The 245,174-nt window shown below is 40.1% G+C and overlaps 2 protein-coding genes across 4 annotated transcripts in view; one reads left to right on the top strand and one right to left on the bottom strand.

Annotated features, from left to right (window-relative positions):
* Window positions 1-10,344: 10,344 nt before the first annotated feature.
* Window positions 10,345-236,644, top strand: MCC (MCC regulator of Wnt signaling pathway). The gene is made up of 19 exons (XM_075726865.1): window positions 10,345-10,598; window positions 31,736-31,983; window positions 46,838-47,049; window positions 166,447-166,560; window positions 173,438-173,580; window positions 181,024-181,160; window positions 185,086-185,249; window positions 190,395-190,601; window positions 200,602-200,748; window positions 201,074-201,163; window positions 201,845-201,993; window positions 203,710-203,850; window positions 205,061-205,161; window positions 207,776-207,959; window positions 215,865-216,099; window positions 222,246-222,452; window positions 223,422-223,519; window positions 235,297-235,419; window positions 236,464-236,644. The coding sequence occupies exons 1-19, from the start codon at window positions 10,462-10,464 to the stop codon at window positions 236,642-236,644; spliced, it is 3,018 nt and encodes a 1,005-aa protein (XP_075582980.1). The 5' UTR covers window positions 10,345-10,461.
* Window positions 236,645-244,602: 7,958 nt separating this feature from the next.
* The window catches only part of DCP2 (decapping mRNA 2), a 22,703-nt gene continuing 22,131 nt past the window's right edge, over window positions 244,603-245,174 (bottom strand). For all 3 annotated transcript variants that reach the window (XM_075725968.1, XM_075725969.1, XM_075725970.1), the window contains one exon: window positions 244,603-245,174. This exon is cut by the window's right edge and continues 1,378 nt beyond it. The gene's annotated coding sequence lies outside the window, so the exon portion shown is untranslated.

Below are 245,174 nucleotides of genomic sequence, written 5' to 3'. Positions count from 1 at the left end.
GACTTGTTATCTCTTGAAATATGATGCAAGAATCACTGATGAGCCAATATTATTCTGCATGATCAGGTTAGTGAAAGAGCACAAGATTTATATTTTTTTCAGTTCCTTGATTACAAAAAAAAGACATTGTGATATGTTTTTATTTTAGGCATCATAGTAAATTTGTAACCAGATAGGTATTGGTTATTGTGGTTATTAATGATCCCATAAAATGAGTTACTTATGTACACATACTTAGGGGAGTATGGCTAATGTGAAATTTTAATGGGAAATACTTGTTCAATAAATTACCTGTGGTGAAAATGGGCATCTGTTGCTTTACTGCACCCAACTGTATATACTGACAGTTCCCCAGAACTTTTGCTGTGGATGTGGGCTGTATGTGGATGATTGCCTCCTCCCAATTTATGTTACCTCTTGTATCATGTCCTGACACATAATTTCTTACTCATCTGTCTCTTCTACTGCCCTTATTCACTTTAATTTTTATTTATTTTTGAGACATAAGGGAAAAAGTCTATTGATCAGTTTAATCAATGGTGTATCAGTGTGTGTGTAGATAAATATTTACATGTGTGCTTCTATCTGTCTGCTCTCAGTCCTTCCTTAAATAATGTTTGAACCTTTTGAACAGTTTAAACCAAAAATGAAGGAGAGGGTAAAAGTCTCAGATGCCAAATTGCTCAAAGTTTCATGAAAAGCAGAAGATGGAAATCCTATCCCTATTCAACTGAATAGAAAGGCCACAGCATAAGCTCACAGTCCTAATTATGTAATGGAAAGACTTAAAAAATGCATCAAGTCCAGGACAAATTTTAATCAAAGTTTGTATCTTATTAACTCTAAAAAATCCAACTAACTACACACTTCTCTTAGGGATTCATGGAAGAGATCTTTTTAGTCATTGCCACTCTTTTACAAGTCACACTAATTTTTTCTCTGCCCTCATTCACTGCCAAAGCATGTCCTCACGAAGGGTTTCAGCAGAATGGTAGTAGGAGGCCTCAGAGGTGGGGCAATATCATCGGATAACATCCAAGTTTGTTGGCTTGTAAGGTAAAGAAGAAAGTGACAAGCTATAGTTTAAGTCTGCAGCCTTTGCCCTGGAAAAATACTGCCATGGCTACTTACATCTGAGTCTGTCTAAAGGCACAGAAGCTGTATCTGCACGCACAAACCACGCTGTTGTTCTGAGCCAAGACCTGGGAACCACAAGAATTCAAGGAACCATCCTTACACGCTCCCAGCTCACCTCTTATTTCTGAATCATTTGGCTCACTTAGGTTTCATTTCATTTAGGTTCCAAGATAGGAGTTTATTTTCTTTTTTTTTCCCCCTGAATAAAACATTCAAAACAACAGTATGAATTTAGAAGGTAGTCACACGTTTCTGTTCAGTGGAGAGAGCTGCTGAGAGCAGGAGTTAGCATCGGCCTCAGCTGGTACATCTACACCATGCTGGAAGCACAACACAAAGGTTTTAATTTCATCATAGAAAGCAAGTGGAGCTGCACTAGCATGGTGCCATGCTTGAGCCAGCTGGGGCCAATTCAATGGGGCCAATGGATGAGATTCAGAGCAATAGTGACAGCTTCCATTTCCAGAGCCAACAGTTTCCTTCAGTCACATTTTCACATTTTGAAGGTATATATGGTAAAAACCAAGCTGCCAAGAAAGATATGTAGAGGAGTTTCTCTACATATCATAAAAACAAAGAAAAGGCATACTGGTTGCGTAATTTGTTTTAAAAATTGCGACAAATTCACTCTGAACCATAGATTACCTCTATGAGTCTGCAGCAGGCTTTTCTCTTCAGTGAATATACTGAACTGTTTATCACTGCCTCCTGTTCCAGTTTATGAAGAAAATGATAGCCTCTACCCTGTTTTGGAGATGGGAAAATGCTTAGATTTTGTTTGTTCTATCTTTTGTGTTGGTTGGGAAAGAAGTTATAAAACTGCATTGTCTAGCACAATTCCCTGTCTTCTACAATAAGATAATGTTTTCTAAACAGATTTCACAATATGAAATCTAATAATGGGTATACACTTTTTGTTGGATCGTAATGTTTTCTTTGCTTATTTTGTGCTTCATTAGTCTGTTTTTGTATTCTTTCCTTCTTATATATTTTCCATTGTTAAATATGGTACCTGTTGATACAAAATAGAATTCATGTAACTGTTTCCTCATTGATGGGTTATTTGATGGTCTTTCCTTCAAGATTAGTGCTTAGAAACCAAGTTGTAAATCCAGCAAGGTGACATCATCTTTAGTTATAAATAATCTCTCTGTAGTAATAATCATATATTTGTCTTTTGGTTTGGCTATCCATATTGTGATCAACCTTTTAAGTATGTCTAACTGTTACACAGTACAATTTTCTATACTATATTTAGGATTTAGCTTTAAAGTATGTAAAGGATATTAGCCACATGAGGCTAAGTTACAGCATAATCTGTTTCACTGTAGCTGATCCAAAGTATATATTGTCTGTATAGACACCCCGCTGACTTTATTGAGGATTTTTACTTTACCTTGAATACCCCATAACACCTGTAATGCAAAATCTTTTTCAATTCTGCACAAATCCTGTATGCTTAATAATTTAAGGCAGAAATCTACCATAGCAGCAGCAAATGGTGAGCAATATTATCCTTTTGTTCTTCGTAATTTTCTGCTTTAACATCCTGTGGTATTTGGAAGTTCCATAAATACTGAAGTTGAAGGTTACACAGTTCTCTAATTTATTCTGTCATTGTAGAACTACCTCTCTCAGGTCCCAACTCTGAGCAGTCCAGAGCTTGGGCTGTTGAACTTTCACAGGAAAATAGCAACGTCCTGTAGAGCCCAAGGCATCCAGTGAGTTCAGCAACGTATCCAGAATGAGGGCTGGGAAGGGCATGGTTCCCACCAGGGTCAAATATGCCCCAGTTCTTCCCATAACTGCCTCCACTACTCCTCCCTCCTAAAATGAGAAGCTGTAGTTTCCAGGGCGAGCAAATGACAGAGGGCAGGAGGGAGAGTGGAATGATCTTGCATTAACAGATCTTACTACGTCTGGAACATAGCATAAAGGCAGCATGAAAACTGCAGGGATCCCACGTCTTACCAGCTTGAGGGGTAGATTGAAGGCAGAAAGATTTCATACCTGTCATTCACGTGCTGGTGTCTCTGCTGAAATTGGAATTCAGTGGAACTGGCATGTTCCCTAGAGAGATTTATTTACACTGAATTGTCATTTCCTGATAGAATACTGTTTCACTGAAACATTTTGACCAAAATTATACCTGCATTGCAGAAATTTTCTGGACCACAGAACATGTTTAACTATTGTGGCCATCAGTAGTCTGCAGAAATAAGAAGTTATCAAGGTTACCTCATAGTCGTGGTCTACAAAAAGGCCATTATCTTTACAAATGTCCCCATTTTTTTCAATTAAAGTAGTATTTTGTTAACAGAGATATAGATTCAAAGAATAAACTTTGATAAAAAACAGTGGAAATAGTCAATATCTTTCTTTACATGTATATAAAAGAGATGCAGGAAATAAACATTCTGTCATGTATGCAGATCCAAATTATGGATCTATATGCAAGATCCAGGACTAGCAAATTGTACTGAGTAGGTGAGTGGTTTGGGACATTTTTGGAAAAAGGGGCAAACATGTTCTCATTTATATTCATTATCATCAAGCAAAACTACACTCCTTAAAACAGAGCAGTTTTACAAGGTGGTTGAGCATTATAAAAGTGAAGAATGAATAGGAGGCTTCTCAAAAAATGGCATTAATAATCTATCTAAATGAAACTATTTATAGCTGGAGCTTGAATTCCTAGGTCTGTGATGTGAGGTGGATCTAAACAAAGTAATGTGAGAATAATAATACAGTGACTCCAGACATCAGGATTTTGATGAGAATGTAACTAGCAATTTCCTAGCTAAACCATGGCTTTGTTGGTATTAAATGCACTTTGCTGTATATGAAGATGTTTTACATTATATGTCTGTTACTTTAGATTTTGTTACAGTGAAGACCAATAAACAAAGATGGTCTTTATCTGAAATAAAGGATAATCTCTCCTTTGATACCACCAGACATTGCTTTCAATCCTTGTGTACATCAAAATCTTCAGTCTGAATACCTAGGCAGTTACGGCAATTTAAATAGCTAACCCCCCCAATCTACATTACAGTAACACCAGAAGTATGCGTTTTGTAAGTTATGTGATAGAAAACAAAGTATTTGTATTAATTTCACATCCCTAATTAAAGAAAATGTTTATGTAGGAAATAATTTTTACTTAGCTATTATAGATTGAGCACAGATTATACAGGCCAGCCACAGATTTAGCTAAGGTGCTGTCCTGGTTTTGGCTGGGATAGTTAGTTTTCTTCCTAGTAGCAGGCATAGTGCTGTGTTTTGGATTTAGTATGAGAAGAATGTTGATAACACGCTGATGTTGCAGTTGTTGCTGAGTACTGCTTATGCTAGTCAAGGACTTTTCAGCTTCCCATGCTCTGCCAGGTGCACAAGAAACTGGGAAGGGGCACAGGCAGGATAGTTGATCCAAACTGACCAAAGGGCTATTCCATACCATATGACATCATGCCCAGTACATAAGCTGCCAGGAGTTGGCCGGGGGACAGCGATCACTGCTCGGGAACTGGCTGGGTATCAGTCAGCAGGTGGTAAGTAATTGCATTCTGCATCACTTGCTTTGTATATTATTATTACTATTATTATTACATTGTTATTATTACTACTACTATTGTACTTTATTTTATTTCAATTATTAAACTGTTCTTATCTCAACCCAGGAGTGTTTCTCACTCTTACTCTTCCGATTCTCTCCCCCATCCCATCGGGGTAGGGCGAGTGAGCGAGAGGCTGTGTGGTGCTTAGTTGCTGGCTGGGGTTAAACCGTGACAGGTGTATAGATGTGGGCATATTATCCACATCTTATTAGCGTGGTAAACGTGTGCAAAGTCATACAATATGGCAGCTGAGCAGGGCCCACCCAGGGGCCCACGTCCCAGCCTGGCCCTGGCTGTCCCCGGGGAGATGCCCAATGCCCGGGGCTGACCCCCTGCCCTGCTCCCGGGCAGCCCCCGTGACCCCCGGCTCCCCAGCCCCAGGGAGCAGCTGCCCCCGCTGTGCCCTGGCAGGGTAAGCTGCTCTCCGTAGGATTCCCAGCTGTACCTCAGTGGGTGCGCAGAGATGTGTTGGGCTCCCAAGGCATCCAGGATCAAGCCTGGGAAAACCAGCCTGAGGCGTAGGACAGATCAGTCAGCCAAGCAGTTTTCAAATCATGCTGATCTGTCACGATTGATGGCAGCGCATTCTCATTTCTTTTTGACAAAAAAAAAAAATCATATGCCTACAAAATAGGTATGCAAAACTTCCACAGAAAGTGATGTTTCCATGAAACTAAAAAAAATAAATGCTTGGGACAGTAAATGGTTGCACTTTATTAATTGCTTTGAGACCAAACTGTTTTCTGTAATATTTGTAACGTGTTCCTAATGCCTGACATGTACTCCTCTCTTGGAATACAAAGTCTTTTCTTCATTTGGCAGAAGTAATGGTGCATCAGATGCAAAGAATTCAGCCATTTTGAGAAATCAGGTCCAAGCGTGCCAGATTTGGCACTACCTCCCAAATGTTCCTGTAATACTCTCATTTTTCTGTCATCGCTCTATCCTTGTCTGAATAACTAGGTAATTGGTAACTCTTAAAATGTGCTGTGTTTATAAATGTGGCCCAAGATGCTGGCGTGTGTAAAAAAAGAAAAGGGAATGATGAAGCTACTTGTTCCTCTTGCCTCATTGGATGACGCAAGGGCAGAACATTGCTGTCCCATCACTGAAATGTAGTCCGGGGCCTAACTACGAAGCTAAAAAGAGTGGGTAGCAAATTGTCTTAAATCAGCTGAATAGACTGCCAGTTTGCATCATCTTTATAGGGGTGTGTGACCAGTACCCCCTGCTCCCGACTGCTGGTAATGTGGTTAGCATAACTAATGGCATTTTATAAGGCAAGCAGCCATTCTCTGTGACTGAGGGGGTCACATTTTCATTCCTTTTCCCTCATTATCAGGCTCTGAAGGTCCTGTGCACCAAGCAGACGAACCAAACAGGTTTTTCTTCCCCTCCCTACTGGCCTCAAGGTTCCGGGGCACCAGCCCGACTACTCCTTCCTCACCGGCCTTGAGGGTCCCAGGCACCCGGCCAACCCAGTGGTGGTGATGGCCCCATCACAGAACAGGGAAGCGTAACAGCACCAGAGCTCTGTCCACAAAATCAAGCAGTTACGAGTCCCAAATGGGGAACTTGGACCAGAGCTGCTGCTGGACAGCGAGACCTGGGCCCCTCCGGTGGCCAGGGACGCCTCTACCATCATCTGCTTCCTCCGTGGACTGAATGAGTGGCTCATAGTCTTCTCTATGATTTTCAAGTCTAGATTATGACTGTTACACTGATACAGCAAACCACGTATTAAGATCTGACTCGATCTGCAGAGGGTCCAGGTGATTAGAAACTATAAGTGAAGTTGTATTATAAATTCTGTATTACGCTACTTATAGATTGTACTATATTGATTCTGTTTGTAGAAATCCTGTGCCATTCTAATCAAAAGTTCTGTGCTATACTAGTCACAATATCCTGTTAAGAAAATAAAGCTTTAATTGCAACTACAATTTAGTGCTGTCATCATTCTGCCAAGGATCCCTAAAAGAACCCATCTGTCCCCTTAGCGTTGGATGACAGCGTGTCAGTCAGTTTACAGGGAAATGCCTGTCACCAGAGAACCTCATGGAGAAACAGAGAACTCTAGAAGGTGTCTGGCACAACTGGAAAAGTGTTGGATGCAGTATTTACAAAATGGGAAGGGATGGTATTCTGGGGAATTGGACTCCTGATGCTGAGAAAGTTCTGTGTTGCACACCCTGGCTACCTTGCTTAAAGGGATATTATTAAATCAAAACATACTGCTTGAAATCTTAAGTTATTTGTTGTTTTGTTTGCTGGTTTTGAAGGAGGTTAATCTTAGAGTGCTATGGCTGAAAGCCGCAAAGCAGGAAATTTTTCTTGGTCAATTGATTTTGGTCATTTGGCAGCTTTCTACGTAGAGACACTTTAGCTGTTTTCTTCTGCAAAGCCAGCTGTAGTTAAATTTTAAGAGGTGTACAATGGTTTTCTTTTTCTATTGTTCAACACCTAACTTGAGATAGTCTTGACTTTCAAAGATCACACGAACTTGAAACTCCTGTTGATTTGGTGGGAAGTCTTAGGAGTCCAGCACCTCTGGAAATCAGGTGTCTCATGCCCATCTTTCAGACATCTCAGATTTTGTGTATATAAATATTGGAGAATTAATGCAGCTAGTACTACTACAGCATTAATTCTTGCAATGGCGTCTGGTATATTTTTATATCTGCATTTGGAAATCAGGGCATTATGGAAAGTTGATTGTAGAAAATAATCTAATATTGAAAAATTACAGATTCATTTAACTTAGATGAAAAGATAAACAAAAAACAGATTGACAGTTAAGATCCCCAGTTTTAAAAAGAAAACCTACAAACTCTCTTGAGAGATATCGAGCCTGCCTTCCGAGAGGGGATAGGCAGCAGTATGGAGGTCTCACTTGTTGCCCTCCTTCCTTGTTCTCTCTTTGTAACTTTCTGGACACCACACACCTGTCCCACCAGGGACAGCAAGAATGCACTTCAGGAAGGATTTTGCCTCCTACTGCCCAGAACGTTCTCTGTTTTAAACATGTTTTTTGCCATCTGAAACTCACGTTTTTGGCTGCAAGAGTGAAGTGCCACATAATTCATAACAGGCACCAGAATGTGGGGAACTCCAGCTCTGACTGCTGCTTCCCAACCAACATCTTTTTAAAAGTCAGATGTGGAACACGATATAAGCCAGCAAGCTCAGCTGGTTTTACTGTCTTGCATGCTATACCACAGCTAGGATATCAGCTATTCCTATCAGCTGGGAGGAACTGGTATGAATGATTTTTTATTAGCAAAAGTCAGAAACTACTGCATTAGGTTTTCTTGGGACTTACCTTGAAGACGCAAAAATTAACTGCAACTGATCCCCCTGAAGGGGAAAAGCTAGCAGGAAAAACTCAACATATAAATAACCAACTCAGAAAGGTCATTAGCAAGGAGCAGAGAGAATATAACGAATGGATGAATTCCTGATCTGCAAAGAAAGCTATTACATGAAGCACGCGGATAAGATGAGAACAAAAGATAAAATAGCAGCTGGGAAATTCAGCTAGATTAGAGAAGATGTGGGGGATTAGTTTAAGAAAAGAAAAAGGTGAGAACTGGTTAACTGTGAGGCTTGGCAGGTAGCACCAGGATGGAGGGATGTTGTTCTTGGAGATTCTCATTGCTGTGTTTTGGATCTGGTCTTACTGCATTGGTATTGGTGGCTTTGTCAGGAAATGCTGTTTTAGGATGTTGTACGGTTAAGAATTTTAATTCTTAATAAGAAGCAATATGTGCTATATTTGTTGATTGTGTGCAAGAGTTATTGTGTGTGGTGTTGAACAGCCAGTCTATGGGATCTGGCTGAAGAAAATGGTCTTGTGACTGCCCAGCTCATCCAATCCTCAATGTAAAACAAAGAGCTTCAGTAAGCAACCCATCTCACACATGAGCAACATCCTACATAGGACTGAGAAAAAGCATATGCTAAAACTAAGAGTGAGACTATTGTACGTCAAAATATGGAACATGACGTAAATCTTCAAAGATTACAATCTAAAAGAAGGACACCTGCAGTATGCTCTGCTTTCATTGTCTTGAAAGAGTATGGAAGTGTGTTGGCTTCATACCCCAGCGCTCTGGTCATCCAGCAAGAACCAGTGTGCGCAACCTAATTTGGAAAACTGCAGAGACTGAGATAATGTAAGAGTGAGTGCACGCATGCTTGCACTTGCAAGCAGTTTAGTTAATAAAACACTATAGAGACTCTTTGCCTTGTAATGACTTACTTCATCAAGGTACAATAAATATTAAGTTAGAACTATTGCCATCAGTTATTATACTTGAAAGGGACTGCGCAACAAGAGAAGTGCAATAGCTTTGCTGACTTTACATATTCATGAGCCATTGTCAACAACAAGGAAGATCAAGTTGTTATGTGGGAAGAACTGGCTGTCTTCAAAGACTGAAGTAATAGGAGAAGGATAATATCTGGTAGTATAAGAGAAATGCATGTCTGCAATAACAAGCTAATTTTTTTTCCATATACAGAAATAGGTTAGGAAAAAGTTAGCTGACCTGATTAATCACAGGATGATGGAGTGAGAAACATAATGCTACTGTGAAACACGCAAATGCTGTTCTAGCGTGTTTCAAAATACGTATTTCCAGTAACGATAAAAGATACTGCCATTGGTGCTGTTGGTGTATCAGTTCTTTTCACATGAATAAGAGGACTGACTAAAACTTAATTAGGTGTTGAAAAGGGCGCCAAGGATACTAAAGGAAGTGAAGAAGCTATCCTACACGTGAAGTGAAAATGTTTTTTCATCTGACAACACGAAGGCTGCAAAGAAAATTACTTTTGTGTAAACGCAAAGGAGACGGAACGACAAGGAGACGTATAAGCCACGAACAAGTTCAGAGCACGATCTGACGAATTGCTGGAGCAGAAACAGATTACGTACTTTTCAGGTAAAATCTGATCCGCAGAAAGGAACAGGATGCGTCAAGAGGGGCTGGTGCTCTGTGCCCCAGAACGCTCCCACCTGTTCGATGCCCCATCCAACAGCCTGCAGTGCAAAGACTGCAGTCTTTGCGCTGCAGTGCAACTGCCGAAAATGTCGGGGTTTGTTGTAGTTCGTCTGGGCTTGGCTTCCACAGGCCAGCCAAAGCCCAACAAGGCCGCAGCACCCCCGAAGCGGGGCGCTGGGCCTGCCCGGTGGCCGCAAAGCGGGCCGAGCGCGGTCTGCCCAGCGCGGGGCGGCCGGGCTCCGCGGGGCGCACGGCAGTGCTGAGGCGGGCAGCCGGCCCTCACCCGGCTGGCCCACCCGCCCACGGCGCCGCCGCGGCTCCCGGCACCGGCAGAGGGCGGCAGGACGGGCCGGGGCGGAGGCGGGATGATGGCGTGCGCGGGAGGGGAGCGGGGGAGCCCGGCCGCCCTCGCCGCCCTCGCCGCCCCCTCCCCGCTCCGCGCCCAGCGCCGCTGCCCGCCGGCCGCCGGCCCGGGCGGGAGGCGCGAGGCGGTGGGGGGGGGCGGGGCTCGGGCGCTAACGGCGGCTCCCCGGCCCCTGCGCGCGCCCGCCCCCGCCCCCGCCCCGCGGCGGGAGGTGGATGCGGGTGCGGGGCCGCGCGGCGGGGCTCCCGCCCCCGCATTGTGCTGCCGCTCGCGCGCTGCAGGCGCGGCGGGACCCGCACCGCCGGGCGCCCCAGGCAGCCTCGCCGGAGCCGGGCGCATGATGGCGGCAGCCGCCGTAGCGGAGGTGAGCAGCGCCGGCAGTAGCAGCAGCGATACCTCCAGCACGGGCGAGGAGGAGAGGATGAGGCGCCTCTTCCAGACCTGCGACGGCGATGGGGATGGCTTCATCAGCAGGTAGCCACAGCGGGAGGAGGTTCTTTGCGCCGCCGGTACGCAGCCCTCCCGTCCTCCCGCCGGTGAAGCGGCGCCTCAACTTCTCGGCCAGTTTGAGCGCAGTTGGCGGAGCGCAGCCGCCGCCGCCGCCGCCGCCGCCAGGCCCGGAGCCTCCGCGCCGCCGCTGGGCCGCCCGCCCTGCGGTTGTGCCGCGGGCAGCGCCGGGGCCGGGCCTGCGGAGCTCCCGTCGCCCCCGGCCGGCCGGCACCCGAGCGGCGCCTGAGAGCAGGGCTCGGGCCGTGCCGCGGCACCGGGAGCGCCCGGGGCACGGCGGGGAGGGTGGGCAGGCACCGCCGGGGCGCTTCCACTGCCCCGGGGCGGGACGGTCGCCTCCTCGCCCCGGTGGGGTTTGTCCCCTGATGCGCTAGGCGGGTGGTCTTGGCGGGTAAACAACCAACGCTGGTCACCGGTGGTCTGAGGGAGAATTCGTGCTGATCTCCCAGCTCCTCTGAGTTTATTTTTTAATACGCTTTTATCGATACCCTGGTCACACAATCTCAGTTCCTCTGCTGCTCCCCGGTTAGTTTTGGGATCGTGACCCAGGCTGATAGCTTTTGAGGGGGAAGCGGTGAACTGGTGCATCTCCAGTAGATAGCTGGAAATAAGCTGTAACTAACGAAACGTTCATGTGCCTGGAAGTACTGGCAGTGTGTTTTGGTCGGGACGGGGTTTTGTTGGAAGGGTATTTCTGGAGCTAGTCCTCTGCTGACACCACAATTTTAAAAAGCACTGAACTTCTAAAGGCAAGTTTTCCCAGAGATGGGGGGAACTTGCATTTTCAAAATGAACCCTGTGCTAGTTGCACTTAGCAAGTGCCTCTGGAGAGCTGAGTCAGAGCGAGGGAGTTTCTAAGTCTGTCATCTAACCAGAAACTTAAGAATATGACCCTGCAAAAAGGCTAAGTAAACTTCAATCCCCACTGTCATCTTTTTGGAGCCAGAAAGTTGTTGAAAATCTGTAACAGCTGGCAGTCACTTTAAAAATAAAATTTAAGGGTCATGATATTTCTTATCTAAACAGCTCCCCGAACGCTCTTTTTTCCCTAGTCTAATGCTTATTTTGACAGTTGTGGTTCTGAAATGTAAACTTTGGAAATGTGTGCTTTCCAACCAGTGTGTTTAGATTGCTCCTCTTTCCATTTGTTTACTGTCTCCATGGAAATTATTCTCATGTCTGAAAACTTACGATGTTCACTTAAAGCGTATGCTGCCTCCTCAGACCACAGTCGCTGATCTGTACTGTGCCGCTTTTCTGCAATGTAAATGCAACAGACTTGTATATTTGTACTTTAAAGACCTTACTGAGGGAATGTTAATGTTTTAGTGCTTCATATGGACAGTTGAGAGATGCTACCATGACACAAGCCACTCATTTCTGATTGGCTTTTCTACATTGCCTGAGTTTTGTTCCAAATTTGTATTGTCTGTGTTTAAAAGTGGGTGTTTCTGAATGTTGCTTGAACTACACTGTTGAAAGCTTTGAAAACTTCAGGACATGTCTGAGGAGGGACATTGGATTTCTGCAGGAAATGGAAATAAAGCCCAGAGGACAGTGGCTGAAAGTCCTTTAGGAATTGGTGGGTCCATTGTTGAAGGTTGCTAATACCTTGCATCAGAAGCGAGTTGTGCCTTCAAGGCAGAACTGGTATGTCCTTGATTAGAGAACGTAGTGTTATAAATTACCGTCTTTCCTTAAATTTACATGTTTGTGAGAAAGTACTGAATGAGTATTTAAAAAATTATCTTTGACATGAGAGGGCGTCACTTACTTTTCTTGACTTCATTAGCTAGCCTGGGTAATCAGTCTTGTAAATGGAATGCGTTCCTTGATTTGAGTAGTGTCTCAGTTTCCCTCATGATCTGTTTTACAGCAATGGCTTATGCAGGAGCAGACTTGCCCAGCGGTTTTTGGATATATTTGTAGTATGCACCACCATACTCTTACAGACAGCTCTTTCTGATTCATGGACACACAGTGTCCCTGTTAAAAGTATAGCAACCCGGGTTTTGTAGTTTTTCTTTACAGTCTTAGTGTTTAGGTAATTGCATCTTTTTTAATGTAATGAATTAAAGACAAAAAAGTTACATCTGTTTTTACACTAAACTTAATCTTGCCATTCTGTGCATACTGTTTGTCTTGCTTCTGCTTTTTGTTTTTTCATACAGGCCAGTCACTTGGTTTTCCTGTACCCTCTTGCCCTGCTTCCTTGGACTTTCCTTTGCTCATCGTTGAGGGCAGCAATCTCTTTGTTGCCTTCCTGGTAGTCCTGGTGGAGACAGTAGGCTGACTTCGGCACGTTACTGTGCCTTTTACAGAAGGTTAAACATTGCAGTAAACGCCTGGGTGGGCATCTGTATAAAGAGCTGAAAACAGAGAAGACAGCCCTGTGAAATCAGCTGCTTCCTTGTGGACTAGAACCAATCTATTTACCTTTCACTAGTTTGAGCCTTTTTTTCAGAACTTACTTATTTTCAGTGCCGTGGGGGTGAAATTTGCAGTTTTGCAACTGTCACTCAGCGTAAGTTGTCATATCTTTCAAAGTGAGTATCCCTTCTCTTCTGCTTGAAGGGCTGAAGGTTGGTCAGTCGTTTGTTTGCATAACACATGAAACAGTTTGTTTATAAGATTTCTTTCTTTCCAACTCCAGAGCTGATACGGAAGAGAAGATCTTTGTTCTTGCAGCAAAGGCAGGCATTTTGTATGCATGTGTATTTAGTTCATATTGTATGGGGAAGAGAGCTTTTTGCATTCCTAATGAATTAACATGGTGTCTCAGCTGTGGAAATGCTTTGTTGTGCATCAAACTGTAAACCTCTTCAAATAATAGCAGGGAAGTAAAGGCACAGATGGAGAGGAGGAGCATGTCCTGAGATACTGATTAATTTTCGGGCTGTAAATAGTATGATACCAAAATGATAAAGCATAATTAAGTGTGTAGCTTTGATGGTTATAACCCAGAAGCTGAATGATAGGGTATGAAATGCTGAGCCTGTGTCTCTGAGCATTGCATTGACATGTACATATTGAAGTTTTGCAACAACTAGCTAAAAAAAAGTACTAAGAAAACACAAGAGTTTTTAATTTTTTGTACTGAAATGGCTTTTGCTAGTTTTGGGATTAATGTTAGTTACTTAATTATTTTAACATCTTGCAAGTGCTTGGCATTCTTCTGATACTTCAACAATGAGAAGTAACTTACAAAAAAAAAAAAAACAAACCAACAACTGCAGAGGAATGCATGATTGAGGCTGAATTCTGAAAGCTTGAGATCAGCCGGATCAGCCTTGCTGGGAGCAAAAGGCAGCCTTAAACACTGTTTACAACGGAACTTTTTTTTTGCAGCCGTAGCTGGATTGTGTAGTTATTAACAAAAAGCTGTTAATGGAAAAACCACTAATTGTGTTCATTTGTTTTGCTTTTTATTCTGTTTGCTTTGAAAAGCTTCAGAATATGATGTTACAGTTAAAAATATATTCAGCTTCAGAGGGTTGGTGCATGGGGGAGGACACCTGCTTTCTTTTTGAAGGTCAGCATATGTGGCCTTGGTTGATGAGGAAAGTGAGAACATGCTGGGTTTTTGCAGGTGATGGACTAGATTAATGTCTTCTTTAGAAGCTTAATTGCCTTGTAGCTTTATTATATGTGGATTGTACTGAAGTTCCATTTAGCACGTAACAATTTCACCTTTACTGCAAAAGTCACTACATGCGATTCCAGATTATTCTATTCTAAAATTGTGAGGTCTAAATAAGGTAGCTTTGAATCTGCAGGAAATAATTTTGCTTAAAAAATGAAGCTATGAGCTATGGAGATAATGGGTGAGGAAGAATTAATTTCATTATTAAGTTACAAACGTCCTAGTTTTCTGATTTTAACTTTTAAGCGTGGATAAGTAATTTCTAGGGTTATTAAGTGGAAAGGTAAAGCTAGTGTTTAATTCAGAGTGAGGATTGTCATCATATTAACGATAATGGAATGAAGTTCTGTTTGTAGAGTTTGTTGGAAAATACTTTCTTCTGTGTACACAGATTTATTTTTTTTTTTTTTACAATGGGGTCAATGTCTTACAGAAAACCTCTGGTAAAAGTGGAGTAAGATGCTTAAAACCACTTAAACCTACTGATTTTGTGTTCTGCTTATACAGGCCATTAAAAGGACATGCTGAAATACTGCCTCCTTCGCTAGCCATTCACATAAGCAGTTAAAAGGAATCTTATTTGATCTCTTACCTGAGTGGTTGTAGTGGTACATAATTTGGGAACCCAAAACCTTTGCAAGGACTAGCTGATACTTCCCTTTTTAATGGGCTGCAGTAGTAGGGCATTCCCAGCTTTCTTGCTGAGTGTATTTTGGCACCCCCCTCAGTATTTCTGCATCTACTGGCCATATGCTATTAGAAAATAAAAATCGGTCTTTTTAGGAAGCCAAAGTATGTATCTATTCATTGTGTTTTTAAGGGATGAGTTTTATGCTGCTATGCTCGCTTGTTATTCTTTACCACAGTGTTACCATTAAACTTTTTTTTAGGTGGTTGCTTTTGCTAATGTGTTTGAGCTTCTGTGCTTAACATTTAAAGAGATACCTGGTGAGGCACAAAAGGGACGATTAAATTAGAGGAACAAAACCAATATGGGTTGTCTGTGACCAGCCAAGTTACTGCCTTGGCTGCTGTGCTGTTGTTACTTGGGGTATATAAGACTCAAAATACATGTGGTGTGTCATAGCAGGTTAGTAATTAAGGCTGACATCCACTTACAATTTTTGGTGTATAATTAAATACGCTGGGTTTTTGTAGCCGTGGAAGAAACTGTGAAAGTATTTATTGCTGTAATCCAGGCTGCAAACTAGTGGTCATGAAAATTCATTTATTAACTTAGTGGAACTAGATCAATTTACAGGATTCTTGATTTCTTAAATTTTTTTTTCCCTTTTCTTACAGTTTTCTGTAAGTAAAATAAGGACTGCTGAGAAATGTAAGTGCCCAAACTGACTTCTTAAATAAGTGTGTAGTGAGTGGCTTTCTAAGGAGAATTTTGGAATAAAAATAATCCTGTAGTTATTTAAAACATACGGTCCTTATGTAAAACATGAGATGGTTTACTCCCTATTGCCTGAATGTGGGCCAAACTTTTAATTGACTGTAGTATAGTATAGTAGCACATAATTTGTCCTGATGAGTTTGACTTGACGGGTGTTCAGGAGGAGAACATATATGAAACAGAACTATGAAATGATAAAAGTGTCCATGATCTTTGTGTTTAAAAAGTAGTATTAAAGTTACTTTTTCCCTAAAGCAATCTTTTGCTATTCCTTTTTTGACTCTCCCCTTTAAAAATAGTTAATTATTGCAAAGTGTTTGGAGTGAATATAGATGTTCCCTTGGACTGTAGCTGACTTTTCTCCTTGCAGTTGTTCGAAGGGGATACAGTGTACTTTCGGCTATAGCTCCATATCAAACCACAAATCAGGTTCATACAAAGCAGTCAGAGATCTCATCCGAGCATTGTATGTTTTAAAATTCATATATAAGTTGGAGGTAGTGATCTGCATGTCATAGAAGATGAGTAAATGATGAGCTCAGAACTGCACTGCGCATTGTTACGGGGGGGGGAACACAGAGAAGCTACTGGTGTGGGGTAAATTGTGATGAACTTGCGAAAGGTCCTGTAAATAAAATAGGTAAATGAAACAAGTGCATAGTATTTAACATAGATATTTAGTGAGAAATAAATGGATAGATACCGAGTTTCAAATTCATCAGTGAGGTAATTGTTGCACTTTGGCTAGAATTAAAAAAGACAGAGGTTTGGCCTTGTGTTGTTACTAGCCTGTCTCTTCTGAAGTGTGCTGTGTTAATGTCGAGGTGAAACATTCATTGTTCCCAAGGGAGCTCACTGCAATATGTCAAGGTCTTCAACCATGTAAAGAATATACCTACTGCATGGCTTGTGAGGTTCTCGGACTCCTCCTTTCTGCTGTGTATTTCTGTATTTAGCAATTAATAATTTCCCAGTGTTGGTGGGAGTTGTCAAGCAGAGTGCAAACAACTCTGTTGACAAGAGGAAAAGACCTGGTTATGCTTTGCTGTGATTAAATTGTTTTCCTGCCATAGTCAGTCTCAGGACCACTGGGGGGAGTGGTGAGCAGAGGCACTTGTATGGGTGTAATAATGTGGATTTAGAGTGTAATGTTAAAATTATGCTGCTTCTGAAGTAAGCCCAATATACAGACTTTGCAAAAATATCTGAACAAGGCGCTTTTCTATCTTTTGGTTCATATGTACACTAGTAACCTCCTGGAGACTGTTCTAACTTGGTAATTGCCTCTAAAATTATATTAAACTCTGTAAATGTACAAACGCACACAGGCAGGTTTGTCAAAGATTTTATCAGCCTCTTTTGCTGTTGAGAGCATAAAGTTTTACATACTGTACATGCAGTTCTGCAGCCCCATGGTGGTAAAACATGGGTTTTACCCATAAGATGGTCGTTTATGAGCCCATGCAAATACTTGCAGTCAGGATCTCTGAAAACTTCATTTGGGCATGAATTAATATTCTGCATGTAGATGCTTTCTAGTCACTGCAGGCTATTCTATGCTGGTTGGAAGCAGCATCAGGAACAAAATGTGGAATTAGAAGCTGCTGTGAGTGCTCAGATGTCAGCAGACTAGGGAATGATAAAGCCATATACCCTACAAGCAAGAGGTTTAAAAAAGATCAACTCTGTAACAGAACAGGTGGAAATAAAAAACTGCCTTTGAAGACTTGTGAGAGAAGTAATATTATTCTGCTAGTTTTGCAGGTAGTGGGGTTTCAAATTTCAAAGTAGTTTGGTCCCAGTACTGTGCAGTCCTAAGTCTGGCCTCAATCCATCTGTCTAACAAGGGAACATCATTTAGAAGCAGTCTGCAAAATGTCACCAAGATGGGGACAAGGCTTTGCTTAGTCCTTGCTTTCAGTCTGGCTCTTCATGTTGCTGGGCTGTTTTTACCATGAAGTTGGAAGAATTGTTAGATCCCAGTACAAGATTTTATTCTCACTTGAGATCTAGACTATCTGCTCTGTGTTTTCCTTAACCACCTGAAAGCTTCACACAACTCAGTTTTAGGAATTCAGGCAAAAAAAATGCCTGAACCTTGGTAAAACTGACTTTGTCCTTGCACTAGTTTTTGAATGTGTCTTGAAAACAGTTTCAGCTCCCAGGTTCTGTCCCTAGACTTAAATTTATTTTTCACCCATCTCTATTAGGAAGCTGTCAGAGGGTCTGTGATCAATGTAACTGAAGGAGTGCTTTTATATGGATACAGCACAATACTGTATGCCAGATAAGATGGAGATTGGAAGTACTGTGCTGTTTTTTACATGATTGTAGTAGTTTTCTCTGTTTCTTTTGGGACTTGCCTTAGTCAATGGTTCCACAGTTGTATATAAGTTTGTGAGGTTTTGGTCTAACTTTGTCCTCCACAGGTCCTCCCAGAGCATCGTAACCAAAAAAGGACTAAGTTATGGGGGAAGACAAGTGGACGGATATAGATGAAAACCCAGAGAGACACCCTGCATGCTTAGTTTAGGATGAAGGAAAAAATATCCCTTTGTTAAATATTGTGTTTAGAAAGCATACCAAGAATCAACATTCATTAAAGGCTTATGTATTTCAAAGTCTGTATTTGTTACAACTAATAGACAGTCAGAGGAATATATTAAAACTTGAATTTTCTGAACCTTTCATATTTTTTAATTAGTTAGCTGTCCAGTTCTTGTGTAAACGTCAGACACCTGAAGGGGTATAATACAACATTTTAGCTGGAGCTATTAATATTTTAGAGTTAGTAAAGTTAGTTGGTGTGTTTTATACAGGTTATGACAGTTTTCTTTCCTCATTGGCATTTGTAATCTGGGAAGAGTGACTTAAATACATATCTCAGGCTTGTTGTTACATGGTGTTATTGTATTCTTTTTTTGGGGGGAGCTTGATGTCCAGGTAGATTGTAATGTGGAAAAACTGAGCAAACGGTGAGTCACTGGAGAACGCAATTGTCAAACTTTTTGATCCCTTTGAAAGTTACTATCCAGTTAAATTGTAAGTGCTGAAGTTGTTTCTTACCTTCATTAATTTTTATTTAATTTTATAAAATTTTAATGAGGTTGTTGCTAATACCATGTTATTGGGGTTATTACTGTAAGAGAATTCAGCCTCTTAAAGTCAGTAATTTCCCTTTTGTGGCCCTGGAGGGGAAAAAAAAATAGTTGTTAAACTAGGATTTTTTGCCTTGTGTTTTCTTGGGTTTCTTGGTGGCAATTCTGAAAGATTATAACTTCACTAATATACTCCATTACTCTCCTCCCAAGGCTGATGGGTGCTCCAGGGGACCTCACAAGATGCTTTGGTACCTGGCCTTTGTAGGAAATCCATAGCCCTAGGTTTATAACATAGAAACCACTGGTGGCTGTTCTGGCAGTATGACTGGGACTACAGTAAATACTTGAATTTGTCTCACTGATGTGTGATTGCATCTTCTTCTGCTTATGGCAGACAAGGAAGTTAGCATCCTCCTTAACCACTGTTGGTTAACTCGTGTCTCTAAGGAACAACTTTCTAGATGTTTTCAGAATTAATTTGCCAAAACCTTTAGTTTGAAATTAATGGATGGGTTGACTGTTTTGGGAGGCATTTGGATGAAAGAAGAGTTTTGCCAGTGGGTGGGTAACTTCTTGTATTTCTCTCTCCCATTGTTTGTCCAGTTTGAGGATGCCACATGCAAGTATTTTGCTTACCATTGTGGATGGATTCTAAAACAGTTTAAAGAAATTCTTTGTCTTAGATTGTAGGGGTAGGGTAGTTAATGTCTGAAATTGGTTCAGGTGTGAGGTCATGCATGTTTTCATGGGGAGCGAGGAGCCTCACAAGATGCTTGGGCACCTGTCCTTTCTTGCAAATATACAGCCCTAAGCTAGGTGCCTGCACTCCTTATGAAATGGACTGGGAAAAGTAAGTGGAGGTTTCATGGGGTTTTTTTAAGTCAACCCATGCTGCTGAATGAGTTTCTCCACTGTGCATGGTCCTGAAGTTTCGCTCTGTGTGCACTAGAATTTGTTCAGTCAAAGAACTGCCCTGGCTGAAAACTATCTCAGTAAGAAATAATTCTTTCCAGCATGGTCAGTTTATGGTTCTGGCTCATTATATGACTGTGTGACTTTTAGTGTTGGCACAAAATGGGGGGTAAGAAACTTGAGCTTGGGGTTTAGTTGTGATCCCTCTGATTATGTCTGCTTGATTTTCAAACATAGTTCACTCCAAATGCTCTGAATTAAGAAACATCTCTAAAAGTTAATATATAAGCAAAAAAATGGCATTGTTTTAAGAGGTATAAAACTACAGCAGAAGTTTTATTTAGACTCTTGGTATTTCAATGAATAAATGAAGGAGGTCAACAAGGCTAGTGTTGTGCCTAATTGCCTGTTGTCCAAAGGATGGGCTTCAGATAGCATCTCAAGAAAAATAGTTACGCTGTGGATATATGGTTTTTCAAATCCACCTTATTTTTACTGTGAGTGTTCACATAGATCTTTTAGAATAAGTAGTACATATGTGGAATTCATCCTAGCATAGTGACTGTTTGCATGCATGACCTTGTATGTTAATTAATATAGCTGTAATGATTACTTGTAATCAGCACATTTAATGTCTGCTTTCTTCTGTGAGTTTTTCTGCAGCAGTACTTTCTTATATTTAATAGAACAAAACAGTATTTATGTAGTATTAGCAATTATTCAATGAAATCCCTTACGTAATTTTTAAGGGTAAGTTAGGTAACAAAGACCAGACTACCTCAGAATGAAAACTATGCTCCTGGTAGTTCTTACCATGTGGTAGAGTCTGTAGGTTGAATTGATACCGTGTTTTGGCAAAATTTGAAACTAGTAAGCAGCACAAAGGAAAGCATAGAATGGCAGAGATTCTGTTGACGAGCTCTGCTTCTCTGCTGATAAACGGACCTTTGTTTGCCTGCAACAGTTCTGTCTCCAGAGAGGACAGCCTTAGCCAAAAGCGGACACGCCGTTCTCACAGGTCACGAGATGCAGTTTGTGTTAACAGTTTGATGTACATGTTCAGAATACACCATTTAAGTTATTTCTAATGAGTAGAAAGCGCACTTGTGCCATCTGTAAAACACACGTTTCTGCTCTGGAAGTTCCTGCGACAGGTTGGCAGTCTTGTCCACATCTAGCATGAAATGGGGGGGAGGCAGACACCGTGGTGGGAGGCATTGACTGTTGAAGGAACCTTGCCCCTGCTTTCCCAGAAGAAGGAGTGGTGGTGTAGGCTGTGTGCCTGGAATAGTACTGTGGGAGGTAGCCAAGCCAGGACAGAGCTGTGAAGTAGAAGCTTAGCTGGTTGAATTATGAATAAAGCATACCAGGTTTTGAGGCTGGTTGACTGTTAACACTGTCTTTTTCCTGCTGCTCCTCAGCATAGTGGAGCTGAGTCATGTTGCAAGTTAATAGTGAACTGACAGACAAGGCATTGGAATGTGCAAGGCAAAAAAATGAAACTAGCAAGGAGTTTCAAGTGTAACAAAAAATTACCCCACAGTATGGAAACAGTAATGGAAAAACCAGGGAAAGGGTACCCGAGAGAGGGAGCCAGTGAGCTGTTGATGTCTGATGCTGAGAAGCATGAGATGTTTCCTCTTTTTTGTTTCCAACACTGAAAATACCAAATACAGTAAGATGGTTCCTGCATATAGGACCGGTAACAAATGCCTTGGAAGGAAGGGGGAAGAAAGAAGTTAGAGAGTACTTGGATTTGTTTCAGTTAGTTGTACTTGAAAATCTTGATGTAAGATTCTTAAAAGACAGACTCAGAACTATTTTGCAGGGTTTGTTTTCCTGAGGTCTTCCAAAAGATAGAAGTAACAGAAAATGGGGAAAGATAAAATATGCTTCTGTTCTTTAAAACTGTGGTGAGATGGGGATCAGTCTGTGGACAGCCTTTAACTAGCTGAATATGGATTTGTTAAGAAAAAGTTATGTCAAACCCATGTGATGTTTCTCAAGTCTAGTAATAGCACTTAGTGGTGGAAGTGAAACAATAGATGCCTTCTGTCTTGTCTTTATTAAGGCTTTTGATGTTTTATGATGCTTGTAGGCAAGCCAGAGAAACAGAGTAAAGGAGACACTTCAGTTTGGGGTTTTTCCAAGCTATACTTAGAGATCATTAGATACCAATAGTTTGTTTTACAAATAAAAGACTGTATCAAATTGGAATTGGAAGGATGGCCTGGGCCAGATCAATACTGTTAAGGATTAATGATCTGGATGACATGATAATGAGTAAGCTTTCTTAAATTTAAGATGACACCAAGCTAAGGAAGATTAGAGACATGCTGGGGGATAAGACTGGAGTCAGAATTGGTGTTGACAAAATGAAGATACTGCTTGAAAAAAATCAAGTGAGATAAAGGTAGGGATAAGGACATGATAGCACATTTGGTGGTAAAAATACAGGGTGTGTAACTGAAGAAAATCCTCTGAGATTTGTCGTAGGTCTCAAGTTCAGCTTGAATTAACAACATCATGCTGTTCTAAGACTGGACTTCGGCTTTCAACTTTTCTACTCTTGTCATTGTATGGTTTAAGCTGGTGTCTAGTTTTGCATGTTGTCATCCATCATGTTGGTGGATCAGTTGGAGGGAGATGAGCACCTCACTGAAGATGGTCAGAGATGCAGAAATTGGAGTTCTTTGCTTAAAAGAAGGTGGGACATCCGATGAAGGGTTTTAAATATGTAATGACTGTTTCTCTTACCCACTGTGATTGCAGAAAATAGACAACTTCCTTTCTGAAGCAATGTTCTGAATTGCAGCTGGGCAGTTTTAAATTAGGAAACTTGCAGGAGAGGACAGTGAAGCACTAGGACACATCATCAATGCAGGTTGTGACAGCCTTAAAAACAGCTTAGACACCCATTCATCAGTGATGACATGGGTGTATTTTTTCCTGTCATTGGGTACAGTGTTGGATAATTTTCCTTTGCAGTCCTTTCCATGGTCTTGTTATGTGCTGTGTTTCTGTGGGGTGACATTTTAATAACATAAAACTCGTTCAGTTGACCTATACAGTTCTGAGAATGGAGTTCTGCACTACTCCTCTTTAGATTTAAAACACAACTAAAACCTCCTTGCTTTTCCTTCTCCTTTTCCTTCGTTTTCCTAGAACAGACTCTTATCAGCTTTCTTCCCTCCAAGCTATTATGTCTTCTTTTTCTTCTCCTGAAGCTTCTCTGACTCTTATTTTCTCTTGATCCCATAACAGCAGCTGTGTACCCTGGTTCTTTTCACTGTGCCATGCTGGGAGAATAGATCATGTTTGAGAATGTAGGAGTAGTTTTTCTTCAGAACGGTTTGAAATTATATTGTGCTCCTAGTGCAGAGGTTAATAATTTTTGTACTTTAAAAATGCTGGCACAACATGGTCAGTGCTACAGTCCTCTGTTCTCTCTCCTTCCTTACACAGGCTAGTTTCTCCCTGCAAACACAGCCACCCTGTTTATTTCTGCAGCACTTGTCTTGTTTTCTTGACTCAGATATGTTTTCTCCACTGTTAGAACTCCATTGCCTATCTTCTGCTGTTTAAGAGGTTGTTTGCTGAGTTTTGCAATTTGTCTCTTGTGCTTATAGGATAATCAAATGTGCAAGACCCCACATAGTGCCATATAGACTCCAAATGTGCAGAACCCAGTGGCTGTGGAATAAATACCTCCTTGTGGGACTGTGGTCTGTTTTAGTGACACGCCCTCCCCCCCGCCATTTGCTTTCAACTTTATGTTTCCATTTTGCTTTCATTCTTTCATATTTGGGGGAAAGAATAGAAAAAAAAAAATCCCTTAACTAGCAAATGTCAGCCAATGCTCTTATGTCTTACCAAGTTTTGATGTAGGATGTAATAACATCTGTGTGAATTCCCTTGCTGATCACAATGAGATGTTAAAGCTGAAGCCTTAGTGTGAGTTTTCAAATCCCACTATCAACAGTATTGCTGCTCAGCATTTTCACAAGTGTGTCCAGCTAATGTGCCTGTTCTGCATCCCATCCTGCCTAACATTATTCATGACTTGCCAAAAACATCAGCTTAGTTGGAAATGCCTCTTTACAATTTTTGCCTTGTTCTGACAATATATTTGATATGCAGAAAAGAGTCAATATTGGGACAGTAAAAAGGAAATGGAACTTTACATAAAAAATGAACAATATAGGTGTTACTGCGTATCTTTTAATTTGAAAAGTGGTTTGTAAGTGTAGGTGAATACTACTAGGTACTGTAGTACTAGGGAATAAAACCAAGAAGAGTACGCTTGAAACAAAATTCACTTTGTTAAACTATGTATTGACTATTCCAAATATAAATGTAAGAAATCAGTTGCTTACCTATCAATTTATCAGTCTTTTTATGTATGAGTAGTAGTGATGAGAATGAATGTACTTTATTAAACTGAGATTAGAACTGAGGGCCTTCTTCCCTAACAGCAGCTGCCAGGCAGATGTATTGTTGCAGTAAGTTTGTAGCTCTTCATTCTTTGCGCTTTCTTTGGGGCATCCAGGTAGTAGTAGGTGGAAGATTCTAGCAGTTCTGAAGTTGTCCTGATTATTACTTCGGAAGCTGTAACTTCAGTCTTGCTTTACTTCTTCCTTTAAAAGATAATATGGAAATGCTGAGTGAGTCTATCAGGATGATCTGCACCTGAGAGAGTAATAGCTTCTGTGTTGTTAAACCATCAAAATTAGTAATAATTGAGAGAATTGGAGAATCAGAAAATACCTATTAAAGTATTTGTATGTGAAATGGTCTGTAGAAACTGGTAGCTTTTGGGATTGTGATAAAGGTAATGAAATCCCATGTTTCTGAGCGTAAATTGATTAGAGGAACAGAAATTTCTTTCTTGTGGCCATTGCTAGTTCTGGAAATTAGTTCTTCAGAAAAGCATGCTAAGTAAGAACTAATGTGGGTGATTGTCTCCTTTCCTACTCTACCAGACTGCTATATCTGCTAGACAACTTCTCTGAATTGTTTTTCTGTTTTGTAAAGTCAAAACATCTATCAGGCCTTAGGTGGAATGCAAAACTACATAAATTCTTCCTCCAGCACCACATGTAGGTGAGGACATTGTTTTAATGATGTTTTACAGACAGAGCAGTAGACATAGTGTTCTAGTCTGGTAACCTTCAAAAGTGATCTCTATATTTGGGTGCTTACCTCAAGATGCTTTGTTTGCCGGAGATCAGTGTAGTACAGAGGGTTTCTGTAACATACATTCTCTGTTGCTTATGTGTTCAGGGCATATCAGATGGCTTTGGAATCGCAGTGAGTTACTCCTGTTGGTACAGATTGAGAAATAAGTATTTTGTACAACCTGCTTCATGTGATGCTTAGGGCATGTTATCTAGCCATTTCTTTCCCCATCTAAAATTCTGATAGGGGTTATCCTCTACTCTGAGCAAAAGATGTCACTCTCTGAGCCTTCTAGAAGTTCTGACTGAAGATTGAGCTCAGTGGAAACATGGCTGTACTTTGTTTTGCAGTTGTTGCTGGCTGCTTTCTCAGCTTTCCTCCCAAAACTTTACATGAAATATTGGTCCATGTAGTTTTTGTGTGGTGCTATAGTTTGTCAGCTGTACGTTTGTCCTTCAGGTTGTAAGAATGAGATGCCGACAGCTAAATCTCATTAACTGTAATGGCAGTGGTGATGTGGTCAGACTGACAGTGACTGCTTTAGCCATCACTTCAACCCAGACATAGAAGTCTGGAGAAAGCTCAGCTGGAGGGAGAGACTTCTGCTATTATTTTCTGTGACACAGCAGCCTTCGTTCAGACCAAATTTCTCTTTTTCTCTTTTGCAAGGGCCCACACTTCTTAATGAGAAAGCAAAATCAGGTATTTTAGGAAAGTAGTCTTTTAGTATGAGTGACAAACGTGAGTTTTTTGAGGAAAAAAAACAATTCCGAGATCATTGCCATGTTGGTTTGCCTGCAGTTGCTCATAGAAAAGTCAAAGCTAGGGAACCAGTATAGTTCCAAGACTTAAGCAATCAGGGGCTTGACTTGCTGTGAGGATCAGAGCAGATGGGGCACTGCGTGAAGCCCAGAAACACAGCAGTCAGGTAAGGGTGCAGGTGCTCTGGAGATTGGTGGCTACACCAGGGAACTAAATTAAATGTGCTCCTGCCAAGGATAAAAGTGATCTAACTCCAGTGGTTCTGGTATATGTTTTATATGGGCAACTTCTTATTGGTTCATTTCCTGGGGATGCTATGGAGTGCTCCAATAGACAGGCATTTCCAGGTTAGTCCTTTTTAAATTAATGTTTCAAATAGATCACTGTTCATCTGCGGTATTGGTCTAGAAGTGACTCACAACACAACTGCATGGAGCAGGTTTTCTTACATTGTTTGTTTACTTACTCTGCTTGCCTCTAGGGAACTGGGGTGCATCTTTAATTTTGACTTTCCTTCTTCAAAGGTATTTGTGCACCTAGACTGCAAGTTGCTTAAGCAAAGATTAAACGTTCCTGGCAAAATGACCATACCTTTTTAGCTGAAAAAGTAGTAGCTGAAAATTGAAATAGTCATAAGTAAATATATAGTTGTTCTTGGTGTTACACAGTTGGCTGTAGAACCATCCTTACCAGACTTCCTTTATAAATTTGGTAGAACATAAGACGGGAAAAGAACAGGAAAATTATTCCACTGGTTCTCTTCAGTCTCAGAGCCAATGCCCTGCAGGTATTGTGCAGTGTGCATGTATGCTTACCTAGGTAAGCAAATAAAAAAGCGATAATCAGAACAAGGTAAAAGTGAGTACAGCAGGGAGTATGGCTGTTCTAGGAAAGAAAAAGACTGTTGCTGATCCTGTTTTGGTGTCTAACCGAAGTGTCACTCATTTTAAGTTTGATCTTCCGTTTATAAAAAAAACCCAAACCAACCAACCAAAAAACCCAAATACAAAAATAAAAAACCCTAACCACTTTATGTTGTAATTTTTAGAGTAGGCACATGTATGCTTGATTTATATGTTTAACTGCCTAGTATTGTTATAGCATGCAGTACGTATGATGGTATTTTTGTATTTCATTTCTCTTGAGGGAGAAAATCTAAATGTTTCAAATTTATATCAAGTTATAAGTTAGGCTCATTTTTTAATTGTTAGAGAAATCCTGTGTTTTTAAACTGTGTTAGTAGGAATTAAGATGATGGAATGTGTAACAGCTGTTGAAGGTTTGGTGTGGTAGGTGGATGGCTAAATAATTAGATTATGACAGAATAACCTGATGTTTTCCTATTAAAAGAACGGTTTCTTGTGACAGTAGCAGTTCAGTTTTACAGCTCCTTAGCTTGCTTTCTGGATGTTTTCAAAATCTAGGTAGCATTGACCTGATAGCTAACATGTCCTTAAAACCTGTTACATGGTACTTTTTTTTTTGTTTGTTTTTTGAGTATGTTTTTCCAATGAAAGTGAAATTAGTTTAAATTAGAAGAATCTATTTTAGCAAATTATTTGACTGTTAATAGAAAGTGATACTATGGAAAGTCCAGTTGTGTGTGGTTTGTTTTTTTTTTTTTAAGGTAAACTATTACAGTTTTGATTTTGTTGTGGTTTATGTTTTGGTTTCTTTGTTGTCTGAAGAGCTAAACTTTAACCACAATTGAAGTAATAAAGCTGACTTTCTAGTTTCTGATTTCCAGTTGTGCACCTTGGGCAAAACCCAGGAGAGTTAAGGAAGAGAAAATAGGGCACAAAAAGAGAAATAAGACTTACCAAGACTGAAAACATTCTAAATATTTTAAAAGATTACAGATTACGCTATTCATATACCTAACTAGTCCTGTAATTCTTATCTACTCTAATCCTGTGGGTTTTTGAAAAATGTCTATTCTGTGTCTTCAAGGGTGTGGTTTTTTTTTTTTTCCCAATGCTCATCAGTGAGCAAGACTGATTTGTCATAAGACAGTGTTTAATAAAGCAGTTCTGCAACAGAGAGGCAGATGTTCATATGTTACATGGTAGCTAGTACTTTCAGACCATCCAAGTGGCTGTAAATGCCCAACCATTTGGACTCTGAAAAATTCCTGCCTTCGAATACAGGTGAGAATTGAAATATGTTTGGATGGATTGAGTGGGTTCTTGAACATAGAGACTTCCTGTTCCCAACTGTCTCCTGTGTGTCTGTCACCATAAAAATGGATCCAAATTTTGTAGTAGTTAACTTCCACAGAATAGAGAACATTTAGGTTTAAGAGTAGATGTACTGGAATTATGTACATCTCTCTGCCAAAGATAAGCTTTCGTCTATATTGAACTGGTGTCTTAGGAGAGACTTTTATAGTCATCTTGATTTTGAAGGTTGAATCAAAATAGGTGGCTCGATTATTTCATAAATACAGTTATTTTCAATAAAAAAGGAGGATTTTTTTTTTGTTTTGTTTTGTTATGAAGTGGTAGGGCCATACCTGCAGTAGAACCCTCTGGTGTCATAATCGCTGGTTGTGGAGTTTTATGTTCCCAAGTATTTTATTTTTACTATATTTCAGAATGCTTTTCAGACAATTTTCTTTTAAAGCGACTAGAAGTTCCAATTAGTTGTGCTTCTCAACATTTTTACATATTTATATTTTACATCTCAGCATATTACCATGGAGAAACTCCTGCAGAATTTAAAATGAAAATGTTCTTCTTTACTTAAAAATCCTTTTGATAATGTTCGTAGATGGAGATTAGGAAAGCTCTGGTCATTTCAGATTGCATGATGCACTCCAAGTAAATGAAATCTATTTTCAGTAGTGCTTGTAGTTCTCAGTTACTTGACTAGTCTCCAATTTATTGGGTTTTGTAATTCATTACATCTTTTCTCCTGCTTCTATAGGTTGCTTAAGGCTGTAGGTGCTGCATGATACTCAGTTCATATTTGCGTAACAGGAGAGAAAGCTTAGCACCTTTTGACTGTTGGGAACCAGGTATTGATGTGGAGGTGTCCTTTGTGGGCTGTGTTGAGATGGAGGCTTACAGTTGTGACAGACAGGGCTGTCTACCAGTGCCACAGCCTCCTCACACCCCACTGCGGCAAAACAGCTCTTCTAGGGCAACAGACCTCGGTCTTAGAAGCTGCTGGCAGAATCACTCTACACTGCTTCTCCTGGTACTTACTTCAAAACTAGCACTCCTCTGGGGAGTCCTTCAGTCGGTGGTGCTATATCTGATCTTTTGTAAGAGAACACATAGCGCTAAGTGCACAATAGTGCCTTTGTAAATAGCTGTTCATGGATTTGTTGCTGTAGTTGAAGTGATGGCTTAAAGCAGTTGCTGTCAGGGTGACCACATCACTACTGCTGTTAAAATTAATTCAGATTTAGCTGTTGGCATCTGAATTCGGGCTAGCTCAGCTTTAAATTGTTCATGCAGGCATAGCTTAATTGTATCTGTCATTCCCCTTCTGAAAATTTGAATGCTTTGTCATCCTTATTTTTCTTTGCAACACCCTTGTGAGATTGGTTTGTATTGTTGTCTGAATTTTTAAAAACGGGGAACTGAACCATGCTAAGATTATTTATTTATTCATTGACCAGATTCAAAGCTGAGAGCAAAACTCTGACAAAAATTTATACTGCAAGTATCTATCACTTATATTGGACCTATGCAGTGTAATTTAATTTTCTTATAATGAAGTTATTTCTTGTCATAAGTGGACATTCTATTTTATTTATTTTTTTGCTAAAATACGTGGTCATAATGCTATTATTATTACACTCCAGTTTTACTGTAAACATCTCTGCCAAGAAGCCTGTTGGGAGAGCTCTGGAATTCCTGTGTGGAACAGACTTACAAAGCTCCACCCAATGTACAACCTTTTTTCTGTAGAATAGATGGGCCTTGATTGTGATATTAAACTATTTTTGTGAAACTGTTCGTGCAAGAACTTTGGATATTTCACTGTATTGTGTTTTCATAGAAACCTGCTGAATGATGTTCAGATATTAGCAATGAAATAATAATACTACTAAATATGCTAATATTTCACATAATACTAATATTATTACACATTTTCTTTACCTTCCTCCTACAGAAAGGCATTGTACAACATAAAATTAAGCAACACTTAAAAGAAGCCATGACATATTCATACTATTTGTGGTATGAATCAATGTGGTAGTATTATCCAATCCAACTCAAAAAATATTTAAGAGAAGGATGGCAGGAAAGAAAGAGTGAAATATGAGCATGGCAAAGTAGTGGTAATTCTTTTAACTTTTGAAATCAGAGAGAATGGAGCAGCACCAAGAAGATTTTGATAGTGTAGGGCAGCTGTTGCTTCAGATCTGACTGAATTGGGCTACCCACATTTTATTTAGAATGTGATTAGTTGTCATTTGACAAATATGTATCTGCCTTCAGTTACTGGAGAAGTTGTTTCAAGATTTTGTTTCCTTCTCTCTCCCTATGCCTCTTCCTCTCTAAAGTGAGATGGGGCTAGGTAGGAGAGGAACAGGAAGAAAACAGGATGAAAGAGGGTCTTTTGGCTCTCCCTGTTTTGGGTGGATGAGTTTCTGAGTAGCAGCAGAATGAGGCAGGCCTGAGTCTATCAATTTTGTCTCCTGCTGTTTATGAAAACCATGAGCATCTGGAAAGGAGCAGAGGCGCTTTCTCTGTATGCTCAGGAAGATTTATTTGGTCTGGGTTTACAGTTGCAGAGTTGTGTTTGCCTGAGAACAGCAGTGGGTTTTTTAGTGGTTTGCATTTTGAAAAAAGACAGTATGACAATATCATCAAAAACCACCTCCCTTTTCTGATGGGTTGATTTAGTCTCTGATGCAGCAAATGGAAGGAATTTCACTGAGCTGCACATCTGCCACTGTTGGAGCATATCAGGTGTTTGAAAAATAGGCCACTTAAGTTCATATCCAATTCACATTCAGTACCTTCTTACCTCTTGTTCCCTGACTAGACTTGTTAATGGTTATTCACCTTTCTTTACTTAGTTACCAACTTCTGATTCATGATTTTTATTTTTTTTTTTTTTTAACCAATTGCTACTGTTGAGAATTCTTTCAAAATACTTAATTTTACCTCAGTTTTGGAAAAGAAAAAAGAGCGGTGGGGAACAAACCCCTCAGAATATTTTCTCCCAAGACTAGTATTATACCCCAAATTAAGTCTAAGGTATGTTCTTGAGGTTCTTGTCTTCGCACAAAATAGAAAATGGCATTGGTCATAGTGTTGCTGAATTTTTGCCTGCATAGTGTGTTTAAGATTATTTACATGCATCTCTCCTAAGAGCACATTGTATAAATTTGTAAATGTATCATATGCTGTAAGTATCTTCTATGTTGATTTGGTTGCAGCTGTCTTTTGGCCATTCACAGTTGGTGCCAGACTATTTTTTGTAGTACTGCCCTCCTCCCCCTTTTGTGAGTTTCATTAAACAATTGGACCAAGCAAGCTTCTTAAGAGGGTTTTGTAGTCAGAATGTTTGGAGGCAGGCTTGAAGCCAGTTAATGGAAATAGTATTTCTCTTTCCTGCTGTTCTCTTTGTCCTTCAAATGTTTTTCCTCTTTAGCTTACTGCTGGTTAGGGGCAAAAGAAATTTCCTTGGCCTGTCCTGAGTAAAATGGAAATGTAAGTAGCCATTGATATGGTTAGAAAATAATTATTTAAATTCTTATTATGTCACCTTTCCAGAAGATACTGTGAAGATCAACAGCAGGATTCAGCTCTCCCTTGTGTCCGTCTCTGCCAGTGGAAGTGTTAATAATAGCATGAAAATAGAGGTTAACACTTAAAGAAAAATGCTTCCTTCTTTACCATAGTCTTTCTGTGTTGTAATTTCTTGCCAACCTCATAGTTCCTTTGTTGGACTGACAAAAACAGTAGTTGGCTTATTGGTTTTAAATGTCTGTGCATTAATGCATTTCCAGATTAGACATAGTTAGTATTCCTCCTCTTCTAAACTAAATTGTTGTTTTTTTTTTCTTCTCCGTTCCCACTTCTCCAATCTTTCTTCCACTTTCATCCCTTCCCTGCCCCAATTTTCCCTCTAAAAACACCCTTAGGAATGATTTGCTGATGGTGTGCCGCCAGCTGAATATGGAGGAGTCTGTCGCAGAGATCATGCACCAGCTGGGAGCAGATGAAAATGGAAAAATTTCCTTCCAGGATTTTAGTCAGTGCCGCATGGAACTGGTACGAGAAATCAGGAAGGAGGAAGTGGAGCTTTCTGTGATATCGGATGACTCTTGTAAAAAGAAAAAGTTAAGGGATAGGATAGCTTCCTGGCCAACTAGCAGCAATAACAGTTTTGGTAGGTATGACTTTTAAATGTTGCGTTGCTGTAATGTAACAAAGGATAAACTCCAGGGGTTTTGTTACCAATTTTACTGGCATCAGGATTTTTCCTAAAGGGCTTTGTGACTACCCCGTGGCATAATTTCATCATATATTGGAGTGCTGTTGTAACTGATGCAGTCTGGTCATTGGTATATAGACTAGAATGTGTGCAGAACATCCTCTTTTAAAAACCCTAGTTGCGCAGGACAACCATCTTTCTTGAAAGGACAAGAGCTGTGGAGCTCAGCTGGTAACTGAAGATCCAGTGGGCTCTTTGTTGTCTGTAAAGCCCAGACAGGTAGGTAGGTAGAAATATTAAAAATGAGGAGAGAAATAATCTTAGTCTTTTGTCTTTCAGATGTAATATATTGTAGGAACGTGGATGTTTCTTGGATGCTTTAAAGATTGTTCCACTTAGTTGGGGATCTGAGTGTGGGAAGTGCCTTGTGATTTAGAGAATAAAAAATTTCTCCTTTCCTTTTGGCCTCCCTCCACCCAGGACAAAAAAAAACCCATCACATTTACTTTATTTCAAAATAGTTGATGTTACATGGGATTTCTGATTTAGCATAGTGGTACAAAACATACTGAAAACACAAAACAAATGTAAGTTACACATAGCAGGATATAGCAATTGTAATACACAGTTCAATCACAATACCAATGTGATTCCTGTTACCAGCCTCTCTCATATGGTCACCATCATGACACTAGGCATCCCCACCCTTGCTGGGAAGACACATGTGGGTTAAAGCCAGCTCAAGCCCATTGCTCCCTTTGAAATTCTTTTGTTAGTTGTTCATATTTTTATAGTCTTTATGTTGGGCTGAGCCACGTATACACCTCCCATTTGTTGGCCTGGCTAACTCAGGCAGACAGTCACACTCTTAATGAACATAGGGAGAAACCTTTACACCACCAGCTGATCCATTCAGCTCTTCATAGCTGTTTATCTAAAACAAAGACCACCCTGGGTCCCTTTGGTGTTGAGATCAAGTCAGCTTCTTTGCAATAGCTGTGATCAGTAAAACCCTGCATTATTCCCTGAGCTTCATGGGCATGTCACCCTGCCCTGTCTCCTCTGAGCCTTCTTCCACGGTATGGGTTTACTGGTCAGTCACACCTGTCTTTATTTTTTCAGTAGTCAGTCTCCTACAATACAAAACTGGGCATGTGTTGGTTTCGGGTTTCTTTTGATGTTTGGGGGTGGTTATTTATTTATTTTGGTGGAGTGGGTGTAGCATGTCGTTCTGTATTCTAAGTAACTGCACATGTTTTTGGGTGGTCATCTCAGGCATTCAAATTTTCCTTGTTTGCTTTGTATCCTTTGTGGATTCCATATCTTCCTGCTTTTTAGGTTGATTGCACTTCTCCCTCGCCATCCCATCATCTCATGCTCATTGGCTTTTCTTTTTGTCTTCTCAACGTAGCAAGTCTGTTTCATAGCTCTGTTTATTCCCCATCTCATCTCTTCTCTTTTACTGTCTTCATAGTCATATTCTGTCATAGACATATTTTGTTGTTGTTAACAGTTCCTCTGTTTACCCTTCTTCCATATATATTCTTGAATTGCAAGATGATTAACTCTGTAGTTTCTATGCCCATTTCTCCATCACAGTCTATATTGAATCTTCATAATCCTTGGGTTGAATTGCATTTCCAGCCCGTTAATCTGTTGCAGGAGCTGTATCAGACAACACTTCAAAACCAAGATTGTGCCTAATACTCTTTTTTAATTGGATTAAGGATGGTGTGTGTTCCCTAGCTCATAATCTTCTGCCTCTGTTGGCTGTTTTTTCAGTGTTGCCAGTGTTGTATTTTCCCCCAAAGCAGAAAACTTCTGCCCTCAGACTGCTATACAAAGTTTCCCTGTTCGCTGACCAGATTTCTGGCAACTTGGGCTTTAAAATCTTCTTTCTTAGACAAACCATACTTATAGTTTGTAATAATCAAGGGTAAAAGATAGGTAGGTCCTAAGCTTTACCAGAGAAAGGTCTCTCTTACAGTCTCAAAATGTATCCCACAAAGAATTCTTATTAATTGCTGCCAAAAAATAGTCACAGATGAACATTCAAATTTGTTAAGGTATGCAATTCAATCCCTACTCTTTTTTTCTATTTTCCATTTTGTGTAAGTTGTGCGAGAGTAATTTAATGCATTTTTAAAGCTGGTGAGTGAATTCATACTTCTTTTCGTAATTTTTTTTTTTTTTCAAAAGTTAAGTCCAGAAGACCTTTGAATTTCCTGCCTTGGTATATATCGCTCTGTGCCGATGAAGCCTGACTGTTTTACTGTACTGTGTTTTTAAACCTATAGGGAATTAATGGGGTTTGTACTTGTCCTACCTCAACTCTTGCAGATTCTGTAAGACTTTTTAATAATTAGAGAACACATGGAGAAGCTCCCCCATGTAAACAAAAAGCAGAATGGGAGGAAATAATAATAATCAGCATTTAGAATGCAACTGTTTTTTATTTGGTTGTAAAAGAAAACCATTGTGGCAGCCCTGTTCAAGATGTTCTACAGACCTTTCTTTTAAAGAGGCAAGGAAACACCGCTGTAATATATTTCTGTGATATAAACACTGCACAGGGTGAACATAATGAGAGCTGAGGAGTTACACTTGCAATCAAGCTTGAATTGTGATCTGCATATACCTCCATGCCTTTCATGTCTTTGAGGGCTCACATATTTACTCATTAGTGATCAAAGAGTCAGTTGTGTTATACTGACTGTAGGCTATTGCTCTCTAAACATTGTTTAAGATGGGAGACATCATCATGTGCAAATTCAAATGTATAAACTTGGTGAATGTTCTTTTTCTTGTGTATCTTTCTTTTATTTTGGACAAGGAACACTTTTTAATAAATGTTATTTTCAAAGCTGGTTTACAGGGCTTTTCTCAAGACTAATTTCTACATAATGTGTCAGTTGCTGATAATCCTTGAAAGCTGTTACCATGTATCCATGTGGGGTGCATAAATTACAAAATTTCAAAATTCATTTGACTGCCACTGAGTAGCAGAGGTCCAGGTGATCTGAAGAAAAGGAATCCAGCCTCTGTCATGGACCTTTTCACACTGTGAGCTTGTGTGTAATTGTGCAGAGATTAATAGTCATACAGCATTTTGTGCAGGCTTTTCTTGTAGCTGTTCACAATTTCTTATCAAAGAGTGCAAAAACGTATGCGTATATCTAAATAAAAGGTTATATTTGCTACCTATAATTTTTGCATTTCATTATAAAGAAAATAACTGGCAAAAAAGGTCCTAAGAAATAATTACATCTACATGACTATTGAACTTTGCCTCACCCATCATTTTTTATCACTGATAAGGTTATTCTAATAATTTTGCCCAACTTTGCCCAACAAATGTTTCTACTCCCGTGTTTCCAGGTGGGATGCAAGAAGTAAGGAAACTGGTTGACTGGTTTAGTCAAGGTACAGGACTCAGGTTTATTAATACCCAGTCATATATGTGCTCAGTAAGCCAGAGCTGCATCTGTACCTGCCATCTTGACAATCAAATCAGTGTATAGATTTAAAAGGTCAATCTTTTATTCAAATGCATGAAAGAGGACATTTTTCCATTTATTAGAATGATGCTTTTTGCTGCTTGGATATCTGCAACTCAAGGCTATTACAATGTATTGTAGTTCTTACTCTACACTATTAATGTCAATGGGAGCTTTAACAGTGATTTCCAAGTAATAACCAGTAATTTTTCTACAATTGAAATGGAATGTGAACTGTGTTAATATTCTTCTGACGTTGTTTAAAATCTAATAAAAATGAATAAACTTTTGAAAGTGTTTCTGGAGTCTTGCAATGACCATATGCTACCTGACTCTTTAATACATCATTTCAGTAGGAAACACAGGAAGAATGTCAGTTACTGATCAGAAATTTGGGTCCTATTTCCAGTTTTGGAGACTGAAAGCCATGATGGGTACAATAAATCTGTGTGAATCATCTAGTGACTGATGGAAGTGGATTGCTTGGCAAATGAGAGCCTATAAAACAGCAGAACTACACCTCTAATGATTTATGGCAGGAAGTTGCCTGAACAGTTGTGGCTTCTGTCATGTTTTTCAGTGTTATATAGTTTTATATGTCTTATGTAAAAGCTAGAATTAGAATTATTTCTATTTTATGTGGTATAGATTTGTCTAGCTCTTTACAGGTAATTAGCAAATTGCCATTTTTTCCCATGATAAAGAATAGTCTATTTCTACTACTCATTGGTTTTGAGGATGAACAAGAAATGGTACTGCTTATTAGTAAATTCTTTCTTTAGACAGGTGAATGGCTTCCTGTGCCACTGAAAGCTGTATGTACTTACTGATCTGATTTCATATTCTAGACGATTAGTTATGAGTGTCAGAGTCCATAAGCAATCTTTGGCTGTAGGTTAGTAGTTAGTAATTAATTCATAGCCAACTCCCCTGTTCTCTTTACTGAAAATAAGTCCCTTGAAAACTTGGTATGATAATTTATTTGCATTGTGGATCAAGCATGAGAATTAATGAAAGGAATGGTAGAAATTCAGCCTCAAATTAAGCTTATGGATAAACATGAGAGACAGGCCAGTTGGGGCTGAAAAATCATTACTTCTGCTTTGCATTAATTCCATGTTTGATCTTACTGCAAATAAATTGCTTTCAAGAAACTGATGCAGTGATTACATTTATTTATGCTATATTTAATTAATGGACTTGAAGGCATGCTGGAGATTTTCTTGAGATTTATGAGCAAAGTTTCACCTTACATTTGTTTGACTAGAAAAGCTGTGAATACCTGCTGGCACAAATATAACTACATGTGAACTTATATTAAGTGTAAGTGGTTCAGTTTATTACTTTTAAATATTTTTTTGATACTGCTATCTTTATACAAAGCAGCAGAATATAGGTGATTTTTTTTTTAAGAAATGTAGAGTGCTAAGGTGTATGAGCAGCAGAACAAATGAACCTGGATTTCCAAGGGATTTGTAATTGACAGCTGACTAATCATATTAAAACTGCACTGTGTAGTATATGTTAAACACCAGTGAATCTGCAAAGGATGGAAGTCATCCCTGCAAAATGGGTCCTCTAGTGTCTGACAGGGCAACAAACTTGGTTGAAGCTTTCTTATGGTTTGAATATTTGTAAAATGTAAGAACAGCTAATCTGCATTAGACCAGAGGTTATTCTGAAAAGGTATGCAGTCTCTCAGAGTGGTGAAAAACAAATGGTTAGAGAAGATAGTAGGAATTGGGTGAGCGTGTAATGATGCTTCCCTATTAAACTTCAGTTCAGGGACTTTGAACTAACGATAGTTGCACTTGTTCACACATGCATTGCCTCCCTCCCTCTGTAATACTGTCTTACAGAACTGAGTCTTTGAACCAATGTTGGTGTTTAGCATTCACCATGTCCTGCAGCTAGCAGCAGCACAGCTTACCCTTTTGTTGTATGAGGAACAAACTCTTTTTGCTTTGCTTCACTTTCCTGACCTTCTCCTTCCAGGTGTATGTGTGTGCGGTTTCTCTTCTCCCCATCCTCTCCCCCACCCCCTGTGTCTAATCAAGGTTGAGTACTGCTTCACATTGCATTATCTTTCTCTGCAGGAGCACCAACAGATTCTGTCATCTCTGTGCCTTCCATAGAACTTAGAAGAATTCAGTATATTTGAGACTTTGACACCACCATCAAATGCCTTTGAAATTACCAAAAAATTGGAGGGAAGGGGGAAGACAGGCTGACCAGTGGGCAGAACATGCCTACAGGGGAAACACAGGAAGCTCCCCTCATGATAGCTGCTACTATCAAGAGTCAATAGAATGGTTGGCCCAGACACAAGCATGTAGCTAGAGCTGGAGCCTGGTCCTTGGCTGCCTTAGGACCACACAGCTTCACAGAGCACCACAGCTCTGGCTTCTTCCAGAGTAATGTTACTGCAATTCTGTTCATGCTTCTTGGTCAACTCCAGTGGCAAGAGATGGAGCTGTGCTTGCCGTATGGAGTGTGGAACTGGATTACAGCATCACTTCATCACTCTTGTCCCAGTTTATGCTTTCTACACAAACTGTGATAAGCCTGAGAGACCAAAGGGTGCAGCTGGGATTTTCATAGAGGCCATGCTTCATTTGGCTTGGGGATGAGCACTGTGATACATCACACTCTCTACCCTTTGTAAAACAAGTGTTGCCTCTCAGCACATTTCTGCTTATCCTCTCCTGACTTATGTGGTGATGTGCTCTTTACCCTGCCCATTTCTAATGTCACCAGTGTAGATCTAACATATTATGGTTCATGAAACACCAAGCAACAAAATGACAATGACACATCTAAAACTCAGGGTGTTATGTTTGTTTGCTTTGGTACACATGAATTGAAGTCAGATCCAAATTGAGATTGTCTTGAGTGGAAGATAATCCGGGGGGGAAGCTGATTGTTCCCATATGGAGAAGATTGTCATGTGAGAGAAAATAACTTTTTTCAAAAGTACAGTGCATACAGTACAAATACTGTACTTGGAAGGTGTATTGGAACTTCAGCTGGCCTCTTTATGATTCCAGGTTTTATGTGCCCTTTTGCTTATTACTGTACACACCCCTTTTTACTAGAGATTATTAATTTCCAGGAAAAAAAGGATTATTGTCTCCCTTACTATAAACTTCAAAAGAAATATTAGACTGAATTCCTAAGTACAATGCAGTTGTTAGCCATCAGTGTTCTGACAAAATTCCATTTGGTAATTAAACACCACCTGGGTTCTGGGAGGCCTTCTAGATCATTGATAAGTCATTCCCATCATCCATTTCTTGTGTCTGAGTAGAGGAAATGGTTGTCATGTCTCAACAATAATCTTAAATAATTTAAGATTCAAGGACAGGTGTATGAAAGTGTCATGGATAGTGTGCTTTTTTTGTTTTCTGTTCTATCATTTCCTATATGGCCAATGCCAGTCTGCTATTAAGTACTGAAACCACGATAGTTTACAGATACGTATTTCAACAGTAATTGAAATAAATATGAAGAATGTCATTTGACTGAAATTCCACAAATATTTGTTAACATGCATGGCTTGGGCTTCTGGTTTAACAAGCCCAGCTTCTTCATCCACAAAGCCATGTTGCATGACTGGGGCATTCTAATGAGAGAAACTTTCTTTCACTGGACATAGCACTAAATGTTTTACTTTCTCAAGATTTTGTAAGGAGTGAGCTACCTGAATCAAACGTTGATTGTCTACTTTATGGTTTTGTTCTTGGCAAGCTAATTCTTTTATCTGTCCTAATTTTCATGTGGGTGTTCGGTTTATTTCTTTCTTGAGATTTTAGGTAGGTTTTATACTTGGTAAAAATCTGCTTAGAAAAATATGTAAGGGAGTGTAAAAAAATCAAAATCCAAAAGCCTAAAAAAAGAGATGCTAGCATAACTTTAGTAAGTGAGAGTGCTGGTTAAGCTTCAAACGGTTCTAATTTCTTTAGAGGTGCATTTAAGTGTTTCCCACGTTTACTCTGTACTCTATAGTGAGTCTGGCAGCACAAAATTCCAGAATTCCTGATTCTGAATGTACCAATATTGAAGATACTTCAGTGAACCTGAAATACAGTTGAGGTTTTGTGATGGTGCGAAGAAACATACCAGTAGAAAGTGAAAATGTTATAACAATAGTTCAGGGACACAGGGAAGATGAAGCGTGAGCTGTCTGCGCTTGGTGTACATACTACACTTAAAATATGCACCGAAAACTGTGCATAAGCCTTCAGTGGGCATTGAGAAACATAACTGGAGAAGATTTATTTTACTGAGTTATGTCTACAAGAGAATTCTTGTCTATTGTAAGTATTAGTTTTATATGTTCTCAAAGGTAAATAATTTTTCAGTCAAATCTTGACTTCTCTTTCCATTTTTTCTTTGTCATATTTTCATGCCAAAACCATTATGCACTATCAGGTCATTTGTTTGATACTAGTAAGTATTTTTGAGATCTCTGTAATGCTATAAAGCATGTGCATTGTATGTTCCTAGTACCAGTATAAGCACATAAAATGCTGTTCATACTCTTTCAACTATACTTTCTTGTCTTGGCATAATATCAAAGTGTTCTGGAGCTCTTTGTTCTTTGAGGGGTTTAGAAAACACTAAATCTAAACAAAAATTATAAAAGGTATCAGATACATTTTTCTGAGAAGTTCAAGGCTTTTCTCTTTTTAGAGGAAAAATGATTGATTTGGTTCAATTTTCCTCTCAGATCTAATTTCATGAAACAGATTTCTCCCATGGAGTAAGTTGCCTTAAGTCGGGGTGGGGTATAGCTGTGGCTTTCTTCCCTTAGAGCTTGTTATCCTCACTTCCAATCCTAAGGCGAGAAGGACTGAAATGACATAGCCGAATACAGTACCTTCTATGTGGTGTTCATCAAACCAGATAAAGGCATGGTGGAAGGAACAAGACCTAGGCAGTGATCCCACATACCTTTGTCTTAGAGATTCCTCATTTCCCATAACTGCTTCTCCCATAGCAAATTATTTCCTTCTAGGTCACTAGAGAAGAGTTGCAAAAAGTTCTGATGAGGTCTTTCTCTAGGACTGAATGCTGAGCTGAGAATGCATTTAAAAGTTATGCCTCTGCAGACTTTTTTCCCCCAAAAAATTAAAGCTGTTCTATTCTACATTATTCTAGAACTTGTAACAGATGTTTAGGAGAGAGCTTTCTGTATTTTTAAACATTCTCACCTACCTATGGATGCAAGGATCAGTCATTATCATCACCCTGTTGCCATGCTATCATTCATACTGTTTTGTCATCTGATGTAAAATAAGAGATTTTAAAGTGTGTTTCCTGTTAAATAGGAAAGAGTTCCTCTAGCTGTCAGGCCACGGACATGTACCAGCTGGTAACCGTGGACAATGAAGCTGGAACCTTTGGTCTTTGATTCCTGTATGGGAGTGGTTTGCTGACTTGCATAGAGCCTTTTGTGATTATCTTGTGGTTTTAAGTAGGTTTCAAGTACGTTCCATTCCAGACATAAACAGTTCTACCAGCAGGTTTTTGTGAACAAAAAAGCTATCCCCACTTCCTATAACTCTTCGAGGAAAAACAACACAGACAGCAGGATGTGAGAGAAAATGCTTACTTTCTAATGTGTAACAGAGAACATCAGTGTTACGGAGGCACATGATGTTATGTAAACATCGGAAATAGTTTCAGTAAGCTACAAATAAGACACTATAATTTTCACTTCTCTAGTCAGGTTGGCTTAGTATAAAGTTGATCCCTCTTTGGAGCATAGCTTCTTTTCAGTTGTTTTGATTTACTGTACTTCATATGTTCCTTGAGCAATTGGAGATCTCTTCAATGTCTAAATTTTCTTTAAAGTGCATTTGGCCCTTTTAATTTTTGCATCAGCTTATGGGAGTTGAATGTCTGAATGTCCAAAGACATTCTCCATTCCTCTTGGTTTCCTGCCCTACCCCCCATTTTTTATAGCTAGGCCTACTCCTTGACATCTTATTCAGCTAACTAAGTGCAAAATGACCATTCTCTGTTAATTTTGTATGTTTTTCCCTTCATTCACTGGTGCTCTTACCACCAAAACCATTATTACTGAAGTCAGTAGGGAGCTTTGAAATGACTAGTGCTTTTTGCAAATCTCCCTGTTGCCTTCCTTAAATAATACGATAAGCCCTCAAAATTCCCACTCTTTTTGATAGGTTTTCATATTTTAACTGTTGCACGGAAGATTAGCAAAAAAAACCGTGCTGAAAAATAGCCGCCATTCTGGTAAGATAATGCTTTTGGAATACAGAAGGGCTCTCTCTTCAGTCAGTCAGAATCTGAATTTTGGATATTGAACAAAACGGAAGTGGAAAAGAAAGGAACTGTCTGGCTCACCTTAAAAAAACCTGCAGAGTCACTGACTGCCTAAATCTAGAACCCGTTTATGCCTATTGAATAATCCAGTGTGTGAAATGAGATGGTAGAATCAGATGGACCATATCTCCAGGAATTGTTGTATGTAAGTAGTAAGGCATGAAGAAAATGTTTTAAAATAATTATGCAACTTCTGATGACAAAATCGTGGCCGATGGTAAAGGGTTTTGAGACCAGAGGCTAAGACTGAACTGGGAGGACTTAATTCTATGCCCACTCAGCAGTAAAATCATCATATTCTAGAATGAAATTTCTCCCAGAAGCTGCAAGCTGTGCCCAGTGCACAGGAGTTACATTCTGTGTTAAATGTCAGACTTCCTCAAATAAGTTTAAGTAACTATATGTCACTGATACCTCATGAAAAGCGGTGATGAGACTTTGGATCTCTGCTGTTAAGACCTTCCTCATTGAGTGAGGTGTAGCTATGTGACCTCGAGGCTGGTTGTGCTCATAGCATCTTACATTGTCAACTGTCTTCATGTTTGACATTCATAAGTCAAACTCATTTGAGAAGCTGCTGCAGGGCTAATCTTACAGTACTCACTTTTCCTGATATCCCAGATCCTTTCAGCAACCGTCTTGGGTTATCTTTCCTACTCTGTGAGCAAAGATGAAATAATGCTTGGTCCAGCAGTATAGCCTGATAAAGTTAACCTTGACCAAACCAAAAAGCCTGGCTGTATGGGTAGACTTGTAGTTATGGTAGGCACCTGCTTCTCTGTTGCAGAGTAAAAAGCTTCTAGGCAGAGAAGTTAGTAGAGAATATGAAATGCCATTTTCTTTCAGATCAGCGTGGGATGGGATGACACCAGTACCAGAAATCAGACCTCTGTGCTGTTATGAGAGCTTGGCAGGTGATAAAGCTAGCTAAGAAGTCTCAATGCAGATGGGCAAGGTATCCTATCATAGTGATATTTGTCAAGGGAATTGATTAAAGTTACTTTAAATAGCTTTGGTACAATTCAACAACTGAAATTTTATCTCCGATTACAGACTCTTCTTATGTGTGTGTCATCAAACTAAACTGTCGTTTGTTTTTCTTAAATGTGATACCATACATCGAAGTTTAAATAATTGTCAATTGTAAGGAAATAAGTAAAAGCTGGGGCTAACTAAATGAACAGAAAAACCTGCAAAACACAAAATCTTTAAATGTATGTTTCAGACAAGATTTAGTTTGCCTTGCTGTGATTCACCTGACTGCTGCTAATGGGTCCACATACACTCGGATGCTCTACTCATCTATTCTACTACAAAAGGCTAAAACCAAAAAGTTGCTGTTAGGTACTGAATGTTTGCTCTAACGGGAATTTCACCCAGAATTAATTACAGGTCAAGACAGGCAAGTGCTAGTAGTACTAGGAAGGCAATTAAAAGAATACTTGTGTAGAAGCTTGTGTAGAATCAGAAGCTTTTATACAGCACTTCTAGAGAAGTCTGATGTATCCATTCAGTCCAAAAATTACTGATTTAACTGTCTTACTCTGGAATTGAAACAGTAGTTATATAGTTTGAAAACAATTACATGCTCTTATATTACTTGGCTGATACAAATATTGTGCAACTAAGTTTTTTTCTTCTTCTGCTTAGTAGTTGTAATAACAAATTTTTCTGGCGTGCTTATTACCTGGGAATTTTCACGATAGTAGTTTTTTTTCATATAATACATAAATTTCGTGTTTCATATGATTGTAAGTGTAGAGCAGCAGGGAAAACAACTATGGGCTGTGTGTAGTTCTGTAAAGACTAATTCTTAGAGATTTAGGAACTATAGATCCCTAGTTATCAGGTCAGCTGTCAGCTTTTGGTGTGCCATCATACATAATGATCTCTTCTTTCTGATTACCACTGTAAGAGCAAGAGTTGTATGTTAATTACAGCAACATACTAGAGCTGCATGTTAATTCTAGACTGAATTTTCAGTGACAACTGAAATCTCAGTTTTGACAACTCCAGAGTTTCCCTGCAGAGCTGAGACTTCAAAGGTGCATGACCCAGGAGGACAGCATCTTAACAGCCAGAGTTTTGGAATCTGTTGGGAAAACAGTGGGCAAATTTAGAGATTAGGGTTATGCCCGAAATAAAATACTGGAAATGCCTTCCTTTGTAACAGTCATCTCTCCTTGCTTTTTTAGTATATATGTTTTAAATTAGGAGTACAATGTTGAACTTCCAAGAAAACTTGGGTTAAAAATAGAGTCATAAAAACCCAATCTTTCCTGGAGTGCCTGATCCATTTGTGACTGACAGGTGATTTCTGAGCCAGCTGAGTATTGTAAGTGCTTCCAATCTGATAGCAGATGGTGCAATCTGTGAAGGCCACTTGGGTCTTCAACAAAGCTACTGTTGCTAATTGAATGAATGTGAAAGCTCTTTTGCAGAACAATGTCATTTGAGTAGTAGAAATTTAGTGCACATATTCTGTAGAAATGTGGGCTGTATTTAGCTCTGTAAAACCAGGACTATCTATGTGATATAACCAGCTCTCTTAATTCTGTGACTACACTCATGCAGATAGAGTTGTTTCCCATGTTCTTGTTAATCCTGGGAGGCCGCAGAACTGGTCCCCTGTCTCCCTCAAACTCCTGAGACATTTCTGCTGCTTCAGCTCTGTGAGCTGCTGGTTTTTTTGCTGTAGGGTATACTGTAGCCACAAGAGGGCAGAGATACCTTAACATTGTGCATAGTCACTAGTCATAGTACACTACAGACAGCGTAAGATATTGCTGGTAGCAGCATCTTATCTTAATTCAGCTCTGTTGGAGAGCTTGCAGCATATAGTTAAGTACAATGGTGCATGCTCTTGGTGTAAATGCAACTGAATCTTTAATTGCTACCTGTACCTGTGGTAATGAATCATGGTAATTATATTAGTATAATACATATTTCTTTTTTGTTTTTTATTATTTTCTACTTACACATTTAAGGACTAGCATACTCTTATTACCATAACGCAGGAAAACCAGCTCTGGGTTTCCTAAGTCAGTTTGTCATGCATAACTGCTTTACAAGAGTGTTGACCTAAAGCTACAGATTAGATCTTGCTTCTCTTCTGGCTAATTTTCTGTTTGCACTTTTGAAGCTTCAACTTTCTTGGCAAGGGGGAGGCATTCTCCTAATAGTTCATTATCTATTTTATTGTTTCTCCCTGGCATTGAACTGAACAAGTAATAACCACTGATTAGTAAATGCTCACTGAGAATGCTAATGAATATTTGAGAGAGAACTAGATCATAAAAAGGAAAAGCTTTCAAACTAGTAGGATGGCATTGCAGACAATTACTTACAGTTTGATGATTGGATGTTGGATTTAAGAGTTTTGCTCTAGTCTGTAGCTCTGGATTCTGTTCTGACTTTTCTATTAACTTAGAATGTGTGCTTGGACAAGTTACTTAATTGTTTTTAATCTTCATTATGCTACAGTGCTGCCCAGTGTTATTAAATAATTTAGTGTCTACCATGGGAAGTTTTGCCATAGGAAATTGTTATGTTAAAACATAACAGGATTTTAAAAGGAGTGGGACAGTTGCATGGGAAGCTGAGACACCCAGGGATGAAATAGTTACTGATAAAATAAGAAAATGTTGTTAAATTTGTTTTAGGGTTAAAGCCCATCTCTAGCTGTAGGGGATTGGAAGGTTTGTACATGGAAACACAACAACTCCACAACTTCACGATACAGAAACTTTCTCTGAAGTATTTATTTGCCACTAGCTACAGCGTCATATTCTTGCATTGATTTGTAATGAAACACCTTGTGATTGATGTGTCTCTGAAACTTGAACTGAAACAAACAGTCCTGAGATTAGAAGAAAGGCAGTGCTAACATAAAAAGTGATGAACTATACAGCTAAGAGATTCATGTGTTGTGTTGGTATTCAGTAAACAGGTGAATTATGGTTTTCCTCTTTTGTTCTTTGATCAGTGCTGCTTTTCAGTCTGACACTCTTTCAGTCTGACACTCTTTCATTCAGTGGTCCTTAGCTATTGTAAATTACACTGGTTTTACTCTATACTAAATAACGTATGCAAATACTTTTCTTTTTCCTTCTGGATCTTGTAATTTAGTAAAGTATCTGTGCATTGAAAATGTTAGGTTTTTTTTCTTTCTGGCATTGTTAGCATCTGCAAGATGTGGAGTGATGGTGGTGAGGCTGTTTGCTTTTTTTCTTTCTGGAAAGACAAGCAGGCTTATTCATGTGTCAACAGTGTGCCCTGGCAGCTAGAAGGGCCAACTGCCTCCGGGGGTGCATCAAGCACAGCATAGCTAGCTGGTCGAGGGAGGTGGTTGTCCCACTCTGCAGTGCACTGGTGTGGCCCCACCTCCAGTACCGTGTGCAGTTTTGGGTGCCTCAGTGTAAGAAGGACATCAGACTATGGGAGTGTGTCTAGGGGAGGGCAGCCAAGATGGTGAAAGGCGTTGAGGGCAAGACTTAGGAGGAGCAGCTGAAGTCACTTGGCTGGTTCAGCTTGGAGAAGAGAAGGCTGAGGGGTGACCTCATCGTGGTCTACACCTTCCTTGGGGGGGCAGCGGAGCGGGAGGTGCTGTCCTGGTGATCTGCATCTCCCTGGTGACCAGCAATGGGACACGAGGAAATGAAATGAAGCTACATCAGGGGAAGTTCAGATTGGTCATTAGGAAAAGGTTCTTCACTGAGAGGGTGGTCAGTCACTGGAACAGGCTCCCCAGGGAAGCGGTCACGGCACCAGGCCTGTCAGAGTTCAAGGAGTGTCTGGACGACACTGTTAGTCATACAGTTCATTTTTAGGTAGTCCTGTGAGGAAGAGGGAGATGGACTCGATGATCCTTATGGGTCCCTTCCAACTTGAGTTGTGCTGTGATTCTATGTGTTCTTTATACACAGTCCATACTAGAATGTTTTTTTATTTCTGCATTTTAGGTGCCTTATCAGGAGCCAGAGAAAGCTGGGAGTATGATTCAGGAGCAAGAGACCTTCAGAGTCCGGACCTCCAGAGCCATTTTACACTACAAAAGGTGTTGGAGTATGGTGGAAGCAATGTGACTCAACAAGCTGCTCTGAAAAGACTTCTAGCTCAGGCCTCAAATTTTAGCAACTCCTTTGGAGGAAGTTACTTAGAACTTGCTAACACTGTAAGTGCATTTTGCCTCTATTTTTAAGTTTTGTAGAAATTTTTTCTTTTTTTTCCCAAAGAATTGTATTAATTGCAGCCTTAGAGCCTTTGAGCCTTCATGGAAACAATGCCACACTGCTGTTGCCTTTCATTTACCAGAAAGCCAATGTGATTTTAGCAGTTGGTAGGTGTATAGTATTTCCAAAGCTTGTATAACTGAGTTTCATCAAAAAGGGTAGGAGTCTGTGAGGAGTCAAACTGAAGTTCTTAATTTATACAATTTAACAGAAGAAGAGGTATGTCTGAAAACTTCCTACCAATTAATTTTAAGTATGGTGTCAGATTGTTCAGAAGCATTGTGCAGAAAAATTCTTCCCATGTTATTTCATTACTGCCCACTAAATTTTTTGGTAATTGTTTTAAACCCTTGGTGTGCTAGCACTGTGCTTTTTTATTTCTACAGGCAAGAACTATTCTCCGTTGTAAAAAAACCCACATAACTGTTGAAGGAGTAGGGCATCATTTTTTGCTTCCCCATCAGTGTATTGGGATCAAGTTTGTGTTTTAATTATAAGCCTGGTGTGTTATAAAAGACCACCCATTTTGTAGCATGTTTCTGATTTATGTTGCACAAGAGTTTAAGTGGAGAAGTAAAAGATGCTAAAATGAAAGCATAAAGTTTCTCATTTTTAAAATGAGTGTTTATTGGCATGCTTGACTTTGATGAAATAGACTCCTTAGTTCATAGTACCATATGATAATTCAAGCTGTAAGAGAACCTCAGGAGGTCGTCTAGTCCAACATCCTGCTCAAGACTTAATGTCTAATGAAAGTGATTGCTGGCAACAGAGGAAAATCAGCCTATTTAAGCTGCACGATTTCAAAAGAAAATTATGAAAAATATTCTGAAAGTATTTTCAAAAGCCTTCTAAGTTTTATTTAAGTTCCTGAACATGAGCTGGTATAGGACCTAAAGTTTCCATATGCAGAGTAAAAATATGTAGATATTAAAATTTATCTAAGGGACAAAAGAGTTCAAGGAAGTTGATGGTTCCTTAAAGGAGCTGTGTCCTCATTTTCCCAAGGAAGAATAGTAAGGGATCAACTGTGATAAATCATGAACTCTTTGATCTTCAAAACTGGACAGAAGCATATGGAAACTGGAAAGCCAGAAAACAAGCAGGCACACGCGTATTATAAAGAGGGTAAGATGGAGGACCTGGGAAATTACAGGCCAGTTAGCAGCTTTATTTATATGTTCCAGTAGTTTTCTGGAAATGTGAGCAATTTCAAGTGAGTAAGAGAGAACATGTATATTTGTAAAAGAATAATCATGTCCATCCAATCTAATATCTCCTTTAACGGAATAGTAGAATTTGGAGATAGATGAGAAACAGTAGATCTTGTGTTTCTCCAGTAAGACATCTGACCCTGCTTGAGTAACATTGCCATCATCAAGGCAAGAAACATCACCTAAATGTAACTGCTAATGGGTGGGTATTGAACTGGTTTGAAAATTGTGAGGGACTGGTTTTTTGAATGCTTCCTGAGCTCCATTCTGTCCTGTGTTCTCTGACTTGTATGAAAACACTGCCAAACTCAAATCAAACTATACGGGAAAGCAAATATGTCCCGTCACTGAAAAGTGCTCTCACAATAATCCATTAAAAAGGTGCGAATCTAGGTCTAACGAAGATAGCAAGTGAATCAACATACAATTTTCTGTTCAGTTATACATGTTCCGTAGCCTTGATTGACTTGCTTAAAAACTACTATTTTGGAAAGACATGAGCTCTTTCATGTTTGGCTATTTTAAAGGATGTAGAATGTACTTCAACAGAAGTTTGAGTAGAGCTGCTTAAGACCAGTGTAGCTGTGCAAAAAGAATGGCTTGCCTACTTTTGTTTCTGGATTAGGAACTGTGAGTTGCTGTGTCCTTTTTGGATCTTGAGTTCATTCAGGTTTCAAGGTGGGTATGTACTAATATATCCTCTGTCTATGCTCCTGGCTGATGATGGTTCAGAAATAATGGGCTTTGGTAACCTGTTGCACCTTTGCAAATACAAACACACAGGTGTGCAGTGTTACTCAAGAATACACAGTGTGAAGGCTGCTGCATTGCTATGACATGTAGAAATCTCTAAAAATGCTGAAGGCTCATAAGAAATAAAGATCCCCAGGTATTACAGCTTTCTTTTTATTCCCATCTCTAAATTCCTTTTATGCTTACTGTCATGAAAGATGTCTGATCTTTGTTTTAACAAGCATCTGTTGTACTTGTGCTTTTAAATATTCTTTCTATGTTCTTTCAAACCAAAGTAGAATCAGCAATCTCTCATTTATATGTAGAGGAATACCAAAACATCTCCATTGAACTCCTGCTGAGCATTGGTGTCATGGGTCATATGTAAATTTTTGCTTTGGCTTTATTAAAATGGAGAGAGAAAGAAATGGGAGAAAATGGAGAGGATGGTTTACTTTGGTTTTCACTATTTATATTTACACAATGTTTAATCCTGAGGGGCATTCTTACTGCAGTCTAAATTTAGACTCTTTAAAGAGATAAACATAGCCTTCTTAGAGCTGCAATTTAATATGGGTACTTCCTTCTCTGTCTCTTTCTTAGATGGTTTTACCTAACTCTGTTTGCCACAACGACAAGCTGAGCTGCTCCCTTGCATTCATTCTCAGAAATGACAGATCTCAGCTTTCACGTTTTTACGGGTTGAATCCAGGGAGCTTTTCCAGTTGTACTCAAGGAGCTGGGCAGACTCCTTTGTAATGTAACCAGGATTGCTTAAAAAAAACTGATGGAGGTTTAATAACTGCATTTCTTCCCTTTGGCAGTTTGTAAAGCTGTGTAATAGATGGACAAAGATTTAAAAACAGACTGTGTGTGGACATTTCTCTCTGGAAGTCTAAATGCTCCTACAGTTAACCAGAGAGGTTTATCTTCTTAGGAATGCTTATGAAAAAGCAGAGTAGAGCCTTTCTATGTCATCCTGCTCCCGGATGAACAGTTCCTGGCGGATTCTCCCAAATACATCTGCACAGGCCATATGGACACACTCTTGAAAGCAATGTTTTTTACATTTCCTTGTAGGTGTTTAGACTTTAGACTCAGAGGTCTAACAAAGTAACTATTGTATGGGTGAACATAAATCAGGTGTTTTCTGGTTAGAAGTCATGTGATTGTTTTTCTCTCAGCACCTTGAAGTGCTTTTCCCTATTGGAGTGTCAATTCTTGTTGATTAATTTCCTGTTTTTCTTTCTGACGGCCTTCTTTTGATTTTAAACTGTGCAGTCAGGCTAAATACATCCCTGTTGTGATTATGTACTTCTACAGCATAGATTATACTCCTCAGTCAATACAGATGGTCACCACACTGCCCTTAACATTTAAGTTTTCCATTTGCAAAAGTTAAATGAACATCAGTCCACTATCACTTTGCTTGGTTTTTATGAAGTGATTTTTTAATGCATTTTTGAAATCCTGTGAATGTACAGCTATACAGAGCTTTATAAAAACATAATGCCCACTCTGAAGCATTAATTCCTATTTCTTCACAGGGACAGTGCAATTTTTAAAAGTGCTGTTTGAAATTTAACCAATCATACTCATTGCATATGTTTTTCTCTGATCATTTTACATAATTTTGCTATGTTTTGGTATATTAACACATGTTCAGAGTCACCTTTTGTTTTTACCTGAATAATTTGTTCTGTAGTCTTTATAGGGTGTGTAACTTTCAGTGTTTTTCAGGTTCATTTTTACACCTAAATATTAAGAATACATTTCTCTTTACAGCTCTTCACCTTGGTACCAATATTTATGACTGACATATTAACCTTTAATGTGGCCTGTCACCAATTACTGATGATGTACCTGTTTGTGCTAGTAGGTTAAATACTACAGCAAATATCTCCAGTGGAAACCCTTGTATGTGTTCCAAATGTGATCATTTATAAGCTTGGTTTGTATTGCACTAGGATATAAATAATTTAAATATTCTTCATGGATAGAAAAGAATTCAAGCATTCAAGGATTTCTTCAGACATGTGCATGTTTGAGAGTTGTTTTTTATTTGTACTTGAATCTTCAAAATTGGACAAGGATCACTAATGTGGATAGTCATATAACTGTAGTGAAATAGCTGATTCGTGTGGTGTCACATCTGTTCATGTCCCAGGTGGCCATGCAATCTTGATGTATTCCCTGTGGTGCTATCAGGAGGGATAGCACTCTGTTGTAGGAGCTGAAGTATTGCTGTTCTCTGAAAACATTGCACAGGGCAGCATCTCAGTATGATAGGCATATTTCACATTAGAATTCCAGTGAAGTTTAATAAGCTGAAGCAATAAGATTTGGATATGTTTAATTTCCTTTTCATATTCTCCTTGCATGTGATTAAAATAGACTAGATTAACCTGATTTTTTTTTTTTTTAGTAGAACATGTGCATATAAATGCTAATACATCTCTGTGTGCTTACTGTTAGTTTCTGTTGCCTTAATTCAGTGTTCTTTTAAGATGAATGTATTTGCTGTCACAAGTAGCTACATTTGCATAAGTAAAACCAATTGGGATTGTTTCATTTGCCACAATAATATGATCTCATACCTCTTTTCTTTTAGCTGTAAATAACTCTGGCTTGCTGAGAAAGTCTCTGCACAAAGATGTTATATTTTTAAAATGTGACCCCAGGTATGTTGATATATCGGGGTTTTTAACTATCCAGTCTCTGGACTGGTGTGATCAGGATCCTTTAATCTGATTTTTCCTTTCAAAGATACTCCAACTATATTGGAAGCTCTTTGACTCACCTTCCTTGCCAGAGCTCTTTTGTTTGAAAACATTTAGAAAGATTTGATGAGCATATGGTTGACTTGCAGAGGGGAAGAGTACAGTTATATTTTTGAGAATAGTGTGGTAGGATTTCTTTATGACCACTTACTTTTAGAAGCCTGTGTTATTATTTCTTCCTCAAAGCAGCTGTGCAAGTGCCACAGATGTGGTTGTTCTTACTAACTCAGAGAGAAGGGCGTATTTACAGAGTTGCCAGCATCGCTTCCTGCAGCATCTTGTCGTTCTGGCCAACAGCTAAGCAGGCATAATCCCGCTTTATCTTGTGCAGGGCTGCCAATGCAAGATGGATGTGTCTCGGTATGAAGGCATTGGTGCAGATAGCTCCACCTGCCAAATCTGCACTTACTTGTCATCTTAAAGGGAGCTGATTTTGGAATGTCTCCATCAGGAACAAAACAGAAAGCTAATGCAACAAGATTCTTAACGCATCTTGTAACTACTCTGGTATATGCTCTTCCTCAGCTTTTCTTGTCTGATTTGCATGTCTATGTACCTCATTTGGAGGTAGTAAAGACTTTGTTGAGCTTGAGAATGGACCGTTTTGGTGGTGCATCTGTGTGACAGGGTATGCTTTCTGTACAGCAGAATTAAGGTGACTGAACTGAATTTAGTTCTGGCTGTGGACTCTTTATGCCACATGCAGATATCAGGTCTGTTGGGTACACAGCCCAAAAGTTTATAAAGTATGAAGGCATACTGGAAATATTCATAGCAAAGCAATATGTAGTTGTATTAGCATTAGTTTCTCAGCATGATCACTAGCAGATGAGAACTTAATGTCTTTGTCTTAGAAGTGTCATGATCTGTGAAAATAGATATTCTTACTGCAATACTTCTTCGTTAGTCAGGCTCAGTGAATGCTTGCATTACTAATTTTTCTTCCTTAAGAGTATCAAGCTGCAAGTTATGACAGACAGAACCATTGTTTTGAGAAAGCTGTTCTTTTTAGTTAACATAGTTTATACTGAGTGATAATGTTCCAAAAGTCACTATTATATTTTTCAGGGACAGGTGGCTTTTCCTTTCCCACCTAGATGATCTGCTCCATAGTCAGGCAAACCTACTGTGCTGTGGCTATTTACGTGAATAGCTTTTTGGTTTTAAGTGCACACTTAATATTATCATTGTGTTTACATTTATGTCAGACTGTAGTGCAACTGGTTCTGGATAACTGCTTGAAACAGCATTAGTAGGCTGTTTCATCCTGAGTCACAATAACCATTTGTGTGCTCTGAGAAGCATGTAAATGTAAACTAAGTGATCTACATGTAAATTCTGTACTGCTGTCATGTTATTGAGCATATAATGATTTCTTGCAATGTCTTAATGTTATAAAATGTATTTAGTGCTTTAGCAAGAGAATATTATAGAGATGCTTGGTATTTGGCATATATTCACATACGACATTCTGTGATGAAATTCAAAATGCTAAATTTAATCTCTTTTTCTCTCCCTTTCTCCAGCATTTCAGACCATTTGACAATACATCAATTATTCTGTTACTTCCTACCTTACCTCCCAGTTTGGCTGTAAGACAGCTGATATTTCTAGTGTCCTTTGCTGCATGACTAGCAGGGGATGTGCCTATGTAACCAACAGTCTTTCCTTACAAAGACTGATATGATCAGATTGTTTGCTGGATGTCAGTGGGGAACATTGTCACCAAGGATGAGGAAAAGGCTGAGGTACTTAATGCCTTTTTTGCCTCTGTCTTTAATAGCCAGACCAGTTATCCCCAGGGTATAGCAGGGGAGCAGAATGGAGCCCCCATAATCCAGGAGAAAGCAGTTAATGACCTCCTGTGCCACCTGGACGCTCACAAGTCTATGGGGCCTGATGGGATCCACCCGAGAGTATTGAGGGAGCTGGCAGAAGAGCTTGCCAAGCCACTCTCCATCATCTATCAGCAGCAGTTCTGGTTAACAGGGGAGGTCCCTGATGACTGGAGGCTTGCCAGTGTGATGCCCATCTACAAGAAGGGCCAGAAGGAGGATCTGGGGAACTACAGGCCTGTCAGCCTGACCTCAGTGCCAGGGGAGATTATGGAGCATTTCATCTTGAGAGTGCTCAATGGACGTGTGCAGGCCAACCAAGGGATCGGGCCCATCCAGCATGGGTTCATGAAAGGCAGGTCCTGCTTGACCAACCTGATCTCCTTCTATGACCTGGTGACCCGCCTGGTACATGAAGGAAAGGCTGTGGTTGTCATCTACCTGGACTTCAGTAAAGCCTTTGACACCATCTCCCACAGCATTCTACTAAGGAAGCTGGTGGCTCATGGCTTGGAAAGCTGTACTCTTCACTGGGTAAAATACTGGCCTAGCCCAGAGAGTAGTGGTGAATGGAGTTACGTCCAGTTGGCGACCAGTCACAAACAGTGTTCCCCAGGGCTCAGTTTTGGGGCCAGTCTTGTTTAACATCTTTATCAACAATCTGGATGAGGGGATTGAGTGAGCCCTCAGTAAGTTTGCAGATGACACCAAACTGGGTGGGAGTGTCGATCTGCTGGAGGGTAGGATGGCCCTGCAGAGGGACCTGGACAGGCTGGACCTATGGGCCAAGGCCAACTGTATGAGGTTTAACAAGGCCAAGTGCTGGGTCCTGCACTTGGGTCACAACAACCCCATGCAATGCTACAGGCTTGGGGAAGAGTGGCTGGAAAGCTGCCTGGTGGAAAAGGACCTGGGGGTGTTGGTCGACAGCCGGCTGAACATGAGCCAGCAATGTGCCCAGATGGCCAAGAAGGCCAACAGCATCCTGGCTTGTATCAGGAATAGTGTGGCCAGCAGGAGCAGGGAGGTGATTGTCCCCCTGTACTCGGCGCTGGTGAGGCCGCACCTGGAATACTGTGTCCAGTTTTGGGCCCCTCAGGACAAGAAGGACATTGAGGTGCTGGAGTGTGTCCAGAGAAGGGCAGCAAGGCTGGTGAAGGGTCTGGGGCACAGGTGTTATGAGGAGTAGCTGAGGGAACTGGGATTGTTTAGTCTGGAGAAGAGGAGGCTGAGGGGAGACCTTATTGCTCTCTACAACTACCTGAAAGGAGGGTGTAGCAAGGTGGGTGCTGGTCTCTTCTCCCAAGTAGTTAGCGATAGGACGAGAGGAAATGGGCTCAAGCTGCACCAGGGGAGATTTAGATTGGATATTAGGAAAAATTTCTTTATGGAAAGAGTAGTCAAGCATTGGAACAGGCTGCCCAGAGAGGTGGTGGAGTCACCGTCCCTGGAAGTGTTGAAAAACGGGTAGACGTGGCACTTTGTGACATGGTTTAGTGGGCACGGTGGTGTTGGGTTGATGGTTGGACTGATGAAATTACTACTCTACCCTTAATTGGTTTAGTGGTGGACTTGGTAATGTTACGTTAATGGTTGGACTGGGCGATCTTAAAGGTCTTTTCCAACCTAAACGATTCTATGATAACAGATGTCTGCTAGTCCACCTTATGTATGTAAGTTTTTATTTGGCACAAGTCACTGTAATGTTAGTGTGTTTAGAAAGTAAAAATTAATACCACTTACCCTCCCAAAAAACTATAAATCTTGTCTGTCTACTGTAACTTTTTTAAGCTACATTTTTGGCTCATTTTAACTGAGCTAGTAAATGTAGATTTTAAAATTGACTCCTTAAAAACAGGAAGGATTGTCTGGTTGCCAAAGAAAGCAAAACCACTTTGTAGGGGATGGGGAAAAAAGGGCTTCGTAGAGATTTGTGTCAGTCTAGGTATATTCTTACAACTATCCTAGATATGAACCAGTTTATTGTTTAATTTATAGCCATCAGCTGTAAATAAATGTGAGTTTTATTGAAATCACACAGGTATTTCTTTTGGGAAATGCTTTTTTAAGGGAAAGTATCAAAGAATTCTGAAGACAGAACTGTACTGTGAAAGGTAATTGCATGGTTGGTTTGTAGCCTACTTTTGTTTGGTGTCCCTGTTAATGAGAACCTGCTGTAAAGTGTCTCATTTAATTTCAAAATTTTTTATGGTTTTATAACTCAGTAATATTGGTATGTCCTTTTCTGGCAAAGTCGGTCCCTTCCCCCTCCCCCCTCCCCCCCAATCTTCTCTGTTTTTAGATTAAGCTTGCTTGTTCCTTGGTTTGGGAAACTCTGCTCCTTCAGCTTCCCCACTCCTTCCCTTCTAGGCAGGGAAATTTGTCCCCAAAGCATCAGGTATCCCATGCTCTCAAGGCACATCTTTTTGGATGGAAGGACTAATGCCTTTATAGTCCCTCTGCATGAGGCTAGTGTGGATAAGAAACACTTAGATTCTGTGTATTTCAAGGAATTTATTCAGTGCTATAGCCACTTTGTAGGGCATGTCAGAATTCAGTTACCTGTTCACAGATTGATTTTGCTCAAGTTATTTTCTTGGGGAGTCTGTTCTGTTTTTGGGAACCAGTGCATATTGTTATAGTAAACTGTGGGAGCTGGGTCTCTTCCTCCCTCCCCTTGCAGCCATTTGTTTTTCCTGTCCTAGCTGCAACTTGTATTACAGTTTCTTTTTCATGCCAATAAAAGCTATTACTGTAAAAATGTACCTTAATGATTCCTTCAGCTGGAACCTTAGTAGGTAGGAAGGCCTGAAGTTGAAGAAGATTCTAGCAGTGTGGACAGTGGACCCTACTCTTTATAACAGATTTTTGCCCAAGATAACCTTGCCTTTTGTGCCTTTGCTTCCAAACCATTCTGCCAGGCTAAAAATAGAATCTGAGAATTCCATTAAAGCAAGAACTGATTATTGGAATATGGATTCAGGAAGCTCGCCTTGTCAGAAAGCAGGCACAAAGGCAGTTTTGTCTGACAGACGTTTTTTATGTTTAGGGGTGTGGGAAGTTGCTGTTTGTCTTTGATTTCAAGCCAGCATTGTAATGGAGTTTGTTTGTCTGAAGCAGGCATCAGGTGTAATGGGATTATGCATTGTGTTTATACAGTCCTGGCTTCCATAGCCCTCTAATAGTGCTCAGTGATTAGTTTTTCTCTTGTAAGTTAAAATGGACATTATGGATTAGGTCTGCCAGGACTCATCTATTTTATATGAAATGTAGTTTTTCTGTCTTGTGAACTTACTGGATCGTAATAGACATAGAGGTGAGCAAAAAGCAAATTACAAACTTTCTTGAAAATTCCCTTCAGTAGCATATATGCTGAGGTAGTTCTTTTCTAGAATTCTGTTACTATTTCCATCTGCAGACGATCACAGCACAACGTGGTGCATGTCAGCACAGGGCACACTTGTTCAGGCAGCCTTTTAATAGATGCTTTTGACTGAGGCTTTTAATTGGATTTTTTATGTGACAGTTGAACAGTATCACTTACAAGCATACAACGAAGGTAAAGTGCACAGAATGATGGGTTTTGACCATGCTCTGCGGTTGTAATTGGATGATAGGAACTGGCATGTGGTAATCAGGTGCTACAGAAAAGGGGATCTTAACAAGCGTGTATAAGTAGATGTTTTGAAGCTCTGCGGATGAAGTTTCAAAACTTTAATTTGACTTAGTTGGAAGGACTTTGTATCTTTCCCCACTTCATTGCTTAGAAATTGTCTTTATGCATCCCATTGTGTTTGCTGTAGTTAAGGGAGCTCTGGCTCTGGTGCAGGTGTTCAGATCTTTACACTTTTACAAACTTTTTTTTTCCCAGTTGTCTGAAATGAAGAGAAATTCACCTGGTGCATTGGGCCAGCACCACTGCACACAGCTATACAGAATATGGTATTAGTATTATTACCTGTCTTGGCAGTGGTAAGCTGAGCCTGAGGCCCAGGATTATTCTGTTGAAGCAACATTAACCTCCTGGATTCTGGTGTGCCATGAAGATTACCATGTAGATCTTGGCATGGGGTCTTCTGTCATACCAGCTATTCTGGCTGTTTGAGTGTGGACTGTTGACCTAACATAGTTGCAGTTGGCAATGCTGAGTTTCTGTGAATCCTCATGTATTAAAAAGATGAGAAGAATTATTCCCCCTCCCCTTCTACACACATACTAAACCTGCATGTTTTGGTTACATGATATATAGGAATTTTGATAATAAAGTGAAAATCTTAACTGCAGTGCACAGTTGAAGGTGGACTCTAAGTGCTTTTGCAGTTCAGTGCTAGTTCAGTTATAATGGAGTAATCAACCATTTTCCTGCCAACCAAGCGAGACAGGGCAGGATTTCCATAGAAGCCTGTCAGTGCCATGGTTAAATTCATCAAGATGCTCCTGCTCCCTGGAATTGTTTCTCTCTCCCTGTCAGGTCTGGGACATCGACCTGAGGCAGTGCAGGATGCTGCTACTGTTCAAAGTCCCTGCTTCCCTTTATGTTCTAGGTGTTTTTTAAAATGAATATATGGTTGTCAGCACAGCTGTTCTGGGGAACTGTTTTGGTGGCAGTGCAGAGAAAATGGGAGGCGAGTACTTCTGCAGAGGCACTCTCTTGTGCTTACTGTTTCTACTTTTTTGTGAAGAACTGTTTCAGCATGATTGCTGCATTTTGGGCTAGAAAACCACATTATCACTTCTCAGCTAGGAGACAGATTATAATAGCTAAGTTGCAGTGTATTGGTAAACTCCACTTTTCATCATGGTAGGAAGCAATCAAAGTAAACTTCGAGTTTCAGGAAGGGCAGTGTCTGTTCTGTGAAGACTTCATAATGAAATAAGAACCGCACTGATGTACCCAAGTGAGTTTTGTGCCTTTAAGCTAAATAGCCATCTCTAATTTCCTACACTGAGTTTTGTATTACTTTACCAAGTTGAAGCTATAATTTTAAGGAAGTGACTGGGGAAAAAGACATCAAATCTTTCTACCCTATGAATTTTTAAAGAGATTATAAGTGCATATTATTGGTTGAATGTAATTTTTACATGAATATTGATCGCCTGGTATGCATTATAGAAAAGGAGAGAAAAGTCTTTGTTTTTGTAGCACCTACAGGTGTGCCAAGTGTTTCTTCATAATGATGAAATGTCTTGTGCCAGGATTATAATTGTGAAAACAGAACAAACAAGACACTTTTTTTTTTTTTTTTAAATAAGGGTTTGTTTATTTGCTTTGGTTTAGTAGGTTGATAGACCCTTACCTGAGACTAAACACTAGAAATATTTAGCAAGTCATTTCTAAACTTAATGAAGTAAGGGACTAGCCAGATGAGGCCTGAAAGTAAAGAAGATTTTAGCTTTGTAATCATATTTCATGAACCTGAAGTAAGTGTAAGTGGCTTGAGAAAAGTGTAAACAGGTCATGGATTGTAGAACCAAACAGACCATACAAGAAAGTCAGAGATACCACAAATGCTGAAGCAGGGTTATTCGGTGTTCTCCCAATGTAAAATGAAGCTGATAGATATGAAGGCTGAAGTAGGCAGAGGTAAGGCGGTCCTGAAGCTTATGATGAGAAGCTTAAATGTAGGAAGATGTATAGGAAAAAAGGCACTGAAGAGATTTAAAAGATACATGGCAAAGCAGTTAGGAAAAAAAAGTAGAGACCAGACGGGGGGTTAGAATAGAGAGCTTGGATTTTATGTTTAGCTATCCAGGGAGAGGGAAAAAAGAAAAACAAACCAAACCACAGACCTTTAGAAAAAATAAAGAAATACTCATATTTACTGAATAGTAAATAGTTAGGGAGTTGAGAAGTGGTCTGTAGACTAACTTGCTGATCTTTATGAGCAGCCACTAAACTATGCAGCCAAGGAAGACAGCAAGTAAAATAAACTTCAGATGAGAGCTGTAGGAATTCAATTACAATAATCTTAAATGTGTTGATAGTAAAATAGATCTGGTTGAAAACTAGGGGTTTTGATTCACCAGAGGTTTTATATATATCATTTCAGCTCACATCATTGTTGAAGTAACTTTTGTTACAATTTCTGCCAAAATGAAAGCTCCGCAAACCCCATAAGTGCTCAGTGAAGTTGATGCTCTTGTTGTTTAAATGGTTATGCCAGCCAAAAACTGTCGTAGAGCTTCAAGTAGGAATCTGTCAGACACTTGCCTTGCATTTGCCAGAATTAATTTGATTGAAAATGTTTCAAATGGAACATTTCAGTGAATCGAGACTTTCCAATATTTATATACAGAAACATATATATGTACATTTATATAGATAAGTGTGTGTACGCACATGTATATAATATAAGTGTGTATATATATATGCATATACTTGTTTGTGTAAGTATGTATAGTATATATACAAACGTCACACACACTACATATACACAAATATGTGTGTGTATATATATGTGTGTATATATACACATGTAGTCAGAATGTATCCATCAGTTCATCTGTTAAACATTCAGAAGAGATCTTGACCACAGATGGTGAAATGGGATGCTTGGCTAGGTGTGGGGTGAAGCATCCAAGTACAGCTGTGATGTAAACCAGGGGCCTAGATCCCTTCCCCTTCTTTGTGTCACTTACATGGTCACTGATTCAGGTCAGGGAGTTGTGTGTTCAATATGCCAGTGGTAATGGAAGTCAAAGTGGAGAGAAATCTTATAATTAGGGCAAATAATTACAGACTGACCACACATAGATGTTTTGGAAGAGTTCAAGAGTAAAAGAGAAGAGGGCAGCAGATTAATTGGGTTGCTGAATGTTTGCACAGACAAGATCATGGCTGTAGAGCGGGGGCTGGAAGTGGAAATGAGAGTGTATGAAGGACAAGATAGAAAACCAAGAGAGTTTGGGAGTAAGAAGAGAATATAGATGAGGAAATCTCACTATCACGGATTGAGAAAAATGGGAGAAGCTTAGCAGAGGACTCTTGGCAAATCTTTCTTATGCAAGTGAGAATTTTTGAAAGAGATTCAGTTAACAAGTGATAAATGGGAGGGAATACAAGTTCTGATAAAGTAGAAGAGTAGATACTTAAAGGTAGGATTAATCCACAGGCATTTTACTAAGAATGATCATATTTTTAGTGCAATAAGACTGCAAAACCACATGCTATATCTAGAGAAGTTAAATCAGAATGACTACCAACATGGTAGGGACTGGAAGTGAAATAACTGAATTTACCTTGTGGTTAATGACTGTAGGAATGCATGACTGAACTGAGGGAATGCTGGACGATGAAGGGAAGCTAAGCAGACGTATGATGGCATGAATTGTAGTTTACAGAATGGCCTTGTTTGTGTTTTTAAACAAGGAGCAAATGAACAGTGATGATAATTAGGTGGCTGCAACATGAAAGGAGCATAGAAATTGCTACTGTCTCTCCCTGTTGTCCTCACAGACCAAATCTCTAACATGAATAACAGGCACAAATTGACTCCCTGGTCCTTTTCCTGTCCTGACCTGATGCTAAGGCTGTGTGGGGTCAGAGGGAATCAAAATGAATGTGATGGCTTTGGATGAAGTGACAGAAAATGAGAGTGGCTGTTTGACAGGTTGGTGAGTGGCTTCATGGCGTGAAATACTGGAGTATGGAAAAACGGATCAAATGTGAACTCCCGAGGAGACTGGTCAGGTCAAGGACATGACTTTTTAAGTGGATTAAGTATTTGAGGAAGGGTGAACAGGTGAGAGTAGCTGATTGAAGTGCTGTTTGGAAATTACATTATTCTAGATATGTTATCTGTTTTAGACTAATCGAGATGGTGTGATTGAAGGAAATAAGAGAAGTTTGCTTGTGTTTCCTTCAGAGAGAGTGCTTCATTCTTCAGTATAAGGTTACTTGCAATTGTTTCAAATGAGTTGGATTTTTTTCTCTCAGCCTAGGTGCATAACCTTCACTAGCATTAATGAGAACAGTTTGCATCAAGAAGAACCTACCATCCCTTTCAGCCTCTCCCTTTTAAATCATAGTACATTAGTGCTATTGAATAAAGAATTTTCTGGAAACATTATCCAACTACTGTATTGAATTTCTGGTTCCAAGTTTAGCCTTTATGCTAACCTTCTGAGTTCTACTATTTTGTCCATGGAAATTTAGACTTTGGCACTACTCCTGTGTATTTTGTGCCAGTGTGAGAACAAAAACATGTTGTACTCAAATTGTGTGTAGTAGATTTGCAATATTTGAAGGTGTAATTTATTTGTGTGTGGGATTGTGCAGGGTACTGCTCTAACTGTAGAGATGATATTGAAACAAACAAACACGAACTAAATGCTCAGTGGACTTCAATTAGTTGCATTTCAATTACAGAGCTAATTAAACAGAACCAACCAAGAAGTCCTTATTTCATACATCCTGGAATTGTGATCAGCTAATCGTGCATGTTGTATGCAGAGTGCAACTGCTTCTCAGAAAGTGGTACACACTATGCTGAAGAATATGTGATACATACATATTTAATAGATAATTGCTTCTATGCTGCAGTTTTCACTCTGCAGCTGTCAAAACAGGGAAGGAACATTCATGTGTGGCAATTGTCACACCTGCTCCAATAACTGTTAAGAAATAGAGTATTGTAATTACTGAGACATGTTATGAGGGAGAAGCCTTGTAAAGTAACTACAGTGCTAATTTTTTCTGTATTCTCACGTAAAGGTGAGAAGGGCAAGAGAGTTGTATTTTGTCCCAAAAGAATCCTTTTACACCAAGTGATAGAGTAAATCTTATGAAATGATTGTTCAGATACAATCAAAAGGTAGACTCCTCACTGAATCTCGGATACAGGTCAATGTTTAATACGAGTAAATAAATGGAATAGAGTGGCCATAAGATTATTAGATCAACAATCAGCAAACTGGCCACACTAATGGTTGTTACTGGACAATTCTGAAATTATCTTGGGAAGAATCTGTCAGTGCAAATGCACTTACCTAGAAGCAGAACGCATCATGAGTGCTTTAGAGGTACAGAAAGCAGTAATTGATCAGAATGCATGAGATTGAGTGGAAGCCCAGGCCGGCGTCTCTGTCTTGACAGAACGTGTTTGGTGGATGTTGTTTCTGAAAGCCTTGGTGACAGTCAGGTTCATCCAGCTGCTTGTTTCTGCCTTCCTGTTTCCCCCTTCTTGTTTATATTGTAGTACACACTGAGGCATCCACTGAGACCATATCCTCTTGGGCTAAGAAACGTACATCTGTAGGTTAAGAGATTCTCTTTCCTATTTCCATCCTGACCCCCTCACTGACTGTAGAGGCTAAAAAAGAAGACAGGCACAAGGTTGAGGGCAAGGGAACACCGCTATCCTAGGCAAGGAACTGTGTCAGGGAGAGAGAATGAACAGTCAGCCACCGAACAGAAACAGACAGGGATTGAGTCCAACAGGCACCTCTCTCTTGCTGGATCACAGGGTGCTCTGATCTTTTCCTGGCAATGCAAAATTGGCATACTTGAGATTTTTCCTTTGTTTTCTTTGAAGCCTGCCTTTGGCACAAGGCAATGGGAAAATATACTTCAGTTTCAACAAAGTTCTTTTAGTACCCTGCTACTGTATTAGATCACTTACATGTATTTGAAAATGGTGAAACTGCCTGGAGACAATTGGTCAGGTCTATCTGGGAATTTAATTTTGTGATGTAATGTTTTCATTCATTCATCGGAGAAATGCTAGATAATACGACATTTCACAGAGGAACAAGTTCTACATCTTCAGGTATTCAGAATATGTTCTCAATTCTACTGAGAATTTAAAAAATGTTATTCAATAGTAACTATTTTAGAAGAATGATTACATTTAGTCTTAGCTAGCTCTCCACAATAAAGAAATGCCTGCAAGGTTATAAGGACATTGAAACAAACAGTGCCCATACTTACGGGTTAGTTAAAAGTAACGGTGCTTTCCAACTGAGAAATCTGTAATCCCATATCACTCATTGCAAGCATGCAGAGATTACAATGGGAGTAGCTGGGGTCAAAGTCAAGTAATTTTTCATCAGGGTTTGGTTTATCCATTTCATTAATTTGCATGTGAGTTACAATTAATTTTTAAATTTTAACTAAACTTTGTTCTGAAAGTATGTGCATATATCTCCCATGTTCTTGTGCATGGCTGAAACTGAATTCTGCTGTTGTTTTTCAGTCAGTATCTCTGTCTCTTTCCAAGATGTTACTGTATGAAGTCAGAAAGAGGCAGAAAAAAATCCTGTGCAGCATATGGGTACAGTACGGAGTGGATCTAGTTCAGATCCTCAAGTGTCCTGCACCATTATGCTTGGGATGCATCTGTAGCGCCGTGTGCTCTGGTCTGTCTGATGGCTAGTCTGCCGGGAATGGGCAACAACGGTGAGCAAGGAAAGCAAATCAAAGCTTTTGATTTCTGAATGCCTGTTTATAGTCAGCTGGGAAGTATTTGGAAGTATAGGGGTATGGTATGGGACATAGAGAAGCCATACTCAATATGACCTTTGCTTTAGAAAAGGAAAACCTTAGAACTTTATTCTGAAGTAATTCTGAGACTCATTCCTGTGTTGGTGAACCTGTGATACATGTGACAGAATTGGACAAAGATCAGATCAACGCAGATTCTAAGCAGACTGTAAGAGGCAATATACAAGTTGGTAGGGGTAGTGATGCAAAATACAAAAACTTTTTCACCCTCCCATCTGTGAAGGCATAACTTGGAAAAGATAAAACATTTTTAAACGTGCCGTGTCAGCTGCAGGAATCTTTGAACTGAAGTTTTTTTTCCTCGGGTATGGGAAATGAAGTCAGTCATTACTTTGGTTCCTGGGTATGAAACATCGTTCATCACACTTGAATGCACAGGAAATCAGTCTACAAATGCCGTGGAGACGCTGTTCCGTACTGCAGTCTGGGAGGGGTCTGCATCTTCCTGGCTTCCGAGCCAGGGGAGGGGGGCGCGGGGTGCGGCCGGGCGGGCGGGCGCTGCTGGGGGTGGCTGACCCCCAGCAGAGAGCACGGTGACCGCAGAGCACGGTCAAAAAGCGTGCATTGTGTGCCTCACCGTCCGGCGAGGCGGCAGCAGAGGGCAGTGCAGCCCGCCGCCGCGCCCGGGGGCAGCGGGGCGGGGGGGAGCGCTAAGCGTGGGGCACAGCTGGGTGTAAAGGTGAGAGGGGGAGGATGCTCTCGAGGAGGGAAACAGTGGAGAATGGAGGCAATGTAAGGTGGGCATGGAAAGGGGAAGGGAAATCCAAGAATACGGAGTGCTAGAAAGCAAACTGGAGAATGGGAAAAATACAGAAAAGAGAAAGGAAAGGCTGGAAAATAGACCTGGAGGATGAAAGTAAAGTCTGGTAAAGAGATTGTGGCGTTCCTCTTACCACCTGAGATAGAGGAGAGTTGCAGTTCCTGATGCTGGGCACGGAGGAAGGACAGGGACCCAGAAAGTGCCACTGCTTTTTAGTATCGCGGAGAGATATAGATGCCTCTGTCTTCGTTCTTGTTTTTCATGCACTTTCTGTATTGTCAGCTGGATGAGTTATCCCTATGTCTGCATACTGATATTAATCTGTCATTAACAGAGGAGAAAAAAAAGTATCACAAGATGATTTTCAAAATAATGCTTTCAAAATAAGCATTCTTTCCATATAAATGTTTTTGGGAGGGTGCAAGAATTGTGCCACATCTTGTACAGCATTTATTCCTGTTTCTTATTTTGGTTTTGTTTTTTTTTTTTTCTGAACTCATTTGACACTTTAATAATACATTGTTTTAAGATGATGAGGTAAACTTCAGCTGCAGAGTGTCATATTTCCTACTTCTAACTCCAAAAGTACATCATAATCCAGCATCACAAAGTGTGTGGGGCTGTCACTGTATTTTAGGAGATGGAGGGAAGGGGAAAGGACATTGTCGGTTCTTGCAAGGGGTGCAGCATGTCCACAAATCCAGCTTGGTAAGGATTTTTCTAGGTTATTAGTTGAATGTTGAAAGCAAATGGGTGTTTCTCCCCTTCTTCCAGTAGCATCTCCCCAAAGTCTTTGTAAAATGTCAGGGTGTTACGTAAAATCTGCAGCTTTCTAATGGTGCTTTTGGGCTTACTGTGACCTTTTGAAATCATTACAACCCCCACTCCTTAAAGCCCCCCCATCTTTCCTTACTTAATTGCACATGGGAATACAGAAATAGGAATCCAGTTTATTGTTATCCAGGTGGCATTTCCTGTTACTTAGCTTTATAGTTTTGTGTATCGTTATTAGTATGCAGAAAGCTGGAAAGATGCCTGTAATTCCAAAATGAACTCTCTGTAGCTCTCTCCCTCCCACTTGCACTCTCCTTTTAGTACCGCCCCTTCCATGCACCCTTTAGCCAGCAGCAAGACAGCTGTGTTTGATCATAAACCACTTAAACTCCAGGCTCACTGGCAGGGGAAACTTTAGCGTGAAGTGCAGCACTGGTTTGTCTCGGGGAAGGGAGCTAACTGCTGTTTTCCCTTTTCCCTCCCCGAGCACTGAAGACTGCAGCAGCAGTCTCCTTTTAATTTCTCTGTGAACTTGCATGAAGCTCACCAAATTTTTCTGAGTACATCAGGCGGCACTGGGAGATGCCCTTAAACAGAGTTGTGGAAAAGAACAGCATAAAACAGACAGCAGAGATGAAGCACGACTTGCAGATGGACTAAGATAGCCCTGGGATCCTGGCAAGCAGTTCCTTCCCTGCATTCTCTGAGCACTTCACAATATTAACAAGTCTCTCACAGCAATGGATTGTCTGTGAAGTCAAAACCAGTTTGGCTCTTTTAGAAGATCTTGCATCATTAATTTAAACTATCAATGTGGAGTAAAAATGGCTGTCTAGAGCGAAATGTGTAAGAGGGAAAAATTTTGGAGAAGAAAGTATTGAATCAGTTGAATAAAGCTTCGAAGCATTAAAATCTGCAGAAATCGTCAAGCCCTAAGAAGTATAATCATGAATTCTGGAGTTGCTGTGAAATATGGAAATGACTCCCCTGCAGAGCTGAGTGAGGTAAGCAGTTTCAGTGCCCTTCTTTATGCTTTAAAAGAAACACTTCCCTTTTGGGCTTTCAGTCTGCAAGCAATGCAATTAAAAATTAATAGAATGTGTATCTTGCTGTAACTTGCTGTGCCAGTCAGGAAATGACCTGAACTTTTTTGCTGCTTTACTCTGAATAAGTGGTGAAAAACAAATGATTGTAACCATGTAGAGACATTTTTCCTGTTATCCTGCAGCAGAGATTCCCTTGCCTCCCAAGAGCTGTGTTTATACCCAACATTCATCTTTGCAGTAGGTGAAACACGGAGATCTCAGTTGAGATTAAGCAGATGGTGACTAATTTAGGAGGGCAATGGGGTGTGGAAGATGACAAATATTTATTGGTAAGACAACAACATTGGCAGAAGTTGTGTTTGCTTGTATTTAGCCAAGGTGATGTTGTTTCTTTAGGTTAGATGAATTAGGTTACTTTCCTTTCATGCCTAAAAGAAAACAAGCCATGGTAAACTTTCTGCTTTTCCATTGGAAACCGTAGTAAGCTGTTACTTCTTATAGTTGTGGGTATGTCTGGTTTTTTAATAACATGATTGTGTGTTTTTAATAAATTTGAAATTAAAGCCATATCAGTTGTTATGCAAATATTTAATAAATATTTTAGAAGTAGCATATTTTGGCAGTTACTGAAATGTCTTAGATATGTCATCCTTATGGGCTTTATTAAGAACTGCTAATTTAGTTATGCTATGAAATCCCAAGCATTTGATTAAGGTCATTTTGTAGAAAATTGAATCTGCAGTCTGTATTGTCCCAGTTTAACTGAAATGCTTCTCTTTCCCTTTTGCCTATTTCCTTGATATGCCTTTTACTGTAACACATCCTTTGTTTACTTTATATGTTTGGGGTTTTAGGAATATTAGATAGGATATGCTTGGCAGAATGAGAGAGTTAACAATTTCTGGAGTTAGTGGCACAGAGAAAGGAGACACTGAGGTGTAGAATGGAAAATAAGTCACTAGGCTAGTGAGGGGGACAACAGTGTCAGTGGAAGCAGAGTAAATGTATGAGACCTAAGCAAGTGCAGTACCCTGCCGTGCAAGAGGAACGGTAGGTTTGTGACTGGGCAGTTCTTGTGAAGGAAATTTCATGTGTGTTTCTCCTTAAGTACAAAAGAGTTCAATTTCATTAACTCTGTGTTACTTTTTCAAAGGATTGCTTAGAAAATGTGTATTGCCAACGCAGCACAAATGGAGTTCAGAAACTCAGCATAAAAGCCTGGGTTACTTCTGGTAGGAGTCTGGCTACGGTTGTATTGATGGCCTGATCACTGTTTTCTACCACCTCAACACTTCATTTTCAAGACTATGCAAGATCACATAAACCAAAGATTTAGTACTTGGGTCGTTATTTGGAGCAGACAGTATTTACTGGTAGCACTCCTACCTTGAAATACTATCTATTCAAGTTTACTTCACACATCCACAAACTAAGACTTTTGTTGTAAGAAATACCTTCTTTGTCTGATGTTTTAAAATGGAAAATATTGAAAGAAGTCTGTGACTCTGCACCATGCAACATTTTTGTTGGGTTTTTTTGGTTTTTCCAACAAGCTTATTTTAATACTTAATTTACATTTGTACTCTGGTGCTACAGGTGAGTTAGAAACACACCCCTTTCTGACTGCAGACATACCAGGGAAGATCTTACAATCCTAACTTTCCTCAGCTGCTAATCATTATTTCTTTGCTGCTAGTCTTCATCTTTGCAATTTGAGCTGCTTGCATGAGCATGTTTTAGCCTGTGTCTCAAAGGGCCAGGTCAGCTTCAGCATTGGCCTTGGATAAGACTGTGTTTTGAATGAAACACGGAGGCCTTACAGAAGCATCGTATTCCACCTCCCATAAGGGAGAAGGTGCGTCAGTACTCTGAGATGCAGTTAGTTGCTCATCGCTAACCTTTAATTACTCAACAAGCTCCCTGTAATTTGTATGTCCATATTAGGCCTTTTTGTATTGGTGACTGGTACTGTTTTGCTGGCTGTAATTGCAGATAGAAAGCCCTGGGTACAGGCTGTACATACGGTTTTATACCTATATTTCTCACCTCTTTGTCATGCTCTCCCCCTTTTCCTTCCTTTCTGGCTGTATCTTCTTTATGCCATGTTTATTTTTAATCAATGGATGACAGTAGCATTGTGTTAATTTAAACAATGGAAGAATTCGGAACTGGCTACAATAGGAATTTGGGTAAATGACTGCTGTCTTAGTGTGTTTTCACCTGCACCTCCTCCTCTACAGTCAGCTCAAATTTTCCTATTACAGTGGGCTGCTACCAGTGTATATGTCTGAAAGGCAAGTATGATAGCAGACCAAGAAAGACTATGATTCACATGATGCACAATGGGTTTTGGTGTAGATGCCTTCATCTCTTTGTCTCAGTACATGGAGCTCTAGGCATGAAACTACTGTTATTAAAATAAACAGGGAAACTACAAAGCCCTGAGGATATAGTAAATGCATTCTTGAAGGCTTGCATTAGACAAAATAGAAAATGAAATTATTGCAACTCATTCCATTTGTATTGAAACTTTCTACTTGAGATTTACCTCCCTCTTTGGGAAATGGGCAAAAACTAAGGCATATCTTTTTTTCAAGACACAGTGGGATTGTAGAAACTTGTGTGTGGTTGATGTTTGATATTCCTAAAGTCTTGTCCCAGAGGTCTTGATAGTCTTTATTTACTCCCCTTGCCCCCATCCACAGGTCATGCAGAAAGCAGAAAAAAAATCTGATTTCTGTCGTAGGTCAGTCAAACTTCTACGAAACTCATGCCCAGTGGTTCTCTAGCTCCAGAGTTGAAGCTGTTGTTTGTTGATACGTATATCAGTACATGTTACCCCATTTCTTCTGCTTTCCTCTCCCTTCAACCTTCTCTTTCTTCTATCCGAAGAAAGATGTATTAGCCAATGTGCTCTTTGCATGGTAGATTCAATGCGTTGTAACTACATAGAGAAGTAGAAGCCGCATTGGTCTTACATAGCAGGCTTTGCTTGGTTGTGGTGTTAGGTTTGGGGGGTTTTTAATATATGATACATTGAGAGGCAAATCTAAAAAATTTGTAGATGACTGTTGCTGTACTCCATGAGAATGTATGACAACCTTTGGTACCTTTGTAAATAAGTAACAGTGTCCAGCCAAGCTCACTTTAACTATTATGAAATGGGCCTCCACCTGTCAATATTACAGCTTAACATGATTTGCAGAGTTTGCTTTTTAAAGCTTGATCAAGGAAGGATGTGATTTGTATGCAATACATGACACCCAAATTAGGTAAGTGCTCTTTGGATCCTTTCGATTTTTTAGCCATACAATACTGTAAACCTTTAATGTAATCACAAGGCATATTTTTAAAGCCAACGTCATGAATGTTACTGAAAACATATACAGGTAAACAGTTCAGTGCTCAGAAACTGCAGTTACAAACTGTTTTTACATAGTTAAAAATGAAACTTTGTATCAGAATTTATATGCTTTTTATATATTCATTCAGTTTTTCTGCGGAAAGAGGTGTTCAACTAGAATGAGCTGGATTGTCTAATCTATATTTTCTTCTTCTGAATTCAAAGATACCACCTTTGATTCAGCAAGTCCCTGAGCCTCGGATGACTTTAAGCCCCAGCATTCTGGGGACGTATCACTGCATGCTAGCTTTGTTCTTACACGCTCCCCTGGCCATCTGCTATTGAGATAGTGTGCTCAGGTAGGGAGACCTGTGGTCTGATCTAGCACACCTATTGGGCTAAATGTGGTCAGCAGTTATGCCCATGCCTAATTCTGGGACAGTTTAAATTAGTAGTTTAGGAACATGAAGGAAATGTAAGTACTGAGCTTAATGGTATTTTTCTCAGTTGTGTACTTAAGGCTAAATTATATTCTTGGATTAAGAGCCAAATTATGTTCTCAGATATAATTTTCATTAAAGTGAGCCTTGTGAAGTTGCTGATGGTAAGACTATGCCTATGAGATTTGTTTGTGGCATAAGGGCTGGTCTTATAGAATTGCAATACTTTCAGCACTTTAGATGCAGATGATTTGTATAATGTGATTGTTTATTCTATTTTAGCACTTGCTGTATAAGTGGATGGTGTATAACTTCTCAAAACAGTATATTATTTTCTGCATAGCAAAATTAGAAGATAACCTGCTGCTTTAGGTGCATACTTCATACCTTCTGCTTCTTTCTTTGTGCTTGCAAGTCAAGTGTTTAGGATGTGAATGTTGTGGCTTGCAGCATTAGATACAGCTACATATCCTTTAATCCTTTGCATTGACTGGAATAACCAGGTGGGCTTGGGAAAAAAAATAGTAACTTGTTTGTTTGTTTGTTTTAATAATGGGATATTTAGAATTTTGGGGAGGGGAAGGGGAGATAGGATTCTAAGTTTGTATTTTTGTAGGAAGCAGAATAGTGAGTTTGCAAGAAGGGTTTCACCAAAATCTTATATGTAATACCAGATGTGAAGAAGTAAAGAGAGTGCCAAGTTTGAAGGGCTTAAATTGTGACTTTTTAAATAATTTTACAGTAGGATGATACTGCACTTTCTTTTAAGATTTGTGTTCCACTGCTGCTAAACTTAGAAATTACACTTTGAGGAAAAAATGATGTAGAAGAAGAATTACAGAAAGAAAAGGGGCTGCATGGCTTGAAGTTGTGTACATCAGGCTAGTGGGTAAGTCTGAGGGGAGCTGTGGGGTGAGGTGGGTAACCAGCAGAAGAATAGGATATTGGGCCAAGCCTCACTAGCAAGGGAAAAGTTTACCAGTGGCAATCCCCACCCTGAGGTACTTTCCTCTGTGTGTGTCTGTTCTTTTAGAACAAGCGTGAGCTTGTGCTCATGCTGTACATACATGTGAGGAAATAGCACTGATGGAGTGGGGAACAGGTTTTGTATGCATTCAAGGCTAGGATTAAATTTCAAACAGTCTCTCTATTTTATCTTCCTGCATTTGGTAGTCTTCTCATTAAGACAGTCAGCGAGTAAATGTCACCCTAATATTGCACCTGCTTCCTGAAGGGTCTCTGGCCATGGAACAAGCATGCCAGTATACTTCCAGTACTTCTTGTGAGCGGGTGAATATAATTTCATACTGCAATTCTGTCTCTACTACTGGACATGGCCTTGGCCATCAGTGTCAAAGGTGCATGCAACTTGTAATGTAGAAGAGTGTACTGCATCTTGCCGCCAGAGAAGATACATGTTTTCCCCAGTCAGAAGATGCTTTGGGAAGTGTGATAAATCCTCATTCTTAATCCTTTAAAATATTGCAGCCTCGCAACAGAACAGAGTGGATGTGGTTATCAAATACTAAACATGCCATAGTTTTAAATTATTTTAACCTTGACAAAGTTGCGCAACTGATTTCTTTGGTAACAGCAGACAAACCAAAAAGGCAAACAGTGTTTGTGACTGCTAAAGTCTTAGAAAAGTGAGCACAGCAACCCAGTATGCTTAGATCAAAGTATCTTAAGGAGCAACTTTCTTAAATGGATTCTAGTGGAGGTCTGGATAAAACTTTCATCTGGTGGTAGCAATAACACCTGTAGCCTTACAAGGGCATTCTCATCTTTATTGCTCCAGAGGTGCTGAGGTAGAGTTTGCAAATCTTCGAGTGAACTCTCCCTGGTTCAAATGGGCTTTGTGAAGTACTAGTCAACCTTGCAAACCTGACATTTTCCCATACTGTTGTCTTGAGGGGTGTTGAGACAGTAAATGTGAAATACAATTACAGAATTTAAATAATTACTTTGTGTCTTAGTTACACTGGCATATCTATCCTAATTTAAAGAAAAGATTTCAATGGGAAACTTTAATGGATACGCTCCTGGATAGTGACCATCAAGTCTGAATGCAACTTTTAGATTGGATACACTTCTGCTCTATTTCATAGGTCTACTACAGATTATTTATCTCTCTGAAAAATCTAATTTATTTTTATAGCTTATTTTGAAGTCTCATGTTAAATTATATAGGTGAAAGCATCCTTTGAAAGGGGAATGTCAGCTGTTCTGGAGTCATTTTGACATCTACAGGTTTTTAATAGACAGGTTTGCTCATATGTTATCAGAGAGCTGCTGATTTTAGGAACATGAGTTAGAACATGAACGTGAATCCATAGTCCAGCTGAGGGGGCTCTGGCATGATCAATGTATGTAATTTACAGTGTGACTGATGCATGGTATTTCCAGTGTAAAAAACATAGTGACTTCAAAGAAATTTTTTTTTTCTGGATTTGTGTGAGCTGCTTATCAGGCACAGAGTATGTTCCAGGCTTGGATGTTATTAAATTGATGCACTATAAAAAGATTAGTCAAAATGCCCAGACACTGTCAGCACAGATAATGCTCTTCTGCAGCCTCCTAATGAAAAAAAGACAAAGATTATGTAACTTATCTGCCTTCTATTTTAATATTCCTTCCTCCTAAAAAATCATGCTTGAAAAAAGCCTCATGGGCTGAAAAATCAGTTAGGACAAACGTATGCTGTGAAAGTAACATTAGCTGTATTGGATTCTCTAAATGCTTTTAGAGACTTGATGTTTTTATTCTTAGGTAAAAAAGCCAGAGTTCATTCCTGGGAGATTTTTAGAGATAACGATCGTCATCCTTTCCCTCCTCCCCTTCCAACCTGTGTTGGAAAAGTAAAATGTATTTTTGTCCTTGATCAGGCTTGGACATATCAGGACATGGCTCTGTGTGGGAACAATGGCAAGACTCCCCTTTCAGAAGGGATTTTTGTGCATTCCTGGCAATCTATGGATTTCTAGTCTGTAAAGGAATACATAAACAAAAGGTTCTGAAAGAAGAATCCATAGATTGCAGAGTCAATGTTTGCAAAGGCAGAAGTGTCTATGCTGTATGTATGTGTAAAGAGGGGACACGGAGAGAGGCTTTATAATGGGATTGGACAGCTACGGTGGGGTGTAATGAGGTATTTTTGTTCTGAAGCTCTGGGTATTTTGATACACAATTGAAAAGGAAGTGTATTCTTGTTGCTTCTGGGTTTTTTCCTCGTGTTTAAGTTTTATTGTCTTTAAGATACTGTGTAGCATTTCTAGTTGCAGGTTTTACTTGTGCTGGGAATTTCTGCTTCCTAAATAGCATGGAAAAGCCTATTTGAGCTCTTTGTTACATGTAGTAATAATATACCAATTTATATACTCTCTAGGGAAATGTGATGATGTCTGAATTCAAAGATTCTCTGTGATGGAAGGATAGAGTTTTGGTGTGGAGATCTGGTGCTGGTGAAGATAGTATTTTGACACTGGTGGCAGTCTGCATTAGTCAGTCCCATGTCAGGATTTGCGATATAAATGAACCTTCTGCATGAATGATTTATATGTTCTGAAGATTTAGATTTTTACCATCTTTAATGAATAGAAATATTCATTAAGACTCAGGAAATTGGCTGATAAATTCCAACTCTGTTGTAATCATACATGAAAATTTGTCGTTGAAATTAAAATATTAATTGACAGAAACCTTTTCAGTCCTGCCAAATTTTAAAAAATACAGAAAGAAGTATTTTTTCAGTATGCTTAGATATACCCCCCCATGTGTAAATTTTGTCCTAGATCATAAAGTTAACTAGAGAGTATTGTCTCTTTTTTGCAGGTGAAAGGTTCTGAAAGCATGTAGTTGGTATCGAAAATTCTAGAGACAAAAAAAAATACTGGTTTTATTTTTCCCTCAGTTTTTCCATATTGTTATTTGTGATGACTTTTTTTTTTTTTTTTTTTTTTTTTTTTTTTTTTTTTTTTTGAGGTAAGACATTAAACCGGCATCTTGGTTGAAAAGCAGCCTTGATGGTAGAATAGAGATGGCACCAGAGCTATTTGGGACTGGGGCTCTGTCTCCTTGTGTTGACTCCGAGTAAATTCCCCTGCTTCTCTGTGCATAACTTTTCTTTGTCCTGCCTGCCTTGTCTGTAAACTGTCCTAAACTAAGGATTGTTTCTTATTGTTAATATGGTGAAGCTATGATGGGACTGCTGGGGTTTTTTTTGAATATGAGTAATTAATAATGACTTGAGTCACTTAAAAATCCCAAGATAGTTATAATGACAAGTCAGATGTCAGCAAAGAGTTGTGGTAGAATTCAGAATCTGGCATTACAGATAGGTTATGCAAGCTGGAAGCAATCATGGTAACAGGTAACAACTTCCACAGTGGCATTAAGTCATCCACAGTCCACTTCTCCATTTCGTGGTCTGAAATTCTGTTTGGAGTGCTGCTCTGTGCTGTTGAACTGCTCTCTTGATAGGCACATCGAAAAAGCTACTTCTCTCTGTGCAAGCCTATATTATACAAAATATTTTAAATCAATATGTATGTAAAAATTTAGCTTTAGGAGGTGAACCTGAAATTGAAGCAGAAATGCTTGTAGTGTTTAAATCTGTGTTTATTTTAAAACATGACTTAACTTTGTTCAGATGTTTCTTTCTGCAATATCCAGATGCCTCTGTTTTAAATATTTCTAAATGCAGATAAATATGTGATCAGTGTGCGGTGACTGAGGAATTACTGGCATTACTTACTATCTTAAGAACTTTTTCCTTTGCAAGTGTCATTGTTTGTTTGTGCTTGTGGAGTTTCACTATTTTCAGCTAAATGGAAAGGTGTTGTAAAGGACAGTTAATTATTAATGGCTGCTACTGTAATGATAAACACAATTTTTGTTACTTTGTTTATTGTAATGTAAGACAGTTAATATTTTTAGGTGGAACTGATACTGACATCTATTTAGGTTGCTTCCTAATGTAAACTCTTGTTGAATTCTAGCTTTGCAAGACTTTGACCATTGAAATTGCAGTCCTTCATAAGCTGAATTTCTTAGGAAAATTATCAGACAAAATGTTATGTTTGTTTCCACAAATGAAGCTAGTGAAACAGACAAAGCTTTTTTCATGTTAAAAATACAAGAACATCTGGTGATTCTTTCTGCTGCTATGCAGGTTTGCAGTAGAACTTGGAATTTGCCATGGTATTAGCATTTCTGTGATTTTTTTTTTTTTTAAGTGATCCTGTGAAAGTATTCAAGAAAGGAGGCAAAAATGTTTGCAAGTGCTCAGTACAAGATTTGTCTAGATCACTGCAGCTAGAGCTTCCACAGTGAAGATTTCACTAAATGTGCTTTATCTCAGAGATTAGTGGAAGTCTTTCACAGTTGCTTCCCTGGGTTTTTGGGTTAGGCTAGAGTCACTGTGACAAGGTGTGAAGATGCCTGCTCTTTTCTGCCTCTGGCCAGTTCTGGCTTTTACCCATCCAGTCCAGCCTTGTCAGTTTCTGAAGATCATGCTTTCTGATTAAAAGTTGGACTTGGAAATAAGGAAAAGGCACAAGGGAGAGTAGACTCTGGCTGGCAGGTACAAAGGAGACTGGAAGCTGGGCTGGAAGGAGAAACCAGGACTTGAAGTGAGGAGGTGGCATAGAAGGACAGGGTCGCAGAGGTCATTGGGAGTTTTCCTTGGGCAGGAAGCTGGGTGTGTTACAAGGTGTCTCTGCTGGAAGATGAGGATGGGGACCTGTGAGTTTGGGGAGAGAGGGTGGCTGAGAATCATAGAATCATAGAATCATTTGGGTTGGAAAGGACCTTTAAGATAATCCAGTCCAACCATTAACCTAACGGTACCAAGTCCACCACTAAACCAATTCAGGGTAGAGTAGTAATTTCATGTTTCCTGGCTTGGTGGCTGGATTATTTTTTAATGAAAGTAAAACTAGGAATCAATAAGGTTGGAAAGGATCTCCAAGATCATCAGTCCAACCACCAACCCAACACCACCATGCCTACTAAACCATGTCCCAAAGTGCCACGTCTACCTGGTTTTTTTAATACCTCCAGGGATGGTGACTCCACCACCTCTCTGGACAGCCTGTTCCAATGCTTGACCACTATTTCCATGAAGAAATTTTTCCTAATATCCAATCTAAATCTCCCCTGGCACAGCTTGAGCCCATTTCCTCTCGTCCTATCACTAACTACTTGGGAGAATACACCAACACCCACCTCACTACAACCTCCTTTCAGGTAGTTGTAGAGAGCGATAAGGTCTCCCCTCAGCCTCCTCTTCTCTAGGCTAAACAGTCCAAGTTCCTGCTCCTCATAACACTTGCTCTCTGACCCTTCACCAGCTTTGTTGCCCTTCTCTGGACATGCTCCAGCACCTCAATGTCTTTCTTGTCATGAGGGACCCAAAACTGGACACATTATTCCAGGTGCAGCCTCACCAGTGCCGAGTACAGGGGGACAATCACTTCCCTGCTCCTGCTGGCCACACTATTCCTGATACAAGCCAGGATGCTGTTGGCCTTCTTGGCCACCTGGGCACATTGCTGGCTCATATTCAGCCGGCTGTCGACCAACACCTCCACGTCTTTTTCCGCCAGGCAGCTTTCCAGCCACTCTTCTCCAAGCCTGTAGTGTTGCATGGGGTTGTTGTGACCGAAGTGCAGGACCCGGCACTTGGCCTTGTTAAACCTCGTAAGTTGGCGTTGGCCCATAGGTCCAGCCTGTCCAGGTCCCTCTGCAGGGCCATCCTACCCTCCAGCAGATCGACACTCCCACCCAGTTTGGTGTCATCTGCAAACTTACTGAGGGCACACTCAATCCCCTCATCCAGATCGTTGATAAAGATGTTAAACAAGACTGGCTCCAATACTGAGCCCTGGGGAACGCCACTTGTGACCGGTCACCAACGGGACTTAACTCCATTCACCACAACTCTCTGGGCTTGGCCACCCAGCCAGTTTTTTCCCCAGCGAAGAGTACAGCTTTCCAAGCCATGAGCCGCCAGCTTCCTTAGTAGAATGCTGTGGGAGATGGTGTCAAAGGCTTTACTGAAGTCCAGGTAGATGACATCCACAGCCTAAGGAGAAGGGTATGAGTGAGACCTGGCTGTAGGCCATGGAACAAGAGTTGGAGATAAAGGAGAAAAGAAGCCCAGAAAGAAGAGACTAGATCTGAATAGATGTGGGTGTAGGAAATATATGCAAGCTTCCCCTATGTGCAAAGGAAAAACATCATGCAGTTGTAGTATACATTTTAATGCATTGGTGCAAAGGCTTTGAATTATGTTTATATCAACATTGTAAATCCAGCACTTCTGTGTTTCAGCTGTCAGGTTTCGAACCATGATAATGCTTCTTTTTTTTTAAAACTGGTTGTTTGTAGTATTATTGATTGCATGCTAAATTTTGTAAATGACCTTCACTAACCTTTGCAGAATTTTGAAAGTGCTTCAGCAGGTGGTTGCTGGATTTTATTGCAGATTACCAGGATATTGCTAAAATGTAATATATCACAAAGTAGAAATTTGCATCAGGCTTATGGAAAATGGCCATCTGCTGATAACTGAAATGAGATACTGTTTTAAAAATAGACCATTTATACGTTTTCAAATGTGAGGATATTTCAATGTTTGCTAGAATCGTAACAGCACCTTTGGTTTCTGATCTGCCAGAGCAACTTCCTGAAACTTTTCCAAAAGACTAAATTATTTAGTTGCAGTGATGGAATTATAATTGTCAACACAGAACTATGATACATGGTTGTGATGACAGAGAAATGCAAGATCATTACTGAGCTATGTGATAAGTCCAGAATTATTTCATTGACAACTCAGTGCCCTTCTGAACCATGTTTACAGAGGTTTGGATGAAGCTGATGTTCCCACAAAACAGCACAGGTGCCTATCTTGCAAAGTCTATCCTTTGTAGACTGTAAGCCCAAATGTATCATTTGCTTGCAAAGGCATTATGTTATCTGACCTTCATCTACAAGAGGCTGAGAGAACCACAGACCAAACTGTTCTCATTTGCTGTTAAGAGTTATCCTTCAGAGGGCTGAATGTGTCTAGTTTGATAATGTTTTGCACTTTGCATCCTAAATTGCACAGGCTGGTTACTCTTAAACTGTTGTCAGGTATTAATCAGTAGAATCTAGCTTGTTAACTGTAGTTGGGGTTGATACTATCATTCTTCAAGTGACATGTCTGCTATATCATCCTTACTTGGACTGCCCAGGCTAGTGTGCTTGAGATGGGTTTTGCAGCCACATACAGAAACCAAAGTGGTTATTGTCATCTGCAGAAAAGACTGGGCACCCACTTAAGAATGGTGTGCTGAGGACTGTCCTTTGCTGTTGCTAAATCCGCATGAGAAGTTCATTTTTCTGCCACTTCATCTCTTTTTTTCCCTTTTGCTTGCATAGCATAGTACAGCATAATTTTTGCAAGTTATTGATGCTGCTGTTGTCTGATTTACTGACTTAGGCAGTTCTTTTTATTTAAACTGATTTGCAGATGTACTTGGTTCTTTTTATTTAAACTCATGGTGGTCTACCTGTTCATCAGCTTGTTCTTTCTCTTTATATATGGTAATCTGATTCCTGTAGGAACAAATTATTCTCCCATGATGCTTAGTATACCAGAAGTCAATGTTCTACTAGGTATAACTAACCCGGTGGAAGGTCTGGCCTGTGCTAAATAAGCATGCAGTTTCTTTCAATGAAATCAGTAAATAAATTAAATCTTTGAGGGAAAATTTATCTCTGCCTGTAGCATGATGTGTCAGTTGACTGCTGTGAATGATACCAGTATGATAGCAATATTGAGGTGACTACTATACGTGAAGGAAAAAAATTGTTACAATATTGCCTACAATGCTTTTCTTCTGTCTTACGAGATGCTGGTTTTACAAATGAATAGAATCTCTTTATTTGTCGTCCTCCACTGATGGATATCTTCTTCCCTCTGGTGCAAAGTAGAAAAAAGTGTATTGATTAATAACAGTCAAGCCATGATGGCAAGGAGATCTGTATTAATTTAGTTCCTCTGTGAGAGATCTCTGCAAAACACAGAACTTTTTTTTTCATGCTTTTTAAAATGTACAGATTTTGTCTCGCGTCCTGCAGGGCTGAATACCTGTGAACACCCATGATTATCTATCTTTGTGAAACTCCATGTGGTTGAATTTCAATACCTACACTTTCTGCAATGGAAATAAATACGCTAATTGCTTTTCATGAAAGTAGGTTTTCTCTCTTCCTGTGAGAATTTCTTTAACTTCCTGTATTTCTGTATTGTGTGTTACGCAATCACAGAATGGTTGAGGCTAGCAGGGACCTCTGGATGTCATTTGGTCCAGTCCCCCGCCCAAGCAGGGCCACCTAGAGCTGGGTGCCCAGAACCATGCCCAGATGGCTTTTGCGTATCTCCAAGGAGGGAGATTCCACCACCTCTCTGGGCAATCTGTGCCAGTGCTCAGTCACCCTCACAGTGAAAAAGCGTTTCCTGATGTTCAGAGGGAACCTCCTGTGTTTCAGTGTGTGCCTGTTGCCTCTGGTTCTGTCACTGGGCATCGCTGAAAAGAGCCTGGCTCCATCCTCTTTGCACCCTGCCTTCAGGTATTTATATATATTGATGAGATCCCCCTGAGCCTTCTTTTCTCCAGGCTGAACAGCCCCAGCTCTCTCAGCCCTTCCTTGTACGACAGGTGTTCCAGTCCCTTCATCATCTTGGTGGCCCTCTGTGGGACTCTGTCCAGTATGTCCATATCTCTCTGGTACTGGGGAGCCGAGAACTGGACCCAGCACTCCAGGTGTGGCCTCATCAGTGCTGAGTAGAACAGAAAGATCACCTGTCTCAACCTGCTGGCAATACTTTGTCTAATGCAGCCCAGTATACCACTCACCACCTCTGGGATAAGGACACATTACAGGTTCACATTCAACTTGGTGTCCACCAGGATGCCCAGGTCCTTTTCTCCCAAACTGCTTTCCAGCTGGGCAGCCCCAAGCCTGTACTGGTGCCTGGGGTTGCTTCTCCCCAGGTGCAGGACTTTGCACTTACCCTTGTTGAACTGCATGAGGTTCCTGTCAGCCCATTTCTCCAGCCTGTCCAGGTCCCTCTGGATGGCATCACAACCCTCTGGTGTATCAGCCCCTCCTCCCAGTTTGGTGTCATCAGCAAGGTTGGTGAGGGTGCACTCTGCCCCATCGTGCAGATCATTAATGAAAATGTTAAACAGTATTGATCCCAGTAATGAGCCCTGGGGTAACTGCTATTTACTGGCCTCCAACTAGACTTTGTTCCACTGATAACCACTCTCTGGGTCTGGCCATTCAACTGGTTTTCAGTCCACCTCACTGTTTGCTCATCCAGCCCACACATCGGCAACTTCTTTACGTGGATCTCATGAGAGATGCTGTCCAGAGGCATTCCTGAAGTCCAGGTAGACAATATCAGCTGCTGTCCTCTCATCTACCGTGCCACTGTAGAAGCTGATCATGTTGGTGAAGCATGACTTGTTCTTGGTGAATCCGTGCTGACAACTCATGAAGATTTTCTTGTCTTTAATGTGCCTGGAAATTATTTCAAGGATTAACTGCTCCATCACTTTCCCAGGGATCAAGGTGAGGCTGACCAGCCTGTAGTTCCCCAGGTGCTTCTTCTGGCCCCTTCTTGAAGATAGGAGTGACATTTGCTTTCCTTCAGTCTTTGGATGCTTCTCCCAGTCACCATGATTGATCAAAGATTATCAAGAGTGCCCTCACAATGACATCTGCTAACTCCCTCAGCACTTGTGGGTACATCCCATCAGGGTGTGCACTTACGTGTGTCCAGTTCACTTAAGTCTTCCCTGACATTATCCTCTTCCACCAAGGGTACATCCTCCTTGATCCAGCATTTCCCCCTGGTCTCTGGGGCATGGGATTCCTGAAGGCTGGTCTTGCTAGTAAAGACTGAAGTGAAGAAGGCATTCAGTACCTCAGCCTTTTCCATGTCCTATGTCACCAGGTCCCCTGCCTCATTCAGTAGTGGGCCCATGCTTTCCCTAGCCTTTCTTTTGTCACCTTTCTACTTACAGAAGCCCTTCTTGCTGTCTTTGACATCCCTGGACAGATTCAATTCCATTTGGGCTTTGGCTCTCTTAACCTCATCCCTACATGCTTGGACAGTGCCTCTGTATTTCTCTGATGGTACCTCCCCCTCCTTCCACCTTCTGCATGCTTCCTTTTCCTGTTTGACTTTTGCCAGGAGCTCCTTGTTCATCCATGCAGGCCTCCTGGTATTTTTGCCTGACTTCCTACTCGCTGGGATGGACTTCTTTTGAGCTTGGAGGAGGTGATCCTTGAATATTAACCAGCTTTCTTCTGCCTCTTTCCCTCCAGGACCTTATCCCATGGGCCTTTTCTGAGGAGATGTTTGAGGAAGGCAAAGTATGCTCTCCTGAAATCTAGGGCTGTAATCTTGATTTTTGCCTTCCTCTCTCCTCTCAGGATCCTGAACTCCACTGTCTTGTGCTCCTCGGAGTGATCAAATAATATTTCTGTAAGTGCATGAACTATTGTGTCTTTGAAGAAGACAGAAGCATAGTATATATTGGAACGAAAAAGGAAAAAAGTTTTTGAAAAAGCACTAGGGAACTTTCTGTGAATAAATAAAATAGTCACTTGCAAGAACATTTAGTAAGTTAATTCTGTCAGAAACCTCTCTGTCTTGGAGTGGCAAGACAGAGTAGTATCCTACCATGATTAATTCCTTACAAGAAATATACATCAGAAATTGTCAGTTTATTTAAATGTTTCAATTCATTCTGCAGAATGGTATGATTAGGATCTAGTAGATTTTGCATGGTTCTGCTTTAAAAAACCAAAAAATAAATGGCAAGCTACAACAAAGGATGACCTATAAAGCTTAAAAAAAAAAGAAAAAGAAAAGAGGAAAACCTCTCCACTGTTCCTCTCTGGGCCCTTGCTCCTAATTTTTAGAGTAAGTTATAGTGGCTTTTCATGGAAGAAGTTTTTCTTCCAAGAGAACAAAGGAAAAATTTTGCAGTTTTAGTTCTTACCAGATGTTGACATTATGTATCTTTTGTCACGTGTATTGCTGCCTTCATAAGGATCGGAAAACACAGTACTACAGAAATCACAGTAGGAAAGTTAAATTTAGATTTTGTTTTTTAAATTCAGTAATGTGGGAGTTTCTAGTGATAATGAGTTTGCTGTTAATCCAGAATCCAGCTCAGTTTGTTCACCTAAATCAGTTTTGGAATGAAACTTCCATTTCAAAGACATATTCATAGTAAATTCAATGTAAGAAGAATCTGAATAATTCCTGATGTGGGTTATAGGTGTCCTGGTTGTTTAGTCCTGCACAACACCAAGCTCCCTGGAGATGGCAGACCCATCTGTCATGTGTGTTACTGTCAGTGACTGATGGGACACCATTTCTGAGAAGCAGGAAATTCTACAGTGATCAAAATCCATACATACTCTGGGTAATTCACAGTTTATAAGCACAGCTCCTAATGGATTAAAACAAAGTTAAAAATTAGTCATCCCCTTCTCCTTTCCCATGGAAGGGACTGTCTCTTAACACCACTGTTCTGTCAAAGCTATGTGAACACTCAGTTTGGTACTTGGCACAATCAGGATGGAAATACTCTACAGTGTGGGAAAAGCAGAGAACAGGAGTTAGCATCCATGGGGAGAGGGGGAGGAAGAAGTGGGAAGATGGCTAAAAGAAACGAACCTCAAACTTATCACAAGAAGTTAAATGAGTTTCTCATTTGTGAACATTTGCCATTACTGCTGATTCATGACTTAAAAGGGGTTTCAAGGCATCATTCTGACAACTGAGTTGGTGTTCATTTTATAAATCTAACAGTAGACATTTTTTTTCCCTACCTCTTGACTGTTTAAACTCCATCTATGCTCTTGCATTCATGTGGTCTGTTTCTTTTTCCTGTATCATCACCAGAGCTTAATGGCTTGTAGTGTGAAAAAAAATTGCAACTGAGCAATATGAAGTTGCTGCAGAGCAACATGGTATCTATGGTAAAACATGCTATGTATCTGGCAAGTTATGATAATGTAAAATATTTAAAGTAAAGAAAAAAAAAGAAAATATTCCCTGCATATAAGAAATGTAGATAAAGACATAAGAGGATACTCAGGAATTCTAGAAATATTTTTGAAAAAAATTTTTTTAGCTAGTTTGTACCACCTGTGGATTTCCCTTTCCTTTCTTCTACAACTGAAAATACATGATCAAGACCAGGTTTGCCACTGGGTTACCGAGAAATTAAAATGATGAATTGTCCTGGTTTCAGCTGGGATAGAGTTAATTTTCTTCCTAGTAGCAGGCATAGTGCTGTGTTTTGCATTTAGTAGGAGAAGAATGTTGATAACACACTGATGCTTTAGTTGTTGCTAAGTACTGCTTATGCTAGTCAAGGACTTTTCAGCTTCCCATGCTCTGCCAGGTTCACAAGAAGCTGGGAGGGGGCACAGCCAGAATAGTTGATCCAAACTGACCAAAGGGCTATTCCATACCATATGACGTCATGCTCAGTATAGAAACTGGGGGGGTTGGCTGGGGAGCAGCGATCGCTGCTCGGGAACTGTCTGGGTATCGCTTGACAGGTGGTGAGCAATTGCAGTGTGCATCACTTGCTTTGTATATTATTATTAATGTTACTGTTATATTGTTATTATTACTACTACTATTGTACTTTATTTTGTTTCAATTATTAAACTGTTCTTTCTTATCTCAACCCAGGAGTGTTTCTCACTCTTACTCTTCCTATTCTCTCCCCCATCCCACCAGGGCAGGGGGAGTGAGCGAGCAGCTGCATGGTGCTTAGTTGCTGGCTGGGCCTAAATCATGATATGAATTTATGTGGTCTTTCGGAGTCAATGAAGTAATTCACAGTCCAGTTATAGTTCTGTTTTTCAGTATTTTCTAGATTATTTTTTTCCCATCCAACTGGGCAATCTAAAGCTGTACTTTTTATTTGGCCGAATAGGAATTGTGAACAGTTGGGAACCTTAAATTATCTATCCGACTTATCCTGGAATGGTTAAAGGACCAAGTTGCCAAGATTTAGAGGGTATTAGCTAGGCCAAAGTGTACCCTGTCTTTTGTACAGAAAAGATAAATAGAACAACTGATAGAGTAAGCTTTGTGTTAAATTTGAAATGCCAGTAATATACAATACCATTGCAATGACAGTGATGTTTTGTACTTCATAGTGCATTTCATTTGAGGAGCTGAAACAAGCTGTACACCATTATCGATGCAATTCTGTCATTGTAGTGTATGAGAACTTATATTTCAATTTGTTAATTACATTATGTTTACATGCTTTATCAGAAATCTTGTTACCCAAACTGGTAACTCAATTCCAGTTGCCTGGCTTGGTCTTGCAGAGAGGAATGTGTCTTATTGGGGCATGGTTATGAAATTACACTTAAAAAAACATTTTATAAAAAAGGTTTTTCAGAGGATTTTAATGGTAGGCTGAGTTGGGACAGTTTTACTTTTTAAGAATGACAGTGTTGCAGCTTTTAAGCAGATTTGATGGCATTGCTTGAAGGGACATTTTGATTTGGTAATTTTGAGAGAATAGATTAAAAAAAGGTGACTATGACCCATAGGATTTTTAGACCATGGTGTCTCCTATTTATGTATTTAAAGATACATTGTTAGCAAAACTGTTGGCAGTCCTTTTTCTCCTACCTCATAATAGTTGTATTCAGAGCCTGGAGGCTCAATCAGCAGATGTTTATTGAATTTCATAGTTTGCCTCTGGGTTAGCTTTTCTGCTTCTCAGTTTTCTATGCCTGCAGCTCATTCACTTCTGTCTTAGAGCTTTACTTAATGCCATGTGCGTTCTCAGCTTTCACTAGCCCTTTATTTCAGCCCTCTTGCAGTTTCTAATTTATTGTTGCTGCCCTTGATCCCTTTGCTTTTTAGATGTGCCCATCTCCCTCTGTCTCTCTTTTTATTTATACTACACTCCAAGTCTGTGCACAGTCCTCCGGAGCTCTCGCTGATAGTCTTCAGTAAGGGAAGAAGGAATCCTGCCTCTTGCAGGGTTGACTGTATGAGGCTTCAACTGCTTGGAGAAAGGGGACAATTCTGTTGGCATAATGGCATGTTTCTGCCCTGTGATTAATTAGCATAGTAATGAATAGTCACAATTAAACCAGTGTAATAACTAAATACAGTGAGCAATAGCTAAGGCTAGCACAGACATGGGCAGGGTGATCTCAGGTGGTGGTGGTCCAGCCATAATGCAGTGCTGTGCTTTGACTCAAAACCACTCCTTGTTGTGTACCGATAGATTTAGAGTTCGTGAGGACTACAAATACTTAAAATCCTAATGATAAAAGTAAGATTTCTGGAGAACTTATGGTTAAGCATTTTGCATTAGGACTTGCTTTTTTGCTGCAGAGTATTCTGAAAAGTCAAGCTTCCTTGGCAGATTTTGACATTGTGAGGAGTGGTTTTCCTGGAGAACTCACCAGTGCTGCTGGTCAGGTTGAGTTTTGCTGCAATTCCACTGTGTCAGATTTTGCAAAGAGCTGTTTCTTTAGATTTTATGTTGGATTACACTCTGCTGAACATAAGTGATAATAGATCATATAAGGATACCTTTGCCATTTCCCTGTGAGCCCTTCTGCAATCTCCTGAAATATCCACCTCTTCAATAACTTCTTCCTGCTGTAGCATTTGAGAGCTGTCTAAATGTAAGTTAGTTCTGGTCATTCTGAGATAGAGTCCCAATAGTAATTTGCAAGTGTCATATGTCTAGTAGTTCCTTAGTCCGATTGCTGCTGCTGTTTCTTCTCCTTGCCTACAGCCAGAGTCTTCAAAATACTTGAAGCAGAGAAGAAAACATAACTGAATGTTTTGATGTTACTCTACCAAACACTTGTTTCCTTATAAGAGAATAAATGGCTTTGAAGTTTAACTTCAAACTTCTGTTCAGTCTGGTGGTCTACTAACTTCTCTTTGGCATTTTAATAGAAATTATGAAAAACAATTGATCTAGATAAACTGAGACCTTTGTGACCAGAGTGAAATCATTGACATTTTGGCATTGCTACACTCATTAGTGGTACTAACCCAAGTGTTTTGGTTTCAGTGCTGCTGCATTTCATGCGTAAAATTTTATATGCAGAAAGATAAAGACCTTTCAACCTCCTAATTAGCAAATCTAATAAGTGATACACAATTTATGGTTCTGCGCCAAGTACATTGATTATGAAGTCATGGCAATATGATAATGTAATTTGTCAATATAAATCAAAATCTTCCTCATTCAGTGAAAATTTTTATAGCTGCACGAAAACATTGCTTCTCATTGGGCTGAAATAAAATGAACACTGAAGTAAAAAGAGAATGCAAAGGACAGAGAGTACAGTTCTTTGGTAGGTCGTGTTCCAAGAAATATTTTTTGCAAGCCTGGCAATATGTTCAAATTTTAATTGAAATGTATCCATTTATAATTTGGCAAACATAAAAGTAATATCCTTATTTTTGTTCACTCTTTTGGTGACTCTGTTTTTGTCAAAGTGCTTCTAAAAAAATCCAAAGTGCAGTCCTAAAGCATCTGAAAGCTGCAGTTTCTATATATAGTACTGCTGAGAGGGTTCTGTTTGGTTTTAGTAGATAGAATACTTCTATCTAAGACTGGGTGACATGAAAAAAGTAATTAATTGATGTTGTTGCTTGGTCAATAGTTGCTGGCAAAAAATATTGATTGTCGTAGGACTAGACTAATAAAGATCACATGATTTTATGTTAGCTGACTACATGAGGATTTACAATCATTTTTCCTTGGAACAATTTTATCTTTCCTCCTTTATTTCTCACTTTCATTTGAATTCTTAAGCTTTTCCTGGATTCATGTTGCTATGTTTGAAAAGGAAGTTATTTCTTGCATATCAGAACCTTACTCTTAAACCTGGGTTTTTTTGACCAAACAAGGCAGTGTCGATACTAGCATTTTTTTAAACTCTGTCATAACTTACTTTGTAGGTTGTATTGTTATCAGAACCACCAGAACAGTAGGGCTTACAGTGTCTTCTGGTTTGCTGACAAACACCATGCACTTAGAAAGCAGTCATTGCAATTTGGAACCCTAACAGGCAATGGTTGAATTTCAGTATTGCAGTGCACATTCAATTGGGTCCCAGACTCCAGTTCAGTGACAGAGTAAATTTAACTTCAGGAACCCTTCGAGTGAGAGGGGAGGGAAAGGGAGAGGGCGGGAGGAAGAGGAAGGAAACAGAAGGAAAAAATTGTACTTGTTGTTTGGAGCTGTTCAATATATTTTGACATGATCATTTTTTACCAGCAAGCTTCATACCAGACCAGTAATGCCTGAGATACCTTACTTTTATGCCTGATTATCTGTTGTCTGTGCTCCAGTAGTCAGTACAAAGGTACAAGCTGGTATAAATGCTGTTATTATTCCTTCTGGATTATTCATTGGAATACAGACATGTGACCTTGCCCAATCCAGATGGAATTTGTTCCACTAGGGGTCTGGTGGTGTTGAGATAGGGTTTTAATAATTGCGGTACCACAGTCTAAGCAGTAGCTTTCAGGCATCTATAAAGTACAGAGATAAGAAGGGGCATAGAGATGCTTGAGCTCGGTACTCTGCTTCCAGTGTTGCGCTGCTGTAAGGGCAAAGTATGGAAGGAGATGAAAATCAGAGTAGAAGGAGCTCTTCCTAGAGGTAATCTGAAAAATTTTTGCTATTTTTTCACAGAAGGCTGGAGGATAGAGCTAGATGCAGAAGGCAAGCTTGAAACAGAAGTAATAATAAAAGACAATTTTTTTTACATATTGGGACTCACATGTTAATACAGTAGAACATAAAAACAAACTAACATTTGAGACTATAACTACTCTTGCAAATGATTGATGTTTACTGAAGTAGGCCTACACATGTTCTTAGTGAGTTTTTATATGAAAGCTGAAGTTACCAGTATGAAATTAATTCCTATTTTTATTAAAAAGCTCAGTGCAGATTTTACTGCAGCTTTTTACAAGTGTTCTGTGTCCAAATGAGAACTGGCCTAGTGTCATGTGATTCTGTTGAAAAGTTTTTATGAGTGTTGGGAAACATCGTACAGCATTTTTTTTTTTAACTGTTCCAAAAAATAGATGTTGTTTGTAATTTGGGGAAAACAAAAATTAAAAGTGGTCCCATTTTCCATTTCATGAAACCTTGTGAACCAATTGGCGATGAGTAGATTCCATACACAGAGAAAAAAATATATTTTAAATCAGTATTTTTGAAGCTGAACATAAGTAAAAGACAAAGTGCTTTCCTTTTGGGTCCCAAACAACAATGTATATGATGTATTACAGAGCTTTATGCTGGGGTAGCTGCAGGACATGAGCAAAAACACATGGGAATTTAATATCCCTGAGCCTTCTAAATCTGCAATCCAGTTAACTGTTGTTTGTGGCATACAGCTTTCAAGAATTACGGCGGGATTATTTGGACCTTTTTTAATGTGTAAGATTCTTGGCATGAATTCAGTTGAGGTGGAGCAGAAAGCCATTAGAGACAGCAGAGATTCCAAATGGCTAATTGTTTTAAAAGGAAGAACAGCAAATGCATGTAGCGTATTTGTCCCAGGGCAAGGGGAAACTTAGTGATCCCTCCCTTCCCATGCTTAATTTAATCAGAAAAGAAATTACTCTTATTTGCGTCTATTTATCTAACTTTACAGGGTTGTTCTGAGCATTAGTTAGTGTTTGTACAGTGTTTTGAAAACACAAAATACTGTGTAACTACTACATGTTACTTACCCCTTTAAAACATCACTTGTATTGGAAAAAAGACGGCTGGTTTTTATTTAAGTTAGAAGGTCCTCTGTAGGAAAAGTATTTGCTGATGGAAAGAACCAGTCATTGTTTGGATATTTTTTTTTACTTTTTTTTTTAACCTAAATTATTTGCAGAATCATGTTTTGGGAAATGAGGCTAACACATTCTGCTCTGTAAGTATCTGGATTTCATTTTTTCCTTCTTTGCACAATTGATTTGAACCTCCAGAGTCTGGCCATTTGTTTCTCATAAACTGTTGGTCAGTAATATTCTAGCTTTGTCCTCACCTTGTGGTAGTCAAAATGGACTGCTGTACTATCTTTTTTGGCTCTTGGAATATTTTATTTTAGAGTTTTATCATCCTCTCTAACATGTTTTTCCCCCTGCCCCCTTTCCCCCCACCTCCAGTTTTGAATCTATGAGAAATCCAGATTTTTTGAGGAATGCCATACACTTTTTCTGCTGCTGTTGTACTGATATGTTTTCCTTTGTTAACAGTGTGATATTAAATATGTGTTTTTCCCATGTTTTGCTTCATGTTTTCCTATTCCTTTGAGCCCTGCTTTCTCTGGCAGTGTTCCAGAGCAAAGGATGTTGTTTCCCCAAAGGATTACTTGAATTATATATATAATTTAAAACCTGATGATCTCAAGGTCTGTTTCTTTATATCAAAATACTGGTCTTTGTTAGACTGAGCGCACTAGAGAACGTGTCTGAGAGGCCTGTCTGCAGTCTTACAGCCACTATGAAAGTAGGTAGGATTAACTTTTAAAAAAAGGACCCTCTTCACTTTCTACCAGTTCGCATCCTGATTAGCATTTGGTCCTTTTTGAAGACTGATCATTTGACCTATTAAATGAATATGCTGTTTTACTGTGGTAGTAATAATAATCTAAAAGCAATTACTTGGGCAGCTGTCTGAAGGGCTCTGGTATTTTGAAAACCTTATCTGCTATGAATCATGGAGCAGACTTGGCTGTTATTGAAAATCCAGACTGCCCAGTGTTCCAAAGTAATGTTCTGTCTGGCATATTCCGAGCAGAGCATAGCTATCAATGAAGCAAGAAAGATGGCAGTAATTAGACCAAGTCCTTATCTCTGCTCTGATACGTAGCTAACAATAAAGGATGTGGGAAATAAATGTACTCATATTAGTGCATCTGTTTATGCAGCATGTCCTTAAAGCAGGTGGCGTAACAGGAGAGTTTTCACTCTCCTGGTAGATTTTAGCAGATTTTCTTTTTAAAGAATTAGTTCTTTCATAAACTCAGTGTTTCAATCTCTCTCTCTGATTTTAATTATATTGTTTGATAATAGTGTACTTCTGTAGCTTTGGCTGAGGCTCTTAGGATGCGACTCTAACTCTAGGGCACATGGCCTAACATCTCTCCTTGGCACTTGGTTCTCTTGAAAAGTTTGTTATATTAATGCCTGTTTAATCTCAAATCAATTAAGAATTTATTTTGCATAGAATTTTGTCCAGGTTTTATCTGAGCCTCTTGGTTACACTGTGCTTTCGTGAAGCAAATTCACTGTCTTGACAAAGCAAAGATTGAAGAGAGCTACTTTCCCTTGATGACTCATCTCCTAAAGAATAATGAAAGGGCTTGACACAGGAATAAATTATTCCTTAACAGACAGTGATTGGTCTTGATGGAGATGAAAACTGTGGATGAAATAAAACAAGAATGTCAAGCTCATTTCATAAAAACTATCCTGGTATAATCAGCATGGCTTTCAGGGGTCAGGGGGTCTGTGCAAGTCATGAGGAATCATAATTTGCCCAAACGGTGTCGTTTTGGTCTTATTGACTGTATTTTTTAAGAGCCACAATTATGCAATGCAATTAATCATCAAGGGAGTTTGGGTTTATGGTATATATTCAAAGTAAACTTTTTTTTTTTTATTGCTGGAGCTTTGTCTTGCGTGCTTTGACTAAGTGCAGTAATAAATGCTTTATTTAAAGGGATGCTGTCACCCTGAAACATACTCCCTTTTTTATTTTACTTTTTTAGTTGAGAGGATCCTCAGAGACTATGCCAATTCCCTTGCCAGCATTGTGATTCCATGGCCACTCTGCTTTTTGCTTTTTTCAGGGTGTTTTTCTCTCCAGCAGACAGTAAGAAAATTGCTTACTGTATTATAAGGTTTATAAAACATGCAAAATGTAAAATAGTTAACTGTTTTCCCCAAGTAACAATTAATCTTGATAGATCAGGTGTTCTGCTCTCATTATTATTTAATTTAAGGAATTTCTGAACTTTCTCAGCATTCAGATTCTCAATTCTTTTGTTATAACATACTACATTCACTAGTTAGCTGCAACTTCAGTTAGAAACGTACTGTGTTAAGGAGCTGAGGGACAAGCTCCTGCACATCTTGCTGCAGCAGTCTGAGAGGCTGCCCTTTGCCAGCTGCCTGCACCACCTCTGTTGGAGGCTGCTGTTCCAACAGATGCCTCTGCTTTAACTCTGCTCAGTGGAAAGCCCAGCTCCTTTTATTTTAAATCACCCTTCCTTAGAAGTATTGCCTTCCCTTTAACAACCAGTGAAGGAATCGGGGTAGAACATCCAGAAGTGTTTAGGCTCACCACTGCTAGGAATGCTTGTCTGCCATTGATCTGAGAAGTTAGTTTCCCATGATGCTCCGTAGATAATATCATTTCTGTTCTTGCTTAAATGCAGCCTGGCTGGTCTATCATAAACTCCCAACTTTGCTCTTTCTGAAATGATCCTCAGGTTCTATTTCGTCCATACTCTTCCTTCTTATAGTCTGGCAGATAGTTTACAACCCATACTTCTGCTCCCCTTTGCTTTCTTTCCTTCTTTCCAGAACAGTATGCATCCTCCAACATCTGTGTTCAACTCATTGTTTTCCTATAATGCCTGTGAGCTGTATATGCCATGGATGCATGAATGTACAGACTTGCCAGCTGTTCCCATTGATGTCCTCCAAGTTCTAGCTGTGTTCTGCAGACGCAACTCAGCTGCTGTGAGCTCTTGCCACACTGCACAATGCTCTCTTGCGTTTGAAAAGTGCAGCCATTGACGTGTAAGTTAGTGGCTGCCTGAGGTCAGAGGCTGACTCTTGTGTTCTTTGTTTTAAAGAGCAGTATCCTGCCACTGACTATATTGAAATTGGAAGCAAACTTTCCCTGCAGGATGGAACAAACTTTCAGCAGCATTTTCTGAATATCACTACAGCAGCTGATATTGATGCTATGACAAATTCATTGAACAAAATTAATCTTTAGAAATATATCTGGTATGTAACTCAGTACCTGAAAACACTTTAAATGTACCTTTTTTAAAAATCCCAGAAACAATCTTTGGATTTTTTAAAGAAATTAATTTTGAATATTTATATGGTTTTCTGTGTTTTTAAGTATCTTTGTAAATACTTTCAGGTAAGACATTAAACAATACATTCTTGTATTGCTTAATTCTTGTATTGATGATTGGATCTTGCAATATTTCTAGTAACAGTATATTATCTTGATATTGCTTGTTATGAACTTGGGTCTTGAGAAGTGTACATTTCTTTCCTCTTCTAATTCCCTACTTGATCAGCTGTTTTAACAATGATTTTCCAGTAGTCAGTGGTATAAAGGTGATTTAGTCTGACAGATATGGCAACTAAACTTTTTGTGTGAATTCAGAGGCATCATACCATCCATTTCTCTGTTGGTCACAGTTTGCATCAAGGCTCCACAAGCTGTTCCACAGACTTTTATAACCACGCACAAGTAAAATGTCCAGTTCTCTGAGATTTTTGAAGCTTTGGTGAGACAAAATGTTCTAAATTTACTTTAATGAATTTAAGGCTGTAATAGATAAACATAAAGTGAAATTGTCATATTTATGCATCCTGTTTATTTTGCTAGTAGAGACTTTAAGGACGTGGTATTGTGCAAGTATTGCCAGCATTTGCTGAAGTTAAAGTTTAGGAAAAAACTTGATGTTTTGGTCAGTCCACCATCTCCTGTCTACTGTACTGAAATTGGTGTGAGCTAATACCACTTCAGTGTAAAACCTATCGATGGGGCTTGAGCATAGATAAATATGAGATCATACAAAACACCATGGTTTGTAGGGAAGTCACCAAGGTTCTGGCAGTGTCTCCTGCTTACTCTGCTCTAAGAATGGCAATGTGTGGCAGAAGGGACAGCTGGAGAGTGGTAGCTTTGTAGATGGCTTCCACAACATCTTGTCTGAGTGCTGTGAAACCAAGCTCGCTGCTAATGTCTCTCCTTGGTTGTGTTGCTCAGAACTGTGCAAATGCCATACCGAGGGACTGCATGCTCTGTTTATGAGCGCACTTGCAGGGATACTGCGGTGATTGATGCAAATGAAGTGCTCTCAGGTAAAGTTTTCTAGCTATTACTCATTATGAAAGGCTTAATCCTGGTAGGTGTGCATCCTTTTCTTGGGTCTTGTCTATGTCAGTGGCTTTGCTGACGTTCTGAATGCGTGTGTCACTCATATTACGTATCCAGCATAATTATTCTTTGTCTTCTTGCCAACTGAACTGCAACTATGTTCCTGTCAGCTCAGTTATGATAGTTAGAAACATGCTTTCTCTTTGCTGTTGGCTAAGGCAGGTGTGCTATCAAAACTCTCGAAGTGTAGACCTGATCTGGAATTCCCATTTATTTCCTCTACCTGAATGAGGAATGCAAAGTTATACTCTTAACTATACTTTACTTGACAGTGCAGAAAAATATGTTGATACCACAGGAAGAACCCCCTCAAAGCAGCATCAATCAGTTTCTGCAACAAAATCACTCTCTTTTTTTGTTTGTTTTTGGTTTTTTTTTTTTTCTTTTCCCTTCCATGTAAATTGTGCCAGATTTTCTGGAAATATTTTCATGGGGATTGGATAGTCTGGGAAAGCTTAGTCTGTGCCAAATGCAGATCTTTCTTCCTCTTCGAAGTTTTATGTTTACAGTACCTCTCAGCACCTAGACAAGTATGTGAAGGAAGCTTGATAATATGTTTGAGAAGACTGATTACAAACAGACTGCTAAAGTAGCAAAGGCCTAGGTGCTTTTTACCACTCTTTCTGTACATATTGGCGTGCCTGGCACCTTAATATGAGGACAGAAAACTTTCTTTAAATGAAGAATGAAGTAGACACCTTAGGGAGTGTTACGCAAAATTCCTTACAAACACAAACAGTGTGCTTAAAATAAAAGCTGTTAGAGAAACTATGAATTGATACCGTAGGTACTGGCATGGCTGCTGTAACTCTTAGACTGTCAAGCAAAAGTCTGCTTTTGCCTTAAAGTGTAGCATCCCCAATCTATTGGCTACTTTTTGCACACTTGTCACTTGTTTTAGAGTTCATCTCATATCACCTGGCATACAGTTTCCACGAATCAGAATAGAAACGTTTCTTATTCACTTGAACTGTTAGTTTTCCAGCCAGCCCCTGTTGGTAGCAGAAGAAAGAGCAGTAAAGCATTCCCAATGTTTTTACTGCCTTATGACACCCTTGGTACCACACCCCTTGCACTATAGGGATCCCTGTGCAATAGCAGGCAGAGGCACTCTGTGAATGAGACTGCTCATCAGACCAGATAGTATATGAGTCATGGGGTTTGTAGCCTGGAGAGTAAAGCCCTCTTCAGATCTTCCTCTGCAGAGTTAAGCGTTGACACAGTGTGTCATGATTTCAAGTGTACTTAGTACTTTGATGCAAGCAAGCTCTGTTCAAGATGGAATTCCTCAAACTCGTATCTGGAGTGTCTCAGCCAACTGGATTTTTTGCCTGTGTGTTAACTTACGGATCTTTTCTTGGGCCGCTTCACCCTTGCCACCAGAAATGTCTTGGATCTATTTAAATAAACAAAATAGAAACTCATTATCTAGCTCATGTTATTAAATAAAATATAGATAATGGAGCTTGCAAAATTATTGTAGAGTAATAATTTCTAAAACATATAAAGCCATCTGCTTTAAGTAAGCTGTTTCCCACATAGCATAGCTTTGTTATACCAACATTTAATAAATAACAATGGTTTTTTTTTTTTAAAAACAGCATTGACTTTAGTTATTTGCATTCTATTCCAATAGAAGAAGTTGCATCTGTAGCTTTTATTTACTTACTTTTTACAGTCCTGACATTCCCTTTGCAAGTATGCAGCATTTCTGCAAATAACTTCTTCTAGACTCCAACGGACTTATTTCGGACTACTCTGATGTGGTTATAACATCTGCCAGTCAGAAGCGGGTGCTTATTGCGCTAAACTAATCCCTGTCTACAGCAGATTCCTGAGGCTTAGAAGTTAATGGCATGAATAACTTAATTCTTTTCAGAGTAGTGTTAATATTTTCACTTTCTGAAGGTAGCAGGAGGGTGTACCTTGTTCCATTGATACATTACTTTGAGAGTGTCTTCTGAGTAACAGTCATCCTGTATTATTCTGTAGCTTTCTCTTTTGGAAAAAAAAAAAAAAAGCGGGGGGGGCGGGGGGAGAATTTCAGGGACCGTTTTTCCCTTACGTGTTTTGCCACAAACTCATCATAAAGATCATGAGATGTTCTGAAGGTTTCATCTTGGAAATATCCACACAGGGGTTAAATACTATGCTCCTTGTACACTTTGAGCATCCTGTCCAATGAAAAAGTCCTACGGTCACCTAGTTTTGGGGACTTCTCTGCGTCATTTCTTCCTTAAATTAATTTTTCAGCATTTCCATTTATTATGGAGACTTGTATGTACATGCAATTGTTTATTCTTGAATACCAATTTCCAGCTGTCCTGTTTACTGAAATAAGATCACTGAAAAAGTGTACACTTCAACAGTTGCTGCCCTGATACTAAGCTCTGGGATTGTACAATGCATTGTACATAGAGACTGCATCTTAATTTTCCTCTGTCTTAAGGAATTTGTAACATAAGAGCAAAAGAACCACGTGATAAAAATAGTACTGTCAACTCATTTATCTATTTGGCATTTTAAAACAAATATTAGGAATTATTGCCTGGCTTGGGAGGGAGTTAGTTGCACATTTATATCCCTAAAATGACTTTTTTAGGCTTAGAATGGAACTAAGTTATCTAAGTAAAAATAATATTGTGTATTTTATGCATCATAAAATCTGTTTTTACAACTATGAATATATATTTCATTCTCAGATAAACCCTGAGGAATTACCTATTTTGCAAATAGTGAAACTGAGCTATAACATGTCAATTATGAAGTTGTTCCTACTCGTCTAATTTTTGCTACTCTGAAGTTAAACACTGCTGCCAGTGATATGCCATTACCTAGTTCTCACCACAGCACTGCCATTGATTCTGTAAATAGTTTTAGTCAAATTGCTTAACTTCTGCTTCTGAATTCCCTCTTTTTTTATGGACACAGTATTTTTTACAGTTGGCACTTTTCCGGAGATACTTACCTTTTATGTTTGTGCAAGCATCCAGATGTGATTTTTTTTTTTTTTAAAAAACAAACTTAATTTTAAAAAGCAAGGGAGGAGTACAGGTTAAAAGCAGTAGTGTAGACTGAATATTAAAACTACTGCCTCCATTTAAGCGCAGGATGTTCTCTGGGTTTTTTTAATTTGTTGTTATTTGTATTTTTCCTGCTAGTAAAATGCCACTGAATATGCAAAGTGGATACAGGAGAAAACACCATAAACTGCCACCTGTGATCACATGAAGCTTACAAGAAAGCTTATGGATTTCTGTCAGTCTTTTTTTTAATCTGTTGCTTAGGTGAGCAGGCATCAGATACGGTTTAATCAAAACCAAGGGGAAAATAGGAAGGACAGGACAGGTGGAAGGGAAATCTCATCCTTTATATCTCGCGTCTACTTCAAGGTTGTGTACAGTTTGTAGAGCTGAACTTTTCAAGTACTTTGTCTCCCAGTTCAAGCTACCATTCATGTCATCAAGTATGTCTGACCTTCAGCCAAAACCTAGCAAAACAGACCAATGTGATACTAACCTGTACTTGCAGGTAACAAGGTTACTTGCGTGTTACCTGTGACTGATTTGCAGTGCATGAAGAGCAGCAGTAAGAGGTATAGCACTTTTAAGGAAAAAGAATTTGCAGTTAGAGGGAGGAGAGAAAAAAGTGAGACTACAGTATACGTGAATACACTGTCATGGTCTGAATGGGCTTAATTGTTAATAATGTGCCTGAGTCTTCAGCTGATGGAGCAGCAGAAGAATAGGAGAGACAACTAAGTATCTATCTGTCCTCTTAGAGCTGAATCCATTTAGTTCATAGACAGGAGTCCAACACAATTGTGAATGAGCATGTACTTCATGTTTACAAAATAGAAGTGTAGCAAAAAATAGGGCAAAGTCATTCCCATTAGAAGTGTGCTCACATAAGGACCTACACTGACAAAACTGTAGTGCTTTATCTACAGACTATATAGCTGCTTTGACTATTCCTTTTCATCATCCTCTATTACTTGGTCTTGGACAAGAGGTATATTGTGTACAGGTTTTCTTTCTTATAATGTGTAGTTCTATGATCCTACTCTTGTGGATTTTAGTTATAAAATTACACACAGAGACACCCTATTACAGCTCACCTCCCTCTCCACTGCTAAAGAACTCCCAAACTTCACATCAGTGAGCTGCTTTGCTACTGTGACTTTCAGGTATTTAGGCCATGAAATTAATTGTGCATCCCTTGGAGACACCTGTACCTCATCTGTAAAGTGTGCTTCATATGCCGAGAAGTACTAGCAGGGGCCTTCCAGATAGGAATCTTTGGATGCTGTAGTAGTCCCTGTTGTAATTCAGAATAAATACAGTATTCCTTTACAGCTGAGGTTTTGGAAAGAGTCTGTGGAAGCTAAATACCTAAATCCCAGGGAAATCAACTTGTAGTCTGAAATTGTTAGACTCCTTGGAGAACCCCAGTTTGTATTTCTGGAGCCAGATTCCGAGATTGTCTAATTCTGTGCAAGACTGTAATCCTGTTTGTCCTGGTTTTGGCTGGGATAGAGTTAATTTTCTTCCTAGTAGCAGGCATAGTGCTGTGTTTTGGATTTAGTAGGAGAAGAATGCTGATAACATGCTGATGTTTTTAGTTGTTGCTAAGTAGTGCTTATGCTAGTCAAGGACTTTTCAGTTTCCCATGTTCTGCCAGGTGCACAAGAAGCTGGGAGGGGGCACAGCCAGAATAACCAAAGGGCTATTCCATACCATATGACGTCATGCTCAGTATAGAAACTGGGGGCTGGGAGAACCACTGCTTGGGAACTGGCTGGGTACTGGTCAGTGGGCAGTAAGCAATTGCATTGTGCATCACTTACTTTGTAATTATTATTATTATTATTCCTTCCTTTTCTGTCCTATTAAACTGTCTTTATCTCAACCCACAAATTTTACTTTTTTTCTGATTCTCTCCCCATCCCACTGGGCAGTGAGGGAGTGCGTGAACGGCTGTGTGGTGTTTAACTGCCTACTGGGTAAAACCACAACACTGTTTCAAGTGAGCTTTCTTCACCCATATCTCTTCAGTTCAGAAAAATGTCATAAGTTTCCTTGTGGCATTTAAGGGAGGTACCAACACAGTCCAATATTAGCCTCCATATATAAACAAACAGGAGAGGTATTGGTGAGTATGTGCTCTACTTTTCTCCATGTAGCAATTTATAGCTACTAATATATAAATAGCCAGGGTGCGAATTTGGTGGCCTAAAATACCTAAAGTTAGATGGCTAAATACACTTTTAATGTATTTGTCTAATAAAGTCACAAAAACCGGTAAATCAAGTCAGCTTCCCTCCTTTTCTTAATTTATTTCTTCAAAAAGCAGCCTAGCCCAGCACTTACCAGGAGAGATGTTTATAATGGTCTTCTGTATTCTTTCAGGCATTCCTTAGTCCTCCCAAATCTGTTTTCTTACTGGTCCACATGAAGAATATTTTAACTTCTGAGCTACTAGATGGTTCAAAGTGATACCATTCACATCTGAGTTGGCCATCTGAAGTGGTCGAAGTTTCTCTCTTCCAGAAAAGCTAGCGGTAGATGTAACCAAGTGTTTGAATTTCTTTGGCATTTTTAAAAATTTCTGTAGGTTCCCTCAATATCGTGTTTCAGATGATGATCAAAGAGGTAAAGTAATACAGTATACCTTTGCTTGGTGTTGCAGAACCCTTTAACTGTGTTGTTTTGAAGTCCTTGTTAAGCAGTTTGACCTCAGTGCTTTGCTGACCATGGTCTGCTCATTTAAAGAATACACAGCAGTATTGTTTTCCATAGTCTCCTCTGTGTGTGGCGCATTAGCTAGTTACTGGTTACCCATTCTGTGCCAGCCTGGCTTCAGCGTGCCTGGGACGTCTGAGGCTGCAAACGTTTCCAGTGGCGGCAGCAGCAGCAGCAATTTCAGTTCTGGTTAGTGCCTAGTCCTTTTTTCAAATGATCCTTCCAGATTACTTAGGTAAACAACAGCTTCAACAATATTTCCATGCAAGACACATTGCCATAGCTTAAAGGGTGAGCTGTCGTAGTGTGGGGCTGCTAAAGCCAGTAATTTTTGGAAAAGAGCTTAAGAAAACAGTCCCATCTGAAAAAAAAGTTGGTGAGATTTAATGCTTATGTGAAAAAAAAAAAAAAAGCGTGTTTGATTATCTAGAGTGCTGTAATTAATTAACACCCTTGTGATGAAAGGAAGTAGAGTTATTCCCATATTATATGTGAGAAAACAGTAAGGGCTTGTCCACACAGGGCTGTTTTGCAGTTGTGCTGTTAGCCAGTGCACTGCTGTATTTAAACAGCTGCAATTATATTCGTAGAATTCCCTGAGTGAGACTCTCCTCTGAGTGAAAACATGCCCTTTTCTGGTTTGAGGTGTACTGCTTTGGAAGCAATTTGAACTGAGCCAAAAAAAGAAAAACAACCTAAACTTCTTGGCTAAATACAAAATAAGACCAAATACACAGTAAATTATACTCAGTATCTATGGTGTTTTTAAACATTTCCCTCATCCTGTATAGCTTTCCTGGCTACACAAGCCTTGAACAGGTTAATAATGTGCTTCTGTCACTGTTTGTTCTGCTTGTTAATACTGTATTACTGTTTCCTTGTGTCCACTGTCTTCTCCCTATATCATTTCTGCATACATTATAGATCTTCTTCCTGGCCTGGAGGGCTGCTTTTGCAGAAGAGTTCATCCATACAACAGTAGTGCAAAACCAGATCTAAGGGCAGTACTCTGACCTGTGTCACTTTATTACAGGATGTATAATATTTATTTGTATTAATGTTTTATGTTAAATACAATCTTATTAATATTTAGCTGAAATGAAAAGTATCCATGTGAAAAGCTCTGCAGCTCAAGTCCAACCTGTTACATCAAACCCGCTCCCAGGAAGCTAAAAAGTCTACTGCAGACTAAGCTAATTTGTGCTGATGATGTAGAACTTTGAAAAAAAGTGGAAAAAGAGAAGACAGTAAATGCAACAGGAGCTGTGTCTTAATCTATTTTTCTGTATTCCTTTGCATATTTTGGTCACATGGCTAGGTTAAGTCACTTCAAATGTTCTTTTTTGCAATCTGGTATAGCTGGTATTTTTGCTTTTATTTAGAAGATGCAGATAATTTTTTATGTTTTTTTGATGACCTTAGAAATTGTGTCGACTGGAAAAGTATATGTTACAGATGGACAGATTTGTAAAATCGTCTGTTTCATATCTCTGACAGTTTAAAAGTGCTTCCTAATGTATATTTTGTTATCCAATCTAGCTATACACTTTCCAAGTCATGGAGTCTTTAGCACTTCCCTCAGGAGGTGTTTATACAACTCTTCTGAATTTTGTTGTCAGGAGCCTCTTTTTTTAAACTTTGTCTAAGTATTCTTTGTTTTGCTCCAACATTCTTACATCTACCTTTTTTTTTTTAACTCTCTGCATTTCTGTATTTTCATGTGCGTAAGGGAGTTGTGATTTTTCTTTTTTAAATTGCAACAGTGATGCTAATGTGAGTGCACTAGCCAAATTTTCAAGTTAATAACTTGAAAATTCAGCTGCCAAGTACTTCCTCCTGGACAATCATTCACTCCCAATCTTTAAACTGGTTTTGCTCATTTCTTTCTTTTCTTCTTTCCACCCTTAATATGGTTAAATTACATGGTTGCTTAGGTAGGTTCATGTACTTAGTAACACCTTGCAATAGTAAATTAATGATAACCCAAGTACTGTTCAGTAGAGTAACCTTTGTCTCTCAAAACCATAATTATTTTTTTGCATTTCAGTGAGATTTCCCAGTGTTTCTAAATGCTTGAGGTCATATTTTTCTTCATCTGCTTGTTGGTTCATGTTAACTACCACATCATGCATGAATTGGTACAAGCCCCTCACTCACAGGAAAATAAGCAAAACGGCCTCTTCTCCTCCCAATGAAGTGAGGAAAGTAGAAGTTAACTTATTTCAACTCTTCACAAGAGTTCTCTTTCACAAGACAAGTGCTCTTTTTTCTATTTCTGTATGTGGCTGCGTACATCTTTCATCTGGATGCTGTTGGAGAAGTCTTTAATAGTCTTGCAGTCATGCTGTAAGAAGATAAGAGAAGGCATTAGACCAAAAGTCTTTCTTACGAAGAGAACTTACAACTCTGGAATTAGGAATTTCACAATGGGAAAGTTGTTCCAGGATATAGGCCAGAGAGTATCTCATCTTCCGCTATATATTCTGTATATTTGAGTTTCCTTTTTTTTTCTTCCTCCTTTAAATAACTTCTAGTGACTGTCTTATCCTAGAGGGAGTAATTGGTATAAACTTTTTTTTTTTTAATGATCATTTTAAGGTTGCGGTATTTAGCCCTATGGTGTTGGCAGGTTAAAAGGAGAGAGGACGGAAAGCTATATGAGGGGAAAGTCTACTTGTTAACTTGGTTAGAAGAGCCAAGATTTTTGGTTGTTGGAGTTTTTTTTCTTTTTTTAAAAATGGTGAAATAAAATCTGTGTCAGCACACAGATTTGTGTGCTGTATGTCAGCACTTGGCTTGTTACTACTTTCTCACTTTCTTGTCTTGTGTCTTCTGATCCATTGGTGAAGGTTTCCAACCTAAGGCTGCAAAGAGTCATTGAATATTTCTGGTCCTTTCAGGAAACATACTTGTGTAGCCACCAGTGCAGACACAAGAGAGAAGGTGCCAAAAATGTTTCTTGCACAATTACTTAAGCAAGCAGTTGTCATTGGAAACATAGCATTTGACAATCTTCCCATCTCACCACACTAGTTACACCCCATAATCGCATTCTGACCCATAGGGGACTTTCAGACTGAAGATTAGAGCAGCAGGGTTGGCTGGTAGATTGTGCTTTCATCAGCATTTATGTAATCTTCCAATTATGTGAAAGTGCATATGCTCTAATTTTTTGAAACTCGTTACTGGTTAGTGCTGGTTTGAAGAGTTGCTTGTTTAAAGGGTAGAACTGTCTTTTCAATGGCTGATAACTGATGCATTAACTTTGTGAATCAAACTACCTTTTCTTCATTACTTTGTTGAGACCATTTGCTGAAAACCATTTTTGACATGTTTACATTGTTTGAAGGAGAAAATTGTCTTAGGACATCTTGAATTAACCAGTATGATTACAGTTAGTTTTCCCATTTTAGCATTCAAATACTTTGCATTGTATTACAAAATGTGACGTATTGGAGAAGAGGAGGAATGTTCAGTCTTAAGCATTTAACATGCCTAAAATTAGATTTAGTCATAATGTGATGAGCATTTGTGCTAATTTTGTGTTTCAAAAGTAAGCATATTTATTTATTTTTGTGCTGCGGTCCAAGTTCTGACCTGTTACAGGAAGTTGGGCCTTTCATTATCATTACTGAAAATTATAAACAGGTATGCAAAAGCAGAGTTTAATTATAATCTTTATTGTGCTTACTACTGCTTAAAAAATACCCCAAAACCCAAAACCTGCACAACTAGTAGAGAATCCAAATACTGAAGTGTAAGAAATTGTCATTCTGAGGAAAGCTTTCTGGACTAAGAGAATATAAACAGCAACTACTACCTGTGGGCAAACTATCTTTAAGAAAACAGAACTTATTGTATTTCTTCTTTACTTTTTTATCATTATTAAAATGCAGAATCCTGGATGAATAATAGAATATGATGTTATCTATCTACTGAATTTTTTTTTTTGCATCTCACTGCTCAGGGCACGGACACACATATGTTGCCTTGACTCATGATAATCCCATGCAATATTTGAGCACAATTTTTATTTCCTGACTTCTGATATTAATCTAGCTGGAAGTAGTTTAGTGCTGATGATATTTGATAGGAAGAACAGGAAATACTGAAAGAAACTTTTATTTTCCTAGTTCATTTGATTTTGCTGCTGTTGCTGAAGGGTGTAATTCAGATACAGGATGTAGGGTAACTGCAAGAAGATTTCCATTCCATTCAACAGTCTAAGAATTTTTCAGGTTTTTCTTTTTTCCCCCTAGCACACATGTGGCCCATGCCACTTTTCTTCCTGCTTGCATCTGCATCTTTTCTTTAGCTTTCTTAAATCAATATACTTCATGAAAAAGGAGACATCAGTGAGAGAAATGGTTTTCTCAAATTACGTACTGCTCATATGTGTCTGTGTTTGCATGCATATTATAGTTGTTGCTTTGTCTCAATGACATGTCTGAATCTAGATAATTTTACTCAGCCTCTGATCTCCTATTTTGAGATCATAGTCTTTAGTAAAATAACCCTAATACAGTCATATGTATGTAGACTTTAAAATCAGTTTATGTTCCTTTCCAGTAATCCAGGGACCTAAAGTCGTTTTGCTCTGACAAGGATTCTGCTCTTTCCTCTCTGTTCTGGCTTTCTGAGTAGAAGCTGTCCCTTTCTGTAAGATAAAAAAAATCTTACCAAAATTAATTTTTAATTGTTTTACAAATAGTACACAGTGGAAGCAGTAAATAAAGCTTGCTCTCTCAATCCATAAATGCTGGAGGATGTTTAATATCATCTATTTATGCAAATACAATTGTCTAAAAGTGTTTCTTATGGTTAGTTCAGCTGTTCATGATAACAAACTACTTTGTCTTTTGCAGGAGATAATGTTTCTATTGAACAGCTGCAGAGTCAATAACAAATGCTCTTCTAGAATTAGGTGAAGATGGAGCATTGGCTACCACCAATAGTGTGTCAGATCTGTAGTACGGAGAGAAGCTGCACACAAAGGGAGCTTCTGGGGACTTGGTTGACTGATGTGGTTTCCCTGAGAGCTGTGTAACTGTCTGTTGCGACCCATACAGCTGTAGCAAATAACTGGACCAACAATTCAAGAGTGCCTCTGTATGGGAGCTGGACTACAGATAATTGGGAATATTGGATTCCTAGCCTGGTATTCGGGCCATGATCAGATTTGGGGCTGCCATGTTGTCAACCATGGCTTCCATGAGGGCTCATTGTGAATCCAACTTGAGGTGAGGCTGGAAGTGGCTTCTGCTTGTCCCATACTTCCAAAGAAGACAGAAGATAAAGTAAATAGCTGTCCTTTTCAACTCTTCTGCACCACTCAGGGTTTTGAGTACTTGCTCAAACAATGAAGAAATGAGTGATTATAGATACAGGCTAATGTTTAGTGATGTTTTAATACTGAGCCTGTGATAGCTGGTGGTTTGTCTCTGACTAAATTCTGCCAGGTTCTGTTTCATGGAGCAGAAGTGGTGTATCAGAATTACTCAAGCTACAAGGGACCTCAGGATATCTCTAAACCAATTTCTTTCTCACAGCGGAGTCAATACTGAATTCAGACCAGGCAGCTCAAGGCTTTATTCAGTTAGGTCCAGAAACATCTAAGGAGATTTCCTCTAACAGCATCTCTGGGCAACCCCTTCTGCTGCTTGGCTGTCCTCGTGGGGAAAAGGTTGTTCCATACATCCAGCTGGAACCTCCTATATTTCAACTTATTCCCATTCTCTCTTGTCCTCCCAACCATGCACCTCAATAGAAAGCATGGCTATATCTTCTTGATAACCTCTTCATATGTACTGGCAGGCTGGCATGAGGTTCCCCAAAGCTGCATCATGTCCAGTCTGAACATGCTGAGTTCTCACAGCCCTCTCCTCAAGTGCTTCAGCCCCCTGACCATCTTGTTGGCCCTTGGCTAGATTTGCTCAAGTTCATTAATGTTTTTCATGTACTGGGAGGCCCCAAACCAAACACACACTTCCAAATGTGGTCTCGAGAGTGCAGAATAAATAAATGGGAGTATTCACCTAGCTTAATCTCCTGTCTGCATTCATGGTGGTTCAGTCCAGGATGCTGTTAGTCTTCATTGCTACCATCATGCACTGCTGGCTCTCCACCAGGACCAGGACCTCCAGCCCCTTTTCAGCAGAGCTGTTGCCCAGCCAGCCAGTTCCCAGAATGCCCCATTGCAGCATTTAGTTCATCTCATCTGCCAGAAGCAGATGCATTTGTCCTTGTTGAATTTAATGATGTTGCTGTTGGCCCACTCCTCCAGCCTGTTTATGTCCTTCTCTATGGCAGCCCTCCCCTTGAGTGTATCATTGAAATGGAGGCTGATAGAGATTATTAATAATGATAACCAAAGTTTAATCAAAGAGACCATAATCTTTGTATGATACCTTCTCCATTAAAATATAGCCATTTTCAGGCACAGTACTACAGTGCACCAAGCAGCTGTGAAAGGTAAATTGGAGGGAAGTGAATATACTTCTGTTTTGTCTACTAAGAGAAAACACATGGTTATGTTGAAGTAAATAGATACTTACCCATTGTCACATAGCTTCTGTGTTATCAGTGGTCATACTTTGCTGTTGGCTTCTGTCAGTTACTGGTTTTATTTCCAACCACCGAGTCATATATGTAAAGTATACTGCTATGTAGGAGAAATTGAGTGCAGGTTCCTAGATTATTCTTAATGGAATGGGCTGGAAGATAAGCCTGTTTTTTAACTCACCATGTGATATATATTTACGTCTGCTTTCCTCGTCTGAAATAGCAAGTCACAAAATGTAATGAGAAATTGAGAAAAGTAGAAAGAATGAAAAAATCTGTGATGGACTACATAAAGCTTCCAGAGAAATGTCCCATGTTAGTACTAAATAATAAATTACACTATCAGAAATATATGGCTTAGTTACAAAGTAACTAATACTTCTTCTAAAGGGAAACCACTTACGCCAATGGGAACCTACGATTAAAAAAAAAGAAAAAAGCATTTAAGAAGCTTTCTTTTATGTGTGTAGCCTGGGTGTTTGTAAAGATTTCTAAGAAACAAAGGTGTACTTAGAAGTAAATTAAAACCTTGTTATGGGTGAAGTATTGAAAATATGGTTCAAGTATAGGTTAAAGTAAGTCTGAAAAATAAGGAATGCCAGGAAGATCAAAGTTAGTAATTGTCCTCACTGAGTGCCTGAGTTGCATCCAAGTTATGGATATATATTGAAGTGGAGGAAGAGTGGCTAGGAGGCTTTTGTTGTTGCTTTTATTTCTTTTGGAAGGTTTTTTTTAAATCTTTGATTATATGGATCTTTTTGCGTAAAACCTCTTTCCTCCTCTCATATGGTCTATATTCCTTCTGTAATTTCTCCATGTTGTATTTGCCCCTTTTTGTGATACCTTCTGTGAAATTCACAGAACTTAAATGCATGCTTGGATGCCTTTTAAAATTTTGTCAGTTTTACAGGGCATCATAAGCTTTTTATGTGTGATTTATGTGGCAGAAGAATGGGATGTGTCTTTTTGTCTTCTGAAGAATGAAAGACACTGAAAATGACATGTGGTTCCTGGTTGCTGCTAGTGGAAATAAAATACCAAGACAACTATAGCTTATTGAGCCACTTAAAATGAATGAAGAGTTCACCTCTTTAAATTTCAAATTTGAACAGGCTTTGCTAAACACAGTGCCAATTAGTGAGTTGTTCATCATAGAAGAGACCAGACATTAGTGCAAAGAGAGTTGACATGTAGTGTAGTCAGATGTAGCTTGGACATTTTAAGATATGCTGACCAGGTTAAATAATCTCAAAGCAAATTTAGAACGGAACATATACTAAAACCTTCCTGACTGCTGATTAAACTCCATTTCTAAGTCACAGCCTTTCAAGCCATTCCTTTCAGAGTTACTGACAAGTTGGCAAGGATAGACTGTACTACACTGTTTAAAGTTTCACAGCTGTCAAGAAAATTTGCCTAAATTTGAGCAGGATTTCCTTCTGGAAATCAAACTAACAAGGAAGTAGCAAAAGTGGTTAAATGATGTTTCGTAACAGACTTGGCTGCACAGAAGGAATGTAACAGGTAAAAGGTCATATCCTGTAAACAAAGCTCTCATTTCTCACTTGCCAGTAGTTAACGAATTGTAACCAGATACAGCATGCAATGTGGTTGAATGTGGAATTTTAAGAGAAGATTTTAGTGGATTAATTGAATTCTGTAGTGCTTACACAAAAACATTTAGAAATCTTGGACTAGAATAGGGAAGCATGAAGACTTTTCATCTCTTATGATTAGAAAGATAGTACTGGTCTTGATTGTGCCACATAGTCTGAGCGTTAACATGGGCAGGTCAGACAGTTTTTTGCTTCTTACAGAAAATAAGGCCACATATAAGCAAATATCAGCATGACCGGGAAGACACTGATGAAAGACACTACAGTAATCCAGAATATTTTCTGTGTTTCTAAGATAATGAAAATCCCATCTTCGACAGCAGTGCTACAGTGTTGTCACAATCGAGTGAATTTAGTCTGTGCACAACTGTTGCTTTTCTCTGGACATGCTGTACAACAGAATCCCTCCATAATGAGTGGAACTGCTTGGTGAAAAAGTATAGACTGATTCACCCACTCACTCCCCCAACCATCCCCTTTAGGACCAACTGGAAAGATACAGGAGGTAAGTGTGTGGTGGTGTTCTCTGGTGCTTTGTGTGAGAGGAAGTCCTGTTTTGCTGTCTTTCTTTTCTGCATGTAAAAAGCATACTGGTTTTAATCAGTATTACTTTAAGAAAAAAGAAAAAAAAAAGGAAAATCTCAGTGTATTGCTTCAGAGGACTATATTTTGTTTGTTTTGACAAGGTAAATCCAGTGATTTTCCCCTCAATCCTTTTTCCCTCAAAAATAAAGACATTTCAGAAACCTGCTCATATATGGATAGAAAAATTCTCTTGAAAATTGGGTTAGAAGTCAAATTACTTAATTTAGAATTAAGTTAGAATGAAGTTCATTCAGAATTGCATTTTAAAAGAGCAAATATACTATACTGATGGATACTTTCATATCCTGAATGCATCAGATGGATGCATTTAATACAAATTTACAGAGTAGACAAACTTTTTTATTTGTTGCTCATGTTGCTCTTAATCTGTTTATTTACTCTTAGCTACTGTAGCAAAGCCAGGTTTCTTCTCTCATGACATACAGATATACTGGAACCCTGTGGCATTTAGTTCTATATGTTTGTGCCACTGCACACAAATGGCACAGGCAACTGGAAAACGTTGACCTGCTTAATTGTCAGTTCCCCACAGTCTCTCAGAGCACAGCCGGGTTGAATGCTTAAAATCTTCCATGGGAAGAAGACACAGCCAAGCCATTGTCTCCCAGGAAGGAAGAGATGACTGGCTGCCTTGACCTTTGCAAGTGCTAGCAGTTGCTAGGCTGATGCCTTTTCAGGACTGGGGATTTTAGGAGGCTGCTGGCTAGACTAGTTTTTTGTGAATTGAAGTCTATATGCCTATAAAAATAGTGGGTAAAATATAAGGGGTAATAAAACAAACATCAACTGTCTCCAAGGGAAGCACAGTTTATGAAGGAAAAATATACCTTTAGATTAAAAACAGGTTTTATGCTTTTCTGAGAATCCTTCTGTTGTCACTTAATATTTCGGTAGGTTTTATACATCTTGTTTCTGTTACGATAGGTTTTTTCTCTTGTATTGGGTTTGCATGGCAAGGTGTTGGAAGCAGGGGGGCTGCAGCAGTGGCTTCTGTGAGAAGCTGCTAAAAATCTCCCCTGTGTCCAATAGAGCCAATGCCAGCCGGCTCTAAGATGGACCCACCGCTGGCCAAGGCCGAGCCCATCAGCGATGGTGGTAGCATCTCTGGGATAATATATTGAAGAAGGTAGGGGGAAAAAAACCTGTGCAACAGCATTGTAGCCAGAGAGAGGAGTGAGAATATGTGAGAACAGCAGCCCTGCAGACACCAAGGTCAGTGCAGAAGGAGGGGGAGGAGGTGCTGCAGGCACTGGAGCAGAGATTCCCCTGCAGCCCGTGAAGCCCACGGTGAGGCAGCTGTGCCCCTGCAGCCCATGGAGGTCCATGGTGGAGCAAATATCCACCTGCAGCCTGTGGAGGATCCCACGCTGGAGCAGGTGGATGTGCCCCAAAGGAGACTCTGACCCCATGGGAAGCCCACACTGGAGCAGGCTCCTGGCAGGACCTGTGGACCCATGGAGAGAGGAGCCCACACTGGAGCAGGTTTCCTGGCAGGAGTTGTGACCCTGTGGGGGACTCTCGCTGGAGCAGCCTGCTCCTGAAGGACTGCACCCCATGGAAGGGACCCACGCTGGAGCAATTTGTGGAGAACTGCAGCCCGTGGGAAGGACCCACGTTGGAGAAGTTCATGGAAGACTGTCTCCTGTGGGAGGAACCCCACACTGGAGCAGGGGAAGAGTGTGAGGAGTCCTCCCCTGAGGAGGAAGGAGCGGCAGAGACAACGTGTGATGAACTGACTGCAACCCCCATTCCCCATCCCCTTGTGCCACTTGGCAGAGGGAGGAGGTAGAGAATTCAGGAGTAAAGTTAAACCTGGGAAGAAGGGAGGGGTTGGGGGGAAGGTGTTTTAAGATTTGGCTTTATTTTTCATTACCCTGCTCTGATTTGATTGGGAATAAACTAAGCTAGTTTCCCTAAGTCAAGTCTGTTTTGCCCATGACGGTAATTGGTGAGTGATCTCTCCCTGTCCTTATCTTGACCCATGAGCCTTTCGTTATATTTTCTCTTGCATGTCCAGTTGAGGAGGGAAGTGATAAGAGTGGCTTTGGTGGGCACCTGGTGTCCAGCCAGAGTAAACCCACCACATCCCTTTTTGGCTCTTGTAAGAAGATTGATTCACAAATTATTTGAAATTGAGTAGGATTCTGCAGACCAGAACTGAAGCAAGCCATGGAGGCCACACTCTTGAGGGCATGATCTTGAGTACACTCACTAGAACAGTATTGCTGATCAGTAGCACAAGGAGGTAACAAAGTACAGGTACACTTCTAAATGAGACCCTCAGAACAGTACTAAAATAAATGTCTATGAAAAGAGAAATGTATCAAGCAGTTTGAATGTGTGGGCTCCTCTGGGTCCTTTTATGCTCTTTCCATCTCGGTGAAACTTAACGTCATGCTCTGTTGCAAAAAGAGAAATGGACTCCTTCCTCATTCAAACAGAGAATAAAAATAAAAGTTGGTATCTGATGCTGCTTGCTTTCTGTTGCCTCGATCAATTGCCATTTGCAGTGCGCCAGGAAGACTGCTGATCATCTCCCAATCAAATAAACAGTGCCGGAGTTAGTGATTCACACTCTAGAAATCACTACAATCCCTAGCACCTAAGCTACTTCCTGTCAGAGATCAGTTGCTCACATCTCTCAAAACTTCAACTTGTCAGTCTCCAGACTTGCCTCTGCATCAATTACATTCCCATCACATTTTGCAGTTTTCACTGCGATAGTAACAGCTGAAGACCAGTTACTACTTTTTAAATTTGCAACGTAGAGGAGAGAAAGCAGCTTTGTGAAGGACCTGCTGTCATATTGAAGCTCACCATACTGGTTTCTGAGTATTAACTCTGCTTTGCAGGAGTAACATCTTGAAGTTGTGTTTTATGGGTAGAGGTTGAGTATAAGATCAAAGTCCCTAAGATAGCAGGGCTTTTTCTGAACCTCCTATTCAGTTAGAATTGTAATTTAGGCATTACTTTAGTTTATTATCTAGTATAGAGGAAGTACTAGCTGCTGTGCTAGAGAACCAATAAAGGCTAAGGTGCAGTGGAGTACCAACTGGCACGAGTGTGCCATGATCCTTTTTGTAACAGATTAAATACAGAGGGTATAGAACAGTGGAGAGATAAAGCCATGTCAGCTGAAGAATGGAAAACAGGGACTTGTATTTCTTTGTGGTATCTCAGTAGAGCATGAAATGCTTTTGCTGTTCAAAGTTCAGGCAAAGTTTCCCCAAGAAAAGAAAGGTGGGTGTATGGTTATTTTAGAAATTGGCTAATTGTATACATAGAGCACTGCATCTGTTAAACACTAACAGAAAAAACTTACCAATTACCCCATGTGTGTAACCTATTATTAAAATTAAATATGTTCACAAATGCTAACAGGGCTCCTCAGTGAATTTTACTGTGTCATAGAGGTATAGCAGTCTTTGGATTTTACTAAAACAATAATATTGTTGGCATCTTAAAATAGAATAGTTCAGTAGGAAGGGACATACAATGATCATCTAGTCCAACTGCCTGACCCCTTCAGGGCTGACCAAAAGTTAAATCAAATTATTAAGGGCATTGTCCAAATGCCTCTTAAACACTGACAGGCATGGGGCATTGACCACCTCTCTAGGAAGCCTGCCTCAGCATTTGACCACCCTCTCAGTAAAGAAATGCTTCCTAATGTCCAGTCTGAACCTCCCCAAATGCAGCTTTGAACCATTCCCACGCATCCTATCACTGGATACTAGGGAGAAGAGATCAGCACCCCTCTCTCCATTTCCCCTCCTCAGGAAGCTGTAGAGAGCAATGTGGTCACCCCTCAGCCTCCTTTTCTCCAAACGAGACAAACCCAATGTCCTCAGCTGCTCCTCACAGGACATGTCTTCCAACCCTTTCACCAGCTTTGTTGCCCTCCTCTGGATGTATTCAAGGACCTCCACGTCCTTCTTAAAATGTGGGGCCCAGAACTGCACACAACACTCCAGGTGAGGCCGCACCAACACTGAATACAGTGGGATGATCACCTCTTTTGACCGTCTGGCTATGCTGTGTTTGATGCTCCCCAGGATGCGGTTTGCGCTCTTGGCTGCCAGGGCACACCGCTGACTCAGGTTGAGCCTGCTGTCAACCAGCACCCCCAGACCCCTTTCTGCAGCGCTGCTCTCCAGCCACTCCTCTCCCGATTTATACTTGTGGCTGGTGTTGCTCAAATCCCAGATGCAGAGTCCAGCATTTGTTCCTGTTAAATTTCATGACACTGATGATTGTCCAGTGCTGCAATCTGTCTAGATCCCTCTGCAAGGCCTCTTGTCCCTTGAGAGAGTCAACAGCACCTCCCAGTTTGGTATCAACAGCAAACTTGCTAATGGTGCGTTCAACTCCTGCATCTAGATCATTGATGAATATATTGAACAGAACTGGCCCTAGGATTGAACCCTGAGGAACGCTGCTGGTGACTGGTTGCCAGGCAGATATAGCCCCATTCACTACAGCCTATTGAGCTCTGTCCTTCAGCCAGTTCTTCACCCAGTGCACCGTGAACCTGCTCATCCCACAGCTGGACACCTTGTCCAGAAGGATGCTGTGAGGGACAGTATCAAAAGCCTTACTAAAATCCAGAAAAACTACATCCACTGCCTTCCCTTCATCCACTAGGCGGGTGACCTTATTGGTAGGAGGATATCAGATTAGTTAAACAGGACTTTCCCTTTGTGAACTCATGTTGACTGTGGCTGATGATTGCATTGTTCTTTAAATGTCTTGCAAAACCCAGTGTCCTGGTTTCGGCTGGGATAGAGTTAATTTTCTTCCTAACAGCAGGCATAGTGCTGTGTTTTGGATTTAGTAGGAGAAGAATGTTGATAACAGGCTGATGTTTTTAGTTGTTGCTGAGTACTGCTTATGCTAGTCAAGGACTTTTTCAGCTTCCCATGCTCTGCCAGGCGCACAAGAAACTGGGAGGGGGCACAGCCAGAATAGTTGATCCAAACTGACCAAAGGGCTATTCCATACCATATGACGTCATGCTCAGTATAGAAACTGGGGGGGTTGGCCGGGGAGGGGCGATCGCTGCTCGGGAACTGTCTGGGTATCGGTCGGCGGGTGGTGAGCAATTGCATTGTGCATCACTTGCTTCGTGTATCATTATTATTATTATCATTATTATACTGTTACTATTAGCATTACTATTTTACTTTATTTCAATTATTAAACTGTTCTTATCTCAGCCCAGGAGTGTTTCTCACTCTTACTCCTCCAATTCTCTCCCCCATCCCATCGGGGTAGGGGGAGTGAGTGAGCGGCTGCGTGGTGCTTAGTTGCTGGCTGGGGCTAAACCACGACAGTCCTTTTTGGCGCCCAACGTGGGGCTTGAGATAACAACAGATTAATCAGAGTGTATTAAGGAGTCTGTTAACAGTTGCCGGTCACGATATTAGTTCTTCTGATCTGCACCATGTTCTTTTTTTTGCAGCACGCGTTAAAGCTTGCTGTCAGTTTGTGTAGTGTGCTATGCTCTGCAGTGATTCATGATCTTTCGCTTGGGAGGCTCCTTATCAAAGCCCTGACCTTGAGCATTCTTTGGTATTTGGGTTTCATACAGAAGTCACTACTGTACTTCGGGTACTACCTCATAGAGAGAGTTAGCAATTATACTTCTTACTCTGAGAGGCTTGTTGTGGAGGAAATACAGAATGGCACCTTTGCTGCTTTCTTCTATGATGTTTCCTCCTTCATTACAACAACTTTCCTGTATCTTGAACACCCCTGGGCAGTTAAGATACTTCTATTGATAATTCTTGGGAATGTTGTTTCCATTTTGATAAAGGTCAGTAAGCAGTTTAAAAATACCATCCAGAGATCTACCCCAAGGCTGGATAGTTATGAGTGGCAGGGTGTGTGGGAACGTATGCGCAAGTACCTAGGGCAGTGGGGACCTCCAGTGTTTTGGAACTTCACCCCTGAACAAGTGCAGAATCCTGAAGAATTAGTAAAGTATTTGGAAGAAGTATGTTGTCACCCTGGTAGCTCCAGAGAGACACAAATCATTGCAACATGCTGGGGACTGGCCCATGCCTATCGAGCCGTGGTCAACGCTAATCAGTACCCTCAAAAGAAAGAGAAGGTCTCTGGATCTGATGACAAAACAACAAGCACTGTGGCTACTCAAACCCCCACTACAGGCCCTGCGGCTACTCCAACCCCCACTACAGGCCTTGCAGCTACTCAAACCCCTGCCCCAGGCACTGTGGCTACTCCAGCCACAGCCATGAGCACTGCGGCTACTCAAACCCCAGTGACAGACACTGTGGCTAAACCAGAGAACCAACCTGCGCCGGTATCAGTTGCCCCTATACAGAAGAAAAAATACACGAGGAAATCAGTTCGTTTAGTAAGGGATGAAGATGAACCAGGGCCATCACGAGAACCAGAGGAGGAAGAACCCATAAATGAGATGGTGACCACCCGATCCCTATCCCTGAGTGAGCTGCGAGATATGCGAAAAGATTTCGGTCGTCATCCAGGCGAGCACATCATCACCTGGCTGCTCCGATGCTGGGATAACGGGGCCAGTAGCCTGGATTTAGAGGGTAGGGAAGCCAAGCAGCTGGGATCCCTTTCCAGGGAAGGGGGCATTGACAAAGCAATTGGAAAAGGGGCAAAACCGCTCAGCCTCTGGAGGCGACTTCTGTCAAGCGTGAAGGAAAGGTATCCCTTCAAGGAGGATGTTTTATACCGCCCAAGCAAATGGACCACCGTAGAGAAAGGTATCCAGTACCTGAGGGAATTAGGCGTGCTGGAGGTGATTTACAGTGACCTGAATGATGAGCGGTTAACCAAAGACCCAGATGAAGTCAGGTGCACACAATCCATGTGGCGGAAGGTGGTACGGAGCGCACCAGCATCGTATTCCAACTCGTTGGCAATACTAGCCTGGAAAGACGACGAGGCACCAACGGTGGATGAAGTGGCTAGACAACTCCGGGACTACGAAGAAAAGCTCTCTTCCTCCCTACGGGCCTGTGTCTCGGCTGTGGAAAAACTGTCTGAAAAAATATGCCAAGAGTTCCAACAACTCAGAGAGGATCTGTCCTACTCCCCACCTGCACGGACCAGTGTCTCAGCCATTAGGAGTCAACGTCCCTATGCTCAAGAGAGAGGATATAGAGGATACACACCACGGGGCACCCTGTGGTTTTACCTGCGTGATTATGGAGAGGACATGAGGAAGTGGGATGGAAAACCCACCTCAACCTTAGAGGCACGGGTGCGTGAATTGCAAGGAAAAACTATTAGAAAAGGCGGTTCTCCCAGGAAAATTGCAGCTCCAGTTTCCAGTGAGCAGTTCCCGAGACAGAGTAAGAGGGCTAATTTTACTTCCGACCTTGATCAGGGAACTTTTGATTCACATTTACAGGAAGTGAACAACGAATACTGTGACCAGTGTTAGAGGGGCCCTGCCTCCAGCCAGGTGGAGGAAAGGGACAACCGGGTTTACTGGACTGTGTGGATTCGATGGCCTGGAACGTCAGACCCACAGGAGTATAAGGCTCTAGTGGACACTGGTGCACAGTGCACGCTAATGCCATCAAACTATAGAGGGGCAGAACCCATTTGTATTTCTGGAGTGACAGGGGGATCCCAACAGCTAACTGTACTGGAAGCTGAAGTGAGCCTAACTGGGAATGAGTGGCAAAAGCACCCCATTGTGACTGGCCCAGATGCTCCGTGCATCCTTGGCATAGACTACCTCAGGAGAGGGTATTTCAAGGACCCAAAAGGGTACCGGTGGGCTTTTGGTATAGCTGCTTTGGAGACAGAGGAAATTAAACAGTTGTCCACCTTGCCCGGTCTCTCAGAGGACCCTTCGATTGTAGGGTTGCTGAAGGTTGAGGAACAACAGGTGCCGATTGCTACCACAACTGTGCACAGGCGGCAATATCGCACCAACCGAGACTCCCTGATTCCCATCCATAACCTGATTCGTCGACTGGAGAGCCAGGGAGTGATCAGCAAGACTCGCTCACCCTTTAACAGTCCCATATGGCCAGTGCGAAAGTCTAATGGGGAGTGGAGACTAACAGTGGACTATCGTGGCCTGAACGAAGTTACACCGCCGCTGAGTGCTGCCGTGCCAGACATGCTAGAACTTCAATATGAACTGGAGTCAAAGGCAGCTAAGTGGTATGCCACAATTGATATTGCTAATGCATTTTTCTCCATCCCTTTGGCAGCAGAGTGCAGACCCCAGTTTGCTTTTACCTGGAGGGGTGTTCAGTACACCTGGAACCGACTGCCCCAGGGGTGGAAGCACAGCCCCACCATTTGCCATGGACTGATCCAGACAGCACTGGAACAGGGTGAAGCTCCAGAACATCTGCAGTACATTGATGACATCATTGTGTGGGGCAATACAGCAGAAGAAGTTTTTGAGAAGGGAAAGAAAATAGTCCAAATCCTTCTGAAGGCTGGTTTTGCCATAAAACAGAGTAAGGTCAAGGGGCCTGCACAGGAGATCCAGTTTTTAGGAATAAAATGGCAAGATGGACGTCGTCAGATCCCAATGGATGTGATCAACAAAATAACAGCTATGTCCCCACCAACTAGCAAAAAGGAAACACAAGCTTTCTTAGGCGTTGTGGGGTTTTGGAGAATGCATATTCCAAATTACAGCCAGATCGTAAGCCCTCTCTATCAAGTGACCCGGAAGAAGAACGAATTCAAATGGGGCCCTGAGCAACAACAAGCCTTTGAACAAATTAAACGTGAGATAGTTCATGCAGTAGCCCTTGGGCCAGTCCGGGCAGGGCAGGATATTAAAAATGTGCTCTACACCGCAGCCGGGGAGAATGGCCCTACCTGGAGCCTCTGGCAGAAAGCACCAGGGGAGACTCGAGGTCGACCCCTAGGGTTTTGGAGTCGGGGATACAGAGGATCCGAAGCCCGCTATACTCCAACTGAGAAGGAGATACTGGCAGCATATGAAGGGGTTCGAGCTGCTTCAGAAGTGGTTGGTACTGAAGCACAGCTCCTGCTGGCACCCCGACTGCCAGTGTTGGGCTGGATGTTCAAAGGGAGGGTCCCCTCTACACATCATGCAACTGATGCTACATGGAGTAAGTGGGTTGCATTGATCACACAAAGGGCTCGAATAGGAAACCCCAGTCGCCCAGGAATCTTGGAAGTGATCATGGACTGGCCAGAAGGAAAAAACATTAGAATATCACCAGAGGAGGAGGTGACACGTGCTGAAGAGGCCCCACTGTATAATAAATTGCCAGAAAATGAAAAGCAATATGCCCTGTTCACTGATGGGTCCTGTCGTCTCGTGGGAAAGCATCGGAGGTGGAAAGCTGCTGTATGGAGTCCTATACGACAAGTCGCAGAAACTGCTGAAGGAGAAGGGGAGTTGAGTCAGTTTGCAGAGGTGAAAGCCATCCAGCTGGCTTTAGATATTGCTGAAAGAGAAAAGTGGCCAGTCCTTTATCTCTATACTGACTCATGGATGGTGGCAAATGCCCTGTGGGGGTGGCTGCAGCAATGGAAGCAGAGCAACTGGCAGCGCAGAGGCAAACCAATCTGGGCTGCCGCATTGTGGCAAGATATTGCTGCCCGGGTAGAGAACCTGGTTGTAAAAGTTCGTCATGTAGATGCTCATGTACCTAAGAGTCGGGCCACTGAAGAACATCAAAACAACCAGCAAGTAGATCAGGCTGCTAAGATTGAAGTGGCTCAGGTGGATTTGGACTGGCAACATAAGGGTGAATTATTTATAGCTCGGTGGGCCCATGACGCCTCAGGCCATCAAGGAAGGGATGCAACGTATAAATGGGCTCGTGATCGAGGGGTGGACTTAACTATGGACAGTATTGCACAGGTTATTCATGAGTGTGAAACATGCGCTGCAATCAAGCAAGCCAAGCAGTTCAAGCCCCTTGGGTATAGTGAACGATGGCTAAAATATAAATATGGGGAGGCCTGGCAGATTGATTACATCACGCTCCCACAGACCCGCCAGGGCAAGCGCTATGTGCTCACCATGGTGGAAGCAACCACGGGATGGTTGGAAACATATCCCGTGCCCCATGCCACCGCCCGGAACACCATCCTGGGCCTTGAAAAGCAAGTCCTGTGGCGACATGGCACCCCAGAAAGAATTGAGTCAGACAACGGGACTCATTTCCGAAACAACCTCATAGACGCCTGGGCCAAAGAGCACGGCATTGAGTGGGTGTATCACATCCCTTACCATGCACCAGCCTCCGGGAAAATTGAGCGATACAATGGATTGTTAAAGACTACCCTGAGAGCAATGGGTGGTGGGACGTTTAAACATTGGGATACGCATTTAGCAAAAGCCACCTGGTTAGTCAACACCAGGGGATCTGCCAATCGAGCTGGCCCTGCCCAATCAAAACTTTTACGTACTGTAGAAGGAGATAAAGTTCCTGTAGTGCACATGAAAAATATGCTGGGGAAGACAGTCTGGGTTACTTCCCCCTCTGGCAAAGGCAAACCCATTCGTGGGATTGCTTTTGCTCAAGGACCTGGGTGCACTTGGTGGGTGATGCGAAAGGATGGGGAAGCCCAATGTGTACCTCAAGGGAATTTGATTTTGGGTGAAAATAGCCAATGAACTGAATTGTATAATATTAATTGCTTTATAATACTGTATGTTATCTCTTAACTATATGTTATCTCTTAACTGCATGTTAATATAATAATATAGTAGGTTAATATTAAGTATATAATACTATATATTATGATTGCTATATGCCGCATCAATGGTATTGCAGTAAGAATTGCCCAGCCTAAGGAAAATGAACTTTGATGAAACCATGTTGGAATGAGAACTGACTTCAGCATGCAACAGTCCAACACTGCACACCACCTCTCCTGCTCTGAAAGACTGTGATGACAGATGGAACCCAAAGTCATGGGCTAAATGAACTCAATGGACATTTTAGAGGGATGGGCCATAGACGAAGGGAATGATATCTGTGTGTATATCAAGATAGGGAAAGGGGTGGTGATTAATTGGAACACATTGGAAAGGGGAGGGCCTGTGCATGACGTAGATGGTATAGAATAAGGGGTGGATACTGTCCTGGTTTCGGCTGGGATAGAGTTAATTTTCTTCCTAACAGCAGGCATAGTGCTGTGTTTTGGATTTAGTAGGAGAAGAATGTTGATAACAGGCTGATGTTTTTAGTTGTTGCTGAGTACTGCTTATGCTAGTCAAGGACTTTTTCAGCTTCCCATGCTCTGCCAGGCGCACAAGAAACTGGGAGGGGGCACAGCCAGAATAGTTGATCCAAACTGACCAAAGGGCTATTCCATACCATATGACGTCATGCTCAGTATAGAAACTGGGGGGGTTGGCCGGGGAGGGGCGATCGCTGCTCGGGAACTGTCTGGGTATCGGTCGGCGGGTGGTGAGCAATTGCATTGTGCATCACTTGCTTCGTGTATCATTATTATTATTATCATTATTATACTGTTACTATTAGCATTACTATTTTACTTTATTTCAATTATTAAACTGTTCTTATCTCAACCCAGGAGTGTTTCTCACTCTTACTCCTCCAATTCTCTCCCCCATCCCATCGGGGTAGGGGGAGTGAGCGAGCGGCTGCGTGGTGCTTAGTTGCTGGCTGGGGCTAAACCACGACACCCAGTATGATCTTCTCCATAATTTTTCCAGGCACTGAGGTTAGACTAACACGTCTGTAGTATCCTGGGTCTTCCCTCACTCTCTTCTTATAAATTGGAATAACACTGGCTAGCTTCCAGTCAGCAGGGACCTCCCCAAACTCCCCGGACCTTTGGTAGAGGTCCTGCCATAACTTCCATTAGCTCCTTCAGTACCCTGGGATGAATCCTATCAGGCCCCATGGACTTGTGAACATTCAGTTGATACAGCTGGTCCCTTACAAAGTTCACGAATGGAAAGTAACTGTTCTTACACTCATGGTCCCCTGACTCAGAGGACCGGGCAGGCCAAGGTATCTGTATTGCTACAGACTGAGGCAAAAAGCACTGAATGCCTCCACTTTTTCTTCATCCCTATTAGTCAGGTGACCATTTGCAACAACTATCAGTCTGATGTTTTATTTAGACCTCCTCTTGATATCAATGTACTTAAAAAAGCCCTTCTTGTTGTCTGACACAACACTGGCCAGTTTCAACTCTAACTGAGCTTTGGCCTTTTGTGTCTTTTCCCTGCATATATATACAGAACCACAGCTCTGTAATCTTCCTGTGAAGCCTGACCTTGCTTCCACAGGTCGTCCAATTTATTTTTCCTCTTGAGCTCCGTGAGGAGTTCCCTGTTCAGCCAAGCTGGTCTTCTGCCCCGCTTGCTTGACTTATGACACAGTGAAATTGCCTGCTCCTGTGCTTCTAAAAGGTGGTTCTTGAAAACTGACCAGCATTCATGGACTCCTAAGCCTTCAAAAGCAGAGTCCCAGGATGCTCTGCTAAGTAGCTCCCTGAATAGCTTAAAGTTTGCTCTCCTGAAGTCCAGGGTAGCAATTCTGCTGTCTTTTTTTCTCCTTACACTGAAAATTTTAAACACAACCATTTCATGATCACTGTGGCCAAGACAGCCACCTACCATCACATTCCCCATGAGTCCTTCTCTATTCACAAATAGCAAGTCTAGGAGGGCATCTTTCCTAATTGGCTCACTGAGTACTTGTGACAAGAAGTTATCTCCCACAAACTTCAAGAACTTCCAAGACCTGCTCATCACAGCAGTATGATATTCCCAGTCAATATCTGGGAAGTTGAAAACTCCCATAAGGACAAGGGCTACTGATCCAGAAATTTCTCCTAATTGCCTATGGAATAACTCATCAGTGCTAACATCCTGGCTGGGCAATTGGTAGTAGACACCCCCTACAACATTGTTTTCCACCCCCCTAATCCTCACATGGAGGTTCTCAACCACATCACCGCTAACTGTAAGGGCTCTACAGTCAAACCTCTCCCTTACATACAGTGCAATACCTCCACCCCACCTGCCCTGCCTATCCCTCCTGAACAGCCTGTAGCACTCCATCCCAGCACTCCAGTCATGGGACTCATTCCGCTAAGGCTCACTAATACCAATGATATCATAGTTCTGGGAACTAACCAATGCTTCCAGTTCATCCTGTTTGTTTCTCATACTGCCTGCATTGGTGTACCAGCATTTCAGACATGCTCCTGAGCCCTCTGTGCTCCCAGGAGCAGTGTGAATGTTCCTGCTAGCATTGGCAACCTCAGGCAATGCCATGCCAATCCTTGGCTTACCTTTGGCAATCCTATTGGTATCCCCTTCCCCTGCTGATTCTAGTTTAAAGCTCTCTCGATCAGTCCCACCAGCTTTCGTCCAAAGACGTGTTTTCCCCATTGGGACAGGTGGATCCCATCAGGCCCCAGCATACCTTGTGCCTTGAAGGCTTAAAAACCCAAAGTTTTGGCGAAGGCACCAGTCCTGGAGCCAGGTATTAATATTGGGCTTGCCTGTTTCTTCCAAAGTCTCTCCCTGTTACTGGGAGGATTGAGGCAAACACTGCTCGTGCTCCTGAATTTTTTATCATTCTTCCCAGAGCCCTGAAATCTCTTTTGATCGACCTTGGATTTTTTGTTGTGACATCATTAGTACCCACAATCTTCTCCAGTTTCAGCTGGGACCTTTCTTTAATCTTAAAGACTATTTTGACTAACCATTTTGTCTTATAATTAAAGACTACATCAAACAGAACACTTATGATACCCTTCAAATACATGCACAGTTGCAGAGCTACTTATCTGTGGAGTGTGATGACAGTGGTACTGTTGTGTTTATAGCTTAGTTTTCTACTTCTGCTCTTTCTTTGATTCCATGCATGTGTAGAAAAACTTCAGATAGAGAAATGGTAGTGAGAGTCGATCAAGAGCGGTAATTAATTGTGGGTTCACCTAATATTGAAGTTTAATAATTCAGGAGTGTTTCACTGGATTACTGAAATATTTTTGGCTCTTGATCTTGGTGTAATACAAGAATTGCTGGCTGTGTATGACTGTGCATTACCTGTTGTATATGTGTTTGTGCACACATGCTTACTTACTCATGTTACAACTCTGAAAGCTGAAGAAATGCCTGCTTTAGATATTGCTGTCCAAACTCTGCCAGTTTAACAAATAGGCCTTCTCCTTAAACTGCAAAGAGAATAGATGCTCTCACAGATGAAAAATTAAGTAATTTTAAGTTTGTCAGATGCGCTGCCAAGTCCTCCTATTTTCATCATTTTATTTTAAATGGAGATTGGGAGCTGGGACAAGCAGCTGGTTTTGTGAATGAAAAGCCCAAGCAACTTTTAAGCAGAAATCTGATGGTTAATACTTGCTACTAGGAAAGGTCTTTTTCTTTCAAAACGTTTACTGTGCAAAACCATTAACAGTATGTCTTCTCTACTTCCACTTGTGTAATATCCTTCTCCTCCTGACACTTCAAACTTTGAATGTACCTGAACAAAATTAAGGAGTAATACTGTGGCACGTATTTCAGATTACTGCTGATTTGCATGCTAGCTTGGTTTTGGAACTGTTAGATATTTAGTATTCAAAATGGACATTATTTGGAATTGCTTATGTGTAAGGCTAAGGTAAGCCTGGTTGAAGGAGGGCTTGCTACAAGTTTGAAAGGTTTTAAACATACCTGATGCAATGATTGAGGATTGTTCAGCATTCAAAAGAATCCTTCTGCTATTTTTTTATACCTTCTTGTGATGTTTTTTTTTTTCAGATGATTTCCCTGGTAGCTGCAAAATGCAAATACATGGGTATATTTCACAAAGCTTGCACATTTACTGATTTGTTCCCCTTCATGTAGTTGTTTTATACATGTGTGTGGTAGTGTACATAGTTTCAGTCCCTGAAAATGACCTTAGTAATAATCCTAGTAGTTTAAAAAATAACAAAAAACCCCTTTCTCCTAAATTTAGCCAAATTCACAGAGCTGTGATTTCCACAAAATGTTTCAGTGTTGGAATATGGGTAGAAATTTTATCATTTAATGTTTTATTTATTGATATTGAAAATTGTTCTTGTATTACTCATTACGTTTTGTGATCTGCATGGGAATGACCCTTTCCTTTTGGAGGGCTGAAATGCAGGCATCCCAATCACTGAATAACTGTACATCTCACTGTTGATGAGAGGTTGGTATCATAGGCTCCTTGGGACTGTTGTGTGCCCTGGCAGAACAGTTCATCCTGCTTTACTCCCAGCTCATATTTAATGCCCCTAGAAAGAACAGCAGCTAGAAGTAGGCTGTGTGTATTGTTCCTGTGTCAGTCCAATTTCTGATGCTGGGAGGTGGTCAGGAAATCTAGGTGTATACACTGGAAACCTTTTCTGAGCTTTGTTCAATTTACTGGGCATGTATAGAGGGTCTGTGTTGGGCATGGGCACACACCCAGTGCCTCGGCAGTGTATGGTTTCATCATGGCATTGTGGGAGTCAGGACTGTTCTCTGCTGTGGTAAGGTTGCTCTGATGGGTATTGCCCTCTGTTTTAAGTATTCACAGGGAGTACCGTGCTCCTGAATGCTATGGGAAACTTCAAAGTGATTTATTTGGCTTTGGTAAGGGAAAGATCATGAAGCTTGGTTACACTCGAATTCTATTCAGATATGTGATCAAATGTATGATCATTTGTCTGCTGGCATCTGAGTGCAGAGGTGTGACCAGTACCCCCTGCTCCCGACCGCTGGTAATGTGGTTAGCATAACTAATTGCATTTTATAAGGCAAGCAGCCATTCGCTGTGACCGATGGGGTCATGTTTTCATTCCCTTTCCCTCATCAGGCCCTGAAGGTCCTGTGCACCAAGTAGACGAACCAAACAGGTTTCTTCTTCCCCTCCCTACTGGCCTCAAGGTTCCGGGGCACCAGCCCGACTACCCCTTCCTCACCGGCCTTGAGGGTCCCAGGCACCCAGCCAACCCAGTGGTGGTGATGGCCCCATCACAGAACAGGGAAGCGTAACAGCACCAGAGCTCTGTCCACAAAATCAAGCAGTTATGAGTCCCAAATGGGGAACTTGGACCAGAGCTGCTGCTGGACAGCAAGACCTGGGCCCCTCCGGTGGCCAGGGATGCCTCCACCATCATTCACTTCCTCCATGGACTGAATGAGTGGCTCATAGTCTTCTCTATGATTTTCGAGTATAGATTATGACTGTTACACTGATACAGCAAACCACGTATTAAGATCTGACTTGATCTGCAGAGGGTCCAGGTGATTAGAAACTATAAGTGAAGTTGTACTATAAATTCTGTATTGCGCTACTTATAGATTGTACTATACTGATTCTGCTTACAGAAATCCTGTGCCATTCTAATCACAAATTCTGTGCTATACTAATCGTAATTCTGCCAGTGATCCCTAAAAGAACCTGTCTGTCCACTCAGTGTTGGGTGACAACAGATGATAATATTTCATACACAAAATGCTTTTGAATTGTTAGTTATATTAAGGCTCGCGAAAAAGTATGTCTGTGATCTTGAGTTATCACATGAGACCATCAGCAAAAAATCTCAATGCTAGCTTTGTTTTTCCCTTGAGCTTTAGAGACTGTCATTATGGACAAGTATTTCCTTCTTTTGAAACAGACTTAATTCTGTTCCTGCTTGAAAACCTTCACTGCCAACAGAGGGTTCTGCCAGCATGTCTGGTTCAGTCCTCTGTATTTTGAATGTCTCTGAATAAACGTTGGTAGCATATTGTCTTCTTTGGGTTATTTTGAGACATTGTCTTGTTGCTTTATTTTGGGAAGAAATGTGCAGAAAGAAATGGATAAGTAGATAAATGAAAACAAAGATATTCACACTCCTGATGTCTCATGCTGCTGGCCATTGATTAAAGGATTCTTCCGCTTCTGTTCTCACTTGAGTGCCTTTGTTTAGTGTTAGTGGATCGTTGCTGCTGTCACAGGGTGGAAACTCTTTTAATGACACAGTGTTCATGTGATGTTTAAACTTCTGCTGATGCGCTGCTAGTCACATGAAGAAAATTTGAGCTTTTTGGTTTTGGGGTAGATGTAACTGGTCTAGGTCTTGTATGTTTAATAGAGTAGACATTTAGTTTTCAGTTAACCTACTTTGGGCTGAATTTTGACTGGGGTGTAAACTGTAGAGATTCACAGTGCTGTTATATAGCCTACCTCACCGTGCTAATCAAATCTCACATTTCAGCTGCAGTCCTTTCTTCTAGGAGTACTTTTAACAGTACTTATCAGAGCATGATATGAACGGAGAACAACCAAATTGCTCCTGATAGCAGCAGTAGTAGTCCTGGGGGCCTGGTTCATTAACTGGGAGTGAAGGGCATTGCACTCCTACTCAACTAGTCTTCATACCTGTGTTTGTGCTGCTGAGCTGCTCTGGAGGAAGCCCTGTGCAGAATTTGTCCTTTACCTCTTTAGATTAGATTCTACCTTGCAGCCCTGGTTTCTTTGGCAGTGGAAAGAAACGGTACCATTCTTAGAATACCAGTGAATATTTTCCTTGTGTAGGCACAAACCTCCCTCTCCTGTAATGTTCACTGGGTGGTTTACAGCCAATATCCTCCTGGAGTTTGTTGACATTAGTGAAAACAAGCAGCACTGAATTCGAGGGGAAGTGAGGTGGAAGAAATTGTTCTTGCCCACTCAGGCAGCAGCCAAACAAGCCTGGCATACAAGCCAAATGCATTTGGCATGGGTGGGGAGGTGGAAGGCTCTGGGCAGAAAGCAGGATCAGGGCTGGCGCTTTCCTGTCCTGAGAGGAGAGTTTCTGTTTCACTAGTGGATGCTCTGCTTCTGCAGGCTTACGCTCTTCTGCCTGCAAGGCACAGCGCCCTATTTGGGCTGAATCCATTGGCTGCACACACTGTGAGGTTCTGGAAACAAACTTGTGGGAGTGGGACCAAACAGCTCCATGCTGAAATGGAAAATCTTTAATAAGGAAAACAAGCTTTTGGGAGTTGTAAAATTTAAATTGATAAATGAGATGATAATTTCTTAAGCCATAGGTAAGAGCTCAGTCCATACGACATCAGACCAGAAGTCAAACTACCCCATGGTCTGGTTTCGGATGGTGGCTGAGAATAGATGCTTGTTTAAACGTAAGACAGTGAGGTACTGCGGTGCCTCACCAACCGTGTTCAGCAGGGGACTTTCTGAGCTAGAACTGTTTTGGGAGTGGGCTATTCTGCTTAATGGTTTTTGAGGAATTTTTCTTGCATTAATGGAAATGTTAGTTCTTCGAATCCATGTAAACTGAAAATATCAACATTTCAGGGCAGTGGTCCCAAAGCCTGGTGGCACATTGTGTGAAGGTACCTTTTTGGTTGTATTGAACCTGGCATCTGATCATTTCCAGTGTCACAACTTTATTTTTGTATTATGAAGCAATAAAGAGTCATTCCTTGATTTTTTTTTTCCTTAACACTCAGGATTTCATTAACAGTCAGCTCTTTTATAGTCTAATTACTTTTCTTGTTGCAGCCTTGGATTGTCCTTGCCATGCATCTTTGTTTTATTTTTAGCTCACTAATGTCTTTGCATACCTGAGTTTGTTATCATTTGATGGCCTCACCCTCAGATTAGCACATTGGTTTTTGTGTTTGTTCAATCCTTTTCCCAGAAATATTTTTAAAACAGATTTTCTTAACATTTCCTCCTGACTTTATTTTGCAGTTACAGGTATTTTTTCTTGACTTAGCATGTGATTTGTCCTCATTAATTTTTCATTCTTGTGCTGGGCCTGGCTGGACTGGAGTTAATTTTCTTCATAGCAGCTCATGTGGTGCTGTGTTTTAGATTTTCAACCAAAACAGTGCAGATAACACACTAATGTTTCAGCTGTTGCTGAACAGTGCTTGCACAGGGTCAAGGGTTTTTCTGTTTCTCACTCTGCCCACCTCCAGTGAATAGACTGGGGGGGTGTGCAAGAGGGTGGGAGGGGACAGAAGCAGGCAGGTGACCTGAAATAACCAGAGAGATATTCCATGCCATATAACTTCATGCCCAGCAATAAGAAGGAAGAGGAGGGCATTTGAAGGGGTTTGCCATCTTTTGCTTGGGAACTGACTGGGCATCAGCAAACCCATAGGAGGTGGTGAGCAAATGCCTCTGCATCACTTGTTTAGTTTTGTTTTGTTTCTTTCTTCTTCTACTTCTCCTTCACTTATTAAACAATTTTTATCTTGACCCAGAAGTTTTCTTGCTTTTACTCTTCCTTTCCTCTTACCCTGTCCCATGAGTGAGTGCCGGTGTGATGCTTAGCTGCCTACCAGGGTTAAACCACAACAACTCAATATTTTCTTGTTTACTAAAATGTGTTTGATTCCACCTTCTTGGGGAATAGAGCGTGTCTATGTTCTGACGCTACAGATAGAGGCGTAAAGAGGGGCTATGGGTTGGACTTGCAAGTGCTTCACTGTCACTTTCATTAAAACAGAACAAAAAGAACATTGTTTTTAACTAAAAATATTTTTAAAAGGTGAAAAATTATTTGCTACATCTGCTATCATATATGGTGATGGCTGAAAGCCTCTAACCAGAACCTTATTAGCATTTGAGATTTTAATGTTAATTCCTTAATTTTTAGTAAGCTATGATATTACTCACTTATAGCTTTACAATATTGCATGTCTGTAGCTCACTGCAGATCATACTGCATCACCTCAGCATTTTTCCTAACAGCTTTGGCACACACTGAAACACAGGAGGTTCCTCCTGAACATCAGAAAACACTTTTTGCCTGCGAGGGTGTGTACTGGGGTCGCATGGCAGGGTTTTGGGAGCGGGGGGGGGGCTGCAGCAGTGGCTTCTGTGAGAAGCTGCTAAAAATCTCCCCTGTGTCCAATAGAGCCAATGCCAGCCGGCTCTAAGATGGACCCACCGCTGGCCAAGGCCGAGCCCATCAGCAACGGTGGTTGTGTCTCTGGAATAATATATTGAAGAAGGTGGGGGGAAAAAAACCTGTGCAACAGCAATTGCAACCAGAGAGAGGAGTGAGAATATGTGAGAACAGCAGCCCTGCAGACACCAAGGCCAGTGCAGGAGGAGGGGGAGGAGGTGCTGCAGGCACTGGAGCAGAGATTCCCCTGCAGCCCGTGAAGCCCACGGTGAGGCAGCTGTGCCCCTGCAGCCCATGGAGGTCCATGGGGGAGCAGATCTCCACCTGCAGCCTGTGGAGGATCCCACGCTGGAGCAGGTGGATGTGCCCCAAAGGAGACTCTGACCCCATGGGAAGCCCACACTGGAGCAGGCTCCTGGCAGGACCTGTGGACCCATGGAGAGAGGAGCCCATGCTGGAGCAGGTTTCCTGGCAGGGCTTGTGACCCCATAGGGGACTCTCGCTGGAGCAGCCTGCTCCTGAAGGACTGCACCCCATGGAAGGGACCCACGCTGGGGCAGTTCATGAAGAACTGCAGCCCGTGGGAAGGACCCACGTTGGAGAAGTTCATGGAGGACTGTCTCCTGTGGGTGGGACCTCACGCTGGAGCAGGGGACGAGTGTGAGGAGTCCTCCCCTGAGGAGGAAGGAGCGGCAGAGACAACGTGTGATGAACTGACCGCAACCCCCATTCCCTGTCCCCCTGCGCCGCTTGGCAGAGGAAGGAGGTGGAGAATTCAGGAGTGAAGCTGACCCTGGGAAGTGGGAGGAAGGTTATTTTTTTAGATTTGTTTTTATTTCTCATTATTCTGCTCTGACTTTTGCTTGGCAATAAATTAATTTCCCTAAGTCGAGTCTGTTTTGTCCATGACCAATTGGTGAGTGATCTCTCTGTGTCTTTATCTCAACCCACGAGCTTTTAATTATATTTTTTTCTCCCCTGTCCAGCTGAGGAGGGGAGTGATAGAGCAGTTTTGGTGGGCTCCTGGCGTCTAGCCAGCGTCAACCCACCACATGGTGTCCGAGCACTGGCACAGGTTGCCCAGAGAGGTTGTGGAGTCTCCATCCTTGGATACATTCAAAAACTGTCTGGACACGGTCCTGGGCAACCAGGTCCAGGTGACCCTTCTTGAGCAGGCAGTTGGACCAGATGCCCTCCAGGGGTCCCCTCCATCCTCAACCATTTGCTCCATTCTGTGATTTTGTTTTTTTTAATTAGTAATATTATGATGAAATAGTACCTTGGATGCATATTAATCTGAGGAGCTGCTTTGACCATTAATAAAGATTTTACCAGACACTGCTGGGAATGTTGTAAACGAGAACTGCCTAGCAATGAAAGAAAAGAGAAATAGGGGTTAATTTTGTCAAAGAGCTTTAGAAAAATCATTTACTTTCCACTCAAGATGTAAGGTTGTTCAGATAAAGGATAGTGGTAGAAGGGGGACATGATTCTATAAATGCTTGTTTATTAAAATATTCTGAAGTAAAGTTAGGATGACTGCTGATTGGAGGAAATGTGTTCAGGAGTCAGGGTGCAGTCTAAGTGTTAAATTTAGTGCATGTGCAGACAAATCTGTTTTATGTGAATGGAAGTACTGAAATAATTGTGGGAAAAGTTTTGACACAACCTAAGAGGAAAATCAGTGGGGAGATCTCTCTGTAACAGTAATTGTACTCATGCAACAGTATAAAAGGGAATAATTTTGTGACACCAGTGAGAAATTTACTCTAAAATGCAGCTATTTTAATGGGAAAATATTTTTGCAATAATAGTTTTGGGTGACAAATTAATGGTTTTGATTTAGGCTTAAATTTAGACTAGAATCTGTTACCTCTGTGGTGCTTATACAGCAGGAGTATAACTGATCTGAAAAAGGTATAGAAGCTATCAGGATCTCATTTTTCAGTAACTGTAGTAAATAAGGAATGTAAAAATCACACCTGATACTGAAAAATGCAAGTGTAAAATTTAGTTAATTACTATGTTATCATCTCACACCTGAGTAGACCATGTGATCTGCTCTTAATATATATGCATATAGTGGATATATATCTGCACATAGAGTATGTGAACCTCTTAGGGGAAAGTCAGAAGCATTTTTAAAAGAGGTTATGTGGAGCTCTCAGTCATTCTTTCAGGCAGAGTGAGTTTTTATGGCTGAGACTGTCCAGCTGCTGTTACTGCCTTTCTGAGGCTGCTGTTGTCTGTAAGGGGTCTGGCTCAGCTGGACATCAATTGGGCTTCTCAGCCACATTGTTTGCATTGTTATACAGTGATGCAGCCAGAAGCTAGGAATGATTCATACTCCGTGGCAATGGCTGTGAGCTGCAATGGCTCAGGAAGAGGTATGTATTCTGGAGGTAATCGGAGGGGTCAGCTAGGGGGAAGAACTGCTTCAGCTGCACCATCTAACTCTTCCTGGCAGTGTGAGTCAGAGCCATGGGCCATGCCTCCTGCCCTCCTTTCACGGTATGGAAAGGATACAGCTGCAGTTTTTCTTAGAAGAAGAAATGGTTTTGTGTTTCATTATAAATTCCTGATGGAGAGGAGACAAGGTTGTTTTCACAACAGCTGAGCTAAACCCCTGCAAGCATCTGCTATGATCCACCTTACCTGGTTTATCCAGTGATAAATAAAAACTTCAGTGCGAGAGTTGTTATATGCCAAGTTTTCTGAACACCAAAACACACCTTTTTTATTGTTAAGATGATGATACTGACATCCACACAACCTTGCTTTTTCAACCATGCATCTATTTAAAACTATTTCCCCATCTGAAACGTGGAAAACAGTGTGATATCATGGAAGTATGGAGTCAGCACAACTTAATAGGATTAAAAAAATGAGAAGCTGGAAGAATACTTGGATAACTTTTTACAACTAAATCAGTGACCTGTGATCAGAGCATTCTGCTGGAAACTTCTCCCTCAAGCCATATTGACTGTTGGCCCATAATACCACATCTCTGTTTGCTTAAGGATTATGTGCTCTCGCACTCTCTGTCTCTGTATTTTTATATACAAATTAAAAGTATGGAAACAGTATGCCTGCATAAAATGTTTTATGCTGTGTTTACCCTGAAGTATTACTGCATTTGGAAAAGAACAAACACAGCAGTTGTCTTTAGTTTATACACTTGTGATTATTACACTCTTATGAGTTGACCATGCCTGATAAACGCTGAAAATATTCTTCAAAAAGTTGCAGTGGACTGAATCTCATGATGAACAGGGATTAGGCAGAAGTGTCTCCAGAATACAGACACTTGAAATACTGTGTCCCTCAGTATGATGGGTGTCAGGTTGGAAGCTGCCAAAAAACATACCTACACATCAGTAAAATAGAAAAGCCCTTTTATTTTGTTAAGGATTTTATCTTCGCACTTTTGTATCAGTATTAAACATCTATACCATATGCGTAACTCAAAAAGAAAACGTGGAATGTAAAAGGCAGATGGTGGTTTTGTTCCACATCTTGTAGAAATGCTGCCGCTCCTCGAGCTTGACTGGTGATTTTGTTAGAGATAAATGAAGCAGAATTGAATACAGTAGCTAACTTATTAGTTCACGTAGCAACAGAAAAAAAAAAAATCAGAAAAAAACATTTTCTTTAACAGTACAGTTAAGCCGGTGTTACCTGAGGAGGCAGCAGAAGGTGCACAGAGTTGAAAGGTGCAGTTACAGCACTGTGGGTTTTCTAACTCTAATCATGCTTCAGCTGTTTTGCCTCCACATTCCAAGCAATTTGTAGTGCTGCAGCTCTTCCAAACAGTTTTTATTGTGTGAAATGATTAGGAAGATACATACAGTACGCAAAAGCTTTCTAATGCTTGATGTGCTGATTACTACTGCACTTGAAAGGAGAGATAATTAACTTGAAGATAGATTTCTGAGGTAGACCACTTTGGTTATCTTCTTTTGTTTTGACTCATGATAAATATTGAAGGAGTGAATCTGGAGGAGAGAACATGTGTAGGTTGCAGTCAGAAGGCAAATGTTTTTTCCAGGAGAGTTTTCTCAGTGTTTGAATGCCCATGGGTATAGGGAATGTATTAAATTTAAAAAAAAAAAAAAAAAAAAAAAAAAAAAAGCAAGCTTTTGCAATCTTGTAGATTTGTAAAATACAAGTTACATTAATTCATTGGAAAATCCTGTGTTCTAAAGAAAGCAAGAGTTTAAAAGTAAATTTTAAATATATTTCTCTCTGTATATGGGCTCAGGCTGTCAAACAAATTGGTTGAAATAATCATATAAGAGATTAGGTATGTACAAAACCTAATATAATGAAGAATATGAAAACATGCAAAAATTTTATCTTGTCAATCTAATTGGTTTTGTCTCTGTGACACAAAAATGTCTTTGTACTTACAAAACACACCTGCAACGTAAATCTTACTAAAATGTTTGTATTGAAAGAGTAGGTGTCCGCTAGTGTATCTGAACAATTTATTTGACAATGCCAAAACCAATTAGAAGTTGAGTAAGTGTTTTGCTTGGGTTGTTTCATTTAGGTGTACAACTCTGGGATACCTTGCTCTCACAAGGCTTGTGGAAGCCCGATGAAGACATGCAAGAGAACTGCCTTGGGTCATCGCCAGGCGTTCATACCAAGGCGGGGTGCAAGTCCTTGAGCTAGCCAGCGCATTTGGCTTTATCTGCTGTCTGGAGAGCCGCTGGCTTGACGGTTGCAACTGTTGGTGCTAATGCCTGGGTGTTGCATCCAGTGTGTGCACTCCATGAGGCGCTAGGCAGATTGCTGTGCTGTAGGGTGAGCTAATTCAGCTGTTTTATGCACATTAGTAAGGGACTGCTCTGTCAGCACAACCGTGGGGTGGTAACGTGGGGCAGTAATCTCTGGATCCAGAAGACGACATCTCTCTGACTTCTGGGAAGCATGTTTGGGAGGTGCAGAATCTGCCTGATGCAGCATGCTTCAAATTAGCATTGTAGGTGAATGTTTCAAAACGGATCTGGCAAAACCAGTGTTGGTGAGTTACCATATCAAACTTGTCACAGAGGCAGGTAATTGCTAGGTGGGGTTATACACCCTGCGTTATGCAGGAGGTCAGATTAGATCATCACCGTTTCTTATGGTTTTAAATTCTGTGACTCTAATGCAACCAGTTGTTCCGTGCGATCACTGTCCATACTTGTTTATCACCGACACACCCAAATCAGCTTGCATCCATATGTGGCTCACACTGTAATAGAGCTCTCTGTTTTCCAGGGCATGAAGAGCTTTCCCATAGGCCAATGTGGTAAGCAAAATGGAATTTTAAAAATTATATACTTGTGTGACATGGAGTTAATTCAGGGGGAGAGAGGGGAATTGAAAATTATGGCATTTTGAATTAGAAATTCAGGTATTCTTGACTAACTTAAGGTAAATAAGTAGAACCTGTTTTAAACCGTGGCAGCACTTCACTCAGATTTAGAAACAGGAATAATAAAAACACATAATGCAGAATTGTATGTTATGCAGAATTATGTTATTATTATGTATTGTGTATGTTATTATTATATATTATGTAGATTATAACACATAACATGTTGTTATTATATATTATTATGTTCTTAATGCAGAATTAAGGACAAAGTAGATGGGTCAGCTTGCTGTAAACCACTCTTGCTTGAAAGCCTTTTGTATGATGTTGGCTGCATTCAAATGAACATGTAGTCTGTTTCCATCATTGGGATTTCAGGGTACACGTCAGGATGGGCCAAAAGATTGGTTCAATCAGATGTATTTGGTATTCTTGAAAATAGCCTTTTTGCAGTTCAGGTATGCGTAAGCAGCCCTACACTTGTTCTGGTAAATCTTCATCTCTCCCTTTATTTTTACAAGTGCTGGTTACAGGCATGAATTTACCTGTGCATGCAATTTTAGGCCAAATCCAAAGGCCTGAGTAGCAAAATGTTAACCCTGTATGCATGAGAATTACTGAGAGAGAGAGAGAGATAAAAGGCTAGGTTTTCAGACAGAGTTTGTATGCATGAAACACATAAAAGCTGTTACATAAATGTACATATATAAAAATACAAAAGAAGAAACTCATTTTTGAATAAGGTTTTGGTTTTTTTTTTAGCTTATATAAATATGAGTTAAGTTTTAGTTCTGCAGATTGAAATATGTTGATCATATTGAACTGGTTAATGTTACTGCAGTGCCGTCTGCCGTGTTTGTCAGATCTAAAGCTCTCCTCTCCCTGAATTCATTGCTTCCCAGAAATAATTGTTTTGCCAGGCACATTGCTTTTTGAAGAAGGGAAGACATGATTTTCAAAAAAGGACAAGACTGGGATGCATGTCAGAGCACTGCTTCCATTTTAATAAGGTTTCAGTCAGCACCACTCTATGCACTTGCTGCCCTGCCCCAATTTATCTGTCTGTTAGAATACTTAGTTTTATTTGGAGCAATTCAAATGGTAGAGTTGCTATGGGTAGAGTGACTGTCATGTAATATTAATTAGTTTGCTGGTAACTGTAGATTTCCCTCCTTTCTTTGCAAGGACTGGGATGGGATGATGAGTCTGTTGAGTGTTTTCCACAGTCAAACAAATACTGCATTTGAGATGGTACATAAATTTTACTCAACAAAGCTCATTAAAAAATTACTGAGCAGGCTTATTTTTAATGGAAAAATGAATAAATACTGCACTCACTGTTATCTTTGATATGTTCCAAACATTTTTTAAATGTCTTTCCGACAGATGGTCTGCATAGCTCTTCCCTGGAATCAGCTATGCCCATTAAAAGAGGGAACATAAATAGGTCAGATGAAGCTGCTAACTGTTCTAATGTAATTCAGGAGCACTGGGCATAACACAGGCTTTTGGTACAACAGCACATCTTTCTGATTATTGTCTGAGGAATATGTTGCAACCTATCCAAAGGAAATTTGTGTATAGTATAAAGCTGTTGCTTTTACTGTATTTTTCTCTGACACCCCTTGCTGGTTTTGTTTATATGGTTTGGCTGGATATTTGGTGTGGTTTGGCTGGGTATTGATTTAGTTTCTCTGAAACAAAAATACCGATTTAAAAAGTAATGATTAAAAAATCTTTTTAAAATCCAGTTTGTGTTTAGAAGAACAGGAAGAAGGTTTAAAGGCTGAAAGTAAAAAAGAAGATTTGCTACAGAGGCTATTTTTGAGCTTACCGTTTTTGCAAGGTGCCCAGGGATTACTCTGGCATTACTATTTTACTTATTTGTTAGCTGTAAACAGATATATTTTGGGTAAGTGGGGAGGTGGTTATAGCTACTTACAGCTTTTAGGGTTATCATTACTGCTTGGCAGGATGCCTGTCTGTGTCTCATGTCAAATATTTTCCGAATGTGAGTGCTTCAGAGACTGGTCTGCCGTAACCCACACTCTTGTGTCCTCATTGGCTTTGGCCGTTTCATTGTACTACAAATGTGAAGGTTTTACCATTTTCTTTCAAAAGTTCCTTCTGATAGTATGCGAATTGGTTGTTCCTGGTGGTATAAACCATTGTCAGAAGCACCTACCTCTGGTATGATTCTTTCAGAACAGTTTTATTAAGTGCTTCGATGATGTCAATGTGCTGGTTAGAACCTTGTGTCCTTGAGGATGCATTTAAATGAGGGTATCAGAGAGTTTTTCAATTTAGTTACTGGCAAGCAGCTTAAGCAACTTTATATAGCCGATTTTTGTTGGTTTGTTTATTTTTAGCACAAAAGGGGAAAAAAAAAAGAGAGAAGGAAACTTCTGAGCACGCACGTTTCTGAAGCAAATATATCCTGACAAGCTGCATATCATCTAAACCACCTTTTAAAATATCACAGTTTGATGATGAACCCAGAGCAGCTCCTCAGGGTTACAGAGGCATGCTGGTATCAGTTATGAGGAAGGGAATCGGAAGCACAACTTGGCATGCATCACAAATGCACAGCTCAACGATGGTATGGCACTTGGGGCAGGGGCAGAGTCTGAAACAGCTTTGGGACAGAGCAATTATAGAGAAATTATGAAGAATGGATTGGAGATACCTGTGCAGTTAATACTGGCATAGTAGAACAGCAGGACTATGTGGATAACATTGTTTTGTTTTGGTTTTTTTTAATCACATAATGATAAAAGCTTGCAAGGCGGGACTGTTGTAGAATGTATATGGAGGCAATGACTTGGAGAGATAAACCTAGAATGACTACCTGGTGGGTGAGCTTAGGAGCTCCGAAAACAGTCTGTTCAAGGAAGCTCCACGTCACTCAAGACAGCTAACAGCCATTATTTATGGAAGTATTGTCAAATAATACAGTTTTGTTTAAATATGTTGCTAATCTTGAAGTAATGAACAGGATTAACTTTCTTTATGGTATTCAATCGAATTTCCAAATTTCTGCTTATAACAGGAACATGTATCTATACAAGAATATTCATGTATTCCAGTGTTTAACTCCATATGTGCAAGTGTATATATTTAGGGAATTCAGTTTTCAGAAAACAGCTCAAAACTGAAATTTGTCATTCATATTCAAACCAAACTTGTGATGAAATTTATCATCCAGCCACATAGTGCCAATTAATACAGATTTTTTGTGATAATTTGTGCAAGAGATGGGCATTCTCTTGCAAATTACTGACTCAGAGTGGCTTCCTTCTATAAGAAAGTGCTTTGTAACGTTTTTGTACTAAACCATAGGGAGAGAGACAAAAATACTTGTCTGACCAGTAGTTAGTTGTCTTTCTAGACAAAGGCTTGCAAGCAGCAGTGACAAATAACATGTGCATTTTCAAATATAAAGCATTTAAACTTTAAAAGCATATATAAAGCATATTTAAACTATAAAAGCAAATATAAAGCATTTAAGCTAGTATGTGAGTAGTGACATGACAGTCTACACTGCAGTGTACTGAAGTTGGCTGTGTTGTTAGTGTCCGCAACCCAGAACTTTATTTGGAATGGATTTTAGCCTGGTGACATTCGTAAGCTGAGTATTGACAATGATATGCATTAATTTTATTGGTCTTCTGCTGCACTTTAGGATGCACATACATCTTATATGTCACGTTTTCGTGGTTTCTTATTTTTCCATTAATGGTGATGACAACTATAGATTTAAGAACTCAAATACTTCACAGAAAAGGAGAACATCTTCCTGTGTGCTTTTACACTTCTTATAGTATATTCTGGATGCCCCTTGAATGGATAAAATCATGTGTTTTAATTTCCCTTATTAAATAATGTGGTAATGTTTTGTCAAAGTGATATTTAGCACTGCAAAACCACATGAATATGAATGTCTTCAGATTAAAATAATAGTTTCCCTTTCTTCTCTGCTTCGAACCTGTGACTTCTAACCTTATGTTGAACTATAGGCGCGTTTTGTCCTCTGTTGTATATGCATGTTTATTATTGTAGGTTTGTTACGTGGAAATTTACTACAAATGTGAGCACCTGAAAATAAATCTTTTGCCAATCTGGAAATGTGATATGCAAAGGAAACGCTCTCCAGCCTCCAGATAAGGTCTGCAAAGTACCACTGAGACGTAAAGTAATCTGTGGTTTGGGTCATCCTGAAAGCTCTTATTGATATGAGATGAGTCTCGACGGAGAAGTCCTGCTGTCACATGTTCATCATATACTGATTGAGAGCAGGGGGATCGACTGAGAGAGAAGGCTGAAGCTGAGGTATTTCCTATGCTGCAGAGACAGAGAGTGTGAAAGGAGCTAATGCTTCATTAAGCTGCACTGATTAAAAAATTGCAGTTTGTTAGACATAAGATGCTCTGTTCACTGCCAATGGGACAAGTAAGCAGTTTGTTAAGGTAAGGGCATTGTTCTTTGGAAGCAGATATGAGAAGCTTTGTTTATTGTGTATGTGGTTTTTTTTAAAGTGCAGTTTGCTGCTTTGCTATAGGAAAAAAAAATTGGCTGCTCTGTAACATAGCATTGTCAGAGAAACAACTGGAATGCAGAAATGCCTTTGAACTCAGGATGGATTTGTTTTTGCTTCCCAGGCAGTCAGCATCAGTGTTTTTAACAAAAGGGAGGAGGCTGATTACCACAAGGTTTCCTGTTCATGTGGATAAGGAGCGTTCATTAAGAAACAGGAAAGCAGAAATTCTCACAAATAATAGTATTCAGCTTCATTTTGTGACATTCTGTACAAATCGTAAATGAAGCAGAACTAAGTATCTGCAGAATATGGAGGGCTGTGTGGAAGGTACTGAGAGAAGAGAACAGCCAAAAATGCAGAATTATGCAAAGCACTTCTCCAGTATTGTACTTGGGTGCTTGGTGGGAAATGTGTTGATGGGTGTTCATGCTGGTCTCTACAGGGGACACGGGACAGCCTGAGGTTTGCAGGTGAAGAATGAGGGGGTAGAGTGGGGGGAGGTTTTCCTCGTATTTGAGGAAGGCAACTTTCCTGCTGTTGGGGGAGCATGGCACTCACTCGGGGTGTACTTGGAGGACTAGTTGCTGGACTGGCCACTCCTCTCTTCCAGGGCATTTAGCTCTCTCCTCTTCCTCTCCCAAATATGTATACACATACGTGCACAGGCTCATAAACAAGAAAGGCTTTCCGGAGGAAGCACACAGTTGCTGAAACAACTCTTAGCTGTGCGGCGGGTTTTGTCCGGAGAGGATTTTTTTTTTTTTTTTTTTGGGGGGTGGGGGGGTGGGGGTGGGGTGGAATTCCGCAGGGCTGGCGGGGCGCTGCCCGCCTCGCTGGGGTGTAAGCCATTCACCCTCTGTTCGTGTCGGGGACAGCAGAAAACCCGCAGCGAGAAGTACAGCTCAGGGTAAAAAACCAAACCAACCAAACAAAAAAAACCCAAACAGTGTGTTCTAGGTGAGTTCACGGATTTATTTTTCTTCTAAAAGCAGGAGGGAGCAGCTGTTGTGTCCCCTTGCCGCTCTCTAGGCGTGAGGGCAGAATACTGAGGCACCTTTATTTCCACCAGCCTGCGCCCCCCCCGCCTTACTCCCCCAACTTTATGTGGCTTAATGGCTGCGCTGCAGCGGCGGCGGGGCGGCGCGCTGCGCTCTCCCTGACCTGCGGCTTTTCCTTTGTGGCCGTGGGGCGGTCGGGAGGGCTGCGGGGCGCAGGGGAAGGGCGCGGCGGGGAGCGGGAAGCCGGGGGGCCTGTGGTGGGCGGGCAGCGTCTTTTTCTGCAAGAAGTCGTGTGCTGGGACAGCCCTGGCACTGGCCATGTGTATTCGCTGCAGTGCTGAGGATGAGAGACCCAGGTAAGGCAGCAAGAGAGCTCATAGTTGTGTGTCCCCCCCCACCTCGCCTTTCCATTTTATGCAACTAAAGTTTTTTTCCCCTGGTTTATACCGGGACGAGTACCTGGGGGGACCGCAGACAGGTGCCAGCCTGTGTGAACGAAACGTAACTTTTTTTAATCTAAGCTTTAACGTAACAGCGTGAGGCTTTGGATAATAAATGTTCCCATCCTGCGTGTTTAACCTGTGCGTGATCTTAGCTGGGAGTAGCGGCAACTTCAAACGTGATTCTGGTTTTTTTCTGCACTGTAAATACCTTTATGCTTATATGAACACGGGAGTGAGTAATTAGCTCACTGAGTATCTCAGAAAGGATTGGGAGCGGTCTTATAAATCAAACTCTTAGTTGTGCACCGAGATCGCTAGCCTGTATTTCAGAGGTAAATGTAGGTTACGTGGAGAGGAAGTGCTCTTGGCCCTGGGTAGTAATTAAGCAGCCTGGATATAAAGGTTTCAGACATGTGAGATATTGGGAATGGGAGCTCCAGTGAAAGAACAGGAGGAGATCACATACTGGACATACAGGTGAAGATGAATTACATGACTGAGCTGGCCATTGAAACTTTAAAAATGAGAAAGAATTCTGACTTAGTAGTAAGGTTAAATCAGTGAAGGATCTAGAGAGTTATGGGGAAACTTTGTACTCTTAAAAAAAAAACCAAACAAAACCTCATGCCATAATAGATCTAATCATTCCTTTGATCTGAAAGTTTCTCCATAGCTCTTAATCATCTCCATCCCCACAACTAATACAAGAGAAACAATTACAGGCTTATTTTCTGTAAAAGGCTCAGAAAATTTTGCAGCAGTTATGCAGAGGAAATAAATGTGGCGTCTTGAACTCCTTAACTAAAAATGTCTTTTTTTAAAAGTAATTTTTTAACCAATTCTGCCTGCACTTGTGTTAAAGTACCGATTGCAGTGAATATGGTATTGACAACATTTTAAAACGGCTTTTTACCAAATTTTACCTGAGTAGAAAGAATTTATACCATTATATTTTGATTGGCATTATACTTGCCTTGTCAACTGGAAACATGGTAGAGGTCAGCTCCAAGAATAGACCTGTTTTCAGTTATGAGTCCTTTTAATTCATATCAGTACATTTATTCTAATAACAGGTTGGTTATGAATGGTGTTTTGATGTGAACCTACCTGGCAGTACAGAAGAGCTAAAGACGAATAAAAAATATGAGACAATGCTTAATGACAATAATCATGAACATTTAGACCACACATCTGAATACACTGTATTTGATGGAAACTTAATTTCTCCGCATTCTTACCTAGAGTGTGAGCTCATTTGCAACAGACTACCTAGGTGTTTTCTGTGTGTGGCAGGACTTATGCAAAATGGGTCTCTTGCAGCAGATAATGATAATAAAGTTTTCTGATTAAAAAAACATTTTCAATAAACATTTCCCCTTTAATGTCAATCATTGTATAACAGCTATGGTTACAACCTTAACCCACTTCCACATCTTTGCATACATTAGATTCCGGTACTAGAAAACAAAGCAAACGTCATCAGTCAGTTCTTGTGCATGCTAGTACAGGTAAGCCCCAGGAGCCTGTAATGCATTTGCTTTATTTCCATCTTACGAGAAAGGACGTGAAAGGCAATGGTGACAGCTCCTGGAACCCTCTCTAGTTTAGTGCTGCTGTGGCAGCCACAGAGCTCATGAGAACTGCAACAGGTGTAGGAATGGGAGGAATTGTACAAAATTCGTTCAAACAGGAAAAGTTCTTGCTATGAAGTCCACAATAAAGAAGGTAGAAAAGGGCAGTCCATTTCACTCTTCCCTTCCATATGTGTGTTAGAAGCAATGAACGTGCCTGTGCTACATCCAGGGTTGCTTCTATACCTCACTTTTCACTTTGAGTTGGCCAGTGCTTCTGAAGAACGCTGCAAACACTATCTCTGCTTTGTTAAACAGTTGTTACTTGCTTACGGAGGCTGAGACAAGGCAGAAAGGATTTATAGTACAGGATCCTCTTCTCCATTTACTTCCCTGTGGCTTAGCTACTTTCCTGTTGTTGAGGAAGTTGGGAGGGAGCTGTGTTCCAAAACATGCTCTTGGGAAATCAAAAGAATCTTTTCTTTTCTGAAGATATCTATGCTTTAAAAAAACTTTTTTTTCTCCAGCCTGGTTCTCAAGTTTGAAGGGGTTTTAGCAGTTATGATAAGAGAAAGATGTGTGGCAGCCTTTTCTTTTGCTGTACTTTTCTTTGGCATGGTCTAAGTAACATTGCAAACAATTCTGGCTTTGTTTTATGCCTAAGTTGCTGTTCTGTTGGTGCAGGCCTTTCAAAGTGTCTGACCTTGTTTGTTTTCTTTTTCCCACTTCCTTTGGGATGTGCTTGGGCTGGTTTGCATTAGCACTGTATCTATCCTGTACGAATCAGTGTACACCAAAACTTCACACCTAGAGAAGAAGCCACCACCTGTCTTTTTCCTATGTTCCTTTTCCTCCTGTTAAAGGAGGATCTTACCAAACTTTAAGTAAGAATGGGAGGTATGATGGATACAGTACCCTTTGCAGCTCTGGACTTAGAGAATTCACATTCACAATTTACCACTCTATTACTAAGCTAGTTCTCCACCTTGCGTCAGCAGCGACAGAAGTTCAAACGCATTATTCACTTCCTTCATTGCTGTCAAAAGGGCAGCTGTTGCATAGACAGGACTCAGGTGTTTTTATTCTTCCCAATACATTGTCTAATCTTGCTCAATATTGGAAGATGATGTGGTACAGGTTACCTCAGCCCAAATACAGTAGCGAATAAGGAATAATTTTAGTCTTCCATGCAGAGTATTTCGTTAGCTACGTAAGTTTTATTGTCCTTGTTTTCTCTGAAATGCAGGTTTTTAATCAGTACTAAAGACAACATCTCAGGTAGGTTGGTTTTCTGATCTAATGTGGTAAATCCTCTATTTCCAGCCAAAATATACACATTATTGTTGTTTTTAGAGACCTCCCTTCCCATCCCTTTGTCGTTGTGTAACAGTATAGCAAAGTGAACAATGAGAGCTAGTATGTGCAGTCTAAATGTTCAGCCATGCCCCTCAGTCTTCCTCTTGTTCATTCTTCCTCTTCCTTGTTTGAACTCATCGTGTGCTTTACATGTCCCAGTGTCACTGGGACAGTGGTCCGTGCCTGGAGAGGCAGGCATGCACATCTTGACACTCTTGCTTGCTCACATGCTGTCTCTGACTGTCTTTTATTAACATTCCCAACCCAGTTGTTCATAGAGTCTGTCACTCAGAGAAGGGATAAATTTCAGCTCCCTATGGACAGGATGTTCTGGGAGGCATAAGCAAGCATCTAGAGGCGCTGAGAGAGAGGTCACAGCCCAGTAGCAGACTTGTTCATTTCTCACTAGGGCTGCCATTCTGCTTTTCAGAATTTGGGTACACTGTATTTATTATTACACCATTAATTTTCAGATTTAAATTTGGGGAAATCTGTCACAGCCCTGCTTACCTGCAGCTTTTTTTCCTCCTCTAGGGGATGGCTTCAGTAATTAAAAAAACAGGTGAAAGTGAGCCTTTCTCCATGGAGCTCTATAAACACCTGAATAAAGCACCTGTGAAGACAGGGTCAAAAAATTTGCCAGAGGGACAGCAGAGATGTTTTGAGAGGTGATACAGCTAGGACATGAAGACAACACCATTTTTCCATGACATTTTAGGTATTCTGGGGGAATTACGGAAACAGTCGAGGTGCCTAAAGCACAAAGCATGTCTTTAACGATAGAGAAGGGCACTGGAGAGGAAGAAGTTACAAGCTTCACGTAGAATCTCACTGTGAAGCAAGCAGAGTTAGCCCTTCAGTCTTGCTGATGAGCATGGCCAGAAAGATGGTGCTGGCTTTCCCACTCCAAGGGAGATGGAGATCAGGCAGAGAGAGGTCATGGATACGTTCCTTATCAGTGGTGTGGACAGAGGGTACAGGTAGGCAAAATGTTGTGTGACTGACTCGAAACACCACGCAAGTAAGAAGCAGCAGCATCGATCTGTGGGAATATATGAAGGTGCAGGTACACATTGAAGAGATGGTGATAACAAGGAACTCAGCTTAAGCTGTGATCCATTGAGTTTCCTAGTGACTCATGAAGAATGGTCATGAGGACTGAGAAAATAGGTGTTTCCTTGAAGTATGTCAGCTGAGAGAGTCTTATTCTGTTCTGGAGAAGCCTTTCAGAAGAAGAAAGAGATGCCATTCTGTGACAACGGAGATAGCGTTTGTCCCCTTGATCTTTACAGTGGGAGTTGTTTCACTGTTGCAGGCTAGTTCCTTGCTCTTGACTAGGAACTGAGGTTCGTGGTCATCGAATCTCCTGGGCTTGCTTCCTAAGCAGAGTTTGCTTGGCTTCCTTTATGATTTAACAGTTAGCTTTGCTGTCATTTTTGTCCATTTTTTTTCTTCTGTTGGAGCTTCCATAAAAAACAGAGGTTTAATTGTAAAGCATATGGAAGAAGTTTTATGGCCATGGCCTTTTGTCAGTTTTCACTCCAACAGAAGGAACCTTTTGGATGTCGTAAAACTCATTTCAGATGAGTTCTGAAAAGCTACAGTGTATGTGACCCCTACGTGCTATACCCGTAAGTCACTTTGTGTTATGGTCATTATAGAATAAGGAATAGATTGGTATTTGATGATTTTCCAAGTTGCTTCTCTGAAATTAGTTGTGCATTAGTCAGACCTACAGAGGCAAACCTCATTCTTGCTGAGCTGGATTACAGCCAGCATGAAAGCAGCACCACTCATTTAGAAGTGAACTCCCTCATTTTTTAAAAGCTATTTTTAGGCAATTGTTGAAGTCTCCTTCTGGCACAGAGTATTTTTAATGTGTTTCAGTGAGTTATATAACATCTCACGTAGGTTTTGGAAAGTTTGTTTTAACAGGCTGGGTTAGTGCATCTTTTCAGTTCTTACATTTAGGTAGATTTAAAAAAAAATGTTGCTAGACTTGTTAGTTCCTGCTTCTACTTAGTCATTTGCTCTCTTTGTCAATATTGTAATCACGTACTGAAATAAAAATAGTCTTCGGAGTGTCTTTGGGAGAAGGAAGAGGATCAAGGTGCTGTAAGTGGTACGGATTCTCTCTCCTGGAAACACGCCGCGTCGCTCAGTGCTGTAGGGCACTGGTGGTGGGTTGAGCCCCTCTGGCAGCCAGGTCCCCGGACAGCCGCTCGCTCACCGCCCTTCAGCGGCATGGGGGAGAGAATCAGAAGGGCAAGCATTCGGAGGGTGTGTTCTGTGGCAAGCCAGAAATAACGCCAACCTAAAGCACGATCAGAAGAATGCCAATCAAAATTATACTAGGCTATCCAGTTAATGGATTTACATGCTTTGCCGCAGTGTTGCTCATTTATGACAGGTGTGACATTTGTGAATAATTCAGGCCCAATTCTTTTATTCTTACCAGAGGTATATTTTAAGAGAACCTATTAGCTTATGCACAAGAGGTAGTAATACAGTAATAAAGATCTGTTGGTATAAATCTAGTTGTGCTGCTAACTTTTCTTTGTTCCAAATGTAAGGTGTATTTTTTAAGGCTTTTAGGGAAAGCATAATTCTATATTTTCATTTTTTCCTGGGCTTTTTTTCCTTTTTTTGTTTTCACATACACTTCTATGTTCTGAAGATGAAATTAAGAGAACTAAATGCAAGGACAGTTTTTAGAGGTGTCATAGAACACTAGCTGTGTCAAAGGCCTCAGAGATAATTTGCTCGGCTGTTGCAGTTAGTGCAGGATTTCTGTCTATTCTGTTCCTAACATTAGCACTCAGTGTACTTTGTGTATAACTTTGTCTACTACTACTGTGTAGTATTTTAGAACCTTTTCCAACTCTTCAACATGTTTCAAATAATGGAAACTCAAAAATGCCTCTTGCAAGATTGTTCAAATTGAACAAAATCATACAGTCAGAAAAAAATCATGATATGCATCCCTTTCTTATTCTTCCATATCTAAATTCTTGTTGGCCAAAATGCATTTCCTCATTGGGTACATACCCTGGAATTAGCTGCTTATGCTCCTTGCCATTTGCACAGATTATGCATCTCAACTTCATGTGCCTCATGGATGTACAGATCTGTTGTAATGAAGATGGCAGCTGAGAGTAGGTAGATGGGCACACAAAGCAACCAGGTCAGTGGCTTTATGCTTCTCATTGTTTTTTTTCTATATTTCCCTGAGTACCTCACTCTCTGCTTGGTATTCAGTTTCTCAGGACTGAATAGATTATTCCAGGTGGCTTCTTACCTGAGCTGCACAGACAAGAGCTGTCATCTTCTCGACTCACTAACAAGACCCCTTCCATAAAGACACAGTTCTTTCTCCTGCTGCTTCACTTCCCTTCTGTGCCTCCCTCCTACATGTTAACTCACTCTTAGTGTAATATCATATTATCTGGCCTTCTTCCAAATTCACTTTAATTTCCAAACCATCTATGTAGGTCTTTTCTATTGTTTCTCAGTCTTCACTGATGTTTCCAGCACCACCCTGTTTAGACTCATTTACAGATGTCATTAGTTCATTTTTAGTTCCCTTTTATAGGTATTGAAGAAATCAGGTAAGATGGGACTCACCAGTTAATACCTCTGCACAGCTTAGTACCTTGTTTTGTTACTGTATTGTGGCATTGTTTATGTCCAAGTATAAGTTAATTAAATTTGAAACGAAGTGTTCCTGAGATACTGACAGTTTCTACTTAAATGGAATGTATTCTGTGGTTGCAACACCTAGGGTTTTTTTAATACGGTGTTTGACTGGGGGTTTTTGTTCTGTTTTTTAATAAAGTCATGGTGGCAGAATGGAAGTGAAGCCACTTCCTGCTGTAGCCTTGTTGTGTTTCTATAAGGGTGCATGAGAAGACTTTTTCATTACTACTTCCAAATTTTTATTTTTACCTCTCAGCAGCTGGGCATTGTTGGTGAAACTGTTTAGCTAACAAATAAAAGCCATTGTGTTTTTAAATCCGCTCTGCCTTGTACTCTAGATCCATTATTTTCTACGCCCATTATGGCTATGCATTCAGTTTGGGGCCTGCCAGTACCACAAAGATGAATGAGTCCAGTGGAGGACTACCAAGATGATCAGGGGCTGCAGCACTTGCTGTGGGAGGAGAGGCTGAAGGATTTGGGCTGTTCAGTGTGAAGAAAGAGTGGATGGCTTCAGGTTGATGTAAGAGAAGCCCCCTGTGCCTTCAGGGTGATTGTCATGGAGAGGGAGTCAGGCTCTTGCTGAGGTGCACAGTGGGAGGGTGCACAGGCGATACACATAAATTGTAATGAGAGTTGACTGAATATATGGGAAAAAAATTTCCCTGTGAGGACAGTCAAGCAAGGGAACTGGTTACTCAGAGAGGCTGTGCAGTCTCCATCCATGGGGATTTCCAAGACCTAACAGTGCAAAAAGTCCTCAGCAGCCTTGACTCTGCTGTGGGCAGGAGACTGCGCTAGAGACCTACCATCCAACATGAATCATTCTGCAGTTCTGTACCATTCATCAGCCCTATACCACTGCTGATCTTTCCGACTGTGCACGTCTCAGGGTGTGCTTCCCTGTTTAAATAACAGTAGGTACATTGGATTAGCTCTAGTTTCATGGGTCTTTTAAAATCCAGGTTGCATTTCCAAACATACCTCTTATGTACGCTGACAGATGTATTTTTATCTACCATTAGGTGATTTGTAAAGAATTTGGTCATCTTTTAAAATGAGGGTAAGAACTCTGTTTGTGAGCTGGTCCTATATTTCCATGATGTCTGACAACAGAGCACATTACTATGATTAATTTATAATAGAAAACAGGGCATTCTGAAACAACCACAGAGCTTCCATGAAATGTGAACAAGTTGGAACTAACATAAGCTATATCTATTATTTCAATTCCCATCTGAGGTCCTGCTTTCTTAACTATAAATAATGTACAGCCCCTTTTACATACTGTGTCCTGGACACCAGTGCTCAGTGTAGCTTGTGTATATCTTTGTTCCTTTTTAGTTTATTTTCTCCTCTGCATTACAGCTGCTGCTTTAAAATAAGGTATAGGATGATGATCTATAAATTCTTTTTTGTTTGTTTTTTCTGGTACAGGGGGACTGCGTAAGCTTTTCTTGTTTCTCTGTTCAGCAAAGACAGACTGAAATATCTTGACTTTAATACCTACTATGCAATTTCCAAGAAAGTGTTGCCAAATTTTAATGTCTACAGTGGAAAAAAACCTCATTTCCATATTCATTGTAGTACAACAAGAAAAGCTTTTCTTTCATTCCCTCCATATTTTTGCTCCAGACAGATAAAATCACTGGTGCATTTGTGGTTTTATGTGAATGAGATGTCTCTTCTCAATTATTTCAAAACAAGCTTGCTAATTCCCATTGTCCTAATCTAAAAAATCCGTTTTTTGTCACCAAAAACCTGGCAATGTCACCTCACTTTTCATTTTTAAATAAATAGTATTGACTGTAGAGTTTTATTAGTTTCTAAGAACTAACCATTTTTATATCAATACTGTAGTATATAATTAATGCACAGTAGAATAGGATAGTAAACAGTGTTAACACTATGTTGTGCCTGCCAGAATATATTCATAAAATTTATTGGGGGCCAAGATGGTTGAATGATTAGAGCAGTGGTCTGGGAAATGAAGCACCTGGCTTCCAATGCCAAGTCTGCCATTCCCTGTCCGATGTTTGCAAACAAAAAGCAATCTCATTTATTCTTGTCTGTGGAGAGAAATATCATTACCCGCTTCTGTAAAGTGTTTATATGGTACTTCTCACTCAAAGATTTTTAACCATTATTAATTTTACTTTCTGACTCAGCTTAGGAAATCCTGGGGATCCTGAACCAGTAGCATGTGGTGTTTGCAGGCTTTAATTCAGAAGAGTTGACCATAGTGAACCTCCCAACTCTGTCTTTAAATGTGATACAGGAGTTTCTGTGTGTAATGCTGTTGTCGGTGTTATTTGGAAGTTCAGACTAAATGACTTGGACTCCAAGAATATGAAATTATCTGGGGTTTTTTGTTGTTGTTTTGGGGAGATGGGGGAGTGTTTTTTGGTTTGTTGGGGTTTTTTTAGTGTAACATGTAAACTGCATCAGTTAAATGCCACAATGCTGTTCTGGTTTTACCTAGCTGAGAGACTTGAGTGAAGGGCAATTGAGGACTTTTTCTTAAATCTCTGCCCCTGTAATATTTTTTTTAAATTGTTTGAAAAATCATGGTGTAATTCTGTCATACTGGGCATGGAAGAGTCTCCAGTCTTCCCATGGTCTGTGTGGAGGCGGAGGATGTAATAGCTTCAAAGCGAATGATTCAGACTTATGGGAGAAAGAGCTCTGTCCCATGTGTAAGGACTAGAAACCCAAAATCAGCTCGGATAGAAATGAAGCCTCAATGTGTAAGGCCTGCTGGGATTTCAGAGGGCTGGGACATTCCCATCTGCGTACGTTCTGCTTGTGGCTGAGGAGTGGGTTGAGCAGACGGAGTGATTGATTCTTGCAGTTTCCGTAATTTTTGTTGGCAGTTCAAATCTGTCCATTGATAGTCACATAGCTGAGGATGTAAAACAAAACGTTAATTTTCCCTTGGCTGATTGTGCTGCATTTGTATCTCCTGCAGTATATGGTTCTGGGATATGGGATAACGCTGGAATTGTTAAGTCAGTAACACTGAAAAAATGTGCATGAGTTGTACAGAAAGATGTTTATGTTTAAATGTAATGTTCTTGCCTTGAGCCATCTGGTTTATACTGTCCTCAAAGTCTTTTCCAGATCTCTCTCTTATTTTCTGATTTTGTAATGTTATGGAACATTTGCTATTAATTAGGACAGAAAAGCCCCTAATGTCCTTACTCAAGAAAAGCAGCTAACTTAAATCTCAGGAAACTCAAGTATATTAGTTTAGAGCAGGGTGGTCTAGTTCACAGCACCATTTACAGACCAAGTCCACACAGTCTGCCATCACAACCTTTGGGAAAAGGAGGGGCGACTACAAGGGAAGCATATGTAATCCCTACAACTGAATGTCTCCCTAGGTGCTTGTACACAGCCTGATAAGGAAGCTATGAGCTGCTGTTGCTGTGTCCTCGTACAAAAAAGAAGAGAAGGCAGGATTGACGGTTCCACTGTACAGCTGGTGAGCGGCACTGAATTATGCAGCCAGCTGCTTCTACCTGCAAGGAGGGCCATGAAATAAGTGTTACGAACCTTCTGTCACCACTGGAGAGTTTGGACCACTGTGACTCAGAAAAAGCTCTGCTAGTCACAATGCATAAGCATTCCTGCTCTGTTTTCTAACAGCAGCCCAAACTGGCATGCATTCTTATCCAAATGTGGACAAGGGGGAAAGATTGGGGAGATAAGGGCTCCTGTGGTATCCCACATGTTGCACTCTTGTAGACTTACTCTTGAATCTTGTGCTTTTTCCAGGCAGTGGAACTGACCTTGGCAAAAAGTTTTAACCAGGTTAATGCAAATCCAATTTTGACCCACAGCACCTTGAGGAGACTGTGTAATGTTCTGCTGGTGCAGGGGGGACTGTTTCAGTCTCATAATACGTATATAAATGGAGCTTCAGTGGAGGTTTTGAGTGTGTATGAACTGTGCATGATCAGAGCTCAGAGAAGCAGATTATAAATTTCACTGGTTCTCTGCTCTTGAGACTGGACAAATGGGAAATCTCAGTAATGGGATTAAAGAGCACTACAAATTACATTTACAGAAATACTCTACTGGAGTTATTTGAGAAGATAAATTTGAGAATCTCATATAGTTGGTGGACAGAATCTGAGGAAACATTTCTTCCCTTCCTGCCCCTCACCTCCCTCCCTTCAAGAAATACCTGCACTTAAATTTGACTGGATGTAGATATATGGTATGTTAGGAACATGAAAAATTGCGCTAAAATTTACATATCCTTGACACCTAAACCACATTGTACATGCCATTACACTTTTGTGATTACAATTTCTTTGAAGTGGGAAGGGAACAAGAGGACTGAGGCCTGTTTTATCTCCACCATGGAAGGTTGGTGGAATACCTTTTTTATAAACTTTTTGTCTCAGTCCAGGCATTTGAAATAGCACTTTCAAAGTGTGTCCTAACAGAGGTTGACACCTTTTAACAATATACAGTGTATATCATTAGGTTTTTATTTAGAGTTGCACAGTCTGTCAAATACACCTTAGAACAAGAGAAGAAAATTACCTACTTTCCCCCTTTTTCTAGGTCAAATCCAATTTCCTCTTTGTTGTAGTGGACGTTTGGATTCCTGCTGATTAGATTGCCTTACAGTGATACTAGAGCAACTAAGTTGGCAGGAAGATACGCCATTGTGTGGCTCAAGTAACAGCAAATTCACAGTGGCATCTGTAGCTCTTTTACCCTTCCAGTTGTTGAGACTGCAAGAGTGCTTTGCAGAGTGCTTTGAGATAGGCTCAGTGACTGAAATTAAATTTTATGTGGAACGTTGAGATCACAAGGTAAGAGTTCTTTCTTCAGAAGGAAACTGTTGGCTTGCTTTTAGTTTGTTCCCCAGTCTTAACCGCCTCAGAAATTTCAACATCTGCATGGCTGGGAGAATGAGTCCCAAATACAGTCTTAGGTTCACTTAGGGAAATTGAGTAAACAGTTACGCATAGGTTTCAGAATCAGTTGTGTGATGCCAAGAGTTTGCTCCGTGAGTCCCAGGTTCTGCAGTGAGATTTCCTCCAATGTGGAAATAGTCAGGCCTCTGGTGGGATTAGAGGAAGAGTAAAAGAAACAGTGATGGTGAAAGTCTGTTGCTAGGACAGCAAGCCTTGTACCAAGCACAGAATGCTATCCTGTGATTGTTCCCAGGAGTGCGGGGAGAGTGGGAGGGGTGTGTGCATTTGGCTGATCAGGGTTTGGTTTGCACACACTGAATGGTTGCTGCTTCTACCCGGGTAGTCACTTCCAGCTTTGCTCCTTGTACTTCAGTGAGAGCTGTGTGACTTGTTTCAAGCTTGGCTATTTTTGTAATAATAGTTTCGTGTAAAACTCAGTCTGGGTTCACCTAATGACAAATGCAACTTCTGAGAATAGGATGAGACACCTAAAGCATAGCTGTGTATGAAAGGTAGCCAGCAGTACTTTCTTGTGTAGGTTCTTCGAACTGGCAAAATGCTTTTATGTTACTTGAAAATGGACTGAGAAAGATGGGGGGTGCGGTTGGGAGGAGAAGGAACAAGCACCTTCTTATTGCAGAGTAAGACTATCCTTGTGAAGAATTAATGACAGCTTAATTAATGTTAGTTTTCTACGACTCGCTTTTTTAAAGAAGCTGATTTATCTTAGCAGGGGTTTAAAAGTTTGTTTTTCAATATATATTCCAAAATATTCTGGCACATGATTTAGCAGGTTAAAAAAGAAAAAAAAGAAATGACAGGTTACTTTTTAACGTTCCTGCTCTTTTCCAGCAATAACATTTTAGACACATTTTCCCTTGCTGTTGTAAATCTGATCCTTGTCACAAAGGCTTTTTTAAAATATCTGTTTATTGACTTCAATTTCTAGAAAGGGGCTTTGAGATTTTATGCTCTCTGGGGCTTAGATATCTGTGACAGCTGAGAGCGCTGCTTCTGCTGCATACTCAGCATTACAGCTGAAATAGGCAAAAATGGTGCCTGCAAACAGAGGCAATATTAATTGCTCCCTACAATTAGGTAAATAGCTGCATTGGTGCATAACAGCAGGAGGGAGAGGGTTAATGAGGGGCTAATTCCATCCTCAGAGGGACCACAGGGCTGATTGGAAACAGCTGCTGTACTGCAGGCTCTAGGCTGCACAGGGTGATGCTGTGGTGAGCCTGGCAGCTTTGGTGAAAAGAGAGAACAGGAGAAGAATGGTATGTAGGGAAGATAATAAACAACTCAGAAAACAAAGGACATAGAAAAGTATCCTAGGCCTGGATCCATGAGAGAGGAGAAATCGTAACAGGCAGGAGGAAAGGAAGGGAGACTTCAGGCTGGAATCGCAGACCAAAGGAGGAGGTGCAGCCACCTGCATGCCCTTGACCTCTCTGTGTGAATGTCAAGGCTTACAATTAAGTCAACATGGTATAGTGTAGGTGTAGCTTGGATATTAAAACAGCAAAGCTGTGTTAATGGCATGCTTAGCTGAGCTAGCTGGCGTTGTTAGAAAGTGGGGGAATGTTGCTCTGGAGGCATGCTGGGTGTATGTGGCAGTGATCCACCAGAACTGCATACTTCTGATGGCATTTGTCAAAATATGAATGAAAATGGGAGTTTGGTTCACTGATGTCAGCAACACAAGAGTCAAGTTATCCACAGCTCTGTAGAATATGAATAATTTGGGTAATTGTCATCTCTGGTACATACCACGATGTTGTCACCTGAAAGTTGGCTTTTCTCTTAATATACCTGTCATGTGCATAGACATGAGTTGTGTTCCTACTTACATACCAGTAGTTGTTATCAGTATTCATACACAAAACCTTCCAGCAGTTGCCTGTGTCTGCATTTTGAACTGATGCTTGCTTCTGTGGCTGAGGATACTTGCTAAAGCTCCAGAAGTGCTTTAACTTAGGCCGGAACCTACCCACTTCATAGAGAGGAAACTGCTAATGCCTCTCCCACTGCCTTCTCCTAAAGACAAACATTTTTTCCTGCAATTGATACAGTTAGCTGGGGGGCAGGGGGGAACCAACTTTGAACTTCTCAGCACAAAGAACCATGGAATATACCCCAGAGGTATACTTGAGAACACAAGGATTGCTTATATACAGGCTAGATTGACCCAAATGTTAATGTAGCAGAGGCCAGTGATGTAATATATGCATAGATTTAGGTTGCTGACAGCAAAAAATGGTTAGCCTTGTCAGCTGTGCAGCCAAGTACTGTCCCACAGGGCTGTAATGTGTCGAGCACCAGAACTGTAAAACTGGAGTGCTCCAAAGAAAGGCAAAAGGGAGGATCAGGAGTGAAAGAGCACCTTCTGTTAAATAGATTAGGGCATGTCAGCCTCAGATGATAGGGGAGAAATAGGGGTATATGTTTTTAGAGAGTGTTATAAATTCATGAGTGATACGAAGAAGATCAAAAGGGACAAAAGTCTTCCTTCAGGTGCAGAACATGCAAACCAATACCACATTACAAATGTGTACCCAGTCCTTAGCTTTTTCTTCAACTTCTGTGATTCACCGCTCTCAGAGGCAGGATGCTGGACTGTCATCCTGTGGTCTGGCCTGATACAGCACTTCTTAAGTATGCTCTTTGAACAAAGAAACTTACTTTACGATGGGAAAAATATGATCCTATTTTTTTTCATTGATGTTTCTTCAGTTAGATTGGAGTGATTACTGTCTCACTGTTAAAATTACGTTAAAGATAATACTTTCTAATATGTCAAGATTTTAGAGCCTACAGAAACTGTTTTTGGGAATGCAAATTAAAAATAAAATAATGCAGCAATGTAACTCTTCACCTGAATTGTGAAGTATTATGTTACACAAATGGTGAAGCCGTGGAATATGGAAAAAATAATTCCACTTTCATTCTACCAAATTATGTGAGTAGTATGCCACATGCTCTATAAATATACAAACGAGAATGCTGTATGAGTGCTCTATGAAGAATTAACACAGAATAGCGTTAGCTTTGGTATCAGCAAGCATTTGGGCCTATGTAATGTGCGGGGGGTGAAAAATAAGCCATGTGTTAAATGGATTAATGCAGTGTTGATCCTTTTCTGTCAGGACAATTAACATGAGTAAAATATTTGCCCTACTTTAAACAGATAAGGAGGTACTGTATTGTGTTCCTCTGAAGATTAATGTTCCTATATGGGCAGCAGAGAGCACAAGATTTATTTCCTGAACCTTATGTAGATTTATAGCTGTGCCAGTTACTGCTTGAAAGCTCTTTATGAGCCATGTTCACAGCGAGTCTTTTTTTGTGTATGTTAGTGAAAGTGGTTGTAATAAGGATGCAGACATTTCGAAGTGTTAAGTGGGAAGTGTGACACATGCAATGCCTTTAAATTATAAATTTTGTCTTGTCATGACCCCTGAATTTCTCTTATATATGTGTATATGTGGGCGTGCATTTGTATGATATAAACATAAAAAATGTATTTTATTAAATGCTTTAGAAGTAACTTCCTGTGCTGTCTTGACTTCCTTAGAGAATTAGTAATGTTTTTTGTGTTATTATTTGATGATTTAAAGCAAAGAAAATTACACTCAAGGAGAGAATGACAATCTCATGGGATGTGCACTTTCCATGGAACTGTGCTCTGGACTCATAAATATCTATGCGACTCCTGTTTATTTAATAGGATTGCAGGGGTGAAATATGGGGTCAAATTTGGCATTCAGAGTCTAAGATAAGGAGTGAACCTGCCTTGGGCTTGGTAGAGACAAGCATGTAATGGTGGAAATACTATGTAAGTTAATCTCAAAATGTTAGAGCAATTGCTATTTTCAATTTTTGTTTGACTGAAGCTTTCAACTTTGCTAATCATAAGCATCTGTAATTTCATTAAGTGCCATTAAATTTTGAGTGTGTGTGATTAATTGTCCAGTAGGCACTCTAAAACATTTAAATCTTAACGTCTATTCTTTTTCAGAGAAATTGCAGGGAAAAGGTCATATAAAATGAGTAGTCTTAACCAAAATACGTAGTAGTCTGGTTAGAAAATGGCTTTTCCATTTGCAGAAATTTTTGACGTTTGAGAAAATTGTTAGGCACTTTTTCCTGACAAACAAGGGATTTTTTTTTGTCAGTTGAAAAAGAAAATAGAGGCATCCTCACTTGAAGAACTAAAGCTCGTCTGTCAAGTCCCTGCATCTGAACAGATACAAAAGAACAAAAATGAGCTTGCTGTGGGAGGATGGGTTATGCGAAACAGATTTAATCTTGTATTAGGATTTGCCAGACACCTTTTCCCACCCATGAGTTGTGCAGACAGAGTTGTGAGCTGGACTGAAATTCTAACCATTACATTTGTGAATAACGCTTAGTTTGATTAGCTTCAGGTTGTTATTACTGGCTGCTTGTACCTTTGAATTACTTCTGATGCTATCTTTACAAATTGCTATCACCAGTTGACTCAAATGTTCTAGTATGGTTTTGTCATGCTACAGACACTTGATTCCCTGCAAATTTTACAGCTACTTGCTTTTGTATTTGGAGAAGCCTACTAAATAAATGGCTGAAAAAGTATGAAGCCACTTGAACAAAATGCTGTAAATGACACTATGGACAAAGATACTGTGTTGGATTATTAGTCCAGTGCACAACAAAAGAAAGTATTTCTCCTGAATAGAATAATATATGCAGGTATTACTGAAATACTAAAAAAAACTATCTACATAAATTCCTATTCAGTAAACAGATTGAAGTGTGCCAGCTGTGCAGACTTGTCTGTGCTGGTGCAACTCATAACAAACATTTATCAATGTTTATTTTGACCTTTTCTGTTGTTTGTGCACTGGCAATTCTGTTGCTTAAAATATAAGCCACATAGTCACTCGAAAAGAAAAATACATTCATGCAACTGAATTTGTTTCAAAAAGTCTGGTTCATGAGTGGTATATGTCTGTGCTGTCTGCTTCCTCCTAAAGGTAGTTGACATCAGGAAGGAGTTTGAGGCATCGTGCAGAAATCTTACATAAGGTTTTCTGATGGTTAGCACCAGACGTGAACATGCAAATGGCTGGTATCAACTGGAAGATGACAAGTTGGTGGAGGGCATGTTCAGTTTCTCAGTCCTCTGACTCACTGCTTCGGTGTCACAGGAAAGAACCTAGTGGTTTTCACTACTGCAAATATTTTTCCATGGTTTTCCAGGAAGAGGAGGAGGTTTTAAGTGGAATTCTTCAATAAAAAATTCATTTCAAATGAGTTATACCGTAGAGAACAAGAACTTACTTGGGTAGACTTATGGACTGTTTTTAGAAGGAAGGGAGTTTACTAGGATAGAACATAGAAATTGTGCTTGAGATTTTTCTTTATTTAACATGCTTTCATCAAGAATCGAGGTTAGTTGTTTATCTAAATATAAAAACCCAGATAACTAGTTACTGATGTACTAAAACCCAGCTAAGCAGGTGCTTTTTAAGCTTTTGCTGTTGCAAACAAACTCCTCTAACAGTGGTGCTGTAACTCTCTTTTTCAACCTTTTCTTTGTAACATACTAATTTTTAAAGCTGATTCTTCACAGAGACTTATCAGGCCTGTTTTTTGCAACAGTCATTTTCTATCCAATTTGTTAAAATTATAGTTTCAGTAGTAACATCCAGTGCAGTGGGAAGACTCAACAGGCAGTCAGTTGCCAGTTTGCCATCCATTTGCAAAGCTTTTGATAAAATCTGTCAGCCTTTCCCTGGTGTATTGACTGGGTAATAAGAAAAAGGAGGCAATGAAAGATTCAGGACTTGCAAAGTCTGGAAATGCCAAAATGCATTGGATGTTGCTTATGAGTGAAATACAACTTTTACAAGGGTTTATGGCATGTAGCTAGAGAGAAATTGTGGAAGCTTCCTGCAGGAACTGAAGTTACAGTAGCATAGGTGATTTTCCTGCCTAGGGATTTGTATTAAGTTTGAAGAAGTTAATTGCCCTTGAGCAAATTGCGCATCCAGTTTTAAACAGGTTGGCTGGTAAAGATTGCTGGACAAAAGAACTGAGATCTGCCTAAAACGGCAAGTCTGACCTAGGGGACAGTCGCTTGTGCTAAGAATTGACCTGCAATAGTGAGACACTGACCTGGGAATGTAGCATGGACAAGTCTGAGATTTACAGCCAAGAGTGTAAAGCTGGGTGATACTTAGTAAACCATGTACAACTTGAGTCTTGTTTATCATGTTATCTTTCTAAAAAAAATTTAAAAACCACTACTTTCTTGTAAGCTGGGAGGTCACTGGAGACCTCAACTTGTTCTCTGCTTGTTTTCCACTCACCCTGGAGAATGTGTAACTGGTGACTGCAATTACAGGTGCAGGGGGTTCTGGGGGGAGCGGCCATCAGAAGCCCTATGAAGAGGGGGTGGCTGGTGGCCTGAGGTTGAAGAAGCAGGGAGGGGTATCTGAAGGTCTCAGAGATGCAGCTAACCTTGGAACAATCAAGTAATTAACTGAACTGAATGTATTTTGGTAAGCAAGCACATGTTCATCCAGGGAATTTTGCTGCCACAACTGTAAAGTTGTTTACCTGCTTTTGAAAATTGCTTCAGAGCTGTAGTTTTGGAAGCTACATGGTGGACATTCTAACAAAGCACTTTAGGGCATGAGCTGACTCAGGAAAGCTGGGAAGATGTTTTCTTTCTATGAATTCCAAACAATTGGACAAGTACATTCTTGGGGGATTAGCTGATGGGTTTGGTGGGGTTTTTTTCTTTTTTTTTTTCATCAGATTTTGGCTTATGACGGAAACAGAGTGCTGGATGTGGTGGATCACTGATTTGACTTGGCAAGACAAATTTTGTTTCTCTAAATTTATGGTGACAGCAGATCATGTGGGTCATGCTGGAGACAGAGATCCTTGTATCACTGTAAGTACAGCTTTGTTGCTAGTCCACAGTCTTACCTTTGGAAATCAGAAATAATTTTCTGGTTGAGAAGTTTTGAAAAGAGCACAAGAACCATGGGATGCTTTTAAAAATAATTACTAAATTAGCATAATAAGTAGTATCTGATTTTTAAGTGGCTCTTGAATGGTGATCTCTGTTTTGAAAGATCTGGATTGTTTTCAGGCAGAAGAGACTGAAGTTGAAGGAGCAAGTTAAGGTGATACAAAAAATAGTGGGGCTATTGGAAAACAAGTCAACATGGATGAGCTTACACCCTGTCTGTGACGTTGTATCCAGCACTAGAATGTGGGTCACCTTAATGCTAAATGCAGAGGATTGAGTGAGGTGCGTTCTTGGGGTTAGTTTTCCGCTCCTTTCTTTCCTGAGGGTTGAATGGTATGCCCATCACCTCAGTGGTGGTCCTTGCAAACTGGAAAGGAACAGAGAAAAGGATTTTGGCATCCTGAGATTTACAAGGGGTAAGGACCTGCACTGAACCTCACTGTTTTTCTCCCTTCTCAGCTCATTTCTCTAGTAGTGTTGGGCAGAAGGGGAGATAGAAAAAAATAGGTCTGTTTCCTCTTTCCATCAATTTAGTGATAAAAACAGAGACATAATTTGCCATACTTAAATTATACTGAGAATAATTGTAAGGAGGGTAGGAAAGCTAAATAAGTTCACGGAAGTGGGATCAAATCCTGCTTAGTATGGACATATCGAGCCCTCCCTAGCTCATAATGGTGTATTAATATAATTTTTTTTATTTTTACTTAAAGAAGGGCTGTGTTTGCAAACAGTGTGTTGAGACTGAGTTGAAATGAAGACAGCATTTTGTCCTAAGCATGGTCTCCCCACCACCCAATTTCCATCCCTTGCATTACTGTTACTTTGCTCCCTCACTGGGAGTGGAAGTGGCAACAGGTTCCGCCATTGGCAGGCAAAAGCAAGGCTGAGCCTTCATACCTGGTGCAAAAGCCAGGTAAGAGGCTATTGGTGTGGGCATGTGAGCTGTCCTGACATGGGACAGTTAAGGTTCTTAAGAACCCCAAAAGAGTAAACTTCGGAAAGTGTAGTTGTTTTGTGCAATCTCCAGATTCAGGTGTTTGTCTCTTTTGGTACTTTTAGGTCTCATTTTTAGGCTTTTCTTCTCATGTCACCTAAAATTTTCATTTTCCATGAAGGTGTAAACATCTGTTGTAATAGAAGTAGAGCCATTAGTCTAGCCCTGAGGCACACTCAGAATTACAAATTAGCACCATGATCCATTCATCAAGTGTGAATTGTCAGATTAATTTTTCAAAGGAAGATCTTTTCCATGATTACTTTTTTTTTTTTTTTTAATATGTTCTAAAACGGATCCTATTCACTGGAATAGCATTAGAATACTTGTTCTGTGACAGTTTTTGAACAATCTTGTAGTGTGTTTTCTTTATCAAACACTTTTTACTGTGATTAAGGTAGGAGTTTTTTGTTTGTTTTAAGAAATGGTTTGAAATATTCAGAAGTGCCTGCAAATGTTAATTTCCAGTTAAAAGAAATATCTCAGTTGAAATTTTTTATAAATAATGCAAACAGATTGAACACATCTTCTACAGATTTTCCAAATTAAAACAAAGTATGTCTTACAAATACTTGGTCTTTGTTTTTCTAGAATTTGGATGGCTCTATCCTGGCTTGTGTTGGCACGTTATTTGTTTAGTATTGCACAAGCATGCAAAGTACTGTCTGATGTCTAATATGACAATAATTGCTTCAGCAACATAGTCACGAAATGTCCTTTTTGTATGTCACTCTAAAAATTTGCAGGCTTTTTATTAGCACGTAACAGTTGTTTCAAACATATAGTTTCAGGGCATGTTTGTAGGCACATCCAACAATTCGGTGTTACCACTTTTTTAGTCATTCTGACTTTGCCTTAGGTAATTATTTAAAGGGCAATTGACTGTGGTATTTCAGGACTATGCTCTATAGATCATACAACTGAAATTGTCTAGGGAATATCAAGCTCTCCTGTCACTGCTTCTGGGAGATGGTTGTTCTTTTAAGTTTTTCCACTCCATCTTGTCAGTACATTCACAGAAATGGACTTGATTACATTTATTTCATCACTTGCACCATAAAAATGCACCTTTCATGGAGCGTAGCCAGGAAAAGGTGGCATGAAAATTGTGTAGGACTGAGAAGAAAAATGGTTGAGAGTAGCTACACATCTATATAATGATCACTTCAAGTAAGTGTACTATTTGCAAGTAGTGCTGATCTGTGCTCCTGATAAAATGTAAACTTGACAACGCCTTTGAGTTTTTATGTACAGCAAATGTCTGCAACACAAGTTTTGTATCTAACTTCTCTCTTAGAAAGTTTTTTAAGCTTTGCCTAGATTTTCCTTTGTTTTGAAAAATGTTTTAAGATGTTTCTTCGTTGTGTGGACCTGTGCTATAATTTCTTTAGCATTTTTTTTCTGTTTTAACTGTTGTACCTTTATTTCATGTCTGAAGTATATCTGCCATGTGTTAGCATGACAGTTTCTCATTCACCTCAGCAGATGAGTGCCAGCCTTGTCTAAGCTTTTCCTGGGCTAACCCTGATCTTGTTCTCTACTGCCATTAATGGAAGTTAGCAATGCACAGCACAGCACTAAGATTCCTCAAGTCAAAGTCCAGGCAAGGTTTTATTGTTCTGTGTCTTAAAATGTGTTTTTCATTATGAACTTACATTACCAAGCTTTTTCTTTCCTTGACAGCAATTCTAGGTTTTAGTCATATTTCTCTCTTTCCCTTGAAGAAGAGTGTCAGAAAATACAATGTATAGGCATTTGTTGTTGTTTTACCCTTTCTGCAGTTTGATCTAGGATTCTGACTGTATTTTCCGTGCTATCCTCTACACTTCCCATCTTACAAAGCAGCTTGGGTTTTCAAATCCAGTGTAGTGTCCAGTGTCATTTGATAACAAAAAAACTGGGGAGGTTTTCAGAGATGAGGCAGTGTTCTGAATACTTGATCAGGTGTGATGAACTGACCGCAATCCCCATTCCCTTCTCCTGTGCTGCTCAGGGGAAGGAGGTAGAGAAAATCGGGAGTGAAGTTGAGTCCAGGAAGAAGGGAGGGCTGGGGGGAAGGTGGTTTAAGGTTTGGTTTTATTTTTCTTCACCCTACTCAGTTTCGATTGGTAATAAATTAAACTGATTTTCCCCAAGTCAAGTCTCTTTTGCCTGCAACAGTAATTGCTGAGTGATGTCCCTGTCCTTATTTCGACCCATGAGCTTTTCATTATATTTTCTCTCCTGTGTTCAGTTGAGAAGGGGAATGATAGAGCGGCTTTGGTGGGCACTTGGCATCCAGCCAGGGTCAAACCACCGCTCCCAGTCTTGCTAGGAGGGCATCCATGGGTTGGAGCCAGCTCAAGCCCGTTGCTCCCTTTAAAATTCTTTTGCTAGTTTTCTGTTTTTTACACATTACATTGTACTGAGCCACATACATACCTTCCCCTTGTTGGCCTGGCTAACTTGGGGAGACAGTCACACTGTTAATGAACATAGGGAGAAACCTTTATACCACCAGCTGATCCACTCAGCTGTTGACAGCTGTTTATCTAAAACAAAAGCCACCCTCAGGTCCCCTTGGTGTTGAGATCAAGTCAGCTTCTTTACAACAGCTGTTGTCAGTAAAACCCTGCATTATTGCCTGAGCTTCACGGGCACATAGCCCTGGCCCGTCTCCTCTGAGCCTTCTTCCATGGTATGAATTTACCAGTCAGTCACAGAGGACACACATAGAAGAAATGAATTGGTTTTTTGGTGTTTGGCTGCTTTGTATTGTTAGATGGGTTGGTATCTCCTTACCATGATCTTGATGCTTTTATGGCTCCCTTGTTATGTCAGAGGTTACATTTCTGAACATCTATTCCCAAGCTGATGTGCAGCAGTACTGTAGCCAACAAAGGCAGGAAACAAGATGAAAAAGGTAAGACCAGTTATTTAATTTCACAGAGAAGTGTGTGCTTAGGTCCTTTTTGTGATTTCTCTGTTGAAAATGGCAAGTATATGCAGTGAGTACAACTGGGTTTAGCAATATGGCTTAATTAGTCTGGTTCCAGGCTGAGGAAAAGACAAATGTGGGTCAGACTGAGTGATGAGGATCACAGTTCACAATGGCAGGGAAAAATGCTGAGTATAAGAGTAATTGTACTGCTTTGCAGTGCTTTAATTTTAACCTACCATTTTTTCAGCACCCTCCTTCATTGCCCTTTGCATCTTTCTCTTGTTTTGTTCATGCCCTCAGAACACTTCCAGCAATATGTACTACAGACATGTCAGTAGTCCCCTGCTTCCTTGGCGTTCAGTTCATATTACTATCCCATCCGCTTCCATATTCTTTTCATTGCAAAATTCTTAAGAAACCTGACTGCCAGCAAATTATCATTTTTAATTGTACCTGCATAGAATATTTCACAAAGCCCAGCACCAGAAGCAGTGTTTAAAGCACTACATCATTAAATCATGCCTACAGTGTTGTATGAGATGTTTGTAGAAGCAGGTATAATGGGGAAGAGACTGCAGTCATAAAGGAGGCTGCAAGAGAGGTCAGGAGGTTGCTTTTCCTAATCTTGTGCTTATTTTTTTAAAAATTATTGTATCTTTCAAAACTTAGCTGTACAGTGGTTTGCATTTTAAAGACAGCATGCTATGCACAGTTTGTTACCGTATCTTAATAATACTATATGATAAAATTGTTACTATATATTTAATACACAAAAACCTGGCAGGATATATTGGGTATAAAATGTGGTGTATATATGTTTCAGTAACCCACCTGCTGTTGTTCTTGCAGAAAATTTCATAGAAATTGTAGCTTCTAAGTTAAGAGATGTGACGCATTTTTTATTAATACCGTGCATCTAATTTCTTCTCTGAAAGAATTCGTATTTCCTTGGATGTAGAAGAGAGGTAGAGATGGTAGAGAAGCAAGTTGGTTGGCTTGTCTGATCCATTTTCAATCATTGCTCTCACATGTGTTGACCTTGCCTGTCCTGTTGACAGTTTGGGTGCATCAGCATTGCATAGTGGGTTTTTTCCTGGTGGAATTCAGTAGTAGCTGTACTAGATCAGTATAAAGTTTATGAACAGTACAGGTTGTCGATGAACTGTTTTCTCTGTATGAAGTAGTTCTGTGTGGGAGCTGTTGCTTAAAGGTTGAGACCAGTATGTGGTACAAACAGAAATCTTTGTGGTGTCTGTATTAATTTTTACAAACTATGGAGTTTTTGATCTGTTTCATAATCTTGTGTTATTAAGAGGCAGCCCACCTTGAACTATAAATGTCTGTTATGAATGTTAGTGATAGTAATTCTGCCTTGTCTATTACTGTTTGCTGAGGGGAGAAAAAAAGCAGTATGCCATATGGTTACCTCAATTCTCCTCTCTCTCTCTCTCAGTTGTCGTATCCCGTAGTGATTCAGTGCTGCAGAGTTACAGTCCTGACTGACCTGCTGCCTTCCAGCTGAGATTTTTAAATGGAATCTTTCCAACTTTAATACTTTGGATTATTAAATTTGAATTCTACATGTGAGCTTTTTTTTCCCAGAATGACCTTTTTGTTGACTGTAGCTCTTTGCTCAGATGTTTCCTTGTTTGTGTTACAACATCCAAAAATCCATGTTCCAGTTCCCACCCTGCTGTGTGCTATACAAACACACTGGGAAGCATGGTCTGTGGGAATGCTCACACCTTAAAGGAAGATGCAGCAATACTTTGTAACACCTTTTTTAAGGAACTGGGAGGAGAGCTTGGCTCTGCCAAGAATACACATCTACATTAGCTGTGTTTACCTTATTGTGTATTGCAGCGGTGGCTGGAGGCACCACTTGCATATGACTTACTGCTGTGTGCAGTGGGTAGGTACATGAAACTGAGGAGTATCCCAAGCAGCCCTCCTCTGTGTATGACAACTTCCTCTTATCTAGTCTGCCCTTTCAATAACTTACTTTTTTTTTTTTATTGTTTGATTCGTACTTGGAAACTGGACTGGTCCAATTTATGAAAGCAAAGGATAATTTTGGATAGTAAAAGATGCAACAAACTTTCCTTGTAATTAGTAAAGAAATCCTTTGGTTGCTTGGAGAAGAGAAACCCTATATTGAACTGGGAGACTGATGTAACTCGCGTCTTGGATACCCTTGTTTAGCAGGAGCAGCCAGGCCATGCAGTGGTGTTGCTATAAAACTAGACACAACTCATGCTGTTTCTTACCCAGTTTGGGGTGTGCTAGGGGACATGAAGAAGAGCTGAGCTGACTGCAGTGTGGGAAGAGGACAAAGATAAATCCATAGGAAGTCTGCCTTGTTAGTTCCACTGTTCAGAGAACAAGTTGTTTTTCATTGAGATTTTTGAATTAGCGGTGTCCTTTTATATTACAGCACCATGTGTATGGACATTATTGGTCTGGTATTTAATTAAAACCACAGCTGGTGATCATTTAATTATACTGTACGAAAGGCAATGCTACTTACTTGACTATGTAGCGTTGTTTTATTCGATTTAGAGAATTGTAGCCATCTTTTCATGTATTATTTGAAAGCTGTGGTGAAGAGTACAAGATCTGATGAACAAACTGGTGAGCTTCATTGCAACACTTCTCCTCTGTTAAGGGAATAAGGTGAAACAGTGGCTTATAAATTCCCTGGCCTTCCTGAAAATTGGAAGTCAATTATGAACAGATGGGTACAATTAGTCTGGTTCTTGTTTCTCCACACTGTAAACCCAGTGCATAGTTTCCTGTGGTAGGAAGGAAGGCCTTCTGCTGAAGGCCAAGAATACTTAAAGATATTCAGGGTGTTTCTGGGTTTATTAAGAGATTTCGGTGTACATACTTGAAAGAAGCTATGTAGCATATGCCCGTAGCAGGCCTGAATTACTGGTTTTTCACTTGAAAAATGAGGCTGCCTCAAGAATCTTAAACCTACTGCAACATAAAATTTGTATGTGTATATTTGTACTGAAATGAATAACTGCATGTAAGACATTTTTGCAGCTGACATAATAAAAATGCTTTTGACAGAACTTAGAAATGAGGATGTCCACAGCTTCTAGCATAACTAGTTACACTGCACTTAAAACTGCAGAATTCACATCTAAAAATCTTATAAAATTATGTTCTCTGTCTTGAAGCCAGAGGTGGCCTTTTCTATAACAATGGGAATACTGTATGTGAAGGAGCTGTTGCCGAATGATCTAGTCTCTACGCTGTCATACAGCTACTTTCACACGTCAGTATGTGAAAACACCTATGGTTTTGCTGGCTACCAGTATTGTAAGGGTAAAACTGATTCCAAAATAAGATTCATTAGCAGATTGACTGGAAACGGAACAAGAAAAATAACTTAAAAGTGACCCTCCCAATAAAATGTCAGAGTAAAGGACTGAAACTAGCTGGAGGACTAGAAACAGGGTTTGTGTTTCAGTCTGAATCTTGGCAGCAGAGCAGTGTTTGCTGTGTTACTTGGTCCAGTGTGAAAGGTCACTTTTGTTTTCTCACCCAGTACAACTTGGAGTTGTTTCTTTACTACTACAAAGAAAGTCTTCAGTACTAGTGGCTAGTTTTCCTCCTGGACTTTTGAGTTGTAGTTGTCAATACTGAGTGTTGAATTCTAGCTGGTGCCTTCAGTGTAACAATGAATGGGATATTTAAGGGCAAGAAGAGTGTGAATACGTTACAAGTATAGAATTCTTTTAAGAATTGTTCTTGATTTCTAAGTTACGTAGCTAACGTAATTTAGATGATGTTAGTTATCCTAGTCTGCTCTGTATTTCCACATGCTATCAGTTAAATGTAGAATGCATCTTTCATCAAAGGGATCTACTGCAGAAAGGAAAACAGTTCAGGTTCTTCATGTGTGGCTTCAGCAGATTAGAATCATTGAAACTCACTGACGTGGGACCAAGGAGAACAACAACTACAAAGCAGTAGCTCAAAGTGGAGTAATCCTTAGCTGCAAAATAAAACCAAATCCTATGCATGGAGTTAACTGCCTTCACCAAACCGATAACCTCTATATGTCTGAAGGCATCAAAACATGATACACCTTCTTTTATAATACAAATCGGAGTCAACATTTAATGTAAGGTTTTATAACACAAGACTCAAGCTACTTCCTATTAAACTAACATTAGAACTAATCTACACAATTTCCAGCTGAATTATACTTCATTGTATTTATCCTTATAATGTGTTTTCTGATGAATAAATTTGTGTGTATTAACTACTGCAGAAAGCCACAGATATTGTAGCTGCTGTATGATACTATGTCTTCATTCAAATGCTATTGCTACATGGCTTGTGTATTAGTTAATTTGTTTCTTTCCTTTTGTCTTCTAGCTTCATTTAGCAGCCCTGGCTTCATTAAAGGGAGATATAGCGGAGCTTAATAAACGTCTACAACAAACAGAAAGGGAGCGTGACCTGTTGGAAAAGAAATTGGCAAAAGCACAGGTGAGCAATAGTTCAAGATTCTGAAGATGGTCCTTGGTTTTGTGTTGTCCTTGTTCTTCAGAGAGGAATATGGTATGTGGGGAGAGGATAAAGTATCTGAACAATGTCACAAGTGAAAAGAATTTTAAGACTGCAAGAAACATAGTTGCTGTGGGTTTTAAGTTTTATGTGCTGATGACATTCTTCTAAAATATATCAAGAAAGAATTAGATTAGTTTTGTTTTGAAGCCAATATATATGGCGAATGCTTTTAGATATTTTAGAATATAAAAATTGCAGCATACTCGCAGTGGATTAGGTAACTGATTGCAGAGCCTTCCACTCCTGGGTCAGATTCAAACACAGCACAAATTAACACTGATCAAATGCTATTGCCAATTGGCAGTGCTTTGATGGTATATGATAAATGATTTGTGATCTCAGTGTAGCTTCTAGTAAGCCAGTTTGTATGTATCTGTTGTGGAAAACACAGTCAGTGGAAAGCCAAGGGATTAAATAAGAATAAGGTCTGAACTCCAATTCTTTCTCAGCTCTTAAAAAAATAAATCTTTTCAGATCAAGATAAATGTAAAGAGGCAAATGCAAACAGGGAAAACTGAACTGTTCTTAATATTTCTCTGTTCTTTGTTTTCAGATACTGTCATTCTGGCAAATACCTTTTATAAGTACTTTACATTTCAAAACTTATTTCAAAACATATATTCATTTATACTTGCATAGAAACAGTCAAGGCATTTTGTCCTGTAAAGTATAGCATCTTTTTTGTTGCCCAGAGAGGTTGTGGAATCTCCAACCTTGGAAGTACTCAAGCCACCTGGACCTGGTCTTGGCCAGCCTACTCCAGGTGACCCTCCTTGAGCTGGGTAAGGGGTTGGATGAATAACCTCTAGAGGACCCTGTCAACCTCAGCCTTTCTGTGATTTTGTGAATTTAGAGTCTTCGGTATTCAGTGCATTTTGGTAGGGGCTTGCATCTGTGTGTTACTTAAACTCAAGCCAAATGTAGATTAAGCGGTCTAGATTTTAAGGCTCTCACTTCAGTCCTCCAACCGTATTCTGGCCCTTGCCCAGATTCCCTGATGTTTTTTCAGCTACTGTTAAGGTTTGGGGGCTTGTAAGTGATACTGTTATTGCAGACTATCGGTGCAACATCCAGAAATAAAAAACAGTTTCATGTTTTTATTCTCCTCGATAAGTGAGCCAGAGCCATGCTGGGAGTTAACATTGTTCATCAGCTGTAATCCTGAGAGCCTTTTCTAATTTCTACTGCAGTCTGAGATAGAGTCCTCTTTCTGACATACAGTTTGATACGAGGCTGCATTTGACAATCATTAAACAGTCAGATGGATCCGCTGTATCCAAATAATCCACATCATTCTGCATGACTACAATGACTTCGTTGTCATTTATAACTCTGCAGGGTCTTGTGCTAACCACAAGTTTTTATTACTGTTTTAGTTTTATTTCCAGATCTTTGTTTAAAAATATATCTGTCATCCTTCAGCCAATGAAGAGCGCCTTGTAGGTGCTCCTGCACAGTAATGAATGCCCATTGATGGTGACTGGGATTAAGGATCAGTCCTTAATCCCAATTAACATGTGCTCTGTTAACATGAGATTGTTCAGTGTTTTCTTTGATCGGTTACCAATTACGCACATGTATGTAGTGCTCAGTTGGTAATGCTGAGGGTTTTTACATGATCTTGGGCTGTGTGCTTTTGAACACAAGTGTAGTGAGGACTGCTACCCGAACTGTGAATAACACAAAATCAGAATATCTGAAAGCTAGTAGGCTGGCTAGCTTTCAGGTAAAAAAAATCACTTTTTGATGAACAATTTCTGTAAAATCTTAGTGTTTTAGCTCTCTTCAATTTTTTCTTTTAAAAAAAACCTCAAGTGGATAGAATCTTTTTGGGGTGTGTATTAAATAAAATACAATCTTTTGTAAGGAGTAAGCCATTAAACAAACACAACTCATATATTGAATGTGTTGGCTATGTTTATGTACTGAGGCAGACTCTGGTAAAACCAGTTTACCTTTTCTTCTTTTTCTAACTGCATCACCTTCAAGTAGATGCTCCACTTCACATAATTTTTTGAACTTTTCCTCCCACTCCACAGAGATTCATCCAAATTTGTATCATGTCATAGCATTTTTCCTCTACAACCTCTGTCTAATGCATTTCTTCCTCACTAATGTGAATCAGAGGTTCAGAAGGCATAAATTAAATAAGAGGTGTTTGAGGTTCTGCGTAACCATATTCAGATGCTAGTGGGTCAGTATTAAATCTCTGTTCTGCATCTGGACTATACTTAAAAAGGCAGCACATGTTTCATTTCAGCTGGCACAGTAAATGCTCTCTGGAACAAATAGCTCTTGAAACACATTTTTTGTAATACCTTTCCTATCATTTCATGAGGCATGTGAGACACTTTGGAAGAAAGGATTAGTGATTTGCAGAGGGAAGGTGATTTGGGGAACCACAGTTCAAGTAATAGATGACAAATGGTGAAGAAAGAAAGTTGGATAGCCTGTGCTTAAAATTTTGTAAAAGGACGTAATTGATTACTGGTTGTCGTATCCTGCTTATTTCCAAAACTGCAGTCTGTGGAGACCTGCTATAGCATTTGCGTACACCCTTCTATTATTTCTGTAAGACAGCAGTTCTCCTTGTCTCTATGTTTGTATTGGTGTACAATGTGGCAACAGAGTGATCTCTTGAATGAAATTTGCTGTAAAGTACTGGTCAACCACAACTAATGTCTTCTTCCAAAAATCTTTCTGTGGTTGTGAGAAGAAAAGTAGTGCTTTCTGCTGGCTCTGTCTGGCATGGTATCCTGTCTTTGGTAATGATAAATAGTGGATGTCTGAAGGGAGAGCATAAGAAACGCATGTAGAGAGTTGTCCTCCTTCATACTCCCCCACCTTTCTGCCAACATCTGTGAGCAGGAGGCTACATCACATTTAATAGTCCTCTGTGGTCCTATCCTCCATGGATTTATCTAATCTTCTTTCTAATCCGTCTACATTCTTGGCATTTCCTACATCCTGTGACATTGAGTTCTGCAGTTTTATGATAGAATATGGGATTTAATAGCATGCTGAACATTTCAGCAAATACAACAAGAACAGACAATCCACTTACAACATCTTTCATATCATTTCATCTCCTTTCACAGGTCAGTCCTGCTCTCTCATTCTTTGTGCTTTGTAATTTGGGGATTTTGTAATAGCTCTAGATACAGGGTAACAAAGACTGTGCTGCATCATTCTGTATCTCGTATCACACAGCAGTAAGTCCCATTACTGCAGCAGTAGTTCTTTACCATCCTCTCAATTATTCAGAATATAGGGAGGGACAGCAGAATTTCGGTATAAGAATAAAACCAACACTCTGTAGGCATATAAGAACATGTGAACTTCACAGGAAGGCTTCAGCTTCTCATTTAACAAATTAACTTGAGATAGAAATGCATGGTGTTCAGATGAACATTGAAATGACTTGTTCTGTTGTGTGATGTCCTTACCTGACATGGATACGTCCTGTGTACTTGTATTCTTCTTCCACATCAAGTATACACAGAATGTACCACCAAACAATTCATTCTGGCCATGCATGTTTTTGTGATTGAGGATTTGGCGCGATGGACTTGTGTTTATACTTAAAATTAGATTAATGGATTGCCACTTTAAAATCTGCCACTCCTCTTAAATTAAAATACTGTATTAGTTGAGCAAAGCTCCTGTGAGCCTGTTAGGCAGGTTTATCATTGTGGTTCGTTCAGGTGATGACTTGTATTCTTGGTGAACAATGCCATAGCCAGTGTTTGTCTCTGCAGGACCTGAGGCACTGGGGGATCTCGTAGCAGGCACTGCTGCTGGTGGTTCTTTTTTTGTCCTCTGACTGAACACTGCAAATTTAACATGAAGGTTTGCACTGATAGGATTTCGTGCGCTAGGAATTTGTGTACATTAGTAGGCGGTAGAATTATGTGTTGAGACAATATCCTTGGGTTAAAATACTTTCTGTTATCATCGTTCTCCCTCATACTCTTCTTGCTCTTGTGGTTGTTTCCCAGCATCAAGAGCTCAGACAAAGGTATTTCCAGGCATTGTTAATTTATACTGTAATTGAAATAACCTTTTCAGTCTGTACCAAAAACCAGCCAAGGGTCACTTACACTGAGAACCGTGCTGGAAACTTCTCTTCGGACCTCAACAATTGCTCATCTTTTGCAGCCTCTCAGTGGATTATCCCTCTGTTTGCTTTCTTGGGGAATTAGAGCTCTTCATGGTTTTGATCAGAACTTAAGTATGAGGCTAGAAGAGGGATGAGGAAAAGGATGGAAGGTATTTATCTTAAAAAGTTTGTGTGACTGACATGCAAATCAATTGTAAGAGCTGATTGTGTAGACCTTGGAAAGAAAGGCAGATCATTGTTCTGAGGCTCAAAGGACACAGAAACTAAAGAGGATGATGAACAGGTGTAGTGCCCCAGAAGAAAACTTTAGCAATGGGTACCAAAACATGCATTTGTTTCTTTTCCCTTTTAAGCTTTGAGATGAATGTGCCATAATAAGGAGCAATCCTGTATAACCAGAAGAATTTTCCATTGCTGCAATTTGGGATTCATACTGAATTATGTTTCCATTGTTTGGATGCTTTTGCCTTTTTTAGTTGAGACTTGTCATGGCTGACCAGAACTTACGAGATGTAAATCTGTACCCACCTCCGAGGCACAGCAGTCCTTCTTAGCATCATGTCCTGTCTTTCACAGAGGTTTCCTTTCTGCCTTTTCTGGTTACATTTGCCCAAGACAATCCAAGAGCCCTTTAAAAAATCAATTGTGAAGCTGTTGTCTTATATTGCCAGACTGCTGGTTGTTCACAGAGTATGTCTGTCACTAAATGATGGTTATCCTGAAAAATGGTGACTGAGAAATGGCTGGAGAAAACAGAAAGCAAGTCTGGTAATGTGGCTAAGGTCCATTAGCAAGAGTCCATATATCTTCAGTCAAGATAAACAAATTCTGCTTTTCAGTGCACAGCTTAGAAAGACAAAAATTGTTGTGATAGGGTTTTTATTTATTGTCTGAAAATAATTATTGCACACTCCATCTGAAACGTCCTTTTGGTTTAAAAAAAAAACCAGTGCACATACTTGATTGATCTGGACAATGCTTAGGTGGCATTTGTGGGTATCAGTGTGTGTCAGAGGAAATTTAGGTTTAAAAAGGCAGAATAAGCAACACTCTTTATTGCATTTAAATCTGTTCTAAAGCTTTTGTTAAACATTTTCTCTGTGTTATTTCTGCACTTTGAAAGCCATGGTAGGTCTTCAGCCAGATACAATGTCAAGATATGGAAATGTGAGAAATAAATTGTGGAATGATCCTACAGTAAAGAGTCATTATAATATACATGTATAACTATGTCAGTTGCCAACATGAAGTCTTAAAAGCCAAGTGAACATTATCAGTCTTCTAAAATGTGACCTTTTGCTCTCCTCTTCAGTGTGAAGATATGGTCTGTTTGTCTCAGTGTAGGTGAAAGTGCTTTTGACTCCAGCAGGAGTAAGAAACTACTTTGTTGTAGTCTGTGGAAGGGTGCTCTAATGTCTGGGCTACCTTCCAATGTGCATATTCCTGGAACTTAAAAATACTGAAATAAATGTCACTTAAAATTTAAAAGAAAAATGTTATTGAAGTTCAATGTAGATTTTAGTTTTCAAGCAGCCTGTTACATAGATGATGTTCACAACCTGTGAATGTGAGTGGCCAAAAAATATGAGGGCAAACTATGAAATTCTGGCTTACCTGCTAGTTTGGGTATAATTTTTGTATTTATGATACAAAGGGTTGAGGGAGTTACCTCTGTGTAGAGTGTTTATTTGATTTGAAAAAAAAAGTTTTGAAGCAGCAGTGTTGGAGGACCTTATACATATTACTGTAAGTGGTAGCCTTTAGAAATGCTACTAGGATCTTACATTGCAGGTCTTCAGTTAATGAGTGTGGGTTTTATACTGTCAGTTGACTTGTGAATTTTCTTTTATTTGCAGCATAGTACATACCATTCTGTGGTTGCAAGGAAGCTTGACTGTTTCCTGCAGGGGTCAGAAGCGAAAAGTTAGAAGTCTTGCTCTTTCCAGCCACTACCAAGCATAACTTCAATCAGCGTGCACTGTTGGATTGTAATTGCAGTAGATTGTAATTGTTTGCTGTAATTGAAGTAGAGTGTTTGCTGGCGTGAAGAGTAAGCCAGAGAGGCTGGATTTAAAATTCTATTGGAGAGCAAAAGGAGGATTTTGTGATACGTATAAAAAACAAGCAGCCATGTGGCCTTTTAATTGTTCAAATAATAAGCATTTTACTGTAGAGGATGAAAATAATAAAAAGTATGCTATGTTATCTTTAAAGGCTAATAAAAACAAATACTAGAGAAGAAGTCGTAACCTCAGTGTCTGGTTATTTTTCTTTGTAATAATGTGATCTCTGCCTTAGGACTTGTTCTAATTCAGACCACGTTGGGAAGATCCTTGAAGTTTCATGATGTATCATGAATCTCTCAGATTCAAAGATGAGATATTTACAGCTATTTTGAGTTGCAAATGGTGTTTTTTGTTCAAGCAGGAAGGGCAACTTCTGCCCTGTAGAAAAAAATAATAGTAAAAGTACACTGCATAGTCTTTCAGGTCCTAAAATCTTGTAATTACATACCTTTGTGTACCTGTCAATATTTTGCAATTGTCCTTTTCTCTTGCTAAGGCACTGTTGGTTTGATGAGTAAGAAAACCATTAATGGTGTGCACTTTTGCCTTGTATCTGATCTCTATGCAGTTATTCATAAGTCCCTTTCTGTTCCTTGCTTCTCTGCTTTAGTGTGAACAATCCCACCTAATGAGAGAGCACGAAGACGTGCAGGAGCGAACAACACTACGCTACGAGGAACGAATCACAGAGTTGCACAGTATCATTGCCGAATTAAATAAGAAAATTGATCGACTACAGGGAACAACAATAAGGTACAGCAACTTCCTGGAAATTCTGGGCCAATACAAGAATGGTGCAAAACATGGGGTGAATTATACTCTAAATATAATTTGATGACTTCAAGGTAGTTAGGCTTGTTATGACTGGTACTGACTAGCTGCCCATAATTAAGGTATGTGTTCTGCAGGGTATCATCCTGAGGCTCAAAAGTGCTAAGTTCTCTCTGGCAAAATCACACTTCACAAAGCCTAACGAGCACTGCAAAGAACTGCACTGTGCCATCTAAATATTCCTTCAGTGTAACATATGTGCCGGGTACCAGACAAGTGATAGCAGTGGTGGATAAAGGAAGATGTAGCCACCCAGCCTGCATGTCTGCTTTTAACTTTAGTTTGTAGCATCCTTTAGATCACCTAAGCCAATTCACTTGTGGTGATAAATGTGGCTCAAATGGATTTCAGTGGGTTTTGCATCTACTTGTACTGGTATTTGTGACAAAACATAATGGTACAAATCACATTGTTGCCTGTCCTTGGAGCAGAAAGCTTGGGGTATTACACTAGGTCACTACTTGTTTCTGTGTTAAAATAAACTTTACATTTGACTACAGGAAAACACTTATATTCCCTCACTTGCTTTCACCCATTATTCTCAATCTAGAGAAAGCTGGACTAGAACAAAGAAGGAGCTTCTCAAAGTTCAGCTTGTGACGATGCAGCTGAACTACTAGAATCTATGTATTTTCTAGAGAACATCAAATTAAATTTGATACTTTTGTAGGTAATGTTGCCATGGTGCTCTACCCATGTAGCAAATTTTCAGTTTTCCTTGCTTATTAGCTACAGGTTTTTTGGTAACTGCTTCATTTTGTTCTTCCTTGTAAATGTTTCTACTAGCACAAGGCAGTGTTGTTACAACTAATCACTTAACCTTTCATGAAAATATTTATATGCAAGAAGAAAGAGGGTTGGTGTACCATAAATAAGAGAAAGTATAATCACGCACTCATATCACTATAAAAGCAGTGATAGAATCACATTATGTTAATGTTATTTAAGAAGATAAATACTACCAACTCTGAGATGATCATAACTAGTGATAATCATGGTGAGATTTTTCAGGTAAGTATTTTCTAAACTGGTAGTACTTCTCTGAAAAAATCCCTGTGACTCACTTGTTCATTCATGCTTGATACCTTTGCAGACAAACTTCCCATTCATCTTGTTTCAAGTCACCTTTCTTTTCAGCACGATGCTGGCTGCCCATCCCACCTTCCTCTCTGGTAAAGCTCTCTGGTAAAGCTCTACCAATTGAAAAGACTGGTTGAAAAGAAAAATCTGAGAACCATGAGAGCTGCATTGATTTTTTTTTTCTTGAATGGCAGAAGAACTCTATGACACTTTAAAAAAACATTACACAGAATCCATAAAAACTGTTTGGAGTCCCTGTGGCAAGCTAAATGCAAAGTGGTGTTCAGTTACAAAATATTGGAATCAGGTGGATACTGTGAATGTTTAACCATGTCCATAAACAAATCAGCTGTGGCATGCACAGGAAAGTGAGGCATAAGAACCCGAACTTGATGGGAAGTGCGTGCTGCTTCTCATGAAAAGTGCAGTTTTGCTGCCCCTTTGGGGGGGTGCGGCTTTTGAAGGCATCAGAACAGTACTGCTGCAACACGTACCACACCACTGTCATGCCCCACCTGTTTGGTCTTAACGTATGAGAGGTCGTTTTGCTCAGACAGCTAGGATGCGTCCTCTGTTTTTATTTGTTCCAGTTTTATTACTAAGAACAAAAATGTTTATTAAGTTAGTGGATTTTTTTATTTAATGATTGGAATAGCTTGTTTTCTTTGGCAGGCCAATAATTTGGTGTCTGGCGAACAGAGGAGTAACATTCCTCCTAAACATGGCAAACAGAGGTAGAATTGGAGGGATGCCATAGGGTTTCTGAAGACAACTGAAAGAGGGAAAACTGATACTTCCTGCTGTGCCTTTCTGTAAATCCGCTCTGGGATCTACTTGCGTCACTCTTGAGAAGCTGCTCCATCCCACAGAGCAAGGGTGGTGTAACTGCTGTCCTTGCTGGGGCAGGTGTGACTCACAGCTCTCCACCCTTGGCTATGGGGACTCTGAGCCCTGGAGCTGGAACAAAACAGTCCTGAGGGAAAGGGTTCTGGGAGCATGGCCCTGCAAGGGCCTCAGCATTTATACTTTCCTCTAAACCAGAACACATGAGGGATTTTAGTTTTGATTTGACTCTTGGGTACTTGCAAGTAATACTGAGTGGAGGCTTTACTTGTGCTATCACAAAATTTAGGCTTTCTGGAAATGGTTTTCTTGAGTTTATGTTACTTGCATAACAGATAAATGTTTCCCCAGTACTGACACAGAGATTGCTCAGTATTTTCATATATCATTTTTAGGCTGTAAAAATAAACTAACATGTAGCTTGATGTATTGCTGCTTTATGAGATTCTTCATGGTTCCTTCCAAAACCCAAAAATATTCTGGAAACAATTAGAAGAAACCAGAGTTTTATGGAGGGTGTTTGACTATCCTCCTTAAGCTGTGTTATCTTTAAATTTGTAGCTTTCTGTTTGAATGTGAGTAGTACCCTCAGAAAGTAGGGCAGAAAATGTGTTTAAATCTGAATAAGGTATTGCAACAGTTTGAGGAGTGTTGGCAGGCTGTATAAGCTAGTTAATATTCTCCATTCCGAGAATTTTTCTCTCTTTGTTTTTTGGTGGTTTTGGGGTTTCTTTCCCCTTGCAATGTCAGGGGTTTTACACAGTTTGAAGTGTAATGGCTTTTGTTCATGTGGTTTAGTAATTCCAGCTCTAGAAGAGAGCTTAAGTCATGTGTCAATGGCTGTGCCTCTCCCCAGGTATATCTGATATGCTGATCTTAGTAATCTTACAGGAGTATTTTTAGAAGTTTCCAGGATTGTTCTAGGTTTGCTAGCCATTGCTTGGGTACAACAAGTTCCATGTGTGTGGCCACATGGTTAGCTGCTGCTCTTGCACTACGTTCTTCCAGCATTCCCTAAGGAAAATGAGGTCACCATGGTTGTGGAAGCAAGCCAACATTCATCTGCAATTGTCTCATCTCCCTGCTGCTGCTCTGGACAGCCCAGCTGGCCCAACCTCACCAAAAAAAAGCTGCAATACAGCTGTAACTGGTTCGATATTAAGGCTAAAAAGAGAGTTGACTGCACTCATGCTGTGCAAGTAGACGAGCCTCTTGCTCACCTAGTTCATTGTGTGACAGTGCAGAATTTACTGACTACCAGCTCAAGAAGGTAGCAATTTGGGAGCAACAAGACACTAAAGAAGTGGTCAACTAGGATGATGATGCTTTTTTTATTTGAGCAGTCTGGTGACATAAACCTTGGCTCTGTTTTTTCTTGGAGAGTTATAATTGTGTAACAGTGTCTCACTGTTTTTCTCTATGTTATTAGGGAGAGAGTGTGAGGAGGTGGCTAGTATTTTGCTTAAGTTCATTGTAAAGCTCAAGTCACAGGCTTTTGTTAAATTCTGAAAGACTGTTGCACAGAAGAGCCTATGATGACTGTGCAGAGCACGTTTTGTCAGCTTCTTATAGACTGAACAGCTTTCACTGAGTGGTGCTAGCTTGGGGTTCCTGTTAGCTTGTCAAATGGATGCCAGTGGCAGTGTTACCCCTACTTCCGCTGTTTCAATTTGTAGAAGACAATTTTTTTGCATTGCAAAGGCTCTCTGTCCTTTGACAAGATGTATGCCTACTCCCATTTTTTCTCCAAGTATGTACAACTTAGAATACAGCAAACCCAATCAAATGGATCTTCCCATTTGTAGAGTCATATTGTAAATACTTGGACATAAAGGATACAACTGGTAACTCTGAAGCACAGAAAGGATTTACAAATTAGACAGTAGTATACTAGAAGGTAATTATGTCTGCGTTAAAGGTGAATATTCCTGGCTTCAGAAGGTTTTAGCATTGCCTTACATTCATTCAAACTCAGCTCTTTTTTTCTTAATCATGTCTTTGGCTGGCAAAATCATCTGTAACTTGGTTGTGCAGAAAAAATGTCGGCCTGTGACTGACAGTCTTTCTTAGATGTCAAATTCAGTTTCAGCAAAAGGAATAAGGAAGAAATCAAATTGCTTTTAGTTCTAAACCAGTGGCTGACTGCGTACATCTGTGCAACTCTAAAAATAATAAGCAACTTTCAAAATACCAGACAGGTATACTCTGTTGAATATTGGTGCCTGCTAAGGATTATTTGAAACAGTTGTCAAGAAGCTTGTAACCCACTGCTGTAAAATCATTTGTTCAGACTTACAGCTTTTGATCTGAAATGTATTCAGAAAGTAGGTTTTGTTGGAGTTAATGTGGAAGAAGGAGAGTGAATAGACTACAGCATCACAAGAAATAACACATGGCACTTATATTTACACAATGACCTGGAGGTCTGATTCTAGCTTCTAAATATGTGCTAGATGGAACCTGCTTGGATTCGATTCAAATGGCAGTGTAGGTGTAATAGTGTTGGGTTCAGCATACAGGGCCCAGGCCACATGCCTTCAGTGCTCAGTTCCCACGTTGTCTCAAGTGTGTTGCTATTTGTTCACAAGTCAGCTTGAGGAACCTCAAGTGTGTATACACAGGGAGCAGTCAATCTCTGGGCTGCAGTGCCCATAGATCTGTAGTATTTTCTGTCTGAGGTTCTTAGAATGCTTTACAAATACTTGTTCAAGTAAAATGATTGTTGGAAAAACTGCTGGCACCTAAAGCGTGAAACTATGCACTGTTTGCAGCCATGAAGGGAATGTGTACCTTGCCAGCATCCTGGCAGAACTTGTCAGTGGTGTGAAAGGACGTTGAAAGTGTGCTGTTTTGCTCACTATTGATCAAGTTTTTCTCAGTGTCTGTGCAGCAGTTGTGATCCTTGGTTGCACCCAAATGTGAGGAAAGCAGTAAGTGCAGACATACCTGTAAAACACGCTTTTTTGCTCCAACATTGATCCCAGGCTGCTCTGTGTTTAGAACAGCTTGATCTGATCTTAATTGCCTCCAACTCACCATGCCATTCCAGCAGCTGGGAATCATCAGGGCTCATAGGAGAACAAGTATCTGCTTTCTCCAGCCAGGCCCTAGATGATGGTAGCAGCAAGGAAGTGGTAATGCCTCCACTTTCTGGGTGGTGTGGCAGGACATCAGTGGCTAGTCATCAGCTGTTGAGCGCCTTGCACTTCCAGTGCCACTGGAGGACTCTTCTCCTGCTTTGGGGAAAGGGGAGTCTCAAACAGTATCTTCTGTTACTGCCAGCTTCAGTTTTAAAGGCAGAGTTTATATTTGTGGTGCACAGCTCCCCTCGAATTCCCCCTTGTGTTTTCAGCCCTTAGTCTGCCCCCTGTGAAGCTGGTGGTGGAGAGGCCGATTGACCTTGCTGTCACTTTACCAGAAATGGATTTCTGATCTTTCTGGTCAAGTCTTAGAAACATTAGTTCGTTCAGAAACTGACTTCTGGCTTGAGCTGTCAGAAGGGTGTCAGTCCTGCCGCATTATATACTTCTCAACTTCCCCAAGATACGAGGGTGCTTAAACTGAAAAAAAACATCACTAGTGCTAGCTAGGTGAAGCTGTGTTAGATTTTAAACAGAAAATCTATGCAACAAGAGCCAAAAGAATAGTGGTGAGAAATTATTATTGTGTGTGGCATTGTATTATGATCAATACAGCCTCGTGTCCATTTGGGTAATTCAGGGTTTAAAAATGTAGGACTAATTGTTTCATAAATCAGAAAATGAATCACCTTCAGATCAAAAAAATGCAACTGTTTGACTGCTTGGTAATTATTTTTGTCTAAAGCTAATTACTACTGGCTTGTGCTGTGGCTAATAATAAATGAGTTCATGGAACATTAACTCACATTTATGTGTCTTCATTGCAGTGTTTTAATTCCTGCTATTCATGATTTAGTTCTCACACTTTCTTAAACGTATGTTGCATGGTACCTTAAAGATGTTTCTTTGATTTAAATCTCAGTTTTAACCAGCTGACCTGCATTTTTGTTTAATAATAGTCACTGAGTGCTTCTGATAAGTCAGACTTTCTTTGCACTGAAGCAAATGTAAGGGGTAGAAGAGCATAATAGTTCCTGCAGAAATTACATCTCAGTACCTTGGGAAACCCTGCTTGGCAAGCAAGCTGAAATTCCTTTTTTGAGTTGGCCTGGTTCATAAATTGTCACCTCTCTTACTTTGAGGGCACACTTTACTTCTGTCATTTTTCCCTGTATGTATGGGCCATCTTCTGTGCTATTTCACCTGGCAAATCCAGACACTTCTCCAGGCTAAATCCTGCAATATTTCTGCAAGAAACACTCATCACCTTGTAGCATACACACAGCAGACTTAACATTACAGGTGCCCCTCCCAGGTGCAGATCCCCAGATAGCTCTTTGCTATTTCTTATTGTTTCCAAATCCAGACAGTTCCATTCTCACACTTTTCTGCTGAATCTGCAGGAGAATGAATCTCTGCATTTGATTTAGTGTGTAACAAAATGATGGCTGTTTGCTTGCTTATCAGAGGGGCTGTGCACCTGGATGAGCTGTTGTTTTTCTCATGTTTAAAATACATACTTTAATGTCAAAACAGTTACTATGGAAGTAAAAAAAAAAATTCTGAGTTGAGTCAGCAAGTGGATCAAAAGTAAAAAATGTTTACAAAAGTTCTCAGGCAATTACTGATTTACTTATCTTCTTTCCCAGTGCTTTGAACTCTTCGTGTGGAGACAGGAGGGAAAAGCCCTAATTTTTTAAGCTCATTAGCCTTAGCTAAACTATTCTCTGTCCTCTATTATTTTAGTAGAACCAGCTTGACAAATAAGTTAAAACCTAGGTAAATGAGGCTTTTATTTTCCACTAACTCCAGCAGTTCAGGGCTATACTCACTTACCTGTTCTCTTCCTTTTGAGAAGAGAAAATGAAAAACCTACCTGTCCCTAAGAGCATTTTGATACACATATGCAGGTATGTGTATGTGCACGCTTACTTTGCACACAAGCTGATGGCATCCTCAAACTGAGAAAGAGACCAAAATTGGTTATTGCTAATCCACTTTGGGATCAAAAGCCACTTGTGCTGATGAAGAATTGTCAATTGGGGAGTTATTGCAGAGCAGTGTATGTCCTTGCACGCATCCTTGCTTGCACTCAGTTCCACCAACTGTTTCCTTGTACAGTGGTCTGGAGTAATAATGAACTTGGCAGTAAAGAATTGGAAACCAGGCACTGGCTGCTGTGAGTGGGTATTATGGGCATAGCACAGTTGCTTTCCGGTAAAGGGCATAGACCTTTCTCTAGTGGCTGGACAAAACACTTACACTTGTATTGATTGTATCCTGTGGCTCAGCTTACAGGTCTGAAATAAGCGTCACAGATCTCCTCAGAGGATTTTATTTCTGCCTTTGCTCTCTTTCCCAGGGAGGAAGATGAGTATTCAGAGCTGCGGTCAGAGCTCAGCCAAAGCCAGCATGAGGTTAACGAAGACTCACGCAGCATGGACCAGAATTCTGTTTCGGTACCAGAGAATCAGTCCACCATGGTCACTGCAGATGTGGGTGAGTTATGCTTCGTAGTAGACATGATGCCTTCTCACAGCAGAAAGGCATCATATCCTTTGAAATGCAACTCCAAACATTTGGTGAGGAAATAAATGAATCTAGGCTATGTTAATCGCAGCAAATGATGAAATTCTCCACAACTCTGAACTTATATGTGAAGTAACCTCTGTGCCTTGATGTAGAATAGCTATGGAGTCTAAAATGGAATGATTGTTCCGGAGAGCTCATGACTTCTGGGAAAGAAGAGGGTGAAAAAAGCTATTCCTGTACCTTACATGTGCCTGTAAAGTAGTCTAACTCTAAGAAAGAATTGCAGACAGAGTAAAAGTTGGGGGGAAAAGCGTGGGGAGTGGAACTGTCTGTCCAGTTCTTTTACAGCCTAATTATAAAGGGTGTCTGGACTTTTTGAAAATTGAGAGCCTTTTAGAGTATGGAATAGGGATAGCTTCCTGAAATGGATTTAGACAAAGATAAATTTGACACAAGCCGTTCAAATACAGTGCAGAGAGGAAGCACCTCCAGACAGTCTGTAACTGATTTTTTCTGGTTAAGAACTAAGAGGGCAAGAATCTTTCCTTCAGAATTTCATCTATTTTGTCATCCAAGCACAATTACTGATCATTTGAAGAACCTCCAAGTATGGAATAACTACTCCATAAAGTTTGCAATATAAGCATAAGCAGATACTAGGCCTTCAGTACAGTAAGGTTTTAAGTGTTTGGGCACAGTTGCTGAGCACCATAGCTGTGGACTAGCACAAGTCTGGTGTGATCCTCACTATGACTGATTTCTAGAGTTCTCTTCAGAATACTATTTCTCTTAATCTATATTTAAAACCAAATAGTTGGTCTTCATTTTCTTCCCTAGGTAAACTAGCTGGGTGCCTGTGAGCTTCTGTGGGTGATACTGTACACAAGCAGTGTTTTAGGAAGTAATTGAAATAGTAGTCTTAAGCCCTGTTGCAGAACTTGTGATCTTTAAATATTAAGCTATTAACTCTACATGAGGTTTTGATGGTTATAACGCAACATGCAATATTTGCTTCCATACCTAAGAAAGTGTATTAAAACAGTTTCCACTTGTTTGGAGCAGTGCACTTCATTATTGAGAACTTTTTGCCATTTTTTTCAGTACAATGCCTTTTAGAGGAATGGACCTGAGAGTAGGCTGACTTTTGGGCATAGTATTCATTGCCCTCAAGTGGAGTTTAATAATGTAGAAAATATGTTGATCTGGTAAGCAGACATATAAAAGAGATTTTCTGTATGATTTCTTAAACTGAAGTGAATACATCAGCTCTGGAGCTGTATTTGTTTATAAATCCAAGACCCACCACAGCACATTTGTATTTCAGTGTCTTTAATTTCTAGAAACATTGATAGAACACTGTGAGTAATAATGTAATCACAAAGTGTCTTGACGTACAGAATTCAAAGTATACGTAAAATACACTATGGAGTCAAGATATTTTAGTAGAGGTTTTTATATTCTTAAAAAAATAATATTTTTACTTCCAAAAGTTAATGCTAATTATCAAGTTCCTGCTTGAACAGATTCTAACATGAGGACTTTTTTTTCCCTTTAATTTTCTTTCTTTTTTTTTCCCCTTTCTTTTGACAAAAAAAGCAAAATAATTTACTTTTCAGCATTTATTTTGGGATTAGGGCTTTGATTTTGTTTTTCATGGGGTGGAGCTGAAGCGGAGTTTGTGTACATTAACAGCAAGTTATCCTTTTAAGTTTCTGCTAACAGTGGGAAACATGGCAATAAAATGAAATATAGCCATGGACAAAATAAGAATGTTAACTCTAGGGATTCTTGCATTTTTTCCATGTTTTCCTTCTATACATAGGCTCTGTCCTTTTAGGGTTTTGTTTCCATATTCCTGTGACAATGAATCCTTTTGTGTGTTTGTGTGTCTGTGTACATACACATGCATATATATACAGAAATATGTATATATTTTTTATCCTAGATATAGATATATAAGAATAAAAAAATCATGGCTAATAACCATGTGCATGACCTTGTTTACTGCCCTAATGGAATGAGCATCAGTGACTTACTGAAAACAATAATATGTCATGATATACTAATGCACGTGGATATGCTGCTCTATTGCTACAGGCAATAAAGCACCAAGAGCTAAAACTATGAGTGCTCTCCAGTATGTCTTGCAGAGCTTGTGGTTGGGTTGTGCTGGTTTTCTCTGAGAAATGGTGTCCTCGTTATTGTAAACCCTTATTTTCTGGGGGAAATGTTATTGTAGAAACAAAATTCAGCATAGAAAGTCTTGTGAAGGTTGTTTAAATGAACAAAATGTCTCTTATAGAAGATGTTACCAAAACAAATAAATTCAAGCAAACAAAATAGAGGTTTTTACAATTAAGCTTCCTGCACGGTAGATGCTGCTCATAAGTGAGTGTTATTATAAAGGGATTTTTGGTGTTACTGCAACAGATGGGAGACTGCTAGTCAGGCACTAGTGAATATGACTTCAAAGGTAAAGTTTTGAGTGTATTGCCCATTCACATTTTTCATACAATACTGTGACATGATTCTAAACTCTTCTTTTTGGTCAGCAATAGGTTCATGTTTATGTGCATTAGGCTATGGAGTTAGGTTTGTGTTAATGAGTTTGCAGTTCTTTACTTAATGATAATCTCATCCCTTCATCCAACTGCTTTCAGTCTTCTCTTGCACAGAGGTATTTCAAGGCGGTCTACAATAATCTGGTGTCTCATGTCTGTTAAATTTCAGTTCAATGCCACGCTGCTTTGGTCCCCTATAAGAACCACAGCTATGAGGTTACTAGGGAATTCTGGCCATGGTGAAATGCTTGCAGCAGTAGTATAGAAATAACACCCTCCAGCAAGAATGCCTGCCACTGTTTTTAGTAAGGTGTAGGAACTGCTGGTGCACTGCTGTCTCATAGTGCACCACTTGTGTGCTATAATGTTGGCAGTTATTGCAAACTCTTAACTATAGTACGCCAGAAATACTAACTAGCACATGCAGGAGACAGCACAAGAGTGAATTCTACCACGTGTCTACCTTAGGAACTGCCACTGTCTGTCACCAGATGCAAGCCTAAGAAAAACAAAAATAATTTATGAAGTGAGTTAGCAAGGTACTGAGACCCACTTGTTTTCACAGACATGGAGAACGCTGTGGCAGTGTCCAAGGCACTAGAAGAGCTTTGCCTAAAGACAGAAAAGGAAGCGATTCTCTGCTGCATTTTGTAGTTAAAATAGCTTTGTTGTGTGTGCTGCTGATATGGTTGTAGTATGGAACACAGCAAAGAACCAGATGTGCTGTTGTGATCCCTGAATATTCTGCAGTTGCATTTGAAGAAGAAATAGCTATAAAAATGAAACATAGGCTCTAAGATAGTTGGTAGGGATCACCTCTGTAAACACCAGGATTTTTTAAATTGGGCAGTGCCTAAGTACAACCACAAAAATTCGTCTGAAAAATATCAAGTATTAATGTCAATGAAGGTACAAGGCAGAAAAAATGTTGAATTTACAGAGAAAAAACCTTTCAGGGTAATAAAATCAGGATAATAGTCCTGAATGGCAAAAGAGTAACAAAAAAAAAAAAATTGGCATAGTATGTGAGCGTGTGGTGTCTTAAAATGTTGTCCTTCAGAAAAGAGGTTTTTGAAGAAAGAATGAACACCTCAGATAAGTAGGGGGAGTGTTATTTGTCAGATGGGAGATAACTCGTGATTTCAGTTGGTGTGGTTATGGTATTTAAGCCTATCAGTTGGTGAGGAAAAAGTGGCAGATTGCAAGGACTTTCCTTGAACGGTATCAGCCCTAGCTGTTCTGCAACAGGCACTTCCTGGGTTAGAGTTTGTTTTTTCACTGAGTCACTAATTGTTGCGATACGTGTTTTCTTTTGTTTTGCTTTCTTTTAGATAACTGTAGTGACTTGAATTCAGAACTGCAAAGAGTGCTGACAGGTCTGGAAAATGTTGTCTGCGGGAGGAAGAAAAGCAGCTGCAGTTTATCCGTAGCAGAAGTGGATAGACATATTGAACAACTCACTACCGCCAGTGAACATTGTGATTTAGCCATTAAGGTAATGGTAACATTAGGTTCTAAATGCAGTGTGTACGCTGCCTGGGACACCTGGTCACTTCTGTAGTAATAGTACTTTACTTCCAAATGTGTCAAAGTACTTCACAGAAATCAGCTCCAGCTCACAGTGTGTGTTGGGTAAAAAGTAGTGCACCTGTTTTACACTGAATTCTCCAAGGCACACGAGGAGCTACTAACAGACTTTCAATCTCAAATCAGAAATGTATTTGTCTTATGCTCATTTCAGAGATAAGAGAAAAGGGGACACTCAGCAGTTAATTTACTTTCTGAAGGTTATCCAGTAAACAAGTTGTCACTTGCCCAAGGTCACACGGCTAGTCGTTGACTGGTAACTGAAAACACAGTATCTAATACTCGCTGAAAATTGAAGATAAAATGCCATGAACTATGCATAAGTTGTGACTTTGGTGTCTTAAAATACGAAGCTAGTATTTAACACAAAAGCATGTGTGGTGTATTAATTCTAATGGGGCAAGCCAGACACAGGAACAGATAATTCAACTGATACTTGTATGTCTTTGTTTTATTGTGCATGTAACAGAACAAGAAGAGGGATGCTTGATAGCACGTGTAATGAAGGGATTGCAATTCAGAACCTGAAAGTGAGGGCAACGTGGAGTATCTTCCTACATACAGGGGAAAAGCTGAACAAATTTTTTGTGTCAGGCCTCAGTGACTCATTTGTATAAGAACAAGTATGTTGACAGTTGGCTCTTGAAGGGAGGAGGTCTGTGACCATTCTAGACTGCTTAGACAGCCCTTTGGCATACCACTGGGAAAGGTCCCGTCCGTCCCTGGTGGTGCCTGAGGAATATAATGGCCTATAAAGAAATTAATGTTGAGTAGGAGTTTGAAGAACGTTGGTATATTTGAGAGGCTGACTTTTGGGTCTCTTGGAAGTGGTCTTAAAGCAGTTTATTTGAGTGTCTCAGAGTATTAAGATCAATACTTTGAATGTAACCCAGTATTATCTGGAGTTTTGGGGTTAAGTGTTCTTAGAAGTCAGTACTCACCGAGAGAGATTGTGGATCCTGGGAAACGGGTAGAGATTGATCCGTGTGAGGTCCACAGAGGTGTCTGAAGTGAGATGAGGTGAAAACTTCTGCAGCAGGTGGATTCAACAAAATGTCAAAATAGCTGCCATAAGCTTAATTCTCAAGCTTTTTATTTTAACCCCACTATTTACTGTTGATTCAGATTAACTACAATCAAACTTTTATAACGATAAGTAACTGTCAGCAGCTTCCTCCTGGTCCAAAATGCACACCTTTTATTTTCATGGGATCTCTACATGCATAGCCATTTTTGGGGAAAGCTTGTCCCCACTGCTTGTGCTGTAGAGCCTGGGATTGTTTGTGTTTGACAAGCAATAGCATGCAAAGGTTATTAACCTTTTGGGAAGATAGGAATCTCTCTGACATGCTCTGATTATGTGCTAGGGAAGTGTGTCACCAATGTGTTTAATATAGCAAAACCTACATGTAGAGTCCCTCTCCACAATTCCACCCATGGCTGCAGGTCATTTCTCCTTTCCTGCTTCCTCAGACAGAGAACAGACAGGTTTTTAAAACAGGTGGAATCATGAATGGAAACATGAAATATTCTGACGGTCTTTTGCTTTGGCTGTTGGCTTTTTTCTTCACTGGTGGACTAATGCATTTAAATGTTTTGAATCTTTCTGCTTTGATAGTTAAATTTCACTGGGTTTCCTTTAATGCTGTTGCCGGTAAATTTTTTTTTTGCTTCTTTTATACAAATCATGTGACCCTAGCTAGCTCAGTTGTTCCTGTCCCACAAAGAATGAAAAGACCTTGAAATGAGATTTATCAGATTGTCTGATAAACTGAACAGTTACAAAACTATCCTTTGTTTAAGAAAATTTCCACAGAGTATGCTGGTTAATGCTTCGTATATTTTGAAGAGTAAGTAACTATCAGTAACAGATACCTACCACTAAAACTGTAGTGATTAAAAAAAAAAAGTAAATATGTCCAAACGTGAACCATTTAGAAAATGAGAACAGCTGCAATGGGTCCGACCAAAAGTCCATCTGTCTAGTGGCAGATGCAAAGGGAAAGACTGCATCAAAAAGGACTTGGATAGTATGTCCTTCTCCTTCCTTCAAAGATGCTTCCAGCAAGGTGGGTTTAGGAACTTCTTGAGCCAGAGATGATATCTTTGTGTTTAATAGTCATGGGTGGAGTTTTCTTGCATGTTTGTATCTAATGTATTTTTTAACTCATTTAAATTTTTGGCCTCCATAAATTCTGGTAGGAGTAAATTCTACAGTTGAGTTATGCCCTGTGAGAAAGTACTGCTTTTTGCTTCTTTTAAACCTGATACTTGCTGATTTCATCTGATACCATGTCTGTAACACAACACCACTTGTAAGGAAACTAAGGCAGAGTACTGATGGCAGTGTCACAGACAAGACTGGAATTACCATGGTATGACATCCTGCCCTGTGCTCAGAACATTACTTTGTAATTCAATCCTATAATCCGTGAAATTATACCTTAATTTATCTGCTGTGCAGCAGCATGTCGGATAAAACTGCACTTTAATACTGCTTTGAAGAAAAATGAACAACCTGGTAGTTTATGTAGGTATATCCATGTACAATATTTACATTTTATTTACCGTGGAGGATGGTAGCATGTTGGTTGTCAAACCAGAGAATTGCTGTAATAGTTCAGTCAGCAAAAGGATATTGATCATGTCAAAACGAAGGAGCACAGAAGCAAGCAGAAAGGTCCCTCAGCTTTGTTAAGGACTATAGGGCAGCCCTTAGGACGACTGTCAGACCCATCCTAATTCTGTCACTGCCTGAACTTTGTACTTGTGTGGGCAGATGGTAGCAGTGGAGTCTGGAGAAAGAGCAGCAGCCTCTCTGTCTGAAGATACCTCTGTGGTGTTGAGCCACTGCTGCTGCTTCCTCATGACAGCCCTTCCTCTTCCAGCGTCGCTCCAGGCTTGTCACCCTCAGTAGTGCTGTGAGGAGGAGAAGAGGCTCGGGAAAGGGAGGGGTTGGAAAAAGAGCAACACTAGGAGCATGGGGAATAAGGAGGAAGGAGGCAGCAGCAGAACTTGGCATTAGAGGGGTGAGGAAGCAGCATGGGAAGTGTGTGAAAGAGGAGTTTTGGGGGAAGAAGGGAGAGGAGAAGACAGCAACAAAGAGGTACTGTTTAAAATAAAGCTGGCGTCATCAAGAGAGAAAATGCTGCTGCCCTTACAGAGCTTTTCTTCACATTGTAAGATTAGCCACCCTATGCCTGTTCAGAACTTGAACTCATCCGCATGTTTTGTTGAAATAACTTACCTTCTCATAGGTTGAGACGTATAGGTCCAAGTGAAACTAATGTAAGGGAGAGCTGCAGCTTCTTTCATCTTACAAAGATGTTGCAAGGCATTGCTCTTTCAGAAAACCAATTTAAGCTTACTACCAAATATGTAAGCAGAATTATAGTGTGGATAGTCTGTCAATGGAGTTTTATATTTGTGACTCTAGAAGTATTGCAGTTTTATGGAAGAGACATGAAATATGATTTAAAAGGATAAACTGAACCTATCTGCACAAGTTTCGTCCCTGCTTCTTCCATAGAGGCGTCTTGAACTAGTTGTTAAAAATAGGTTTTTTCCTTTTGTATGAGTGTCTTTTCCTCCTCACTAAGGAGCCTTACTGTAGCCAAGATTTATTCTTTAAGATTAATGTAAAGATAACAATAAATAACCAACTTTTCATAACGGACAAATAATAAAATTTCACTGATAACCTCAGTGTCAGACAGTGACACACTGCTGAAAGCTGAAAACACTTCCTGAAAAAAACCAGAGTTGTATTTTCAACTTGGTTTGTCATTTTCAGCTGTACTCTAGTTGGTTCTTCTAGTCCCTTCCAAATTAAGGACATAAACTTCAGTTAGTAATTTTTGTTATATATAAAATTTAGGTCCTTTTGAATAAAACAACTAAGTAGGCTATTTTTAACCTTGGCACACGAGTTATTTGTCTTCCATATTAAAAGTATAGGCTTTAGCTATTACTTTTTCTTGGATTATCCAGTGAAATAAAACTTTCTAGGTTGCTAGTTATGTCATATATTCATTTATTTTCCATGTTTCTTCCTACCATTTTAATGCAGCCTGCTTTCAGAGAGATTCAAAAGCTTATAAGCAGTAATTGGAGGGGTTTTTTTTGTTGCAAAGGTCTTCCATAAGTGAAAAAAATTTAACACAGGCACAGCATACACTGTGTAGTAGAATCAGAACTGCACAGTTACCTGACACATTGAGTGTTATGCTGCGTTTCAACATGTTGAATGACCAGTTTGACAGTAAGTTTAGGCATGGCAGTATTCCCTTGCTAGTGGTGTGTGCGTGTAGTTTTCCACCCAGTGGAAGTTGCTGAATATCCTTTGTGCTGAATGGTGCCTACAAGGCACAGTTCTGAGCAAAGGGTTGGGGCAGGAAATGCTGAATGGCGTTACGTGTCCCAGAGAAACCCACTGTTTTTTAGGCACTAGGAAGGCCGTCACATCTTCTGGTATAATGGAAGCCTAGCCAAGGCCAGTGTTCTTTCTTTTTCTCTCTGTCACCTCTAGGAAAGAACATGCTCAGGGACATGGGAACTAAGAGACCTCATTTTTCACTCTTTTCCTTGCCATTTTCTGGAGTTGGTCTAGAACTAAGAAGGGCTCCATGCCATGCACATTCACAGGCTGCTACTTTCTGTCTGTTACTCAGGCAGTGAAACAACAAGCACAGTGCTCAGCTGTGGCAAGGAGTCATTAATTTGTTTTAAAGTGTTCTGAGATGAAACTGCTGGGATTGCTGTCACTCACAGGCGACATATGTTTTATTTGCCTATAAAATATCCGTTTGTTTTGGTGTTGGTCAATATGAAATATTTTAATAAAATGGTCGGTCAAACTATCAAAGAAAATAAGAATAATTGTGTTTGACATTACATATCAAACAAAGGAAGCAAACTAGTGGTGTTGTGGGGCTGCATGTGTACATATAAGCATATATAGTTGGCTGTTACACACTTCTGTCCTGTCACCATTAGTCTTGTTCAATCATCTTTCTCTGCTGCTTTCTGGTTTTTGACAACTGTATTTTTGCAGACTGTGGAAGAGATTGAGGGTGTGCTGGGACGTGACCTTTATCCAAATCTATCTGAAGAGAGATCTCGATGGGAAAAGGAGCTAGCTGGCTTGCGGGAAGAGAATGAGAGCCTCACGGCCATGCTGTGTAGCAAAGAGGAGGAGCTGAACAGGACCAAGGCCACCATGAACGCTATTCGTGAAGAAAGAGACAGACTGCGTAGAAGGGTAAGGCTGCTGCATAGATGATGGCTTCTTTTTCCTCCTAGCCTGTATAATTTTGTCAACAGAACAAGCTTCTCTTTAATCTTGCTTCCTGTACTGGCTGTAGGGCTTTTTGTTTTTAAAGCTGAGCTATACAAATTACAGAACTAGGACAAAACTGAACATAATTGAGAAAGAGTGTGTGATGAACAGCCGAGGTGTACAACAACCTGATGTCAAAAATGATGTGTTAACAGAAAACCTGATACTCGTCTCCAAGAAAGCATATGCAACTTGTCTATAGAGAAAGCAGATGTTCATTTAGTGAATTTTCCTGTGAGGCTTTTTTTTCCTGTAAACAACAAATATTTCTTTGTTTTTGATGGGAATTCAATTTGTGATTAGGAGAAAGAAGAAGAACAGGACTCCTGTCAGTTGGTAATAATTCTCAGAACTGAACAATGAGTAGTCCCAGCCATGTCCTGCTTCCCTGTCTACATTTTATGATACTGCAAGGTCAGATAAAGGCTTTGTGCTTTGTGTGGAGTCCAAAGTAAAAAAAACTGGAAATTTGTTCACAAAAAAAATGAAAGATCCAAGAGAACATGACCCTAATTTCTGTTACTTTTAAAATTTGTTAGCTTTGTCCCTGTTAATTCTGCAGAGTTTTGGCTGGATATGAAATAATTTTGTTTTTAAAACAGGCAGTTTCACGTTTGTGTTCAGTTTGAGTGACAATTTCATCCACTGTGTCTTGGTAAAATTATTGCAAATGTTGCTCTTTGCCTACTGGCAGCAGATTGACCTTTTATGCAAATACTGTGTTTCTAAAACAGTATCGTTCTGTAGTGGCTGTATCATTTTAGCATGAAACTGCATTGTGTGAGACTTCCAATATTCAGATACCAAGCCACAAATTACCTTTGCAAAACTCTCTAGTCTCTCTTAACGCTAAAAAAAAGGTATGTGTAGTAAGGGAAGAATAGTAATCTGCTATCATATAAAACACAACCACTTCAACTTTTCCTTTGTAAAAAGTAGTTTTATTATATACCATAAGTGTCAGTCGGTTTTGGTCCTGAAGTTTTCAGACTAGTTTTATAGTGACAGTTCTTTTTACACAGAGGCAGTACTACTCCTTGAGCTACAGAAGCAGTATTTATGCATCTTACGAATTATCGTAGGATTGGTTGAGGGCAAGCAGGCAGAGAATAGAAGCATGTGCATGTGAAATTTACTTACACAAATGCAGATATTGACACTACAAATGATACAGATCAATATTGGGATATCAAACAAGAAAAAAATAGATGGCCTTGAGGGTAGATTTAATAGAAAAAGATTTAAATTTCGAGTAGTATGGAACGCAAGTTAAGGTGCTTAAAAGTTGGTAACAAGAATTTATGCTGACAGCCCGGAGCTCCTCAGTAAAAACAGAAAAGGGGAAAGAATTGGTGTTTGTACCCTCAGGGATCAGCATGTCTGAGCCATTGATGCATGGTGGCAAATTCAATCCTACGATGTACCAGATTAAGTTATTTCCAGTAGAGACTGGAAAAACTGTATATAGAGAGTGGTGACGTTTGATCTGGAACATTTTATGTAGTTCTTAACCTGTTACGCTTGAAAAGGTTCAGTTTAAATTGGCAAAAAAAGAGGTAAAAGATGGTCAGGGAAATGGGAGGCTTACTTGGAGAAGTGACTTAAAGAGATGGTCCTGTTCAGCTTGGCAAAGCAAAATCTGAATTTGATTTCTCTTTACAAGTGCTGGAGAAAGCAAGTAAGAATGGGACCTAATGGCTGTTCAAACTTAGGGACAAAACTGGAGCAAGAACAGGTTAATATAAACCACTTGTGGCTATATTAGGCCAGAAATTACACTATGAAGTGTCTAACAGACAAGAGGATTGTGGTTCTGAAGAAACAGTAAGGAGTAAGGCTGCTGACTAACTACTTTGAAAATGGAGCTTTAAAACATTAAAGTTATGTTTGTATAATGAAATGTATGACTATGCAAGGACACCTATTAAAACCAGGATCATTACATTAGGATTGTATCCAAAGGAAAGCAAAAAGCACACTTTTAATTGGCCCAGTTAATACAGCTGCATTAATTCTAGAGCTAGCCTTAGTATCTCTGCACAAAACTGCTATGTTTTGTCTGGCCGCCAGCAGTAGCAGAGGGTTGGATTAGATGATGAGGAAAATGTTGTTTAGTTCTGTGTGTGCAGATACTGCTAGACGTGGTCAGTCTGTATTGGAATCCCCAGTGAACCAAGCATTTGTGGAGCCACACAAGTACTGGCTGTTACTGAATATTTCACAATTTCCTTAGTGTAGGCAGGGCCTAGGACTGAAAGGATAGTGTGTTAATGATGCTGACCTAGTAGTTTCTGGCCTGTCTATTGGAACTGTTAGCAGGGATGCTGCATGTGTTACCAATGTCTCTCTGTTACGGAAGCATCTCTGGTGGAAACAGAATTGAGGTCATCAACTTGTTTCATGTAAGCGGCTAGAGCAATTGGTGGATGATAACAGCAGTGGGACATTACTGACCCGAATTGTGTTCAGACTGCTGACCCTGGAGAGGGTAAGTCTTGAATTGCTCTGTAGAGATTGTGAGCTGTCTTTCATATGCAGCAAGCCAGTTTAAATGTTCATTCTTCTTTAATTAAGGAAATTCTTCTTGCACAGATTAGATAGATGTCTTGTAGACAACCCCAGTAGATGAAGGGTTAAAGTTAGATTGGCACAGAGCATAACAAAATCAAGCAGCCTCTATATTGAGGCACAGCTGGGGGGGGAGGGGGGTGTGTCAGTTGTTTTCATTTAGTTTGCACCTATAGAGGACTTTCTTGAAATACGGTTTTTAATATCATCCTGAACTTGGGGAACAACTGGTTTATTGCCCCCGCCAGAGAAGTTTGTTCACGACATATGACCCTGTCAGCAACACTGTAATTGTTGCATGGGAAACCATATTTGCATTTTTAATGTAACTTTGTGTCCATAGTTGCAAGAAAATAAATGTTTTCTTTGACATATTAAATATTTTCTGTATGCCACCTGAACTCAGAGTCACTTCAGATTATTTCCCTTGAGAGTGGGAAAGGAGATCCAACTAAAATTTAGTTATTGTTCTTCTCAAATTAAATTGGGTGAAGCGAATAAGCTTGAAGTTGACCAGATCAATAGGTCTGTTACTTTAGACCAATGTCTGTAATCAAGCAGAGTGCTTTCAATACATTTTTCTCAGGCTTGTTGGAGATTTAATTTAATTAGGTATTTACTGTGCTCAGTTAACAGATTGAGCCGCTTTCTAGAACAGTGGCTAAGAAGCAACATACGTATGGGGTTTGTTTCTCACAGGTCATTAGTAAATGAGGTAATTGCTTACTTCTGTAGGGTGCCTGCAGTGTAGCAGCTAATTTCATAACACAGAGGTTTATTTTACCTCTGTATGATATTGCTATATTAAAAATAAAGTCTGTTTAAGTCTGGGCCAGTCAACACCCTAGAAACTGCTTGCGCATAGCTGACCACAATCCTGAATCCAGTAATACCGATAAGATGCTGGGGAATTTCTGTGTCAGTTCATGGGATTAATATTATTATTACATGGGAATAAGGCTGTAATCAGGTCAGCACTATATACAACTGCTATATGTAGTAACAGGCTTAAATAGTAGTAGGAAAAATAATATTTTTGTTCTTACACAAAATCTCTTGTATCTACCAGGGGAGTCAGATGAGCAGCACTGATACAATATATAACCTCCATCATGACTGCAAATAAAAGTTGTGGGTTTTTTAATTACTGCCCATGAAAGTTGCCAGATGAGTAGTGCCTCAGCGCAGTCCCAAGCAGCCTGTTGGCGTAAGAAGTAGTGGGTGTGGGCAGTGTTCAGGCTTTCCCTGAGGCTGTTTTGAGGAACTAAGTCTAAAGTGAAAAGGCGGTTCCAGATCTGAAAGTCTGTAAAGTCTGTTCTCTACATAAGTCATATGTCAACTTGTTCAGTTAATCAAAGGCTTTTAGTTGTGAGGTTTATTCTCTGTCTGCTCCAAACTCAGCTGAATTCACCAAACTGACCAGAATAAAAACAGACTTAATATTTTAGCTATCTTCAACTTAAGACTTTCATGAAAACGTCATCTGCAGAGGAGTAGAAAAGTGCTGTTTTAATGCATGATCCCTCCAGCTGTCCAGATTGCTCCCACTGCAAGAAACTTCATTTTAGTATGAGCGCTAAATATCCCAAGATACCTTGGTCTTGCAAGGAGTTGAAACCTACCCAAACCACAGGAGGAGTCAGGTCCTTGACCTTGCAGGCATTCTTGAGCCCACACTGTTCTCAGATGACACAAAGCTGGCATGAGCAGCTCAGCTGTCCTTGTTTTGGCATCATTTGTGTTGGGATCAGAAGGTATTGTTCCAAATTGCTAGAGAACACTGATATGTCATGGGCCTTTAGAGATTATTGTCAGCTTGCATAGCTTAAAGTGATCCTTGAACTGTTCTGTCTCCTTGTCTCTTGGTGTGCACCAGAAACCTGAGGTAGCAGCCAAAAGCTATTTCCATTCTCTGCCTCCTTCCGTTGCATGGTATTTGCGTATGCAAAATCTCTGCTTAGCTGTTAACGAACTAGAGCTTTGCTTCTGGTTCCAAGCTTGTATGCAAATGCTCAGAGATTAATCTGAAATTAATGAGAAAAAGCCTGAGATAGGCTCACTGCCCTAGCTTGTGTTTGTTTCCGCTGTGTGCTAGCCTAGATCAGAACGCTTCAGTTGTGCTCAGAGCTTTTAGGGAATCCACCCTTCACCTCCCATGTCATGTCCTGCCACATCCTTGGTTTTCATTGCTTTGCATCCTTTATAGAGGTGCAACAGCCACATCTTTCCACATGGAGCACTGCATGGGGGACTGCTGTCTGAAAAGTGTCAAAAGCAGAGGAGCACTTGCCTGGTAACGTATTTGTATCACCCAGTGCACTCTCCTGCTACTTAAAAAATCTGTGTGTATAAACCCTAGTAGTGTACCTGTTCTCCCATAGCTTGTTGTGTCTGTGTGTTACTCCCTTTTTCTGTTCCTCAAAATAATTACTCAACCTGCAGATTCATTTTTAGATCTGCCAGAGGTATAGCACTCCTAGTGAAAGTTAAGTCCTTACATATTTCTTGAAAGTAGACATCTTTGCAGAGGAGGGAGATTCTGTAAATGCCTCCTTTGAACTGACGAGTGCAGATCTAAGCTCATTCAGCTCCAGAGAATTCTTTGAGGAGACGGCCCTTTTGTAAATACCAGGAAAGACTTCTTTACCATACTCAGTCAACTGCAACTGACAACCTGTAGGAAATCAGACCTTGTTAGCTCTGGTGCTCACAATTTAAGAGGGGCTGAAAATTATCTGGCTGAAAATAATCACCTCTAGGCCTGATTGAAAGGTTTGGGGTGCTTTAGGCTGGGAAGGACACTCACCACTCAGCAGCTTGAATTGTCACACTGGTATTTCATTTTCCATCTTCCCCTCCACAGAGATGCAGTATGCATGAGTAAATTAGAAAGTGGGAGAGGTATATTCACTTCCTGTCGTTTGTTGTACTTCATCTTCCTGCTCTGTATAACGGGAGAAAAATTGAAGTGGTATTACAATGCTGGGGAAAAAATGTCATTGAAGGGTTCAAAGATACTGCATGATGAAACAGGTCACAAGTAGGGTAGAAGGAAAAGAATCACAGGCATGCCCCTTATTTGAAACTGATTTGGTAACAAAAGCAGCAGGTGTCCTTTGAATGTCAAAATCAGTGACAAAAACAAGCAGTTTGTAGCTGTGTTTTTGTATTTAGGATATGTTAACAAACCATGTAGTTGTGGATATGCATGTGGAAAATACAAAGTAAAAACATGTTTCTTAGATTCATATTATAGATAATGAGCATATTCCACCAAAGTATCTTCTATAACCCACTATGCATTTCTGCAAACATGTCTGAGATGCCTGTTGATCACTTATGAAGTCTTTCATAAATCCAACATTACTGTAGTGTGTCAGCCCCTTTTCTCTTCTACCCTTGCTGTCTTTTTACTTAGTTCTTAAGGTACCAACAAAAAATTATGCTTTGTTTTTCCCTATTTCCTACTCCAGTTCTCAGCATTCAAAGGAAAAAATGAGAAATACAGCTAAACAATTGGTTCATATTGCTAAACATCAAATATTAATAAACAAAACTTCCAGTTATTTAAGTTTATATTAATAACTTGAGAACGTCTGTTTTTACCTAACATATCTTGGTATGTAGGATATCCATTGCTCTGAAGTCTAATGGCTCTGTTGCCTTGTGTCTTACTTAATGACACTGCTCCTGCTCTTTCCAAGGTTCCAGCGCTTCTTTAATTCTGTCATTCTTGGGACTTCTTCCATCTGTTTAGAAGATCTTTGCTCCTTCATTTTTTTAATTGTGAATTTCACAGTTGTTTCCCTGGATTACTCTTTTTTTCCTCTGCTCTCACTGCCTCTTTTTTTTTCTGATCATATAATTAGATCTGCCTGTTGGCCACTTTCCATGTCAGTTTTAGAGTTTTAGGACTTTATGGCAATTTTTATACCCTTCTGGATGTTTCAGTCTTTAAACTAGTATGACGCAAGGGCTGAAGAAATCTTTCTTTATATCTTTCTTTGTTATTCCTCCCCAACTCACAAATCCACATTTTCCTCTCTTTCAGTGGAACCTCTTTGGTTTTGTTTCTTTACTTGTCTTCACCCATCAGATTTTGCCAATTTTGTGATCCATTTCCTGTAAGATCTGCCCTTCCTCTCTCTCCCATTTCCAGGTGTTTATTGTGTCTCATGTGCAGTACTGCAAATACCTTCATTCTGCTAATAAATGTAACCTTCGGAATAGTTTATATTACATTGATAACAACACTTAAGACCGGTAGAAGTACTGAGCGGGGGGGGTCAGACAATTTTTAATCATACTATTTGAACTAGTCTTTTCATAACTCATGCATTCACCAATCCAGAGAAGAAACTGGCTCTTCTGAACTCTTTTTTTCTTGCTTCCTGTTCTTTGGTCTTCCTTTATTTTTCCTGTAGAATTACTGCTAGTGTGGAGAAGTACTTTCTGAGGACATGGTGCATACTGCTGTATTTATGGTGGAGGTTTTGGTGACCATAAATAGTTACCTAAGCTGTCTCTGGGCGGTCTGGTGGGTGGGCAACCCAGTCATGAGATTCTGACTTGGTGAATGTGTGAATTGTGAGATTGGTGATTTTACAGGTCAGACAAACTTGCTCTGTTATCCTGCTCAGAATTACCATCCAGTACTCAGCGTTGCTAAAGTTAGTGCAGTTATTTATAGCAATTAATTCAGCATGTAATTTCTCAAATGAAGGCCTGAATCAGTAAATACATCAAGAAGCATGAATAAGCAGACAGTTTCTTTAAGTTGTGGTTGCTTCTATGGTACAGTATTAAAGCAGTGACTTGCATAGACTGATAACTGTGCTGTGCTCTGAGTTTTCTTTTATAAATGCTTTCCTGAGCAAAGCTTTGTCTGGCTGCGGTCTTAGCTGTATTCATTTTTCTTTCTGTTGTTAATGTTGTTTTACAGATCCTTAAGAATAACTGGCTTTGTAATCATGACCAATAGTCACTGCTCAGTAATAAAACATACACTAAAGGAAACCTACCTGCATTAAAGTTTTATATACTATTGTCCTTACATAAGGTGGTTTTAAACTTTGGCGTCAATGGATGCTTAGCATTTTAAGCAACTTTAGCACTCTGTTTCCTGGTTGCCCTTAACTTTAGAATGTTACTTGCTTTTGGACTGCAATCTTCCAGGACTAGCTTCTGGACATAGGTGAATATTTTAGCAGTTTTTAAGTCAGACATTGAGGTAGGGATTTGATTTTATGAAGAATACATCCCTAGTGGTTTTCCTGTTTGTTTGCTTTTAAACATTGCTGTAACTTAAGCACTTGGGAAATTTAGATTGGAACAGCCTGTCTTAAAAGAAATAGCAATAAATGTGATTTTGATTTAATGAAGTTTTGGGGTTGCTTGTTTTCTAGTGTAAATGCCACAGTACAAGTCCTATTTGCACTGGCATTCCACATCTGCAACCAGAAACATGCATACATGGTTTATTTCAGTTTTATGCATATCAGCAGGCTGAAATGATTGGTTTGCATCAGTAGACCACTTCTATCCTTAAGGTTTGCATTAGTGCAGCTGTACCCATGTTGAAATTATATATGTCTGTATGAACAAAGGAGCCCTCAGCTGCAAATATGTGGAAGATACATGCTATGAATGTGCACTTTATACGCTCTGCACAGTTAACTTCATGATGTAATTATAGTTAAGATGCATAATTCTGGAGCAAGCACCCATATACATTTTTCAGCAAGTTACTTAAAACATTGGGGATTTAATTTAAGGTTTTGTGTACTTTATCTTTTTCTTAACAGAGAGACCAGTGGAATTGTTTGGACTCATTTTGTTTAAGGTGTAGCCCTCCTCCATGACTGAACAGGGAAGTTAAGAGTGCAGTTAGCCTTTATGTGCTCTTATTGTTGCCACCTACAGCTTTTTATTAGTAACATGCAATTGTTCTGCTCTGTTATGTAAAACACTTTTTTTTTTTTCTTTTTTGTAATTTGCACATACCTAAAAATTCTGTTACTTAAGACAGAACTCGGGCAACCTGACATTCAGTTTGAATATGACTGAGGGAGAGGCAGAGGTACGTTTCAGGGAACAAGCAGCAGACTGTAGGGGATTGTAGGAGGCATAAGATACTGCTTTGGTGACTGGAGAGAATTCCAGCTTCAAGTCTTTCCTCAGTGCAGTAGGTTGAAGGGAGCTGTGTATGTTGTGCAGAGAACATGCTGACTGCCGCTTCTTCAAGCAGAGATTGCTAAAGCACTGACCATGCACTTAGTATAAAATCCCACCTTTTTTTAGAGAATAGGAATCAGAGTTGCATTTCATGCTACAGGGGGATATCAAATGGACTGAGCTTTTATTTCACTACACTTTTGGTAAAATTTCACCAGTTCTGTTTTGCAGATGGACTGTTCCAACAAAATCGGCATAGAAACTGGCGTATTAAAGTAAATGCTCTATATTCAGGGAAATTTCCTCTTCAGATGGTTTCTTCCCCCTTCTCTCATCTCACACTCTTTGACATTCTGTGGGAAAAATGAGCTCTGTCGCTTTACTTTGTGGCATAATTGTTGTGTTAACCAGACCATTTATTCTTTGTCAGTTAAGAATTATTCCAAGGTAAACACTACAATCTTTAGCTCAGCTATACTTTGGCTCCTGCAGACTTTTTTTTTTTTGCCCTTTAGTCCTGAAAATCTTTTGACGTCAGTTCTACAAGTATCTGGTGTGTTATGAGGACCATGTAGTGTTTGCAGTGTATGTTTACAGAGAGCTTCTGCAGCCTGTTGGTTGGGTACTTAGTACTGGTATTTTCTTGGCTGTACATTACTCACTATAGGGTAGCTTTACTTAACTGTAGTTTTGAAAACATCATTAGCGTTTGAATTTCTTTGACCTTTAAATATGACAAAGTTATCCTGTGATATATTTACGTCAAGAGTTTTTTCACTGGAGCTTTCCATTAACAGCAGGATCTTGGTTTGATTTGTTTAGGCATCATAATCTTGGGCTGGAGCATTAGCTTCACCCCAGAGAGAATAATTTGTATACATATAGCACAGCTGCACTGAAGGCATTATATAAAACAAGCTGAAACTTTGAATAATTACTGTCCAGTATTATATTTGCATATGTCCACATTGCAAATAGTTTAAAAAACTGACAACAATGGAATTTTAAAACAACCTCCATTCATCTACTCCCCAGATGAAAACTTTGTGGCCACCACAGGACAAAATACAAATTCTGTGCTCAAGTCAGGAGCAATTAGGCTTGGCTAGACAATGAGAAAAATCTCCAAACTGTTTAAGCCATAAAAGTGGAAAAACCAGAACGTTATGTTTTATTGTAGGTTCGGGAACTGCAAACACGTTTGCAAAGCGTGCAGGCAACAGGTCCATCCAGCCCAAGCCGTCTCACTTCTGCCAATCGACCCATTAACCCCAGCACGGGAGAGCTGAGCACAAGCAGCAGTAGCAATGACATTCCCATAGCCAAGGTGAGCTATTGTGTGTTGCAGTAACGCTTCTCATTATCTGGGAGAAGCAGGCTTCATTTTGCACAGCTGCTATGCAAGCATGTGATTAACTGGGAGATATCTAGAATCCCCAGAGAGTTTTTTGGGGTCCTAAGTAGGTCCATGAACTTGAGCTGCAGAAAGGAATTAAGCGCTAATGATTGTAATTCTCTCAGTTAAAACACAGGTGTTGATTTTACGGTAGTTTACTTTGGGTTTGCAAGTGTAGCTAATGAACAAATGCATTTTGTGTAATCTTTATGGAGTGTGAGTTCCTGTGTAACATGTGCAGCATTCTGACTTACAGATTGCTGAAAGAGTGAAGTTGTCAAAGACAAGATCAGAGTCTTCATCATCTGATAGACCTGTCTTAGGATCAGAGATCAGCAGCATAGGGGTAAGGACTAATAATTATGTGCATGCATGACACCTGCTGAAGATGACCCATGTTCCATTAAAAGCAGCATTGTTTTCTTACTAAATAAATATATGAACTAATTAAACATACTTTAGAGGTTATTTTGAGAAAAATATTTCAACAGAGAATATTTCACCCAGTGTTAACATCTTATTTTCTCATAACTGGTGGCTGGAAATCATTCTCTGAGTGACTTCAAGAGGATAGTTTTGGAGTGAATTCCTCCAGAACATTATTCTTCAAGAAAAGACTGTTCAGTTGCATTTCTCAACTTCCAGTCAGCAGAGAACTGGTTTCTGCTTTGTAATGCCAATGTAAATCCATAACGCTGTTGTTACTGTGTGTTAATTGTTTCACTGAAGAACTTAGCTCTGACCTTTTGCTAAGCTTTCAAGCAAGTAAATAACTTGCAAAATAGGCTTTTTAAATGTATGATGAAATAGTGGGCTTCACCCTTTAGTTAGTAGAATGCTAAATCAAAATAGCTACTTAAAGTGGAAACTTGTAAATGTTCTACTCAATGTAAAATTCATAGTAAAAACTGAATAATGAATGCCTTGAATGAGTGCATGCAAGCAAATGCAGCTCTCAATGCAGACTGCCTATGGGAGGAATCCAGTGGTTATCTATTCACAATGATCTGTTAACTGCCCTATGCAGGTGTCTAGTACTGTGGCTGAACATTTGGCACATTCCCTCCAAGACTGCTCAAACATCCAGGAAATCTTCCAGACTCTTTATTCTCATGGATCTGCTATCTCTGAAAGTAAAATCCGAGAGTTTGAAGTGGAGACAGAGAGATTAAATAGGTAATGTGAAAAGTTAGATACGCTCAAATGTGTTGTCTGCTATTAACTTTGTTAAAGTTACTACTTTTGTATTCTTTTTAAACATTTCTTAGTTCAGTCCCAGCTCAACTGTGGTAGCTGCAGATAAACATGGGATGTAGTTGATGAAGAGAAGATTGAATCGTACGCTAAGGATTCTTTCCATTAGCATGACAGTTTGGTCATGCATTATTAGATCAGCATGGCACCTTCACCTGTGACAGCTTGCACTGTAGAGTGTCCTTCTCTGTGGCTGACCAAGTAGGCATGGCGTCTTGTTACATCACTGCTAGAAATAAGGATTACCATAACTTATCCTCCATCATTTGGGAATTAGTTTGCTTTGTTTTGTCCTGAAGAAACAGAGTTATAGCATTAACTGTATCAATGAATGTACAGATGTATATATACCAGTAAATAGACTCCTATCTGCAGAAGAAAGATTGCAGCTTTCTGGTTGCAGTTAAAATGCTGCTGGTGTTATTCTTCAATAAGCTCTGTCAAAACCAGTGCTTCCTGTCCTCTTTGGCACATAAAATAAAAACTGTGGATCGGGAACATGAGAATCCTATCTCAGCATGTTTCCGTCCAAGTTCTCTCTTCCCCACAGCTATCTCAAATTCAGACTGATCAGTACAATATCTCTTTTATTTGTAGCTCATGTTTTTGCAATGCTGCAAAATGTGCTCTTTTTTTCTTTCTTTTTTCTTTTTTTTTTTCTTTTTTCTGTGCGCTGCACAATTATGCTTTGACAACATGTATCCTTATAGGAGGTGTCAAAGAAGATATAGGAGGTGAAGCATCTGAGAGTTCTAGCAGTTAGGAAAGTCAGGGCTTTATTCTGATCACTGAAAAAATGGTATACTAGTCCTTCTTCTTCTTGTGTGTGTTAAGAAGTCAGTGATTTTAGAGTTCTGGATGGCACTGATTTCTTCATTAGCTACCTGTCCAAATTTTGAAATCATTTGCCTCTCTGTTTTCGGTGTATGTCTAACTCTTACAATTAAGCATAGTACATTGATGTGTAGTGCAGTTATCAGCAGTGAGAATAAACAGTAATACTGATATTCTGAAGCCTCATTTTCAGATTCAGAGTTAACCTCATTGAGAAGAATATTACAGTTAAGTTCTGATATGAGTTTCTGTTTGAGTATTAGCAGTGCTTTTGGAGATTTCATTGCCTCATTGAAACTTCATTCGTATTTTGGAAGTTACCTCTCTAATCACAACCAAAATACTACTTCAGGTGAAACAGTTATTCTGGATGTTCCAAAGAAAGGGGGCATTTATGCAGCTGCATGATCCCTACACATACCCACACATTGTACTAATGAATATGCCACTTAAAAAGCAAATGTGGCAGCAGAAAGTGAGGGATGGAGGCAGAAAAATTAAGCAAAAGGTTAATATGAAACTGTACTACACAATTTTGTGTCTACAAAATAAGGGTACAGCTTGCTGCTGTTGCACAGGGTTATGATTACATTTTATGAGAAGGAGAAGAGGCTGTCCTAAGAGAAATTACTATCCTCTTGGCTCTTGATATGGGACACAGAACTGATATATTTTGCCATCTTCATTAAAAACCTTGTGTAGACCAAATGGTATTTGTTGTTTTAAATTATGATTGTTCTAGAGTTTTCAGGACAGTGTCTGCAAGCTAAGCTTGAAGGTTGCAAATTACTTCCTTTTCTACAGCCGTATTGAGCACCTGAAATCCCAGAATGACTTGCTGACAATAACACTGGAAGAGTGCAAGAGCAATGCCGAGAGAATGAGCATGCTTGTTGGGAAGTACGAGTCCAATGCCACAGCCCTCAGGCTGGCATTGCAGTACAGGTACGTACCTACAGAGAGGGTGTCTCAACCAGAAAAAGAGGGAGCAGGGGAGACTTGATAGAGTCTTTGAGAGTGAAATTGTTGGTGTGCCATAGTAGTACTGTTTCTTTTCATGTCCTCCCTGGAAAAATGCCGCTTTGGCTAAACTACTTGCCAAACTACAGAGCTGAAGTTACTGATACAAGTGTATTTCAACCCTAGTTCACCAGCAGTAGTGAACTCAATCTAATAGAAATATACAGATTTATTTTTTTATTTTTAAATACTGAATTAATACTTGAATTAGGGATTTTATGTAGGCTCGAAATGTCTCTACTGTATCCAGTCTTAAGATACAGGTTCTCTGTATTAGGCTGGCACCTTTCACAAGACCAGTGGACCAAAAAATAGTATTATACTCCACATAATTCAGAGTGACTTCATATTACATCAGTTGGAATGTGGATGAATTGCTTGGTATTTGATTACAAGTATCTAAATTTGCTTTAAACTATATGTAAAAAGATGGTTGTGTTTAACTCCTTCAACTGCAGCTAATTTGGAACAGGCAGTTCTGGTCTTAAGGTAAATTGTGTGCCTTTTAGAGAATGTATTCTGTTACTATCAGCCTTGAGCAAATTACAAGAAAATGTAAATTGCAAGTAGCTATATTAATGTATATATTTTCAAAAACATGAGAATGCAACAGGAATGAGTGACTCACAACTGTATTTAGAAGCTGTTGTGTTTTAAGGAGGAAAACCTTACAGCCAGGAGACAGCAACAAGTATTTTTCTTGTCTTTTCTTCTTACTATACTTTGTATAGTATAGGTATATAGTAGAGTATAGACTACTGTATTTTGGGTAGTAAGAAGGCCTGCAAAAGTTTCTTAAAGGGATCATGTCAACCACCATTTGTACTGTTGACTGTTTCAAACATGCTTCTGGAGCTCACTTCACATCTTCTCACTTCATTCTCTTCTGTTTTAACTTGTTACATTACTTGAGGCCAACTTGGGACCATCGTAAAGAAGGAGAGACTTGAATGCTTGTGATAGAAGCTATGTGTGTTTTGTCATTTAATATCCCTGCTGCTAGACAAGTAGTAGGGAATCATGCAGTTCATCAACTACCTCTTCTTTTTTGTTGCTGTTGCAGGTATTCTTCCCCTCTAAATTGCAGATATATTTTGTGTAATTTTTGCTTTCTGTGGTTTGTTTTCTCTTTCAGTGAACAGTGCATAGAAGCATATGAGCTGCTGTTGGCATTGGCAGAAAGTGAGCAGAGTCTCATTCTTGGGCAGTTCAGAGCTGCAGGTGTTGGTTCTGTTGGTAAGATGTCAATGAATCACTTTATTTAAGGGGTTTTTTTTGCATGTCAGTTATCATTAGAGTTAGTTGTAATGGTGAATCATCTCATAACCCATCACTTAAGAATGCTCTCTGGTCTTTTCTTGGTTTTAACTAATTAAATCATTTTACACGCCCAAAAAATAGGGGAAAAGAAAAAGAGAGACTGGCATTAAATCATAAAATTCACCAGCAATTTAAATTAACCTATGTATACTATCACAAGGGAATGCCTATTCTGGCAGTGGTGAGGGTGCTACAGGCATGCAACTGTACAGAGTGGAATATTAAACGATACTCATGAGCATATGTGGCTTAGGGCCATACAGCTGTGGTAACTGCAAGTACAGATTTTGTTTGAACCAGCAACATTGACCAACCCCTGTATCTTGAGTATAGTCTATGAAAAACTAGGACTAAGACAATACAAAGGTAGCATTGAGTAGTTACCAAAAAAATGGCTCTAATTTTTCACCCCACATTTTACCTTTGCTCTGAAATTTTAAAACATTCTATCTTATGTTTTACTTTGTTGTCAAGGATGTTAGCCTATATGTTCTGGATTTTTCTTATTTTGTGGGTAGTGAATCTTGTGGCTAGTTGGTTGTGGTTTTTAATATGCTACTTGCCAAGTAATGGAATGAGCCACTGTCACAGGTACAGTTCAGAAGTGTTTGGAGCTTGATGTTTCTGCTGGCTTCACTTTTGTGATAGAAAGAGGTGTTTACACAATGAACACTAATCTGGGTTTTATAGTCCCATTCCTTTCACTGATAGGAGAAGGTAGCCATAGTAATCTTCAAGTAGAAAGAAGAGAAACTTTCAGAGGGAGAAGAACAGCTCTTTGTGCTGTGTGGAGGCATAGTGACTGCCTGGTTGAGACAGTATTATAGGGCTAGCTGCTCAGGAATCACTGAAATGTAAACGGAAAGCTTTTAGAGACAGAGTGACCATCTGGCTTTAGAGCCACAGGACTGCCATGGTCAGCCTCTTGTTTCAGATGATTAGATGCACTCAGCCCACAGTCGCTGTACTGCTAACCATGCCCCTTATTTTGTATCTCTCCCAGTGCTGGAAGCTCGCCCTTATGTTGCTGTGTTGGCCTGTGCAGTGTGTGCCATACACTAAACATTAGAGTGGATGTCTGAGATTTTCATCCACCTTTCTTCCAGACTCTGGTTGTTCCTTTCCACAATGTGTTAGGGAGCTTTCCCTGCTGACAGAGATCAATGGCCAGCAAAAGTGAATTTAGTCTTGGATTTTCTATTCACATAGGTGGCAGAAAGAAATCTTAGAAGGGAGAAATACTGTGGGTTTGAGTAAGGTTTCATCTCATGTGCATTTTATGAAAGAGAGTGTAGTTTAGTTTTTAGATAGGTGTCTGTCTACAGCTCTTAATTATGGTATTATCAGTTACAGCCCTGCAATAGAAATAGTGCCAATTTCCTATTACATAACACAGCTTGGAGGAAGTTGTGTTTGGTTTATGTACCTTTACTTCACCATGAAATTTGATTAAAACACCTAGATAAAGTAGCAGATTTTTGGTTTAAAGATCAGTCAAGTTTTATATCAACATCTGTGAGTGCAAAATTCATGGAAGTTGCTTCTACATCACTTAGACCTGAGCATATCCAGCTGCTCTTAACGGAACATTCTCCCTTCCTTTCTTACACATTAATGTTATTTCTAGTGCATGCACTTTGCTTAGTAAGTGTGAAGTATGGGTAATTTGTCTTTGACTCAAGTAAGGATGAAATGAAAATCTGACATAGAGAAACTGTTTTTTTTTTATATTCTCTGACGTCTTTGCATTGTATTTGATAAAGTATGAATGTATTGTCGCTTTGTTCAGACTTTCAGTGTAGCCACTAATGTGTCTTTAACGATTTGACTCCAGCTGGAGTTAGGATTACAGTAGTGACAGTGGTGGTTTCTGTCTTGCCTCTGCTGAAGGGATGTGTTACCAGCTGCATAGATGCTGCATAACCACTAGAAATTATAGCAAATGAATAAACTCCAGTGCTAGTTTTCTTTTGTTTTAGTATGCATGACTGTAAACTCTGAAAGACTGTAAATTCTGAAAGGCTGCTTCTAAGCAGTAAGGCAATTCTTCCAGCTGGAAAGGTTACCTGTAAGAAGGTGTTCTGGTGAACAATTAGGCTTGAGATAAAGGTTCTTGTGAGAAAATTCACTGGAAATGACCACACTGTGAAACAGCACTGGATTGATTGGAGTAAGAGTTGTAATTTAGGCTGAGGCTTTTCCAGTGTATTATTAATTTGAGCATCCTAACCTAATCCTAATGCACAATGCACACCCTTACAAACACACAAGCTACCTAAGATAAAACGTCACTTAAGACATGTACCCGGAGCAACAAATACCTGGAGCTTGTGGCTGGGAGGGAGATGTATTCAGGCTAGTAGCCCAGTTACCACTGATGCTCACACAGAAGTGAAGCTGCTTGTACATCACCGACTGGTAACCTGTTGTCATCATCTTGGTATAAACTGAGAGCACATAGAAGCACTTTTGCCTTAATTTCTCTCACGCTCCTCAAAGCTCTGAAACAGATTGTTTGCTTGAAAACTAGGGGACCAGACAGGTGATGAAAACATCACCCAGATGCTTAAGAGAGCTCATGACTGCAGGAAGACAGCTGAGAATGCAGCAAAAGCCTTGCTGATGAAACTAGATGGGAGCTGCGGAGGAGCTTATGCAATCACTGGCTGTAGCGTGCAGCCCTGGGAAAGCCTGTCATCCAACAGCCACACAAGGTAACTGCAACTTATCTGCTCTCCTAATCCCCAAGTGTTTGATTTCAGACCAAAAGTTATGTTGTACTGTGTTTGCTGAACTAAGAGCAAAGGTCCTGCACAGGGGTCGGGGCAATCCCAAGCACAAATACAGGCTGGGTGGAGAATGGATTGAGAGCAGTCCTGAGGAGAAGGACTTGGGGGTGTTGGTTGATGAGAAGCTCAACATGACCCAGCAATGTGTGCTCGCAGCCCAGAAGGCCAACCATATACTGGGCTGCATCAAAAGCAGCGTGACCAACAGGTCAAGGAGATGATTCTGCCCCTCTACTCTGCTCTTGTGAGACCCTCACCTGGAGGACTGCGGCCAGCTCTGGGGCCCCCAACATAAGATGGACATGGAGCTGTTGGATTGAGTCCAGAGGAGGGCCGTGAAGATGATCTGAGGGCTGGAGCACCTCTCCTGTGAAGTCAGGCTGAGAGAGTTGGGGTTGTTCAGCCTGGAGAAGAGAAGGCTGCGGGGAGACCTTACAACCTACAAAAAAGCTGGAGAGGGACTTTTTGCAAGGGCATGTAGTGATAGGACAAGGGGTAATGGCTTTAAACTGAAAGAGGGTAGATTTAGATTAGATATAAGGAAGAAGTTCTTCACTGTGAGGGTGGTGAAGCACTGGAACAGGTTGCCCTAAGAACCTGTGGATGCCCCATCCCTGGAAGACTTCAGGGCCCGGTTGGATAGGGCTTGGAGCAACCTGGTCTAGTGGAAGGTGTCTCTGCCCATGGCAGCGGGTTTGAATTAGGTGATCTTTAAGGTCCCTTCCAACCCAAACTATTCTGTGATTCTATGAACTACCTCCCTCACATCAGTCCACTGGCTTCTTTGCTTTGATTTGTAAGTCACCACGCCTCAGTGGTCTAATGGTCTTTAGACTTTGAGCAACTCCAGCCAAGAAGGGTGTTGTATAAATTTATTGCAAGTGGGTGACTCTGAACTTTGATCTTCCTCATAAAGGGCAAAACTATTACATTTGTTTTACATCAGTGACTTTTGCTGTTTTATTGGAACTCGAATCATGTACTTCTCATTCATATCTATTGTATGCAGACAGCACAGACGTACAGAGAACCAGAGATCAGAAGTATGCTTCCATAGGCGTTCTGGAGTGCTCAGAAATTGTTTTCTAAATGTTGCAAATCCAGCCATTTTGTTTTAAGCCATTTCCTCTCCCTTCTCATTCCCCTGTGCCCCCTTCTAAATTCTTCCTTCCCATGCTGTTCTTTCACATGTGGAGTGGCAAATGAACATCATGACAGGCAGAGTGGATTCTTCCAGGAAAGGCTCGATATTGCAGTTTTTCTGAAGACCTATAAAAAAGTGAAACTTCAGTGAGCTATTATTGCAGAAGTGTTCCAATTCAAATACATCTGCTAGCAACTTCATTTTGAGTCGTTGCCTGCCTGCAGTGTAATTGTACTCTGTGCAGTGAATATGTGTGCTTGTGTATGGATACAAAATTGGCAAGCATCCTGGATAAATATAGATGAACATTTTTCTTTTTAAAAGTTATTTTGGTTTCTCAGATTCACTCTCAAACTTCATTTTAATTCAGTTTTTGAGCCAGTTCTTTATTCAAATGCTGTCATTTTTTTGACACTTTTAGAAGTTTATTTTAGTACTATATCATTTCCTCTTCTTGCTGATGCCTCCTCCAAAGGATCTTATTTCCTGCCATGTGACTAGCATGGAATAGCTAAAAAGCAAGCAAAAAGGTGACCTGAGGGAACAGGGTCCAAATGTGCAGTGAATTTTAATGTTTTTTCAAAGAAGTTTTATGGTGCACTTTCAGTCCCAGAAAGTTGTATCTTTATTCAGAAATTAATGTGGCAGCATCTGCGCTAGCAACACATTGATCAGTCATTGTACCAAAAGTATTTACTGGCCTTGGAAAGAAGTTTTACAAAGCTGTTTCAAATACTTGACTTGCCTCAGTGTGCATGCATGTATGCTGTATCTACACCTGTGTGAACATGTTGAGTGGCCGCACATAGCAACACCTCTACCTAGGCTGAGCTTGTTTTCCATTCTATTATTTGAAAGCGTCATTTTTGGTTGTTCATAACTACCTCAGTGTTTCAGCTCCTTGTGAGATATCTGGTATGTAGTCAAGGCATTATTTTTTTTTCTTGAAAACAGTTTAGGTAGTTTCCAGTAATGACGGGCGGGAAATTGGCAGGGGGAGCGGGGTCTAGGGTGGGAGTGGTGTTCTTGTTTTAGTGTTTATTCTCCTTGCCTTTCACTGAAAGTGTTTGGTAGGAATATAGCCTTTACAGTCCTTGCTTTGTTGAACATCATTTTTGGTTTTTTTGAGGGGGAGGATAAGGAAAGGGAGGTGTGTGCATTTGGGGAGGAAAATCATCCCTCAAGCTCATTGTTTATCGTGAACTTTTGGTGGTCAGCTGGCAATGTGTGTATGTGTGCACGTAACATATTGGCTGAATGGATGAAGTTTCAGCAGAGTGTGATGAAAATGGTATAGGATTCCAAATTTCATCAGTGTAAACTGTGTCATGAAATGTAAAAATGCAAATGTAGATGCTTCTGTGTGCAAGAGGGATGTTTTAGCTTGAGTCATTATCATTGTACGATAATTCTTTTATGGCATGGAGCAAGGTATTGTACTCAATAAGGTAACTGTTACTGTCTGCTTTGATATATGTGGAACAAGAGAGAGAAAAGCTTCTCTCGCTCACCCGAAGGGCACAGGAACTTGGCATAAGGGCATCCTGATCTTATCATCACTTATACAGTCATCCCTCCCCACCCCCCCAATCTAATTTGTCTTTGTCTAAACATACAAATCAATGAAAATATTTCTGAAACTTTAGCTTCTCCTTGAAATACAAATTTTATCTTCTTTTCTTCTGTTGTGTTCAAGTGATATGTGGTAGAGGTGTTCTCAGATTTCTCCTTCCTGTGGACCCTGTCTGAAAATAGAGGCATCCCCTCTTCATCTTACAGACACATGACACTGTGCCAGCCCATAGGTAGAAAATCCATGTTGGTTCAAAAGGCACACACTTTTCTATATTTATATCAGTAAATGTTCTATCTCATGTTTAAAAAGTTGAAGATTTTGTCTTTAACTCTCCTCTCCCTACCATTCTGGATCCTTTTTATTTCTTTCCTGGACCCTGCTCTTGCTTTTTGGAGTTATCCTCCCTATGTTCCAGCTCTCTCAACCCATTCATGCATGCTCCTGTATCACTTGGCTCCCTGCTGCTCTAGGCAGACACCTCATTGCCACAGACCTCCAGCCCTCTGATTCTTTGATGTTGATGGTTTCCATTTCCTTTCCTTTTCCATTACAATAGCAATCCAAGCAGAGATAGGAAAGCAGACTGCAAATTTCTAGCTGTTCCTGCAGGCTTAATGTTTTTTATTTGTCTTAAAGAACTTGGCAGTCTATAAAACTGGGGAGTAGAACAAGCCCACATCACTAGTGAGTGCTGTGTGAACCACCATTTGGGGACCACTGCACTGAAATGAAAACATTCTTACATTATGTGCTTCAAACATATTCTGAATCTGCAAGACTGACCTTTTGCCATAGCAGTTTTAGTGTTGCAGACTTTTAGTTGCAGATATGTATTGCTACCTTTTTCCTTTGAAACCAACTGAGTAAAGAGGTAGTGGGATGATGAGAACTCTCCTTTGCTGAGACTTGTGACAAATGAGTAATTCTCCCTGCTGTTCAAAATCCTGTAGAATAGGGACTTATAATGGAATTGTTGACCCATCCTTAGCTTTCGCATTTCAAATGAGATTCTGAATGTCAAATCACTGAACACATTACTGAGAATAAATGCTTGGTGAGCCACTGGTGACAAGTGGTTAAAGACTGTAAAAGGGAGCAACTGAAATGAAAAGAAATGAAATGCAATGAAAGAGTATCACAGAGGTTGTTACTTGTGAAGTGAATAAAAATAATAGCAAGCATCTCAACTCATTTGGCTGGCAGCAGCACAATAATGTTGCCAATTCATTTTTTGAAAACAGAAGTAGGTCTGCAGGGTAGTTGGAAGTCATAATTATTTTAATGGACAGAAGCTAACTATAGAACATATATTGCCAACAAGGTTTGACTGATTGAACCTTAAAAAGAAGGAAATAAAAGAGAAGGACTCCAGTTGTAACACTGACTGAAAACAGTGGATTTTATTCCCTGCAGTGCTAGTAAGTCCAACCTTGCATCTGGATTCATGGGGGGAAAGATTTGGTCTCTTACATGCAAAGGGAATTCTTTTCAGTATTATGCAGTGTTACAAGATATCTGAACTCGGCCAAATGTAGGACTATATCTCTCATCAGCATCACCTCAGATTTCAGATAAGTAGCTGACAGACATGATTGTCTTGGCTGAAGTGTGCAAATAAGTTATTTAGAAATATCCCAACAGATATCTTAATGTTGTCTATGTAACACTTCATTGCTGGACTGAACTAGTCTCAGAAGGAAGCAAGGTAGTTTCACCAAAAGTTCTGATTTTAGCCAAATGTACTGTTTGTCTTTCTGGAAGGTTGGAGTTATTTTTCAGTTTGTCAGGAAGTTACCTTCTTTTAGCATTGTGCTGTTTTAGATCTCAAGCCACAACATTCACCTAGAAGGTGGTTGGCCCATGTATACTGTGTATCAGATGCATTCTTTGAAGTGCAAGGTTGTGTGCAGACATTCAAGCAAGTTTTGTGGATTCAGTTCTCAGAACATTGTTTTAGTTTTATCAACTTTTGTATTATCTATGCCATTGCTGAATTGCAGATTTATTTATTGACTTGATTTTTAACACATGAGCTGAAGCTTATACAGGATTTTGTGGACAAAATTTTGTAGCATACAGAAGTTACTCACACAGAGGCACTGTTGGAAGCCTCATTTATATCCATCCACTGCATTCTATACACACACATGTGCATGCGAATACACATGCATGCCAGCAAATAAAACTGCACGTTATACTGTACCAACCTACGTATTTTCCACAGGCTGTATATGAAAATTAACTTGACATCATCCAGGCATGACATCATTGTAAAAGACTTGAGGGATGAAGTGAGTGGGAAGAACATTTCTCTTTGCTTGTTCTGTATACAACAGCAGTTAGAATGAGCAGAGTGATGTTGTATTCCCTCCAGGTGTGATGAAATCGTGATCCTTTCTCTATCCTTGCCTACATGCCTGAGAAATGAGAAACTGCACATCTTTTGCAACAGTTTCATGTGTTTTTTGGATGGATGCATTATACTCCATATGCATTCTGTCAGTCTGTTTTCCTTTGTCTTGATTGCTGTTAGAAGGGAGAGCAGTATCTGAAATCCAGGATCATATGCTCACCAGCTGTGGACCCTTAAATAGAGCAGCAAAGGACTAGCATTATGGCTGTGGAGAGCTGTATGGTGGGGCTTTTGAGGGATCACACCATGGCAGAGCTGTGCTGTGGGAGTTCAGAAACACTGCAGCGTTGTTTCTGTCCCTCATCGTGCAGCCTCATTTTTACAACAGCCCAAAGTGGGCTTTGTACCCCAGCTTTCTGCAACCCATGCTCCTTCCAGTCTTCTGGGTGGGGGCTTGCTGCTAAATGTGGGGGGGAAAGGGAAGGTTCTTGTCTCTTTTTGTGCTGAGACAGCTTCCTCACTAAGCTCCCCTCACCTTCTTTAAAAAAAAAAAAAACAGAAAAAAAAGAAGAAGAGCAGCTTGCTAGCAATTCACCAGAGGAGCCAACTCAGCTGCAGACAGACAGGCAGGCAGGCAGCCAGGACTGAAGTAAAAGCAGCCTGAGTATCATTGGCAACAGCCCAGACTGCCTTCCTCAGTTTGGACTGCTCTCCCCTAAAATATACATGCATAGCCATGGATCTTTAAGGGCCAAAATCTGTGAATATCCAGTGAGTACAAGGTCCAGCACAACATAACAATAGACTTCCAGCATTTTTGCTCAGGTTTCACTCCCAGCAGGAGAGGTAGGTTTTCTTTCCTTTGCAAGCGAAAACTGAGATGAGCTCTTTGTGTCCCGAGATTTGAAGCCTGTGTAGGTTTTAAAAGCTGTGCTTTCTCCAACACCAGCTGTTTTAGATTTAATCCAGAAAAGCTGTGCAATTGCTGTCTTTGGGTGCTGAGGAAACTTGCAACATAACTTCAGTATAAAATTAAGTATTTCTCACATTGTCTGTCCCCATGATTTTTGTATCAATATCTACTTCAGAGTGGTATCTTTAGACTCAAGATTTATTAAGTGTTTCAAGATTCTCTAAATGAAGAACTAAGTATGAACAAAAATTTGTTTCAACAAACCAAACAACTTTGTTTCAACCCTTTTTGAAAGGGTTTCTATGTAATGTAGGTACTAGGTGGTTTTAGCTTCACTGCAGATGGAAATGGATGAAAACAAAAGCAAAGACCAGTTTACGTTTGTGGTAAATATGGCACCTATTATCCCTAAGAAAAGGAAGGAATAGTGGTAAATTGACAGAGAACTGTAGTAAAGAACTGTAATGCGATATTTCATGAGAGGGAAGGATTTTGAGAAATCTTTGTAGACGTGCCAATTCTCCATCTACTCCAAGGCTGCGCTTGGAATTTGTGGGAAGATTTTGTGGCAATTATTTGAGGCACTTAAAAATCAGTGTAGCTTTAACTGAAGTAGAACCAAAGGAAAAGAGAAAAATCAACCCTATCTTGACAGGCTTCCCCTTTTTCACATGCATAATATATTTTAGGACATCATCCTGACTCTCACAGCATGTAGCGGGTGGGGCTTTTTTTCTTCCTACAAAAATGTTGAACAGCAGTGCAATTTGATACAGAAAGTGATTTATTCCCCTGCTGATAACTGAGATCATCTAGCATTCCAGACAAGCACAGTTAATGGATGACTTAGCCCTCACCCGGCAGCTGATTACAGGACCTCAGGAGACAGCAGGCAGCTTTGAGTGAGGTTATAGAAACAACACAGCATTTTATTTTCCTTTTAGTGTTATTGCAACTATATTCAGCCCTGGAATGCTATGGCTGTATCTGTCTCGACCCCCTGCAGCACCGGCATGCGTGTAGGTGGATAGGCAAGCACTGAGCCACCCTTGCTGTAAGACATTAGTTCTCCCTTTCTGTGATCTCTGTGTAAACATTTGTGGGGCAGACTAATGGGCAGTCATTTGTTTGATGCCTGTAGATAGGAGAAGTTCCGCCAAGTCTGATGATGACTTTTTATTAAAAGTCCTGCTAACTCACGGGTTGTTTTAAAACCCCTCCAGCCCTGAAGGAATGTCAGTGTACTGAGGAATACACCTTAACATGAATTGAAAGATACTGCCTCGTGGCATCTGCCCATGGAGTTTTGCTCAGGTTGATTCCTACAAGTATCCGTTAAAAATATCTGAGATGATAACTGGTATTGCCATCAGCAGAAATAAATGAAGTCTGGCCTGATTCTTTTTTCTTAGCAGATGCTTCTTCCCAAAGAAGATGAAGACTCTGTGGCTGAGTAGCAGAGAGAAGCTTGCCCTGCTAGGGTATTGCTAAGAAATCTTAAGTAGCTTTTTTTTTTTTTTTAAATTAAAAGAAAGACTTATTTCAGAAGACACTGTTCCAGAAAATATAATTCAGTTACATGGCACTACATATCTGACTTTGCAGAAAAGTTATCATATGATTCAATTTTCTCATGCAGCTTAGAGAATTAATTTCTTTTCTGAATTTGTCACACCCCTGTGCGTCATCTGAATATTGCAACATCCAGTCCACACTACATGTGTCCCTTCTATGAACTTTTAAGTAAGACTCAGATGCGTTGATGAAGTATTGGGAGAGTGTTTGCTATAAAAATATAGATTTTGTTCCAAATGGGTTTTTAATACCATTATTTCTCTTTACAGTACTACCAGCTCAACTGCAAGCAGTTGTGATACAGAATTTACAAAGGAGGATGAACAGCGGCTGAAGGATTACATCCAGCAGTTGAAAAATGACAGGGCAGCAGTGAAACTGACAATGCTGGAGCTGGAAAGCATCCACATTGATCCCCTTAGTTATGACGTTAAACCTCGTGGAGACAGCCAGAGGCTAGACCTGGAAAATGCGGTCTTGATGCAGGAACTTATGGCAATGAAGGTATCTTTTTTTTTTATATCCAACAGGCTAACTGCACTGCTGACAATGCCCCTGTGCTACAAAGCATGCTCAGTCACACACACAGGAGGCTTTGATAGTGATCACTGGGTGATAAAGGGTAACTTTGTTGAAGCAAATCATCAGGGCTGAAAATCCAGTAGTCAGAAAGTGACAGAAGGCAGTGCGTTAACAGTGATGAGCTATGTGTGTTTTGAATTAGGCAAGGACTTCATCCGTGGCTCTAAACTTGGAATGCTCTCCTTGGCAAACCAGATGCTCTCTCTAAGAGATATGGCAGCTGAGTTGCTCGAGGGTGACCAAAAGCATGATACAGCACTTCCCAAGAGACAGTTCATTACATTACTTACAAGCTTGCAAATGTGCATCTTGAATATTTGTCAACTGAAGCAGAACAAATTCACCTCCTTTTAATATTGCCATGGGAGAAGGAATGGTCTGTCAGAAGCTATCATCCCTAACGCTGTCCAGCAGTCAGTCACAAGTCCAGAGCTGTTCTAGGCACTGTGTTGCAATCTGTAGCTCAGTTCAGAGCCCAAGCAAAGATTGTGGTGTGTAATGACTTGCAGTAACAGAGGTTTCTGGAGAAAACTCTGGTCCTTCAGGCCTGGTTTATTCATCCAGTTCTAAAGATGTGATCTAGAAAACCTGACCTTTATTGACCAGGTATAGAGCTTATATCATTTTAAATCTGGCTTCTCTACTGACTTTGAGAGAGGGGAACTAAAATGTAGGAACATATTAAAGGCACATCAAGCATGTGTCTGCATTTAGAAATTGTCTGGTTGTGGTTCAGTTTAAATAAATTTAATTTCTGCGTGTTAGCAAGTCCTATTTTAGTCAACTAATGGCAGATACGTCAGATGATGGTATCATGTGGGACAGCAAATCCTAATAGTTTTGTAAGCTTCTAAAGCTATAGATTTTTGTTCAGATGTGCTACTGCTGGCTAACTGGTAGCTTAGTAGTGATAATTATGTTGTTAGTGGTGCTGCCTTTCCGTGATGACAAATACAATTTTGCAAAAATGCATTCAGTATTTTCAGTTCAGAAAAAAAGATTCTGCCTGCTACCAGTCGGAAGATTTAAAGTTATGTTAGTTGTGTGAATATATTATGGCCAACAGCAATATATTGCCCATAATTAAAGCATGCAAGATGTACTGAAAAACATTTATAGATAATTGGGTGCAGATTTCAGGTATCACACTTCCTTCTCCTCCTTTGTGTCCAGATCTTCCCTGAAATCTCTTGTACACCATTCTTACCTCTGTCTTAAATTGATTGGTAAAGACAAACTGCAGAGTTATCCCTTGTGATTAGTACCCTTGCATTCCCTGACCTGGCAGGAACACCAACAGTTGCATATCATGTCTGGCACAGTTTTGAGTGCTGGTAATCCTTTTGTTCACTAAACATCTAACTTGTTTTTGACATATGGTGTCCACTCATATCTTTTGGGTTTTCACTGTAGGAATTGTCCCTAGAAGAAGAAGAACAAGAAATCTTTCTTCTTGGTTGGTTTGTGTGCAGTGCATACTGGAACAGACACACATTTTACATAGGTGGCTGAAGTCACCTTCAGTCCTTTCTGGTACAGAGAAACTGACGGTACTGTTTATTCATTGTAATTTGTGGTACTTTGCTGGAATTCACAACTGCAGGAAATCCCTAGGTTTCTGAAAGGCATGTGGTGAGAACTCAGGTTTGTCAAAGCTTGGAATGGATTTGTTGGTAAGTGTCCTCCTGCTACAGAAATTAAAAACTCCTGCCTTTCTTGTACACATAAAGCATTACAAAAGGCATAGCTACACTCTGCATGCTTTGGTCCCAAGAGAATGTGCATCCTTATTAGCATCCATGTTTGTTGCTCGGGTCTGCATTACACCTTGCTCATATGTTCAGCAAGCTATAACATAGCTGAACTTAAGGGCAGGACTCATGGATGTCTTGGCTTTCTGGGTGTATTGTTTGTATCTATTATTTGGAACATGTACCTCATACAGAATAGCATATGCATCTGCCTCCTTCTGAGGCAACTGGAGAATTTAAATTTCCTTATGGTATTTTATTTAACTTGAAGCAGATGGACTCATCTGTGCTGCAGAGGACTTCATCATGTAGCAGCTCTTAATTTGTTCCCTCCCTTCCACATTCTTAAAGGATGATACAGCTTGATTCAGCTACTCAAGGATTTCCTGCATTACTGGGTCTTACGACCTGCTGCTGTCTTCCTGAAACTTGTATCTGTGTTGGAATCTCTGCTGCATCTTTTGGCACCTTTCATTTATGACTCTCGGTAAAAACAGTAAAAAATGATCACCACATCAGTCATGTTGCTTCTTGCATCTATGTGTTATGCTGATAATGTTCTGAAAATGCCTTTACACCATTAGTTCTTCATTATTGATGAATGATACATAAAAAGATGGTTTGGGGATGGTTTTTCTGTTGCCCTGTTTACTTTTTTAACTGATCCAGACTGTAAGACATAGTGGTCTGCCAGTACTCCTGTAAAATCCAATTCTTTGCTTCAAGCAATAATTAACCATGTTCCCAAATATATTCTTGTCCGCCGTTTGTCATCATTCACTAGTCTTGCTTTGAGGTCAGTTGTTGTCATGCCCCAGTTAGCAAGGAGATTACTTCTGATGGGTGTAAATAATTCTTGGTTTACAGCCTTTCTGCATTTCAAAGGACTTAATCTAGATAAGAAGTCTCAGCTTTCTACACTGATAATTTTTCCTCTTTTGTGTGCAGGTGGTGATAATATTGCTCAGAATGTGCTTTGAGACTACAGTTTCTTTGCAGAAAATGTTAAGAATCCTGTTGTCCACCTTTGTTACAGCATTTCATGCTCTTATAGATGTACTTAGTAAAATACAGTTAACTAGAGCATGGCATTTATCTGCTCTGATATTTGTTTTACTTCTGAAGGCTGGTATATTCCACCTTGTGTACTGTGAACCTCCTGGAGTCCCTTTTCATGACTTTTAGAACTTTTGCCACATAAGAGTCCTTGCTGTCTTACTCTTCTGACATGACCACATCCAACACAAAATTTAATTTTGAGGATGCTGTTGTGTTTCTGATTATATTGAGTCAGGAGTGTTTAAATTTTCATTCCAGCTTTCACCCAAATTCAGAATTACAGAATTACAATATGACTGCAAGTACAAAATATTCCTCAATATTCAATTAATGAGTCCTGAAGTGATTGCTAGATTTGGTGCTTGAAGCTTGTGAATTTGCATGGGTTGTATAAGCCTTCTGCAATCAACTGGAAGAGTGCCCACTTGCTATCTCCTCCTTCAGGGTTTCATTTTGTAAATGCCGCTTGTGTTTTAGGCCTACACTCTGAAGAAGTATATGTTAAACTGCAAAATGTTTCACCAGCATCCTGTAATTAGGAAAGAAAGGGATAGTAGATATACAAAGGTGATGTTGTCATTGAAATGAAATTTAGATGCTATCTTTAGAAAACATATTTTTGTGGAAAAAATTATTACATATATAAAGACTAATTAACTCTCTAAGTAAACCTGAGCTACTTAAATTTTCCCACATGAAACGTTACTGTTGCCACCCTGCCTCACAGGTTGTATGTGTCCATACCAGAATCCTCAATTGTAGTTTTCATTTTTAATTTCAACCTTTCCTTTCCTTCCTGTTCCTTCCCTGGGAGCCATTGCAAGACACTGGCTGACAGTTCTTCCACTTTTGCCCTGCTTTGTCTTCGCTTCTGTACTTCAAAGTCACATTGTTTTGACATAAGAAAACTAACGTATGGGTGGTGCTTTTGGAGTCCATGATATGTCTTCTGGGACAGGATGCAAACTTTTGGATTCATATATGATGATCTAAGCCTACTGTCTTCATAAACAAAGGCGTTAAGCATTGATCCTCAAATTTATTTTGAGCTAGGATACGTAGTAAAACAAACATCCAGTCTTTAAGTTAAAATTTTTAAGTGATGGGAAAAATCAGTTCTGCAGATTCATTGTTACAGTGGTTAAATTTACCTTTTTCTTTTAGGAAATAAATGTCCCTTATTTCTAGGCTGAATTTGCCTGGCTTCAACTTCCAGCCTGAGAAGATCTTGTCATGACCCTCCCACACAGATAGCCCTCTGTCAAGAGTATCTTCTGTTCACATAAGTGCCAAAATACTCTGCTCAAATTACTTCTCAGACTTCACTAAGCAGGCTAAGTAGATTAATGGCTTTAGAAATAGAGGCTTAAGAAGCTAAATGCATACACTTAACTATACCAGACAATCCAGTTCAACTCCTATAACTAAATTTCCCCATCATTATTTATCAGTATTATTTACATTTTTACTGTTGACAAAGGAAATTAATGGTAATTTTGCTTAACAACTAAATTCCTGTAAACCACATTGAATGAAACTGATTGTGCTTTTAACCTTCAGTTCACAAACAAGTAGATGAATAAATGAATGATTTTAAAGCTCATACGAAGCTTTCCAAGCCTGAAGGTTTTTAGCATAAGGATTTTATTTTTGCCTGGTTGGTGATTCTGAATAAGCCAATGATTACCTGTGATTACTATATGCTGGTTGTAATTGTGCTACACCTGTGTGCACTGCTTACACTTAATCCAGACAGCAAATTTTTGGTAGGAACGTGGATTCTCTTCTTAGTCTTTAGACTACAGGAAAAGTTAGTCTAAGTATGTTCCAAGATTTGTGTTTGTATAATCTTTGTTAATAATGGGTATAATACAAAGAGCATTATTTTTGAAGGATAAGGTAAGATACCTCTGATATTTTTGTGACTAGAATATGTGGTTTTGTTTAAAAAAAATAATTTTTTATTTATAAAAAATAGTGATTTGCTCCTCAGCTGGCCGTACAACAAGAAACTTACACAGTGAACAAGCCTAGAACTGAACTGTAATACAGAAAATGGCTGCAGAACTCAGTATTCACCCATGAGGTGACCTAGGGCATGGCAAGCTCAACAGTGGGAACATGATTCTGGTTGGGTTTTTTTGTTTATTTTGGCGGTCTTTTGTTTGTTTGATGGTGGTTTTTTAACCCATAATGTAAATTATATTTTAGGACTACTTCTTTAAAGGTTTTGTGGATGATGGGTTTTCCTGGGTTCAGAAAATAACTAGACATTTCATGGAAGAAACTTTTCTGAAGTGTTGTTAAACACAAAGAGCCTTCTGGTTCAGGATACCCATCAGCTGCTTTTTATGGGAGGCTGGGAACAAGTGCTGAGAGAAGGGTCACTGCACTCATGCATTCTTAGAGTTCTGCCCAGCCACTGTCAGAGCAAATGTTAAAGCAGAGGTCTGTCCCCAGATAGCAGTGGTTGTGTTACAATAGTTAACAGCTCTGTCATAAATGTGAGAGTGGCAGAAGAATTGAACACAAGAACTAGCTCTCAGAATTGAGCTTCTTTCTATGAAGTACCAGTGTCCATCTTCTGTGGATCATATTTATGGAAGAATATAAGTAAGTGCAATTTTCTCAACCTGCAGTTGTGTTTAGTTGGAATTCTGGCCATCTAGAGGAGGGAAATTAAAAATGGACATCCAATGGTGCCATACCCACTTGCCCTTTTTGACTAACTCATTCTACCACAGAGGCTGGTATTATGAGGCAGGAATATGTGGTCTGTGTTTGCTGTCCTAGTCCCTCAAACCTATTCCACTGTAATGAGATAAACCAACTCTTATGTATCAATAAGAAACTGGACTCTGGCATTTAGAGAACTGTTTGATAAGAAAGTCAGACACTCCTCTTTTTCGGGCAATGGTCTCTGAAGGGCAAGGTAGAACCAAAGAAATGTCAGCAGCTGTGGCAACCCTCTCAGATCCCCGGTACTGTAGTTTCAGTGGCACATTAGCTGCTCTGTTGCTTCTGAGCATATTTCTGAGGCTGATTAAGGGATGGCACAGCTCATCATGCTCACTTAGTCTCAGAACATACTGGTCTTTTGACAAATATACTGTGTGACTATAAAAAGCCTTCTGGAGCCTGATAGCATTCTCCATGGAAGGAACACTCAAGTAATAGGAGTGGACAAAAACCTTGTTTAACGTTGTCTTTAGGTACATAGTTCCATGAAGCAGCATGCTGATAATGTTTCTTCAACAGGAGGAGATGGCAGAGCTCAAGGCACAGCTTTACCTGCTAGAGAAGGAGAAGAAGGCATTGGAATTGAAACTGAGCACTCGAGAGGCCCAGGAGCAGGCCTACCTTGTCCATATTGAGCACTTGAAGTCTGAAGTGGAAGAGCAAAAAGAGCAGAGAATGAGGTCTCTCAGCTCAACCAGCAGCGGAAGCAAAGACAAATTGGGCAAGGTCAGGAGTCAAACAGGTTTCCAAAATCGGCATAGACACAATTTATTGTACCCTTGCCCCCCCATAGCAGTCTTTAGCATGTTAATCATTCTCCTCTTTTGTCCCCATGTACGTCTTTTCTCTCTTCTCCATTTGTTAGGTGGTTCTTTCCAGGCGGTACTTATGAGGACTTTGCAGAATTACTGTTAAGCTTAGGCTAAAATAAGGTGGTCATTACAACAAAGCCATTCTTGCCAAACGTACGAGCTACTGTGGTTGAATACGCTGTGTCTTGCCTGTTGCCACTCACTAGAAACAGTGGAAGAGAGTCTAAGCAAAACACCATCCTCCCCCTACTCCAGACACAAAATATGAAAAGATAGAGCTCATTTCTATGAAGCAGTTAGAGCACTGTAATGACGGTCTCTTTTTCCAAGTCAGATAATTTGTAGTGATTTGAGAGCGAAGACTTTTCCCCCCTTGGTATGATACAAAATAAACAGCCTTCTGCATTTACATTAATAATTTTCATGAAGAAATAGTGATACCTAGAAAAACTTCAATCCTGTAATTTTAGTGCTGTGTCCCCAGAAAACCTAGTAATATGTTTAAAAACAAAATCCAGGGCTAGTGTGTAACTGTGTCTTTCTTACTTGTTTCTGGCAAAGCATCACCTGACTTGTTTGATCTGGTGCTTCTTTGTTTCAGGTGTGGTCTCAAAAGTAATATAAGGCACCAGCAGTTACACACACTGTAGCAGAATTCTGCAAATGAGTGCGCTGTGGTGGTTTAGGAAACATTTAGAAGGATTTGTGAAGTGTTAATCTGTTAGTCCATTTCTTAGTATGTTGATACACTGCCATGTTGTTGTGACATTGTGATGTTTATTTCACCTCCATTTTAAAAGTAGCTGCAACTAAGAGGTTTTCAGAGTTTTCCCATTAAGATGGTAAATAACTTCACATTAGACAGCCTTTCCTCATTTCTCAGGAATGCAGTGATGGCACCGCAACACCGTTAACACTGGCTGAGCTGAGGCCGTACAACGAGAGTGAACTGACTGCTGAACTGACAAACGCACTCAGGCGGTAAGCAAATTCCTTCACCAGGGACACGACTTGTTCTGTAGGTCCAGGGCAAGGTTTAGTTCTGAGCCTTCACTTTTACCCTCAAGTGATTTTAAGAGTGACCACAGAGTTTTTCCTGTGAGAAAGAAAAGGATTGAAGTTCTTATAACCTTCCCCTCTCTTTTGGTGTTGTTCTTCAGCTGATAAAAATCTTCACACAGTGCTTAGCTCCATTCTCCTTGACGTTGTCTAAAATTCAGATAAGCTGTATCCCTAAAAAATCCCCAAAATGTCAGGAATGTCCATATTCGGGCAATAATGTGAGACACAAAACAGTGACATGGCTTGCTTGAGAGCATGCAGAAAACCTTTAGTGAAGACAGGATTTGAAGTGTGATCTTTGGTGAAGGTTGATCACAGATTAGAACCTGGGTAGGAGTTACAGGAACGGGAATTGCAGTGATTTTGATGACTCAGATGCTGCATTTGCCTCCTGAGTAGGTAAGTAAAGCCACAGTTCAATTACGAATGACATTGTTATGTGAAGCATTAGCTTTCCAACAAGAGAGAAAATTGATGTCTTGACAAACTGCTTTTATCAACAGCCAGGTTTTAAGCCAAAGCTTTCAGTACAATTATACATTAACTAGATATTTGTTTGTGCAGCACTTTTTGCTGCACCTACTATGTGGTAAACTTCATGACAAAGATATTCACTGTTTCAATAGTTGTTTCAGTACTTGTTCCACCTTTTCTAAGACACAGCTATCTAATATCTAATCTGGTTATTGTATTTAGAACCTATCCAAAATGTTACTAAGAATTTTGGCTGGGAAGAGTGTATTTTGCTTTTCTGGTGTTTGCACCCTCTGTAATGGTGGAATGTCCTCTCAGGCAGCTGTGGTGTTTCACTCCCAAAGTGCTTTTCTCATAGGTGCCACTTGTAGTGTACCTAGGGACACTTAAGCCTGAAAGGCATTATGTAAAAATGTAAGATCGTTACCGCTGCAGAATCGATACATCTCATACCATTTGCTTAATAGTCTGGCAGTTGCTGAGTATGTAGTTTGCTTGATGCAGGAAACAAAATTCTGTGGTTAAAATAATCAAAACTCTCATTTGTGTGTGGGCGGATAAGACCCATCAAGAAAGTCATTTGCATAAACATTGCATCGAGCCATTGGCCTCCCCCATACCCCCCACACTCCAGTCCCAGTGTGAGCAGCTCCACTGGCATTTTCTGTCTTCACTCAAGCTGCAGCTTTTTCCTGTTCTTGTTATTTGCTCCTGAATTTCGAAAAGATGCCAGTGACCTTAGTTAGCGGATGCTTGAGTATAGTCATGAAATGTGGTTTGCTGACAACACAGAGAAAAAACCCTTTGCTTTATCTACTAGGCCTTAAGTTGATTAGCATGGATTTCCAGCCAGGGGCCTAGCAAGTACAGTTTGTCAGACAGAAATGGGGAAGAAAAACAATCGGATTAAACTGTACATAAATTTTGGAGTAAAGACTCTGTGTAATGGAAATAGGACTGTACTGAATGTGATTGCTACTGCCAGTGGGGCTCAAGCACTGTTCCCGCGAGCTGTGTGGACAGGGTATTTTTCTCCCTAATCAGTGTGCCAGCCAAATCAGGCTGAATGCTTAGTCTCCTTATCCTGAAGTCTTCTCTCTGGAAGTTGGTAGAAAGTCTGTCTAGCACATGGAGAAAGCTTACTGCAACCTGTTTAGCTACAGCTGTGCTAAAAAAATACCAGCAGTTCCTAACTGCCGTCCTGGATAAATGGATCCTCAGATATCACAATGAAATTTATACCATCATGGATCCACAAAAGAGTTTTAAAAATAACGTGCGTTTTTCTCTCTGCAAATGCTACAGCAATGCAGAATGGTCTAAAGTGACTGTGATATCCTTAGGGACAAAGCAGATTTAACTCTTTGCACTTAGCATGTGCCGATCCCTCAATGCTCTTCTCGCTTGTATGGGAAAACAAGTGCTGGCGCTGTGTGCGAACTGGGAGAGATGCTGGCAGCTCCCCCTAGCACCCTCCTCACCCACCAAAGAAACAGGACCAGAATTCAAGATAAAAAATATTTTGCCCAGTAGCTGTGTTTGCTGGGGGACAGGAGAGAGATGTGAAACAAGTGAATATGCACACTGAATCTGTTGTCTAGGTGCTGTATGTAGATGCCAGTGTTCAGGAGTATTTCAGTGCTGGTTGCAATTAATGCACACATCCAGCAATTGGACCTATCTGATGTTACTCCAGGCAGTAGACACTGGTGCAGGGGATAGCAGCTGCAAGGATAGGGGCAAAAACCGATTTGCTTTTGAATCTTTCTGTTTGTCAGAAAATGTGATATCAATCAGCAACCCTGCTGGCTGCCCCCTCCCCATCCTGTCTTCACAGAGATGAAAGCCCTGGCAGCTCCCCGCTCTGCTGCTTTCCCATTCTGTCCTTCTGTTGCTGCAGAAGTGTCAGGTTCTTCTCAGTTAATTAAAATAGAGTGAAACCCAAATAAAACAGCAGGACACAGTTATGGTTTGGATTTTGGTGTGTTTTGGAAGCATTTATTTGTTCATAGTCTGCAAATGGCTTTGCAGTAGAACAGTCTCGTCCACAGAGGTAGCCCATCTTCTCTCTGCACATGTGGATTTTCTCGTAAATCTGGAATCCAGCAGCGTGTTACGAAGCTCCCCGAGTTGTCACTGGTAGTGCCCATCAGCAGAAATTCAAGGCAGGAGCAATTCTTCCTTTGTTGTTTCATAACATATGTGTTCTAGTAGTGTTTCCCATAGCAGTGTTCAGCACTAAAACCCATCTTATGAGCTTTCCACAGAAATCGCTTTTCTTATCCATGACCACTATGCTAACTAATAGAAATGTAAATTATCTGCAAGTTCCATGTTGAAAAAGTTACATCTAGGTTACCAAATTTCTGGTATTGCAAGCTAAGGCCACTAATTTAGAAACACATCCTGTTCCAGCCAAGCATAAATACTTTCTGCCAGATTCTTTAGTAATTTTGTTTTCCGCTCTCTCCTTTCTTGATGGTATGATGGAATGTTTCAATGGACATGAGGCCTCTTGAGTTTGACACATCCATAAGCGAGCTTGTTGGCAGAAAATGCTTTGTTCTTGGGAGGGCAAAAATATATTCCCAGCAGCCTCATGGCCTGGCACTGACACTTCAATGATTGTGCCAGAGGCCAGTTTTATGAGAGAGGATCTGGTTGAATACCCCAAAATCAGGCACATGACACAGTCTCCGAGGGTGACTTTAAAATGACATCTTCCTTGCTGGTGTGTTCTGCTCTGCTGCAGTAGGGGAAGGGAGCACTGTAGATGACTTGTATGAGTTTATAACTTAGTAGGCACATACCAGGTTATAAATGCATTAGATGGCAGGAAGGAAGCAGTAAGAAGATAGGAAATGCTCTTGCTTTAGCGGGGTGATAATAATGGTGATACAACTAATCTTTTTTTTTTTTTTTTCCTGCTAAGTTCTTTCATTCTGTGAAGAATGGCCAAGCTGGCAACACTGAAACGTCTCCCTCTCGCCAGGCCTTATTAGAAATGCTTTGATTGTTGAGGTCCTCCTCCAGTCTCTCGTTGTATTTCCAGTTGCTGTTAGCTTTTCTGTCTGCGTAGGTTTGTATTTTGTGTATATACTTAGAGAATCCTTTATAAGCATTAAAATATTTGGGCAGGAAGGATCTGACAAGACTAGGTAAGGGCCATGGCAGACAAAACACTTTGTAACTAGACTGACTGTTCAGACCTCAGCTGGGTCATCAGTTGGCGCAAAATTATGACCTCTGATGGCTGTGCAGGGTTACGTGAATTGGGTCAATCTAGACATGTTTCAGTATCTCACTCACAAAAGGGTGACTTTCCATCTGGCAACACAACAAAGCAGCTATATATTTACCATGTCTGATGACTTTTGAACTGAGAGATAACCTAGTAAGTGATGCTACTAATTGAGAAGTCGCTACGGAGAGGGAAGAGAGTGGTAATCAGTAGGACTAGCAGATGGTTCTTTTTCTCTTAACAAAAAGTGTATTTTGCACAGAGCTATGGTCCTGCCTCTTGGGAAGTGGAAACTGCAGGTATTTCTAGTAGGACATAGAAAATGCATCCTACTGCAATAGCTTCTGTGTGTCTGTTGGGATACAGTAGTATTCTTTGCAGTCTTATGTCCTTATGCCTGTCCAAAGACCGCAGCCCTGTGTTGTGCCCAACTTCTTGTTTTGAGAGAGCAACTGCTTCAACAGAAAGCTGTGCCAAGGCATGGCAGTGACTATTTCCTGACACAATGTCAGCCAGAGCTAAATCAAGCCACCTTCCTTTATTTTAAACTTCCACAAACTTCATGTGATGACATCTTAGTTTGGCATGTTTTCAAGGGCCACCCTTATTTTCGTGATAGCGGGATCCAGGAGTAACTAGCATCTCTGAAATTCAGGCCATCTTGACCATCAGTAAGGCTAAGTCTTGGAAATGAAAAGAGAAGTGCCTAAACCATACCATATTGTAATGATTCAGATTTAAAATGGCTCTTAAGAATTGAATCAGTAAAATCTTCTTTGTGTTTGGCCAAAGTACATGATGAACATACAGTGGATAAAAGTCGGGGGAGGGAGGCAGGGGTTGGTATTCAGGAACTGCTGATGAGTTTTTCCAGTGCATCATCAGCTGCTTTTTGTCACTTACATTTGCTTATTTCTATTCTGTCATTATCACATCCATTAAATAGGGTGATATGCAGCTCTGAGACATTTGAAAGCCAGGGACTGGCATGGATTGCAGTTATTGCAAATTTCAGGGATCTCTCTCTTTTTTATGACTGTGCAATCTCCTGTTGTGGTTTTCCTTGACTGCCTGAGGGGTTCAGGAGCATGGCCTGTCTCCGGAAATCCCCCCTGGAGAGCCCCACTGAGGGAAACCTTCTCACAAGAAGAAAAATTTCTCATGGTGATATAAGGCACAGATTCCTCAGAAGTGCCTTGGGTAGCTATTTTTTCTACATGCATCACAGATAAGCATCCTTTTTCTCTATTTTTGACATGGAATAAGTAGTTCTCCTTACCACTGCGTGGTTATCTGAGCTGCTGAGCTGCTGTGCGCTTGGATATAATCGTCACAGGGAGCTCCAAATAGCTGCAGGTCTGGAGGGCTTCCAGGCTGGGCTGGCAAAGCTGGGTGGGAGGTTTGAGCAGTGAGTGTGGCAGGCATGCTGCTGCCTCCCTCCAGGCCTGTTCTCCCTTTTTGCTGCCAGTTTCTTGTTTCCAGGACCACACCTGGCCTGTCTCCCCGCTGCGGTGGTGTAACACATGCCTGTGGTACCGTCTGGTTTTTGAGATCTGCTCTGAGCATCTGACAATCAGCAAAAAAGCAGTACAGTATCTTAAACCAACAAAGCATTTTTTAAAGCACTCTCCATCTTCTCTGTGATCAGAAAAGGCTACCTTTGCACAGGTAGCAGTCCTCAAGCCCACTGATGCCTGAGGAGGGTGAGACAGGAAGATGCGGCATTTGAAGAGGGTGATTTTAAGACTTTTGGCGTTTACATAGTGTTGTTTTGTTGCCTCTTTAAAAAGTTCTATTATATATTAGTTGTTTTCCTTAGCAGGCCAACCCAGACCACTGAGGCAGGCATACATTTGAATTGGCTTGGGGATTTTGCATGCAGTCTGACTTAAGATGTTACTTTAAACTGCTGATGAGAATTTATCTGCATTCCTTTTAAATGTCCAGCTGTTATCCCCCGAGAGAAGAGGGGTCAAATGCCTACAGAAAACAATCATGTGTCACCCTGTTCATGTGGAACTGGAAAAGGCAGAGAGGGGAGTGAGGGAACATGCCAGCCTTAAAACAATAGGAGGATACTAGGAAAGAGACTAGGAGCGAAGTGTGGGATGGAAGGTGTGTGCCTCCTCTTCAAAGCGGGGACCATGCAGAAAGCTAGGGGCCATGCTGAAGGTGCTTCTCCTCCCTCCCCTCCCCAAACCCCATGTGGCTGGGGGCTGGCCAGCTTGCCTGGGTGCCTGCGCCCAGGAAACCTTGGGCCTCTGTCCCCCTGGGCTGGCTGCTTGGCTGCTGCGTCAAGGCTTTGTGTATGTGAAGCTCAGGGGCAGGTGCTGAGCTGAAGCTAATGGTGCCACTCTGACAGGGGAGCTGAATTTGAAGGGGTCTGCTTGTAGCAGGCAATGCTCCCTGGTGAGTAAAAGGATGTTCCTAGGGATGGCAAGACATAGGATAATGTCTCTTCTCCCAAGTCGTTAGCAGTAGGATGAGAGGAAGTGGCCTCAATCTGCGTTGGGAGGTTTAGATTGGATATTATGAAAAATTTTTTCACAGAAAGAGTAGTCAAGCATTGCAACAGGCTGCCCAGAGAGGTGGTGGAATCACCATCCCTGGAAGTGTTCAGAAAGCGGGTAGATGTGGCACTTGGAGACATGGTTTAATAGGCATGGTGGTGTTGGGTTGATGGTTGGACTGATGATCTTAGAGGTCCTTTCCAACCTTAATGATTCCTAGTTTTTACTGTTGTTAAAAAAATAATCCAGCCACCAAGCCAGGAAACATGAAATTGCTACTCTACCCTGAATTGGTTTAGTGGTGGCCTTGGTAATGTTAGGTTAATGGTTGGACTGGATGGTCTTAAAGGTCTTTTCCAACCTAAACAATTCTATGACTCTGTTCTAATATCAGGCCCCAAAGGCCCCTAACTCCTCTGCCCAGCTGTGGGAAACTGTTCCACCTCCTGATTTGGAGAGAGCTTGTTACTCCTCTTTTGCTCCGGATTTGGCAAGAGCTGTGGGTGCTCTTAACTCCAGGGCAGAGGGGCAATAGCTTGTTCTTTCCCAAGAGGGGGAGTTAACTGGGTACACTCGAAGCCAGGGGCAGAAAAATCAACTTTCTGCATGCCAGGGAAGAGCAGCATCCTGTTTGCAGCACTGGGGAATTCTCGATGAAATGAGCAAGGGCAGGAAAATCCGCCTGGGAAGACTTCTGGTGTATGAAACCTGAACATGTCTGGAAAAGCCCAGACAGGAGGGAAAATATAAGGTGCACAAGACCTTGCTTACATTATTCTGGGCCAAACATGGTGTCATTGTGTGGAGGCCAAATTGACAGAAACTGCAGAAATGTGCCCGATGTTACATAGTTTCCTTTACGGCTCTGGCAGAATTCCCCACTCTCTGCAGTGGTAGCCTTGAAACCAGAGAAAACCTTACGCCCTGCCCATGTGCCTTCCTCTTCAAACCATCCTGTTAAGTCCGAAACAAAAAGCCTTTGAAAACTGCTTAGCAACTGCCCACTGAGTGTTTTGATTGTGAAAATACAAAAGTCTTTGTTGCCAGCATATTAGGCATTTCACTGAAAATAGTGGGTTTAGTGGATGATGGATTAGGCTGTAGACCTCCGAATACTCTTATTCTGAGCTTCTCCTTGGAAAGCGAGCAGTGTGGGATTTCCCCAGCTGACTTCTCGAGTGCCCCGCAGCAGACAGCCCTTGTGCTGGAAGCAAGCCATGCCCTCGGATCATAAGCTTGTTCCCTCTTCTGGGAATACATGCTCATTTTCTCTGTGTGCACGAGGTGCCACGGCTGTGTTTTCCACAGCTCCGGTGGCGGTGGCCAGCTGGATGAGAAGGTGTTGGGAGCAAAAGCTGTGCTGACTTCTGCAGTGCAATTGACTTGTGACTTGGGGGCTCACAGAAATTGTGTTCTCAAAAATACTTGCTTCTCCTTCCCTCTTCCCATCAAAATACGCACATAAATGCTTTCTCAGGATCCATACTGGTCCGTATTACAGCCCTGGGGCACAGTAGCAGCGTGAGTTTGGCATGTAAGCTTCTGTGTGAGTTTGCTCTTCAGACTCTGGAAGACTGTCTGGCAGCCGAAGGCCGTGCCACAGCCATACGGCAGTCCCTGTCAGGAGGATGTTCATATGGCTGCCGCATCAAATACAGTTCCATCCCCGGTTCACAGCTTTGACGTGTTCTCATCCTGGAAAAACGCTGCATATGACTAGGACTATTGTTGTAAAATACTTTGTCTTATAAGGCTATAATGGCTGATTCTTCATATCCTGCTGATTTATAATAGCAATCAGGAAAGTGAAGTGGTACTAGAAATCCCGTAAAGACAGCTAACCCTGTAATGCATTAAAGGAATCCAGATAGCACCTCAGGATTCATTATCACTCCTGTTCACTGCCCAACTAAATAATCAGTTTTGGACAGACACAAATAAAGATAATTCTTTCTATCCAAACTGAGGTAATTAATGATAGAAATGGAGAGAAGTGGGAAGAGTTAGCATTATGAGGCATGGGATTTTAATGAAGGGGTAGAGCGTTTGCTGGCCAGCCAGAAAGGCACAGCTTTGAGGTCTCTCATCTGCTACTAAAATAGAAGGTGCAGCGCTCTGGGGAAGACCTTGCATGTTTTTTGCATGTAATAGTTATTAAGCAAGTGTATATGCATCTCTGTTTCCCAGACTGAAACAAGGTATTTACCATGCTTTTACTATTGCTGCTATGTCTGTCTACTCAGATGTTACTTGTTCTATGAAATGCCGCTTGAAGTAAAGATATTTAGATAGGCATGTTTTAAATCGGGAATAGTAAGTGTAAAAGTGGATTCCTATGTGTTGTTTTTGTGAGATTTTGGGCATGTTTTAAATCGGGAACAGTAAGTGTAAAAGTGGATTCCTATGTGTTGTTTTTGTGAGATTTTGGGACATTACAGCACATGCAATGAAACCGCCTGTTGCTTTCCCTGAGATTAAGGTGGGAGTAGTCAGTAGGCTAGTGCTGTTTTGACTGACTTACAGCAGGAAAAGCCAAATGAACTGTGTGGATCTTGTCAGCCTAGGGAATATATATATTTTACTGGTATAAATGCAAATTTGAGGCATCTGTAGATTTGAAGGATTACCCACTGTTACCTCTTTAGCTAGATAGTTCAGAACTTGCATCTGAAAGTTGCTTAACTAGCCTGTGGAGGCCCAGGGTGCTTACCACTCTGCTGGCTCTGTGTCTTTGGCAAGCAGCTAGACAAGGATGTTACAGGCCAAACATAAAGAAATACTTCTTGATGTTTAGCTGAGTTCAGACTTAACATGACTGGTTGAAAGGCGAGAGTGCAAAAACAGACAAAAGGTGATGTAATTGTTGCATCAGGTAACAGTCACTATAGCAACCAAAATTTACCATGCATGACAAGTTCCTCCAAGTCTTTCCACTGTGTTTCTTTTCCACGCAGCTTTTGTTACAGCAGGTGTGTTAAGGACTTCAGCTGCAGTAAACTGTGGCTCTGCAGGGTTCTTTCCCATGGGACTGTGTGCAGTGTTTTTACAGCTATACCTTTTTTTGCATGTAATGTTAGATCACCCTCATGTTCTTTAGTTTTCTCTCCCCATCCAAATACTGCAAATGTTTATTCCATTGGACGTGCTGTTCACGCTAGGTCGCAGTGCTAGGCACAGTGCTACTGAGCCTTCCCCAGAGCCTCTGGCTGTGGCGTCCTTTGGAGCAGACAAGCACCAAATTTATCCTACTCTGTCCTGTCATACCAGTAGTGCCACACAGATGTTAGATAATGGGTCTGGCCTCTGCCAGGTCTGACCTTTACTTATTTGTCTTCTACTGCAAGTAAAAACTGGATTTTTTTTGTTCTGTTTTCTTTGCAGAACACAGATTTTGACTGTAGACTGTCCTGAGTCTTTCTGACTGCTAAGATAGGATGTAAAAAATAAAATTTATGGTTGGGGTGGATGCTAGTGAGCTTTTAACCGTTAGGGAAAAAGATTGTGTAATTTGAAAACTGAGAGTATGTTACTTGAATGAAAGGACGCATAAAGAATACTGATGGTTCTTCATCAACAAGGCCTCTCTTCATGTCCTTTTTGATTTGGGCAGTAAACCAGCGTCTGCAGTGTGTTGGGATAAACTGCTAACCTGGAATATTTCCCCGGCTGACTTTGTGAAAGCCCTTCTGTTGCTGAAGCCGGGCACAGTGAAACATGCCACATGTGCTGTCCTTGTCTCTGGTTATAAAATGCTGCCCTTGCCAGGCCAGCCTCGGAACTGCAGGCTGCTGCGGAGCATCTGTGTGGTCTGTGCAGTGCTGGGGAAGCTTACACAAACTTTAGGGTATTCATTCCCATAGGGTTCGCTGGGCTTACGTGGGAGCTAGTGGTAGTCTTGTTACTGAGGTGAAATCTAATTTACTCACTTAGCAGCACCGCAACTGGGTGGACAGGAGGGAAAGACAAATCACTGCAAAGCGGTTCTAGGCAGCAAAGGACAGACAAATGTCTCCACACATGCAAAGTTCCCAAGTGTAGACTTCAATGCTGCAAAATCTAACTTCATGCCAGTTTAGCCCAGCTCCATGTCATTCTTATCCCTCTTTTTTTTTTATTTTCAAATCTGATGTTTCTCTCTCTGGGCTGTCTGTGCTGTGAGGGTGGGTCACAGAGAAAGGCTCCTGGGTCTCCCCATCAGCACCCTTGCACAAGAGGTGGGACAGTCCCATGTCTGTATAGGGGCGGGCTATGGGTAGCTGTGGGCTCTGCAGCAGGGAGCTCCTCGGGAAGAAGCACCTGCCTCATGCCACATGCTCGCCTGCAGTAGGAAATGGTTTTTAAAGCCAGCTTAAACCCCAAGCTGTAACACTTACTCCTCCCCAGAACTTCTGTGTTGTTCACTTTTTCCTTCCCTCATAAAGATATTTGTAACGTGAAAATATTACGAAGTACCTTACTTCCATTTTGGCGTGATTCATGCATTTAGTTTTTGGTTCATAATTGGTAAGTAAGTATAGGTAACTATACTGGCATTTTAAACCTCACTATTGTGGCCTATTTGAAAGAAAGAGTGCCTCGTAGAAGAAAATGCCTGTGCTCTCCCTTCTTCTGTATTTCTTGTGCTTGCCCTTTTCTGTCTGTACTCCCCTCTTTTGTTCTTAACTTTTTTGTTTCCTACTGCCACATGGACTGGACTTGCTGGCTCCTAAAAAAACCTAGTGATCTACTGTAATACACTGTAGTATAAATTAGGTTAAGTTTGAGGCTGTAACTGAAATCAATGGAATTGCTCTGAGGGTGGTGAAACACTGGAACAGGTTGCCCAGAGAGGTGGTAGATGCCCCATCCTGGGAAACATTCAAGGCCAGGTTGGATGGGGCTCTGAGCAACCTGACCTAGCTGATGTCTCTATTCGTTGCAGAGGGGCTGGAGTAGATGTTCTTTAAAGGTCCCTTCCAACCCAAACTATTCTATGATTCTATCGTAATTTCTAAGTAAAAAGAAATTTGTTTAGTAAGTTATCTTTAATAGCAATCCTGGTATACTATTTTGAATTAAAATTTCTATATGATTACTGTGATGTTTGATATCCCTTGGTAGTTTTCTTTGCTATCTGTCTCATTCAAGACACAGTAGGTGGCATGTGCCAGGTATTCTTAAATTTTTATTTATGTATCTTTGTGATTATTTCTTAGTGTGATTCGATACATACAAGACCATGATCCACCAGAGAAGTTTGTTTTCTCTTTTGTCTGCTGCAGCGCTGATCTATACTCTAAAATGGTGAATGTTATAACAATCAATCTGTGGAAGAGTTTACTGTAAGAACTACCTCCTGTATAATCGAAGTAGTAGTAACGGAAGTATTTGCAGCCTGTCAACCCAGCACAGGACAACCATTCAAGTGAAGCAATCTGAAATGTTATTTCTGTTTTGAAAATAGTTTTCTCCCTCCTTTTCTCCCAATCCAGGGAGAAGAAACTGAAAGCTAGAGTGCAAGAGTTAGTGAGTGCTTTGGAGAGACTCACAAAGAGCAGTGAAATCAGACATCAGCAGTCTGCAGAATTTGTTAATGACCTTAAAAGGGCAAACAGGTAAAGGATCTACCAGCAGATGGATGCACCGCTGATTTTTTTTTTTTGTCATGTTCTGGTAATGCACTGTAATCCTCCCCCCTACCTTGGTGAGCAGTTTCTGGATCCTTGCGTTCACACGAGTTGACTCTTCAAGGTTAGAGATGGGGAGGCATAAACCTCCCATGCAGGGAGGAAAGCTACATAGCTAATAACAGAGTGGGGCAAATAGGTTAATCTTAAAGGGAGTTACTGGTAAATGCATTATTATTAAAAGAAACAAAAAATTCCATTTAGTCAGATTTATGAATCTGTTAATTTTGTTTAAAGTTGCTCCCTTTTCTTTGGCTCCAACCTCTTTATTAATAAACTGGCTTCGATAATCACACTTAAATTTTATTGCTCACTCAGTAGATTTTACTGGCGCTGTGTTTGGATGGACTGAGAATATGGTGGACTGTAGCTGCCCTTCCTGCAAGGAGCCTATCACTCACAATGTAGTTTTCATTAATAAATTACTCTTGAAAGCCCTTGTGGTGAGGAACAGCACCCACCTCAAGCTTTCCTACTGATTCAGGGTGGAGGCACAGAAGATACTTAGCAGCTGACAAATTAGCACAAGATGCCATCCTCTGACTGTAACTGTTATTTTTTTCTAAATGGAAAATGCAAAATCAGTGCTGGATTTTGTGAGCAGATTGTGGTCATGCAATGTTTTTGTAAATCATTACATGTTTAGTGTTGTGGTATCCTGACTCACTAACAGTCCTCTGCGAGGACATCATCAGCAACCTCTTAACTGGCTCTTTGAACCATGTTTAAAAATGTTTTCAGTAATCAGTTTACTGATAAAGGTATGTATTTGCCCCAGAAAAGATACGAAGATTAGCATTGGTCTGGGTTTGGATCTAATATGTTTTAAAGCACTAGTAAATTTCAGGAAGATGATCAGTACCCAAACTTTGGAGTTCCCTGAAGGTGGTGGGGTTTTGGGGTGGATTTTTGTAGCACTTGCTATGAACAAGCCTTTTCGAATGACCTTGTATTGCCTTGTATTTCTAACAGCAACTTGGTGGCAGCTTATGAAAAAGCAAAGAAAAAGCATCAAAATAAGCTGAAGAAACTGGAATCACAAATGATGGCCATGGTGGAGAGACATGAAACACAAGTAAGGATGCTCAAACAAAGAATAGCTTTACTAGAAGAAGAGAACTCTAGACCACACACCAATGAAACTTCACTTTAAATGCATCTCTTTCAAAGATGCTTAGTGCCATTACAAATTTCTTTCTTTTGGAGGTTGACTTGTAGGTCAAGCTTCAAACACTTAAAGCTCTGACTGTCAATGCTGACACACTTAAGCACCTTCTCTGGGATCCCAGAGAGGTGCCATGGGGATAATTGTTAACCTTAAGGACTGTTTCGTAATGTAAAATGGCAGTGCCTGAATTATCATGCTATAGTTATGTACATTGTCTGTGTCATTATGTCTATATTCATACAGCTTCTCTTCATTTTATGTATGTCCCATGGGTGACAGTGTCACATAGCAAAATAATTCATGTTAAGAGGTTTTAATTTGGGCAGGGAGTAGATAATTTGAGAGTTTTTCCCAATCCCTGAGCTCCCTCTGCATACAACTCTGTATTGTGCCCTCAAGACTTCCTGCTGGGGTTAAATCAACTAAATAGGCACCTACAGAGTGGGGAGATAATAGGGTGGCTTGCTTTTTTGCACCGTACTTGCAGTGCTGTTGTTCACAGTGCAGGTCAGGTAGGAAAACTGATTTGGGGGAGGGAAAAACCAAGAAACCCTAGTTGCATCTCTGAAAACTATGATAATGGTGTATTTCTTATGGTTTGTAAGAGGACTAAAGGCTGTGAGTTTCACCATGCCAGATAGTCTGTGCCAAGGTTGGGTAAGAAATTATAGGAGACCTCCTGGTATTTATATTGCATGATGTTTGCAATTATTTTGTGAAACAGTTGTTTTTTCTTGTTAATACATTATAGCCAAGGTTTTCTTTAAGAAGCTGGGCCATTTTTGTCACGTTTATAGTGCTTATTACGGCTTTCTGTGATCAAGAGGTAGAATGTCTTCTTTTTATACTTGTTTTGACCAAAAAAGGTACTTACTAGGAATGTACCTATTTAATATTGAATACATAGGCACAAAACTATAAATGTGTAGGTATATGGATATACAGCCACAAACAGAATGTGAATGGTGAAGTCTTCACACAGCTTCTTAGGTTAGTTTTTGTTACTGCTAACATTCTCTTGTTTAAGTCACATCATGTACTGTATTATCAAACTGACTGAATTGAAAATGTTCGCCTGTTATGGTAATGAACATTAAGCAAAGCAGGGGGATCAGGTTGATTTCTCTAGGGAACAAAATACAGGAGTCTGCCATAGCACCTGTTTCATTCTGTGTTTGCTTCTTTTTGACTGAGTACGTAAAACAGCTTCCATGTTTGTTTTAACATGCCAAACTGGAGTCCATTAACTTTGTTAGCCTGTTACTGTGCTACACCTCTACTTTGTTTTTTTTTCAGGCTCTGTTTTTGAGTGAATCTGATTTCAGGAGTTGTCTAATCCTTTTTGCTTTACATGTTGAGGTGCACCTCAAGTTTTATTAGTGTGTTTAGAATTATGATAACTTCTCTCATTTATTCCTCAAATTTCTAGTATTAAGGAAGTATTTTTAGAGGACTTGAACCATTTTTGTCTTCTTTGGGTTAGGCCAGGAAGCCAAAATAGTTGTGGGAATTTGTGTTCAGAATACGGCATTATTGTTAAGCCTTGGTTACATCTGAAACTGTAGCAGTTGGTGTTCATGACATCTCTTATTACTGTAGCTGCTGTTTTCTTCTTTTCTTAGGGTAGTGAGTCCTACTTGTTTAGAGTCTGATACATCAGCTACAAAGCCAACATCATATACAATTGATTGCAATAGCAAGTTAAAACAATTTTGAAATCATCATTAAGTTGTAAGTAGTGATGCCCTAGGACTGGTTTTGATCAGTCCTCTTTCTCAAGATAGTTTCACTTAAGTTATAATACGAATCAAAATTTTTGCAAACCAGTCTCTTGACTGAGCAGGCACATTGATTTCTTACTGTCTTTATGGTTTTGCAAAGTATCTACATATGGTGTTTCCCCTTTTTTGGCCAACAAGTTTCTCACCAACAGGAATGTGGGATTTTGCCACAAGCTTCAGTGGTAGCTGATCACATTTGTTTCTTGAAGAAGCATCAAGAAAATCATCCACTGTGGACTGTGGCAAAAACGCAGTTACAGTTTTGTCTTCTGCATCTGAAGCACCCACGTAACTTGAAGTCATCTCAAACTGTCCATGTGAAATACCTTTCACTTAAGGTGACTAGAAATCATTGCTGCACTAGATTTCCTTTTATGCTTGATTTTTTTTCTATTTCTTGGTTGCTAGAGAAGCTGTTAAACATAATACAATGAAGCGTAAAGCATTTGAACTGAAACCTGCCCATAAAGACACAAACTAAGAAAGGTTAAAATGCACCTGGGTTTAAAGGCATAAAAAGCTGCAGTGTCCCTCAGCACCTTTATGCAGAATCATAGGCCTGAAAAACTAAACATTGTTCTACTACATTTGCTGTGTATCTTCCCTGCCAACTGTGCTGTAGAAGCGTTTTAGAATAAATTACATTTACTGATGATTCATAAGCCACTCCCCTTTCTTCCCATAGGGCTTATAGATGAAAAATTAAGACCAGTTTGCCAGACCACCAGTTATTTTGCCTATGCAAGCACAGCTAATGCTTCATTTGTTGGCATACTGGAAAAGGCCAGTAGGGAAGTGGTGAAAGGTTTACTGTTATTGTGAAAACTGTTTAATATTAACAATTAGCTGCAGTTCCAGTGTACCTGTTAAAATGGCAACAACCTTGAGAATAAATGCCGAAAAACTAATTCCTTTTACACAACTGTCTGAAATACCAGCACACCAGCCTATAGATGAGTGTGCAGATCACCTTGCGTCACAGCAACCTAACTCACTTAACACTTACTGCGAAAATAATACATTTGCAAAGCAGGAAATATAGGTGGTTCTTGCCAAGAGCACCTAAGTTGTTCACTCATTAATTAATATTAGGGTTCTTTTTGATTTTCTAAGTCACCAGAGTGCATGAAACTTTGTATTTCACAGTGTGTTCAGAAAAAAAGTACTTCTTTTCTAATTAAATGTATAACTTTTCACCAGCTTGAATGTACTGTTAGCTATTGCAAAGCACATGTGACTAAGTTTGCATTAATGTCAGTATTGTTCTACTGGTTTTATTAGGATTTTATCCTCCTTTAATACTGTACCATACATTGTAATTTTAGAAACTTTTCACCTTACTGAATTAGCTCTAAATGTGTTGCTGCTTTTTAGTTTCCTAGCTGCTGTAAAATAGCTATTTTGTGTTCATTTGATATAGAATTGTAAAAACTGCATTTATTTATACAGAGACATTTATGATACTTATTTTACAAATGTTCTTATATTCTGAATAAATTTCTAATGCTGTTCTTTGCCTTGGATGGTTGCTTTACCATACCTTCTCATCTGATTGTTGAATGGGTCTGCTTAAAGGTCCCACAAAGACTTTCTCCAAGATAAGGGAGATGGTATGACACTGTCAGGAAAGTTCCCACAAAAGGGACATGAACAGCTGGTAAGAACTCACCTGAGATCTGATGACAGGTTTCAGCTGAGCTCAAGAACATTGGTACTTGCCACAAAACCTCTAGGGCTTCAAAGAACACTTTCTAGAAATGGAAGGGTACATATGAAACTGTTTCGATGCATCCAGTTCTTTTAATAACAAGTATATGGATCAAAAAAATGGCTATTTCATAAACACTTTAAAAGCACTGATTGAAGTTCACATACTTCCTTTCTCCAGTACATCTAACACTTCTTAAAAAGCTTGCTTTCCATTGTGTTTGATGGGCCCCTCATCCACCTTTACCATTTACTTTAAAAAATAGTACTTCCTTTCCTGGCATTATATATAAATCAGTGCTGCTGACTGATTGACTTAAGGCAACATTTAAACATTCTACAGTGAAAGAAGAACCTGTACCAGCAGCACAAGCTTTACATTTCACACTGATCAGCAATGCTTATATTCATACTTCAGTACTTCAGTAAGTTTATACATAAAGTAATTAATTTTACAGAGAAAAATTACAGTATAGAAGAAAATGTCAGTTTAGTCATAGCCTCTTAAACAGTGTGCTTCAGTTTCTGAATCAGTGAGTGACAGATAAAATCACAATAATCAGTACAAGAGATGTTACAGATGGTTACGATTTTATTTACTAAAATTGAAGATTTGACTAATGCAAACTTTATTCAAGATAACATAATAGAAGTTGAATAAAATCTGTAACGTTACATGGTTTTAACCCTATTAGCTGTACGCACTTTCTACTTAATTAGCACTGGTATGCCACTTACATACCAGTGAGAAAAACAGATCAAGTTCTTGAGCTTTAAAGAAACAGGAGGAAGACATAACCCTTCATGCATGAGCCATAAAATAAAACACTGGCTCCCTATTTTCTGCGAGGCATGCAATGCTGCACAGAAAAGTGTTATCTTTGGGCAGCAATACCTGAGTCAGCCTGGGTCCTGGAACACATACAGCAATCTAGCATTATGCCAAAATTAATGAACAAAAGCCCATCTTCTGTGGAGTCTGTTTTGCTTTTTAATGTTAAAGTGCCTTGCAAACCCAGCTACACTGCTCCTCAGGGCTGAAGTACAGCTTCCACATGCTGCAGTGCCATGCAGACATAGTAAAGTTACTTAAGGATCCTGTTTTAAGTATAGGCTTGAGAAGTATTTGCTGAGAGCTCTTAATCATGCAGTTTTGCATACTCTTCCTGCATAACAAAAATATGCACCCAACCAGTTCATCTCCCTAGTTTAGTAATTTTGCTCAAACATGCTTAAAAAAAATTTGCAAAGTAAGTTTTTCTCACAGGGGGAAGTGTATTGTAGAGAACTGAGTTTGCAGTATCTCTATTCTTAAAAAGATATAAAAGCCTTGTTTTAGAATGATTAATGGTCCATGAGCTGTAATCATTTTCTTAAAGACGCTGAAATGTAATGCGTAATGGAAACTAGAACCTAGTTCTTCTGATCAACAATATAAATGCTTAACAATGACAAAATACTCAGTGTTCTCAGTAAATTTCATAGTGGGTCTATTCAAATTTAAACATTCCATACCCTGTGAAATTTTGGTAATTACTTAAAAGTAAGCTTGCTTTTTTTCCTGCAAGTATTGAAGGAGGAATTGAAAACACTTTTAACTTCCTTCCCAGAAGTATCCCAGAGCTAAGAACAATTTAAAGATAAGGGTTTCTGTAAAGCTGAATCTATACAATAAGTTAAGTCTAGCTTAACCTAACATTTTCAATGAAAAGACAAGTTAAAACCCAAGCATTTAATTTTAATGTACTACTACTAATCCAGAATACTTCCGCTTGTATGATCTTGAATACGGCCAATGTAATTGCTACATATGTTGTCTTCCTTCTAAGTTCATAATCTACTTGAAACAGTGAAATGCACACACAGCACAAATCCTACTGCATCTATCAGTGCTTATGTACAGGATTAAGAACAGTGCAAATACTAGCATTTAGCCTACTTTCATTCTTGAACTACACTATTGCTATAAATGCATAAGAACAAAAACCTATTATGCAAGAGTAGTGACGTTTCCAAGCCTGATTTACTGTAAAAGCACCTTCAGTTAGTTAGTTACCATATCTTAAATAATTTTGGTTGCTTAAAAAGCTGAAATACTGTAATACCAAAACCAATCTGAAATTATGAAGTCATGTATAAGCACCAGATTATTTAACATTTACAGTGCAAAACTTAATTTCTGTAAATAAACTGATTTTAAATCAACAAGAGAAGCTATTCTACCAGTTCTCAATAATTTTGAGCTTTCTAACACATTTAGTGTATAACCTCCTAATTTAAAAGATGAAGGCACCTGACTTTACCTCTGAAAAAAACTCTGTTGCTCAGAGTTTATTTTTAAAAAAAAAAAAAAAGTAGCTGAGGATGAAGTGGCCCAGTGACCCAAGAACTTGGACGGCCAGTCACCCACGGAGCAGCAGTGCTGTCTTACACCACAGGATAGTAGAGCTTGGATTCTTAATGTAGTCTCTTGCTCTTCACACCAGAATGACATGAGTGCTGCTATAAACTGTGAATCAACAAAAGCAACTCTACTACAGTAAGTAGAAGTTGGAAAAAACACCTTCTTATCTGAAATTACAATCTGAGAGCAAGTCTGTTAGGAATAGCCAGACCTGAAGCCTGCCTTGTTTTTAAAAGGAACTGTTACATTCATAACAGCCACAGGTAGGTGAAAGAAAAAAAGAAGTATTGCTCTCAAATCACCACATTAAATCAGTGAGGTTGGAGCACAGCACAGAAGCCTGGAACAGTGACTAGGCCCAAAATTTTATTAGAAACTATTTATGCAAGTTTGGTCGAAAGAATTTACATTGTGTTAAAAAAATACTTTGATTGCGCAATAAATAAAGCTATTTCCCCTCTTCTTCCCAGTACCACTGTTTCCAGACTTCAAACTATATAAGACAGAGCTATTTTCAAAAGCATGCATGTACATCAAGGAGTTGAAGTTAATAGCATTCCAGCACAGAACGTACGTCATTCAATTATGATAGAATCATAGAATGCTTTGGGTTGGAAGGGACCTTTAGAGGTCATCTAGCCCAACCCCCCTGCAGTGAGCAGGGACAGCTTTAACTCAGTCAGGTTGCTCAGAGCCCCGTCCAACCTGACCTGGAATGTTTCTAGGGATGGGGCCTCCACTGCCCCTCTGGGCAACCCGTTCCACTGCTTCACCACCCTCATTGTACAAAATTTCTTCCTTATATCCATCAGGTATTAGGCAGATCACTCTTCCGTCCGAGTTCAAAGTTTAGAGCATTCTGTGACAGAGAGAGAGGAAAAATCTCACGCTGAAGCAGAGAGTTTATGTAGTACTAGAAACTGCAAACTAGTACTAGATTCCGAGCACCCACACATTTGTAGCTTTTTTGTTAAACGCTTGTTTATTCCACAAGTTCTTTAATTTCAACAATGCTGAGTGACCATTCATAATCTGAGTAACCCCTTACAGGCAATCATTCTCAAATTGAACAATGTTTGTTTTTCAAGTATCTGACATCAGCTCACAAGTCCAACATGCAGTTAACTTGTTTCTCTGTGTCTAGCTCCCATAGCATGAAAACTGCAGAACTAAATTCTGTATCTCACTTGTTATTTCTTCACTGTTTTACAGAAGATAATGTAAACTGTACTTCTAAAATTAGAAATACACTTAGTTATAAAAGGATGGTGAAATAAGAACAAACAATAGTAAACAATTCAAAATGTTCACAGTGCAGGGCATGATACCTGTAAGGTGGATCACATGCCACCACACTTAATTGTTTTAGAAACTTTACTGAGAAAGCAGAAAGCAATGCTACTACCAGGAAGAGTACCCTTATACAAAGAAGTAAGTTATTGCATATTTATCACATTTATTTGCAACTCACATTAAGGCTAGATTTACTAAAATCATGACATATGTATAAGCCCCACTTTGGGTTGCTTAATGAAGCAACCAATTTCTCTTACACTGAACCAACCTTTCACTAAGAAGAAAAAAATTGACCCAGTGAATACAGAGGGCAGGCAGCATCTCCTACTCGTAGGACACACTTGCTTCGTTCTAGAGACTTCCTCTGTCCGGGACATGATTTCCCAAACAGTTGACAGAAGCTCCAAGTTCACTGTTTTATCAACATCCCCCTTATTTCACAGAGCACTAGATGAAATATAACTAATTAAGTTGACTTTTCAGATAAAAGATTTCCACAGCCTGGTATTAATCATGCCTTAGGAGAATCTTGTTAACTCCACAGGCAGTAGCAGCCTCAGGATATGAATACAAACTTCTGCCTCACCATGAGTAAAGGCACTTTTGCTGGGAAATCGACTACTTGCACTAAAGATTAGTTTTCACCTGAAGCTGAATAACATAACTTCCTCCAGCATTATCCCACTTTCTCAATTACTGTTCTTCACCATGTACTGTTTTGAATGCCTGAATGCCTTTGGATACTTTTTAAAAAAAAAAAAAAAAAACAAACAAACCCACAAACCAAAGTGAGACAAAGCTAGATTGAGCTATTTCACAATTTGGTCTTGAAAGACAAGGCCCTCAGGACTCTTGTCCTCCAGAAGGAGGAAATGCTGCAGTCTGTTTCTCCTGTTGGCTGATACGTAAGTCCAGCGTTCCTATTGCCAAGATTACTACAGCACTAGAGTCCCAAATCACCTGGTGCCAGGCAGGTAAATAAACCAGGAGATAGTTCTAAAGCTATTTCTGAGGAAAAGCACTACATAACAGATCAGGTAGGGTAGATGAAGTAGGGTGGTTGAAGGAAGACCAGGATTTTGTTTTTGGATGACACGAGTTGCATAAAGACTCAGTGCATAAGCATACACTGTGATCAGACAACGGCGTAGTTCATTCAACCTATGAAGTTATCAATTGCCTTTAGAGAAAAGTCCATTTTTAAATCTGGGACAATATGCTTGCTAGCACAAGCTGCTGTGACAAATTATTTCAGTGCATTTCTCTCAACTGCAAAGCACGTGTTTGAAACCCCTTAAGTTGAATCATGAAGGTGATTTAACAGTTT

Source organism: Pelecanus crispus, chromosome Z (genome assembly GCF_030463565.1).
Source record: "Pelecanus crispus isolate bPelCri1 chromosome Z, bPelCri1.pri, whole genome shotgun sequence".
NCBI classification, from domain to species: Eukaryota; Metazoa; Chordata; class Aves; order Pelecaniformes; family Pelecanidae; genus Pelecanus; species Pelecanus crispus.
The sequence above is the reverse complement of the archived record's forward strand: the minus strand, read 5'-3'. Positions and strand labels throughout refer to the sequence as shown.

Bases quoted from the DNA above. Each gene is read 5' to 3' on its own strand.
- MCC (XM_075726865.1), top strand. From the start codon at position 10,462: ATGATGGCGGCAGCCGCCGTAGCGGAGGTGAGCAGCGCCGGCAGTAGC. The intron at 201,164-201,844 runs GTAAGGACTAAT...TGCCCTATGCAG, and splicing joins CAGAGATCAGCAGCATAGGG to GTGTCTAGTACTGTGGCTGA. The intron at 235,420-236,463 runs GTAAAGGATCTA...TATTTCTAACAG, and splicing joins GACCTTAAAAGGGCAAACAG to CAACTTGGTGGCAGCTTATG.